The 288,358-nt window shown below is 42.5% G+C and overlaps 4 protein-coding genes and 1 long non-coding RNA gene across 33 annotated transcripts; 1 reads left to right on the forward strand and 4 right to left on the reverse strand.

Moving 5' to 3' along the window:
• The first annotated feature begins 3,257 nt into the window (after positions 1–3,257).
• LOC146990078 (GPN-loop GTPase 1-like) lies at positions 3,258–7,458 on the forward strand. Its single transcript, XM_085768744.1, has 9 exons — positions 3,258–3,305; positions 3,510–3,734; positions 4,663–4,700; positions 4,808–4,907; positions 5,886–5,984; positions 6,505–6,516; positions 6,808–6,837; positions 6,918–7,064; positions 7,372–7,458. Exons 1-9 carry the CDS (start codon positions 3,273–3,275, stop codon positions 7,456–7,458), a joined length of 771 nt encoding a protein of 256 aa, XP_085624870.1. The 5' UTR covers positions 3,258–3,272.
• Positions 7,355–236,221, reverse strand: neo1a (neogenin 1a). Of its 28 annotated transcripts, XM_085768598.1 has the most exons (30): positions 235,636–236,221; positions 173,212–173,535; positions 141,275–141,550; positions 140,326–140,476; positions 127,458–127,594; positions 115,549–115,703; positions 114,785–114,905; positions 96,123–96,357; positions 95,012–95,166; positions 92,792–92,940; positions 90,646–90,784; positions 89,874–89,923; positions 86,154–86,298; positions 83,963–84,073; positions 83,659–83,853; positions 81,892–81,987; positions 77,391–77,623; positions 73,373–73,511; positions 71,811–71,918; positions 71,377–71,571; positions 69,811–69,843; positions 69,497–69,562; positions 69,099–69,237; positions 68,747–68,991; positions 68,041–68,133; positions 67,492–67,662; positions 66,467–66,754; positions 64,340–64,476; positions 63,565–63,731; positions 7,355–7,371 (listed from the first exon to the last, which is right to left on the reverse strand). In XM_085768598.1, the coding sequence occupies exons 1-29, from the start codon at positions 235,724–235,726 to the stop codon at positions 63,579–63,581; spliced, it is 4,530 nt and encodes a 1,509-aa protein (XP_085624724.1). In that variant the 5' UTR covers positions 235,727–236,221; the 3' UTR covers positions 7,355–7,371; positions 63,565–63,578. The 28 variants fall into 28 exon arrangements, with proteins under 28 accessions (XP_085624724.1, XP_085624731.1, XP_085624726.1 ...); XM_085768605.1 differs by lacking the exon at positions 7,355–7,371 and having other exon boundaries at positions 61,370–63,665; positions 77,391–77,566; positions 96,123–96,291; XM_085768600.1 differs by lacking the exon at positions 7,355–7,371 and having other exon boundaries at positions 61,370–63,665; positions 77,391–77,566.
• csnk1g1 (casein kinase 1, gamma 1) lies at positions 9,901–49,697 on the reverse strand. 2 transcript variants are annotated; one of them, XM_085768695.1, is made up of 13 exons: positions 49,476–49,686; positions 41,543–41,972; positions 39,838–39,878; positions 38,562–38,631; positions 29,773–29,924; positions 27,000–27,234; positions 26,788–26,873; positions 25,201–25,285; positions 24,951–25,099; positions 24,756–24,863; positions 22,215–22,325; positions 19,607–19,713; positions 9,901–14,363 (listed from the first exon to the last, which is right to left on the reverse strand). In XM_085768695.1, exons 2-13 carry the CDS (start codon positions 41,727–41,729, stop codon positions 14,309–14,311), a joined length of 1,386 nt encoding a protein of 461 aa, XP_085624821.1. In that variant the 5' UTR covers positions 41,730–41,972; positions 49,476–49,686; the 3' UTR covers positions 9,901–14,308. The 2 variants fall into 2 exon arrangements, with proteins under 2 accessions (XP_085624821.1, XP_085624831.1); XM_085768705.1 differs by lacking the exon at positions 22,215–22,325 and having other exon boundaries at positions 49,476–49,697.
• snx1b (sorting nexin 1b) lies at positions 50,785–59,324 on the reverse strand. Its single transcript, XM_085768683.1, has 15 exons — positions 59,193–59,324; positions 57,955–58,102; positions 56,698–56,831; positions 56,498–56,564; positions 56,257–56,300; positions 56,010–56,151; positions 55,843–55,921; positions 55,615–55,690; positions 55,032–55,145; positions 54,745–54,838; positions 54,382–54,587; positions 53,464–53,607; positions 52,904–52,984; positions 52,137–52,208; positions 50,785–51,996 (listed from the first exon to the last, which is right to left on the reverse strand). The coding sequence occupies exons 1-15, from the start codon at positions 59,310–59,312 to the stop codon at positions 51,946–51,948; spliced, it is 1,572 nt and encodes a 523-aa protein (XP_085624809.1). The 5' UTR covers positions 59,313–59,324; the 3' UTR covers positions 50,785–51,945.
• A 27,196-nt stretch (positions 236,222–263,417) lies between the features above and the next one.
• On the reverse strand, positions 263,418–266,794 carry LOC146990082 (uncharacterized). Its single transcript, XR_015035033.1, has 3 exons — positions 266,638–266,794; positions 263,679–263,749; positions 263,418–263,586 (listed from the first exon to the last, which is right to left on the reverse strand). It is a non-coding gene; the product is annotated as an uncharacterized LOC146990082 (long non-coding RNA).
• Positions 266,795–288,358: the final 21,564 nt, after the last annotated feature.

The raw sequence follows: 288,358 nt of genomic DNA on the forward strand, positions 1-288,358 counted from the left end.
GTATAGTCATGGAGCAGAGCAGTGTTTCCTCTAGGATTTTTTTTTTAAGCCGGGGGTGCAGGACATCACCCTCACGATCTGCTGCTGTGCTGCGTCCGGGTGCAGAGAGCAGCGGAGTGGATTAAAAAAAAACAACAACAATAAAAGACAACACGAGGACGTGTTTACATCTATGGATAGCCTACATAAAGCAAGGAGACTGTGGCGGGTGGTCCGATTGTCCGACGAGGGAGAGGGGCGCGGGGGGTCCGCGTTCGGACCGTATGAGTTCGCTTTTACCGCGCACTGATGTCATGCATGCGCCCTTTGCTCTGTGTGTGTGTGTGTGTGTGTGTGTGTGTGTGTGTGTGTGTGTGTGTGTGAGAGAGAGAGAGAGAGAGAGAGAGAGCGTCAATAACGGTGAAAGAGCGATGGATAGAAAGTGTCCTACAGAGAGATCTCTGCTTTGTTGTAGTTGACAAATGCTGGATCTTTACAGAACACGTGCGAAGTGATGCTGCATTCATGACAACTCGGAAATACGGGACAAAGCCCGTCCCGTATTGATTCAAAACGGGACGCACTATTTTATTTCAAAATACGGAACGATTCCGTATTTTAAGGGACGGGTGGCAATGTTGGAACAAAAGACAGTTCAAACTAATTTTCTGCATATTGTAGGCCTATTTTCTAAACTTATAATATTGTCTGTGCTTTTGCTAGTGAGAGATTTTTAAATTATTTAACCTGTTTTTTAGAGTATGAAATGGTTCCCACTGATCTGAGCCTTTAATATGTAGGCCTAGCTAATTATTGTAGCTGTTATTTCTGTTCTTTTTTTCTTCTCATATAAAGCTCTTTGAACTGCATTTACGAGATGGTATTTAAAGCAGAAGTAAGTGGTCCGGTCGTTTTCGCTAATGCTGCGTTCCAGGCAGGCTTTTGAAATCGTAAATTACAGCTTCAAGTCACAACTTACGACTTTGTAGCGTTCCAGGCAACCCACTCGTGTTTTTCTGACCTGTTTTACCGGTGAAAGTCACTATAACGGCCACTCGTAACTTCCGACCGGTGAACTCGTACCAGATCGAACTGGTACGACTTCACGGTCGGAAAAATACGAGTTTCCTTGAACGCACCATAACAGTCCTCGTCCCTACGTCGCCACATTCACGGCGTCCCTTGGGAGAAGGGTCTGTCTGCGGCCTGCAAGAGGGAGGCGTTCGGTTTCGCGTAGTGGCGTGTCGCGTAGTGACGTCACTACGCGACACGCCCCTCCACACGGGGAAAGTCACGTTGAACCACGCGAGATGTAAAATGAGACCGCCAAAACGGATAACAAAACAGGAAGTAAACCAGTTCCGCCGTAAAACTTGACTAGTCTGAATGGCCGAACATATGCAGACTGTAAGTGTCAGTGTAATTTAATTAATTCATCGATTAATGTATATAATAATTGTGTTTAGCGATGGACTAAGGAAGTAAGGCTGAAAACCTTTATTGTTCTTTTTTGACAGTGAGTTAAATGTGATGGCCGAAGCCCTGGTGGGGCACATGTCCAAGGAGGGAGCAAAGAAGCTCCAAATTTACAAGGAGAAACTGGAAGAAGCCTCTCCTCTGAGGCATTTCTGAGCAGGCTATAAAAATAAATAAAAAAAATGAGCCTTGAATGTTTTGGTTTGGTTTTTTTTAAATAGATCTCTTCTTCACTACAAATACGTTTGACAGACCAAATATAGTTGAGATGAATTGCTACTTGTCACAAAACGACCATGACAAAGAAAGTTATGGTCGATGATCAGTGCTTGTGAGTGCATGAGTACAGTAGTGTGTGTGTGTTGTAGGGTGAAATAAAGGAAATCAGAATACCAAACAAAGCCCAAGAGGTGTTGCAGGTAGGAGAGAGGGCGAGGGGCCAGCAACTCAAGCTCCAGGAGAATGCTGCTGATGATCCCTGCTGATATCAAGAGAGAAAGCAAGGGAGCAACACTGCTCAGTAACCTACAGAATGGAGAGATTCACAAATGAATTCCCCATTAAGGAATAATAAAAGTTATTGTCATCACATTATTTTAATTTTGTTATGTAGGCCATACTTTTATTTATATATATATATTTATTTATTATCTACACATTACGCTCTTACTCCCACATAAGCACTGACATTATTATTTACTACTTTTATTTATTTATATAAATAAATATAAGCTAGGCCACTACTTATATATATATATATATATTATAATTACATATATTATATATCAACACATTAGCTCTTACTCCCACATAAGCACTGACATTTAGCTCATGAATTCCTGTCTGTTAATTATCTTGTGTTTTCTCTTGTGACAAAGTCAGAAAATTTTACATCTAAATTTTAATATAAATGAAATCCTGCCTTAATTGTTTGTACCCAATAAAAAATGTAATAATAACATTTGTAAGCTTTTGAATACATTCATTATAGGGCAAAGAACGCGTAGGCAAAGTCGTTAACTTTTGCATGCAACATGCAACTGTAGTGGGCTCATATCCCTTTAAGAACCGTGTGTAGGGCGTTCCCTGTAGTGGCGGGGGGCGTGTCGCGTAGTGACGTCATTACGCGACACGCCTCCTACAGTGCCTACTACTCGACACGCCTCCCTCTTGCAGGCCGCAGACGGATACACTTGTCCCTTGGCTGCACCACACACACAGCCCTGCATGCCGTTCTCTCTCCTCATTGGATAAAAACTGTAGGATACGATAAATGTTTTCTCCTCGGCTCAGAGCAGAGCAGAGTGACTGACGGACCCGTGTTTCCGTCCAAACACTCTATGTAAGTGATTGCTGTCGGAAGATATAACTATTTAAGACTTATATTAACACAAATATATCACTTACTTCTGCTTTAATACAGTTTATTATTATTATTATTATTATTATTATTATTAGTAGTAGTAGTAGCTAGTAGTAGTAGTAGTAGTAGTAGTAGTAGTAAAATCATGACAGGAGAACACAAGTGCTTCTTCTCTGTGTTCCCCGCTGTCGCCTCCTCGTGGCGGAGTTGTCGTATTACCACAAAGACCGGGGCGTTCACTGACGTGTGGAGTGTGTCCAGTAATTTACGACGGTCCCGGGCTCTTTACGGCAACCGGTTGTCATAACACCAAACAACATGGCAGCGTCGGAGCAGCACACCCCAGGTCCCGAGGAGGTTTTGATGGGACACCGGGAGGGTTCGGCGGCGGGGACAGACAGCGGGACCCCGGGGGCTGCTGCCCGGGACAAACCCGTGTCTGATCGTGCTGGGGATGGCGGGGTCCGGGAAGACCACCTTTGTTCAGGTCAGTCAGCGTGTGTGGGTGGGATAGGGGCTTTAGGTGGGGTTAAAAACTGACAGGTCTTCTTCTTGGTCATCAACTGACAACAGAAAACGGCGGGTTTAAGGTTTAAACCCTAACCCGCTCCTGTGGTCGTCAGGGCTACGCGTGTCGTTATTCTTTCTGTGGCATTGCTCTGTTTTGTGTTGAGTTGTGTGTTTTGTGCAGAGGCTGACGGCTCACCTTCACACTCTCAAAACTCCTCCATATGTCATCAACCTCGACCCTGCCGTCCACGAAGTGCCCTTCCCTGCAAACATTGGTGAGGACCAGGAGAAGCCTTTCTCCTACACACACAGAATATACTACAAGGAGGTGATGAAGCAGTACGGCCTCGGACCCAACGGTGGCATCGTCACGTCTCTCAATCTGTTTGCCACGCGTTTCGATCAGGTAACTCGAACACCGTAGTCGAATTAAACTCGAAAACATGCAAATCTTAACACTGAAATTTTGCCTGAGTAATCATGACTACACAGCAGAGCAGACCTGCTAATAGCTAATTCTGCATGGGGATGGTCTGACAGCTCTCTGACCCATGCATATAGGTATTTTTGTACAGTTGCCTTGAGGGATCGACTCACTGCAGCTTCAGAAAACACATAAACTTGTTTCAAACACAAAACAACTTTATCGATTGCAAAAGCTGTCACAAAAACAGTTTGTCTCTACCATCTCATCTTTGATAAATGACTTTATCATTTATTTATTTATTTAAAAGAGACAATACACATTAATGAACATCAGTATGGGTGTACAGATGTAAATGTGTCAGAGTTAGCAGCCTGCTAATTTGCACCAGCAGTCCCTTGGCAGGTAATAAACAAACAGACAGAGAAATACACAAAGAGTTATACAGTGATTCACATATAAACATTCATACATATACATAAAGTGCATGTCAGCATGAGTTCTATAAAGTGCCGGGTGTAAAGCGCCAGTTTTTAAAGTGCAAGTGCAAGTTTAAATAGATAAAGTGCATGTCTAAATGGATGGATCCAGATGTGATGGCCCTCTCCTGCCGCTTGGGGTGGACCAAGACATTGCAGACTTAGCAGCAGGTGTATATGTCCCATTCACACACATACTTAAAAGGACAATGTGCAGTATAGAAAAAATAAGACAAGTGCAGTGCATGCATACATACGTATATGTAGGCGTGCACTGCACAACAATAACAAAAATCATGACAGCCGAAAGTACAGAGCAAGGCGGACGGACGCAGAGCACGGCACGTGTGTTGCACTCTGCGAAAGTGGTCGCTCGCACAAACAAGAAAATGAGATTGTAAAACACGCGTGTGTGTTTGTGTGTTCTCCAGGTGATGCAGTTCATAGAGAAGAAGCAGCAGAATCATCGGTAAGTATCAGTATCACCTGTGTGTGTCCTTGTACAACTGAGTGTGTTGTGGAAGTTACTGTGTTTCTTGATTCTGTGTTGTGTCTGATGCGCTCTGACCTCTCCAGGTACGTGTTGATCGACACCCCAGGTCAGACTGAGGTCTTCACCTGGTCGAAATCTGTTTGTGTTCAATTACTGATACTTACGGAAGCCCTAAAGGGCCAAGTCCGTATAAATTTTTTTATTATCGTTTTCTCGTGATAACGACTTATTATTTCGTTATCTCGAGATAACAAAGTCTGTTTTCTCGTGATAACGAATTAATTTATTTCGTTATCTCGAGATAACAAAGACCGTTTTCTCGTGATAATGAAATAATCATAGAATGTGTGGTTGACATGGTTGCCTAGCAACATGTTTCCCCGGTGCAATCGCTTCTGCTTACGGGGAAGTAGCAGCTGGTTAGCCGCTGTATGTTCGTAGCAGGGGGCTACTACGTATTAACTGACTCGCCGCTCTGTGTGTGTGTCGCGGTGATAATTTAACCGTGAAAAGTAGGCTACAACGCACACAACATAACGTTACAGCCGCAGTGTTGTGAGTGAATCATCTCGGGACAACCAGACTTCATGAATCCGCTTCACAGACCCCGGTGCCCGGCCGCCACTAGAGCGGCGGCGGCCAAGCACCGGGGTCTGTGAAGCGGATTCATGAAGCCTGGTTGTCCAGACCAGCAATCGCTCTGGTCCCGACATGATTCACTCACAACACTGCGGCTGTAACGTTATGTTGTGTGTGTTGTAGCCTACTTTTCACGGTTAAATTATCACCGCGACACACACACAGAGCGGCGAGTCAGTTAATACGTAGTAGCCCCCTGCTACGAACATACAGCGGCTAACCAGCTGCTACTTCCCCGTAAGCAGAAGCGATTGCACCGGGGAAACATGTTGCTAGGCAACCATGTCAACCACACATTCTATGATTATTTCATTATCACGAGAAAACGGTCTTTGTTATCTCGAGATAACGAAATAAATTAATTCGTTATCACGAGAAAACAGACTTTGTTATCTCGAGATAACGAAATAATAAGTCGTTATCACGAGAAAACGATAATAAAAAAATTTATACGGACTTGGCCCTTTATGGCTTCCGTAGATACTGTTACAGTTAGTTTATTTATGTGTGTGTTTGTTTCAGGCGTCATCCTTCCCCTGTGTGGTGATCTACGTGACGGACACTTCCCGCAGTGTCAACCCCGTCACGTTCATGTCCAACATGCTCTGTGCGTGCAGGTACGTGTGGCCACAGTGCTCATCACGTTTATGTCTGAAATCGATGAACAAAGTGACGTCATGAAAAACATCTGTATATTTCAGAATCAAGACCCAAAGAAATTCTGTTAGATTCAGTGTGTCAGACACACATAGGCTGTTGGAGCAATATATTTGTCTGTTTGTTTGTTTTTTCCATTATTTATTCATCCACCCCTGCCTGTAAAGCCGGGTTTCCACTGATTCAACATTTTTTTTTTTTCATACTCGTTCATACTCGTCATCGCTGCACTGTCCCTGAAAGAGAGGCGGTGATTTTGTGCACGCAGCCTAATGAGTGAGATCAGGAAAGGGATGGAGAATGACCAGTTATTTAATGCCAATTCGGGTGTTTTAACTCTTTTCGCAACCACTTAGCTCACCCCTAGCTGTTATTGTTATTGTTAGCATTGGTAGCACCTGAAAGCAACACACTGTGATAGTTTGTGCGTGAGAGAAACAATATAATATGTATGGCAACATAACAGCATTTCTACAGGTACAAGCTGCACAATACTGTCGCTACGACTAGTTTAATGACACAAAAACAAATGAAGTGGCTGATAAATAGTGTTAAGTGCAGTTTTTCCTCACTGTTGATGCACAGTGTAGGAACAGATTGAGAGCTCTGGAATTTCCCAGTAGGAATTCCAACTCCAGCGGTTATTTCTGACGATGTAGCGGTGCGGGAACTTGGAAAATCCAATTTCTAATGAAACGTACCATAAGTTTATTTGAAGGAAAAACAGCCATGACAAAGACAAGTTCCCTCTGATGTGTAGTAACTGTAGGTCCTTTCTCTCCTGCAGTATTCTCTATTCATCGTCGTCATGAACAAGGTAAGGTCAATTCCTGTCTGACTTCTGTTCTGATGTTCAGTCACAATGTCCTGTTGTTTATGTTGTTGTTGTTTTTTTAGACTGACATCATTGACCACAGCTTTGCAGTGGAGTGGATGCAGGACTTTGAGGTTTTCCAGGATGCTCTGAACCAGGAAACGTCGTATGTGAGCAACCTGACCCGCTCCATGAGTCTGGTCCTGGACGAGTTCTACACCAGCCTGAGGGTAAGAGGAGCAGCCCAAAAATAACTTTATTTATGTAGCACTGACTCAAGAGATACAAACACCGCACAGTAGAAGTAGATGACGCACACAGTGACACAAAGTAAAGTGTAAATGGACGAGGAGCTGCTGTGTGATGTGTTGAAGTGGACACGCTGCCTTGCTGGTATAACACAGTCAGCTCATAATCGGGGCAGATTGTAACCATGGTAACCTGGCCTGCTGACCTGCTCTGGGATCAGGATGCCACCATGGGCTCAAGTGAAATGTATTAAGAGGAATCCTGACTCAGTTGTCTGTGTGTGTGCAGGTGGTGGGCGTGTCTGCAGTCACAGGAAGTGGATTGGATGAGCTGTTTGTTCAGGTTGAGGATGCTGCCAAGGAGTATGAGATGTAAGTGGGTTTTAAAATCAGTTATTTTTTAAATGTTCTTAATAGGGCTGGGTAAAAAAAATCGATTTAATTTAGATTTTGCAATATCGATTCACAGGGCATGAGATCGATTTTTTTCCCACCAAGTAGTCTTGTGTGTGATGAAGCATCGCCACTGTTATGTCAGGTTGATGTTCAAGCGCACAAATGCGCATTGCACTGCATTCATTACTACCTGCAGTCAGAGGGATGAAGCAGCAGTATTGTACATATACACCTGTTATCATAATAAATATATCTCCTATGTGTTCTGACTTTTCTCCTCCACTTTCTGACCGTCGGATCATAACACATGACGACCCATGACAGGCGAAGTGACCCAGCTGGACTCGTCATATTCACCATCACCTTAATTACCGTCGGCTCCATTTCACCACATTTCCTCTCTTTTCCAACTTTCACTTTGTAATTCTTATCTTTAGCTTCAGCTGCTGCAGACTTGACTTGATACAGTTTTTAAGTTTACTGTTAGTTTTGTTGTTGAAAAGAGACACTTTAACACACCTTTATGTGTAAATTTGGGGACTCTACGACGAGCAGAACTGAAATAGATGACGATCAAAAACTCCTGACAGCTCACGATCTGGAAGTTTTCATCATAACTCGGCTTCTGCAAACCGAGTTCTGCATGTGGATGCAGCACAGCTGCTCCGCTCTCACCCGCGAGGCTCCAGCAGCTCGGAGCCCAAACAGGAAGCTGTCAGCCGACACTCCTGCCCGGTCTTCATCTCGAGCAACACCGTGTCCTCCCGCGGTAAAATGCGATGGTCCCTCGGCCAAAGCAGGCCGACACCACCGACCCGTACCACAGAAGGACCGCGACCACCGGTGGGGCCAGTGTTCCGGACCTGCTGTGGCCGAGAGACCATCACACTCCGCGGCGAGAGGCTGTGACACGGCACGGTGCGTCTGTGTCCTTTTCTAGAAAAAAAGCAGGGATTTTGGTGAAACACAGCCATGTTTAGCTTGAGTTTTCTCAGGAACGGAGGCACGTAGAAACAAATGGTTTGTGGCCATTTGAAGCATAAAGTTTCACCTTTCAAATGGGCCACAGTATGTGTTGGTGGCAATAATATATAATACACTGTGGCTCTACAAAAATCGTCAGAAATGGTCTAAATTGCCGGTACACTTGACTAAAACTTTGGAAAGGAGCAGTTTTACACCCTCTTTGATAAATGAGGCCCCAGGAAGGGTTGTGTTATCAGAAAGCCCATCAGATACAGAGACTTGAAAAAAAAAAGGAAAAAGAATAACAAAAGAGACTCCTTTGTTTGTTCATGTAAAATGGAAATGACAATGTTTAGATTTATTGACAAGTTTTGTGGTACTGTCATTACAAAGAAAAAAAAAGAATGATTTGGAAAGAAAATGTTTTGATTTAGAAAGTTTGAAACAATGTACTTTGTTTGGAGATTTATAAGAATGAAGAATAAGAATGAAGCTTTTATGTTAGAGATAGCTTTTGTTCTAAACAAGGGAGGAAAATGTAGTATAGTTAGTACTGTGAGATATCTCGAGAGAGCCAGAACGAGAGTAGAGAACAAGAACGGAGAACGGAAGGTAAACCAAGATGTCGGCTGACAGAAATGTGTTAATAAAGTAAACATAAAACAGAACTAAAGGACTGCTTATTTTAAACAACACAACATCTACTGAAGTAATTTAACCAACTCTGCTCATTGAGGTGTGTGTGCATGTGTGATTGCGCAATTAAAACCCTCCAGTCCACCCACTAGACTGCCTAATTTTGACTGCAGCCTCGCACTTCGCCAGGAGAGGTCACTAAATGAAGCTTCGAGTAATGAACCCATTTTTTTTTTAAACAATTGGCTCAAGTGGTTCAATGCTTCATTTGCCCATCACTACATTCCAAGTATGTCTCCAGACCTAAAACCCTATTGAGCATCTGTGGGGCATCCTCAAATGGAAGGTGGAGGAGCGCAAGGTGTCTGACCTCCACCAGCTCTGTGATGTCATCATGGAGAAGTGGAAGAGGTTTCCAGTGGCAACCTGTGAAGCTATCGAGTGAACTCCAAGTCCAAGACAGTTAAGGCAGTGCTGGAAAAAAAATGGTAGCCAGTGCCACACAAAAAATTGACACTTTGGGCACTATTTGGACAATTTCACTTAGGGGTGTACTCACTATTTTGAGGGGACAGCAAATTGACACTGTTATACAAGCTGTACACTGACTACTTTACATTGTATCAAAGTGTCATATCTTCAGTGTTGTCCCATGAAAGGATATAGTAGCCTATAGAATATTTTAAAAAATGTCAGGGGTGTACTCACTTTTGTGAGATACTGTATATACCTGAAGAATCGCCCTGATCTTAAATATGAGAAATAACACTTAGAGTGTTAAGATAAATTGATACAAATAACTTGACAAAAGACAGTCCCACAAGGTGGAGAGATCTTTTATTTTACATAAAAAAGGGTGCAAACTGGAGTTTCCCTTTAGGTGTGGAGGGAATAAAAAGTGATTTTATAAGGTTCATGTGTGACACATTGTATTATATGAATTCAAGGAGGGAGAAAAAAACAGGCATCTCAGATAAAAAGGACCTTTACCTTTCTGCAAATTAAAAATAAGAAACCATAAAAAGAAGAAACATGGGTCCTTCATTCTTGAAGCCCTTGACTAACTCATTCAAATACATTTTTGAAGTGACATTCATATTTCAACACAATAATATTTATTTACAGATTTAAGATTTCTCTTAATCATAGCTCTGAAAAAAAGACAATGCTGAGGGGAGGATAAACTCTTGGAGCTGTACAATTTGATTTTCCACAGTCTGAGAGAAAAAAAACAAACAAAAAAATAATCATCAAAGAATACATCTTGTATATGGAATCCCAACAGAAAAACAAAGACTACAATTGTGAACACTGTACAATTTACAATTTTCAAATAATCACAATATTGCAGTAAATGTCACCCTAAACCTCTCCCTCAAAGAAAAATATACAGTAAATCGAAGACAATTCTACAGTACAGCAACAAGGAAAAAGTGCCAGAGAACCCAAAAAGACCGAAGCCATTCATTCACACTTTAACTGTCCTTTGCTTTGATTTACACAGCTTCGACACACAGGAATGAGTTACACACATCCACAATCGTTAAGACGAGGCTGACGTCTGAAGTAAACCGTACGAGAAATAAAAAGGAACTGAAATGGGATGAGCCGTGAGGAGACGTGGAAAAGTTATTTAATTTACATGAAGACTGGAAGCCATAACATCTCAGTGATCCATCAGCACACGAGCCCGACAGGAGAGAGGCCACTCGCTGTCGTCTCCACAGAAGCCATGCACATACAAATCACACAGAGTTCTCCTATATCGCTCTGCGTGAGGCCCAGAGAGTAGAAAAAGGAAATACATCAGAGTAATATGTCTATATCTACCGTTTTTCAGCCGTGAGCTAAGGAGTGAGGCCACTCACAGTTTTGAGGAGGAAGCAAATGTTGCAAAGACAACCAGTCACAAATTCAGCTCTGAAATAATAATTCAATTGGTCGGTTTCTCTCAAGTTTTGGCATAAATTAAAAAAAAGAAGAAAGAAAACTCAACAGAAACGACTCAAAACAACAACAAAACAAACACTTTTTTATGGACACACTCCAACACTTCCTGGTACTGAAAAAAAAAGAAAAAAAAGAGCCACGCTGCTCTGTGGTTTCTCAAAATGACAGTGGACACGTCAAGGACACAAGGTGGAATGCAATGGTCAAAAAACATTCAACTTCATATTTTTCTGGCACAGGTAAAAGGCATGGGCTAGTAAAGTAGTAGTCTCAAGGAATGGCACTGGAGGAATTGAGGGGGGAAACACTGAAGGCTGTATAGTCTGGATATCCATCTCACTACACAGGAATACTTTCAACACGACGCTCCGGGTGCAGCTGATGCTCAGTGTGGAGATTCACAGGCAGCAGATGTTGCAGGTTGTGGTTGGCTGGGTGGTTGTGTGGGGTGGGGTTTCACCCTCACCACATAAAAACACACAACGATGAATGTTTCACAGAGACAAAGTTGTGATGTTACCCTCCACACCGGCATCAGCCTGCACCTCCCCTGGGCCCCGGCCGCGCTGACGCCAGCCTCGCCCAGTTGCTCACAGCAGCCGGTGCTGGACTCCACAGGCTGAGCGTGACAAACCTCACCTGTCCAACACCCTCCAGAGGCACTAAGACATCTCAAAGAAATGAATACCTGTCATTCAAATAGCCTGTTTTCCCACCATTCCTCTAAAAATCCTATTTGTGGAAATTCATAAGATAATGACCAAGAAAAATAATAACAATAAAAAAACAGAACAAAATGAACAAACGGAAAAGGTCCCATAGATTTTCATATTCAAGTACTTTCAATAACACAATAACTTAGACCCTGGAGTAACTGACATGTCAGGGGTAAGAATAAACCAAAAGCTATACAGTGTAAATACACGCAACAAGCAGGTTTACATACTGATTCATTGAGATAGTTTGCAACATCTACAACATCGTATTTCTAAAGATGATGGAGCAGGTCCACAAACGCCAAATCTAACACCCCACTGAGAGTTGATTCATCTGGGATTCAAGTGTGTGTGTATGTGTGTAAATGTGTATGTGTGCAGAGAAGATGAGGGTTGCATGGCACGAAAAGGGGGATCGGGCGGGGATAAAAAAAAACAAACAAATTTAAAGTGTATTCCCTGCACCCTATAGGGAAGGCCTAGCACATGAGGCAGCTACAAATAAAGTAATAAGCACGTTTAAAGTTACAGTATTAAGAAGGCAGGGTCTTGTCAGGGAAAGCCGGGGTCAACAAATGTAGTGCAGTCATGGTTTGGAGCTTTTCTTTTTTTTCTATTTTTAATTTTGTTACCCTCTCTTTCCCCATAAAACCATGGCTATTAGGAATGAAAAAAACAACAAACAAAACTAAAAAAAATGCATTCAAAAGAAGAAAAAAAAATTCACATTAGCAAGATATAAAATAAAAAAATAAAAACACCTATGTGTGGTTATTCACGCTCTGTTAGGAGGATAGGCAAGGTGACGTATCGAGGATATTGTTTCAAGGCAGTCCTCCATGACACTAAATGAAAAATAAAAAAAATAAAACAAATGGTATGAACATGTTCTCATCTGTGCTCACGGCCGACATGAGCTTTTCTCTCTCTGCGTTTGGCGAGAGGGACCCAAACATCAAACATAGCTTTGCAGCACAGTGGGAGGGGTGGGGGGTCTTCAGACTGGACACGCAGGGGGAGGGGAGGGGCAGGGGATGTCTTAACACCAAACACATTATTAAACACCAAACCTCACATTTGGCATGGCTCTCTTAAGGGAAACGTCTTCAGTGTTACACAGGGAGGTCACTGCCTGCTCCGATACCGGCTGAGAACAGTCTGCAATGTTGGGCTTTTTATTCTACAGGTGACCACGCTGCAAGTCTCACAGCCCTCATGCTGCCAACTGGTTTTATCCTGCTAGCGACGTGGCGTGGTGTGGTGTGACGTGGCGGTCAACTGGTTGGGGTTAAGGCATTGGACTGTAGCATCGAGAGGCTGTGATTCAATCTCCATAGCACATCATGCCAGTTTCATCCCCCAGTGTCTACTGGTTCAGAGTCCATCATCAACCATCACATTATTAAGATCAAGAACAATTAAGACTCCCAACCCACCCATCCATTTAGAATTTTGGTCTCGCCTTTTTTTTGAACGTTAACACCTTAACTACTATTTCCTTTCCATGCGCATAACAGATTATATGAATGCTCCAAAGTCTTTTACTTTTTCGGTCCATACATTCAGTGTGTATGTTTTAGAATTAGGAAGAAAACTGGTGGCAACTGAGAGATAAATAGCATAAATAGCAATTTTTTTTTCTTTTTTCCAGCCACATCTACAAGTGTCAGGTTGCTGCTCATCATCACAAAGCCAACGGGAGCAGAACTGCATGAGAGTCAAAAAAGACTGTAGTGTATTTTGACGGCGGCGTGGTTAAGGGGAGTGTTTTAACCAAGCAGCGTGAGCAGAAAAATCGTCCTCAGAGAACACAGTGCGCAAGATGTCTCTGGTCTTCTGTTCTCTCAGGCCCTGGTCCCGGCGCCAGGGGTCGACCTCTTTGGAGGAAAAAAAGTGCAGGGGCCAAATGGCTGACTGATGCTCTCTGTTACACTCTTGGCTCCTTGTTCAGGTTCACATTCAGCCCCGCGAAGAGGAATGAAGGGGCTTTGTGTCAGAATGAGTTAGCAAACTAACGACGGGCAAACCGCTTTGAACTGGGACTTGACAGAGGAAAAAACGAAAACATGATTTTGTGAGTGAAAACAAACGAAGAATGGTATGTAGAGGGCTGAAGGTGGTAAGACTCCACAGGAAGATCCATCTCTTCCTTTACAATACCACAGAGGAGGGGAAAAAAACAACAATAAAAAAAAAAGCCAAAAACATGATGAAGAAAAAAATAATACAATGCTGGGCATCATAGGGAGGGAAAACAAAAACAAGATTATCCTCTGCAAAATTCCAACTGATAGGTTCCCCATTTGGCCGACTGGCTTGCAAAACATTCCCACACATCTTGGAGGAGGACGAAAAAAAAAAGAAAACTCTATAATAGGACTCCCATCAAAGACACAAGCATCTTGTACATCTCTACAAACCGTTTTTTAATTGGTCCCTCCAGAGGACAATTCAATCACGATCTTTCAGTTGCCTCTTTTATCTGAATGGGACCTTATTGATTTCTGAAATCACAATCAACTGAGCCGGACACTTGGAACGTTTCAGGCAAGTGGTGGATGATCATTTGTGCCTCGGAGTGTTCTTCTTCCGTTTTCGCTTGAAGAAGCAGCAGCACCTGCGGACAGAGACGGACATTCAATGGTAGGTAGATGAGAGAGGGTTCAGATGAAGCAAAAAGAAAGAATAAACAGGAACGGTTGCTTTAAGTACCGGAAGTGTTTAGTCAAATTACTAATTTGTTTAATTTCAGTAAACCAAATCTGGACAGATGCCTGTTATTAAATTTTTTTTTTTTGGGGGGGGGGGGGTCATATGAATGCGAACTGCAGCTGCCAGAAGGTTTGATTAGTAAAACATGAGGACTGAGGACAAAGATGGATGTATCTCCATCCACCGAGTGTTTGCACATTTATTCACCTCTCACTTTTTAAGAACAAAAACAAAATGGCAGAGGGGACTCAACTACAAACTGCTGCAGTGACTCTGAAGGAAATATTTCTCCTTTGCAAAATAAATAAATAAATAAATAAATGGAGCAGTGCACACAAAGAGCACAAGACAGGATGAGCCTTAATGGTCATAAAAACACACAGAGACAAGAAAAAAAAGCTGTGGATCAAGACATAGGACAATGACTGGGTCGTCTTGGATTAATTTATTAATAATAACAATGGTGCATCATGCAACAAGAGTTTAAAGGCCTTTGATCTGAAGCCAAATGCGCTGCAAAAAGGGAGCTTAGCGTCAAACTTATCTTAAAGGGATAGTTCAACATTTTGGCAAATCGGCCCATTGCCATAATCCCTATAGTTTTAGCAGTAGGTTCGTTATCTTTAATTGTCGGTGCAAGGTATTTTTAGAATGGTGGAGCAGAGCCGTGAGCTGCTCAGAGTTACGCTACGAAGGCTAATGGGATTTCTTGGTTTCCCTCATCAGACTGATCAAATACACAATCCAACAACTCCAAAACGCTCTGGTGGACAAATTGTGAGCTGCACATTCACCATGCTATGAGATAATAACAGAACCAGACAGAGTTGTTTTCAAGGTAAATTTGTAAAATCGCTGATGCGCGTTTCTGTCAGGGGCAGTTTTTCAGCAAGCAGTCTCTGTATTTGTCTCGAAAACAACTCCATCTCGTAACATTACGTTACGTTATCTCATAGTGTGGTGAATGTGCAGGTCACAACTTGTCCACCAGAGCGTTGTGGAGTTGTTGGATTGTGTATTTGATGAGTTTGATGAGGGAAACCAAGAAATCCCATGAGCCTCTGTAGCATAGCTCGGAGCAGCTCGCAGCTCTGCTTCGTCGTTCTAGAAATAGCTTGCACCGACAATTAAAGATAACGAACCTACTCCTAAAACTATAGGGATTATGGCAATGGGCCAATTTACCAAAATGTTGAACTATCCCTTTATAGTACTTCTTGTTTATTGTTTCCACCCTGATGTGATATTTGCCCAAGTAGTATGGCTGCTCATATGGCAGCACAGTTTACAGTCTTATTTCAAATTGAAAGGGAGACTGAATCATACACGTCAGACAGTGTTCGCAGCAGTATATAACACCATTGTACCGGCGACACTAGTTCAAACTAGTTCAAATTTGCAAATTCTAACTCCACTTTGCCCAGCCTAGGCTGGTCCACTCCCTGTCCCATGAGTTTGATGTGGACTAGCGGAGAGGGACTCACCACAGGTTGAGCATTTTCACGCAGCTACAGAAGAAGAGAGAGGAAAGAGTGTAAAGAGAAAAGAAAGATAGATTAATACAGCGAGACCAAGATGATGGGACTGGGCACATGCAACACTAAACATGCACACGAACACACCAACAGGACACGGGTGGACACGGAGGGAAAGGTTCGGAGAGAAGGGATCACAGAGCGTCTGCTCTGCAGCGTATGATGTCTCCCAGAGCGTCTGGAGAGGAATGGGTTAAAAATATCAAAATGTGCTATAACTGAATGTACATTTAACATCCTGTCTCAACAATTACCCTGTCTGCTTTTCTAAATAGGTATTGATCCTTCATATATAATTCCATTTCCATGTTTTCAAGTCCTATTCTCTAATATTTCTTGACGTCAGACATTGAACACCGGTCTCTAACCTAACCTCTAGGATGCTGGAATGTGAAAAACGTCAAGTGGAACAGAAATAGTCCAGGTTTGGGTTAAGTCTACTCTGCTTAGTCCTTCCTAAGCTCTAAGTGACCAGGTTTTAACTATTAATTTACTCATCATTAAATCTTACACGTCTTTGTGAATATGGGCTTTAGTAATGTGCACAGCAGTTGCTAGGAAACATCTGTTGCACTGCTGAATCCAACGCATCTGAATATGTTGAACATGTAAACAGGGAGTTTACATATTCGGCTAGATTTGAAGAAATGTAGCTTGTAACCCTTGTAAAATATAGGTAGGAAAATAGAGAGCAATAAGGGTTTGGATAGTTAGTCCTTTTCTTCCAGTTCACATAAAGGGAAATATTCACATAAGATGAGCTAACTGGAGCTATTAGGTTATATAATATATTCTATATAATAATAATTAGTAAAACATAATGATATTAACTGGAGGTATATTTGACATCTTGACAATTACCCCTGTAACTCTTTAAAAAGCCAATAGAGCTCATAGTGAGATCCTATCAGCCTTCTCAGTAATTTCAGTAAGATACACAACAGTTAAAACTGGGTGTACATTACAGCGCATCTTCAGGTAAGAAAGTCTACTACTTATTGTCTGATAATGTTAGAATAACTAAAACATGGACCGTCTACTGCTACAAATCAACTGGGAGATGCACAACCCTGTGATTTTATGAATTGCACATTAAAGCATTACTGATGGAAACCAAAATCCACAGCAAGTTTAATCCGACTCCTGCACAGACTGAAAAACATGAGTTACTGTTTGACAGTCAAAAGCAAATTTTGGCCTGTGAAAGTAAATAAAAACTTTAACCTAGTGGTATTAATTCACCATAGGAACCTGTTCCCCCCTCCCTCCCAAAAGGCAAAACATTAATTAAACTGCATCAGATGTATTACTTTGTGTTCGTATATCAAACATCAGCGTGTTTGACGAGGTATCAAAGAGGCTGGCAGTAAACGCACCAATCATCATATCAAACAAGTGTGTGAATGGATTGGACGGAAGGAGCAAGGCCCTGCCGTCTGGGCACAAACGGGAACAAGCACAGATTAAAGTGAATGAACCTGTGGGAGATTCATGAGGAGACTAGTGGAGGGGAATAATCTTCTACTGTGGCTTTGATAGTGGGAAGATGCTAAATCCCTGCTATGAAGCACGATGACAAGATACACAAGTCGTACTGGGATATGCAATAGTGCAGTAAGAGATGCTACAATGAAACCTGATGGCTGCTGAAAGAAACTCTTCGGAATCATTTTCTTTTATGTATAACATAAGCTGCCCAAGTGATGACTGACCCAACATTACCTGCTCTGTGCAGCAGCCATTCGGAACTGACCTTTAAAAGGGACAACGAGGAGTTTTGGAAAGCGATGTGTTTTCACACTACATTTATCATGAGTGCCTCCGCACGCACGGTGAAATTCTTGGACCGGTGCAAGACACCGGACGTCTTGCCAAGAATGTTTTCATTCATCAAGAATGAAAGTCAGAGGTTCAAAGACGATCAGATACCGTCGTAGTTTCGTCCATAAACTGCGATTTGGCGGCGTTATTCCCATGACCTGCTGGGCAGCGTCCGCGAAACCGAAAGTAAGGAAACGCTAGTCAGCTCGCCCAGCATTTCCACCACTAATACAAGTGCAAATACAAATACACTAACACAAGTGGGTAACGTAGATTCATCCACATTAATATGAGACTTTTTTATAACCAAATACAAACTCCTCGTTGTCCTTTTAATTAAATATAATATTTTTGTTAAAACCTTAGACAATACGATTGTTTTAATTATTAAATTCACCCAAAATCGATAAGTCACCAATCATCTACTCACTCCAAAAGCGTTTTGATAACTCCAAAAGTTCTCCAAACCCTTCCTTGGCGTGACGGTGAATTATCGATTTTGGGTGAAATATCCCTTTAATGTACCAGTTTTTTAATGAACCCTGTGTTTACTGAGGGAGGAATAAACATCTGCCTGCTCCGAGTGTTCATTCAGATCCAACACCACCACTAGTGACGACTACCCAAAAACACTAACTGGGTCCATGTAGCTAATGTTTATCAATGGGCCCAGTGGAGCCACATCAACAACGTCTCCTCTGCGGCCTGACTACAGGGGCTGACTACTGGGCTGACATGTGTTGATGGTAACAAAGCTGCCTGCAGCCAAGTCCTGCTCTCCTTCTCAATCAAAGCCGACTCAGAATAAAAAGTTTTTTGCTCAACCCAAGTAAGTGTGGTCGTGCTGGCGACTAGAGACAAAGCACTATTTTTAAATATCTCAGCATGTGTAGCTTCTCTGCTTTTGAAGCTCGTAACTAAACCTTCTCCGTTTGCACTTTTATCAAAGAGGAGGGGGAAAAAAATCTCTGCTGTTTTCTGTGATATCCAACAACCGCATAGTAATGATTTTCTCCATTATTATATTTTCTCTCTCGGAGGTCTGTGTGTGTGTCTCTCTCTTCGAGGAGCACCGCTGACTTCTTCTCAGTCAACTCGACAACATGACATTCAGCCAGTGGCGGCGGCGGCATCTCCACACAGCGGGCGGCTGGCCGGCCGTGCGGCGTGGCTTCATTCCAGCAACTGATGCTGAAGAAGATCTTTAGCTGCTGCTACCTGCTCTTGGAAAAAACTGAACCCGACCACTGCTGACAACAGCATCATGTTTGTCTCTCAGGGGAGGAGAGAGGAAGAGGACAATGACATCATGTGTGTCATCCTCATACATGTGACCAAGTGGCCACATGGACTTTACAATCTGGTGTGATCTGGAGTCTGGACTGCACTGCCCTGATGGTTACTGGTGCTGCTGAGAGGTGATGATGAGGCACACCCTGAGTGGCTGCCACTGAGTGTAACCTTTATTAATGGCTGACTGCTCCACATATGAGAAACTGTTTGAGGTCTGACTGACAAGACCATCCACCCTGGGTTTTTTCTCTTAAAAAAAAAAAAGTTGGGAGAAAAGCATACGAGACAGTCAGCAGTCAAAAACCCACACAGACAGAAGATAATAGGCACAGGAGCAGGATGACAGCTCGGGGTGGGGGCTGTCACATTTCCACAGCATAGTAAAGGGTGGCGAGAGGGGGGGAGAGAGAGAGAGAGAGAGGAGGAGCGGGAGAGAGAGAGAGAGGAAGCGACAGATGGACATCATGGAGGAGAGGTGTGGCAGGTGTGCGACACGTACTTGGCCTCGTCCACCACTTCCACCTCTGCCTGAGCCGTGATGGGAGCGTTGGAGTGCGCGGCTAGCGGATCATCTGCGTTCAGCTCCCCATTGGTTGAACTGACCACCTGCGGCACAGACGGGCATGAGTTCAGAGCGAGCCGCGGACGTTTTGGACCAGTCTGCACACGACAGTTTGATGTTAGCATGTTTGGCCAGAATGTGAAAACATGAGCTGCTGTGACAGAGAGCCTCTCTAACTTACATCGTCTCCTCTGGGGAAACATGTCGGACAACAACAAGGAAAAACACACTGATAACACAAATGTGACCCAGATGCCTTGTATTTAGTGAAATATTTTTTTTAAATACCACATTTATTACTTACTTTTGTAATAAAAGTCTTCCAAGTCTGTTAACAGGGCATTCCTCACTCTAAAATCATTTTGGTAACACTTTACTTGACGCCTATTTCTATAACACATTATAACCATACTTATAATGAGTTACTTTATAGCAATGTATTACTATAGTTTTTTTAAACACTCATAAATGATCATAATTCTTCATAACAATAACACACTATAAAGCATTTTATCATGACTTATAGGGTCAGGTATTATAATAGATAATCATAAGACTTTAATAACACATTATAGAGCATTATACCTCTAACCGTTTAACCTACACGGATAGACATCACCTGTAACAACAGCGCTGAAAAAAAAGAGAGGCCGTCGCAGACTTCCAGCTCCTTCAGTCTGCTGTTTGTTCACGCTCAGCACAACGTTTGAATGGAGCGGAGCCCCTATAAGCCCCGCGGGCGCACAAGCCGCGCGTGAACGCCATCTCGCGGCCCGGAGCTTAACGCACCCCTTCTGCTGCGGTCGAGTTGAACCTAGTTGAAAACAGTGCCGCTGAGCTTCCATAGAACTACAGTACAGTGATTTTCAATTAGGATTCCAGCGCGGCGGCCGCCTCAAAATTTATAATGCAGAAAAAATCCTGCATATAGCTGGGGGTGGCACAAAATAAGCTGGAGGGGGCCGCCACGCAATTTTGAACGCAGGAAAAACCCTGAGTGTGTTATGATTATTGTTATAAAGCATTATGATCATTTTTAGTGTTTATAACTATAGTTATACAGTGCTATAACTGCATTATAATTCATTATAAGTATGGTTATAATATGTTACAGAGATAGGCGTCAAATAAAGTGTTACCATAGTTTCTATACTCATTTAACATGTGACGTTACCTATGCGTTTTAGGCCGTGATACATTTGATTTGACCTGCATCAAACCAAACCTTCTCTGTCTTTCACTGTGCACTCACTCTGTGTACGCATAAAACTTTTAACCCTGGTAAATGAAAAAATATGAGCGTTACAAATCATAACAACAGTGATAAACAACCAAACACAACTGACAGCATGACAGAGATAATCAAACACCACCACCAGAGCACAGAAACATAGTCAGCCGACGGACACACAAAATCCACAATATGCAAATTATAGCTGTTGATGAATGAACTGTTAAACCTGTAGAAGAAATGACATTATAATTGTTTTAAAATGTGGTCTTGTGTGCACAGGTGTAAACAGTGTCGACCTTTGTAAATCTCCCCATTCACTCCCATACATGTTGAAACAGTAGAGAGTAAACACCAGAAGAAGAAGAAGAAGAAGAAGAAGAAGAAGAAGAAGAAGAAGAGGAAATGACTTGTTTACTTGTAGTGAAATGACTACAACTACTACCAGCTCCACACTGTTCCAACATGAATGGCATTTAGTAGCAGGAATGGAGATCTACTAAAAGCACACGGTGCAGACACCTGTACAAACAAGACTACAGAGGGACAATCTGTGGTAATGGCAAAGGAGAGAAAACCTGCACCGGACTATCCTTTAAGCACAATGACCTTTGCGTGACTTCAGAGCATGCACTGAGCCTGCTAAGCCAGCCTTGATCTTGCGAGGAATGCCCAAGAGCCCCCCCCCTCCCCGAGACCAAAATTCCACAACCAATAATAAAGCTTAACCAAATTTTCACCAATCTGGGCGTCGTGGCACCTGATGACATGCATGTTGGTGGTGCAGAAAAATAACATTTCCCAGCCAGGGGTAAAAGGGGTGGGGTGGGGGGGTATATGGTTGTAGATCTGTCTCACACACAAAAGACTAAAAATAAATAAATAAACAAAAACAAATCAATTGCCATATCCTCCTTGGCATTTATTTGTTTTTGAAATACCAATAACTTGCACTGTTTTTTCTTTTATCAATTCATTTCTGATCAATTACGACAGTACACAATTGACTGTGTAATAGAAATCCAATCATCGCTTTTCTTGAAGGTGGAAGCAGTCCAAATATTCTGAGTTGATCATTGAGTATTTTATTGATTATGATGCAGCTGAGTATTGTTAGTTTTAGTTTACAATACAAATACAATCTCTGCCTCATTTATCAATAAAACAACCTCGACCAACTCTAAATAGATCCAAAGCCTTTGTCCTCTTTTGCGCTCTCTCTTTCTCATTACTTGGGATTAGATCCTATGAGACAGATCTGACTCCATAGAGACTGAATGGGGGCTGCTGGTTGACCAGGTGAGGGGTGTATACCTGCACTGAGCCCCCGTGCCTGTCCGCTGCCAGGTGAGAGGTCAGATAGGAGGAGTTTGCTTGGCGTGTGGGCTGCACCTCCCATGCTCCTCGTCGATCTGAGACCGCTGTCTGCTCAGGAGTCAGGGACGGAGGGGGGTGGGGGGAGCGTCGGTGATGGGAGGGGAAGTGGGAATGGGGTTGCAATGGGAGAGGGGAGTGGGGGGAGGGGGAGTGATGGAATAATTGTGTTAGGAAAGATGGGTATTTGGGTGTGCGAGGCCAGGTACCATGCAAAGCAGCATGAGAAATGGAGAAAAAAAAAAAACGTAACAAAATAAAAGAGTGAATCAAAATCAAAGCAAGGCTTCAGCCAGAGAACTAAAAACTAATGAGGTCAAATGGAGGTAAGCTCTTACATCGCACACTTTGGCCTTGATTATACTCACTACTAGCACAGAAATGTAACTACTAAACACTAGTCAACAAGGTTTTAACCTTTTACTAAACTAAATGTTCAGTACACTGAGCAATGAAATCACTGAAAAGCAGAAACTTCAAATTTGACTTCACTCATACAGAGTGAAAACATGACAAGAGTTTGAGCTACAGCTGTGAACTTGCCTTTTAGGCAACCGCAAACTACGACAATACGCAAAAATGAACTACACAGAGGAAACCATTACAGAAACATCAAACAACCATAGCACATCTCCTAATTGACATACTCATGCTCCGTCCTCTTACCCTGTCTCATTACAGTGTTGGAACTGGATCAGTCATCATCACTTTCGTGATTACGGTCAATGTCCACTGTGAAATACTCATCAACAGCCACAATGATTAAAAATTTGTTCCAAACATTAAAAGGGATATTCCGGCGTAAGTTTAACCGCTAGCTTCTCTGGTTGTAGCAACTTTAGCAATGACCGTACCATAACAAACAGCGCAGTATATAGATCCACTGGCAACCGATCAAAAAGCCACTTATAGCCTCAAATAATGCTCAGAACAGCACCAAACGTCATCAACAGTACAAACAGGGTCCCAGAACATAATACGAGGCATCAAACATCTGTTAGCTTAGGCTGGTGAGACGAAAACAACTCACCCACTCTCCTCCAGTTATAATGGATCATCAAGTCAAATGGATAATCAAGCGGTCAGTCTGGTGGTCACTGCCTGTCGGTGGCCACTGAAACCAGATGATTGTGCTGCCAGTCGGCCTCGAACGTGTGTTGTCAGTGCCTGGACTCTATGCTGGACACGGAAAGTTTGCTGCATAGCGTATAACTGGAACAGAGTGGGTAAGTTGTTTTCCTCTCTTTTCAATAGAAACCAGGCTAAGCTAACAGATGTTTGATGCCTCGTATTATGTGCTGGGACCCTGTTTGTACTGTTGATGACGTTTGGTGCTGTTCTGAGCATTATTTGAGGCTATAAGTTGGTTTTTGATCGGTTGCGCTTGGATCCGTATACTGCGCTGTTTGTTATGGTGCGGTCATTGCTAAAGTTGCTACAACTAGAGAAGCTAGCGGTTAGCAGACTTCATCTCTCGAGGGGGGGTCTAACTCAGTGTTACGGTGCGTTGGACCATGGGTTAAATTTACGCTGGAATATCCCTTTAATGTAGCGATGACTGGGATTTATTAATTAATTCCTTCCTTCTTAAATAACTAAGTGCCTAAAACTTACACTATAAGCAGAAATAATGATAAGACCCTGAAAAATAACAATATTTGGGCTGTTAAAGGTATATTGTGTAAGAATTACTCCCATCTAGCGTTGCGGTTGTATATCGCAAGCAACTCAGTCGTATTTTTCATGCTGCATTCACGTGAAATCAGTTAGATGCCAGATGGACAACAGCTGCTGCAGGTAACAGCTTAAACAAGCCTCTTTGTAAACAAGTGGTCCGTCAGCACGAGGCAAAACAATACATGTGACAATATGTTGTCATGGCGATGTGGTATTGTTTACCTGACCCACGTTTTACTGGCTTTCTCTTGACTTCTGTGACTAAAATTACATCTGGTTTGTTACCGACGGCCGTCTTTCCGACTGCACCTGAATGCTGCGTCCTCACAGTCCTCACTGCGTTACCGCGGTGACTTTTCACAGACGCCACCTCGACCTGAGCCGACAGCTCCGGTGTGTCTCCGCCACTTAACGTAAAAACATGGCGACACCACATGGCAGCCAGCACCGAGCTTACCCGCTCCATGTAGATATGAATGATATGAACGGCTAATTCAGAGCTTACCGGAACACTTCAGTTCGTTGATGGGGGGGGATTACTGATTAATGAAAAACAGACTTTTGAATGAAATAATCGATTTTCGTGAATAGATAACAGGAGAACTTACACAATGTACCTTTAAGGATGTTGTCTTACACCTGTCATTGTGCATGTCACCATCAGGGGGCCGGTGCTCATGTGTGGCCCTCACATATGTTTATGTACGTATATAAGGTATATAGTTCAGGTTTAAAAGCATGGGTTGCTTCCCCTGGAACAAAACATACACACACATCCACCACTACAAACAAACCCTGGTGTACCTGATTTCTGATTGGTGGGTGCTGCGAGGGCCGGTCTCTATGAGGGTGGCTCTCTCTCGTGACCGCAGACGCTCCGGAGTCTATATGGACAGACCCCACTGGTGTGGGCTGAGGGGGGAAATGACACTCAGTTAAAAGCTGTGCAGGGGCGCGACCTGCTGAAAGGTTCGTCCAGCGGCTTCACGGTCGACTTACTATCTGTCTGCCAACCCAGTCGTAGGTGTAGTCAAAGGTGTATCCTTTTCGCTCAAACAGCTCGGTGAACAGGGTCCTCAGGTATTCGTAGTCAGGCTTTTCAAAGAAGTCCAGCCGCCTCACGTATCGCAGGTAGGTGGCCATCTCCTCTGAGGTAATCAAAGAATAAATATGATTTAGTCTCTAATGTGGTTAGAAGCTTTACGGCCACATCCACGTACAAACTACAGCTGTCTTCGGCGTACAGTACCTGGGAAGTTCTCACAGAGGACCTCGATGGGAGTGTTTCGTTTTGTGTCTCCAATCTTCTGGTATCGTTCTTTCAACGTGTCGGCCTGCAGCAGAGCCAAGACATTGAACATATCAACCATTTCTGATGTCTAGGAAGCATTTGTCACACATGATCCTATTATTTAATACAAACTGGTTAATGGCCTCTATACACTGTGCGATTTTAGCAGTCTTACAAGACTATTGCATGACACACTGTGCGACATGGATCTAATCATCTTTGGTACGACGTCAAGTTTGACTTGTGCAGACTGTACGATGATCGTTCTACTGAATCGCAGGTCACCCCCCCCCCTCCCCCCCTCCCTTTCACACACAGACACACACACATTTGTCTGTCACCGGCACCAGAGGAGCAGTAGCTACCGTCAGTTGTTGTTAATCGCTGTCCGTTATTTAAAAATGAAATCACGACCTGTATTGGTACCGGAGAACATCACAGTGGTATCGTCACGTAATGAGAGCACTTCTAAATGAGGACCAAGTCACGTCTCCCGGCGTAAACACGTCAATATTCTCCGGTAGGCTGCCGCTTCTCATCACAGTGCGCACCTTGAGTTTCTTTTTTTTTTTTGACATAGTTTAAATTCACACACAACTTTTCTGATGGCTGTATGAGTCCTCATGCTCCTCCTCCTTCTGCGACAGCAAAAGGGAACATTTACACTTTTCCAGACAAGATGATATAAACTACATATACCTACGTTTTTTTTAAATTGAATGACTATTTACTCGAAAATCATTTCTCATCCTTATCATCTGCGCCACCATAGTAAAACTGATAGACGTCCATCAGCTGATTAGTAGACGTAGGTCGTAGCAGTTTTAATCGCAGGTTGTCTTTGGTCGCAAGACGCCGACGCCGGCCGTCCTAGAACCTGTCTCACAGTACGATTTCGCCACGATTCTCCTACGATGGTCGTCTTTCGTCTGCGACGGCCAAAATCGCACAGTGTGTACAGGGCATAAAAGGGAAATTCAAGTTTTGACTGGTGAGAGACGGTTCATTTTAAATTTCTACTGATGCTTCTCATTCCTCTTATGGTGCTTTTCCACTACACAGTCACTGCACGGCTCGGCACGGCTCGGTTTAGGTGCTGAGTTCTTCAGAGTCCCTTCTCAGCAGGGGCGGGGCCGTCATACCACGGTGGCTATGGCTGCGTCGTCTCGCTCTCTTTTTTCAATCCTCTCGTCAGCTCCAGACTCACTCGTCGTCTGCACCTCCATCACGGACCACAGCGTGGTCACATGAAAGAACACTCTTCCAGTGATGATGCTTTGGCCAATCAGTGGAAGGCAGTTGGTTAACGTCATGTTTCAGTATCGCTTCGGCTCGCTTGGAACCGGGGCTGACGTATTACCAAAAATGTACCAAGTACTAGGGGCTAGTGGAAAAGCAAAAAAAAAAAAAAAACGTGTAGAGCCGTGCCTTGCCATGCTGTACCTCACTAGTGGAAAAGCACCATTAGTTTAGAATGATGTTTTTTTTGTTTGTTTTTTTACATGGGATAACAGGTTTTGGAGCCCCTCCATGTGCTTCTCCTACCTTGAGTCCTTGCCAAGGGAGACTCCCACGAAGGAAATACATGAACATGTGGCCTAAGGCCTCCAGGTCATCTCGCCGACTTTGCTCTGTATGAATAGATTTGACAACATTTTACTGAGAAACTTCAACAATGAAATGCAAACTTGCTTTACATACTGCAATAAACACTTAAAAACACTACAGCACAACACAGAGCAATAGGTGAAACGTACCTTTGCCTAAATGTGTATTGATGGACATATATCGGGCAGTGCCAGTCAGACTCTTATGTTCCCGGTATGGAATGTGTTTTTTGGTCTCAGGGTCAATGTACTCTTTGGCCAGGCCAAAGTCAATGATGTGGATGATGTGTTCCTTTTTATTCCCTTGCCGTCCAATGAGAAAGTTTTCAGGTTTTACATCTCTATAGATGAGGTTTTTCGAGTGCACGTACTCCATTCGAGAAATCTGGCAAGACAAAAAACAGTAGAGTCATCAGTTTACTAGTCCTGATAAGAGCTTTGCAGCCTCTTTAAATGGTTGTATTGTGTCTATTGAGCTTGGTCAAATTTAATAACATTTACTGAAAGAGGTCATTGAAGGATCCAGTGACCCACACTAGTCAGGATGTCATTCTGCTTCTGCAACATCCTTTCACTTTACGGCAGTGCAATACTTTAATGGAGGGAGGTCTCTTTAAAAGGCATAATGAGAGGTTTGAAGACACAATTCATAAAATCAAAAACACATCATGCTATGAAATTCCTGCTATTATCAGAACATGTTTTTTTTTTTTTCATTATTTATCAGTATAGTGATTTTACAATTAGCCTACTTCATAGGCCTTTTCTTTTTAAGTTTGGGTCTAATTCTATAAAACATCTTTTTAGAGCAGGAGTTCGGGTGCAGTAATTATTATAATTAATTAATTAATAATTATTATTAACGGGGTAATTACCAAACTTAATCTTTTGTTATAATTATGGCTAAAATATGCCATTTTCCAATAGTTTAAAATTTGATTTGATTTCTGAAAATCATCTCACCACCCCCTGTGCCACCACTTGTGCCACCACTTTGGGAACCACTGGTTTAGATACTTTTTATTTTCACCAGTGGAACCACTGATGTTGTGGCATCTCTTGTGAAAACGACAAAGAAAAGATGGCAGAGATGCCGGTGTCTCTGCTCTGACACAACCTGCCTACGTTGTGCTGTGTTCTGTATGTTTCTTGACTAATCTGCAGGAGCTGTCTGCTTTACAAGAGCGCTGCAGGTTTAGTGCTGACAAAATTAAGTGTTGGAAATTTCTGAGATGTCTCAGGCGCCTGAAGGAGAGCGGGCCAAAGTGCCCTCTGAACTGCTTAAACCTAATGAGATTCGGTGATGGCTTTGCTGCTTTCAACAGCTCCCAGTGGTAGGCTACATGTACAGTACAATGACACAGTGCTATTTTGCAGGCAGGGTAACAGAATTCTCTGCACTGGTACTCCAACCTTTCCACCTGCACATGGCCTGTTTTGTATTCATGCAAACGCTATAAAACAGCATTACAGATCATCCAACTAATTTTACACTACACTTTGTTTCCAGCAACACCAGGGCTTTTCTGTGAGACAGGCTTGTTTTTTTTTATTATGTCCCACATCATATCTTCTATTTCAGAAGCTCTCCTTAAATGTTGATTTTTTTTTTTGCTTCAGCTATTCAGCTACGATATCAAAAGAATCACATCCTCCATCTTGGCCGTGAAAACAATTTGACAATTAGATCATTCTTAGCTGTAGGTTGACTCACCAGCTTTCATCCAAATCTGTTTTGCTCAGCTGTCAGCTGATTAAAGTCTAATGGCTCCTCTGCATCGTGACAGAGGCTCGCATCAGTGCTGAGTAAAGATCATGTTGTTGCATCTATAGGGATGATGCTGTGCTGATTTTACCTGAAGTGCAGTTTATAGTCATGTACTTGGTCTTTAGGTCTGAAGCCCGATTGATTTTCCACACATCGATTTAGAAATACACCACATTTCAGTCTTACACAAGAAGATGATAAATTAAAAATGTTTTTTGTGTCAGTGTTTTTCATTTCCTCATGTTCTATGATGTATTTTAATTGCTGTTATAATTCCTCTGTGTAAAACACTTTGAATCAGAGTCCTGCAATGGGTCAGGTACCCGCAGGTAAAAATTATACTTTTATAAATTAACAGGTATGGGTACGGGCGGAACTGAAAGTAATGCGGGCCGGGCAGGTAACTATTCTACTTTGAAAAGCAGACACGAAACAGACAATGTCACTGACTGAGTTGCTGTGTCAGTAGACACAGGAGATTATGGATTAGGTAAAGTCCAAATTGGTCCAAAATAAATCCCCAAGGGCTAAATCAGATGTTTGGGAGAAGTTCGGTCTCCTCCAAGACCAGGAGGATATTGTTGTTGTTAGTGGCGCGGGTAACGGTTCAGGTAACGGGTCTCTTTATCGACGGGTGGGGCGGGCACGAGTTTCCAAAATTGGACCCGTGCAGGACTCTGCTTTGAATCATTAAAGGGATAGTTCAAAATTTTTGGCAAATTGGCTCATTCCCATAAACCCTGTAGTCTTCAGAGTAGGTTTGTTTCCTTTAATTGTTGGTGCAAGCTGTTTGGAATGGCAGAGCAGAGCCGTGAGCTGCTCAGAGCTACGCTATGGAGGATCAGCACTCTATGAGATTGAACGTTACGAGACAGAGTTGTTTTCGAGGCAATATGCAGAGACTACTTGCCGAAAAACTGCCCCCGACGGGAATGCACATCAGCAGTTTTACATGAATTTACTAAACTAAAGTAAACTGAACTAAAAATAGCCTGCACTGACAATTAAAGGTAACATACCTACTCCTAACACTATAGGGATTATGGCAATGGGCCAATTTGCCAAAATGTTGAACTGTCCCTTAGAGTTACCATATAATAAAGTTAAAACATCAAAAAGTTCAAAACATTGTGTTGTGTCGTGCTCTGTACTCACCAGCTGAATTGCGATCATTAAGACAGTCTTCAGTGAAAAGGTCCTGTCACAAAGGTCAAAGAGATCCTCTAGACTCGGGCCCAGCAGCTCCAGAACCATGGCATTGTATTTCCCACAGGGCCCAAAGTAAAACACCTGGGGCACTCCCTCTGCTAAAAACAGAAAAACACACACAGGAAGAAAGAAATGAGACCTAAATCCCTGCACTGTGAGTCATCCCAAGTCTTTTTTTGTTTACCTGTGCATTTACATCAAAGAGAGACAAGATGACTGTTCACAGCTTACACAGTTAATAGCAAACTGCAAGGAGGAAAAGCTAGTATAAAAGCTAGTATAAAAACTAATTATTAGATACAAAGAGAGAGAGAGGACTGTGGCTCCAGGGCTTTTTCAGTTGTATATACCAGTGGGAGTTCAGAGAGCGTTTGGGTGGCATAAGTGTTTATTATTGCCGTCTCCCTTGACTAATGATATTTCTAAGTTGGGTCCAAGGTAACCGACCACAAGAGGCCACAGCCGAGTGGAGGAGGGGCACCGGGAGGTTACCAAGGACAGAGAGCGAGGCAAGCTGGGGAGGTAAAACATTAACCTCAAAGTAAAATACAACACAGGGCCTGCAAATACAACTGTGTCACTCCTCTGCAGCAGGCTGGAAACTAATCTATTCACCGCCTCACATCACAACCTCCCCACTGAATCACATCCTCTCTCTGCTCTACTCTCTCTAATTGCTCTAAAATCCCTTCCATCTGTCACCTTGGCTCTTGTTTTACTTCTTGTCATCGTGCATTTTACTGTTGTGAGTTCAGACTAATGGCGGGGCTGAGTCTCTGACCCCTGCACTCCTTCATATGGGTTATTGGTAATGCTGAATAATAGCTTGTAATGTTGAACTTGTGTGAGCTTAATACAAGAGTATGCAGGGTGTGAATCGGGTTAATTTTTTACCTAATAAGCACACACTAGGGATTTCCAAGATCATAACAAAAGGCCTCCACTCCGACACCATAACCCCTGCTGTTCATTTAGAATCAATTGTAATTGGTTATATCTGTATATCCTTTGTTGTCCTCCTGACCAAATCCTGAACTTTGGTTTCAAAGAGAGAGAAATCAGGTCAAACTTTTTAAGTGCCCTCAGGGAAGCGTGACTCAGAGCTTGCCCCTGCTTACTGCTAGCCACAGTGCTGTTAAAAAAGGTCTCCTCGAGAAAAGACTTCAAAGAAAATGCCGGCGCTTCAATCATACAGACCTTGCTTTATCAGACTGCTTAAGCTGTGCTCAGTCCTTGGAAATATATAATTGCCTGGAAGTTACAAAAAAAGTAGGGATGCCCTGATTTCTTTTCATGTCCCTGCTACAGTCGGTCCCTTCATTCTGAGCATCTGCAGACTCCAGCAACTAGAAAAAACTCCTTGGGAAACAGGAACAGTGTGATGAACAGTGTGACAAGCTGTAAACACAATATGGATCTATTCTCATCTTATAATACCGCTGCAGTGAGTCAAATCCAAGTCCTATATTTACTAGGAAGTTTTTCTATCCATCTTGAGGAAAAAGCCAGGCTGAATCCATCACTGCTCCTCTATGTTCACCAACTACACACTAACCGTCTATAGTCTGTCAGTCTGTGCTGCTGGGGAAGTTGTGAACAGTGGATTTATCAGAGTTTTTTTTTGTTTTATTGAAAACAGCTGCCTGCTGCTCTGGAAAACAAGTCAATGAACATGGCGAGAGTGAATCATAACAGTTCAGTTGCCGGCTGTGAAAGCGCAACAACGAGATGACGGTGGAACACTCATTGAGCTGAGGGGAACTGCACATAGATACTATTATGTTGGTTTGTCTCTGTGAGTAACACCGTTCCCATTATACAGTCATTTGATACATTTCTATCATAAAAATATTGATCAGAGCAGGCTCCTGGTTCCACCTTAATGTATTTTTACATCATGTTTATATGCAGTCTCAGGAGTCGTGAGTGTGTTTAGAGAAGGATCAACATTTCCATCATAGATGCATTATTCTTTCAGGTAATTTAAGCAGAGGCTGATCATATAAAAAAAATATCATAGTACTAATCCTGAATATTGAACATACTGCTAAAGAAATTTGACTTGCCAGCTGGGTAATGGGAAATACACTGCAGCGAGGAAGGTGGCACAAATGCTGTCAGCTAGCATATGGGCTTGTAGGAGTCATGCTGTGCTCCATCCTGCGTTTCTGGACACCATTATGCACTTCTGTGGGTTGCTAACTGTACCATAGGAATGAGTGCCCTGAAACCCCGGGCGCCTGTGGGAGGCCTAAAAATGTGTCAGATTGGAGATCTGCTGTAAATAATTGGATAAACGGTCGTACAATTGAAAACAAGCTTTTTACAAGCAGAGGGAAGCGGGGGAAGGCAGAGCCATCATTATCTACGGCAAAACAATCCTCATAAGAGATCGAGTCTGCGTGTCCTCTGCTGCAGACAGAGTACACCCCGAGCCGAGCATACGGGAGGACTCGAATCACCATGTCAGACAACAATTTCGTGGGTACCACTTTTCGACTACTTTCCTCCAATTTGCTTGAAAACCAGCTCAGTGCCTATATGTTGTGTTGCACAGTGCTGTGAACAAGTGGAGCATGTAGCACTCTTAAATAAACTTATATTCTGCTCCTGTCAATCCCTGAACATTTTCTGGACTAAAACATTTGAGTGGTTTTCATCCCGACAATGTTAAAACTCAACTCCCTCACTGCTATTTTCAGGGTAGTCCAATCAGAAGAGGGCTTTTTGCCTCCCTTGTTGCCCATCGACTTGTCCTGTTCAGTTGGAGGGTAAATGGCCTCCATTATTTGCCAATTGCCATTTGAATAACTTGTTGTTGTCATCTGTCATCAATACACTGGTTCATTTATGAATATGCACAGATCAAGATGGGTTATCTCCATTCATCTCCATCTTTGTTGTCCTTTCAGTTTTTCTCTCTTATCTATTTGTATGGACCTGGATGGGAAGGGGAGTGTGGGCCATTGTGTAAACAGGCCACTATGTACAGTACATGTACTCACATGCCTGTTTAGAAAATATAAATAAAGTTGTAAAAAAAAAAAAAAAAAGCTGCTCTCTTAATATGTATAAACCTTTGTTTAAAGGGACAGTGTGTAATATTTGTCAAGGTTTATTGGCAAAATCTGAATACTATTCCATACTGTATATAATATATATATATATATATATATATATATATATATATATATATATATACACACACACTATATCATAATTAGGGCTGACCCAAAAAAATTGAAGCTTCGAAGCTTTTTTTCCTTTTTGACAGCGGTTCTCATAGGCAATTGCCATAGGCAATTGGCATCCTGTAAACCTGCCTGATTTTGGAGATATGCAGTGTAACTTACCTGTTATACCTGAATATAAAAATCACAATAACATGAGGTTTCACTCACAGGTGTATCATCTCTCACAAACTCTGAATAAAACTGCTCATCTACAGTACAAAGATCAAAGAAGACATTTACCCATGCATTACTCTGATCTAATGAGGAACTGGCTGCAGTCATTTATAACAAACGGCTAACAGGCTGAATGTGTGATGAATGAATGTGACTTGCTTCTGAGCCTGACTTAGAGGCAACCACCCAAATCTCTGTGCACGCTATTTTCTGTGTGTGTGCAATTCTTCAAGCAGCTGTCAAACACCAGATCTTCGTCTGGACTCTGAAAAACTGTGAGCGGAGACCAGTCCTGAGCTTGGATGTTTTATTTTGACCATCTGCTAGTAGTTATTCTGTTATTAATAATTTATCGTTCACTGCTACAAAAAAAGACTGTAGAAATCCACTTTCACATTTGATTTTTTTTTTTTTTTTTTCAGAAAATATTTTGTTCAACTATTTTATACTGCCATGTAAAACATTTAATATCAATGCCACGATAAGCCACAGCACCACCGCTATGCTCAGAAAAAAAAAATTACAAATTAGAGGTTGACTGGCGCCTATAAGACGTGTAATAAACATTATCAGCAGAGCAGGGGTGCAAACTCATCAGGGGTAAAAAAGGTGACAAGATACTGACCCCCTAGGGGGGTCCGGGGGCATGCTCCCCCGGGAAAATTTTTTAAAAACCAACTTTAAAGGTGAATTTAGCATGAGACAAGGGTCCAGATTTACTCCGGTTTGCACAGCTTTTGCTCATGTTAAACCTGCACAATCTGTCTCTCTGTTGGTTTTGAAACATGTGAAGAGGGTCTTCAAAGACAAACAGAGGGGCAGATTGCTCAGCCTAGGCAGGTTTAGCATGAGCAAAGGCTGCATCATCTCAGGGTAACATCACTGTGTACCTGACATCATTTAGATTTTAACAGGGCTTCACATTAACGCTGGCCGCTAAAATAAATACAAAACAAACTGCCTCCATCCTGGAAGTGGAGCTTTCTACAGATGAGCTGCTTGTGTTGTCATGGTCTTTTCAACCGGGGACAAACTGGGTTATTGTGATGATGTGCTGGGTGACTGAGCTGTCAGGACCATCAACTCGTAATGTGCTGTTTTTGTGGGGTATCAGACAGCCAATTAGTCAACTATCAGCTTTTTCCTGCTCCTGTAATAACTATCGATATTATACCTGCCTTTAAAGGGATAGTTCAACATTTTGGCAAATTCACATTGCCATAATCCCTATAGTCATAGGGGTAGTGGGTTCATCACCTTTAAACTCCAAAACACTCTAATGGAGAAGTTGTGACCTGCACATTCACCACACTATGGAATAATCATGTATTCAGTCGTCCTCTATTTTCGAATACATTCAGGAAAGATAAGAAATGGATGCTTCTCCAAACGACCACAGCACGTAGGTATGTATATCAATATCTATGGAAAAAAGTCATCGTCAAGGGGAAGTTGTCACAGAAGTGAAGTCAGGTTTATTATGTGCTACCTCTCCATGTGGAGTCTGCATGTTCTCCTCGTGCTTGTGTGGGTTTCCTCCCACAGTCCAAAGCAACACAGGTCATGTGAATTCGTGACTTTAAACTGGCAGTAGGTGTGAGTGCGAAGTTCTATCAGTGCGCGTGTGTATGTGTTAGACCAGTGCAGAGTGTACCCCATTATTCACCCAGTGTGCTGCAGTGGGTTGCACTGCTCCAGTATAAGCAATTTTAAGATTGGTGGAAAGATGGATTTACGCATTGTAAAATTTATGACAGGTGTGTTTCACTGCAAAAACTGTGGGTTGGACCAGAGGGAGAAACGTAGCCTGAGGAGAGAGACCGGCTCCTCGTGCTGGTTCTGCACAATATTTTATGTCTCATGTGGAGTAGGGCCAGCTCTGACATGAAGTTTTGTGCTCTGTGCTGATCCACTTTTGATTGGCTGCCTGCCCTCTTTCCAGCCTGTGATTGGTTGCTTAAGCTCTACACTCAAATTAACATGAAGACATAAATCCTGTAGTTCAGATGCTGCTTTGGCTAACCCTGCTCTGTCCATGTCATCACTTGTTGGATTTTTTACTTTACCAATTTATTATATTATTTTGCAGCCATTAGTGTTTATTGTTAGAAAATAATAATAATATGCCACAATAATTTTGGCAAAGAACGGAAAATTCATAGGTGCCCACATGAGTGATGAAGCTGATGCAATAAAGTTAATGAAACAAAGTCTGAGAGCAGCTATGAACGTTGTTTTCTGAAGAAAAGAAATCAACATTTGTAACTGTTCCGCAACACTGATGCACAGTGGACACAGGGGTATTTTTGGATGGTTTGGACATTTACAGAAAGATTTTTTTCTTTTGTTAAAATGCTGAAAAACTGAATTATTAATAATCCAATCAAGAGCATGACATCAACTCTGTCAAACCACAATGCCTGATCATGTTCAGCAGTAATAAAGGTGACATACTGTTTAGTCATGGTGGTGTGACTGTGGCCACAAATACAGAGGATGGTCTAGTCATCATGCAGCACTTGCTGTCAATTCTGAGATAGTTTCACTTGTTTTGAATTAAAGACACTAACCAAACAGAACTGTGAAACGCGTGTGGACAGAGTGACGTCAACATTATCAGTCCATTTTTCACTGATGTGATGCTTAACACAACTCGACAGTTGTGTGTTTGTTGCTGTTTTTTTTTTTATTTGACCAGTGAGACTTGTGTAAACTGCAGGTAGTAAAAATTTCATGAAGTCGCCTGAAACGTTGCTCTCTAAGTTCTATTCTTATTCTTTCCTATGATTCATGCTTTGACACCAGAGAAAACGCACATCCAGGACAAGACCTCTGGCCCTTCCCTTACATGTCTGTAAAAATCAAGCGAGTCTGCCACTGCTGGAAATATTTCCTCCCTGGGACTGAGATGGTTAAAGAGCTGGTGTAGTGTTTCATGAGGAAGACTGGCGGCCAATACCTTTAATAGCTCAATAGGATCCACCCATCCCTGAACAAACCCTCTTGCTCTTAAAAAAAACAACATCTTTGTCCTCGCCACGGTAACGTCTGCCGTCTTAGAGAGGAACGCAGAAACGACTCAAACGTTCTCTCGTCACGCTCAGAAGGGGATGCTTGACTCCTAATTGAATCATCCTCATTAATATCCAGTGACGGTTGGTTATGCATCAGATAACAACACCTGATTGAGCATCTGAGTCAAACCACATAATTCATAAAGACTCTGTCGCGCAGATACTGTGACAACCACATTGGCTGAGAGGAATGTGGCACAGCACACAGCCAAGAAGAAAATGAGGTCACATTATCCCATCTGGAGGAGAGAACAGAGGCAGGTTAGTACTAAGAGAGGCAGACCCACTATCTAAATATTTAATGAGTTTCCGCACAGTTGGCCTTTTCCAGCCCTTGCCTTTTGCAAAACAATAGCCATTATAGTCCCGGTCTGGTTATCTTATACGTGGAGCTTCAAAGAGCACGTCAAGGACCGTACATCACAAACACATGGCTTTCATTCTCTGCGCCAACTGTGACCTGAGACCTGCTGAACGGTGACACTGTCACATCACTGTATTGTGGGAAAAAAACACCTTTGGTTGATAAAGTCACAGCTGTCATGATCAAACTGATCTGGGTTCAGATATATCCCCGTCACAAACACCACTATGTGTGTACATTATTATTTTACTAATTTTACCAAAGAGCAATGAACAGCATGAAACTAATTTTTTTTCTATTGTTCCATTGTTTCTAGAGTTCCCACCCATATCCTCTCCTACCAAGACTAAAAATGTCTGCCCTTAATTTAATTCTCTGTTGCAGTCATTCAATCCTCACAAGATTCTTGTCAGTGGTTGCTGTAACAGGGATGCGTCAGCAGACCTTGACTAATCTTTTATGACAAACAAAAAATCTCCAGAGAGCAGAGTTAAGGGAAGAGAAGTTGAGAAGCAGTGATTATTGTATTGTCTTTCATTCAGGATCCTGGATAATAAAGTTTTAATGGCACGGCTCCAAAAAAACACAAAAAAACCCCACAAAAAACACACGAGGATCGAGTAAGAAAAGATGTAAAAAATTGGCGTGACACTCAGGGTCAACACCATGACCCAGACAGTGTTAAGGAGAAACTTCTATTTCTTGTGTGAACATAAGTAAAATAAAAAAGGACAGCCATTATTAAAAAATATTAAATGTACTGCAGGGTGGTAGTCATTTGGGCCTGAATGACCTGACACTACATTTGATGAAGAAGCACTACTCCTGTTGATATGCACGTGCACACTGCAGTGAAAATAAAGCACTGGCTGAAATTGGCTGTTACGGTAAAGTTATTGGTAGTTTCATATCCACAGATGCATGTTAAGTATGATCATTTAAAGGGATAGTTCAACATTTTGGCAAATTGGCCCATTGCCATAATCCGTATAGTTTTAGGAGTAGGTTCGCCAAAATGTTGAACTATCCCTTTAAAGGGGTCTGCTGGTGTGCCCTTAGCACTGACCTTTGACTGTATCCTTTAGGCTCATGCGGTGAATGGAACTTGTGTGTAACATGTGGATGTAGGACAACAGAAAATCACAAGGGTAAAAATGCAGTGTTTACTCAGTCGGATAGAAATGTACACAACAGTCACACCTCGCTGGCCTGGCTGACCTTACACCAGCTGTCATCAATAATGCGTCAAATGGCCGTGTCATGTGAAATGTACAGATCACCTTTAGCTCTATGAGCATTTACAGCATTACTGGTCCAAAACACTGCTCTCATCAGTATCGCCTTCAGGCAGGGATGGCCTCCGGACTGAACCCATGCAGACCAACGCTGCATCAGTGTGTGACACACTGAATAATACAGATTGTGTTACAGTTATTATTAGCTGAATCTGAACTGGGCATTGGACATGTGCATAGCCTACTCAATCTACTGCAGTCTGGCCACCACTGACATTACAAACACACAGCGGTGGATGTTGCAAATGGCTTTTTTGAATATTGTCTGTAACACCTGCTGCATGCATCTGTTTTGTGGCTGGATAAGAAGCTTCAAATTGACCTGCTCCTCCGGTAAGTCTGTTTTCAACAAGGTCACTGTTCAACATGCTCTCTACGCATGTTTAGGAATTCATACACGTACACAAAGGCCTGGAGATTAAAATAAGCCCCTGACCCATCCTTATATCAATACGTAACCCGGGGCAAGAGCAGTAATCGCTTGTTGTGGAAATGAAGCGATCTCCTGTGCTGATCTCCCCAAAACAGTCGCGCCTTTGTCAGGAAGTCAAGACACAAACACCAGGAGGCATGGAGAACAAATCTGTGACTTTACCTGTAGTTCCCAGTGTTTTGTAGAACCGGTACTCTAGATGCAGCTGTGGCGCCCTCGACTTCACTGGTTCCTGCACAGTGGACACATTCAAACCCGTCGGTTAATGTCAACGACCTCACAAACAATAAAAACAACACCTAAAGCCACATGTTTAATCAGTAAAGAAACACAATAAGTTATTTGCTTTTATCCGTATCATTATTGTGAGGTGACACCAATTTTTCGATGACTAATCTTGCATATGAGGCCAAATCCAAACATTAATTCTCCCCAGGCCCAGGCATCACCAAAATCTCAAACATAGATATGACATCCTGACGGCTGCGATTAACAATGTGTCCTTATCTCTGTCATCTTTGTCTGAAACTCTGAGACGGCAAACTTCTCTGTTGTCTGAATCTTGGTGAAAAGCTTCATTCAGTCTCCATATCACAATCATTTACGCCCGTCTCCTTATAAACTATCAAGTCTATCAAGATGCACTCGACACAAACATCCCATTCAGTGTGGGGGGAAAACAGCACATCCCAAAACAACCTTTGATTATAATAGAATTTAGAGAGACAATCAAGAAAAGACATTTCTTAGGAAAATTGGTAATGAACTAAAGACTTTGTTAAAGGTCACATAGTTTCTCCGAAACCCAAAAATGTCTTCCCACTTCAGCGAGGTTGTTTTGAACAGTGTGTCTGTGTCGGCACACCGCAGCAGTGTGAGTGGCTGAAGCTATCCAGCTCGGCGAGCTTAATACTTTGATAGTGAAATTATGAGTCTCTAGTGAGTGATGATAAAGGCATGACTCAGGAGTCATGACTTCCAGTCCAGCAGCCACTGGAAAACCACACCTAGCCAAGCGTCTACACCTCGTTCACATTTCCCTTTAAGAGCAGTGGAGCCTGATGGTCGCCTCACTGCAGCTGGCTTCACTTTGTTTGGAGCACAAGTGATTTCTAGTCCTAGTCCTGAAAACAAACTCTGAAGGGCACGGGCATCCAGTAAGATGTGTCTACATTATATTTATTATATCTTATTAGCAACATTTTAGAAGCATCTCTACAATCAACAACACTGTGTGCTACTTTAAAAAAAAAAAAAAAAGAAAAAATATACAACTCAATAACAATCACAAAAAAAACAACCTACTCTTTGTTTAATGTTATGTAATTTATTAATACTCACACTCACATTTTGACTTTAAAGGTTTGGTTGATTTTATCATTGTCATTTTGTACAGGATTTATTTGTATTCAAAGGTGAGGACTCACAGTGCACTTACCAGTTTAATAGCTACATACTCATTGGTGTAGAGATTTTTACCTGAAATAGAAGGAAAGGAAAAGCTACCGTTAGATGGCATTCAGAAGCAAAGTACACCACTTTAAGTGTTGACATCATGTTCACCAGGGAATAAGCAACTATTTGTGAAGAGAAGGATTTTTATAAAAATTGTCTCCAAACTTTGCAAAGTCCAAGTAAAAGTTGGAGGACAGAAAATGCAACAATGCAGCTCTACGATGAGTTTATACTCTTTTAGGTCCATCTGAGCAAAGGTAACACAGTCTACTAAGAGGGAACTCCTTAAACACCTACCAAAAATGTATCATTGTGACAAAAGAAAACATTGTTTTGCACTTAGGGCTGTAAAAGTATGGAATGAGCTTCCTGAGGATGTAGTGCACTCTTGTAGTGAACTCTTTTAAAATAGACTTGATCATTTCTGGTCAATAAGGGTTTTTTATATATAATTATAAAGCAAGGTTATGAATTTGTAGCCTTGGTATTTTATTTGTTTTTGTTTGTTTTGTTGTTTTTCTTTGAGGTAATGTGGGAGATTAATTTTGGATTATTCTGTTATATGCATTTAAGTGATATTATGTACGGGTTATTGAAGTTTCTAATGGCCTATTTGTGTTTATTTTTTGGAATTGTCATAATTTTGAGTCTGATATAGAGGATTTACATCCTGTATCAGACGTATTTTCATTAAATTTCATTAAAATTAAATGGTGCAGCCCTGTGACAGATTAGACCTTTTACACAGAGAGACCCTGATTCATATAATGGTGTGAGGACACACTCTATCTGTACAGTAATTAAATTAAACAGCATCATCAACTAAATCCTTCAAAATCAGTGAAGTTAAGCAACAGGGTGGGGTTGCACCAGTTTGGCGTATCTCTCTACTAAATTCAGGATTTAGTAATTACTAAACCGCTACTAAACCCTTAGTAATTACTAGCTAGTTTGCAACTAGTTGTTTACTAATTTCTGCCTGCACGGGCAGCTGCACGTACTCATTGAGGTGCTCACACTGGCGCCAGCGCCACCCGACACACAGTACCGTTGTAGACTTGAAATGTGTCCCCAACCATATTTTGCATCGACCCCGTAGCAAAGTAACGTAGCAACGGAGGTAGAGCCACGTTCGGACCATGTCCGTGATCCGCATTATGTGGTCGCGTATTTAAACGGTACCAACAGTAAATATCAAAGTCATCATATACATGTAAAGGGTGGATTCTGTCTCTCAAAACCCTTTTCCTAACGGCAGGTTCTCTGTTTTGTAAAGCAAACCTCTCTAAACGAGCCGTTAAGCTAGTTGTTGTTGTTTTTTTTCAGTTGGTTTTGATCCTGTGTCGACAAACTGTAACTATTAAACAGTTACACAACCCCTCGGGTAGGTGTAAATATTTAGTAAACACTTAGTAATTACTAGCTCTACGTGATTCCTAGTAAAACTGGTGCAACCCATTTTAATTTAGTAATGACTAAATCTTGATTTAGTAAACACTAACACATTTACTAAGGTTAGTAAACACTTAGTGAGAAGTGGTGCAACCGGCGCTCCCTAAAGGTGTTTAGATGCAGACTGAAGACAATAACTGCCATGAAGAGGCTGTTGTGTGTGTAGTTACACACAGACACACCAAGAACTGCTGTATATGAGTTTCAACTTTTGCCTTGAGCCAGAGTCAACTTACCAAGCTTCAGTTCACCAAAGTTTCCACAGCCGATCTTTTTGCCCACACGAAAATTTGGCCCCACCATGAGGACCCCAGAGGAACTTGAGGAGCCAGACGGTCGGGACGAGTGTCCGCTGCGGCTGCCCTGGGAAACCTTGGTGCTCCTGGCCGGCCGCTCACCATATTTATCTCTTTGTTGATCCATGGTGTGAGGTGCACAGGTCGGCGGGAGCCTGGAGCAATGTACACAAAGGCCTCCTAGGCCGGGCCCACCACAGCCACAGCCCCGGTCACTGGCGGTGCCTGAACGGCACAGTCACTCTCATGAGACAAAACCTGGGACGGCTAAGCAGCGCTCCTCCCGTCCTCGCCCCGTCACCTCTAGCAGCTGTCGTACAGGCTGATCTCTGGCCTCAACATTTGTCACAGGAAGGAGAAGGTGGAAGACCTGCAGCAGACAGAGCACAGCATGTGTCACGGAGATAAGACCTTCAACTCTCCACACAGAGCAGCACATGGAACATGGAGCTGTTCCCTGGGTCAGTGAAATAAAATCCTTAAAAAAAAATCCTCCTTAATATTCACAAGAACACAGAAGCCGAGAACGGCCACGTACATGTTTTTATTTTATTGCAGTTTTCTCGTGATAACTACTCATTATTTAATTATCTCAATATAACAAAGTCTGTTTTCTTCGCTAATGCACCGTAATGTTGGTGCGCCGCCATAGAAGCACAACACGAGTAGAGCGCCAAACACGAGCAGGCAACACTGCCGGCTGCCGCGACGGGAGTCACCCTGTTTCATTTGTGTTCAGTTCACGTTAGGATTGTTAAGAAATAGCAACTCCCTGCATGCATTGCATTACAAAAAAATGGGAAAAGAAGCGGCTGTAACGGTGGATAATTTTTTTTGAGTGTCACAACCCCGCGAAACGACTCGTTTCTCTACCAGAATTTGATCCATTCAGTCTGATTACGTTTCGGAAGTCTAGAAGAGCCGCACCATTAAATTATTTTATTCCCGTTAGTTAAGCTAGTTAGCCGAGAGCTAAAGTGTTAGTTAGCCAGCTAGCTCAGCGTAGCACTAGCTCGGCTGCAGTCAGTGCGCCCACTTCCGGTTTCTTCCCGAATCTGAATCTGAAGTTTTTTTTAAAAGCCCGAATCCTAATAGTGCACTGGCTGCACACTCCTATTCTGGAATGTGGTTCCGTCTATGCATTTCCCTCAAAAACAACTCTGTCTCGTAATGTTACATGATTATTTCATTGCGTGGTGAATATGCAGGTTACAACTTCTTGAGTTGATGAGGGACAGGCGACTGTACCATTCACCTCCATTGTGTTCGCTGAGCAGCTGGCGTCTCTGCCCCGCAGATCTCAAAACAACATGCACCCATAATTTAAAGGTAATGAACCTACCACTATGACTATAGGGATTATAGCAATAGGCAAATTTGCCCAAATGTTGAACTATCCCTTTAAAAATCTTACAAAAGACCACTAACATAATGAACTAGAGAATGCATTTCCTGAAGGAAATACGAGTGAATCCTGAAAGCTGGAAGCTGAATGAGCTGAATAAATTGTTGAAACAATGCTGAATTAAGTGAAGAAATATTTCCCCAATTACAATTTAACAGTGTCAATTTTCTAACTTCACCCTATGACAGCCAGTTTAACTCATACTGAAGGTCATAAGAAATAACACACACTGTTTACAAGTAGACAGTGGTAGATGGTGAGTGTGCTTCTGTGCTACAGAGATAGTCATCAGCTCTCAGTGATCACAGAAACACAGCAGCCAGTTGAAGCATCAACATAAACCTTAAGTCACAGTCTGTGACCACGAAGACATTGAAGACTCTGGACAGCATCAGCTAGAAACATCATGTAAACAATTAAATAAAGCTATGTGCGCCCGCAATGACGCCAAAGTTCAACTTGATGGAGGCTGATCTCATTTTATCAAGTGCTCAGCAAAATCATTTTAGTTCAATCTACCCCCCTTCTACCATGGGCATGAATTATGCAAATTATATTAAATCATGTGGTTGGAAAAAAAAAACAGAGACTGTTTGGTGCGTGATTAAGCAATCACACACACACACAGACAAGGTGTTAAAAAAATGGCCTCTTTAGGGACTTCCTATTGTGTTAATAATCTTCACTAAGTTAAAGGACTGAAGCAAACTGCAGATGAGAAGCTTGCCGATACATTAAGCAGACTGCCAGTTCCATTCATTACGATTACAACTAATTATTCAAACAAAAAAATAACGAACCACTGCTCTATGGTTTCTATTAAAAGATACTTTTTTATGTTTTCAATGAAAAAAAACAAAACAACAACTAATGTTTTCATGACAATGTTGTAATTCCTGAGCACGGCTGCAAAGGCTGCTGCTCAAAGTATTTGTGTGTGGGCTTCCGGATGACTCATGCTCAGTATTGCCTGCACAGATCTCAGCATCAAAGACAGCTAGTTTGCTCTCAAGGGCAACCGTGCACTGTTGCTGTTACATAAAACCAGGAACAGAACAACATGGCCATAAAACAGGTTTGCAGCAAGGACCAGTGGCGGGCCTGTAACAGTTTCCATTGTGCAAATAATCATCTGTAAGCCTGTCTCATCCCGTGTGCACTGGTGTTTAGCTTTGCTCAGGTTACCCTTTTTTTTCCCCCAAACACACAAACTGCTGTGCTGTGCTGTGCTGCAGACACAAAAACACACACACACACAACCTGTGTTCGGCCTGGTCACAGCAGAATACGGTGTGAGCCCAGGCAGGCACTGTGGTTTTATACACATCACTGCTGAGCTGCACAATCACACCCTGACCTTATAACACGGCTAAATGCAGCTTTAACTTTCACATTGTGATTGTTACACTGAAGATTCAATCAGTGGAGCGTCTGGCTAGACGTTAGCATGGAGGGTACTAAAGCTAGAGAGGGGCGTGATTCATGTTAACCGGTCAGCTGATGAATGGCTGCCACATCACTGGACAGTTGTCTCTGCTCATGCAGAGGGAGTAAAATTAGGGCTGATCAAATATTTCAGGACTTACCTCATTTTCACAGCGATAATGCTAAAATCGATATTAAAATCCTGTTTTGACACATGAGAGTGCAACATTCTTGTGTAATGCACAAGACTAGGGTGCATTATTAATCTAAATATTATCAATGAAGTGTCATAGTCAGGAAGCATCATGGCGCTGAAGAGATGTGAAAGAAACATGCTGGTTTGGTACATTATGCGCTTTAATTTTTTTTTTTTTTTTTTTTTACAACTGCACGTAAAATGACAAAATTGTCATTCTAACAGAATTATGACTGCAATGTGATCACAACTGCAACATCTGCCAAATGAATACTTAATAACACAGCCTCTGCACATCATTCAGTCCTACGTCACCTTGTTTGTTACGGTTATGGTGAAAATGATGTGCAATTTCCACTTAAAGGTGTTTTAACATGAACCACTGACTGGTGTTGAATTGCACAGTAACACTTGTGTCACAGGTGCTGCTGTATGTGTAAAGTGTAAATTGACTTATGGACATAAAGCTTCATTGCTTTTATGATTTGTATCACTGTATCACCACAGCTGCACTGTGTCTGAAACATGTTCAGACATGCCCAGGCTGAGGATTAGGATGGGAAAATACACATTAAAGTGAGACGAGAACTTAATTCATGCTATAAAAGGCAGCAACTCTACACTTCATGATGGGGGGTAGACATCTGCACCCTTTAATTACAAAGGTGCAATAAGCACATGATAGACTCTAATGAGTCATCCATACTTCTGGTTAATGCTATGTGCTTATTATGAAACACGTGTAAATATATCAAAATGTATAGAGTGCCGAAGCGGAAGCAGGAAGTAACGCCGCCATGGATCCTTAACTCGGAAAAAGTCTCCATGTAAATGAACGGGGGTCAAAGTTTTATTTCGTGATCCAATTGAATTGTGCCATGAGAAAAAAATATGACCTGTACCTGTTTAAAACATCACGTTTCATGCCGAGAAATCAGCAGTTTGTTGTAAAACTATTGTAGAATAAAATTCAGAAGAATCCGTAACCAGAAAGACTACAGGTCGTGTAGGTGACGTCACCACATGGCGCCCTTTCCCGTGTCAGTTGGTGACGTATTTTTTTTGGGACACCAGATCTGTAGTCCGTAGAGCGTCGTCACACAAAATACATTCTTCTGTTGCCGTTTTACGATAAACTGCTAATTTCTCGACATGAAACGTGATGTTTTAAACAGGTCATATTTTTTTCTCATGGCACAAAAACACAAAAACTTTGACTAGCGTTCACTTACATGGAGACTTTTTCTGAGTTGAGGACCCATGGCGACGTTACTTCCTGCTTCCGCTTCGGCACTCTATTGTGAAAATATTACATACAGCTGTGAAATGTAATACAATCCAAATACAACTACATACTGCTTCTGTCCCTGTGCTATAGTATTTGACATAATGAGAGGTGGCGTTGTGAGGGGAGCAAGCATTTCAGAAGTGTGTTGTTTTTCTTGTGTCCATGTGAGCCAACTGCAAAATAAACACCGTGGAGTATCTGCATTAAATTGCAGTTTATTATCCTGCATTCAAGTCTGTGTGAATTCATCTCCGTCGACCACCTAATTAATAAAGTGGAGAACGAATTCAAGCAATCTGCTGGACTGTTACTGTGGAATAGAAAATGCTCTGTGGTCTGTACAAATGGCTTCTCGGGTTGTGCTTAATGGCTGCTTCAGTTTTGATGTAAGGTGGGGAATCCCCAGCTCTTTATCCCGGTGGAGGTGTCTCCTGATAAACGAGCACGTGTTTGAGGATACACACCTTTTGGCACCGCATTAAAGTCATTTGGTTTGTCATGCGGAGAACATCAAAGGGTTTTAGACACTCTAATGCCATTACAGACTTAGCTTATTGACACTATTATTTACTGACTTATTTACCATCTTTTTTGTAAGCATTTGAAAGTTTCACAACTTCTGCACCAATCTATCAAGTAGGCTACATTTTACTAATACTATTGCTAGAGTTGCTTAAAATTTGCAATGCAAATATAGAGTTTAGTTTTTGTTTAGTTAATTTTATTTATTTGCACCATAAAAATCAAGTACAATTACAAAAACAGAAATGAAACAAGAATAGTAAGTTAAAAACCCAATATGGGCTTATACACAACAGCTCCCCAAAAAAATATGCAACAACAACAAAAAAGAAGGCAAAACAAGTGCCTTATTAGACAGCCCTCGTCCTGTTTGATCCAATGAGTACAGTTGTACATGCATTCTCTAAAGTTGCACATTAAAGCGCCCCAGTATAGGCAATATGCATGTTGTATTGTGCATGTAATAATACAAGGAACTGATACTGACCGAGCTACATCACTAACAGGAATCGGACCACAGACAACCGAGGTTAAATGAGAAGCGATTCTTAATTCCCACCCCTACATCTCCAGGTGCAGCTCTGAGCTGATGAGCATGATGGAGAAATGCTGAGCTGGTGCTCAGTTGTTGTAACTGTGTCCATGCTTTGTGTATGGAGTGTCATATTACACTTTCATGGCGGAGACTTGAGTTGGTTTATGTGCTGGACTAGAGTAGATGTGTGGTAAATGTGGCTGCCTGTTTTTGCTGATGGTAAAGCTGCATGACAGCACAGCCTTGATGTTAGATAGGTTAATCTGATGCTGTCATGGCCGGAGCATGAGCGCTCCAGAGATACCGACATCAATACGCGCGTCGACTAATGAACCCATTTCTCATTAAATGCAAGACATACACAATGATTTAGCATTGTAATAATTTACACATTAGAATGTGACTCATTTAGCTTCCAAGATAACTGCAGTCATAATTATTTAATCCATGAGCTAACCTCATACGTGCAATGCAAATTAGCATGAACAGAAATACCATTGCATATTATTTTTGAACAACCACATGTATTTCATTCTGTTCAAGTGAAATTGTGATTCTCCACTGTGAGGACGTCCAACCACTTTACACTTTTAAATAAAAGTTCATTCACCAACAGAAGTTGTCATAGCTAGAGATGCTATCAACATGAAGCTGCTGCGACTACAGATAAAATGTTTCAACGCTCTCTCATCTATGGGGTGTCACTTATGATATCAGGTGAAAATACGCAACTGACTTTCAATTCTCTGGATTTTTTTTCCTGAAAATTATGATGCACATGCAGATATTTAGTTTACTAATGTATTAAGATACAGTTAGGGTACATGAAAACCATAGCAGCAAGACTGACACCCAAAAGATAAAAAAAACGATGATGTTGTAATCCAAACTGAATGTTTGGGGGAAAAAATTATGAAATTGGTTATTGCTAGTTTTAAAATACAGCATCATTCACTAGTCCATTTCCTTCAGTGACACACAAAAGGTGGGGGATGAAAATTTGCCTGTCAACATATCTTGAGAACCTGAAATGCTTCTAGCTGATTAGCCTCTATTAAAAAAATGACTAATCTGTTGACATCTTTTCATTTTTACAGAACATAAAGGCTCCGAGCAGAGTGATTAACCTTCAGTGGAAAGATCAGCCTGAGAGGGGGCCCTGCTGCCAACAGCGCAGACTCCTACTGTGGCAGCGCCAGCCAGCAGTTGCCTCTCTCTCTCCTTAAAACCAGCACTGATCACCTACAACTGGTGGGAATCTACAATATCCATACTTTTCCTGCGCCATCGATTCGTTCGGAACAACGCGAGCACATATACGACTGCTGTGTGTGAAATGCACCCACATCTATGAAAATAGTCTTATGATCTCAAGAACGGGTTTAATCTACAAATCTCACAAATAGTGCACCATCAGCAGAAGTATATCTCCCATTTCGTGATAACAACGTTTTAGCCTGCTTGAACTTCACTGATTGCTGCCAACAATAATTCATCATGGATCCACACTGCTCTGCTTTTGGACAAACATCCAGGTCTATGAATGCAATGTCAACTTCAGGGCTGGTGTGTGCATTGCTCTCTTAGAGCATGCCACACTATAACTTAGTGGAAAATGGGATAACCAATTATGTTGATAGATAGGGGGACGACTCTATTGATTCTGAAACAAGTCATGTATGCAGTCCAGCCAGGGGAAATCCGACCTTATCTGTGCACATTTGAATGAGCAAAGAACATATTTATCTAGACTGGCAGGGAGGTACAATCCAACTTTAATATTTCCACTACAATCAAACTTGGACCAATTGAGTGATTCAAAACACCTTTGCTCAGGCTGAAGAAGGGGCCTTGGTTAAAAAAACCCCAAAAAGGCTAATTTTATATTTTGTCCCATCCTGTGTGTCCATCCCTGAGCGTGCACCGAGGAGTGTAGATAACAGGACATATGTGAGGAAGTGCAGGGCAGAGCAGCTGAGGCTAATATCAAGATGATCGATCCTTTGTAAGCAGGCCTCCGCTACGGTCAAAACAAGGAAGCGGGCTGTGTTTTACGGACAAAAGGCAGCCTTGACAGCCCCCGACATTAGTGATGGTCACATCGATTAGTGATCCAACTAACCGTCAGCCAAGTTAGCCAGCCCCCCCAGCTCCCCAACAGAAAACCCAACTGACCAGAAACAAAGCTAACGTTAGCCAAACACTGCTTAGCCACAGTGGCTGTTACTCTGGGCTTCAAATATTACATACGAAAAAAGAAGAAAAAACGCCACACACGTTTTCTTGTCAATGATAAACCGAGCTAGTCAACGGTGAGCAAATAAAGCCGCCGGACTCGTCGCCTGGTGTTAACGCCTTTGCTAACACCCACTGGTGGGGAGGTAGGTGACAGCTGGTCCGAGCGCAACAAGGAAATTAGCTCCGTTAGCAGAGAAAATACGAGCTAACAGCCAGAAGCCTCCTGTCTAAATGCTGGTCTGCTGGCGAACACCACAGGCTCACCTTCGCCGTGATGAATCCACACGATGCGGACGCGGCTCGTGTATCCGTCACGCCAAAATGTAACACGAGTGGCCGGGGCTAAAGTGTGCTGGGGTTTTTTTCGCTGTGACTTGTCGCTGGTGTTTCACGCCAGCAGCGGAGCGTCGTTAGCGGCAGCAGCGCTCTCCATTCTTCGCCGCTCGTCTGCCTTCGCTGCCCGAGAGAGGTCCGAGCGCACCGGATGTAGAAAGACGGCACCGCCCGCCTCACCGAGCACACTTCCAGGTCAGACTGATGGAGGCGAATTAACCATCAGACCTTTGGAGTAATAACAATATTGAACCACACACCTAGAGCAAACAGTCAAAGTAGTGCAGTTACTCAAGAACGGTTCTTTTATTGTATAATCTTAAGGCGCAAAACTGCTTTCTTCATATTTCCAAAATAATATTTCCCATTGTGGGACTGTAATTTTATGAATAAAGAAAATGTATCCTTTACCAGCATTGCAAAAATCTGATTTTATGCATCACTTCATGTGTTTAAGTCACATTTTAAACAAATGCAAACCCTGACGGATGCCTGCTTCTTCATGCTGAGGATTTTTTTAATTGTTTATTTTATGCAGTGCAAATACAAAAATGTAGGTTATAGATTATTCTCTGGGATAATGGGCTTCTGGAGCTGTTTTTTAAAATTACTTTCTGATACTTTAAAGGCCAAACAATTGATCATAGTGATACTTAGTTGTCAGACAAATTGATAAACAACTTACTTGTCTTGTCAGGAAGTTGGAGAGCTCAGTCAAAAGTTACTTTTTTTTGTTCCAGATCTCCACACAGGCCCTTTCATATTGTGCCTAGATAAACTGCAGAAAGAGTGCAGTCTCAGTACTAATGATTATTCTTGACTTTGGAGACAGCTGTTCACAAAATTACTAAAAAAAAATAATAATAATAATAATTAAAAAAAAATTAAGTGCATCTGTGAACTATTCTGGAACTCCTGAATGCATCATATGAACTTCAATGGGACTGTAGATGTTCAAATTTCATTTCATGTTAATCAGTTTCATGATTTAGGTCAAATGTATATCTGCTGTGTCACAAAGCTTTGGCAATGTGTCGACAGGTTTTCTATGAATAAAATACTGAAGATCAGATGTAATTTTCAACCTGCAGTTCCTGTTAACCTTCAAAACATTTCTAGAAAAGACTCGACTGTTTGAAATTGCAAGAGATCAGGGGCGGGTTGTTTCATCCCTGTTTCTGAACTGAAATCACAGCAAAAATCACAAGATACAGACATGAAATAAAAACAGTGCCCAAGATTTAACCAATCATATTTTATTTTGTACATCTACCTGTATAGCATTTCCAGGAAAATGTGTGTGCTAATGCAAAGTGGTTACAAAAATAAAGCACATTCTTACGTAAATATGACATGACAGAAAAAAATACACTTACAAATGCTGAATAAGAAAACAAGGGACCGGATTACTTGAATGTCTGTGCCTTTCTGTCATGGTTAAACCAATTTATCAACAAAATGAAAATGCATGGTTACAAATAATATCTGACAGAGTTTGTATGATTCAATTCAAGTACTGTACATGTGTACATACATGTCAAGAGTCATTTACATCATGGGCAATAAACAATCTCTGCAGCAGTTCCAAATGAGTTCCTCTGGGCCTCAATCTCTGACACAACAAATCTAGGTACTCAAAACTCTTGTGGAAGAAATTGAATAATATCATAAACACAATTCTAGCAAATGCATCATCGTAGAAAATACCAACAAAGCAGTGATTGCATCTTCTCTACCTGCTCTCACTGTAATCTTACATTTCATTTTTCAGTCAAGCCTGTAACCTTGTGACGTCTGAGTCTGAATATGATTTCTATGATCTAATATTCACTGTGATACACTGTAACAATGTGCTAATACTCCTGGTAAATGACCTTGGTCATCAATAGTGGTATTTTATTAGAAAAACAAACAGCTTCTCTGACTGTACAATACATTTTAGTGCATCAAAAACATCTGACATGCATCCATCGACATAAGCTGTTAGAGACTGGAATGACTTACATACGTATCTTCTAATGTAAACTATAGACAATGTTACTCTAGGGCAGTACCTCAGTGTTAATTCTTTAATATACTGGTTTAAGCAAGAAACATAAATACATATCCCACTGAGAGTGATAGAGTTTGACAAACACCATGGCCATGTTACCCTTTGTTGGATACCTGCATTATACCATCTTTAAGTCACAAACGAAAGAAAAAGAAATGTTATGTAAATGCGACAGCTTATTATATCAAAGAACTGTACAAGATAAGAGAATACACTATGATTAAAAAGACAAAAGAAAAAAAATGGATGGAAGTTTCTTGTGTTTCAAAAATTGTCCTCTCAGTTGCTGGTCAAGAGGTAAAGTGTTCAAAAAAGGCAGTTGGGGTCTTTGAAAAGTCTCTCTCTTCATTAAGCTATTGCCTTTGCCTCAGGCAGGAACGCCTCCCAGAACTTTATAAGCTGCAATATAATAAGGAGAATAAATATCCAGTGCAGTGCATGGTTTCAATACTTGACGGTCACTACCTTTAAAATCATACCAATATTTTAAAGTTTGCAATGTACAAAGTAAAACCAATAGTGAATAGTTAAAAGATTACCCGTTGTTGGGACTGCAGCATTGCCTCCAAGTATTTGATTATCTGGCTCTTGAAATCCTTGGCTTTTTCTTTCTGAAAAGACAAAAAGTTTTGTCATGTCTCCGGCTCTCTGCCAATGGAAAAGTCAGTAGAGGGAATTTATGCTGGGAATTCCACATATTTCCAACATGCACAGAGAAGGAAGTAATCTGAGGAGGTCAGAAGTGCACAATGACAAGTAACATCACAACTTTAATCATGAGACCAACACATTTTTGGCTTGTGCCATTTATCAGGGTCAACATCAAATATATTATTTAAAAGGGTAAGGATGAGGAGGAGAGACTTTTTTTTAATGTCCTGGCTCTTGTATTTGTTCATCTTCAAAAAAAAATCCACTGAAGCAGGTTTTGCGTGCTGAAATTTCTCCCCCCATGATAATTCAACAATCCCCTCCTATAGAACCTCTATTGAACATGATAAGTAATAAACAATCAGTTAAATGAAGTAAATAACCAACAAAGTGAAGGACTTCTCAGTCTTTTAATAGCCACTAAGCAAATACAATGATTTGTGATTGTAAACAGCTGACTGTAGTTTAGAGGGAGACTTTGTAATGTGATGAAGGTCACAGGCTGAAACTCGCTGCTCTGCTAACTGAGAAGCCAGACGTTCAAATATACAGCTCCTGTAAAACCTTTGAGATGAAATGGTCTTCATCAATGAAATATAACATTTTTCACTTGTCCTCTTTACCTTTCTCAGCTATTATAAACACATCAACATACCTCAAACCTGAGGACCTCCTTGCGTACAGTCATGCCGACCCTGTCAAAGTCTCTCTCGTACTGAGTCACCCTGGCCTCCCACTGTGGACGTACATGAGGAGGAAAAATAAATTACAATTACATTATGTTTGACTGTCTTGATTTTTTCCAACATGTGATGTTCACATTTTAGAACACGACACTTGGTATTTTTAAACACTAAACAAATGCAGATCAGCTGCTTATTCTGAAGGACTACAGGCACAGTCGACTGATTGTTTAATCTGTGCAACTGTTGTGTTCCTGTCACTGATTATCTGGCTGCAAAATCTTGAAGAAATTACTCAGATATCTCTCTTATGATAAAAGATCAACCGTTAAGCCAGAACAAACAGATCCACTTTAAAAGAGCAGACTGCAGCTACAATTGGGTGGTGCACAGTTCTTTCCCATCAAACCTGGAGATCACTTGCCTGCTGTTTTTGAGATTTTAAACGACATGAGAGGACTTGTGACATCTTTCGCATCAACGTACAGACCTCTGTGAGCTGGGTCAGTTGTGCATCGGCTGTGTTTGTTACCTCAGTGATCTCTTCCTTGGCCTGCTGCAGTTTGTCCGGCTTGTTGGCCCACAGCAGCTTGGCCTCGGCCTCTCTCTTCTTCTGGAGTGTGCTCTGAGCTTCCTGCCATCGTTGCCACGCCCGCATGCGCTGGTCAAAGCAGCCCTGAGGACATGAAGTTTAAATCATATTGTAGGCGTTTCTCAAGTCGACACCACCTGAACGTCCCACTAACCAAAGGACAGGTAGCATGCTTGCAATTAGGACTTAGTACTTTGTCCCTGGTTTATTAGATATCATTAATTGCCGTATATTCTAGCAAAGTACAGGGTTCAGAAATAGTTGAGACTCCACACAAGATTAGAGGTTAATTTTAGCTTGTTTTAAAGTCAACTGACACATGATCCAGTTTTGATTGTGTCTTTGTTTTAATAAATTTTGCTGTCATACTCATCTAAAACCATCTTAAAGAGGAACTATGCAAGTCTGGTCGCTCTTGTCTCTCTGCTGTTTTGCTAACCCTCCTCTCGGCCATGTGCATTTGTTTACAACAAAACTGGCGAAAAATCAATACATTGGATAACGTTATATAACATATACGTTGTTACGACGTGTCTATCTGTGTTGTCTTAACTGTCATAAACAAAAGATTGCGGGTTACGTAGCATGTTTGTGTCACGGTGTCGCAGAGTCACAAGTCATGTAGTTAACTTTCACAATTTCCTCCAGAGCTTTTTAATTAGGGTCAAAATGTAGCAAAAATCCTACTTAGTTCCTCTTTAAGATTTGTTTTTATTGGATGACAGCGATGTGTTTTTGTCTTTATTTTGATCTTGTTATGTGTAGTGTGTTCAGCAGTCTTGAAGAATCATAACCTCATCTTATCTTCACGACTTCCTCCTCCCTATCTACTGTACCACTGTGCAGCTGTCAGCTCACCCGCACAGCGCCCAGCAGGCGGATGTAGTCGGCCAGCAGCTCTGCGAAGATGAAGAAGTCGCTGGCCGCCTGCTCCTGGTGCAGCTGCTCCATCTTATCCTCCACCTCTGCCAGCTGGGACAGGGCTCGCGACAGGGCTGTGTTGTCCTCGGAGTTTCCCAACATGGCCATACTTTTGGCAAATACTGCCGTGTTCCCACACAGCTCTGGCGTCAAAGGAGGGAACAGAGAACGTATTCAGTCCGCTTGTTTCACCCCAAAAGCCTTTAGCAGCTGCAGCGCACTCAGGGTTTCTTCGGTTGAGACAAGTAGATGATAAACAAACTGGACAAAGACAAGTCAAGAGAGTCGAATGCAGCTCACCCTTCCTGTGATTGACCAGGGAGTCGACCACAGCGTGGAGCTTCCTCAACTGCTGCTCCTCGTTATCCACCTCCTGGAACTTGTCCTCAAACCACTGAGTCACACGGCAGAAAAGAGGACGCCGTCAAGACACAACCAAACAAGCTCATCGCCACTAGAACAGATAGACCTGTCTGTCTCGCTATAATTTCAGATGCAGTAGCTACAATTAAAAGGACAACAATTCTCTGTAACCATCCGACCAGTGCGATTTCAGTTGAGACAGTAAAAGGACCTTTTCAACTTACGGTGTCAGACTCGTTCATCTTGATGGTCATTTTGTTGACAGCATCTGATGCTTTATTGATCATTTTGAGGAAACCAGCTCCACTCAGTGCCTGTGTGTTCACTGCCCTGGGAAGCTGGAAATAAAAACAACAACACAATAAAGCACCCGAGTTTGGCAGTTTGGCATTCTCAGCAATCAATCTCTTTCTCATTTCACTTTGCAGCTTCTACTGACTACTGACTGCCACTACTACTACTACTTCTTCTTCTACTGCTGACTGGAACCAGTTGCAACAGAAGCTAAACCTCAGCTCGCTTATTCCCTTTTCCTCTTTTACAAACTTGGTGCGAACAGTTGTGATTTTTGCTCCTGCTTCTAGTTGCCCTTCAAAATCAGAACTGCTGTAAATATGAGTGATTTTACATTTTGATATGAATTTGTGTAATTGGATTCCTTGCTATTAAAGTATCTATGTATGTCTTATGTTGTCTTTGTAAATGAGAATTGGTTCTCAATTGACATACCTGGTTAAATAAAGGTTAAATGAAATTTAAAAAGTCTTTATACAACTCTTCACCACCAGAGACTTTTATGAAACTCACATCGTCTCTCTCTAAGAACTCTCGAACATCAGGATCTTGTAGTAACGAGGGGTGATACACTATTCTCTGAAGATATCTACAAAAGCAGAAGAAGCAGCAGAAAGGAGTGAGAAAAAGGGCATGAAATCCTGCACATAAAACACAGACCTGGACAGAAATGTAGTTAAAATGGGGGGAACATAAACACACTACGGCTGAACCAGTGTGAATATAATGTTGGATCCTTACCTCTCCAGTGCTGCTCTTCTTCTCTCCACAAACTCCACCGATGACGGGTCGTCCATTCCCACCTTCATTTTGGTCATTCCTGTGGTACAAATGACAGTCACAAAAATCAAACAACAGAAACGTGCAAAAATTTACTTTAAACAAAAAGAAGAGATGTGGGAACCCACCTACGACACTTTTCTCAGGTGGCGGAGGGATGATGCAGCCGTGGAGGGACTGCTTTACTGACAGCTTCTCATAAAGACCCAGGAAGTCGCTGAAACGCCTCCTCACAGAGAAGGTTTTACTCCTGAACATGGGCAAAGACGTCTGGTGGTGCACAGAAAGCAAAGAACTTCAGACACTTAGAAACAATCGTGAGATAGTTAGATATGTTATGAGTCATGTAAGAACACACAATATATGACTACAGACCCTTGTAGATACTTTATAGGCCATATATGCATTCATGCCATCACCTACAACAGAAACAATGAAGATGAGAATTAATAAGGCTGCAGTGGAGCATTTAGAGATTTCATCTTCCTGAATGAAGTTTATTCATACACACTGATTATTCTATGCTATAATGATCCAGCTAATTTCAAAACTTCAAATAGAAATTACAGATAGTTGTGTTATGGTTTTGAGTCAGTATAAAAAAACAAGGACTGACCAACTTTCTCAGGGTTGGTGACAGCAACGTCCACATCAAAACTATCGTCGGCTTCTTCCTCCTCCAGCTGGAATTTTAAGAGAAGAACAGATACAATTCAAAGTCTGTAGACAGAGTAAGTATTTTGGCAATCATAAGCGTTGCAAAAGAGCACATGCAATTGCTCCGCATTTCCCCGGGAGGCTTTGCTGTGGCTCTACCTGCTCCAAGGAGGTGGGGTGCATAGGTGCATGGCTCTGAGTTAACGAGGAAGCTGCATGAGGGCCGGAGGAGGTGGACAGCTCCTTCCTTCCAGAGCTGCCAGGTTTGTCTGTGCTCAGCTCCACGTGTGCCTCTGGGGGAAGAAAAGACTTTCATGTAGGCTCCTCTTCATCCAGAGAGGAAAAGCAGATGACTGAGCATTGCTACTTCAGACAGAACACACGCTGCACACAAAGAAGCACCACACTCACTTCATCCACAACAGTGCACTTGTTGCTTAATTACTCATTGTGGAAAATCTTAAACTTGCATCTGCATAAATAATGCATTTCAATTGTATTGTTACAAAATAACGAGTTATACTTTTTCAATTCACTTGCATAATAGTCCCTGATTTAAAAAACAATTTTGCTAATACTTAAAGGGATATTTCAACATTTTGGCAAATTCTCCTATTGCCATAATCCCTATAGTCATAGTAGTAGGTTCATTACCATTAATTATCGATGCATGTTGTTTTAAGATCTGCGGGGCACAGACGTGAGCTGTTCAGCGAACACAATGGAGATGAATGGTACAGGTCTCCTGTCCCTCATCAAACTAAATACACAATCCAACAACTCCAAAACGCTCTCGTGGACAAGTTGTGACCTGCACATTCACCACGCTATGAAATAATCATGTATCATTACGACACATGAAGCAAATACTCAGAACTATTTGCACTTTCGAAATCACTCCACCCCGCAGCCGTGTCTGGAATATAGTTCCAGCTATGCATTCGTCTCGAACATTATTATTTCATGACAATTAAAGGTAATGATGAACCTACCCCTACGAATAGGGATTATGGAAATAGGCGAATTTGCCAAAATGTTGAACTATCCGTTTATGATTTAGTCTTCCCATATTTTATTTTGGCAAAGTCTCCTTACAGCTGGTTGTAATTTATCCTCATAGTGTGGAAATGGGACAGCGAGGGGCATCCAGCAGTTAGTGCAGCATTCACTACAGCTGGATGTTTTGATACCAGGGCGAATATCAATTATCAATACCATAACGATCGACTTAACAAGACAAACCCAACATCTGAGTGCAACAGTGTGTAATATATTATGTTGAAAATCAGTGGAATGTCTCTTTAAGATCTATGTTTAAATAGTCTTGCATGACCCAGGCTTAAAATAAACAATCTCACAAGACTCTGGATTCGTTTTAGAGTCTGTAAACGCTGGAAAATAAAAATGTCTCCTAACCGGCAAACAGGTCGTTGTCCTCATCAGAGTGAACTCCGTTAGATTTGGTGGTCGTGTTGCTCGCCTCCTCCTCACCAAACAAATCCGGAGGTTCGTCACTGACGTGCTCTGGCTGAGAAACCCCTCGACTCACAGCCACAGGGTTGCTCTGAAGACAGGTGGGAGGAGAAGGTCTGAATGAGCCACTGAGAGAGGACGACTGCAAACGTGTCCTTGGTCTGTCTGTGTCCTGACCAACACAGACAGCAGCAGTGCCAAGTGCAATCATTGAAGTGATAATCAATTGCTACACTTCAGCACAACTTTGAAATACTTTTCCTTTAATTAATTTTCCATTCTACACTCCTCTACTCAACTATACCATTATATTTACCTGACATCTATAGTTATTTTTACAATTCAGATTTTCACATTGCATTGACGTTCTCATGATAAACACAACACACTGTTAAGAGGTAAATCAGAACTTAAGTTGTGCTTCTTTACTGTCCCATGACCCAGATCACGATCCCTCAGACTGATCTCATGAACCTTTGAATGGGCCTGAGACTTCACTGGACTACATTAGACACTAAGATAAAAGTAATTAATTGAGCAGCTGCAGTAAAATGTTACTTAACATCAGTGGCTCTTAACACGCCACAGCAGAGGAGACCATTAACTTCTTTAGCTTTTGATCCCCTCCCTACATTTTGATGATGACACTTGTGGACGTCCCCTTGTGTTGGCTCTTCAATGAAGGACTTGGACTTGTAATTGTGCGGTAATACACTATCATGGTGGTGTTTCTACCTCCGCCACTGGACACTGATAAGCAGGAATCAGGGGCGGGCTGGGTGGGGTCATGTGAGCTGCAGATTAGTTCAGCGGCCGAACCAAACCTAACGAATTCCTAACGAACAATAAAACGAGAGGAGGCTGGACCGGGATCTGGGTTAACTATTTAACTTGAGAGCTGAGCACCGACACAGGCCGAGGAGGACCACACAGTCAAAAGCTAACTTACAACGAGCTAGTCAGGAGTCAAGGCAGCTCTTTGTGTCCCCTGCTGACGAACTTCAGCTAAGTTCACGGAACAGTTTTGCTGCTTTTATAGAAAATCTGTCCCCGTGTCCGGGCCTGTCAGCGGGTCTCCAGCTGCCAGCTCAGAGCAGATAAAGGGGCTGACTGCCCTGCTCGGACCCGCTCCCCTCCCCGCTCCTACAAACACCACGGACACGGCCGAGCCGCCCACATACGTTACTGACGAAAATGTCCTCTCCCTCGTCGCTGTCTCCATCAGCCATGTCCGGCGGTCCAGCGTCGGGCTCCTCGGCGGAGGGGAAAGGAGGAGGATTCCGGTCTGAGCTGGCCGCCATAGTCCCTGTTGTGAGAGACACTTGACGTAGGCGGAAGTCGAGGGAGGCAGGGGGCAAAAGCTGAAAACTAACGGCTGCAGCGACCCCTGCTGGTCAGGGAACAACATGGCAGCTCATCAGACAGATTTGACAAGATAATATGAGATGAGATGAGATGAGATGGAATAAAATAAGTAAAATCTCCGGATTGACACAATATTCTCTTTGTATTTTAAATTGTATCAACTACATGCAGGGTCACGGTGGAGGGGACGCTGGGCACCCTGCACCCTGGATGACATAGGATTTTATATCATTTCAATGATGTAGGCTACTGTAGATCAGGGGTCTTCAACGTTTTTCAGGCCAAGGACCCCCAAACTGACGGAGAGATAAAGCAGGGACCCTTACTGTATTTAAAAAATGTGTTTTATTTTAAATTGGGCCCAGTACCATAAATTAACATAGCTTGTTATTGTATGTTCAATACTAAGCTTCAGGTTTATATTCATGTTTTTTCTAAACATGTTGTACAAGCTACAGTGAGTAGCCTAGGGTGGCCATCCCTCTGCCATTTATAAACAGACCTTGTTCACTGATACCAATGCTGATATCAACTATGTCTCTCAACTGCATGATAACCATGCAGACAAGCTATTCAAACTGACATTTTATTTGAAACATAAATGTGGAAACTAAAACATAAAACATTGTCTAATCAACCAAAAATTCCACGACCCCCCTGCAGCACCTCCACGGACCTCTGATGTAGCTAGGTCACATTCTAAGTCGGTTGTGTTCATATTAAATCAGCAAATAAAGATTCATGTTTGTATGTAGAGGTGATGAATAACGACTTGTGCCTTTTTATCAGTCAGGTTCTAGTAAAATCCAAAGTTTTGATATACATTGAAAATGCATTAAGTCTAATTCTCATTAATTCCCAATCTTATTGCCCAAGAAATGTCTTTCGTTTATGGACTTCGTATTGCAGACAGAGTTGGTGTTTTTGTAACCTACCTGTTTTGCTCACATTTGATTTTGAAGTCAAACTGCTGGTGAGACCAGACGAGCTGTGGATGTTACCCAAATGTACAGCTCTTAATGGACACTTTTACAGTGTAGCAGAGTAAAACCATTTCATGATGCTGATGACCTTTTTAATTTTTCTCTTACCTGGGGTCCGAAATGATTTTTGCAGTGGAACACTGATTTTTACATCAAGAAACAGCAGAACAGACACTAGCTCTCATCTTTGTGCAGCCATTCTGAGTAGAATAAATGAACAAATAAAGTGGGTACACCAAAGCCCCTGTTTAAAATTCCAGTCACACTCACATGAACGGTCAGAGATTGTCTTAATGTGTGCTTAATGTGTAATGTCATTGTCCTTGTTTACTTAGCCTCACGTGTCAGCATTTTTAAATATCAGGGATTCATGTGTTGCACTTTATTTCAAAATCATGCCACAATTTGCCGCTACGTCAACAGAGCGAGTCGATTCCATCAGCCACGTTGGCAGAAAGCCTGTTTGCATCCAATTCCATGACTATGATAAGAAAACTAAAGCTACAAGTCTGAGCAAACAACTAATGGTTAACAAAACTACTGTCAACTACAACTGTGAAATGCTGCAGCCTACAATCAAATCATCTTTTTCTAAAATACAGATCTGTGAACAACAGACAATGTGACACTCTTGGCAGTTCTCCTTCAGTGAGGTTTTACACGAAGAGAAATTGAAAGAGGGAATACTTAAACTGAGCAATTATCATCATTTTGATAGAATTTTATGACGAAAGTCAATTAACAAAACCATAACAATGTGGTTCAAAATGTAGGCTAAAGAAAAGTAAATTCTTCAGAGTGATCAATTGATTATTAGATTGTTGCTGATTAGTTCTGCTAATTGATCATTTTGGCTCTGCTTAGCTCTCCCCACTATTGACAGGACTGGAGACTTTGGGTTGTGCATCAGTAGTTACAACCCATTTCAGCTCAGTTCATTGTGTTGTGCTCATTGTGTTTGATGAAAGGAAGACAAGCAGAAACATTTACTTTGTTAGTATTCATAATAGTTTGTATACACAATGTATAGGAGCACCAATAAAAAAACATCTTTTTTTTGCAAACTTTTTTTCAACATTTTTTTAAAAAGCCACAGATTGTTTTTTCTACAGAAAGCAAAGAAAGCTCTGTACATGAACAAGCAACAACAGAATTCCTCATCATGAGCTGCGAAGTCGAACTCGGCTGCTCAAATTCATATCATCTCTGAAGCAAAAAAACAAAAACAAAACAAAAACATAAAAAACAAGACCAGCTGCCTGCTGCTTACCTAGGACACTACATTACACAAACAGCTTTTGATATTTAAACACAAGATATGTAAGAAATGTACTTTAAAAATTGTGAAAAAGTGCAATACAGGTTCAACTGTTTACAACTCAATAGATTATTTCCCAAATGGAGTCCGGTCCTTTTTCTCCCCCCTTTGTTTTCAATCTTTTTTTTCTCCCCCAAAAAACTTGTTCCTTGTTTGTATCCATAGTTAAAATCTCTTACAGTTATATTGACATTCATGACGATGTACATTTATGAGAAACATGGTATTCACAAAAGTAGAGCAAATTACTATGATTGCAAATGACAAAGTTCTTTGGGTAAGAGGGTAATGAAAAACTAGTTTCTTAGATGAACTTTTTTTTTTTCCTTTTTACATCGGATTTGTGTATAGAACAAGCTTCTTTTTTTCTTCATACAAAACCTACCATGTAAAAAAAATCTGGGAGTCCCATTCAAAAGGCCAACATCTTTGCATCGTATAAGATTTGTAAAAGAACCAGGGCGTGGCATTTAATGAAGACCAGCAGGAAAAAACAGCAAACACACTCCACTGTGGGTAAAATGCACACGTGGTTCAGCATTACAGATATTCTGAAACCAAATATTGGTTTTTGGAAATGACATACACATTCAATTGAAACTTCTCGTATAAAAGATAACTTGTCTGTTGCAGGTGATTGATTGATTGATTGAGTGCCATGTGAGGTTTTTTTTTATTTGTGTGATGTTTTTTTCGTTGTTTGCTTTTTTTTTTAGTTTTTTTCTTTTTTAAGGAGGGGTGAGGGTCAGCGCCCTGAGTCCTAGGTACCCCAGACCTGTGAGGAGATACTGTCAAGACCCACAGAACGATACAGAAAACTGCCACGGCAGTGAGCGTGGAGGGCCGAGTCGTCTCGACCATCCAACATACAAACACGTTGGTAAGGCTTTTAAAACGGAGCTCCCACAATAAACAAAAGACTGAAACAGAAGACATTTTAATGTACAAAGGGGGCAACACAATGCCAGAGAAGAATGTACTGTAGAAACACATCAGGCTTCTCTCTTCTCTCATGTTGATATGAAAACTGAGCTTCAGGACTCATTTGTAATCCCACTTTCATCCCAAATAATAATAATGAAACAATGGGAAACATCAAAAGAATGAGGCAGTTTAAAAAAAACAACATATATACATGTTTATAAGGATATGTGTGTAAAAAAAAATAATACAATAACATAGAAAATAATAAAAAGTCATGGCACAATATATGACACAAGGGGGTAAAAACAAAAGAATGACCATGTTCATGAATAATGTAGGCTTGCAAAGGGAGACTGATATCCAATGTTCACTTCAATGAAACTGCCCAATAGATATACAAAATGCACAAAGAAAACACTAATCAAACAAACACTGTGTGTAGACTGCGTCGCATGAGCACCAACATCAAAACCAGCATATTTTTGGACTTTCTCCATTCGACATGACATTGAATCAACCGTTGCCTCATCTTGAGTGAGCGTTCGCACACAAAGAAAAACCTACCGTGCGTATTTTTGCTGAGGAAAAAAATTCACAATCTTCCGGCTGAAAGCGACCAATGTTTTAAAGTTCATTGTCTCTGAGAATGGTACTTCATTAAAAGATGAAGCGTCTCACTTTTCTTCCCTCTCATGGCAATCTCCTTCCTGAGACTGAGCAAGGTAAGCCGAAAAAAGTTCCTAAGGTTCAGTCTGGAATTTTTTTTTTTTTTTTTTTTTTCTCTGCAGGGGGTGTCAGAGTTTTCTTGGGCACAAGAAGCCATTTTTGTGTCCACTAGCTTCTGGCTCCCAAGGTTTATGATGGGGTGTGTTTGTTTGACGTAAGCCTGTGTGTCTTTTTGTGTGTGTCTGTATGTGCGGCCGACAGAGAAAGTATGTCTGTGTGTGCGCAGCTGTGTTGTGTGTGTGTGTGCATGCTCATGGCGCTGTAGTAATGGCATTCAGGTCCTTCATCAGGCCCTCGAGGTGGGCCATCTCCTCGGTCAGCTCGTCGGGCTCGTAGCTCTGAGGGAGAGGAACAGGGTTACTACGAGGGGCGGGGGAGGGGCAGGGGGGGAGGGAGGCAAGCACCTGGAGGGAGGGGAAGGGGGAGGAGAAGAGAGGAAAGGAATAGAGAGGAGGAGAGGGTCAGTCAGGGATCTTTCACAGAGGTACGGGGGGAGTCGAATGGGTGGGGTGAGGCGAGCTGGGGGATGGGTCAATGGTACTGAGGTGTCGTAAATGACAAAAACAAGAAGCAGCGGACAAGAAGCAAAACATCCAAAACCAAAGATGTCAATGAACGATCAACAGCCAGTAGAAGATTAGGACATGGAGTGAAGGTTCAATGGTCAAAATAAAATCATTCCGGTTATGGGTTTTGTTAAAATCAGTTATTAAAAGTTGAAATGAATTGATCAAAATGCAGCCGACAACACCACAAAAATGGTAGATTGAAGTTGGAAAGAATAAAAAAGAGAGAAAGAACAAACAGAAAATGTGGTTAAAACCAATGTAACCATATAATCCAGTGCCCAAAATAAAACCTGACATGGATTTGGAAGGAATGTGTGATTGGTTTAATTTTAAAACAAGACTGAATAATCAATATTCAATAGTCAATATTTACCACCTTGGTAAAAAACAAAACAAAATAGATTGCACTACTGCTAGCTGCCAGTGTGGGGCGCTATACTCACGCTGTCTACATCCTCCAGCATCTTGCTGGTCTCCGGCACATCAGGGGCGTTGGGCACATTCACTATCATTGGTGTTCGTGTCCTTCCTAGTGTTCCAATGGAGGCTGTTTTAACGACGTGGGGGTGAGTGGGAGGCCCTGAAAACGTACAAATACAATAGTCAGTGAAGGCACCAAACATCTGTATCTGGCTCCGTATTTGATCATGAATGAAATCTTCAAGGATGAGTGAATACATAGTTTGTATGTTAAAGGGATAGTTCACCTAGAATTCAAATTTCACTCATTATCTACTCACCCTCATGTCGACTAAGGGCTGGGAGAAGTTTCAGAGTCCTCCGTGCCTTCTCGGAGTTACATCGGGGCTCCGTGCAGCACTGCATGTCCATATGACGGTTGCGAATGGGCCTCACTTTTCTTCATCCAAAAAGACACACCAAAAAACATCCAAATACCTCCATACTGCTTGTCTGTAATGTCCCTCTTGTATTGAAGCCCCAACATGAGAAATTGTTCAGAAAAAAATAAAATACGTATATGTTTTAAGCTTGTTTGGAGTGGAAGCTCCCAGCACTACTGGTCCGTCCAAATCTCGCGCGATTTGCATTGACACCCAGTTCACGGCTCCATAAATCGCGCAAGATTCCAGCAGAGCAACACTGGGAGCTTCCGCTACAAACAAGCTTAAAACATTATACTTATTTAATTTTTTTCCAAACAATGTCTCATGTCGGGGCTTCAATACAAGAGGGACATTACAGACGAGCACTATGGAGGTATTTGGATGTTTTTTCGTGTGTCTTTTTGGACAAAGAAAAGTGAGCTCCGTTCTCAACCGTCATATGGACATGCAGTGCTGCGCCAAGCCGCCCTGTAACTCAGAGAAGGCACGGAGGACTCTGAAACTTCTCCCAGCCCTTAGTCGACTTAAGGGTTGAGTAGATAATGAGTGAAATTTTAATTTTGGGTGAACTATCCCTTTAAAGGAGACATATTATGGAAATATAATTTTTTGAAGGCTCTTTATATTTGGGTGTTTGTCTTGCCTTCCAGCCCCCAAAATGTGAGAACTGATAAAAAAAGGGGCGGTGTTTAGCTCAGTTGGTAGAGCACCCACTCCATGTGTTAAGGCTATAGTCCTCACTGCAGGCGGCCCCGGTTCGAATCCCGCGTCGAGTGGCCCTATCCTGCATGTCATTCCCCCCCTATCTGCCTCCCATTTCCTGTCTCTCTCTCTCTACTATCTTATCCATTAAAAGGCAAAAAAAGCCCTAAAAAGAAAAAAAAAAGAAAAAAAGAGTTGAAAAAAAATTCTGTAATGTGCAGGCTCCCGAGGTTGAAATCCACGTGGTTTTATGAGCTGTTCCCTCAGTTGTCTGATAACGATGTAACTAGTTTTCGAATTTGCATAATCCCACCCCTACCTGGTACCGGTAGAAGGGGCGGGGCAAGCAGTGGTTCATTTGCATTTAAAGGGACAGACACTGAAACCAGCCGTTCTGAACAGGGCTGTTTAGAGAGGATTAAAAGTAAGAGCTGTGATGTTTGATCCTTGGGGGGTTTTGACTAAAGCATGTCACAGACATGTCTTTAAGACACATGGGAACTATTTTAATTTGTGGAAAGGGGGCAGAATATGTCTCCTTTAAATTCACAAAAAAAAAAAAATTTATGGTTGTTAATTAATACATAACACATTTAAAATTATTTTACCCCCCAAAAGTAACCTTCACCTCAAACAAATAAGGATTCATACATACATAGATTAAATAAATATGTAAATGAAAATATATAAATATAAAACAGACAAAACAACTGCCACTTTTCGCTGTGTCACATAACCTTCAATATAAATCTAATTTCAAAATGAATCAAATCAAAATATTGACAAATGGGAATTCAGGCATTTGTAAAATACTGTTGATCTTCATCCATAAATCTAATCTGTGACACTGAGGTTAATGGCTGAGAATCATCACACACTGTCGTCCACTGATTTCACGAGATTCCCTGTTGCCCCTGGTCACTGTGTGGACAGTTTGGGTGACAGAGGCTCGTTTCCTGCTCTCATCTGACCTCAGCTCAGTGTTCAAGTTGTTAGTGTGAGTGTGTGTGTGCTGCTCCTCACCGGTCTGAGCGAGCAGGGGAGTGCTGGGCAGGGCGGGCGACTCATATGATGGATGGCTGGTGGCGGGGATGGCTGGCACGGCGAAGCTCTTGAGTGGGTGGGCGTGGGCGTGCGGGTGAGCTGGGCGGTGCGGGGGCAGGTTGCTGGAGTAGCTGGGCTCCTCCTCTGTGGTGGTGGAGCCGTGGTAGCTGCCCTCGGGGTCGGCCATGATCTCTGAGGGGCAGGAGGCCTGGGAGGAGGCGGTGGCCGGGGGGAGAGGTTCTGAATTGGGCGTGTTCCTCACTGACTCTGGAGAGGGAGCAGACGTTGGGGGAGGGGGGGGGGGGGATATAATGAGCACAGGAGTTTTTTTATCATACTGACTGACTGGGAAAACTTCTACATCAGATTTGTGATCTATGAAGTGACTTCTCTCTTTTCTATTTACACAATTCAGCATTTTTAATGTTTTTGATGACTGTTATTTTTACTTGTTCTGTAAAGCACTTTATAACTGTGTTTTGAAAGGTGCTATACAAATAAAGTTTATCATTATTATTATATAGATTATTCAATTTATCTAATAATGAAAATAGTTACTGCAGTGTAACAAAAGTCCTACAATTAATCACAAACATATTGATTCAACTGTAGTATACCTTTACTGACTGTCGACTTTATATGTTACTACAAAATGATTCTGAATTGACACATCAATACTGTAACTGTAATTCAGTTGAGACAGTAATAAGTTGAAATCACTGCCATGTTTGTCTGCTGCTTTAATGGTTCAATTGAGTTTTTTCTTTTTTCTAGAGGAAAAGTTGAGGTGAGTAGAGAAGACCATAAAGAAAATAACCTCAGAAGTGAGAGAAATCAGAGAGAAGGGATTAGTCATACTCTGGACAACTGAAATATGAACGTGACAAGATGGCAGCTGCATGTGGATGAATGAACAAACGACAAATCAATGAATGAGTTGCAACCATGTCCCGACTTCTCTGTCCAGCCGTCCAGCAGGGGGCAGTGTCTTTGTCTTGTCTCACCTGAGGAGTCCACCCTGTCTAGATGGGAGATGGGGGTGGCGCAGGCGTGCGGGCGTGGGTGCCCGCTGCCCTGGTGGTAGAGGTAGCTTCGTGTCGGTGACGCCAGGCTGCCCATGTGATAATGGTGGTGATGGTTATCAAGGGAATGGATGGGGTGAGCACTAATCACGGCTGTGAATGGAAATGGACGTGGATACACACAGACACAAACACAGGATGAGATGTTTAACCAGCTGTAATAATGAACGTGGATGTGGGAGTGTTGCTTTGAGTTACAGAGACATGCAACTTTGCTAGTAAACAGTGAAATACTCTCATAATCTGTCACTAAACTCAGGAAGGAGGACAAAAAAAACAAACAGTACGAATGAACATTTTATGGGAAGCATGAAATGGACTTGTTCCCTTGATTACACATAAAAATAGCATGAGATATATTTGGAAATTGTTTATTTGTCTAAGTATCTATGCTGTAACTCCCAGATTTATCATAACACACTCTCTCGTTCTCTCTCTCACACACACACACACAAGCGCACACACACTTACGCTGAGGCGGCTGTGCGTCAAAAGGCATCATCATTTTAGGCCTCATCCCTCGTCGGCCTGCTAGTGTAGACATGCTGTCCTCTGATTCGTGGCCTAAAAGGTACGATGGAAACCAGCCAATCAGAAAGAGTTGCTACTCTGCTGTTCCTTTTTTTTTGTGAATGATCCATCTGCAGAATTCAGGATCCTGAATCTGTTTGATATCACTGCATTTTGATTGCACTTCTAAAGCGTAGTCATACCCAACACTCTTCTTTTGTGGACTTATCTCATTCAGTGTGTTTACTGAACTTGCAGGAAGTTGCAGTGGCGTCAGTGTGCGCTCGCAGCACCGCAATAATGACAAGCAATGGGCATTATGTATGAAAAGCATGAAATGTTTTGCATGATAATCAAAGAAAAAAAGCAACAGGAAAAGACAAAGTGTTGACTTGTGAAACAAAAACATCGCAATTGTAAATTCTCCCGGACTCCTCCAGTCATGCTCCTGGAAGCAAACCTCAGGGTGTTAGCACATTTCCTGACTTAAAAAAAAACTACAACAACTGTATTCATAGTCAAGCTCTCAAAATGTAGTTTCTCGTCTGCCAGCGAGTTTGCTCAGCATTATCATGCATGTGAGCTCAGGCAGCAAGGGTGACATTCCCCCTTTGATCTCTTTCCCATAACATCAAATATTAAGTTTTCCCTGTTGGGCAGGACTGACCACGATAGGAGTTGCGTCTCTGCTGCAGGTGGGGGTTGCTTTCCAGGCTGCTGTCAGCCGGGGTGATGTCCTGCGAGGTGCGAGGGATGGGTGTCTCGGTCATGACCGGGTTGGGCTCAGGTGATTTGTCCATGGGTTTGAGCTCCAGTCTTTCATGGTGAATCCAAAGATCGGGTGGCTTCAGGTCTTTGGAGTTTCCCTTGTACTTGTGGGAGCCGTTGGAGGACTTTGAGGCGGCCCGCTTCCTGCAGAGAAAGGGTTAAACTAAGTGAGAAAAGTGGCCAGAGAAGACGATGATGTACAGAGAGAAGGAAAAGGCGATAAAAGGTGAAGGTGTGACCGAGCCACTTACTTCTTCTGGTGGGACGTGGTGCGTCTTGTGCACAGGAAGGCCCCCACCACCACCACTATGATGGTGAAGGCTCCCACTGAGATGATGATGATAATGACCAGGATGTGATTTTCATTGTTGCTTCCCACCCCTGATTTACCTCGAGAGGAGAAAGACTGGATTAGACTGGAGTTACATTTGTAAATCCGCTGGGCCGACACACTAACAAGCGTCACATCTAACTACAACAGAAATATGCAAATAAAAATCTAATTTAAATTCAAATTGCAGATTTAAAAATGCACTCGACAGAGACAAAATATGTAATTTTCATCCTTTTTAAATCCCAATAGCTCCAGACTGACAGTGTGGTAACTGAACAGGACAGTTAATAAACGCGGGTAGGAGGAAAATCTTACCAACTGATGTCCCAGTGTCCTGTGTATTTTGGCTGCCTGAAGGCGGCTTCGGTAGAAGATTTGAGGCTGATTAAAGACAGAAAAAATATGTTGTACTGAAACTGTCAAGTGTTTACATGGTGTCTTCTACTCTCACATTTATGCCAAGCCTTTATGAGATACATCATTATCTGAAAATTTCTACAAACAAGCTGATTCTGCCAGTCATGCCGCCTGAGTTTTCATCAGCCCAGGAGATGGAAATCTTTTAGAAAAGAGAGACGCACGAGGTGCAGAGGCAGCAGTGAGAGATACAGTGTGGAAGGGCAGTTTACCTTGGTCATTAGCCATTTTGTCAGAGGACTCAGCTTTAACAGGCCAAAGGAGAGCAGGGAGGGAGAGACAATAAAAAGCAAAAAACAGGTTAGCTGAAAAGAGCAGCGAGGGAGACAGAAATAAAGCATGAGATGGGAATTGTGAGGAGGAGGAGGAGAGGGGCAAAACTAGAAGAATGAAAAATAGTGAGAAAACCAAACAGCAAGAGTGAATCTCAGACACAGCCAAGCTGACATTAAGAGCAAAGCATCTATGTTAAAATGATGTCAGCTTCCTACAAAACCAGGACTAATATGTTATTTAACACCCTATGAGGAAGAAAATCCCTATAAATTATGTGTGCAAAAAAACAAAAAACAAAACCAAAATAGAGTGCATGCAGCACCACCAGACTGAACCTAGCATGGCCTCTTCAGAGCACTGATCTGGGTGCAAATTTGCTGACTAGACTTTGCAGTAATTTGGTCATCCCAAAGCAATAATGGGAGCCTGGGAAACATGCTCTCAGCTCAGCAGAAGACTTTCTCACAGAGACCTCTAGAGGAGAATCTGTCTGAAGTGTTAATTGAAAAATGTATTTAAGTCAGCGCTGTCACATCATATGATTTGTTAAAAATTCAGGGGGAAATTATCCAAGGTGGGCAGCACGTTGTCAGGCACAATGGGGATGTGATGAGGTTTTAACTGTGCTTAAAGGGATAGTTCAACATTTTGGCAAATTGGCCTACTGCCATAATCCCTATAGTAATAGCAGCAGGTTCGTTACCTTTAATATTCGGTGCAAGCTATTTTCAGAACAGTGGAGCAGAGCTGCGAGCTGCTCAGAGCTACGCTACGGAGGCTCATGGGATTTCTTGGTTTCCCTCATCAAACTCATCAATTACACAATCCAACAACTCCAAAACGCACGCTTGTTGGATTGTGTATTTGATGAGTTTGATGAGGGAAACCAAGAAATCCCATTAGCCTCCGTAGCGTAGCTCTGAGCAGCTCACGGCTCTGCTCCACCATTCTAAAAATAGCTTGCACCGACAATTAAAGGTAATGAACCTAATGCTATGACTATAGGGATTATGGCAATGGGCCAATTTGCCAAAATGTTGAACTATCCCTTTAACCTTTTACCAGATCACCACTGTAAAATGAAGATGGCTAGATTAGCTTGAACGCTAAATAACAACACAGACAGCAAGCCACAAACCCTCACATACAACTATCTAATAAAGCTGATGTCATGTATGATGTATAATACCAACAGTTATCTATTTTTACATCCGCCAGACACAGAGCATCACTATCATTCATCTGAAGTTGTGAACCCGACTCACAAAAATCCACTAAATCCAGTTTTGATTCTCCTCACAGAGCTTGTCTGAGCTGAAACTATTGTGATAAATATCTGTCTCTTCACCATCTCCTACTGCATCATACATATGGAAGATGCAACATAAAACACAAAAAAAGGACCTTGAAATGTTTCACACTACTTCCTTTTATCATCAACCGGCCATTCGTGAAGATGCAATTTTCCAGTCCTGCTTTTGTGGCCCGTCGTGGAAACTTACTCTTTGGAGTGCGGAAATTCACAGCGTCAGACATGGGGCCCATGCCCTTTGAGTTTCGGGCCTGGATCTTGAAGTAGTAGGTGGTGTCCAGCGTCAGCTCCTGGATCTGGTGAGTCAGGCGGTTGCCCACCACCGGCTCAATGACCCAGTCGTGGACCTCGGCGTTGACATCTGTACTGTAGTAGATGATATAGCCTGCAGTAGAGAAGGTGAGGAAGACAGACACATTCTTTACATCTCAGAGGACGTAATGCTGCAAAATAAGACTCCTTATGACTGACTGATTGTGGATCAATTCTCCTTCTTAATGTGATTTCATTAGTCAGCGATTGATAGAGGGTTGCTACTATGACGTCTAAATGGTCACAATTCTAGACAGCGAGGCAGTTTCCTACTTTTACTCCATCCCAGAAACATCAGATTTTGAGATTTACCGGTGATCTTTCCATTGGCCTCAGAGGGAGGCTGCCAGTTGACGATGATGGTGCGAGGTTTGTTCTCTTTGCTCACCACAGTCACGTCCTTCGGGGAGGAGCTGGGAACTGTAGAGGTGGATTGAGACAGGACATTTGTTATGTTGACGAGAGGGGTTAAGGTGGTGCAAGTTTAGTTTTCAACTCGTCAACACACGCTATTAACTTTTACTAGAATATATGAGCAAACTGTGTGTCTGCTTGTGCACCTAAGAACATATTTCATGCCCAAAGTGTTCCACTGCAAAGTAATCTATAGTTTGTTTCTTGTGTGTGTGTGTGTGTGTGTGTGTTTATGATCTTGTAGATATCATCCCCTTGAACACTTGTGACATAAACCCCTGGCTGTGCTGAAATTAAATCTGGCTTGTCTTTTTTCCTTATATATATATATATATATATATATATATATATATATATATATATATATATATATATATATATATATATATAAACAATAAAAACAGCTAAAAAACGTCCCACAACAGTCCAAGTCAAGTAAATCTAAACTCAATAATCCACATGTATAAGTGGATTCAAAGACAATTAGTTTTTGTTTTTTTATGTCAGATTTATCCTTATCTTTTAAGCATTTATGCCTTATAATAAAGTATGGGTCTGGACGCTCTCCAGCCTGCAGATTTAAGTATCCATTAGGTTCACAACACTGCAGGAATCATAAACAAATACACAGGGTATTGTAGATTTTCTATGCGGAATGAACTTTAGATTGCAATGGGTAGTTTTAACACTGATACAGTCAATTTATACGATTGTGATTCAGCTGACTCGGGGGAGATGGTAATTATTTACTGTCCTCCCCCTGATACTGTGCAAAGCAAAAGGTAATAAAAGGTTGGGCCTATGGAAGATGAACAGAAACAAAACAGAGAAGCAATAAGCTACATTAAATGTGTTTTGTTCTATGATCTTGAAGCCATAAAAGGACCAGGTCTGGGTTTGTGGATCTATTGCTCTTAAGGTCAACACACCCACCCACCGGCCAAATCCAGGAGGAGGAAAAATGGTGCAATTTTTTGACAACATTTCTTTTTATATAACATTATTCATGTCACAATCACTCATTTGTGTATTTAATTATAGATGGAAGGATGTTAGTCAAGAGCAGTGCTTAAATAATATTCCCCCATCATCAAATCTGTTCCACGTTTGAAGTTAATGTAAGATCTATTGATATTTACATTCGTTTCAGTGTTTAGTTTCAACTGTTTATGCCACCTTGATTTTATACAGGAGTGACCTCTCCTCCAGTTGGGCTGTAGAAAGCAAAATAATACTCTGAGCCAGCCAAAGGCTATTTACACTGGACGTGGTCTCTGTTTATGTCCTTGTTGCTTTGTACATTTAGGATAGAATACAATAGAACAACAAAAAGCCTTTATTGTCATTGTAGAAAAGTATACAAGAGAATTTGGAGAGCTAAAAAACATACAAAAACAACTAAATATATTGCACATAGGAATATAGCAATGTTTTCTGTGTGTGTGTGTGCGCGCTCCTACTTGTCTCAAACGTTGTGCCCTGTGCAGTCATACTCCACGTGCTGGTGCGGCGGCCTTTGGTCACCATGACAGAGAACTCGTACAGTGTGTTGGGCTTCAGACCCGTCACCATGTGGTTCAGGCTGGTGGTGTTGGCCATCTGGGCAAAAAGGCAAACACACACAACAAAACAAACAGGAATTCAGTGCATTGGCAAAAGACAAAAGCACTTGGTTATCCACCCTTTTAAACATGTTTACACTTTAAAGGAGACATATTCTGCCTTCTTTCCACAAATTGAAATAGTTCCCAGGTGTCTTAAAGACATGTCTGTGACATGATTTGGTCAAAATCCCCCAACGATCAAACATCACAGCTCTTTTCATCCTCTCAAAACAGCCCTGTTCAGAGCTGCTGGTTTCAGTGTGTGTCCCTTTAAATGCAAATGAACCACTGCTTGCCCCACCCCGCCCCTTCTACCGGTACCAGGTAGGGGTGGTATTATGCAAATTTGAATCCTAGTTACATCACTGGAAGACAACTGAGGGAACAGCTCATAAAACCACATGGATTTCAACCTAGGGAACCTGAACATTACAAATATTTTTGTCAATTTTCATATTTTGGGGGCCAGAAGGCAAGACAAACTAAATATATGTTAAAGAGCCTTCAAAAAGTCATATTTCCATAATATGTCCCCTTTAATAATTACTATTTTCATTGATTAGATTATTTCGTTTCAGGGTATCAAATGCCTGAAAATGGAGACATTGTTATTTCATAAAACCTATGATGACACCATTGAATTTCTTGTTTTCTCTGACTAACACTCCAAAACCTTAAATTATTAATTTTATTCTGAAACACAGACTCACAAAAAGAAAAGGGTAGCTGCTACAAATAAAATGCAAAACCTTATCCGACAGATTATCGTCTCTCTGGTTTCTCAAAATGTTATCAGATTTGGGTTATGTAACTATTTATCCAGCCTAAGAAGAGAGCTTTAGCCATGTAGGTGTTGCAGCCGCAGTGACGCAGGTCCACCGGTCTGCAACAGTCCTCCTATCTACTGTATAAGGTTGCGTGCTATGACAAAAGTGCAGCGCTCCGGCGGGGGCTGTCAGAGCGAGGGCAGTGGGATAGGAAGAGAAAACACTGTGTTCTTTAGAAACATGCAGCCTGTTTGAGAGCAGTTGTCTCTTCAATAATGTACAAGCTTGTCTGGCTTCGCTGCGAGAGAGGACAGGACAGGAGGAAGAGTGGTGTTGGGGCGAAGGCAGCACTGTTGGTTAGACGGCTCTCCACAGATATGCTAACATACTGTACATATACAGGACGGAGCTTCCAGAGCAGCACTGGAGAAGAGCCCTGAAACAGGCTTGTTAATGTTCTGGATGTAGTTAATGGGAAGGAAACATAATGAGCCAGTGGAGTTCTTTAATTACTGTCACACTGTGTGTATCATCTCCTCTGGAAACGGGCTGAGCTGTACACCATGTTGCTGCGATTTTGAGGATTTGTTTTCCGTTTGCGACTTTGATGCAGATCATCATAATCGGACCACCTGTCCTATATTCGCCTTTCATTCTACTGTGATTAACAATTAATAAATCATAAATCTCTTTAGATTTTTTGGAAGAAAACAGGAGGTAGGAGTTTGGATGTCTAGGTCAACGACTGACAAAGTGCTGAGTGTGAACATCCTGTACAAGGTTCTGCTCCTCTCTCTCTCTGTGTGTGTGTGTGCCTTCTGAGTTAGCTGTATGAGGAATGCACTGTCAGATCTACACCCTCTTTTTCTAGTTCTCAGTTTGTCCTTTCCTCGTTGAATAATTTATCAGCCAACGCAGGCCTTTATCTGAGCTCTGCTCGGTCACAGGTTTGCACAAACGCATGCAACCATGAACACGCACATACACACACTTACACACACACACACACACCGCGATCCAGTGTTTGGAGATAAGCAATCATCATAATTGAGCTGCAGAATTGAGCAAGAATTAGAAGCTGAACCTCAAACACCCTGTTTCAGGCTCGGCTGACTGTGACTCTCGACAAATATTTGAACTCTGTTTAATACATTACACTCAGGCGGATGGCTGCACAGTAACATTAGCTTTGCATTTGTATGACACCGATCACAGGCAAATCAGTGTAATACTCCGGTGTTGCACTTCATCATTTCACTGACCGCCAACTCTGGGAAATGAGCCTTTTTTTCAGGATAATAATAACTGCTCCAACAGACTTTCATTTACCACTAATCAGTTTTTATCACCGTTTCATTAATCCATCAAAAATGTTCATATTTTACTTTCTCAGATGTGAGGATGTGTCTGTATCCCTGGAAATCACCTGTTGCTCCAATAGAACAAGCATCAGGAGAGCTGATGAGTGGAATAAGACTGATATTGAAGTCATAATCCAGGCTTTCATCAAGTCAAACTCCATTTTTCATCATATTTGCGAAAGGCATTTTCTCTGGAAAAAGAAAATCAATGTATTTCTGACCTCAGCCTCACTGTTCACTGCTCACGATCCTTGAGCTGGATCACTGTCAGTAAGATTTCCTGCTGCTGCTGCAGGCTAAACACAGAGTGGCTTTTACTGTGACACAGCCAGAGGAACAGCGCTAGTCACTGTGATTAGCACTGACAGCAGCGGCTCATCAAAAATGCAAAGCAAAACAAAGTGTTTTGTGTTTGTAACTGCTGCTCAAGACAAAATGACTCTGTTTGGCTGCAGTGTAAACACACACAAGCTTCTCCTCTGTTTGTAGCATTAAAGGCCACTTCCTGTTGCTCCTGTTAACTACTAAATGAACCGGGGTGTAAATCTTAAGGATTGTAACTTTAACAGATAGTGGAAAACACTACTGTGCAGTCATCAAGAGGCTTTAGCGTAATTCACTCCACCGACGCCTTTATGGTTTAATTAAAGCACTAAACCCTACAGTTACAGACTGAGACGAGCTGACTCAGCCAATCACTGAGCTCTGCACCCAAACAACCTCTCATAGGACGGAAAAGGATGAATTAACTAACCACAAACACTAAGTCCGTGAATATCCAGCTGACGGACGACTGAGTGAGAACTTGTTCAGTAAATACTATTGACCTGATCCTTAAACTGTTACTAACACAATCTAAAATAATGTCGAAACAGTAAAAGAGAGGGAAAGGAAACTACTTCTCTTCATAGTGCATTGAAAGTGAAAATAAATAATTTCTTCGGTTTATAAGTACCAGAATTATGCCTCCACTGCTGTGGGAATACTTAAGTAAATACACGACCTGTCAAACGTTTTAGAGCACCTACATTTGTCCAGCGTTTATTGAAATTTAAGCTATTCAGTCCTTGTAAACAAACTATAAATGGTACAAAACAAAGTGGTGAAGTGCTCAAGGTAAAAAACAACAACAAAAAAACAGTTTCAGTCACCAAAAACTGAAAAATCATTTCAATTTCAAAGAAAACATGGATGAAAACACTGGTTGACTTCCAGCTTTCCTACAACAAAAGGGTGCGAATGGAGCCTTTAAAGACAAAGCAAACAGTTCCTCAAGGCGATGATGGGTTATGATGTTGAAGCTGTACACTATGACGGACTGTTAGGATCACACCATGCTGCAGGAAGTAGTACGACACCTGTGTGGAACTTCTGCAACAGCGGTTGGGATGAATTTTCCAAACAGATACTGCATGTGTGTGTTTGGCTGCAGACTGTAAGACTGAAGCTCCCATGATTCCTTTTCTTTTCCCTCGTTTATTTATTTATTTGTTTGGTTCTTTAATTCCAGAAACACTGAGGCATTATTTCATGTCTGTGTTTGGAGGGTTTTCTAAAACCTCTGTAATGTGTCCTGACGTGACTGCTTTTTTATTTTCAGCATCAATACATCAGACATCTGATGACTACTGCATGAAATGAAAGGATAAGCACCAAAGTTTGAAAGATTCAATGTGGCCAATAAAAGTGATGATGAAATGAGCCTTTTGAATCCAGCTCTTTTAATACTTTAACATGATATCTTACCTTGACTTTAGTGTTGGCAGGGATGTTGGTCTTCCATCGCACCGTGTAGTAGCGGTTATCTGTGATCTTTTGGTTCTTAGGCAGCGAGTTGTCGGCCCAGGTCACTTTAATGGTGTCGTGACTCAGCACGGAGGCTTGAACGCCCACGGGTGGCATCATGGGAGAGGGGTCTGGCACTGGGGTGTATGGAGCATGGAAGAGTTCGTACAGGTCAACATCGGGGTCTATGGGGTCTGGATATCGGGCAGGAAACCCATACGCATGCACAAATTAAAATGACCAAAATTAAAAACAAAGAGAAGCGTGGCGTGGGTTGGTCGGACAGTGAAGTCAAAACAGGATGCAGGGAGGGAAGAACAGGAGAAAATAAGGTTAATGAGTTAAAATGAAGGACAACGATGAGGGAGGAGGAGGAGGAGGAAGATAACGGAGGTGCAACAAGGATGGGATTGGGAAGGGTGAAGAGAAAGAGAGAGAAGATTCTATTAGAAAAACAGACACTGACCTCTACAATAGGACGAATCTACAGACTCTGTTGTTATAGAAGCTACTGTACAGTATGTGGTGTTCTATCAATAGCTACTGTGGCTCTACACAGAGAGAGAAAGAGATACTCTATTCATAAGAGAAGACTACAGTCAATGGGAAAAGTATAGAGGAAAAGATAACCACGATCCTACAGCCCACTTTTCAAAACTTGCACATTCCTTGACCTCATCTTTTCACAACATCACAGCACTAAAATGTTTACATTGCAGATCTTTACATGACATTGTATAGCAAATAAAAAGGACAGTGAATGCACCGGGACAATTCTCCCACAGCAAGGAAATGTTGACAAGGTGCCATCGTGTCCTTGAAAACTGTGGAAACAATATAGTGGCTTAAAGTGAGAGAAACAGCAGAAAGGAGAGGAGGACATGGTGGTTGAATGTGTGTGTTGCTGAGTGCTGCCTCTGATCGGAGGCTCAGAAGCGTTTGGTGACGAGCTCGTGGTGAGAGGCAGCGCTCGATCTTTCCTGTGACCATACATTCCACTATCGCTTATTAGTCGGAGCTGAATAATGACGATCATGCAGCGCTCCTATAGGACAATCAGAATAATCCTCTGACAGACACGTAAACCTAATTATCCTTTTGGGAACAGCTGCAATTATTGCTTTGTACTGTATGCTGTGCATCAAGAACTGCTGCGCTGCATGTTCTAATTAGTAACAAACATTGTAGACTGTAAGTTATGTTATCTTTACTAATATGACTATAAGTGACTATGTAAGAGCTGATTGACAAGGGTTTTTTGTGTTTTTTTTAAATTGTATTGTTGTCTTGTCTTAATTCTATCCTTGACATTGACAATCATTGACCTGACGAAGAGCCATTTGCTCGAAACACTGTCTCTTTCAATATGTAGCGCTTGAATAAACATATTTTCTATTTCGGGAGAAGACAGTGTTGCAAGTTCTCTTTTTTTGTCTTGTCTTAATTGTAGCCATAGCAAAACAGTGTCCATACCCTTAAAATATCCTATGTTGGTATGCATCATTTTTATTAGGGCAGAGGATGTTGTTATGATGCTATGTACTGTAAAGCCCTTAGAGACAAGCTGTTTGTATAAATGGGCTATAAAAATAAAATTGCCTTGCCTATTAGGATATATGTTGTGATAAATTTAATTTTCTAGAAAAAAAACATGTAAAACAACTATAGGAAAAGAAAAGTTTTTAGCTAATGATATAAGAAAAATTAACATATGGATGTATACATTCTGATGTAAGATTCTTACATCAGAATCTTATGTTAACTTGCTAAATATAGCAGAAGTAATTAAACAAGCATAATAATCTTTAGTGGTCCATTAACATTGTACCTTTCTGTTCTGCATTAATCAGTGGATTTATTTAGTGGTAATCACTTTAAAGGTCTCCCCACACACAGCTCAGTCCAGCATTTGAATACAATAAATGGTACTTAGTATGTTGCATAGCAACGACCTGTTGCTTAACAATCTGTTTTTGTAAGAGCATCTGTGTGTTTGGCTTGCATGAAGAAGATTTGACTGTATCTGTGTGTTAGATGCCTCTGTGTGTGTGTGTGTGTGTGTGTGTGTGTGTGTGTGGAGCCCAGGCTTCAACAAGCAGCCTCTGGGCAGCGTAGTGAAGGAGAAATGCTTCAAGATGGCTTCCTGGCCACTGGTTTCATCGCTCCTGCTTGTGTCCTCAGCTTGGATGCCATGAAAGAAAAAGCTCTGGTCAGTCACCCGCGATGACACTCCTCCTCCATCACTAGTGGGTCCTCTCCTCTCCTCTTCTCCTCGCTCTATTTGACACCTCTTTGTACAGAGCTGCCCTCATTATATTCCCCAGACTGAGTCAGAGTGTCTGTGTGTGTGCATTTACGTGCATGATGGAGATCCAAGGATTCATGTGGTTGTGGAGAGGCACTGAGGTTTTTTTTTTTTCCAGAGTGGCACACAAGCTGCATTTCTTGACACAGCTTGGAAGAATATAGTCTCCAGTATTAACAAGCTGAATGCGCTGCAGCAGAGAGCTTGACTTGGCTTTGTAACATTTTTACAGATCAGAGTAAAATCATTCATTTCCTGAATTTCAGTTAAGACATCAGAGTATTTTAACAGATACAACCTAGCTCTCTCTCAACCTAAGTTCACCAAGTTTTTCCTCAGTATTTTTTTTTCTTTCTCAAAAGTAAGTAAGTACTATGTAGGTCAGCTCGTCTTTTTAATCCCGACTTGAACAAACTGGCAGGAAGGGAACGCGCCCCCGAGGATTCAGCAGCAGCCGATGGTGGTGGGCTTTGGTTCTGCTTTGAGAGGAAACTTTTGGATCTGACGAAGGGTTGCCAAAGCCACCACAGGGGGTCTGCATGTGTGCAGCGTGTGTATGTGTGGGTGCGGAGAGGATGTGAGGAAGAGAGTTTCACAGAGAGAGAGAGAGTACAGTATGACAGTGCACGGGTGTATGTGCGCACTTAGACTGCCACCCCCCCTTGAAGCATGTTGACATGATTCATGTCATCCAGCATCCCCACCCCTCTCAAGCTTGGCGGAGCAATAGTTGCTGCTGCGGAGACAAACTGGAGTGATCAAGGCTGAGCGGGGAGGTGGGAGGCTGCATGGCAGAGGAGGCGGGTGCAGCCCACATTCTGTGACACCCCGGGGAGCATGGTGCTGCTTGTCTTCTGACACTGTCACATAAACTGCGTGAACCCATCTCGCATTCAGTCTGACTGGCAGTGTTTCGTACTTTAAAGCACACTGGATCGGGGCTTAAGGTCTATATCTAATTGTTAACAGGGTTGTGATCTGAGGCTTAAAGAATTACGGGCTGTGTGGCTGGATTGTCCGGAGTCTTCCTGACAAATGCAACAAAGCTGTTTGATTCTGTTGCACAGAGATGGCAAGGACAGCTGTGTCACAGAGCCTGGCCCGACTAACTAGATTTATGAGGCCAATGCTGATATTAAACAAATAAAGAACAAATGTGATTTGGCCTGAAAGGGACAGCAACATTGCAGGCAAATGACTAAGCCGGGAACATTAGGCAGGAATTAAATCCATGTCACTATATTGTTTCTCTTGTTATGCGAGTGCTGTGCCTCATTTTTTAGTCTTTTACGGCCAATGGTCTCATTATGTTGTGATTCACATGTAAAGAATGGCTTAAAAACACAGTAAGCTTCACTTTATATAAAAATATCAACAAACATTTTTTATCTTAAAGGCGTTGCTTTGCAGGCGAGAAATAATTTACAGTCACTCTGGGGAAAAAACTGTGTTTAAATCACCTCAAACGCACAGCGTCTTTGACATCACTGTCGTACAATCTTGAACAAAGATATCAGCCCTCCTGCTGTTGAACTGAGCTGCATAAAATATTATTTTTCCTGTGAATTGTTGGTTCAGTCTGGTAAAGTTTAGCAGCTTACAATCCAGTGTCTCTGCTTTTCCTCTACTGAATCTCTGCATCTGGCTTAAATATAGGACTGGATGTGCACTCATCTGCCCCTCTGAACCCAGAATATTCTGCAATAATATTTCAAGCGATCCTTTCTAATGAGGATATCTGCTCCATTAACATATGAGGAGCTTGTCCTCCATCATCTAATATCGGTGTAAGTGGTAATCTAGGGGCAAAATGTGAACATATAAAAGGAGACTGGAAGAGGAGAGTTAATTAGAGCAGTGAGACGCCCTGATGACACGTGATCTCTGTGGTAATTTGGAGTCCAGACACTATCCGTCTTTTATTGATCTCAGGATAGAGGGAGCAAAGATAAATGTCAGTTGAGGTCTTTTTTTTATTTGGGTGAGTGACTACAGCTACACCACGTGAACACTGCATATCCCATAATACTGTGTGTGGTTTGCGCTTCACAGTTTTTCCCATAGAGGGATCATATGAAGGAATCAACTTCATCCTTGGGAGAGATGCACTCTATTTTTAGGCAAGCATTGACACAGGTGGATTTAGATGATACATACCTGACTGTGGCCTGGTGATGGCGCTCTCATACACTGGAATCCCCTCGCCCACATTATTGTAGGCCTTCAGTGTGATCACATAGTGGGAGCTGGGGTCTGTGAGATAAAGACACAGAGAGTAGCGAGCGGATCAGAAGAGCAAGATAAACTGATGCGGCCATCTAATCAAGCCAAAACTCTCGAGACTCTCAGCTCATAATTGCAATATTAGCCACAGAGAGTATTTGAATACAATCGTCCCTCTCACTGTGATTGTAATGAAGGCTTCAATTATGCATATACAGATATTTGGCAACAATTCCTCTGCTACATCTCCTCATTTCCTAAGATTATTTCTTTAACTCATAATCCACTTCCAGACCCCTTCCCGTGCCTTTGATTACTGGTGCGTCGCTGATGGCGATTATTTATGACATTGATAAAAAACCAATGACAGGATGTGAGCTACTGTAACGGACACAGTAGGACAAAAGTGGATTTTTGCATAGAACAAAATCTGTAATCGTGTCGTCTTACTTTGCAATGGGATCACCACTTCTCACTGAAATAAGCGGCTTCCTAGAGTTATCTGAATACTCAACACAATTAGTGCCAGTTTCTTAAAGGCATAGTTCAACATTTTGGCAAATTGGCCCATTGCCATAATCCCAGTAGGTTTGTTACCTTTAATTGTCGGTGCAAGCTACATTACGCTACGGAGGCTCATGGGATTTCTTGGTTTCCCTCATCAAACTCATCAAATACACAATCCAGCAACTCCAAAACGCTCTGGTGGACAAGTTGTGACCTGCACATTCACCACGCTATGAGATAATAACGGAACGTTACGAGACACAGTTGTTTTCGAGGCAAATAACGAGACTGCTTGCCGAAAAACTGCCCCTGACGGTAACATGCATCAGGGGTTTTCCATGAATTTACCTCTAAAACAACTCTGTCTGGTAACGTTCTGTTATTATCTCATAGCGTGGTGAATGTGCAGGTCACAACTTGTCCACCAGAGCGTTTTGGAGTTGTTGGATTGTGTATTTGATGAGTTTGATGAGGGAAACGAAGAAATCCCATGAGCCTCCGTAGCGTAGCTCTGAGCAGCTCGCGGCTCTGCTCCGCCGTTCTAAATAATAGCTTGCACCGACAATTAAAGGTAACAAACCTACTGCTAAGACTATAGGGATTATGGCAATGGGTCAATTTGCCAAAATGTTGAAGTATCCCTTTAATGGCTGGACCGATCCCATGCAGAAAAATTACACTTGTGTAGAAGCAGAATCCGTAAAGTATATGTGAATTCAAACATTATGTTTCCTGTAGTCTGATGGGAGGAAATGTGATAATCACCAAAACAAATTTGCCTTATTCAAACATTATGGCCCTTAATTACTGTGTCCCCATTAGGCCAATCTGTGTAATTAGTGGCTCCGGCCTGTGGTGGAGAAGATCTCATTAATTCTCTAAATCTTACTATGACCTACAGATGAGTCGCTCCGTCGTGTTTCTGTGTATGTTTCCTCGTAAGTAATTAAAATGCTTTTATAATTGTATAATAACATCATTAGAATAGTGTATAAGGTGTCAGGTTGAACCACTTTATGTGATAAAACTGTGGTGTTTTAAATGAGGACATGATTAATGAGTCCCACAGGTCATGTCAACATTAGACTTTTGGTATTCAACCACCTGGGACGCTCCGATGTAATTATGTCAAGTCATCCTATCAGAGGCATCAAAGCAAATCAAAGCAAATCAGCCAGAGTGGTTTGTTCTTACCGAGGTTCTCAATAGTGTAGTAGCGCTGCTTGTAGTCCACCTTGATGGTCTGGGCGTGGGGACTGCCAATGCCGTAGCCGATGGTGTAACCGCGCACCACGATGTCCTGGTTCTCCGGCGGCGTCCAGCTCACCACGATGCTGTTGACCAGCGGCCGGACATGGAGAGAGCTGGGCTGGTCTGGTACTCGGGATTCTGGTGATGAAAACGCAGGTCAAAAAAATAAAAAATAACGTGAGCTGCAGTTTGTCATTTTCAGTGGGACAACCTGTTGCAAAAACAGGAGATATGGATCTGATTTTACCATCCAGGTCGCTCTCAAACGTCTCTGCCGTGGTCCACTCGGTGGCCGGTCCGGTGCCGTTCACCGTCACAGCCGACACACGGAAAGAGTACTCGGTCCCACGCTCCAGACCTGGATTGACAACATATGCAGCTTTAGATCCAAATCTAAGATTGTGCTGTGGCTAAAACTGAATCTCAAGCAGCATTAAATTTATTATAACTTCACACTCTTTCTCAGGCTTGAATTGAAAGGTGCTTCCACTTGGCTGGTCAAGTGGGGCTGAAAAATAAATACACAATAAATATTTTGAAAGCGTAGACATTCTAAACAGACACCCAACACCGCTGTGAGAAAATCTTTAAGTCAAGTTTTCTGTGGTGCAATTAATTCTCTTCCACTCAAAATCATAAAAGTGATTACTTTTTTTTGGTGAAAATTTATTTGCAGCTACCACAAAAAGTGCAACACTCCGGGGCTGAAAAGAGAGAAAACTTCTGGAGTCTGGATTTGTTCATATTTGAAGCCGCGGCTGCTTCAAGAAAAGAGCCGTTTCACTGCTGGGTGCCAGCTTTGCTATTCAGAAAAGAGAGGGAATGCCTGCTGACAAATGATGTGTTGCTGTATTAATTTGCTGTAGAAAAAAAAATTTCATCATCGTCACATTGTCCCATTTGCACGCTACATGCTAATCCTGTAGTCTTTTCTCTCTGTACCCCCTATTCTGGGCCGCCCTTGGGGGTTGGCTTCTGAAGACTGCCTAACCATCCGTGCCTCCAAGGCTACAACATCTCCTTCTAAACGCTTTTGAACCAACAAACACTCCTCTGTTTCACCCCCCAGAATGTTCTAAAAAATCAACTTTTAAGTGTGTATTCTCTTTGATGCGGCGCGCAGCATGAGGCCGGGGCCACTTGAAAGTTGCTGAGACAACATCTAATATTAATCACCATTGCTGTGTGTCTGTGTGGTGATATTGTGCATACTTTGGTGGTAGTGTTGGATAATGCTAGGGTACAGTAAAGCATGTAACCCCACCTCGGAGTATTTAGAGGAAAATCTAGACGTTGATTAAATAAACAGACGTTGCGGCGCTAAACTCTGAACAACAGCTCGGCATGTAAGAAATATATGTGACAAGATGAAATGGAGTCTGAAAGCATGAAAGCTTTTATGTTGGAATAATCTGGACACATCTGAAGCTTCAAGAGGGAACATGAGGGTTCCAACAAAAAAAGAGATCTGTCATCTTAAGAATCGTGTTCAACTATGACATCTAAAATATTTGCTGCAGGAGACTGGAGTCTTTCGTCCTGGACATAATGCTGCAAGGGGTTGAGCTGAGTTTTTGAGTCAAGGAGCACAAATTACTATTTGCCATCACCACTTCTACAGCCCTACTCACCCTGAACAGAGTGGACAGCTGTCAACTTGAGTGTGAACACACCTCGAGACACATTGAGGACAGCGTCACACAGGCTGCAATCACAGGGAGGCCTTTAATATTTGTAATATAACTAGGGTAACCTATTCACTCTTCTTTATTCCATCCTCTTCTCTGCCTTGCCACTTTTCTTTTTCCATTTATCCACCCTGAGTGCAAACAGTGACAATCTTTTTCCTCTTTGCAGCCATAAGCTGAAGATATTACAAATGTTTTCTCTTCTTTCTTGCAGCCGCCAGAATTCACCGTCCGTAACTTCTTCTAACCGTCTTTACCTCATTTATCCCATGCAGGCTTTGCGAGGCCCGGGCCCCATCTTGGCTCGTTTGAGGTCCACACTCTATCACAGGGAGTCAAACTTTACCCCAAATATGAGAGGCGACGGGAAATTCCACCATAAATGTTGACTCGAGATGCATTTAAAATGAATTTTAATTCCTTGTGTGAACCGTGGTCGGCTTTCTGCTGGATCTACATCTAGTCACAGAAACTGGATGTAACTGGATGTACAATGCTAGGTATGGAAACTAAAGCTCTACAGCTTCTACACTAAAAGTTGCACCATATTCACACCCACCTGCAGGAGATCAATGGAAAAGCCTTTCTGAGAAAACTGCAATGGAAGACAACAAAGCTAACTCCGTCACAAAATGAGTAGTGGAGCTTAATGAACACCTCAGGCTGATGATGCAGCAGGTATCATACTGCACTTTCATTCTGAAATTGGCTATTAAATCCAGAGCTAACTGCGAGATCACAGTCCATTACCATCAATGAGCTTGCTAAGCTGGGTGCCTCCCGTGGTCTCGGCCGCCTCGCTCCTCCTGGGTCCTTTCCGATATCGGATCTTGTAGCCTGTGATCTCCCCGTTCTGGGCGTTAAGGGGTGGGGGCTGCCAGCGAAGCATGATGCTCTGGAGAAGAAGAGTCACATGAGACAAAACATCACATTTTAGCAGTGGGATTGTGTGTTCTCGGTCTTGTTGAGGTGACTTCGTGGAATAGTAGGTAGCATCCAGAGGTGTATTAAGTAAAAGTACAAATACCATAACTGACAATGACAATGAAGTCACCCATAAGAAAATCTCTTGAGTAAAAGTCTTAAAGTAGCTCACATTAAATGTACTTAAGTATCAAAAGTATCTTGTGAAAAAATATACTCAAGTATCAAAAGTACAAGTACAAGTATTTTTATAGTACGCATAAAAAAAGCAAAACAACCAATAATGGTTCTCCCCTTGTCTCTTTATTTCACTTTCAGGTGAATGAAGTAGATGTGGTTGATAAAACAAAGAAACACCTGAGCAAACGTGTAGAGTGAGGGAATCAAGTGTCTGGTGTCTGCCTGAGAACATGACTATAAATAAAGCTTCTGTCTGCCTGACAACACAACAAAGTGCCTCCTGTGCCAACGTCTTCCATGTCTTCCTCATCAGCGTTAGCTATGGAGGCAGCCATGTTGATCATCCTGCTCTTACGTCTAATCTTTGCCAGAGTACCGTACGCTGTTCTTCTTGTCCTCTCGGACATCCCCATTCCAGATAATACTTTGGTCCTTTCTATTTTAATTTGTAACGAGTAATGAGGTGGAAAACGTCAAAGTAACGGAGTAAAAGTATATTTTTTAACTTTTAAATGTAGTAGATTAAAAAAAAAACTCAAGTAAAGTACAGATCCTCAAAAAAAAAGTAGTGTAACAAAGTACATCTACTTCGTTACTATCCACGCATCACGCGTTTCTTGGAGAAGTTGTGTTTACATGACTCTGTGGGCTTACTGTCCTGCAGGGACGCCGTCTTCCCTGTCCCTGTCCCTCCCCCCACCCCTCTGAGCGTGGGTGACGCAGTGCAGATTGACGTGTTAGGAAAAACAAACAGATTAATTATAGAAGGAGGTTTCCTGATGAGTTGGGTGTGGTGAGCATGCGGTGTGTACATGTAGGTTTGTGTGTGTGTGTGTGTGTGTGGTCAGACAGAGAGATGAATGCGGGACTTTTTGCTGGCGGGCCTGTGTTGCACTGTTGTGGGATTCATGCATCTGAATTTTTGCGTGTGTGTTTAAAGAGATAGGTTGGGGGTAGCTCAGCGTGGGAGAGGAGTTAATTAACGCTTCCCCACTGTCACACTGAGACACAAAAGCGTGAACACATGCACAGGGCGCACGCACACACACACAAACACACGTGTTCCTCCCCAGCCGAGTTGGAGGAATTGCACAAATTAAATTTGTGTTAAGTGTGTTCAATTATTTCCATTTTTTCTTATTACACTATCAGCTGCAGCTTGCTATGTTGTGTTGCTTCTCTCCCTTATTTTCCCTCATCAGGATAACCTGTTTAATTGACTTTTGGCAAATCACAAGGGGAAGTGTGAAAGCCAGATGCCAAAAGAAAAAAAAAGAGAAAAAAAAGATCACATAACCATGACTTTCAAGTATTCTTCCAGGTAAAAAGATGCGAGGTTCTGCTTGACGAGGCCCAAAGAGAGGGCTGGATATGAAACGCATGTTAATTAGTTATCTTTCCAGTTCTATTTGGCTGGGCACATCACGTCGGCTAATTACATAAATGCTTTGTATCTATAAACTGACATGATGGTTGTTTACATTCAGAATTTAACACAATGGCAACAGAGACAGAAAAATATGACTAATTTTAATAATTTTAAAGGGATAGTTCAACATTTTTGGCAAATTGGCCCATTGCCATAATCCCTATAGTCTAAGGAGTAGGTTCGTTACCTTTAATTGTCGGGTTAGGGTAAGGGCGGGTTGCAAGCTATTTTTAGAATTTCTTTTGATGAGGGAAACCAAGAAATCCCATTAGCCTCCGTAGCGTAGCTCTGAGCAGCTCGCGGCTCTGCTCTGCTGTTCTAAAAATAGCTTGCACTGACAACTGAAGGTAACAAGCCTACTCCTAAAACTATCCCTTTAAGGAATAAAAGATGTCAGTTTTGCAGGTTTAAATTGGTTTGTGTGGGTCTAACTGGGAAGGGACAGCTCAGCTGGATGTACACTATCCATTCAGAAAACAATCCTGTCCTTTCCACAGAGTGAACCGTCTTTATTTTACTTTTAACATTAGCATCAGGTTTTTAATTTTTTTGCTTCTCTGCAAATCTCTGCTGAGTATCCCTCAGCATGGGTGGCCAGTTCTCACTCAAGCTGGGAGTGTGTGATAGGATTTTCTATCAGTTTTTCTTTTTTTTCTCTCCCCGGTCTGCTTTGACAGTTCTCTCTCACTCGGCATCGACCAGCAAAGGGCTAAAAATGCTGGCTGCTGCTTTCATAGTCTGCAGGCACCCTGAGGTTTTCCGTATCTCCTTCTCTTTCGGTGCTCTCTGTTTGCACTTGCTGTCTCATGTGTCATGAGTGAGAAACAGCTTTTGTAAAAAAAAATTAAATCCATCATCTGGGTGGAAATATACAATAAAAAGGCCTACAGCTCTCTGTTTGAAGATCAAATGGGCGAAAAGATAGGCAGCAGAGACTGGTTTCCTGTTTAATCAGAGGCCTGTTGCGTAGCCTGCATCCACCTTGTGGTGCAGTTCCTACACTACGTTCAATGTAATAAATCTGACTTAACGACAACATTTAAAGAGTGAGGCACAGCAGGAGTCGCTGCATGTGAGGAATTTGAAAGTTATTTCTCATCCAAAGAAAAATTAAAGCTTGATAAAACAAATTTCACTTTCTTACATATCCTGTCAGCTAAAAGAACATGTCAAATAATCAATCAATCAATCGATCGATGATAAAGTGGCTGTTAGAAGGGTAGATTTACATCATAGTAACTCAATAAGCAACAATATGAACATTTAGATACAAGAAGACATCTATAAAGATTATTGGGATAATTTGGTTGAGTTTACATTTTCAGGTATGAGTAACTTGACATCTAAAAAAACAAAAACTTCTCAAAACAGACCTCGGCTGCTTTTCTCTGGATGCCTACACGTCTTTTCACCTGTAAACCAGCTAATCAATGCTTCCTCGGATAGCCTGACCGACACCTCAACTCCCTTTGTATCATTTCTAGCATGCCAATGTCTCCCAGGATAATGTTTTTTCACATCCATTTTAGATTTGAGCTTCGGGCTACTTTGCCGGATCCTGTGGAGATGGAGAGTTATTCAGAGGCTAAAACCTTGTGACAGGAGAGTCTCCTGGCGATGAGAGGATCGATGAAGGTTCACACACCCTCTTAACCAGCCGGGGCTGCAGGCGTCTGACGCAGCTAATCACACAGAGAAACAGCAGTGTCCTGGTTTGCAGCCTATGGATCTGTTCACCTGTTTGTCTGCATGAGCGTTTGTGTATTTGGTGAAGCGGCCACATACTCTGTACACCAGTCCAGTGAGTTTAGCTGTGTCTGTTGTTTCCCTGCTGCAGCTGAGAAAGTGTGTGTAACCAACATGGCTGCCTTTAGGCCCCAGAGGAAGATAAAAAATGCTGACCGGGTTCAGGTTCAGTTATGGCATTTAAAACTTACCTTTGAGTTCTGAACCTCCACTGTGAGGTTTTGTGGTGGGCCGCTTGGGACTGTGGAGCACAAGAAAACACACACTTTGTTCAGCATAAAGCAAAACAGACACATGTGATAGAAGAGTTGAAGCAGTTAGTCAATTATAGCAGATCCTTCTGTAGTTGCACCCAACTGTTTGAATTTACAGGATCTTTTTGACTAATCTTGTAAATTCAATTGTTATTTGTATTCTATTTGTTTAAGTCACATTAATCATAGACATGAATGACATTGAAACTGTATGTGCTGCCATTCTTGGCCAGGTCTCTCTTGCAATAGAGATCTTTGATCTCAATGGGACAAACCTGGTTAAATAAAGGTTACAATAATATAGCTATTTACACTTGGGTGCATATAGCAATAGAACATGTAGTAGAGACAAGCACCTATATGTTTGTAGCTACGGTAACTATACTTTTTGCACCTGTGGGGAATCACCAATGTGGCTGTTTATGCAGTATGGGAGAAGGCAACAACCAGGAGTGTGTTTTTAACTCTAATTATAATCTTTTCTTTAACCTAACCAAATTATTTCTGTGCTTACCCAAGCTGTGATTGAAAATTAAATATGTAATAATAATAAAAAAGGGTTCTAAAACAAGTAAAAAATGCTGCTGAACAATTTGTGCTGCCCAGTGCAAAACAAGGAGGCACTGGGTGTGAACAGCAGTTTCCATTAGGGTGCACATAGGTAATGACTTCAGTCAATAATGTTCAATGTCTTCATGAACCAACTGACCATCAGACAGGGTGCGGACTATGATGTCCTCAGTGGAGACGCCTGGACCGTGCTTGTTGTTGGCCACCACACGGAAACTGTATTCAGTGTTCTTCTTCAGCCCAGTCATGGTGTGGGACTGACCATCTATGTCAACGTCCTGAAAGACAATGAGGGAAGAAGAGAGACATTTACAAGACACTTGCTTTACCTTCTAAAACTTGTCTGCAAAAAACTGACTGCAAATACCCACGATTGTCTGCAACTCAGATTTAAAAATTGTCAGGTAGAAAATTATGTTTTTTTTCTTCTCATAAATAAGTAACATTTTATTATGTGAAGACAGGATGACAATGGAATAAATCATACAAAGCTTATATGCATATGGTGAATGTGTTATTTTTGAAAATATCATCTACAAAATAAGGTCAAACAGATCTGGAGTATTTCTCTGCTGACAGTTGTTTGATAAGTTTAGCGATGGAAGTAAAACGCTGTAAATAAAAACTTCCAATAGATTAACAGCTCTGGCGAATCCCTTAAATGTGGCACAGCTTCAAAAAGTGACGCCTGCTTTCATCAATTCATCACACTAACATTTCAGTTGGTAAAAATGTCATCTTCCACTGAGACACAAATTATGCCTTCTGTGATTACGACTTTTTGCTTTACAAATTGGCCACGCTGGCCCATGCCCAATTTGCATTCAGCTCTTCGCTTGTGACATTTTGAGTGAAAAGAGGAGATTTCGCGAGTCTAACGTGAATCTAATCTTGCTTCCAGAGCCGTCCAATCGCAACCTTTGAACTCCGGTCAGATGATTGGCTCTGACCTGATCACCCTTGAAGAGAAGCTCTCCCTGACTTTCTCCCCGTCCTTTAATATTTCATGTCGTCTCTGCACTGTGTCTCTCTAACTTCATCTCACTTCTGTCCCTTTACTTCACCTCTTCTTTCTCTTTTCATCCCTCCCTTCATCTCCCCGTTCTCCACCTCATCTCTGGCTCTCTTCTCCGGGGAGCTGAGGCATCATTACTCAGTGCGCTGGCTGACGTTTCATCCATTATCATATTAAAGGGTTTTTAATGCCTCACTGGCTTGCACACTGCTACTGCCGGGGCTGACTCAATATCTAAGCAGCTAGATTTCACTCTTGTGACAGAGTTAGACCTGCAGAGAAGAACTGGGTGAATCATATCTGGTTTCTCTTTGCACAATATGTGTTTTTGTGTCAGATGTGTGATCAAGAGTGCAGCTAAAGACCGGGACAAAGAGTCCTTTGGTGAATGACTAGGAAATTCTTACCTCATCACAATTTACATTAGACTATGCAGTCATACACTTTTAATCTAATGGACCCAGCAAAATCAAGCGTCAGCTGCATACACCACCTCTCCTTTTTGACTGCAGTAATGGCATTAGCTGTATGTTTCTGTCCAAACTCTACATTTACGCTAAGTGCATTAAATGAAATGTCAGTAAAAAGGCAAAACACATTAAAAAAACAGCGCCAGTATGTCTTTTTTTCTTTCTTTTGAAATATAGTTTAAGCATGTCCAGATGTTACTTGATTTTTGTTTATTCAATTTCCAGCCTTGTTTTTACTGGGAGCTTTTTATCATTTTATCTTCAAATGTGTTTATTCACCTAATAACTAGCAAATCCATGATAAAAATTAAAGTCATATTGGGCAGATCGGGAAAAAAACTGCATTAAGCGTATATGCCCTGGATACCCAAAAAAGTGACCACATATGATCTATTAGTGCACTGGTTCCCAAACTTTTGTGGCGCGTGACCCCATTTTGACATCATACATTTCTGGTGATCCCGTGATCATGTGACTGCATGTGATCGTGGCCGTCAGTCAAGACGCACCAGCTCTAACTCGATTCATATTGAAGAAAGTGAAAGTATAAAATACAGTTGTTTAAGATTGTCTGGGGTGTTTTTAATCAGAATTTTATAAAGAATAATAATTAGTTAAAAAAATATTTTTATCAATAATTTTATTTATCAATTATTAGACATTTCAGGTGACCCCATTTGAATTCCAGGCGACCCCAGGTGGGGTCCCGACCCCAAGGTTGAAATCACTGAATTAATGGATTATTCTACTACTGATGAATAAAGCTGAGTGACTGCAGATGTTCTACAGCGACACCCTACCTCTTCAATGCCGACACTTTTGTCAGTGTAGTACAACTTGTAGGTGAGCATCTCTCCGTTGCCGGTGAGCGGCTTGTCCCAGCTCAGAGCGACAGACGTCGGCGTGTTGGACACAGCCTGCAGGTTGGGAGCAGGACCGGGCACTTGGACTGGTGACAAAACACAGCAGAGGGAAAAAAAATTAGAAACCTTTAAAATTGGAGCACTTTTGAACATAACTCATGTTCAGAGTTTCGCTGCCAACAAACTCGTCTACTTTAGCCACATGTCCTTTCATGACAAACAAACTGGAGGCGTGCCTCCTCAAAAACATCATGGTGCCATCCTTTGCATTCCAGCACCATCTGCTTTTAGCTTATAGTGGGCATGGTTGACAGTCTATTTCATTGTGTTTGGTTAGTCAAGATAGGAGGCAGGATTAGGCAGAGAGTGTATTACAGTGTGTCTGTGCATCAGCTTTATACTATGGTTGCTAGGCAGCTCTATTTTGGTAAGATAAGCGCAGCAGTGCAGATATGTCCATCTTGAATGCTTAGTAATAGTATCTTAAATTAAATGCTTACATAAACACATGTGGCACTGTGTTTGGAGAGAAGATTATCTAACAGCTTATAAAAACTAACAAATGAAAACATAAGCATAAATGTGTGTGTATATATACTGAGTAAATATGAGTTTAGGTGAGCTTGTCCGGTTACTTTATACCACCTGACATTAGACTATGGATAAATAGGGCTATAATTCCTACACTGTTCAGCATGATGCAAATGTAAACACACTCAAATCCAAGCTGGCAGACAGCAATTTACCCACTAAGTAAACATTTCATTTTATATTATGCTGGAGGTCCAAGCTACCGTGATAAAATATGCATCATTACCCTAATAATTTGTGACTCCACTGTACACAGAGCTCTCTTGTGTCAGCGCGTAGTATATGGACAGTGATTTCCTGTAGTGTCTGTGCTGTGCCACATTGGATTTAAAATGAGACTGCGAGGTTGAAGTGCTGGCTGTCAGACACAGATCTATGTCTTGTGCTGCACACATCTTGTGAGCTTTAGCTGCCGGTGTTCCTGACAGAACAGGAGAAGCTCCCATTTGTCAGCGCACATGGATGTTGGAAGTGTGCGTCTCCTGAGTTTCTGTGTGTGTTAGTGTGTGTGTGTCCAGGTGTATTAAGCACTCTCTCTGAGGAGACGAGATGCGGGTCAGCCCTGGTGTGCACACGCCTGGCGCTCAGACGCGGGTCAACAGTTTAAGCTCCAATTCGTAGCATGTTCTTACACTAAAAGTGCACGCCACGCGACAGAGATATAGTGCACGGGTACAGCCCGCCTTCACCGCTATCCCCATGGGTGGCTCGGCTCCTGCTGGCAGGCATTAAGGTGTACTGTGTGTATTTGTGTGTGTGTCTGTGTTGTTCTGTCTGCCCTCCAACCAAGGACACGGGTGGAGGAACAGCAGCTGACCTAGAAAACCACAGTGACGGAGCTGTAGCTGAGCCAAGGAGGTGAAGGGACGGTGGGGAAACCCCATTCACAGCACTTTCAAAAACACAGAGAGATTTGGAGGAGCAGCCACGGGGAAGCTCGCACACCTTCACACAAAGACACACCACTTCACCCCCCCCCTCTCTCCTCTCAATGACTCTTATGTGTCCTCCAGTCAAAATAATGTAGTGAACTTGTGTGAGTGTAGCAGCATCTCTGTACAGGCTGGATGAGGGGAAACATTTTTAAAAGGAATACTAATGTCAGACATTCCTCGCTGGAGTAGGCAGGGCTTAGAGCAGCTACACACACACACACACACACACACACACACACACACACACACACACTCACAAAACACACACACAGAGGGCTTACGGTACATGTTGGGGAGTAAACAAGAAGTGGCTTAGAAGAAAACGCTGCCTTTCTCTGCCATGCTGTTGGGTGGTCCGACTAACGCTCAGCACTAAATAGCCTCCTCTATGTGTGTGTGTGCTCGGGGGGCGGGGCTCTGTTTGAAGTGAGCGTTCGCTGTATGTGAGTGAATATTTGTTTGCGTGAATGTTTATTTGCACATTTGCGCGCTCCTTCTGAGTGCATCCTGTTTGCCTCAGTGTGCGAGTGTTGAGCACATTTCCAACAAACTGGCTGGAGATTGCTTTTATGTTTGTGTGTCTTGTTTACTGTGTGCATATAAAGTCATGTGTGTGTGTGTGTGTCTTTACCTTCAGCCTGGGTGGCCACTTTGAGCGCTGTAGAGCTCTCTCCCTGGCCGTTGCTGTTGTGAGCCACAACCCTGAAGCGGTATTTGGTGTCTGGCATGAGGTTCTGGATGGTGACCTGCATCTCTCCTGGACGGCTGGTGTTCACCACTCGTTCCCTGATGCAGACGAACACGCACAACAACATCTGATGATTTGAGAGTCTCATATTTGTTGGATTCAGGTTTGTGTGAGTCAAACTGACTAACCATTTCCAGCGGGATAAGACCTGCAGACAGTTTGGTTACATAGTAGGTGCATTCCTTTACATTGTAGCTGAACAGTATTTGTAACATCCTGGTGACAGATGTTTAGAAAATGTGGATATCTGGTGCATTAAACCAGCTAATCATTTTTGATTATTGGTTAGATTATTTCTTGGATTAAAAGGTCATGGAATAAGTCAAAGATGTTTTACAGGACTCAAATTGAAATATTCTGAGTTTTGATAAGGAGGAGGCAGCCGACTACAGGCATCTTTACTTTTAAATGTCTCAGATGAACTCATTTCTAGTCAATCAACTGATCAATCCGTCAATGAAATAAACTGAATCAAATGTCTGTCTTCTGTTGGTTTAATCATTTATAGTTATATAAGACTTGTGGACATTCCATGCCTTTGTTCATACATTATTGTAATGTTTGCATTTAAACATCAAGCACCAGCAGAGGGTAAAACACTTCTGTTTGAGCCCGTTTCTGAAACTTGTTTTAATGTCTTACGGCGGAAACATGAAAAGTGGCAATTGTGGAAAATCCTCTCAGCTTCTTGAATTTCCTTCTCAGTCATGTGCAGTAAATCCTCCATCCAAGCAGCTGAGAAGAATTTATCACAGGTCTACTTGAAAAAATTAAATTACAGTGTTTGAACTGATTTTTTCAAAATTAAAAAGGTAATCCTTTAGGGAAGGGAATTTGTTTTTAATTAATGAACACTTACTGCCGTGATAAGAGCTTTAACTGCATTAGACATTCTGAGAGTGGTCTACGAGTCCGGCACAGGAGTGGTTGTATATTAGCACCTTGCTGATGCCAGAGGCAATGTGTGTACTTGTACAGCCTGGTGTGTGTATACCTGCTGGTGCCCTCCTGGCTGTAGAAAACGGAGTAGGTTAACTCGTCTCCGTGCGGCTCGGCCGGCGGGCGCCAGGTCAGCTTGATGAAGCGGGTGGACACCAGTGAAGCCACGACGTCTCGGGGAGCGGAGGGGGTGGGCCCTGCTGGGTTGGCCACACCTCCGGAGCCTGGCGTTACATGGTCAGTAGTGTTAGGAGTCAGTGAGGGGGGAGGGGAAGAGGGCAGGGCAACGTCTTTGGGTTGGGAGGAGGAGGAAGGGAAGGGGAGGGAGGGAGGAGGGAGAGGGGGAAAGGAGGGAGGGTTGGTGGGATAGGTGTAGGGAGACAGGACACAGCAGCGTTGGGAGGAAGGGAGGAAGGGAGGAAGGGAGGAAGGGAGGAAGGGGGAGGGTATTGCACAGAGGAGTCCGAAAGGAACAGGTCGAGGAGGAGAGGTCAGGAGTGGAAATGGAAATGACAGTGAAACGAAAGGAGGGAAGGAAACAAAAAAAAGAAGAAAAAACAAAATAACAACAACGTAACAAAAAAAGACTTTTGGCATGACAAGGAACCACAGAAATAAAACACTTCTACTACACTCACGAAGCTGACAAATAAAAGCACGATACAAGGGGGGAGCTACACATGCAAGTCTACACACAGCTCTCTAATGTAAAGGGAGTGGGAGCAGGACATAATGCCATACATTGAATCTTCATAGACGACTTTCCCGCCAATCATTTATTGATTAAAAATGATTGGTTTGCATTTCTTATGACATTTTTTACTAACTAAAAAACTGGCTGGCATTCAATGGCAAACAAAGGTAGACATTGTTTTGACAGGGACAAAGCCACCTTTTAGCCCCTCAAATGCGTACGAGAAAACCGTCTATGCGTTCAGGAAATCATACCGTTTTTATTTCAGACAATAACAACTGAGGAGTAACCCACCCCTCCCCCCCAAAAAAGTTGTGTCTAGATGCTCTCAAATAACGCACCATATGATGTTTTTAAACACTTTTGCCGTCACATTCCACAGCCTAGCCACAGAAATGTTTGTGATTTCATTTTTTCTTCTCCTTTTCTTTTTTGGAGGAACAATCTGCGGTCGGACTCTGCGAGATCTGCTTTCCATTTGCCTGGCAAGTGGGCAAAACAAAACCATACGGAAAGAATGTCAGCATGTATGACATTTCCATTTGTTTGTAGGTCGGGGAAATTGACTGGAAGGCAAAGTTGAAATACAGGCAAAGGAGTGCGGCGAGCGCCGTGTGCAAATAGTGTATTATTACTGGAGAAATTGCGTTAAAATGCAAAACAGCCGGTGGGCGACTGTCAGTCACGGCGTGTGTGGACTAACTGCTAATTTGGCTTTCGATATTTGTTTACATTTCAAATTCCCAGGGTTCACTCACTTCTATGATTGCAGCGATATTTTTTCTTCCAGAGAATTACACGTTGCTAACACACTCTCCTGTACAAAACCACCTAAATACACACACTGTCACTCACACACACACAGTAAAAAACCCTGTTTGTCGAGGTCTGACCTTGTGCATCTGTACAAATCTCTGACGAGGTTTAGCTGCAGCTCCACATTGCTGACTGAGTACATTCAGCACACTTTAGACAGTGACACTTTTTTCTATGTTGTTCTACTTCAGCCTCTTGGATTTAAACCGCTCCCATTACAATGCAGGTGTTGTGCTGTCTGGCGCTGCAGACTTGGAAGAGCAGCTCCTGTCCCCAAATTTGATGAATTGATACAATCATACAACAAAAAAGTTACAAATTCATCATATGAAATGTTCTAGCTGTAGCTTTAACTCACAAATATATTAAATCGCTGCTTGTGATGCTCTGGTGGGCCTGCCAGATTAGATTAGGAGCCTAATATGGTCAGTGTTGATTTTTGCAGTGTTTGTTACTAAAAAAAAATAAAAAATAAAAAAGTAAAAACCTCAAATAGCCTCAACCTAAAAATCAGCTTCATTTCAAACCCATTCAATGGGAACAGAGCCAGCAACAATGAAAAACACATTGTCCTAATTCTTTCTGACTGCAGTGTAAATTACCAGATGCCGAATAATTATCCTCATTTACACAGCGACACACACAACAGAGGGGGAAAAAGAAGAAAAAAAAAAAAGCACAACACGTTGGTGTCTCACGTGCCCGGGTTATGAGGTTATCGCAACATCAACAACCACAACAACCACAACAACCAGGCTCAAGGGATAAATAAAAGCTGGAAACTTCTCTGTTGATGAGGGGCATGAAGTGAGGATACACAGCAATTACTGTCACAAATTAGTGTTCATCTTAACAATAACACATTCATAAAAGATACAGAAAATAATAATATATCTAACACTGAATGGTGTTTGTAGACAGATGAATTCGGAGGAGGCTTGAATTAGCAATAGACTAACTTCTAATTGTCACATCTATAACCAGAGGGCATCTGGTTGAGATGAGGAGAGGTGGAATCAAGTCATTGTTCCCAGAATAAACAATGATAAAGAGCTTAAAAAAAGAATACTGGTAGGCAGGTAAAAGTAAAATTGAAAGCTGATACGACAGAATTCAACTATCTTACAGAGTTAATAATTTTTGACAGATTTACCAAATTAAGTTTTAAAATATTCATCAGGGAGATAGGTATCAGTGTAATTTAGATGGAAGTGAAAAAGACAAGATAAAGATGAGATAAAATCCGCGGGAAATCACATTTTGTCCATTTAAAATTAGGCTTGCTTAAAAAGTGCTGCAGGCAAATTCAGAAAAATAAATAAAATAAATAAATAGGATTCTAAGAAAGCAGCTGTGTAAAATGATTCTTAATTACTGAGATAAAGATAATGGAATTAACAATTTAGAAATAAGGCGTAAAAACCGATTGTAACGTTTTGAACGTTTGGTGGCACATCTCAATAACCAGGAGGGCCCTTGTTGTCCACCCTACGCCGTTACGTGCTCCGGATTACAAATATATTACAAATCACTGTTTATCACCATTAAGACATTAAGAGTTGACAGAGACCTGAAAGCTGATTTCCCTTTAAAAACTATTTTCCTCTTTTGAATTGAGCAAACGACACTTAAAGTAAGACAAGTCTCCACAATGTGTTTCATGTTAGTCTTGTAGTTCACTGGTGTGGAGTTGAGCCACTTGTTGATAGACAGAACATGTCAAGATGAGCTTTTCAACATATGTGGAAGCGAATCCAGAAACAACAACACCCTAACTTATTGTTAGCTTTGTTTCTGCAGAAGCACTGGAGCTGGAGCAGGGCAATCTTTTAAGTGGGAGGAAAAAGGAGGCAGATAAAGCCCTGAGTGCTCCTCCAGAGAGAGAGAGAGAGAGAGAGAGGGGCTTCTCAGAGGTCAGAGGGAATTACTATGAGTGGCAGTGGAAACAGGCCACACTGTCTGCCCGACTCTTTGTGCCCTCACCTGGTGTGGATCTCAGAGTAAAAGAGCTGAGTTGTGGTGTAAAAAAAAAAAAAAAAAAAAAATCCTGAAAACAGTGTCAGGTCAGACAGAAGTAAAACCCTGTTGCATTGTGGGATAGGAAATGGAAGTGGTATAAAAAAAACCCCCATCAGATGTAGTTTTTCTATCTATGTACACCTCATCATGTGTAGGTAATTGACACACTGAGCAGTTTTTGGTGTCCTTCTGACAATCTGTCTTGTACATGCACGCCTTGGATTGTTCTGGTGAGGAGGTGTCAGCCTCCCACTGCCACCGCAGAGCTCTATTCATAGCTGATTAATAGTGTCATTAGTCTCTGTGCCAGGGGTAATGAATGGTTGGCATTAAGGCTTAACGAGGAAGGTTACTCTAGATCTGCATAATAAATCTAGGTAAGCAATACGCAAAACAGTCGGGACAAAGACACGCATAGCAAGGCATTCATCTTAATATTCAGAGGAAGTAAAAGCCTGTTTCTAAAAATTAAAATAATTGCAGTAGTGTTAAAGTTCTGATTAAACACTCCTAACAAAAACTTTTATCTTGTGTTGCTAACTCCACAATCCTTCTGCTGTGCTCCCCTGAGAGCGAAGCTGTAAAGTTGCGCCAAGTGTTTTTTTTTTTTTCATCATCTGGTCTGAGTCCACAGATAAGAGAGCCTACCTCACTGGCTCAGACTACACAACTCCACCAAGAGAGCATAAATCTACTGAATGGAGATATCTGCCAGAGGCACCAACAGCACTGCACCTACAGATAGCCTTTTTCAGAGGAAATCCAGCAGGGCCCATGCCAAGCTCTTGCAAAAAATGGATTTTCTCAGGACTAGTTTCCATGTCTAATGTGGTTCTGTAATGACAAGTATGCGAGAGACGGATCCCAGCACAATGCTAATGGTCCATTACTGAGTCGCTACTTTTATCTGCCGAAGAAAAGAGGAATGAAAGGAGCGAGAATAAACAAAACGCTGGGAAATCAGGGAAACAGAGCCTTCAGAAAACCAACACAAAAGCAGGCTGTCGGTTCAAACTGACAATCTTTGTCGTGTTTCACACTGACATTCAAAAAAGGCGTATGATGGGAAAACGTGCAATTATAATCTGTACGTTACATCTGTGGGCACAAGGTTTTTATTTTTATTTTTTATTTAAAAAGGTTGGAGTGCAGGAACGTAATTGCAGAGAAATCATAGATTTATTCTGAGCGAGGGCAAAATGTATGGAGACGTTTTTGCATTAAAATGTGAAGATAATACTGTATAAGCACAAACCACTTCAATAGCTCTAAAAAGGTTCTCATGTACCCAGGAGGCTGCATTCAGACCTTCATGTAAGTGTCTGGTATAGAAAGGCTATGAAGGATTAGATGTACCGAGGAGAGTGGCTACAACAGTGGCAGAGGCTGCTGCAAACAGCTCCAAACAATCTGACAGGAGTCACAGAACTGAATTATTTTTTGACAAACTTACCAAAAAGTGTATTTAAATATTCATTAGGGAGATAACTATCAGTATAATCCTGAAGGAAGTGAGAAAGACAAGACAAAGATGAGATAACATCCACAGGAAATCAGATCTTGTCACTTGAAAACTAGAAGGCTGCACAAAGAGCTGCAGGCAGCTTCACATTCAGCAACAAATAAATAAACTGGAGTCTATGAATGCAGCTGAGTTTCAATTACTGAGATGCAGATAATGAAATTAACAATTACAACAACTTCTCAATTAAATGTAGTGGAACACTTTTGGTTTCCTTAGAGCAGATGCTGACAACTCTGATTGTTTTTTTTCTCCCCCCCTCCTAGAATCACGTCTCCTTCGCTTCCTTTTCAAGATAAGATTGGAAAGATGAGCGAGCCTGACAGCTTATGACATTTGAGCAGCTCCTTAACGCGCCCACGAAGGAAACCGGGTCAGAACGAAAGCACAGATGTCTCACTGAAGACAAAGTGAGAGGTGAAGAGTGAAACGATAGGAGTGAGAGAAGAAGGCTGACCGGTTATGGAGGTGTATTTTTTTTAAGCTTTTCTTCACTTCCTTCTGAGCAGCCTGTCAACAACAACAAATCCCATTTTTAACAAAATTTACAACACCTACAAAGTGCTTTACAACAACAACAACAGCAACAGAACAATAAATGAAAACCAATAAAAACGCAGAGACGTTCATCAACAAAGAATAAAAATTGCTTTGTGCACAGGGGAAAATAATTAAACCCCTGCTCATTTCACCGCGGGGACGGCGCTTGTTAGGGATAGACGCTTTGTTGTGGGACATTTCTTGCACTCTGCATTGTTGTTCAGACACCTTATCTATGGCCGAGAGGAAACCGACAGAGATATAGTATCAGATTGCTGAGGGGTGGAGCGTATCAGTAACTGCACACATTCCCTCTTGCTGTGATAATCAGAGACAGTCGAGATTAAAGTGCAGCTCCAACCTCACAAAGGCTTAAAAAATGACAAGGTGTTCCAACTTGCTGACATAATCCAGGAAGGAGACAAAAAAAAAAGTCTTTGTGTTTCAAACTGATTCTCCACAAAAATGTTTTTAAACAGCCTCTCCTTAGCATTCCTCCCGATCACTTTCTAGGGCATGTTCACCCACCGTCGAAAAATGTTTGAAATCTGGCACGTTCCCCAGGAGAGAAATAAAGCTTTTATTAATTAAAAGAAATACATGGAAATCTCAAAAATGTATGAATTTTCTCCTCATTAAGTCTTTAGTGGATGAGATATTTTTCTGCACCAATTTTTCAGCAGCGATGATGATGATAGTGATGATGAGGCCAGATGGGACACATCAAAGTCGAGCAAATTAAGAGGAATAACTCTGAGTGGTCAGAGCTTCCATCATGGTCATGCTCCGAATACTGAAATATGGGACTTTTAAAGCTTTTGATTTTACACAAGTGTGTCGGTCAACATTCAACCCAGTTTTAAAAGCAGCACAACACGGCTTCTCCGCTTGAATGAACACAGACCTTAAATGCTGCTCTAAAGCAGTGGGTCACAGATGTATTTATGCCTCTGTGCTCCCTAAATGCTCCTGCTGCTGCAGAAAAAAAAAGTGGGATGTGAAAAGACCCATCTGACAGATCCATGGGACTCCTGGATGCCATGTGGTGATATACTAAATACGTAAGCAGGAGGGAGGTGTTTGTGCCTCCGAGGACACTCTCTTTATCAGGAGGCGGTGAGAAAACTCCAGAGGCGTGTACATGTTCTTGTTTATCAAATAGAAAACTGTCCTTTTGAAACCTTACAGCTATTTTCTCTTAAATGGCACAGTTTGTTCAAGTTTACATTTATCTCGCATTTTCACGTCCAAAATCAACATTCTCACATTCACCGTGGGTTTTACATAAACAAGTCGAAAAAGGCATTTGTATGGGATGTGTTTTGGATGGGTCGAGGTCTTGTGTTTGCATCCGCTCTCGGGCCCCCTCCGGCAAATTTACTTTCCTGGTAATTTGGTTTTCATGAAGTGACAATCCCTGCTCTGGGTCCTCAAAATAAACACTGAGCGGGGAGTTTAATGGGAATGTAGAGAGTGCCACATAAAACCCAGAGGATGCACAGATCCCAACACGTGGGAAATGACGGCTGTAATTGAACAGGGTTACATACAGTACAGTACCCTTCACCATCAAACACATGTAGGCCCCTTGATCCATGAGCCACTGCTGGTTCATCTGAGTGGGATTGCTTTGTTCCTCTCAACGCTGTTTTTGCTTCAACACACTCTTGCAGGAACATGCACGATCATGAGGCCAACAGCTGCTTGCCCAGACTCGGTATGCTAATTAAGATGTGCAACTATGGTATACAACGTAACCCCCCCCCACCTCTCCTCCCGCCTTTGTATCTTATTACCTTGGAGGTACACAAATACAATTCCCTTCCAGGGAAACAGATGAAGTAATTGATTTCAGAGAAAGCTCTATGTGTGTGTGCACATGCGCTCACAACACTTCATGTATAAAGTGAGCGGAGCTGAACAACCAGAAATGGACGGAAAAGGTCAGATAGGATGTTTGTAGAAGTGGGAGCAGCTGCCCCCCCCCCCTTTGGGGAGATTTGCTATCAAACAGTCCAGCTAATCAAACTCCCACCAATAAAACAACCCCCCCCCTCCAGGTTAAAACCTCCAGAGGAGCAGGGATCACACCACGCTAGCACACAACCCACTGTGATGTTACACACCATTCTACTTTTAGCTTATGGAAAAAGGGAGGCTCAGTAGAGAGGGAGAGAGGTGGGGGTGAGGTGGGTGGGGGTGGTGGTGGTGGTGGTGTGGGGGGGGTGCTAACAGGGAAATAAAAGCTCCAGCTTTGGTGGTGCCGCTCACTCACTCACAGGGGTCAGCTGCCTGCAGCCAGGGAAAGGGTGTGAAGGAAAAGTGATGTTTTTTTGTGCTATGTTGGTACTTCCAATTACTGCACCCAGAGGAGCGCCTACGTCCAAAAGCATCAGATGGGCATCCTGGATGAGTGTGTGTTGGAGGTGGATGGCGTTATGTCGTAAATAAGGGCACGTGTTAGTGAGCTGTCGAAAACCGATTGCCAGGAAAAAGCAGTTCGCGCACGTACCTATGAAGCCAGGGCCTAAAAGTGGTGTTGATAACAAGACTGACCTTCAGGGGGAAAAAAAAAACTCTGACGCAGGTACTAGGGGCTATTTTAATCCTTTTTTTTTTTAAAGTCTTCCCTGTGCAGAACAAGAGCAAAACAGGCATCCATAACATTTTGCAGCTAGCACTTAGGCGACAGACCATTTATAAATGAGGCAAAGCCTTTCACCACGCTTGAGTAAATACAACCCATAGAAAAGTTCAGCCGGTGCTGTTGAGAGCCTGGGCTTGTAAACACACACACATGCACACTCAGCCCCACATCCCTGGGAGACAGCGCCACAACACAAACACTTACTCTGCCATCAGCCGCTCGTACAAACAGCAATTTGGTAGAGGCTGATTTCAGCTCTTCACAATCAATTTGGGCTACAATCCCTCTGATCAGCTTCCTACAGCCTCCAGTGTAGGAACACATTCACTAATCACTATCACTGACACAGCGCGAGTGTGCGCGCCAGAGAGATTTTTGTTTGTGTGTAGTTAAGACACCGTGTGCTCGTTTTAGTGGCTTTACACCAAATTTGAATTTCAATATATTTCGCTATCAGGCAGTATTTAGTGGAATATATTCAAATTTACATATGATTAATATTCTCCATCAAATGTCCCTGATTTGTTTTATATTCCCTTTTAATAATCACATGCATTTATAAATATAATTATAATGTTCTAAATAAAAACGACAAAATTTCCATATTTGTTTAATCAACCATAACCCACCAACAGCAGATAATACTCTGTGCACTGTAAGTTAAGATAAGGTACTTATTATAATAGCACCCAGCGCTACATGACTTGAACATAAAATTCAGCCGTTAATGAACAGGTGGGTCTGGTGTTTATTTATGTTTTTCATGGAAATGGAGTTTTATCTCCCAGTTGCACCATATTTGCCAGTAATTGGTGCCAATAACAAACTCCTCCTCCTCCGCTGGTACATTTTCTTCTTTTCCTGGGCAATTTCTCCCCAAGATTCATTCAGCACTGGTGAAATAACTTGGCAGCAAACAACAGACAGACACAGAGAGGGGGGCCGAGGAATACACTGTAAATATTGGGTTTTTAGCTCAGTTCAACACCTCATGGTACAACTGTAAAAAAAAAAAAAAAAGCGAGGGCCTCGTCAAGTTTTTTTGCAGAGGAAAAATTAGTCAAGGTTGCTAGGTAACAGGAGTCAAAGCAAAGCAAAATCCCTCACAGGTCAGACGTTCTCATCAAAGTTTGGCCTTGATGAACTAGGCTACGAGGCCATGCGCAGTCACACCTTCATCCAATGCATCCTCCTTTAATTGAAACACAGCTTCTGCTTCTGCTGCGTCGCTCTAATCTGAACTTCATTTAAAAATATAATGTTGACTTTTGGAAAATTGCAATTTTTGAAAACAAACACAGCCTCAAAACTGACCAGGATTCGGGAAGCTGAAGCATTAGAAAAAAAATTCATGAAAGCAGTAATTGTTGCGGGATGGGCGTCCATTACTCTGTCACACATTCCTGTTAGACATTTTATCCGCCCCCTAATATATGTGTATACAATATGCTGTCACCTGTGTGGATGCAGGAGAAAAGAGGGAGTCAAGGCGAGTGAGCAACCTTGACATGATGAATGCAGGCTTGAACCGGCGCCGAGAAACAATTTAGCAGGATCAATCGGTAAACACACATTAGCTCGTGTCCCTGTGACCTCATTAAAGGCAATCAACATACAAGTAAAAAAAAAAAAAAAGAAGTGTGACCATATGTACGCGCGCACGTGCTTCCCAGCAGTACATGACATGTTGCTTAACTGTCACATTTTCACGCCGGCGCTGCCTGCTGTTGAAGGTATACACTTAGGACGGAGCCGGTGCCAACAGAAAACACGGTGCCGAGCCCTGCACTGTGCTGACACATTCACATGCTCACAACGTTACACGCTCGCTCCCCGTGGCCTGGCCCTGACCCTGCTAGCAGATGATGGAGCACGCTGTATTCCCTCAAGTGGGCCCGAGCTTTTATTCAGTGCTGGTGGAGTCTGGCTGGAGGGAAGGGTCTTTTAGCAGCCTATTCTCACTTCTTGATTTGAACAGGGAATAAGGGTGGTGCTCTGATGTGTGGAAGGATCCCCCCCCCCCCCTCCACCGTCTACGGTTTGATTTTTGATTTTTTTTTACTGCCCTGTCTTCTCCAACTTGACTGAAACTCACTCAGTTCCTTTGCCGTTTAATGGTGATCTAGTTACATTTTATATGACATGGATTCATAATGAAGTGAACCAGCTGGAGCTGTGAATGCGGAGATCCACGCTGACGTCAAACTTTTAAGCGTTTCGCCTTTTATGTTTCTCTCGGCTTGAAAATTCAGATACATATTTACATCCATATTTGTACCGAAAACCCTCTCCCTCAGATATTTGCACATTGCCACAACAATGGATGTGCTCCCATCTCTCTTGTGTATCAATTGCCCATGTGGAAATAATAACACATGGGCAATAAATAATAACTGCTTGTATAGTTTCAATATTTGAGTGTACAAATTTGCTACAGATATCAGCTCTGTACAGAAAAAACAACAACCAAAAAAACCCCATCTTTTTTGAGGTTAAGTACAACATTTTGAACATAAGGTGCAAGAGCTTGGAGGCTGCCCTGCTCCTCTGTGTTCACAGTGTGGGCAGAATTGCTTCTGGCAAGCAGGTCTGTCCATAGCAGCTTCCTTTGGCCAGTGTGTCTTCAGTTTACTGTCATGCAATATTTAATATTAATATTTGAAGTCCAAACAGCAGGCCACTTCCATTCATTTTCAATAACAACAGCTGTTGGAGCTGAGTTTTCTATTGTCCTGTATCATTTAGTGGTTTTGTTTGTTTAAGCTCAGTGCTTCTTAGAAGGATAGTTCAACATTTTGGCAAATTTGCCCATTGCCATAATTCCTAGTAGGTGTCTTTGTTGGTTCAAGCTATTTTTAGAACAGCGGAGCAGAGCCGTGAGCTGCTCAGAGCTACGCTACGGAGGCTCATGGGATTTCTTGGTTTCCCTCACTAAACTCATCAAATACACAATCCAACAACTACAAAACGCTCTGGTGGACAAGTTGTGACCTGCACATTCACCACGCTATGAGATAATAACAGAATGTTACCAGACAGAGTTGTTTTAGAGGTAAATTCATGCAAAACCGCTGATGCACGTTCCCATCGGGGGCAGTTTTTCTGCAAGCAGTCTCTGCATTTGCCTCGAAAACAACTCTGTCTCATATTGTTCCGTTATTATCTCATAGCGTGGTGAATGTGCAGGTCACAACTTGTCCACCAGAGCGTTTTATAGTTGTTGGATTGTGTATTTGATGAGGGAAACCAAGAAATCCCATGAGCCTCCGTAGCGTAGCTCTGAGCAGCTTGCGACTCTGCTCCACTGTTCTAAAAATAGCTTGCACCGACAAAGACACCTACTAAGACTATAGGGATTATGGCAATGGGCAAATTTGCCAAAATGTTGAACTATCCCTTTAAAAAAATATGCAGGGTCAGTTCTCTCATTTAAAAGCCATGGATACAGATGTAGTTATTATTACCACAGGACAGGAGGCTCCAGCAAGGTTTAACTTCCACTTCATTTGGTTGCATTCATTAGTCATGCAGCTTATCTTCTTAGGGTAGTTGGGGGGGGAGGGGGATTGGAGCCAATCACAGGTGACAGTGGGTGAGAAGTCTCCGGTCTCTCAGAGGGCTGATATAAAGACAAACAATCGTTTCTACTGACATTCACACCTATGGGGCGAATACAAGGTGCCAATTTACCTGTTGTTTTATTGTGAGAGAGAACTGGAGCGTTCAGAGGAAACCCACACAGCCACAGAGCGGGACTTAGAAACTCCAGCAGGTTTGAACCTTCTTTGTTTGTGTGAGGGCAGCAGCGCTACCCACCGCCGGCCTGCCAGTCGGTTTGTGTGCACGGTCTTGTAAACATTTCAGAGAGGTGACAAAGGTTAAACTCAAGTTTTCCACAGACACAGCTAATCTGCAGCACACTCTTATTTTCCAAAAGTTGTGAATTAGCACTCTTGACTTTTTCTTGAATACAATCTGTGGTTTATCTGTCTTTATTTCATTTACTTGTTTATTCCGTCATCCACCCTGTTATTGTCTTGTGTAATTGTATAATTTATATTTTTACTTCCACTATACATGGATGAGAGTATGTGTATTGGGTGACTGATGCAACAGTGGGACTCCTTTTCTTTTGACTTTTTGGGGTGAGGACAGTCGTCTACCTGAAGTCATTTTGGTTTGGATGGTGGTTTGTTTTCCTTCCTGTTTGGAAATCTTTGTGAATACAGAGAGCACTTGTATGTTGTTTATGATTTGTTTCGATAAAAATCAATAAAATCTATTACAAAAATAAAATAAAATACAATTCTGTGTAATTTCCCATAGATATCTGCTTAATTGATTTGCTAATGTGCGATGCAATACACATCTCCCTATTCCTGTCACGTTGTCTGCTACAGCGATGGGGACGGCGCTCGCGCCAGTTTATCATGCCAGCGCTCCTGATGCCTGTGCTCATAAATACACAGAGTGATGGAGGGAGAGGAAAACGAAGAGACACGGTGAGCGCTCAGGCGGTGACGCGGCATCTCCATCTCTCAGCGGGGGTCTGGTGCCTCTGATGGGAGGGGAGGACAAGGCTCTTCTGTTTGCTGCCACGGGGTTAGGGAGGGGGAGGAGGGGGAAAACTAATGGCAGCATGGCGGGATATGAAGGGGAGATGAAGGGAGAGGAGGAGGGAAAGAGAAGCAGAGAGAGATGAAAGAGAGGGAGGGATCCAAGCGGACAGCCCACCTGCATAAGCTTCCAGTTTAACAAAAGCTCAAATGAATGAATTTGCAGTAGAAATAATGCATCACTTGTGTCATCATGGAACAGCTGCAGGAGAAAGAAGCTACAGTACAGTACAATCCCTGCAGCCATGTTGCACTGAGCACCGAGTGATTGCTGGCTAAGTATTGTGTGAAACGTCTCCCTTTCATTCACGTCGCTGAAATTCACTCACAACAGTTGCGGCCAAAGCAGCGTGAGAGCTCAGAGGGGTTGCACATCCCAAACAAGCTTTGGAGGCTCTTTAGTGAAGTACTTGGCTTGGGCACTAGGAGGCAAAATGTCAAAACATTATTCAGGGAGGCTGTGGGAATGGAGAGGAGGAGGAGGAAGGAGAAGGGATGGAGGGACAGGCAAAGTCAGACAGAGGAGTGTTTTCATATTGTATTACCACCGCAGCATATGGAAGGAATAAAGAGTCACATGCAAATGGAAGTGCATCTCTCAAATTTATGCAAACATAAAAAAGAGAGGAGTGCATCCACTTCTCTTTTATTGGCCAATGTTAAATGCATTTTTTATATCAAGCTTTTAGGTGCTTGAATCTTAAACTTGCAGTGCCCAAGCATTGGATTTTGTATTGTACACATATAAAATACTGAAAACCACAGAGTGCTTTTTCTTTCCCCCTACCAATGTCTGCTTCTAAAATTAAATGGCTGTGTTATGCATCTCTCCACTTCTAGAAGGCAACGAGACCCCCCCCCAAAAAAAAACATTTGTTTCAGCTACACAACTACACACACAAAGTAACCGCACAGCAAAACTTGGATATACATTTCAGTGTGCCACCTTATCAAACTTCAAACAAACCTCAGGCTTTGTAGAGTGTATGGGAAGATGACAATCATATAAACAAATGCTTTGTCTAGGCGTGTACGACTTCAAAGTTAAAAAACGTGACCCATTTCCTCTCCCGGCTGTAATTGCCGCCTTCTGCTGCTCGGCGCATAAACAGTTCACATAATCACGGGCCTGGAAAAGGCCGCAGAATTGTTGCCGCACGATGTCTATAGATGACATGTGACAAAGATCTCTTACATAACACGTCGTGTTCTGCTGCTTTTTGTTCAAAAGTCATGTACGATGCAAATCAGAGATACCTTCGGCAGATACTTATCCTGATTGCCAAGAAAATGATTACAGCGAACTGGAAAGATCGACAAGCACCAACCACAAGTCAATGGGTTCAGAGACTGAAGGAGGTTTACATAAGGGGATGGATGACTCCACAGCTTTTATACAAAGGTGTTATGTTACACACAACACGTAGATGTTTAGCTGAGTGACGTGGATTGTTAAAACTAAATTGTACTGGACTATAAATGAAAATGTCATTGGCATTTTTATCTTTTTTGTGCTATAGTTCACATCATTTTTATGTTTTTTAATCTTTTTTTTATTATGGTGCTGCTCTGTTAAAAATGTATAAATATGTCCTCTGCATGTGACTGACCTCTCCTTCACAGTTACTGTGACTCTTACTGTGACAACCAGGTGGACAGCACGGATCAAAAGCGCCAGCGAGAGATCATCATGGCAGCCATTAGTCACTGTGTTTATAGTTAGGGGGGGAGAGGATGGGTATGGTAAAACCTCTGCAAATGTTGGATCAACTTGTTAATGAGAACATTTCCTGATTGGAGAAGCCGCCTTATTGATTCTAACCAGTTAATAATCATTAATGAGTAACTTTCATTTATGAATAACTTTTGTCAGGAAAAGTCAAACCAAATTTAGCCGTCGCTCCCCTCAACTCCGACAACACCACAACGACCCACGACAGAAAACTCACAACAGGCACACAATGACACAAACATCCTGAAGACAACCAGTCTGAGCGTGGCAGCTTTACAAGGGACATTAAGAGGCGCTCACTTGGCCCGCCTTTCACTGCATAATTAGGTCCCCTTAAGGTCCTCGTTTGGCATTTGTGCGCCTATTTACCCACATCTGTTTGCAACTAGTTGACCCATACTGCACATGACTGTGGAATGTCCAGGAAAATTGCTGGAGACTGCAATCTGAGGTTCTATTTCTGACCTGCACTCCCCTAAACACGTCTCAACCTCACAGCTCTCAGGGTCTTAAAACCGCTGAATCAAGATGAAGTCTGATGATCCTTTTACACACACACACACACACCACACACACACACACACCACACACACACACACACACACACACACACACACACACACACACACACACACACACACACACACACACACACCACACACACACACACACACACACACACACACACACACACACACACACACACACACACACACACACACACACACTTTACATTTACATGACACTTAAAGATGTCATGTAACGTCATGTCATGTAAATGTTTTCGCTTTCGTCCGTCTTGCGCTGGTCCAAGAATTTCACCGTGCGTGCAGAGGCTCATGGGAAATGTAGTGTGAAAACACTTCACTTTCCCCAAATCCTTGTAAAAAAAACTAATTAGTTCCTTAATTGGACAACTGAAGTGCATGTAAACACATTAATCTGACTAATATCTGAGTTCTCCAACTCCTATTTAGACACCCAGATAATGTGATTGGAAATCGATTTTCTTCAGCATGTATTCACCTTAATCGGACTGAAACTGGACAATGCATGTGCACATGCTCCAAAACAGTAGAGACGGCACAAAGTGGAGTAGAGAAGCCCCCGAACCTGGACAAGTAAAGAAAAAAGTCAGCACTGGTTTAGTACATTTCACACAGTGCGACCAGCGAGAGGTTGTGTCTTATTATTTAAAAAAAAATGGATCCTATTCTCAGCCTGAAATGGCGGTTGCCCCCCCCCATGTAAACTGGGACAAGGACAGAAGTCCGATTAGACGCCAAAATCGAATTTTGAGCATAGCTGTGCATGTAAACGTACTACTGTCAACTTCAAAGTCAGGTGTACTGACACAGAGCACTGAACATAACATGCCCAAAAATCCTGTACACATGCCAACAGCTGAACCTTTCCCATTCCAAACACCTACAAGTGGGAATCATGATCCGAGCTTCAATTAGCTGCAGCTGGCAGTGTCAAGATGCAAAGATTATGACCGCTAATGAATATTAGGAGGCCGCTGGGTTCAGGAGCAGTTCGACTCCATTGATTTCCCTGTTGGGGGAAGACAACTTCATCCCTGTGGCAAGTCCCAGGCTTATCTTCTCCTGGCCCCGTTTCAGGAGGATTCCAGACTGGCAGGTGTGAGCGGGATACCTGACTGAGGTACGCCACGCAGGAGGAGGCAAAGAGCAGGAGGAGTGTTTGTGAAGTGGACAAAGATGCCCAGCTGTGAGGGGGGGGGGGGGGCACAGGGGGAATATTCAGGTCAGCACAATTAACACAAAGACCAGTGTGTTGGATTATCACAGAGAGCAGGTGGCCGTGAAAGACAAGGAGAGAGAAAGTGAGTGGAAGTGGTGAGAATGGTGGCAGATGGCTGTGGAGCTGTGTGTGTGTGTGTGTGTGTGTGTGTGTGTGTGTCCGAACTCATCAGCAGCACAGGAAGAAAGGGAGAAAGAATGAAGACAGTGAGTAGAGAGAGAGAGAGAGAGAGAGAGAGAGAGAGAGAGAGAGACGACCCTTCTAGGTCTGAAAAAGACTTCAGCCTCACATCACTGAGCCTCAGAGCACAAATGGCCGTAGAAAATTAGCTGATTTCAAACATGTTTTCATTGATTCACCATTTATAGTCACAAATTGCACCTTTGAGAGGGGAAATTACTTTTACTGACACAGCGCAACAAGCATTTGCGGGGAGACGCCGTACTGGGTGCGTCTGCATACGGATAAATCGTCAATAATGTACAGGAGGAGGAATAAACTGTGTCACTGCCACGTCGGTGATTTTCTCTGAGCCTCAGATTGGAGACGGGATAATAAACTGATGAATAAACAGGAAAATGGAAAACTTTCTGCTGGTGAGTGTGTTTGGATTAGTATTACCGTGACTGAGACAGATGCACACTCAGAAAAAGTAAGGAAAAGAAAGATTCTGTGTGATATTTATGGATTAAACAGAGATTAATTTCTTCAAAGCCCCGCTCAGGGGCAACCTCCGCGTGCAAGGGCAGCTGTCGGAGTAATTCACCCCATTTATCAACTCGCACTCACAAAAAAAAAAAGAAAAAGAAGAAAGAAAAGAAAAGACTTGGGGCCATGTAAAGTGGCAAAACCCTCATCAATAGTGTCAAACACAAATACACAATGAGCTGCAGGTCATCATTATTTCTGACTTAATGTCCTCCAGTCAGAGGGGATGACACAGCTGGGGGGCCACCAGTTGGACACTGCTATGCTAATCCATAGCCACCTGCTTCAAGTGAGGGGGAGTTGACGCTTGATTAAATTTCGCCGTCTTCCTCAGTAAATTGGGAGAGTCTGAGTCAACACTGAAGTAGGGATTGTAATTTAATAGACACAAAAACACTCTGATTTCTGCTGTATTAAGTTCTGCCTTTATTCCCCTTGCTGTTTTATTATCCCACCAGTTCTACCTAGTTATTGTAGTCACATTAGGTTTTGCAGTTAAATTGTATCTCACTTTTTTTTTACCTTTTATTTCTTGTTGTTTTGTGGAGAGTGTGTTTTTTTCACTAGCCTGTGGGTTAGACTATTATTATTACGACTGTACAAATGATTTCAAATCCAAGTTATATTACATTTTCCCCAAATGGTCAGAGGTAATGAAACCAGTCCACCCAGAACACTGGGATTTTCACATTTTCTTGTATTTTCAGGCACTTAGTTTTGGTGCTTCTAACCACTACCCTTGGTGTCTGGCTTTTGTTGTACTCTGCACTCTGCAGCTCCGCTCTGGGAATTAGCATTCAAACCTCTCTTTTAGCTTTAAAGGGAATAGTACAACAAGAGACTGCTGCAGCTACCCAGCGTATGGGCTCTTGTTTAGGTGCAGCTCCCTGCTGAAAGGAGGCCTTTGCAGGGCTGGGGAGGCTGCATCAAAGCGCAGGCGGGCGTTGTGTCATACAACCAAAAGTCCTCGCAACATTTCTGTAACACTAGACGTGGAATGGACCGTGTAGAAGACCGAGCATCGTTTGCCCCACATATACTTCAGTTCCCTCTGAGTCACCTCTGGTTTAACAAGATCCCAGTGGTTTCATTTCATTTTCTCTCCTCACACCTTCACAGATGTGCTCAGCCTCCAGAATGCATCAAGGTTTTTACAAATAAAGCAAACTATACAGAGAGCACAGGACCCACCCTTTTACTGAGCTAGCTTGGGTTTTTACAAGCCTTTGTTGTTAGAGTATTTCTGCAGAGATTGTTTTTAGTCTTTTATTGCTCAGCCCAAACAGAATACTGGGATTTTCTGAGCTACAAATCTGGATCTGCCATTGGACTTGATTGTAACATTTTAAGCTTTTAGGCATTTTACCAAAGATAAAACAGTGATTATCTCTTGTTAAGATCTGACAGCTCCAGTTCCCATGGCTGGGATTCATAAGGTGTGTTGCTGCTGTATTACAAAATGTAGTAAATATTCAAATGGCTGTAAACAGATTATTGTTTTTCCTCATGTTTGTCTGCCTGAGCAACACTGATCAGACATGGTTCATTTCAGAGTAGTTCCTGACATTGATTATTTAATCACTGCAGGATGTTCTTGTATGAAAAAATGAGACATCTGATTAGCTAACAAATGTGTGGTGTTGGAGAGTGGCGTACCGTGATCCAAGATGATGAGCTGGGCACTGGACTGGATGTTGCCGGCATCATTTTCCGCAAGGCACTGGTAGAAACCCTCATCTGACTTGACTAGACCCAGAACCTGCAGGTTATGCTCCTTCTACAGAGCAGAAGGGATGAGGAGGAAAGAGCAGTTAATATAACAAGTATCATTATTGAAAATATAGGAATGTGCAACTTAAAGGGATAGTTCAACATTTTGGCAAATTGGCCCATTGCCATAATCCCTATAATCATAGCAGTAGGTCCGTTATCTTTAATTGTCGGTGCAAGCTATTTTTTACAAGTTACGAGTTTGATGAGGGAAACCAAGAAATCCCATTAGCCTCTGTAATACCCCTTTCCCACTGGACAAAAAACCTGTTTAAACCCGGTAATAATCGGCTTTTCGGGGTGGTGTTTGGCTCGGTTGGTGGAGCACCCGCCCCATGTGTTGAGGCTATGGTCCTCACTGCAGGCGACCCTGGTTTGAATCCCGCGCCGAGCGGCCCTATCCTGCGTGTCGTCCCCCCCTCGCAAATGCCGATTGTTAGCGGGTCGACCCGCATTTAAAAAACCTGCGTCGACCCGCTAATTTCAGGGGGTCAACGGCTTAACATAGCTCTGAGCAGCTTCGCCATTCTAAAAACAGCTTGCACCGACAATTAAAGGTAACGAACCTACTCCTAAAACTATAGGGATTATGGTAATGGGACAATTTGCCAAAATGTTGAACTATCCCTTTAAGGGCCAAATAAACGTACAATTATCTTGAAGTAGTCGCTGGGGATGACAGCATCACCGTTCTTGACCCATTTGACAGTGGGAGCTGGAGACCCTGAAACCTCACACTCGAAAACAATGTCCATGGACTCGTGGGCGTAGATGTTGGCTGGTCGCTTGACAAACTGTGGGGGGACTGTGGAAAAAAGATGAGACAGAGAAATCAGAGAAGTTGTTTTAACGGTTAAAGCAAATGGGCAAATAAGGGATGATGGGAAAATATGTGTAGGAATAATTCTTTTTTTTGTTCCAAAAGTAACCCAGTAACCAATTTGTCAAAATTAACCAGGCGCTTAAAAAAAAAAAACAGAGCTCTGGTCTCTGCCTGGAATGAACAAGACCAGATGATTGCATATCTCTTCAACTGCCAGTTAAGGGTTAGGTTGGAAAAAGCAACAAACAATATCAACCAACAACCTCCCTTCACACAGCTCTGACCTGTTCAGCAGATGGCAACACTCGGGACTATTTGATAAAAAGGTTTCAATAAGCTCTGATCTTTCTTATTCAGGAAATGGGTGAGGAATAACAGCCGTTTTCTATCAGTGCAGCGCGTTAGCATGCTACACTGGCAGAGCCGAGCACTTGCAGATCTCCCCTCGTCCTGGTAATGAGGGCCAGAAAGGAGTTATTTGATCTGCTGCGGTGATACAGCTCCTCATCAATCTGTCCTGGAACAAGGTCAGCGGGAGCACAGGGCCCAGGCCCCGTCCTCTCTCTCTGTAATTGGACTGTACGTGTTGCAGGGGGGGAAGAGAGACAGAGAGAGGGCGGGCGAAACAGGCTCTGTGTGTGTGCGTCCAGTGTACAGTGTGTGTGGGTGTCTCTGCTGCCTCTGTGCTTTCCTCTGATAAGCGGGGACCTCGCTGACCACGGTTTAAATGACTGTATTGTTAGTGTGTCGCTGTGTGTCAAGCTTGGCCATCAGCCTCCTGGGCTCTGTGATAGCTAGTTATTAGCATCTATTTTGTGGCTATTCACACGAGCTGATTGGATATTAGCAGCAGCGAGTGGATCAGGTCCCTTTCTGGCTTTGTTCAGCTGACTAACAAGTTGTGGGGTCAAGTCCTCCTCGTGTGCCTGATGTAGCCGTGGCTAATTTATTTTAACGTGACATTTCTAGTTCACGGATTATCCTTCATGCTGGTAGGATATGTGGTTAAAAGCAGCAAGAGAAATAAGACTCCCAAATTATAGATGATTGTAATTAAATCTGTTAAAAAGGAGCAATCCACTGTACACACATTTCTCAAACAATAATAACCTCATTACGCCAAGAAGCGGTGCAATTACAGGACACATCGGTCTCAATGATGCGTTTTGTATTTTCCTGACCTTGAGGTGCACTTTCTCCATCTGTTTGGTATTTTCATACCCAACACAGAGCACATGGAGGAGGAAAGGGAGGAGAGGTGGGAACTCAGGAGAAGAAGGAGCTCTCCGGGAGGACGACACAAGGCCCCTCCCACACGGAGCTCTGTCCACAGGGGTAACACACTTCCCCACAAGCAGTGATTTTAGTCTTTAACAGATGCTGTTACAATTGCCAAAGGTAACACAGCGAGACTATGATTATCCTGTGTTTCTTTACAATTTCATAAAAGAAAGATCCACATCTTCCTCCGGAAAATCATGTAAACAGGATAATTATGGGTAATTATCAGTGTGTGCAATCATTTTAACAGCTTCAACGGGACAGCAGTGGCAGTTGTGATCGTGTGTGATGATAAATAAATACACTGAAGGATTTTTCAACATTATATGTCAGACATTTTTGAAAATGTGCAACAAGTGAATGTTTTTAGCTGGTGTTGGTTATAGACAGAGACCTGGGCTTTAATTTGGGGTTACAATTGTACACATGATCCACTATTAACTGAAGTAGAAAAGATTTAACAAACTTAACAGTGTAGTTCCCTTTCAGGTTTGATGCTACAAAATGAAAACAGAATAAAATAAGAAAAAAAACTTGTATCCCTCTGTGCAGTATCTTGTTTTTTTTCTTCTTCTGTGACTTACAAATTCCAGTTTTCCAGCAACACGATGTAACAGAATAGGTCAAATACAAAACACCTGAACACTGCCAAAGAAAACTCATCTCACATTGCTTAATGAGTGTCGAGGTGTTTTTCCTGTGAGCTACACGGGCAAATACTGACGACTGAGCCGAGAATGGAAATGAGGATAGTGATGCTTGTGGACTGGATCACTGTATGACTGTCAAAACAGCTCAGACCCCTGCTCTGTGTGCTGGTGTACACATATGTGTCTGTGTATGTGTATCTACTGTATGTGTGTAGCGGTGTTCCCTGCAGGGGGATGTGTGAGCTGTGAATAATGTGTTTCACAGTGTGCTGTCCCCTGGATATTTGCCTCTAGTAGCAGAGGCAGGTGGAATCCTTGGTTCACTTTGGTGTGTCAGGGACACGCCATTGAAGCACCAGTGAATCTGTATGAGTGTGTGTGTGTGTGTGTGTGTGTGTGTGTGTGTGGGTGTGTGGCTGTCTGACTGCGCCATGAGTGAATATGAATAATTTTAAAAACGTGCCTGGATACTTGTTTTACTCCATTAACACTGGTGGTGTGTGATGTACACTCTGCCGGCAGTATGTGTATGGGTGGATTTCGTTTGCATATCACATTAAGTGCATGTGTGTATGTATATGTAAGTGACTACTTATGTATGAGAACATATGTTTCTGTAAGTGCATGCTGTCTCATTCTGTGCACATTCACTACATTTGCATTGAAGTATATATATACGTATATATATATACATACATACATACATACATACACACACACCGTATATACACACTTGTGTGTGCGTGAGCATGCATGTGCAGAGCCCCCTGGTGAGGTTTGCTTGTGACAGGTTTTGATGGTGTCTGGTGCCCCTGTGGCTCTCTTTATCTCCCCCTCGCTCTCTCTGTTTCACCACTCAGTCGCCCATTTTTTCCCCGACTCTTAATCTTCCTATAACTCCCTGTCTATCTCTCCATCTTAAGCCCCCCCCATCCCCCCACCACCACCCCTTTCCTCTCTCCAACTGAGCAGACATGCACCATTTTCTCTAAATGGAGTTCAGACATTTGGAACCTATTGGACTGAGCAATGAGCAGAAACGCCTAAATGTACCAATAAAGCTTGTGGGGGGTGAGGCAGACGGAGTGGGGGAGAGAGTGACATGTGTGTAAGGGTGTGTGTGTGTGTGGGGGAGACACTCAGTGCAACAACATGCCTGTGACCTCCTTTACTGTCCGTTTGCAGCACCAGGTGGACTTCATCACATTTGGAAAAGGGATTTTTGCTGACTAATGCGGCAACAGAACTAAAACCCAAAGTGTGACTCGCTGAAACATTTCATCAGTGAAAAAAACAAGGTACAGTATAGGACTGATGGAGTGACGCATTCCTTCATATGTCATCACATGGAGTTATAATGCACGTTGGAAGAAAAGAGGAAACCACTAGGGCTGAGTTTTGTTGCCAGAGGGGAACAGCCTTGGAAGTGTTACTAGATGCCAGCTGTCAGTCTACACAACCAGCATTGAAGTAAAACAGCCACCTTTTGTTCCAAAAATAAGTGGGTCACTACCAGGACCTTATAGGAACCAGCTATGTTTCTGACCACTAGCAGTGTAGTAACGAAATGTTTGTATCATTTCTGACAACCTCAGGAAGCAGACATGGCAATAATGCTCTGTTAAAGGCTACAACGTGCAAAGAACAAGGTAAGTTTCAACAAATATATAAAATATATAATATCTGACTGAGCACATTTTCATTTATTTTATTTTTCTTTGTTTAAAATCCCTTTTTCTTCTTCTTATATACAAGTACCAGTTGCTGGGAGGAGATGAGAGCTGTAAGGTTAAGTATAATGAAATAAAAATAGGGGACCCAGTTTTTAGGGGGGAGATGTGTCAGAGCTACTGTAAGGCCTCAGCCAGGGATTGCTGTGTTGTTGTTGTTGTTTTTAGTATGTGTCTTCTTCAATGTGGTATTGTCCTGGCAGGAACTGACCTCACCGTTGTCTCCACTTCTATGAAGCCTGTCCATCCACACAGTCCCCACTCCCTCTCTGCCCTGGCATCCAATTGTTTTGTTCTGTAGTTTAGTTTTGCTTAATTTTTGTATTATCTCATCTACCTGGCACTGCGTTTTTCTGTCCATTTCACTTCAAATTCAAATTACTGGTGCTTTGTTTACTTTGTCTTCTTTTATTGAAATTACTGCCTTAAAATCAATTTGTAAAATAAAACTCTTTTTGCTAAATTAATCTATGCTGTACTCTTCCCGCGATTGCTTTGGTCTTTGAACTGGACCATAGCAATACAATAAGAAAAATCAATATGGCAGTGCAGCTATAAATGGTTATAGAGGGCGTTGTTCGGAGCATATTTATTTGATTGGCAGGTGTCTCAACACTCTCTGCAGTAGCTCTTTAGCCGCTGCAGTGCCTGGCTTCAGCTCTAACACAAATTTGGATTTTCTGGATCCAGTAACACTGACTAAATATGGACTAAATATGTCCCTTTGTAAACATATGGATGATGTCAGAGGATGCCAAGTCCATGTTTTCCTATAGTCTACAGTTCACAGGCACACAGATGCTCAGCTCCACCAGCTGGAATGCCTCTAAATGGACCGACTTGTGTTTGAACATAAATACCACTCTTTAATGAAACAGAAATCCAACAGAGACAGAAAAGCAACAGAGGAAGTGCAGATACATAAAAGAGGGAGGAAAAAACATCAGGGCAAATACAAAGGAGGGAGAATAGCTGAAAGAAACTCCGATGCCAGTTCTTTGGAGCTGGTTTTATCTCTTTAGCTCGTGGCTTAGTAAAAGAAGCTTTAATGCAGACTTACACTGACTCCAGTGAACTGTTAAAAGAGGGCCACAAAAAGGTCATGTGTGTGTCTCACTGTGAGCTTGTTAAAACAAAACCTCATAGGATTCCTAAAGGGATTCTGGGCAGATTACTTCACTTAAACCTCCACTGACAGCTAGGAGTGAAGTGAATAGAGACATACTCTCAGTGAAAGGCCAGCCTCCATCTATTGAGCGAGAAATAAAAAGTAAAATATCAAAATCAAAACACCTGAAGAAAGCAATTGTTGCAGTCTAGGATCCAAATATGAAAGTCACGTTACTACTGTATGCTGCACGTTTGGCCAGAGGCCAGTTAGCTTCATAAAGTTAAACAATAGCTCTTGGGCAGGCAGGGTTTACTCTGAGGGCAAGTGGAGCTCGGACTGCACTAATTACCCATCCTGCTCATGCAAAGATAACAGCTTTACTCTTAATCCTGGCCAAAACAAACAAGATGCTCTGTGCCTGCTTTCCAAGTCATTGAGTAGAAAATAATGTCCCGTTATAGGCAGTCATACAGTAGGAGTTTAATCTGAGTGTTTTTTGTGGACTCTCTCTGATGGTTCTAAAATTACCGGAGTTAAGTGGAAGCAGAGGCTTGAGATCGTCCATGAGACACTGAAACAAAGCTGGTTTGATGGTTTGGTCCCGGCATATCAAGGAGTTCAAGGCACTTCCTCTGTGCGGTGTGTTCATTTTAGATCAGGAACAACTCTAAACCTTCTACAGGATCAGTATTGAAAACACAGCACGATTCGATCAATCCCTTGTGTTGTATACTTGACACTCTTCTTTAAAATGCACTATTGATCCATCAATTATCATTAAGGAATCCCTGGCAATCTGGTGCATCAGATGTAATGTGTTTTATTATAAACTTGACTATTGGGGTTAATTTGACTTAAATCCTGATACTGTAACAGTTCAGACCAGTTCTTATAACCAGATATAAGTAAATACATATTTATGTGAAGGTACAGATAGATGATAACTTTTCCCTTAAAAGGGATAGTTCAACATTTTGGCAAATTGGCCCATTGCCATAATCCCATTGCAATAATCCCTATAGTTTTACGAGTAGGTTCGTTACCTTTGTTACCTCATAGCGTGGTGAATGTGCAGGTCACAACTTGTCCACCAAAGCATTTTGCAGTTGTTGGATTGTGTATTTGATGAGTTTGATGAGGGAAACCAAGAAATCCCATTAGCCGCCGTAGCGTAGCTCTGAGTAGCTTGCGGCTCTGCTCCACCGTTGTAAAAATAGCTTGCACCGATAATTAAAGATAACGAACCTACTGCTATGACTACACGGATTATGGCAGTGGGCCAATTTGCCAAAATGTTGAACTATCCCTTTAAGATCATCTCCACCTCAAAACCAAACAGAGGTTGAGTGATCTCCATTTTACAGTTACATGGGCTGAGTGATGCCGTTCAGAAGCTGCTATCTAATGAGTCAGGCCAAAGGGGATCAGCTTCCCCAGCAGAAGCAGCAACACACGGCTGACTCACACTGTGACTCTGGCAAAACACAACCCAAACACCAAAGAGGCGTACACAGTTGTTCGTGTGTTCCTGATGCCATGCAGATGTGGCTTTGTCTAAAATAAATATATGGCTGCTGATTCCCCACAGATGATTACAGATAGACACAAGAGAAGAGTCAGACACTGACACACTGGTTAAGATAAACCCCGGTGAAAAAAAGGGAAAAGGTGTGTGACTGTGGGTGTTGCTCCTGCTGTTGTAAAAGCTAAATGGAAAGTTTCATGTTATTTCAGTCAGAATATCACTGTGACACTGGAGGGCGGGCAGGAAGGCGGTGTGCCTAAGTAAAAACAGACTAAAACATCCACCAGATCTGACAAAAGCCGCAATTCTTCCATGCGTCATTTGCAGCAAACTATTCCTGTCACTAGTGAGCAAAAATACTCTGAGCACAGTTTAGGGAAAAAAAATCCTCTATGGGATTTTCTACTGATATGTCAACTGACTCTGCACAAACTTCGACTTTTGTTAGGTAGTACTTTTTGTATTTTTGTTTTACCTTTGGCCTGATGAAACAATGTGAGCTGCTCAGAATATGTAGATGTGATACAATCAGTGGTTTATCTTTTAAACCGCTATTCTTGTTACAAAAGGGTAAAGAAGACAAAGGTGGAAGTTCAAGCTGAGTGTAACTACTAGTTGTTGTTTTTTTATGTTTCTATTTCTAGAAAAGGTAAAACCATCCTGTTGTCTGTGGTCATAAATCTAAGTCCTCAGCTCATAGGAAAGGCTTCAAAACTTTTACGGGGGGCAGGGATTTCCTGCATGGGAGCGCAAACAATTAAGTTGATGGCATGATAGCATGAAGCCATGATAGATGAGGGCCACTAAGTTGGAGCCCAATAAAACTGGAAGCATATATGTTTGTGGAGAAGCTATTTCTGTCTTGCAAACACACACACACACACACACACACACACACACTTAGAGTTCAGGTCTGGGTGGTGCCTCAGTCACACAAGACCATAATCAAAAGCTGCTGTCTCCTCTGGCTCCATTTTTCCTCTTGCCAGCTCTAATAGAGGGTGAGATGTCACAGCAAAGTCTCACTGAACAGAACATGCTCGCACAAATGTACAGTAATGTTACGGAGACATGGAAGTGTGTCAACACACAACTGTTGGCCCTGTGCAGGGCCAAGTAAGTACTGTAGATGCGAGTGGATGGATGAACTGAGCATAAACTATTAATGATCATGTTTACAGCCTGAAATCCTTCGAAACTACCAGGAGTCCTGTTGGAGTATGTCATGGAAAATGTTCAGACCCCATGTGACCTTTAAGACCCTGTAACCCGGCCCCCTAGGTCCTGGAGCGGCCAGGTGCTCTGTTGGACGACCAGCAGGAAAATGAAACCTTAAAAATTAAACTTTGAAGTTTTCCAGTATTAGCTTCTCTACAGCATCAGGTAGTGCTGCTGTGTACTGAAATAAAGACTGTGTGGTGCTGGCACTTTAATTATATGTAATAATAACACTGCTCCAGGACGTGGATTGTTCATTTCCGACACCCACTGACTTCTGTCTTCTGAAGCTTTTTGTATATTATTTCATGTGGGAAAGAGAGATTCCTGTTTGCTCAGTGGTTTTTGTTGTAGCGTTAAAGCTAAGTCAAGACGTAAGGAGGCAGGAGCCTATCAGAGACACACCAGCTGTTAGGTCCAGGAAACGTTGGTCTACTTTATTGTCACCATGACAACCCTAACATTCTAAAGTCTCCTAGCCTGACTTATCTCTACAGTTTTGTCCGCATATGTGATTTACAGGCTAATTTAAAGGAGCTGTTGGTAAAGTTTGCTTATTACTACATAGTAATAAGTAAACAAAGTTAGCATTAACCGCTGTTTACTTACAGTAGACTGTTGTGATTATAATACACCCTTTCAGGAGTAGGCTATAACTTCTTCAGGCAGATGCTACAGTGACTCGGTATCGTAAAGTGATGACGTGGTCTAACTGGGCTGGGCTAGCTGGTTAGCATGCTAACTTTATGACTAAAAGTGGTGGAAATAGATGGCTTTCCAACACTGGAAAGAGCCACCGGCAGGTGAAGGAATGAAGTCACGTTTCATCTCATAAGTAGCCTAGAAAGCTTATAATGTCAATGTTGGCTAATTTTGCATCTTAAGATATAAGGGCCTACAGAATTCTGTAGGCCTATCGGTTGTTTGCTACCAAGACCTGCCATGATGAAGTCTTACTCTCCTGAAAGAGACCTACGGCGTCATTCATCTGTCTAGACTTTACTGGAGCACTCTTCCAAATGTGTAGCAGGTAGCCTACATGGTCAGAGTAAATCCTCATATCAAGGCTCATTGTAGTGCACATCTCTCCCATAGTAACTAGTATAAGGTTCTCATTAGCCGAGTTTACTGTTGAGATACCTTGAAACACAGTTTCTTGCAAACATTACTCAAACAACCGGAATTGTGTATTTATTTGTGAGGTATTATCAGTGCGGTACTCACTAAGCTGCAGCAGGAAGATGTATGTTAGCAACAATATATCAACATTATACTTCACAGTGTCTGTGCTGATTATAAAAAACAAAACAACAAAAAACATGACATTCTATTCAACACTGCAACTCATTTTTGTGTTTCCAAAAAAAAGAAAGCTCCGGGGCAGAGAGGAATAAGATGCAGCAGTTTGTATAAGATCACTCATAGAAAATAAAAGTCTAATAACTAAATCCAAGGAGGCTCCAGTTAACTCAAGTGTTTCAATACAATTTGAGTCTGGAAATCATGAACAAGTGAATTTGTTTACTGACTGCATACAGGTGTATGGAGTGAGTGCATAATTGACCTGGTGTGGCATCATTTTGTATGCATGCCTGTGTGATTGTGTGTGTGTGTGTGTGTGTGTGTGTGTGTACGCACACCTGCTGTAAACCCCATGCATTTCTCCCTTCACAGATAAGCACCAGCTGCATCACAAACCCTCCAGCTATCTCCAGGTGAAAACCAAACAGTGTTTTACCACATCAAATCCCCGCCTGGCTCCCTGCACCTTTTCCTAAGCAGAAACCATTCAGTGTTTACCAAAAGCTACTGACCGTAAACTCACAATTTCTCCTTGTTACACCAGCAAAAGATGCCCTACGGTGTTTTAGAAGGAGCCTATCATATACAATGTTTTGTATAGATTCATACCACATTGATTTGTATTAGTGTCTTTCACAGGTGTAACTGCTTCTTGGGCGAATCAATTGACCTTTAAAGTGTCACCTCTGTTGTCAAGGGAGCAAATCAATGCCACAATCTGGTTTCTTCATAAATCTGGTGGAATCAAATGCAATTAGTCCTATGAACCTACAGCATGGGAACTAATTAGATTATTTCTTTGTGTTTCAATGACTGATGTCTTTCAACAATATCTCAGGAGTGCTGATCAATCCTGTGCAGTCTCGTCACATTGGAGGGAAAGGGGAGGTGGGCTGCCAGGGGTCAGGTCACACAGACATGAAGGATTTCAGAGAGAATTCAGCGAAAAGACCTGAAGACTGAAAACGAGTGAAGTCAGATGTCCTCCTGTGACCTGATCCGATTTTCCATTACTGTCTCCTTTAATCACAGTGAGCGACGGGGAATGATGAAAGGGTGGTGGAGGGGCGACGGAGAGATGAAGGGATTTGGGAAGGGAAGTATGGAGTCATAGCATGATGTGGGTGTGTGTGAAATGCAATGAACCCGAGAATGAGCCTCGGGGTGTTTCCCCATTCTAAAGTTATTTCACACCAAATCCTGTTGACTTGCTTCACCCGGGAAAAGCACACTAATACACAGGAGACATCTGTGCTCCTGTGTATTTTTGCCTCACCAACACTCTGTGTGTTTAAGATATTAAATATCTACTGAAATGATTTTACTTACACCAGAAACACTACTGGTAATTGATCAATCACTTAAAAGGATCAATGCCATTTGAGAAACCAACTGAAAAACAGCCAGACATATTTGTGTGTCAATATGAGGGGTGACATGTCAGTTTTAATCTGAACTCTAAACACTGTCTCTCTGATATCAAGCAGTTTTTTGATTTATTGGTTGGATTATTTTTAAATTTCACAGGTCGAGCTGTTATGTGACTGAAATTAACTCCTGCACTTAAATTTGCTGCTTCACAGTTTGGGCTAAAATGAAGGTAGATCATTTGTAAAATACTTTGCCTTCCCAAAATAATGAAAAATCAACAATATGATGCAGTATCATTACCTTAACAGGCTTGTTCATAATTTCTGATGTGTTTTGCACAAATGAATTAGATATTAGACAGCTATTACCTCAAATTCTAACATTTTCTTTTATGCTTTATTTGTTAAAAATTGGTATTTCATAGCAAGTGCTGAGTTTTTTTATTTATTATTATTTATTTATTACGGACAAGTCTTAAACAAATTAAGTTCCTTCTGTCAGACTGGGACTTTGAAAGTGAAGATTAGTCAGCATTCATTTGGGAATTAGCAGCTGTTTCATGTGAAAGTGTGATAATTGATACAAAAATGAAGTCTCATATTCCAGGATGTCTACAATTCAAATTTGCTCATTAGCGCTGAATTTTTGAGTGATAAATACTACAGCATCAGCAGCCCTGTTTCCTCACAGAACTGACCTAGTAAGAGATGAAGAATGAGTGTGTACACTGCCAATCATTTGCAGTTCTAAATTATAGATTGCTATAATTACAAGACAATTGGTTGCAGACATAGATACAAGAATGTGTGGTGTTGCTGTAATGTAGCAGGGAGCAAAACATATTGTGACTAATTTTGCAACAGCTAGGAAAACACACAACCCTGTTTCCATCACACTGATGTGCTGCATGTGCATCTTCTCAGTGTGTCGTCTGGTAACTACTGCCAGCTTTTCTTTCGGCATCTTCTAATTCTAGTGTTTGTCTAGTTTTTTATTTTTTGTTTTCTTTTTCTTATTCCTGCCAGGGATGTGTGAAGCTCCACTCTTTCTGTTCTTCCTGTGAGGGGTTGAGTTATGTGAAACAGCAGATATAAACAGACGCTCCATGTGTTGGGTATGTCAGTGTTGAATCTGCTGCTCCCAGAGAACACGGCTCCTGTGTTCCTCTCATGGTGTGCAGCACATCTCAATAAGGCTGCCACACTGAATTTCTACACCTAATCTGCATGTAAGAAACACACCTTGTTCATTTTGTTTCAAAAGAAATCGTTACTTGCTCTGTTTCGGGGCATTTAATAAGAATAATAAAAATAGAATTAGATAGAATAGAATACAAAAAAAATCAGGTGAAAATTAACAGTTTTAAGTGGCGGAGGAGGCAGGAGGATCAGAGTCAGAGTTCAGACCTGCAGTGACTCAGCTCCACTCCACTCTCTACTGCATCCTCACTCACTATCTCTCACTGTTCTCATGGTTTTGCTCCTGTAAATGCCATGTGCCTCTGGTCCTACAACAAAAGCAGACTCTGTGGGTTGATGATGAGGGTACCTTGTACTGTGAGCTGGGCCTGCGCTTCAATGGTGGCATTAGAGTTGTCCGCCATGCAGGTGTAGACACCGGCATCCTCCTCTGTGAGATTGGAGATCTGGAGACTGCCTCCTCCCAGGACCTCCACACGACCCTCGCTGCATCGGAAGGAAACAGAGAGGTGGGGGTAGAAAATTAGTTGGATCTGACAATTAACAAGTGTTTGGTTTCTTTTAATATCCAGTGCTAATGACCTTTATCTGGGGCTTTGCTAAGTATAACACTGTCAACATCTCACGCAGGAGCCCTCAGGCTGCTGGCTGTGTAGCAGCATCCGCACAGAGCTCAACTTTAAGCCTCGGTATCTTTTTTTTTTCCCAACCAGACATATTAAATATGTACAAAGTCGCTACAATCCATTTCCATGAAGAACATTTCCCATCCTACTTCTTCAGATAACTCTGTGGTAAAGGTTGCAGCCTCTGGAGCTCCATGTTCCCCTACTGACCTCAGGTTGACTCCGTCTTTGCTGCTTTTGCTCCGTCACCTCATACCAACTCTCTGAATAAATAAAACATGCTAAAAGCCAAGTCAGCCCCTCTGAAAAGAATGTCATTTGCAATTCTTCTCACAGTCATGATTCATAAATAGTCTGTATATGGAGATCTGGTTGTAATAATACTGGAGAGTCAAATAGAGGCGAATCCAACATAGCTCTTAGTCACCCTTCTTACTGTGGCAATCAGTACTATTTGGGGAATAAAAGTCATAAATCATTGTACATGTTCCATATGTATACGTATGTATGGACAGATGCCAAAATGTTTTATTCAGTACGCATCAGCTTTGATTACACAGAGAGTTCTGGTCTTATTGAAGCGGCAGCTGGGGCATGTAGCGTGTACACTGTCATTACCACAGTCGTTACATTGACTCCACAAATGTTTTCATTTTCTTTCATCAGCTCTTAATTAACTGCAGTGACATGCAGCTAAAGAATAAAAATGCAGAGATCTCTAACATCAAGGAGCAGCAATCCTGCCGTCAAGAACTTCTGTTTCTCCTCATCCAGGATCATCAGGGGCTAAACCCAAAGCTAAACTTCCTTTTATCAGAAGGTTAAGGAAATCACCAACAGCCAGTTTTCCTTTTCTCATGAAGGCTCCAAGTACTATTCACCAAGGTTGTGTATCAGTGCATAATAATTTACACACCACCACACCAAGTGGCAGGAGACAGGACTAACACTCTGAAAAATTAATAACCAGAGCAACAACCAGGTCCTGCTTTCCAACAAGTATTTCAGACAGTACAATCATAAATATTTATTATTCTACAGTGTTCACACCTAATCTAGATCACTGCATATCTATTTGTATAGCCTCTCTCTGAACCAGTGACCCTCCACCGTTTAAACAGTCCGAACTTTGATTTTCCCCAGAAGGCCCAGGGGGTGGGGGGTGGGGGGTGGGGGGGGTGGGAGCAGGCTGTGGCCAAGCTCTGGCTTGATTCAACAACCAGTGGAGCATTTGGAGCATGTGGAGGCTGAGAGAAAAAAGAAATCAATAGCTTTAAGAGAGAACTCTGCATTCACAAAGAGAAACAGAGAGACTGGGAGAAAAAAGCAGGAGCAGCGGGTCGGCTGGAGGAGGAGGAAAAATCCAAAAGAAAGGCCACGGCAAAATCGAGATGCAGCGAAGATGTTTTCTGCGCAGAGTGTGAGGATACACGCCGAGGTACGAAGAGGACCGAGGAAAAAAACAACCCTGAGCTGCAGGCTGATGTCGTTTTAAACAAACGGCTGACTAGCTAGAGCTTCCACATGAGCTGCTTTTTCTCTCTCCCTCACCAGCTCTGGGTTTTTGGCAGCACTGGCCTTTGAGACCATCTGCCTGTCTGTCTGTGCTGGAGTGGAGCATTCGAGTGGCACTCGACCTGCTGTCACCAAAACGACATCACTGTTTCACTCATGCTGTAAGGATAAAACAGACTATTAACTTGAGCGCCGGCCATATCCATTTAACGGTTTCAACAGTTGCAGTTTTAGGTTACCTGCACTCACCATCCTGGCACAGATCAGGACTTTAGTGCCTGTAAATGGTAAACTGGAAGATGGACAGCTTCAACACAGTTGCAGATGTGCTGCTTTATAGAGGCTTTATACCAGTGTTTTTCAACCTTGGGGTCGCCTGGAATTCAAATTGGGTCGCCTGAAATGTTGATTTAAAAAAAAGATTGATAAAAATGCTTTTTTAACTGATTATTATTCTTTATAAAATTATGATTAAAAACACCGCACACAATCTTAAGCAACTGTATTCTATACTTTCACTTTCTCGAATATAAATCGAGTTCAAATAAAATGCAGCATATAAACATATCTGAGCTGGTGTATCTTGAGTCACGGCCGCGATCATGTGACTGCACGTGGTCGCCAGAAATGTATCAAAATGGGATCACGAGGCACAAAAGGTTGGGAACCACTGCTTTATACTCTTTTTTGCACCAGTGGTAATGGACTGTAATACCGTCCCTATTAAAAATCGGACACAAAAAGCCTGAGTTCGGTGTGTAATAATTCACCAGGCTGTGACAGGCTAATGCATGGTTGCCATAGTAAACACATGACCCATCTTTCTAACTTCACTTCTATTATGAGCTTCATAAATTTTAATCATCATGATTATCTAGATTAAGAGTATTTATTTGAGATGGTGCAAAGTTGCCAACAGTTTCTACCGCTGCAGTCACACTACATCAATTCTGCGGTAATAATGACGGCAAACCTGTAATTACAGGATCCCGGTGCTCAGCTGTTTTTAGCACAAATGTGAGCGGCGTGACACCTGTTGTCGAATGCAGCCCAGAGGTTGGGGGGGGGGGGTATGAAGTCAAGTAAAGAGAGCCATGTAAACCTGCTCCAACTGACAGGGAACACAGTCTAACCCCGGGGTCTCCACGTCAGTCAAAAAAAGGTGTATTTAACAGCACAGTGGGTCGCTCCTGACACAAGTACACTGTGTAAGAGAGAAAACAGAGTGTTCTCGGGTCTTCAGAGTGAAAAAAAAATGGCAACATAAAGAGGGCTGAAGCCTTTTCCTTTGAGTCCATGACGTAACATGGAAAAAGTTAAAATGCCAAATGTCTTGCTGTACATTGATTACTTCCTTTGTGCATTACACAGTGTGGCTGATTCTGGCGGGAGGCCTCCTCTCGCAGTTAGTCTCCCCAGGACAGCTATTCAGATTCTCTGGCCTTTAGCGCAGCGGGCGTCATAAAAAGGGCATGACAGCTCGCTCTTGTACTGGAAAGAGGAACATACAGCACATATCAAAACCACCAGGCAATTTTTTTTTATTCAGAGAGCGAGTCAATCTTAGCTCTAAGTGCCCTGTGTTACTGGGAGGGAGGGAGGGAGGGAGGGAGACAAGGCAAAATGGTTCAAAGACACCTTGCGCTCTCTCTACTCGTGGTCATTTAAATGAAGACGAGGCGTCCGCTGTAACAGCGTGACATCCTGTACATGAGCTGCGGGCCCTTAGCGGGAGATGCTGCTAATTAAAACTGCATTATGTGTATTCACCTACAAAGAGCTGTTAAATTAGCACCCTATTTCCACTGTCACTTGTTCTTTTTATCTTGTCACCAAACAACAAAGGCACACATGCGCGCACACAGACACTACACTACATGTAATAGGAAGATGTGACTGTGTAGAAGTAAATGAGTCACACAGAACAGGTGCATTGGAGCTAATTGGCTTTGGTCTTTTTTAAAAACAGGTTTAGTTTGACTGTTTTTACTAATTCCAGCTCCAAAGGATGCAGCTTTCCAAATTGTCTGTTGGGACTAATGTGACAATGTATGGAAGCCCAAAAGGTTCATACATACATACATTTTATTTCCTCCATTTTCTCATGATAACAAGATAATTAATTTGAGAGATGATGAATTAAACGTGATAAGGCCTGAGATTTCCATCACATGTGACATGTCATGCTGACTGACACAAAACAAAACACAAACAAACAGAGAACTAGGCTTAAAGGGATAGTTAAATATTTTGGCAAAATGGCCCATTGCCATAATCCCTATAGTCATAGCAGTAGGTTCGTTACCTTTAATCGTCCGTGCAAGCTATATTTAGAATGGCGGAGCAGAGCCACGAGCTGCTCAGAGCTACGCTACGGAGGCTCATGGGATTTCTTGGTTTCCCTCATCAAACTCATCAAATGCACAATCCAACAACTCCAAAATGTTTAACTATCCCTTTAACGTTACCTACATTGGTGTTCAAGGAGACATCAGACAGCATGACATATCACATGTGATGGAAATCTCCCTATGACATTTCATTCATTATCTCTCAAATGAATTATCTCGTTATCATGAGAAAACAGAGGAAATAAAATGTATGTATGTATGACCCTTTAAGGCTTCCATAACAATGTGGCAATGTTATATACAGTATAATTTCATTATCCTAACACCACAGATGAAACGTATCAGTTTAGACATTTTTTGTCAGTTTAGACACATGTTGTTTGGAGCAGCATCATCCTTCCTCTGCTCCTCTCCAGTGAGTAGCTCCAGTAAAGGTGTTGACAACGTCCTGTCAACATGCAGAGGTCTCCTACACAATTTGTCCCCTGTCCTGCCACTCAGCTTTGAAGGCTGCGGCAGCCACAGAGACCTCAGAGAAGGGCTCTGGGCAGCGGAGGGAGGGGGAGGGGGAGGGGCACATTTGGTATGTGTGAGTGGTGACTCAGCCTTCCATAACAGACTGGTGGCAAGGTCAGTACACCTGGGTGAGGGGCGGCTGCAAATCACAAGAGAGCTGAAGAACTGTGGGCAGCGCAATATGCTGTCACAGAGCAATCAGTAGCGCTCTGACAGCGGTCGGGCACAGGTCGTGCTAGCTGCAGCACCGGGGAGAGGCAGGTGGAATCACAACTGTCACAACAATAAGAAAATAGCATCTATTATTAATGCGTAGAGTGGCAATCTGTTAACTTCTTCCTTTTTTACTTTTCTTATTTTTCTTGGTTCAGACTACATTTACCACCACCCCTCCCCATCCCTTGTTTTTTCTCTCTCCCCTCTCTCTCTCTACCTGTCCACCATATCTCCCTGAGCCATCAGGCACCATGAATGCAAACTGCTGCTCTGTTCCAGGTGTTTGTGGTTTAAAGTGAACGCAAATTGAACTTCCCCCTCTTGACCAGAACATAATCATAACAGTTCCATGAATTTGAATCGTGTTCAAGGTGCGCGCAGAGAGGAGTGGGATTTCATTTTACAGCCACAGAGGCCAGACGGCGGACAGGAATGATTTGTCCTGCTTCCAAAACACAACTTTTTTTTTTTTTTTTACCTTTTACCTATTCCTGGTCAGATATGAGCTGAGGTACAAAGGGAAACTAATGTGAGAGACAAAAGAGGGAGGCGAGAAGCCAGAGCAGCCAGGGAAAATAAAGAAATGAGTAAACAAAGATGAATTAATGTGAGAAACAACCTGGTGCCAACAACATAATCTGGGGTTTCTTAAATGACTCAGCCATGAAAACATTTTTGCTTTCCTCTGGCTCGCACTGGAAAGCTACAGGATCCTGGAAGAAAAACAACTCCTGCATACCTGACTTTATATGCTTTTTCCTCCCCAAGAACAAACTGATGATTTGATTAGGGCGCATTACAATGAAGCTAGCGGCACATACCTTACATAAGAGACTTTATATAAGACAGCTCCCCGGGTAGCTTGAAACCACATGAACCCCAGGACGCCCCATGCTGCGTCACAGCTACAGATCTACAGTGTTAAAGCGAATTGTAAAACCTTGAAATAGGACACCGTGTCTGGAGAAGTGTTAGGTTGCAGGAGATATGTTTTTTACTGTGAGGGGACAAAGTGCAAGTCCAGGCCATCAGTGAACAAAGCCCTGTGTTATCAGTTCTATTACAACTAATGATACAGGTAGAATTAACTCCTACTTTGTATTTTAGAACAAACAAACAAACTGACTTCAGCCTAAGCCAGGAGCCGGTAACCAATCTATTCCTCTGATCCTCAATTCCTACTTTAAAATAGAAATAAAAAAATAAAATAAAAACAGAGGATATGACAGAAAACATGCTTTGAAGAGAGCCACTGAGATGTTCTGGAGACTGAGGGACATCCATAAAAGGAGACTTCTCATGCTCCGCTGCCAGAAAACCATGTTGCTTGTCTTGTTTTCTCTGGAACACATGCCAGCAAAACTACTCCATTACCCTAACCCACCGCTGCTGTATCCATCTATCACTTCACCAGCGCTGGAGGAATTTTGAGTTCCTCGGCAGAAGCGTAACCTCCCGTGTATCAGAGAGAATATGATGTGCTGGATGTGCCAGACTCTCTGAACGGGGGTAACAAGCAGCAGGATAGGTGAAGTTTCTGCTCACATTCACATGGAGCTCAAATCGACACCTCTTTGAAAGATTTACCAAAAAGCTGAATATTATGAATCTTATAAATGAAGAATAGCAAGGCAGAGCTGAAGCACTAGACTCCATTACACTGTGCAGGTTTCATCCAGGGTATTAAACTTACATAACCCCGGACTATGATCCTATATCCTCCTTAAAACTAAGCTTGGCAGAAGAAATTGTAATCTGTGGTTTTCGTCGTCTGAATCAATGCCTTCCAATGACATCTGAAACTCTGAACTCTATCATTTGCTGCTGCTGCGTGAGTCAGAGTTGAGCACAAAGCAGACCATTTGCCATTAACCTCATTAATAGTTGCTCTGAAGAAAGGAGCAGGAGAAAATCATAGGCCATTAACACTGGTAGGTTTCATCTCCATCAGCCTTCACTTAGAGGCTGAAAGGTTAAGTTGCAGCCACTCGTAGTTTTTATTGCCTGCGGCCGTTCACCGATCTCTTTGAAAGCAACATGTAAAGACCCGGGCGATACGGAACGCCTTAAAAACTGGTTTGAAAATGTGTTAATTTAAAAAAAAAAAAATCAATGACATCAGTTGGTGGGTTGTGGGTGTAAAGATGTAATTGCACTTAAAAGGATGTAGAAAATTAAGTAGGTTAAAGTTCTGAGTGTCACTTTATGACTTCACTCAAAACAATTATGGAAGACTGCGTCCGAGGGACCGCGAGTGTCGATGAAATTTTAAATGGCTATGGTGGCTGCTCAGCCATGATGTGTTTTCAAAAGAGGTCTGATCAGTGATTCTGAGAGCGTGTGCAGCTTTGTCAGAGACCTACAACTCTTTAAAGCATCATATGTGGCAAGGGCTGTGGGTTGGAGTTTCTACTGCAAGATTTCTGCTGCTAATCATTAACTATGAAACACGTCAACATGTGACATTACAGAAAGAATTTCAGCTCATGACTGGAACCGTCTGCCGTCGCCAGTGATCGATAGACAGGTCTTGTTTCACCTGTATTAAAACACACTTTTTTTCCAGGGTTGAAAACATGAGGACAATAACTTCATACTAACAGTAAATCAGCTTCAATTCACTCATTTCACTTCTATTATGTATGCATCCTCTTTTTAAACAGGACACCACAACAACAGTGGAGTTTGTGTTAAAGGGATAGTTCAACATTTTTGGCAAATTGGCAATGCCATAATCCCTGTAGTCATAGCAGTAGGTTCATTACCTTTAATTGTCCGTGCAAGCTGTTTTTAGAACGGTGGAGCAGAGCCGCGAGGTGCTCAGAGCTGCGCTACGGAGGCTCATGGAATTTCATGGTTTCCCTCATCAAACTCATCAAATACACAATCCAACAACTCCAAAATGCTCTGGTGGACAAGTTGTGGCCTGCACATTCACCACACTATGAGATAATAATGGAACATTACGAGAGTTGTTCTGTAGGCAAATGCAGAGACTGCTTGCCGAACGGGAACGAGCATCAGCGGTTTTGCATGAATTTACCTCTAAAACAACTCTGTCTGGTAACGTTCTGTTATTATCTCATAGCGTGGTGAATGTGCAGGTCACAACTTGTCCACGAGAGCATTGTTGAACTATCCCTTTAAGAATGAGCTCTGATGATCCACAGACTAGCAGTTTGATGAGTATGGGCAGCAGTGTAAAAAAGCCATTATTTTTCCCTTCATGTGTTAGCCCAGGCTCCCATGGTGACTCACTTAAATGACAACTTCCCATGAATCCTGCCTATGCATTTATATGCGTGTATAAATGTGTGCAATCATATTCTCCCCCAAAGCAAAACACAGCGATGTGTGGGTTTGCATGCAAGATATACGTGTGAGAGGGTTACACTGCGCTACAATAATAGTGCAATTGCAAACAAATTTCTCACACCATGCTTCTTCCTTCATACACAAATAAAATGCACAATATACACAATCATATTTAAATGAAGGCGAGAAGACAAGGAGGAGAGGAGACGGATAGCTTGAAGGCTTTGGAGGAGGGTTGATTTACATGCTCTGTCAATTCCCTGTTGCTGGCCGACATGCATAATTCATCCATTTTATTGACTGCTGGGGAATTCTATTAGGTGATAGAGTGATACTCCCAAGAACAAAAGATGACTGTCCTTTTCATGAGCGTCATCAGGGCCAGTATGTGTGAGAAATCCAAAGGCCCCGCTTCTCTGTGCATACTCACCTGGGGATGGTATCAGTGACTCACAGGGCATTAGCTAAGAATGCGTTTTCAACTCGTTGACTGAACGCCTTCAAGTGTTAATATTCTATTATGGTGTTGCGGAGCATAATCAGAATAAATTGTAAGCCCGGTGTCCTTGGCGATAGACTTGCTCGGAGCCTAAATGAATATGAGTCTCGGATCAGGACACCGGTGAATACATAAACAGCATGTGATAGTAGAGTAAGCCACAATGTCATAGATGCAGTCAATATCAGTCTGTTTCATTCATGATGCTGTGTGGAGATACCTCGGGTAAATAGTATCACACAAGATATTACACACACCTGTCACTGACACAGAAAACTGAATTTTTATAGTCCAGACTAATTGGTTTTCGTATTATTTACAGATATGTTGCTAGGCTAAAACTTTGAAATATCACCCTGAGCATGGTTTAATGTGGGATATCAAGAGCAAAGATTTTACACACATTTTGAGACACCTGGCTAAAGACAATGTGAAATGAAGCGTCTAGCCATCCACTACTGATTTGTCAATATGAGGATGGCGAGCTGATCAAGAACAACTTTCTGGCTTTCTGTACGTACTCTAAAGAGTCTCCAGCTGGTCCAGAACGCTGCAGCGAGGGTTTTGACAGGAGTTTGGGAGAGATGTCTCTCCCACTTTAGCTTCCCTCCACTGGCTTCCTGTAGGATTTAGAATAGACTTCAAAATCCTTCTGCTGACTTATAAAGCTCTTAATGATAAAGCTCCATCCTATCTGAAAGAACTAATCATTCCTTATTGTCCTACCAGAGCACTCCGCTCCCAGAATGCAGGTCTATAGTGACTCCCAGTATCTCTAAAAACAGACTGGGAGGTAGAGCCTTCAGTTACCGGGCTCCTTTACTGTGGAACCAGCTCTCTCCATGGGTCAAAGAGGCAGATACTCTAGTTACATTTAAGTCTAGTCTTAAAACCTTCATTTATGACAGAGCTTTTAGTTAGGGCTGGTTCAGGTAGCTCTGAACCATTTTATAGCTACGCTGCTATAGGCTTAGACTGCTGGGGGACACATCTGGTTACACAGAGCCCTCTCCTTTCTCCTCTCCTCTCCTCTCCTCTCCTCTCCTCTCCTCTCCTCTCCTCTCCTCTCCTCTCCTCTCCTCTCCTCTCCTCTCCTCTCCTCTCCTCTCCTCTCCTTCCTCAGTATATTTTTGAACTGTCATTTTCTGTTGTACTTTGTAGTTTGGCCTTGGTGTCTCGCACTTTCTCTGTGTTTCCGCAGATCCACCGGAGCTCCATCTCTCTGCATCACTCCGCATTCATCTGCTGCTAGTTTCAGTTTCCTCAGAGGTCAAATGATTCATGTACATCCTGATATGTATAGTTCAATTGCACTTTGCGTTTCAGTGATAAAGCAATTTCTCCACCAGAGCCAAGTGTAAAACCTTTTATTGCTATATTTGCGATATATGCAATCTATGTATTGTTTTTTATGTTTTATAGAATTTCCACATGTTTTAATGAACAAGGCAGAGAATCCAGGATGCCTCATGATGTGTTGGGGAAAAGACTAGCATGCCAGATATGTATTGTCTCAAGTGACTGCAATGTTGAGCTGTAAAGAGTTCACTCTTCTGTGCAAACCGGAATAAATGCCTAAGCCAAAGAGGACTGGTGTCTTTCGGTCATTAAATATCACCTCTGTGTTAGGAGCAATGTGCTCAATTCATGACACCTGCCTGAGGTGCGAAATCAGCCTCACCACAATAAAGTGAAATTATACTTGCTTAAAAAACGTTGTGTTGTGTGATGCTGACATATTGGACTTATGGAAGACTAACACATTAACTCAACAGAGAGAAATGAACTTCTCAACTAGAGAGTTAGACAACCACCTGTTCTGCATTTCCATTTCAGATCGGCTCTCCGTCCCCATCTGTCATCACAGACATCAGAGAGTTTTTACGGAGGCCCTTAAAGTCCTACATGGCAATATGGGCAGGTGATACAAAAGAAACAGCAGTGTCGCTCTTGATGTCCGATGGGGTACGACTAACATACTGATGAGACTCTTCAAAGACTTAAGACTGAAAACCTTCATATGGCCCATTTTCAAAAGACTCCTGAAGGTCTCCGCTGTGTTTTTAAAAAGTATCCTGTGATATCTCAGAGGAGGCGGTCGGCTACCGGAGCGATGAGCAGGAATTAAGACCAACTGATGGTTTCCATTTCTGCCTGAACATGACACAATATTTTGTCATCTGCCCAAGTCTCTGAGGATCTGCACAGCAGGTGCTGGACATGTAAAGTGAGGGTTGGTGTCATTTTTCAACCAAATATGAATAATGTCCATATATAAGTCTGTTTGAGGACCAGTTGTAACCATGAGCTGGCCTTCATAGATTAGACATGTATGAACGTACATTCTCTAATGGCGCTGCCATAAGTCTACCACACACAGCTTCATGCCGCACCATCTGTCGCTCAGATTTAAAACTGTAATGGATTACATTTATATGGCGCTTTTCTACCGTTACTCAAAGCGCATATAGTAACCATTATTCATTCATACCACATTCACACCGGTGGTGGTAAACTACGTCTGTAGCCACAGCTGCCCTGGGGCAGACTGACGGAAGCGTGGCTGCCATTTCGGACCAAACGGCCCCTCCGACCACCTCTACTGCCTGAGCCACTGCCGCCCCTTACTGTCTCTGGCTGAGAGGGACAGACAGAGAACCAGAGTCAAGACTGAGCAGACACATCAGCATCAGAAACTCAATGTGATAATCCCTACTGTTGGCGAGTCACTCTGTCTTCCACCGGTAGCTTTGACACATCTTCATAAACTTTCATCTCATGTCTACAGCCGCTTTGAAGGCCCCTGTTTGTGCTGCGCACCAAAGACCAATTACAAACTCTTTGCAGACCCCCCCCCTCTCTTTCTCTCTCCCTTTCACTGCACAGCGCAGTAAGTTTTAATTGACAGTGGCCCTTCTATCTCTCATGTAATGCCCGAGAGGGACAGGAGACTCTGAAGGAGGAAAAAGAAAGTTCCTCCAGCTTTTCTTTCTAATTGTCAATGTCGTATTAAAATCAAAAGAACGGTCTCAGTAATGTATTCGCCACACAATCCATCTCTGCTCTGAAGGCAGGAGCGTTGGGGGTCCACTTCAATATCGTAAAGACCTCCCCGCTTGTTCAGAGTGCGCTTGCTAATTACCAACAGAGACACCCTTAGGGGGTGGGTATGCACACTGGATGGTGTTTTGTAATTAATACAAGGTAGATTAATAAGTACCTTTTTAGTCAGCTCCCATCAGAGGTCAGAGGCACTCACGGACAATTCCATAGGTGTTAAAGACATTTAACTTGAGATGTGGGGCCGTGCTCAGAACTAAAGGTTGGAAAGTCTAATGATATTCAGGCTCATACCACAGTGGAGCCCTGTGGTTACCAATGTGATGACCTTACATCTGATCTCAGTGAAGGCAGAATCTCCACTCTGGGCTGGATTTAGATGAATGAGCTCTATTTCCGCTCTTTTCTCTTCACCTTACAAGTTGCAGAGTTATTATTCCCCAGGACCTGTACACAGGGGTTAAGTAAACAAAGTCCTTTCTTAATTGGTCCAAATCAAACTTCCCATGTCCAGTGCAATTCTCTCCAAGGGATTTGAGCTGCTCTGCCTGAGCTAATGAGAGCCAGAGGAGTGAGAGCACAGGCACTGTGACACTCTCTCTTGGCTCTTAATTTGTGAACTTTCCCTTCGGCTGGCAGACCTGCAGCCCTGTCTGTCTCCCAGCTGAAGAGGCTCTGTTGGCACGTTTCAGCCCCCCCCCGCCCCTCCCCCAGGGCTCTCTGAGTGAGTAGCAGTGGCAAAATAGCATTAACACCTTGGGGAGCAGGCGCCAGGACACAGAGGTTAGCTTTCAGGGGCCAGAGGCAGCAGGTACAAAGGAGCAGTACATTATAACGTATGGTGAGCATGGGAGTACTAACAGCAGCATTTAGCTTTTGGAGTAATTATTGTCAACTATGATAGTTTTTTATGGGTATAGGTATAGAACACTTATTACTATACAAGCTACAGAAATATGGCCCCAGAGTGTTTGTACCATTTGTGAAACTCAGAGCCAGTTTGTGCATTTGTGGACAATAAAAACATTTTTTGTTATTATTAAAAGCTTATGTAATTCCTCACACAGATTTTTTTAAAGTAAGATAAATCCAACTTAAAGCCTGAGGACATGCTCTTACCTTTCTTGTAGCAGCTTGTCTCCCAACATCCAGCGGACATGTGGTGCAGGATAACCAGTGACCACACAGGGCAGCAGCACGCTGGCGCCCACCACCTTGGTCACAGACACAGGCTGCACCAGGAACTCCGGCTTCCTCTCTTCTCCAGTTTCTTCGATGGGAGAGAAAAAGGTCAGGGTTAAGGCTGAGGTTAAGGTTGGGGGTGAGTAAATGAAGCACAGCTTCATTTAGGTGTCATCTGTCTTAAAAACTTCAAAAGAGGTCATGTCTGAAGAGCGGTCGCTCGTGACACCCAAACCAAGAATGGTCGGATGAATAATGTGCATGTTGATGTCTGAGACAGCTGAAGTCTCGGCTCTTTAGGAGTTCAAAGTAACCTCATATAACTTCAGCTGCAACTGACTGCCTCTGTGGAGCGCAATAACCTGGGCATGTGTAACCACAGTATACACAGGGCCTTAGGACAGAAACTGCAGTGTGTAATCCTTTTGTCATCCTGTGAGCAGAACTTAGATCGTAATTCTGTGAAGATGAAATTAAATGAAATAATTTCCACCTTTAAAGTCTCTCTCCAAAACACAGAAGTTACTTAATTCTCAAGTTGATTTGTGACGACTCCAAAGAATCCAAAAAACTATATATTTCTTCATCTCTCCATTCTCTTCCTGCTGGATGAATTTTATTGTTATTTTGTATCCATCCAGCCTTCAGCCTCTCCACCACACATCATTGGGGGAGACATACAGAGATAAAGCCTTCTTAATGGATCCTGATTTATGACCTAATATCTTCTCAGCACCCAGAGCTGGAGGATTAACTTCAATTTACTGCACAAGATGTTCTACAACAGCTCACACATAACTCATCTATAATCAAGGATGTTTGGTAAACAGGTTACAACTGAGGATGAGCAGGGGAAAATGTTTTAATTATTAGGAAGTTAAATTACCTGGCAGTATCTGGAGCTGGGCCTCGTCGCTGGCCTTGGACGAGCCCACATTTTCCACCAGACAGCGGTAGAGCCCGGCGTCGGCCTCCGAGGCGTTGCTGATCACCAGGGCTCCGCTCGGCAGCTGGACCAACCTGGTGCTGAGCTCCAGCGGCTGACGGTCTTTCTCCCACCGAGTGAAGGGCACCAGATCCGAGTTGACCTCACACGCCATCACTTGACTGTCCCCCGGACGCACAGTGGCCGGCGCTGGCTGGCTGGTAAACCTGGGCATCCCTGAAAGACGGAGACACAAGAGGAGGGGGTTAAACAAAAAAACAGCACCAACCTCACACAATTCACTGTTCAGCGTTCAAACCACAACTGCACCGTCTCAATGCAGCCGATGAGTTCAGTTTTCTAGAAAGAATTCTTGATAAATAATACCTACATTATTTTATAACTTTATCTGCAGGTTAGTCATTTATTTAATCTTTCAGGGAAATATATCCCTTTAAATGCAAATGAATCACTGCTTGCCCCGCCCACCGCTTCTACCGGTCCCAGGTGGGGTGGGGTTAAGCAAATGCGAATCCTGGTTATATCACTGGAAGACAACTGTTGAGGGAACAGTTCATAAAACCACATGGATTTCAACCTAGGGAGCCTGAACATTACAGATTTTTTGTCAATTCTCACATTTAAATATTCAGTATGTTAAAGAGCCTTCAAAAAGTGATATTCCCATTAGGGGTGTAACCGAATCTGAATCCGGTATTCGGAAGTACACAAATAATGCTTTGATCCCGAATAGTTTTGCTGTCCGAAGTTTCTCCTCATTATTCAGGAGCTTTTTTCTAAAGAAAAAGAAACGTTTGGATCAGCGACAGCCCATAACCAGGTGATTCTGGTTCACACTCCAACACAGTAGGTGGCGCTAATGCACCGTAATGTTGGTGCATCTGCCCTAGAAGCACAACACGAGTAGAGCGCCAAACACTAGCAGGCAACATTGCCGGCTGCCGCGACGGGAGTCACCCATTTCATTTCATTTCATCCGTTCAACAACTTAGCATTTTTCTCATAGACAATTATGGGAAAAGAAGCGGCTATAAAACGGTGGATACTTTTTTTTGAGTGTCACAACCCCCGCGAAATGACTTGTTTCACTACCAGGATTTGATACATTCAGTCCGATTACGTTTGGAAAGTCTAGAAGAGCTGCACGATTAAATTATTTAATTGCCGTTCTAGTTAGCCAAGAGCTAAAGCGGAAGTTAGCCGGCTAGCTGAATTTCCTTCGGAATAAATAAAGTATCTATCTATCTATCTATCTATCTATCTATCTATCTAAATCCGAAGTTTTTTTTAAAAGCCCGAATCCGAATCGTGAACTGGTTGTACACCCCTAATTTCCATAATATGTCCCCTTTAATGGAGACATTATGAGATCAGCTGGACCTGAAATTACTTTCTTTTGTAAAAATCCATCTTTTTCAGATAAACTGCTGAGAAAACATGTCCGAATGATCAAATTTCTTTGCTTTATATTCATTCAATTTCACATCCTATACTCACAATTATCTGATCAGCCACAAGATTAAAATTTGTCCCTGGTTTCAGTATTGTGATTTGTGGTAGGCTATGTGCATGTACGAGATGGACAGAGGAGTCCAAAAGCCTGAGAACACTTGTCTCTGTCTCTCTCGCTCTCGCTCTCACACACACACACACACACACACACAGTGGTAGCTGGCCTTAATAGTCTGGCTGAACAGTGAATGCATCTTCATTAAGAAGTCAGTGAGTCACACTGTGTCAGGATGGAACAAACAAACAAAAACAGTTTCAAACTATTTCAAGATAAAGATTAAGTTCATTCTCACACAATCCATATTCAGGAGTGGAAGAGGCCGTAAACTGACAACACACACACACACACACACACACACAGAAACACTGCAACCCACACACAGTTGTGGAGCACAATCACTGATCCTCTATGGTGGATGCTAATTTGCCATGGAGAGCAGGAGACACACAGCATTCATTAAGGCTGTTTGTGCTCCTGCACCCTCCACTTTCATCTCAACGCAAAATAATTATTTCCTGTGTTTGAAGCCATTGATCTGAAACCAACACTCACGGGTCGTGTTGGAGACAAACATACACAACAGGTTCCATTAAAAAGAACGTCCAACGTGTGAACTGTAAATGGTATTCTTTGGGTTTTTACTAGTGGAGGAGGAAGTTGTTTTTAAAAACTAAGAAGGCCACTCTCCATCTACATTAAAAAGAACATCATGCTGTGTTATTACACAGCATGGAGGGCCTCTTGAGTTTCTGGGCCGACTGTGGTTGTCTCCTTGGTAGTCTGTGTGCCTGTTTGTGAGAAATGAATGGATAAAAATATGTGTGACTAAGGATAAAAGAAAAGAGGCTGTTTCCAGCTCGCATTCTTCTATTTATGAATGCAAGCTGCCTTCTGTGACCACGCTCTTACGCAGGAAGTAATGCTGAAGACATGCAGGGTGATGATTTGGCATCTGCCCCCCCTCTCACCTGCAGACAGCTCCTCAAATCTCCTGCCAACACTGAATCCAGGGTAAATCACACTTTCAGATAAGGGCAGCAACAGCTACAGTCTCCCCTCTTGGCCCCCGTGGGCTGACACACACACACACACACACACACATAGCTTTTCTCAGTATATCTCAGCACAATGGTTCAATCTAATATGGGTTTAAGCTGATGCCAGTGCAGATATTTTTGTATCAAGGCTGCCAATCACCTACTGTATAATCATCGCAAGGTAGGAAGAAAAAAAAAAAAAAGCCTCGGCTGAATTATTTAGATTAGAGTCAGTGAAGCGCTGCACTGCTTTTATGATTAGCAGCTGTAGCGTAGTGTGAGTAATCAGTCTGATGAATTTTAGGTGAGGGATTCTGGGATATTTATATCAGGCTTTCAGTGAAAATTTTAATTCATCAAGGAGAAAAAAAAAGACATTTCATTGCAGGTTAGTCAATCACATATTACTGGTGTTAACTGTATTGTAGTAAAAAATTCAGAATATTCCTTTACACTGCGATTTACAAGCCAATATAGACGTTCCTCTGTCCTTCCACTTGCACTGTTCAATGTTTAGTGTCGCAGTGACATTAATGAAACTGACTCATAAAAGAAGGTCGAGTTTTAAGAGTGTTTGATGTTACAGTTTGTTGTATCTGTTCATTTTAGTGAGATACATCCTCTTCATTTGTCTGGTTTGTGTGTGACAAATTAATCTGTTAATTCTCAAAGTGGACAAAACACAGCAACTGATAGCTGATAGTGAATGAAAAGACACAAGAGAGAAGCTGATGTTTGTCTAATCTTACTTTACACACACAAATTGACATTTCCTCGCGGGGTGCCGACCGATTCACAACTCATATCTTCACGTATCCACGAGGCACAATAAACACTTGTAGCTGCTTGAGAGATCAAACGGCGTAAACTGCAGAAATCTGATAAAGAGAAGCTGGAGGCATGGGCCGGCTAGGCTTTAACTAAAACTTTGGACAGTGGTCTCTCTCTCTCTCTCTTCGCAGGGGCAGGGAAATCCCTGGCCCACGGAGCGATGACATTTCAGAAGATGAGGTTGAAGACAATGGCCCTGAGTTAATGCAGCCCAGACCTAAAAAGCTGCAGCTCCAGATACAACCTTGTGTAACGGCCTGAGACTTGACATTTGGCCCAGAGAGAGAGAGAGAGAGAGAGAGAGAGAGAGAGAGAGAGAGAGAGAGAGAGAGAGAGAGAGAGAGAGAGAGAGAGAGAGAGAGAGAGAACTGCAGCAGATCCATCGTATAAGGGAAAAAAGTCTGTCTGGGAGAAGATGCACAATTTGTAAAGTTAGCCACACAGTATGTAACACTCACCATGACACTAGAGAAACACATGGATGCTGATCACAACCATTATTGCTATGATATAATATTGTCGTTGTTGTTTTTCATTTCTTTATTTTATGTATTATTATTAGCAATTCAATTCAATTCAATTCAATTCAATTCATTTGAGAGAGAGAGACAGAGAAAGCGAGAGAGCTGCTGCCCCCCCACCACCTGTACTCAGATTGTTGGGAGCACTTTCTGACTCCGTCTGCACTGACTCTGCTCTTTTTCCACCTCTCAATCGACTGATCCTTTGTTCTCTTCACCTCATCACATCTATCCTCACTGAGTTCATCACTTTGCTGTGTCTTCAGGCTGTGTATGTGTGTGTATGTGAGTGTAGATTGGGGATCCAAACTCTCAGAAGGCGTGACTTCAGATTTGTAACAGGCGATGATAATGAAGTGGACACTTCATGTTATGATTCCCTCCAAGATGCATGTGTGTTATGTGCACCAGTGCATAATGTGTGGCAGAAGGCAGGGCACAGTTGATGGGAAGTGGTGAGTGTCGATGCTAACGCTATTGATTCCAATTAATCACAATTCTCCATTTGAATGGACCGAGTGGGAGCTTCATTTTCCACACCCTTGCTCAGCACCGTCTATTGAACGGAAGCGCTGCACTGCCAATCTCAACTCTTATTACCAGAGTGTGATGAGGCCAAATGATTCCAGTACAGAGCAATAATGTCTCAGTGGTCAAAAAACACAAGGATGGAAAGAGCTTTATGCTAATGAAAGGCATGGTCTTTGTTGGAGCAGGAGTCAGGGAAGCTCCTCTGAGCAGCGGATTTCATCAAAAAATAAAACAGTCAGCTCAGCAGTTGACATTGTAGAAACTCAATGTCCTCACTGTTTCGTGTGTTTGGACTTGAATCTTTAATAAACTCTCAGTGATATCGTCACAGGTAACTTCTTGCATTCACTGAGCTCGTGCAGCAGCAACCAACACCGACTGTAAACACAACATGACTTCCTCAGTCTCTTAAAGGGATACCACCTAATTCTAACAACACTACAGACATCAGATTCCCCTCCTTTGTGAAGCGTGGTTCATTAGATTCACCAAACCCCTGCATCATCTGCTTGCCTTTGCCAGTGGAGCTTATAATCATGTGAATGCTAATGAATGAATGTGTCCATCAATGGGGTGGAGATTAGCAGGGGAAGAACCACACTGCAGAGAGCGAGGAACAGGCGTAACGAGCGTCTGCCCCGCCTCGGAGCAAAACTGCATGTAACCGCGCAGACACATCCGCACACACATACACTTAAATCACACAGTTGGGTTCCTACTATTCCTAATTAAAATCAGGTATAGAATAACAATGAGCAGCTTAATGGAATATGCAGAAGGCTTTAAGAATCTCCCTCTAGATTCAGCAGAATTAGTAAGTGACTGCCAAATGGCTGCCTTTCACCTCAGATCAAAAATACAATTGTGTTCAATGTTACATGTTTTCAAGCCGTGTCGGTTTAAGTAATTAGGAAAAAAAAAACATCAAACCGGCTCAGAGCTTACATGCTGCTGCTGTGCTCCTTATATGGCTGTGGTCTGTCAAAGCACATGAAATTTTACACTGTGGAAATTTGGAGTGTAAAAAAAAGCAACTCTTTTTCATTTCAGTCGTATTTCCTAAATTACATCTTGGCTAAGGACAGCTTCTTATTTTTACCTTAAATCCTACACTTCCTTTATTAAAGACGTCATTCTGTGAATGTATGTAATTAATCAAAGAAATAAACAGGCATTTTTGCACATTTCCAGAATATTTGAATTCATCAGTGTAGTTTGTGACATTTTTTTGAGTCTTTTTCATAAATCTTTATGCTGGCAACTGATGAAAATACCATTTCTTCTATTTCTAATGATAAATAAGATAACAGTGCTGCATGTGCTATCTCATCTGAGCATCATCTTGGCAGACATTATTACAAACTACAAACAACAGCACATTTTCAGTCTTCGAGACAGAAACAAAGCACTACATCAGGACTTTAACTGTGCCTGCGGGTCTTATGGGAGACTGGCTCAACCATGCATGTTACAATTCTGAGCCAGTTCATTTCCTTGTACTAGATAGGACTGTCCAGTCTCCTCAGCTGTTTTCCAGCAGTGCAGCTAACGCCCCCCTCTTAGCACAGCAAAAAAGTTGGTGGAAAATACCAGAGCTACAGATGTGGTTGAACTTATGGAGTGGTATAGATACGCTATCAGAGATTTATGCTGTATTCCTGCGTCGGATGTGTTTTCTAATAGTTTGATAATCAATTAAATGTTACTCCGTTAAACAAAATAAAATGCATGGAGCTAAAACAGAAGTGTACAGACATTTCCCATGATTTCAGAAACTTTTCAGATCTTCACGCCCAACACCCAGTTCAATTTGGTGACGGCTCCCTGGAGTCAAGTTGCGCAGGATGGGGCCCTGTCTCTTAGATTTCACATTTCGCAATTATGAGCAGCTCTTCCACATCAGAAGGAAGAAATACCGTACATGACAAAAGAGACAGAGATCCCAATTTCTACACTGCCGGGCAGAATCAGTCGACCAGAATATAACACAGCCACAACTGGGACTCTTGCTCTTATCACACCACTATTGCCACCACCACCACTCCCCCCTCTGAATCCAGAAAGCTCCTGCCTATTCTCTTAAAACAGTTAAAGTCATTCTGGAAAATGTTGGGAAATCAATACCTGAAAGAGAAGTACACAAGACAGATTTAAAGAAAGTGGCTCCACTAAAAAGAAAAGAGATCAATTTAAGTCCCTTGATGACTGAATAATTCCTCGCCTGCACTGACTGTTACAAAGCAATATTTACTATTGTTATGACTGTTCAAGAGAAACTGAACAATAAATGACACCCTCTCTATGACTTCCCCTTTATTTCAACAGTTCAACATTTCAACTCCCTTATTACAGTTTTGCACACACAGACGGTGATAATCACAATCCACAATCCTGTTGTTGGTGCATTTATGAATTTCACAACACACGACAGAACCACAACCAGTTTGCTGAACTGAAAAAAAAAGAGCTGAGGACATGGATCCAACCCGTTAGATGAAGAGCAAATTAGACAGAGTGTGGAGAAATCCAATCAATGGCAATGAACATCTGAGACGTTGGTGTGAATGGGGGAGTGACAGAGTAATCAAGTAGTTCAGAAAGAAGAAGAGAAAAAATAAGGAGATAATAATGTCTATTAGATGTATTGGCTTTGAGAAGTGTGTGCTGAGGCAAGGTCTAAGAGTATTTCCCTGCTGTAAAATTCTCCAGTACAATATGTGCTTTGCTTTATTCAGTTCAGTGCCTCTTTCTGTTGGTGCTCCCTTTAAGACCAGCTGCAGTGAAAGTGATAATTAATTCCCTAATTGAAGGTTTCGGAGCTTCAGGGGAGAATACTTCTAAGGGCTTCCTCTATTACAGCAAATCATGCTAATCAGCCAACATACGGTTCCATTCTTACAGTAAAACACTGAAGTATTCGCGCCTTATTGATATTATTGACTTTGAGACTATTTCAAATGTACAATTTCCACAGAAATCCTCTCACTCAAACACAGAGGGAAACTCTTAACGGACGCACTGTAGGTTATTGGTTCACAAAGCGTATACCTGTGCAATCTAATATAATCCAATACACGGCTGCCAACCTCTCTACAGCTGCTAATTGTGTCAGCACAGTAATACAGCTGTTCTTTCAGCTTATTCATGTGAACAGGAATAGATAAAGCACCTTTCAGTATAAAGTAATCCAATCCAACACCTCCAGTTTATAGGACTAAAAGTGACCAGAGAGTTTTACCCAAACCCTCCTGACAGGTTAAGCTTCACAGGGATAATATGATGGCTACCAGAGCTGTTGTATTGGATTGCCTCATAAAACAGAAAAAAAAAATCTCAAAAGGCATCCCACACCTTGTTCTGTTGGGATTTAGATTTCTTCTATGCAGACGGGACGGATTTCGTGTGATATTTCTTCTCTCTAATGTCAGATTAAAGCATTAAAAAACTATAAGTTTCACTTATGTGACTGTAAAGTATCCAATTTCAGGGTTTACTTTTAAGAATAGATTAAAATGCCAGTGAGCCAATTCCCTCTGGGTTTCTGAAAAATCACTGTTGGGCCAAAAATGTTCCAAGGATTTAGTGCAAGAAAATAAACTTCACAGTAGTAAAGCATTGCTTGTGTGTGTGTTTATTCATTTATTAATGCACTTGTGTGCATGGAGTCCTCTGCACATAAGTGCAGGCTACACCACTGAAGCAGATCCGCAATAAACAATGCATAAAAAAAATTGATGGCTGCTCTGAGACAAATGCTTGGATTTCTCCTTTGCTCTACCAAACTTTAATTGATCTGCATTGCAAAACCCACTCAGACGCTCAAATGCATTCCTCCAAAAAAGCACAACACTGTTCACCCCTCCCCTCCCGTTATCACTCTTAATAAAAGGCGCTGCAGGGTTTACGCCACGCTGGAAAAGTTCTTCAATCTCTCTGATGCAGCCGAGATCATTGTGAAATTTCGCTTTGAGGGGTGGTGCTTTGGTGATGCTCTAAAGTGGCTGTGCATGTAACATGAAAACCACAGCATGAATTCTTTATATCCTTTTGCCAAGAGGGAGTTTGGCATTCGCTTCTTTATTTTGTTGTTGCTTAATACAAATATGGGATGTGGTCAAAGAGAAGAAAACTTCAGTGTTTAATTTAAATTAAAAGTTTGTTTGGCCTCATAGAGGAAGATAGGATGGATGTAATAATCTACACAATCACCCCAGGGGAGCAGTTTACAGCTTTCAAACAGCACTAAATCAAGAGAAGGGAATAGAAACTTTGAAGGTCTTGTCAGTGTTGGAAAAGATACTTGTCAATGCTCTTCACTCAGCAACCTTCATCCTGTCAGGTGGTGGCAGGTGGGATGTTTCCCCAAAGATTGACAAGAATGAAAACAGGATTAATTAATGCCTGCATGTTGGAATCTAATAAAGAATTCACTGAGGGACTTCATCATGTATGACGCCTGACAAGCCTGACTGTACTGGGGGGGATGATGAAATGCACGGTCGGGCCGTGTCATCGCACCGGCAGGGCGGGGTGACCACCACGACGCGAGTGACGCTGGACCATAAATATAGTTCCGGCTTCATTCATCAAATCCAGAACAGTTTTAATCAGATCCAAACAGCTGTCTGTTGAAATAAACAGATAACAATGACACCACTTTACGGTTGAGCTAAAATTAGCCCAGCTCCTATTTGCTCCGACCGAAACATGTGACGTTAATGAGTGGAAAGACTTGCAGCCTGATGATGAGGAACTGCTGCTTTTTGAACTCTGTGATATGTGTGGAGAACACAAAAGCCCCCAGACGCTCCCTAAACACAGAAACGCCTCTGTTGTGTACACACATCAGAAGGACAGGAGAGGCAGAAGATGAATGGGAGTCGGCCTCAGACTAGAGGGCTCTTATTTTATCTACTGGCCTGTTAAAATGGCCCCGCTGCTGCAGGAGATGACAGAAAGAGCTGAACCTGACCTCGTAACCAGCCGGTGCCTGGAGAGAGCCCTGTAAAAAAAAAAAAACCCTCAGAAGGGAGCTGGTGTCACAGGCTGACACATCAGCCTGTGGTTAAATTTCCCAGTATGACAACCTCTAGACAATGATGGCAGCAGGCAGTCAGTAAAATGATACGCCATTTCATTGTTAAAGACAGAAATGCGAGCGGAGGAGCAGCAGTGGCAGTGAATCTCCTCCAACAGTCACCTTTTATGTGTGTTAAGAAAAACTCTCCGGGGTTTCAACCTCTCAGCCAGGGGACGAACAGTTTTCGACCGCTGCACTACTCTTGGTGCAAACCAGATGTTGTGTGAAGAAGGCTCTTCTAAACATTTATGATTATCAGCGGATGGGCCCCGGGGCACAGCTGCTGTCAGCAACACCCTCTTTGCTACACATCTACACTTCCTCCAGAGGATGTTTTATCACTTTGTCTTTACAACTAGGACGTAACATGCACTTTAGGACACTGAAAGAGGTTTGTTCTACAGGTGCATCTTGATAAATTAGAATATCATGGAAACATTTATTTATGTCAGTAATTCAATTCAAAAGTGAAACTAATACTTTATATAGATTACCGTGTCTTTATTTAGTTAATGTCTTTTAATTGTAATGATTATGGCTCACATTTAATGAAGATCTAAAATTCAGTATCTCAGAAAATTTGAACATTACAAAAGACCGATTAATTTTTTTTTGAATACGGAAATGTTGGCCTTCTGAGAAGTATGTCCATCTATATGCTCAATACTTGGTTGGGGTAATTTGACTTGAACTACTGGAAATTAACTCTTCTATGATATTCTAATTTACTGAGATGCACTGTTTGATTGGAGAGCGAGAGAGAGAGAGCGAGAGAGAGAGAGAGAGAGAGAGAGAGACTAAACAAAATCAGCCAACAATGAAATCACACACAAACAATTGCGTGGAGATGGGAAGTGACACATCACAATGAGGCTGGTGGAACAGTTGGCACTCTGACAGCTCCTGATTGCCTGTTGCGGGGGACAGACGAGAGGAGAGACTACAAGGAGGCTGGTGGAGATGTGACGGATGGAGACGGACACATAACAGGGATGGGTCAGTTGCCATGGGAACGTTAATGAGAAGAAAAGCCGGTTTCCGTTTTGCGCAGCATTTGTTTGCAATCCATCGCTGTGCTTTTTATCAGTTGTGACACTTTTATATGTGTCTGATTTTTATTAGAAGATATTTGATTCTAATACAGATTACTGAAGAACAAATATTTATCCAACTGTAATTACTGAACTAAACGCAGCGTATACAACAAATGGTATACAAAGCAGTCGGCCAGATGCCTCGCCCACACAGCAGAGGTAATTTCTCACTTTTCACAGTGTCACGATACAACATGGTGACAGATTAAAAAGGGAGCTTTTTCTCCAAACAGTATAAATGAGTAACTGGCAAATAATGATAATTTCAATCATCAATCTTTAGGATGATTTTGAGATTTTGAGAATCAACCATTTGGCATAAATTGTGAAAGAATCCTCGACATGACTTCCCAGAGGTAGAGATGTTTTTTTTTTTCTTCATTTATCATTTGACTGAACAGGTCACATCCACAGATGTTGTGTTTACCATCACATGACAGAAACGCGGCGCCACAAACCATTTCCAAGTGAAGAGCTTGAAAATAATGACAAACAATTGAGGGCTGAATCTTCTGTCAATCAGTCGACTCATAGTGTTCTTGGCTGTGTCTCTGTGTTGAACATCCTCAGGTTGTGAGTCAGCGCTTGAGCGTTTAATCTCTTGGGTAACACGTTATAATACGTACACACTATTAAGCATTAGTTAAGCATTAAATACTGAATTCATCATTTATAACACATGCATACCCATTAGTATGTAGTTTATAAACACAGTTAACAATGTTTTACTCATAGGGTTAGGGTTAAGCACTAACTGTAATTATAAACTAAATGCTAATGAGTATTCATGCTTTATAAATGAAGAATTCAGTATTTATCAATGCTTAACTAATGCTTAATAGTGTGTACTTATTAAAAGTGTTACCATCTCTTGTTCCAGGGTATCACATGTCTCCTCTGGATTCCCACCTGTTCACAATCAGACCTCCAGCCGAACAAACACACCCACTCCTCAGCATCTGGGGGGGGAGGGGGGGGGGGGAGGGGGTTAAAGAGCCCCATTTCATTACAGGTAATAGTCGTAGTAGAAACAATACTGACTGCATTAGGCGCCCTTAATGATGTTTAGGTGTCTAAACTTTATCACCGGGTATTTAGCTCATTCTTGGCCCATTTTTGAGGCTAACCTTCGACAGAGGTCGTTGCCATGGGAGACTGTTAGCGGCGGCTGCTCCCATTATCGCGAGCGCAGATAAATGTGTTGGCGCTACGACCATACATCCCTTTGCTCTTTCTGCCTCAACCCCCCCACCCCCCACCCCCGCCTCTTTCCCTCGCTCCCTTATCAGAGAGAGGAGGGGGTGGGGGTGGGGGTGGGGGTTAGAGGTAAAGAGCGGCGAGCAGAGCAGCTTCCAATGTCAGAGACGTCACCTGTGGGATTATGAAGGAGACGTCAATCAAATCCCCTCTCCTCCTCCTCCTTCACATCTTTCGTCGGCTGCTTGTTTCCTTCGCCCCCCTCCCCCCTCCTCTCTCACCTCTGGAATGAAGGGCCCCCTCCACCCTCCGCTAACTCAACAGGCCATCCAGATAAAGGAGCCAGCGCGCCCATGTCCTGCTGTTGATGGACACACAGATATTTAGGAGCTGAAGGGATAACCTCTCTCCGCATCCACCTCTCTCTCTCCTTCCTTCTCGTCTTCCACCCTCTCCTCCCCATTTTTCAGCCTCTCCTCCTCCGCCTCTGTGCCGTCTCTTTCTCATTCCCCGCATTACTCTCGGAGTTGCATTCAATCAGTCTCCACACATTCCTATCACCCCCCCCCCCCCCTCCCCTTCTCCTCTCTCCATCTTCCCACCGCACATTTCAGTGGGAGATCTATTGTTTGCTAGAGAGGGGGCATGCTGCTGCTGGTTCTTATCTGGGGCCGTTGGCGGCACATCTGTAGATGCTATCGGTGGCCCTGTTGCTCTGTTTATGCTTCAGCCCTGCGAGTGGTGCAGCTAGTGGGGAAATGAGATGGAGGATGGGGCAAGAAGAAGATTGAGCGTCCTTCTCTCTGCAGAAATGACGGTGAGAGACGCTGTAGAAAACAGGACCTCAGCAGGGTAGCATTCACTTTCTCTAACCAACTTTAAAACGATTAAGGATATCTCCATTTATTTATGTATTAAAGAAAAAACTGATCAGTAGTTTTTTTTCATTATAGCACAATAATGAAAAAGCACACCATTTTCCACAACACCCCCTTACTAAGGGAAGGAAATTCAAATGTGTCAAACGGCAACATACAAGCAGTGAGCAGACTTATTCCTGAGCATAATTTAGTGCTTATCTTTAAAACAGTGCGTGGGTGTCTGCTTCAAATTATACCCCTATGAAGCTGAGGTAGAACAAAAAACTATGTGCTATGTGTTAAAGAGGATTGTTAAAGCATTTGCACACAGTCACATTAAGAATATGTAGGCAGTTTGTGGCGTGGATCAGGGTGGCGTTGCTGCTGTTGTTGGTGGTGAAAATGTGCGGCAGACACAATGAGGCGGCTCCGGCAGCCGACCATGCTACACAAAGGAGCTGCTTGACTCCTGAACTTAAAGGGAATTGACTTTCAAAGTGCGGGCTACATGGGCAGGCTGAAAATCCATGGAGAGACAGACGGTGATGAAGCACTGCTCTCACCATGAGACTCCTAATAGGCCCCGTGTCTGAGCCCGTGTGTGCCCACGTATAGGCTAACGCATGTATGATTATGGAACCGGCAGCTCGGAAGCAGCAGATGTTTCTGGAGACGCAGATGTCTGGTGCAGGGTGATGATGTCACTCAGCATCGGCGTGGGCATTTGTTATTGTTTACCTCGTCAGGAGACGTGATGATGTGGTAAATTAAACGTCGGCTACCCATCATACCAACACACACAAAAAAACAACAACTCTGGCACATAATGGTGACAGGTTCAGGTTTAATGAAGGAAATGACAGATCATTAGAGTCTGATCAAGTCTGAAGAGCCCAGAGCTGAAATTTAAGAGAAAACATGACAGGAAATATTAAAAAGCTGTTATGAAAAACTCAGCTATAGCTTATTAGTTGGATAATAAGCTGATTGATAAACAGCTGATTGATTGTGCCTGTCATGAGCGCTAAATAATAGTTAAAAAAAAAAAAAATCTTATTTCCATATATATGCATGTAAATATCTTTCTGAAATGCTTCCGTGAGTCTCAATAGCAGGCTGAGCACAGCCACACCAATTTCAGCTAGGGATCCTACATGATGAGAAGACCAATCTCTCCATGTACACATGAAACACTCAAAGTTCATTAGCCGTGACTGGGAAGATGCAGATGCTGTGTATAATTCAGAATAAACAAACCTCAGCAAACATAGACATCAAAAACTGGGAGAGAACACACCATACATGTTGAATAGGCTTCGGGGGAGATGATAGAGTGTGCAGCTTTTCATACCCTCAGTGGGCAATTCTTTAAACACCACTAATAGCATGACTGTTTATTTATTGTGCTTAATTAAATTTGCGAATATGCAATGGATATATTAACTGAGGGTGAATGTGCAGTAGCGGTGGGGCTTTTTAATCCAAAAAGAGCTCACAGAGGAAAACTAAACAAGAGGTGCAGAAATGATTATATCAGGAATAGTGAGGTAGACAAAGTAACAATGAAGGCAATCTAATCAATCACTCAACCCTAATAGAAAAGGATGCAACAGATCTCCACAACACCTGGACGGCCCTGACAGTGTGGCATTAGCAATTACTCCAGTCCATCTGCAGCGTGCTGCCTTCAAAGAGAGCAGATGCTACGCCGAGTGCCTCCAAACAAAATCAACCTCTGATGAGTCTTAATTGTATATGTGGGACTTAATGTGCCTATCTCTAAAACATCCAAAGAAAGATTTCTGTCTGCGCCGGTGTAATCTTTGTTCCACTCATACAAACTGCCATATTTCCAAGCTTTAAGCGCAATCCCCTTCGCCTCGAAAGAGATTTAATACATATATCCAGAACATCAAAGACAAATGCCTTGACGCAATAGCTGCATGGAGATGTGCATTTGGTTTCCCTGGTTGTAATGTTGCGGGAATTGAAAGCAGAGTGTTAAAAATGCAGTGCTGAGGTGCAAGGAGGCTGACAGGTGAGGTGGAGGGAGGATAAAAGGAAATGTGTTGGAAGTGTGTAGAGTGGAAGACATGTTGCTGTAGTGCTGTTTGTGTGTGTGTGTGTGTGTGTGTGTGTGTGTGTGTGTGTGTGTGTGTGTGTGTGCGTGAATAAGCATCAGCAGAGATACTCATCACTGACCTTGGAGCACAAGTTATTCTAGGGCTTAGAAGAATGGACACACACACATACACACACACACAGCATCGCCTACAGCAGGATGCAGTCAGTTGTATAAAAGACAATTCCATAATACTACACATCAACACTAACAGCAGGGAGCCACCACTGAAACACTGCAGGCTATTATTTTTTTTCTTCTTCTTTCTTTTCAAATCATCAATCAAGCCTCATCAGACTCAACCTCAGTGTGTCAAATGTCTCCACTCTGCCCTGAAATCATGCATGTGCACGTTCACACATACACAACCCCTGAATCTGACACCTCCACAGCTTGTATCCACCAATCAAAAAAAAAAAAAAAAAGCTGTGAAGGCGCTGCATGGTGTGGGGAGAAGAGGAGGTCTGAACACCCTCCCCTGGGCCCTTCCACACAGAGTTCAGGGCAGCTCAGTCCAGGGAGGATCCGCTCCATACTCCACTCATGATCCTGATCGTCACTTTCCTTGTTTCTCTTATACTACGTTCCCCTGCATAGCCCGATTGCTCACCAAAGTGACATATTTCCACAAGCCTCGCCTGCATCACACATGTCATGCCCTGTGCACAGAAAGACAGAGTCTGTGTTCAAGCAGGCTTGAACAGGCTCCAGCAGCTCTCCAAACATTTTCATTGCCGATGAAAAACACGTACGGCGCCCCATTCTTTTTTTCCACCAGCTTTTTTATTTTCATCTCTGCAATGCATAGGAATACTTGGCAAGCAGCATCCATCCATCCATCCTGCACCCTCTAAACCCCCCTTTTACCATCTTATGTGGGTCTAAGTGAAACTGCGTGAGGAATGCAGGCTGTCTTTCTGTGGACTAAAAGAAACTAAATGAATGCAAATGAAGTTACCATTAAGGACTGTCAAGCAAAAATGTGGATGTTCCTGGGTAAAATCCTATTTCCTACAAAAGAACAAATATCAATGCATCTACTATAATTAAGAGAAATGGAGGGGAAAAAAAACGATGGGGTTTTTTTGCATGAAAAAAGCATTTTTTAAAAAGTGAAATCCAGTCAGCTGGAAGACAGAGCGTGGGATATGAGCTGAGTGCAAGCAGACATGCTTTTCGAGGTGTCACCTCTCACACCGTGATCTTGCCCCTTTCAGCCCCACCCACCGTTTCCGCTGCCATCATAATACCACCCATGCTTATGGAAAACCTGCTCGGATGGTGCGAAAAAAAAAAGAAAGAAAGAAAAAAAAGTCAATCCATAAATAAAACTGGTCTCTGAAGCATAAAAAAAAGATCCAAGATGCTCACCAACTGAGCACTTTGCACTTTTCTTCAGCTCACTCCATCTGTGCCCATAGTGAGGCGTTACTTCTTTCGGTGCGGAATATGCAATGAAACACTCATGGTTGCACCATATTTCTGCCTCCTCAGCGCAAGCCAAGTGGAGTAAAATATGCATTTCAAACATATTTTATTTACATCTAGAGTGGCAAAATCAAATCCCTATTCTGTCACCCTGATATCAGAGTTTTACTTTCAAAAATAACATCCACATTATTTCAAAGGATATCAAATTAAATAATAAGATATGCTTGCCATCATCTCATGACAGCGCTTCAGAATCCAACCACAAACATGGGGTCTTGGGGGCAAAGGGGGCTCACGAGAACATCACAATGTTTTTTTGTTTTTTTCTGAAATCTTTTCATGGAACAGATGTCAAGATAAGTGGCCTTGAATATCAGAAAGTCTACCTGGACCCAGGCGTTCTGAAATAAAAACTTTACCCACTCACTCTCACTTTTTCTGCCCACCCCTCGAGTCTGGTGAATACAGAGGTACATTTGAAGAGATTTCCCTCAGGCATGCAGAGCCATCCCAAAAAAAACTGCAAGTGTCAACTCTCTTTCAGGGTTCAAAAGCCCTATGAAGCCCAATTTAGCTTTGAAACATGGGGACTTTTTAATGTTAAAAACCCCAAAACTGCCTCATGCTTGCTCACTCGGACGGGTATTGGGAGATGAAAGGAGCGATGTGGATGAGTACGGCGGTCCATAACAACGTAGTTATTTCTATCTATAGAACCACAAGGAGAGAGGCACGGCCAGTGAATGTCAATGAGAGAGGGTGAGAGAGGTGATAAACAAAGTGCAGTCGAGCCTCTTTTTATGCAGATTGAGAGAAGCTGCGGGAGTGATGGATTGTCTGCCACGAAAACCTTCCAGGAAGTAAAACTCCCTGCACAAGACAGCTATTTTGTGAACATACTGTTCCATGCAGATCAACCACGAGTGGTCTACATCGGAGAACATGTTCCTCACTTCATAGCATCTGAACATTTACTTGTGGAAAAGTACCAGAAGTGACAAAACAAGCCTGTAAAAATGAAGCTTCTTTTCCCTATGAGTAATTGTAATTGGCATTCATTCCTGAACAAAATACTGTTTACCCACCTATCCCAAAATGAAATAAATCTAAACTTGTGAATGAAGTCAGAATGGTCAAAGGTATTTGTTTGTTAAGTTTTGCTTGCCACAGTGGAAACTAAGTCCCCTTCGGGGCATCTGTTCCAGCCTGGTGTTCTTTTTTAATGCAGAGCTACTCGTTTAGAGAATGGTACATTCCAGTTTCCTGCCAGAAAACACAAGAACACAAGCATCATTACCATGCAATTGTGCTCGGGACTGTGAATAACAAGAAACCCAGGCCCTGTAGACAGGAAAGTTTGTGGGAGCAGTGAATCACGGACTAATGGCTCGATTCAAAAGTATTGCAAGTTGCAGCTCCCTAATTTCAACTTGTTAGAATGATGCGTCTGTGTCTTTAAGTCCTGGTTGTTTACTCCACTTGATTGTTGTGAAGGACTGCTGGGAGTGCTATTTCACATGATCAACAGCACATTTGAAAAAAAACTGCTTAATTTACTGCACTGCTTTAGCGAAATGTTAGACGAGTGTCAAGTTGGAGGCTTTGATATAGTAAATCCCACACACAAATGTAGCCGGTGAGGGGTAATTCAAAATTGCATGAGACCCAAAAATTATGCTACTCATGTACAAGGAGATATTTAGAGCAGATGGTGGCAAGACATCTATAAAAGACAAAACACTCTAGCTGATTAACATGTCATGCTAGCAGCCAAACTCTTACTGATGCCACGACTATTTTCCTTTGGGTCTGAAGTGAAAATGAGAGCATTTAAGGGAACTCTGTGAGGTCTGCGTGGAAAGCCTTGAGCAGTAAAGAATCATAAGTGATGTGCAGATGCCTGGCACATACTGTATGTACAGCGGTGAATGGAGGTTCAGATTGTGTGGAGGTAGGGGGGGATGAGGTGGCAGTTGGGGAGCAGCGGCCTTGAAAACACAGTAGAGAAGAGCAAGCTATGGAAGTCATTATGCAGAGAGAGTTTATCTTCATCTGCTGACTGCAGCAGTCAATTATCACTCTCATTAATTCGCACCAGCCACAGCATGGGAGCAGAAACCCGGCTGAAAATGGTCCGAGTTCAATGGGACAGTATGCTTGAATTTGAAATTCTAAATACAGCTTCACTGTAGTGAAGACGATGTCTCCTGGTGTTCAGATTTTTTTTCCCTTCAAATATTCTCCAAGCAGCAGCACAGAAGCTGGCACAGACACATGGACAAACTCCATCTGAATCTTAAAAATCTATAAAGACATGTTTGCCCCAACAGTTAAGTCTTCATTAAATGCAAACCAAATCCATTTTCTCTCTGCATCCACTTAGCCACTACCTGTGAAGACACTCTTAAAGGAGAATTCTGGTCATTTTCTAAGTAATGCTCTAGTCTACAGCTTTAGGTCCCCGGGTGCTACCATAGGAAAATACCTGAGAAAAATATGTGCAGCCAGGACCTAACTCTGCTCCTGCTAGCTGAGCTACACTGCAGTTAAACAGCAAAGTAATGGGGGCAGAACGTTAAAACCGTGACTTTGGCCTCTATTATGCTCAAAATATCACTACACATGCTTTGCAACATCCACCAGTGCCTTACCACACAACACTGACTGTGTATAAACTCTGTTAATATGAGAGAGCAGTGTTAAATGTGTGTTTTTGTCTCGTAGCTCTGTTCATGCTGGCTTCCTTGATAGACCTGACTAGTCAACTGTGGAGCTCGGGACTGTTTCCATCTGTATATTCTGGTTTGAATAAACAAACAAAACGACCATCAAATTCAAAATGTTCCTCCATCTCTTCAACATCGGATCCGGACATAAGCCCTATTCGCACGGGATTAGTATTACCTGGGGACATCTGGTAATTTGTAAATGACCCCCCCATGTCTGTGTTTCTTGCGGTGCATTTGCACGGGATAAGTTAAGTCTGTATTTTACTCGAATTTACTGACATTAAGGCTCTGATATGACGTCAAAGCTGTGCACGTCATAACATCCACTGCTGTCACATCCATGTGCGAAGCAAATGTAAATAAAATGTCAAAGCAGCAACGTGACTTTGCAACAGTGTGCAGTTGTTGTCACAGTAACGGGCCGTCATGGCATTTGTATTAAAAAGCCGCATGTCAATATCCTCCGAAATTTTGCTTTTTTTTTAATGGAGCTGTTTCTTCAAATGGGTCTCCAGTACCAAGACTAGACTGTATTTGCACCTAAAATGGTGTCAAAATTGCCGCTCATAATTTCCACAGCAGCCTCCATGTTTCAACCAGGAAAGAAGTAGAAAAAGGCGCACAATAAAAACAAAAAATGCCCCTCAATTACTGAGATGCAGGTTCGCACGGGACTAGTTTTACCACGGGATGTCGGTCTTTGGTGAAATATAGTAGGTAATTTGCAGGGGAATTTTTACTTTACATATTACTGACATGGAGCATTCACATGGGATTAAGATCACAGACGTCCTCCGCAATTATTACAAATTACCAGAGGTCCCCAGGTAATACTAATACGTGCGAATAAGGCTATATTCTCCACTTTCTGCACCAATGCAGACTTTTCCTATGGTAGCACTTGGAGCTGTACAGCGTTATTTATAAAAAATGACCAGAATTCTCCTTTAATTACACCTGATTACAGAGGACAACTTATATTCATCTTTACAACAAAGACCTGAAATCCCATTGAGTTACAATACATTGTCCTTCATGGCAATTCTCCACTGAAAAGAGACTGTGGCACAGCGTGGCAGGAACCAAAGCCGGTGTTGAGGCCGGTAACCTGCGTGGAAACAACCTTGTGTCGGTGCTCGGCTTTTAATTTACAATCAGAATAAAGCTCCTGTTGAAAGATGACATGTCACACACACAGTGGGAGAATAGGAGAAAACATACAAAGACAATTAAATGCCTGGGCGTACGTTCCCACGCACACACAGAAACACACACCAGGCACTGAGGTGTCTGGAGAGTAGAGATAGGGCTGTCTCCATCAGCCTCTCCACCTACCCACAGGACCTAATCAGTCAGTGAATACACGTAAAATGGAGGCTGTCATCTACCTTCAGCCCAACAGACTCCCTGTCGACAATTTTCTCCTGCCGTGCTCCGGAGAGAGAGAGGGAAAAAAAGATGGATCCTTCCCTACAGCTCCATCCTCAACCAAAGTTCCCCACATCATATTTTCTCAGCCGCTTTTGTGAGTCCTGTTTCTCTCCTTTACAGCCTCATCTTTGCGCCCAGCTACAACAGCTCAAACACACTTTTTTCCCCTCCTTTTTTTAAACAGTATTTCAGCTCTTTTCCTCTTTCACTTGTGCCCCAAGGTTAACTGAATGTTTTCATTTTCAACGCAGCATATGATTCATGTGCCTCAGTAAAAAGTGCAGGGTTTGCAGCAGCCCAGCCGCCTCAGCCTCTCCTATCTTGTCGCCTTCCGTCCCTCCTCACGTGTGCCGCAGACACATGGAAATTGGGGTAATGGAACACCGCCGTGACCCTGACCCCGCTTCCGGGTCACAGCCATTCGTCATGGCAACGACCCCGGCTCTCAGCAGTAAGGCAGCACATAATTGGTCATGAGGGGGGGGCGTCTGCACCTACATGAGCTGTGATAAGGCAACGTCTACACCTAATGTTAAAACAATGCCCCCATTTATGAAGTAACAAAATATTTTCTAGTTTTTTGGGGTCAGTTCTCTGGAACGCAAAAATTACAGTCTGGCTTTCCTTTTCCTGTTTGACCTGGCAAAGAACAAAAATGTCTATTACACTAATCATTTGGTAGCAAGTGAGACACTTTCTCTCAGTGCTTCAAACTTCCATACACCATCACTCACGCTATAATATCAAAGGCTCCATCAATGTGTAGTTGTTTAGGCAGTTTGTTGAGTGGCAGGTCCAGAGTCAATTTCATCTACTGTAGCATGCCTCATGTTTAGTTACAGTTGTGAAGAGAGAAAGGATGTATAGCCTATGAGATATTGGGAAATTTGGTGTGTGTGTGCGTTCAGGAACATGTCAACAGAATTGTCTACATATTATTTGCCTCCAGTTTAATATTGGCAATACATGTAAATATATTCAGTTGGAATCAGCTGTATTAGCTCAAACTTTGCTAGCTGTAAGCTAATAGGAAAAAAAGATAATAGTAAATGAGTGACTTGCTAATTAGCAACTTAGCTTTTGGGGTTAATGAAGTTTATACAGGTGAGTTAAGTTATTAGCATTAGTTAGCATCGCTGCTTTTCAATGATTGCTCTAGTAGTAATGTCTTGTGTTTGTGTTCTAATGTTTGTTCTGTTTTACTGTGAAACCACCACCATGGTTACATAGCCTACTGCCAACCAGCCACAGGCACAGTCAGTGTTATCAACTTATAACATGTAGCCTACTGTCACAACTTATTTGTTGAAGGCTAAACAAGTACAATGTAGCTATTTGTGCACAGCCAAGTTGTGCAAGAGTGGCTGTGATGCAAATCAGATTACTATAGCCTATTACATCCATGCAGACACCTGTATTGTGTGACATGCTGTATAAGCATTTAAAAACAGCACTGTTATGTTGTGTTAAAGTTATTCATACGCAGCAACCTAACTGTGCTTGACCAGACACACGGAATATCACCAGTTTTTTTAAAAAACACATTAACTTCGTCAAACTGCAGCTAATGTCTGGAGAGGAGTGTTTTATTGAAGCAGTTTTGGGTGCGAATTGTGAATTTATTACTGTGAATGACAAGTGAAAGCAGCACGGCGAGGGCACAGTTAAGACTCACATGCACACACTGACAAACTAAAGATTACATTTTTTAGGGGAAAACAATGACATGGTTGATGTGTTTCTTTCGGGGGGTTCCTTGGAGAACGAGGGAGATGTTTTTGTGTTGTTTTAGAGATTTATTACTGTTTGTTTGCCATTTTGGCAGCGTAAGGCTCGGGTGCCGCCACAGTGGAACAGCAAAATGGGTGTGAGTGAGTGTGTCTGTGTGTTTGTGCCACTGGTACTGCCAGAGCAGTAGAGGGGACTGAGAGGATAATAAAGAGAAAATGGTGGACTGAGAGAGTAGTAAAGAAGGTAAAAAAGAAAAGAAAGGACAGGAGGTTGATTCAGTGAAAGCAAGGACAACATGTAAGAGACAAAGGAGGAGGAGTGAGAAAGACAGAGTAGTAGTTGGTGAAAAGCTCCAGTGAATGAGTAGGATGAATGAACACAGCTCTGTCTCTTCAAGCTAAAGAGAACAGAGGGCAGACATCATCTGATTGGACTCTATCTCGGTGTGTCGCTGAAAACAGATCAGTCTTTGAGATAACACTTTTGTTTGCCCTCGTTTGTGTGTGCGTGTCTGTGTTCTAAACAGGTTGAGTCTTAGAGCTGCAACAGTTACCGATCAACAGAAAATGACATTGCAACTATATAAATAATCACCTAGGGCTGTTTGATTTTGCCCAAAAGTAAAATCTCGATTTTCTTCTCTCAAAAATCGATTTCCGATTACGATTTTTTTGTTAAATGACAAACTATTTTGTGTGCTGTTTGTGTCTTTTTAAATGGACCTAGAGTCTAATTTTAAAAAATCTATCCATCCATCCATCCATCCATCTATCTATCTATCTATCTATCTATCTATCTATCTATCTATCTATCTATCTATCTATCTATCTATCTATCTATCTATCTATCTATCTATCTATCTATCTATCTATCTATCTATCTATCTATCTATCTATCTATCCATCCATCCATCCATCCATCCATCCATCCATCCATCCATCCATCCATCCATCCATCCATCCATCCATCCATCCATCCATCTATCCATCTATCCATCCATCCATCCATCCATCTATTTTTTTTATTCAAAACTTTGTTTCACAATACAAAACTGTTTTTCAAAATAGTATGCAATATATAAAGCACGTCTGTCTGTCTGTCTGTCTGTCTGTCTGTCTGTCTGTCTGTCTGTCTGTCTGTCTGTCTGTCTGTCTGTCTGTCTGTCTGTCTGTCTGTCTGTCTGTCTGTCTGTCTGTCTGTCTGTCTGTCTGTCTGTCTAAAAACGTGACGTCAACTGACTGCCTTCCACTGATTGGCCAGAGCGTTGTCACCGGAAGAGTCGCAAGCGCGACGTCCGACCATAGGTCCGTCACGAGAATCAATACCGCTCATTTTACAGTAAAAACACACCGACAAACTGTTATTCTGTCACCTGAGGTAAATGGCTGCTGTGTGGAAAACCACGCGGTCCGTAATCGAGACGACACGGCTGTAGCCGCTGTTATATGACGACCCCGCCCCCGCTGAAGAACTCAGCTGTAACTTAGAAAATCCTTGTCATATCACAGTACCGCTGTGATATGACGGCCGAGTCGAGCCGAGCCGAACCAAGCAGAGCTGTAACTGTGTAGTGGAAAAGGGCTGTTGGTCTTTACGGCAATGAAATCCTCGCTGGTCTTAGCAGAATGCCGACATGCTTGTTTACAGTGTGTGGGGAGAGCAGTGGGAGAGCGTGATGGGAGGAAGGAGGCGGCAGACGGCAGTCATTACGGTAATTCAGCGCAGCGCAGATTCATGAATGGGGGCTTACCGTAATTACCCTAGTTAGAGTAAAAAATCGATTTTTAGGATTTCAAGTTTTTAACATCGTCCTAGGCAAATAATCGCGATTACGATTTTAAATCGATTAATCGAACAGCCCTATAATCACCTATTAAAAAATAGAACAATTAATTGGACATGATGACAGGATATAAGAGGAAACGCCTACACTGAGCTACATTCACCTACACTAAATCCTAACTGTAAGGAATGTCAACAACACATGCATTCATGTTTGCATTTGCTTTTTGCTCATCTTTGTCAAGAATCTGATTAGTCAGGCTGAATGTGCAGTTCAAGAGGCATTTAAAGGAAACCTTGCACATCATAGCAACCTCGGTGCAAGTGGGTGATTATTGTGATTATATGTATGCCAAAAGAATGTTCTTACTTTTCATGACATGCATTTAATGTCATTAAGACATAATACTTCAGGAACTGTGAAGATGCCAACTTCATTAATCCACTACATGCACAACAAAGCGTCTCCGGCTATATACCATAATGGACTTGCACTGCAATAGTGACGAAATCATCCTTTTCCAACCCCCCTCCCTCCACCCTCCAAAAAAAAAAAAAAAAAGAAAATACATCAAAAAAAGGATTAAAGATTCTGCCAACACCCCTAAATCCTTCAAAGGGCGTCCAACTCTATCAAAGGATGAGCACGCTTAAATATGAGGCGACACACATGACACATGAGTATTGGTGTTCATTTTACTATTTCTACAACTATGGGAAGGGAGAAATTAGATTTCAGTGAAACGTGATATCAAAGCCACATGATAAGTGGCTTTGCTTATCTTTATATACCACAGTAGCCGATAGGTGAGAGCAAGGGAAAAAAAAAACACACAGCCAATAGTGAGGAGCAGATAGGGAAGAAAGAGAGGTAAACTAAAACAAAAAGCTGATACATTTCAATAGATAAGTCTGTATGCCTTATACATATGAAACGGTCAGAGAGGAAGCCAAACAAAGAGAATTCAGGGGAGTGGGAGGGAGAGGAGTACAAAAAAAAGGCTAAATGAATTCTCCATTTTCTTATTTGGAGGTTTCCGTATTAAGTGGCAGTGAGGTGGAGCTCACCTCCAGCAATTCTTAAGGAGGGCTGAGCTCAGAGTGTGCCGATGGGCGGAGGGACAGCTGTGTGGGAGAGCAGCAGACAGTTAAGATGGGATTTCTCATTACTCGCGTCTCGCTCTGTGTCCCGGCTATCACCGCTGTATACCGCCTCACTCGCTCTCTGCCCTATAATTTTTTCTCCCCCTCCTTTTCTCTTACAGAGACTCCAACTGAATACATAAGATTGAGTCTACAAGGCCACGCTACCCCCTCCTCCCTCTCTCCCTTTCTCCCTTCCAGCCTGCTCGTGTTTCCACAGTATCCGAACAGAGCGAGGCAGACTGGATGACAAAGCAGGAAGAAGAAGAAAAAAAAACAACACATGGCAGAGGGGGATGTTCGCTTGTGCACATGGACATGACTTCAAAGCTGAGCAATCTGGATAACAATGATTGTCCTAAATGACAGTTAGCAGTATATGGCGTGTTTATATGATCAAAGAGCATAAAAAGGTGGAGTCGTCTGGTTAGAGTGAGTGGAATAAGGTCAATTATTTTAAAAATTCACTGCAAAATGTGACGCCGTGGATTGAAACGATGATTTTCTTCTAATAATGATTTAATCACCCATATTTGTGTCACAAGTTCCAATCACAGTGGTATCATAAAATTACTTTTTTTTTGACAGTTCAGCAGGAAAATAATCAGCAATTATTAAATGCACTTTGATAGTGCAGTGATAAGGGAAGGCAAATTTTCACATGTGAGGTGTTACAACCAGTGTGTGGTTTCACACAGTCGAGGATTTATCAACGTATCAGTCTGGCACTACTGCAAAGTGTTAATTCACACACCAGCAAATAAAATGGATTAAACAACAAAAGATTACAGGGGCTAGTAAAGAATAAGCAGCATACTGTTGAGTTAAATGTAATTAATATTAAAAGCCATAAAAATTAGAGAACCACATGTGGTATTGGTCCAGTCGGTGTATGCTCTGTATTTACATGAATAAATAAGCACACACAAAATCTCAGTATGACAGGAGGATGAAACTACATTAAGTGATTTCTTTAGCTTGTTTAAATGTTGTGTGACATTTCTCACACACTCAGGATGTTTCTATGACCTGGATTACTCCAGCATATTTTAGCCTAATTACACCTACTCCCAAAACATGAGTTGGCGTTTACATGGATCCTGTCCCACTCTATGAATCATAACGACTAGAAATACATTCGGTGCAGTGTGCATATGTGAGCATCACCGCAACAGAAAGCTGAGGAGAGAGTAGGGCTGGGTACTGAACTTCAGTTCTTTTATGGCACCGACCGAAATGCTTCGGTCGTATCGAGTAATCAGAACATATAAGTTTCAGTACCCAGACGGTAATCACCTGATCAAGATCTGATAATTTGCCATTGATTGGCTGTAACGTTACACGTGGTTGCGGCATGTCATAGGGTGACCAAATGTCCTCTTTTGCCCAGACACGTCCACTTTTTACGTTATTTTTGCATTTTTCTCAAATCAAAAACCCTTTACACTAGAATATGCAATTTAATATATTTAAAAACCTTAATGTGTGAATTACAAAAAGTCTGTATGAAAGTGGTTTTAAGTAATATTTTCAGGTTGCAAAATCCATCTAAATAAAGTGACTGCGATGTAGTTGTAACACATGCTAGGTTGATCTACTTAGAAAAGCTTAGAAAAGCTGCTGGTTGGAATAGTTGGAATAACTCAAGATTTGTACCGTAATGTGAAATGTAATTTTCTTTTTGTTATCTTTGTGGTATCGAAAAGAGTATCGTTCAGGAACCGGTATCTAAGTGAAGGTACCGGTATTGGCACCGGTATTGAACATTTTTGATTGATAGACAGATGGGAGATAAATAGGAGAGACAAAGAGAAGCTGAGGAGCAAAAGCGTGGCGGCTCTGATGGAGACAGTAGCCATGTGTGGAAGTGGAGGCGTTTCCTTGGGAAGAATGAGCTCCACGTCTCGTGGCAATCAATCCCAGATATTACCTGGGTATTTGTCAGATATGCTCCCTGCCATGCCAGCCACCCGTGACTCATTCCATCATTACATCTGAGAGGTCACGCCCACTCCACCCCCGCCTGCACTATCATTCCTGGGTCTGATGGCGGCCTAATGGCCTGCTCTCTCTACACCGCAATTAACCTTTTTATTGGCCACCTGCCAGCCAGCTGGAGATACATCAGTGCTTGTGCACATGTGTGTGTATGTGTGTAAGGACAACCATAAACGCAACAGCTTAATGCGTTCAGCATTTATACGTGTGTGCCTGTGCACGATGGTTGGAGCTTTGTGTGTATGGATTTCCATGTGAGGCACTTGTGTGTGCATGTGTGTGTCTGCACCTTTAACAGCTGACACATTTCACCTGCTCTGCTCTTTGAGTAGAAACTGATTGAATCTAACATCCCATCATGGTTGACCCAGGTAGATCCCGCTGGCTGTGAGGCTGTCTGATAGCACAGCACATCTTGGCAGAGGAACTAAACAAGTCCCCTCTGCATTATACATCGATGTTGCTGTAGTGACAGGTATTGATGAAGCGCTGGGATGGACTGTCTACTGCAGGGTTTTTCCTGCACGAAGAATTACGATGTGGCCGCCTCGCATCAGATTTTGCGACGCCTGCAGCTCTTGACAAAACTCTGACGGGTGTCTTCATGGAACGCACTATTTTCTTTAACGCCGCAGCTCTGTGGAACTTCTGGCTCTTGTAAGTGCAGTTGCAGGGTCACGTACTGTAGATGCAGGACGCTGTAGATCGTGATCACCACGGGGCAACGGTAAAGCTGCCAAACTGCCGAAGAGGAAGAGGGAATAACCTCCAAAGGGCATGTGCTTATCCACTACAACAGGAAGGTCTGAGGCTGGCAGCACATTGTGGTTGTTCAAAAAGCTGAACCTTGTTTTGTTTTGCTTCCAAGTTTCCAAAATTAACATTACATCCCAAACAGCAATTACTTTTAGTGAGGAGGAGAATCAGGAGAGCAGGTGAAGCAACGCAAACATCATTTGATTATTACAGGCAGTTCATTTATCATAATTATTCACATTACTGACTGAGCTGCATTTAAATAGTTGGGTAAAGTGGTGCACTATCACATGAAGTGGAGCTGCCCAGTGCCCAGTGATGCAGAGAGCAAGACAGAACTCAAGGTGAGAGTCAGGTGATGAGTCATTATAGTTGTGCATTCACATAAAGGAGATTTACAGAATTGATCGTGCTCAATGGCATTTCAAATCATGAGTAATTACAGTTTGTGTATTTTAGATGTTCTTAGAAAGAGACAACAACAACAAAGACATGCAGTGTTTAAAGCCCCAGTATGTAACTTATTTGGCTTTTTATTAGCAAAAATCAAATCTTGCTTTCATAAATACATATTTCACTTTAGTCGAATCACACCCGCATACAAATGAAAGCTTTCTCGTACCTTAGAATGAGTTGTTACAAGTCGTTACAAATACATAAGTGGGCGACGCACCGAACCGAGGCGGCCATGTTGCATCGCCATTTTTTACGTTCAGTGGCAGTGTGACCGTAGGTAACCATGGAAACTCAGCGGAGCTGTCGGCTCAGGGAGAAAGTTTTCCAGGTAGCGGCTGTTAAAACTGTCACCACTGTGTAGTGTGAGGAAGGACGGAGGCACTGATGTTGCATTCAGGTGCAGTCAAGCAGACGGCCGTCGGCAAACCAACCGGATGTCATTTTACTGGACGAGAGAAAGACGGTAAAACGTGGGTCAGGTAAACAATACGACATTACCATGACAACATATTGTCACGCCTGTATTGTTTTACCACTTGTTTACATAGAGGCTTGGTTATCCTGTTACATGCAGCGTCTGTTGTCTGTCTGACGTCTGCCTGATTTCACGTGAATGCAACATCAAGAATACGTTCAGATATGCAACCGCACCGCTAGATGGGGGGAATTCCTACATACTGGGGCTTTAAGAAAAAGACAGAAGACATAGTCCACTGAGGCCGTGTTTGAGTTTATGTCTTTCCTCGCAGCAAAATAATCCGAATTTTGGAAGAAAGATATGAGCAAATAAAAATCTAACTCAGCCAAATATCAAAAAATAATCACTGAGAAAGAATGAAAAAAAAAGTCTACAGGCACTAAAATTAATTAAATCGTAAATGTGACACAAACGCAGCAAAAGTTTGTTGTCGGGCTGAATGAAATATCATTTTCATTTCATTCTTTTTTCCAATTAATCATTTAAATTAGTTTAAAAAAGCAACTGGACTTGCGAAGAGAAGAAGTCCAGTTGCTTTTTTACTACAACTCCACAAGAAGAGTATTTATTAATGCTTAACTAATGCTTAATAGTGTGTACTTATTATAAAGTGTTACCCATTTCATTTAAGTGTTTGCTTGATCCATTTGTGTATGTGTGCACGTGATCAGCACGCTCCCAGTCCAACCTCACCCTGAGTCAGCAACAATCCTGACACTGTCCAGCTGTGGCTAGAAAGATTTGAAGATACACACGTACACAATCACACCAGAGCTTATCCATTCACACGCACACACAGTTTACACTCTGTCTGACTGAATCACCGTGGTGACCACAATGTCACAAGCTACGTGACGACCACACATACAAAGCAGGACATTAATTATGATCACATCAAGATTAAGATCATCTGGGTTTATTAGCACATAAGCATGTGCTAACAGACAGTGAAGTGTATTATTTGTGTACCAGACTGAGCAGATATCCCTCACAGTGATGAGTCAAGAGAGAAAAATCTTTGCCATCTCTCCAACACAATTGTATTGCCTCATTAATTTGCGATTCAAAAGCCTATGAAAAGCAACAGAGCCAGACTGTAACTTCACACAGGCACTCCAAGGTATCTCAGAGGCTTATACTGTACTATCCCATTGTCAACAAGAGGCCTCTCTCCAGCGTCTTAAAATCTGGCAGAGCGCTGCTGAGCTGAAAGCGCACAGCAAATGCATTCTGTGCCTCCTCCAGCTGCAAATTGAATTTCAGAGCACGGCTTGACTCAAAACACCTAATAATCCCATGTCACTTACTGTTCCCCAACCCAACAAGGTCACATCGTAGGACTAGTGATGAAAAAAAAAAAGAAGAAAAAACACAGACCCCTTTACAAGCATTTATCCAGTAGGGCAACACATTCAGGCTCCAGCAAGGTGAACGAAGAGGAGAGAAGAGAAAGTACAAATGGCTGAGCAATTCAAGGACAAATACAAGTGAGAGCAGCTAAAGAAGCGGTTTCACACCGACATGGTATGTGGGTGTGCATTTACAGCAAAGTCATTTCAAAGAAATCTTTTATGGTGGATAATAACCTGTACGATACAGGGAAAATCTGTTCAATAATGTTTGATTTTGAGATGACAATGTACTTGCAGTGAATAAACCAATTTTGAAGTGTGTGTGTGTGTACAGTTCCTACATTTTCCTCAGCCACTGTGTTAGCTAACCTCCCAGTTACCACCACACTGACAATTAATCTGAGCCTAACTGAAGGCTTACAGGGGATTCATCTGATTGGCCGACCAGTGTGAATGGACGGCCCACGCATCCAGGGCCGCATCTTCCTAATCAAATGTTCACTGTGTGTGTGTGTGTGTAAGCAGGGTTTCCCTTTTGTTTCTGGAGGGCTGATGTCCAGGTAAGCCTGAAATAAATGAGTATTTCTAATTACCTGTGTGTCAGTCAGTCTTTATTGCACATGTTTACACTGGGATGGCATAAATAAGACTCATCACTCAGCAAGTCTAGATACTTTTATGGAAGAGAATAGGTAACACTGACAGGAGGCTGTGAGTTCTCTATAAAGGTTATTTGTATAATGTTTGCTTTTTGTAGCTGTTCTGTGTGATATATAATCTGGAAACCACTTTTATTTCTCATTTAATGACAAAACCCACGTGGGTATGTTCAATATTAGTGGCTCATAAGACGCTTTAAAGGTGAAGCCCTGAGTAGAGCTAAGCTGGGAGAGTTGAGGGAGGTCACTAACAATTACATAAGGGTTTTTTTCATTTACCAATCAACCACCACTGTCATAGAGTGTCTGAGAAAGGACTCATTATCCAGCACCTGCGTAGGTGGTCGATGCCTTTGCTGATGAAGTGGCTCGACTCTTGTCAAAATTGTCAGAATAAATTTACCACCTCTTATTAAAGGGATAGCTCAACATTTTGGCAAATTGGCCCATTGTCATAATCCCTATAGTCATAGCAGTAGGTTCGTTACCTTTAATTGTCGGTGCAAGCTGTTTTTAGAACGGCGGAGCAGAGCCACGAGCTGCTCAGAGCTATGCTACGGAGGCTAATGGGATTTCTTCGTTTCCCTCATCAAACTCATCAAATACACAATCCAACAACTCCAAAACGCTCTGGTGGACAAGTTGTGACCTGCACATTCACCACGCTATGAGATAATAACAGAACGTTACCAGATGGGAGTTGTTTTCGAGGTAAATTCATGCAAAACCGCTGATGCGTTTTTCTATCGGGGGCGGTTTTTCGGCAAGCAGTCTCAATTCACCTCTAAAACAACTCTGTCTGGTAACGTTCTGTTACTATCTCACAGCGTGGTGAATGTGCAGGTCACAACTTGTCCAGCAGAGTGTTTTGGAGTTGTTGGATTGTGTATTTGATGAGTTTGATGAGGGAAACCAAGAAATCCCATGAGCCTCCATAGCATAGCTCTGAGCAGCTCGTGGCTCTGCTCCACTGTTCTAAAAATAGTTTGCACTGACAATTAAAGGTAACGAACCTACTGCCATGACTATAGGGATTATGGAAATGGGCCAATTTGCCAAAATGTTGAACTATCCCTTTAGCCGTACTGTTGAAGGAGAACTGAACATGGTAACAAGGAGTTATTGTAGAATCCTGCAGAACTCACCTGCTACAGAGAGACGTGCCGTTCGGCTGGAGATGGAGCCCAGGTTGTCGATGGTGGCGACACACTGATAGGTTCCTTCGTCCGGCTTGTTGTGCTTGGAGTGGACCACGTGGTTGAAGAACAGCGTCCCGTCAGGGAGTATGTGTCGCCTCTCGTCCGAAACCAGGCTCATGAAGGTGCCGTCTTTCTTCCACTCTATCCGCGCTGGCGTGGCCGCGTCGCTGTGGGTCGAGCAGTTGAGCAACGCCGCGCCGCCCCTGATGGCCAGCGTGTCCTGGGGCTCCACCGTGAACCAGAAGGGGATGAAGGGCTGCACTGCTGAACCTAGAGAGTCGAGAAAAGGAAAAACATTAGGCCTGGGTGCTTAACATGGACGCTGATGTTTCAGAGGACGACTAAAGCCACTCACGCCTGAGCAGCCGTGAGCGATGCATCACATGGAAATTGTATTAATGTCAAACAACTGATCTATTCCGTCTTCACAGCAGCTGATGCTAATGTTGGGATATTATTTACGTGACTGTACTACCAGCTTGTCTGCTCTGAGTGTAAATCTAAAGCTCGCAGCAGATGCTCTCATCTTAAAAGTGCCACCATGACCTGTTGTGATGTATAACTTAACACAACAGCGTGAGTAACTGCTCACACAAACGAGTCCAAATGACTTTTAAAAGACTATTCTGCAGTAGAGAATTAAAATACACAGACTAGAGGATGTTCTCAACTTCACTGCGTTGCATTTTATATGTCCCTCGCAACAACATCAAATCTGCTATGCTACAGGACTCCGTGTGCCCCACACACTCCACGAAATGTTCCCGAAGCAAAACATCTCTTTGTTCATTCTTTCTTTTCAGCCACTGCGCCTCAGTCTGTCCCAGAGACTCCGAGAGGCTTTTCATTACGGAACCACAGGCCCCGCTGGAATTGGACGAGAGGAACTGACAGATTTAACCCAGTCTAGCCTCCCTGGCAAGTTAATATCACGTCTGGCCTTATTATAAGTAGAGGGAGCAGTGAAAGAGTAAACACATTGGAACACGGTTGCCATTTCCCTTTCCTCTGAGCATAAATGGTAACATTGCACTGACATGGATAGTGCCAAAGTCGGAGTAAGTGCAATTGCTTTGTATTTGTCCTCATCCATTATTCAAGTGCTCCCACCTAAGAGTCACACAGTGGTATTGTTTAGATAAATAACACCAATTATCAGTTCTGCAGAGCCCGAAAAATAATTAAGGAGGTATGAAGGTATTTTAATAATGCAGCGAATGGAGTGAAATAAGTGTCTGAATGTTAAATGCAGTTTAAAATATGCCTGCTCTCTTCCAAGGAAATGGCACGTCTCCAGGGGAGAGCGAGGGCAGAAAGAGATAGAAACAGAGAAAAGGCGAGAGAGGAGAGGGATGCTATGTCAGTGACTGAGCTATTTAACTACTGGGAGGTAATTTCTCTACCTCGCGGCACCGAGTCCCCAGTGTGAGATCCAAAGAAGGAAGCGATGTAATGTGTGGCCCATTACAGTGGCAATATGGCTGCTTGTCCTCAGTGCACTTAGTTGACTTGAAAGCGCAAACTATTACGAAGAAATGCTGTAGAAAATGACTGCATTGAAAAGGTATTTTCCACTTTCACATTAGGGAATAAATGTAAGACAACACAGCCTTCAAAACTAAGCTGTGCAATCATCTCCACACTAACTCCCGGGTGGAGGAAGTAAAGGGAAACAGTGTCTCAGTGGACAGTGTCAGTCAGTCCCTGGACATTATGTGTGAGCCATCGAGGCCGGATTGATTCGTAAAGTCCCTTCACCAAAAATTTCCTCTTTTTTTTAGACGTATCTCTTGTCATCCTGTTGACAATCTCTAAAAAGCAGCAACGGTGCCATATTTTATTAACAGAGGCCAAGCTGTTACAGTACACTGAAAAGTTTCCAATACTACCGACAGTAAATGTATAACCAGTGCAAAATAAGATTTCAGGATAGCAAACTTTATTCCATCTGCTGATGCACAAGTGCCCAAACATAAAATATTTAATTCTAAAAAATCCCCCGAGGTGGAGGTGGATGTGAGATTGGAGTGAATAAACAGCAACGAGGAATAAAATATACTGAGCTCAACCAGCTGAGTCCACTCTCCACTCAAACGTTTTACAAGTAAAAGGAGTGGTTTTAAATTAGACCGGCGCGGAGCTGATTTCAGGAAATCAATAAATTGGGAGCAGCCCCAGTGTACATACTGGGCACAATGTGACAACCCCAGCAAAATGTATTTTACCAATGGTGTACATGACAGATGGAGAGAGACCAGAGTGGAGGAGCAGTGGGGGAAATTCGTCTCTCCTGCACCAGAGGCACCATGGCATGCTTAATCATCTCTGCTTTTACGCTGCTGGAGCAGGGTGTGTGTGTGTGTGTGTGTGTGGGCTGGGCAGAGCTTCCAGGGCCTGAAGCTCTGGCTCCTCGCCAGTCAAAAGACCATCTTCAGCCCGCTCTCTATCCGAGGAGCCGGCTGAATGGGGCCTTCAAGGTCCTGCAGCATCCTATCAGAGCCAAGCAGCCGCCTTTAGCAGCTTTTTATCCCTGATCGTAGGAGCTGCGGGGGGGGGGGGGGGGGGGGGCTTTGCTTCAGCTCTATACTGTTGGACAAAATGGCGAACCATCTGCTTTGGGTTGCACACACACATACACAACATCCACTGTCAGCAGAGCAAGGGCAGCGGGGGAAAGATTGGACTGTAGATTGCGATAAACCAGAGAGAGAGGTCTGGGGGGGGGGGGGGGCAAAAGGGGTTGGTGGCAGGCTAAGGAGCTGGTTTGTTCTCAACTACACTGGCTTTCTTTCTCACCACATCTACATTATCTCCATCTAGAATCAGTTTCCTCAAAAACTCTATTAATTCCATCAGTACCAGTCAAACTGCAGGCTGATAAACACAAACACACACACACACACCAGCAAAACAAAACATTATGCAACTGTGGCCAAAGTCCAAACTCCATTAACATCATAGAGTATGATCAATGCTGGACCCACTTCATGCAGACTAAACAATATGGTGATGAAAAGAACATTTATTTCCACTTTTCTCAAATTGCTAACCATTTTGCTTTCGGGGGCATTTAGACATCAGGTGTGTTACCAAAAGCGTCACAGAATAAAAGCAGCCATGGGCCTTAAATCTTCTCCTTTATAAGGGAGCTGACAAGAATTCAGTTAAGATTTAATTTCCTTGAAATTGGCTCCGACAAAAAGGCAACATCATGAAGAAGAGATGAGATGAACTTTTCAACCAGACAGGTCTGACTCATGACTTCTGAAACTTCTTCTGTCTTGTAACGTATTCATCAGCAACATGTCACCTGTATTTTCCCCCCAAAATACCACTAAAGTATGAAAATAATTTCCCCTTAAAAGTTTCTTACAGTTGCGGTGCAGAACACACACGTCCTTCTGCCAGTATTCATTAGCGCTGAAACACCGCAGGCTTTTAACAACGCAGCTGCACAGTTAAAGAAGGAAGTGTCAGAAACCACATTACGGTGTGGGAAGTCTAATCCATTCAGGCCCGGCGGTGTGGAAGCCCCCGTTTGTCTTTGAAAAATAGGAACCTCCATAGCAGGCAACCGGCGAGAATGAGGGAGCAGAGAGCACGGGGCTAGAAAATGAGGTTGTCTGTTTGATAAGTATGGGCTGTTACCGCTGTCCCAAATCCACTTTGCTCAGCAGTCATAAAAGGTTTGGGAGCCCAGTTTAAGGTGGTGCCCCAATATGCTGCTCCCCCTACCCCCCACCCCCAGATGAGAGAGAGAGAGATGGAGATGTGGAAGTAGAGATGGATTTCCCATCTTGAGCCAGTGCTAAAAGCCAGTTTTCATAGGTTTACACAGTTTACAAAGCTTACTGTCGAGGTGAGATGTGAGCAAATTCAAGGAATGTGTTCACAGACTGTAGAGGCCACATTGCCTTCCAGACCTTCCCTCTTTTACTCGAGAGGGTTCGGGGGAAAACTGTGAGAAGTCGTCTACACTCTACAGCAGCCAGCAAAGTCGCTTCTGAGGAATCGACAACAATAATTCAGCGCAGACACGTCCTCAGTTTACAGATTGGACGGGAAGTCTCTCAATTGCCTCTTTTAAACAGAGACCCTCCATTACGGCGGCTTTGCTTGTTTACACTGAACCAAACAGAGCTGGCATAATGTCGCCCCGGTGACTTCTAGCTAGAAGCTGTATTGCTCAATCAGAGGCGTGACGTTGCCTGCTCTCCCTTTTCACACCGACATTGATCAAGTCGGTCCATGTGTGTGCCGTTTTTACTCAGAAACAGTGAGGTGGAATAACCTTCGTCTTGTGTTAGCTTTCTGCTACCATCTATGGTGTTAGGGTCAGTTTTGACCCGTGTTTTAAATCAGCTGTAAAATACACTAAAACATATATTTTTCATCCAATTTGTTTTTCTTCTCTTGGTTACATTGTCAGGAAAATATTAGTTTAAATATTTTTGGTGTGGGCCCCTGGACCCTTTTTTGTCAGTATACACCTTGTCATCAATTTAACCCTCCTCTTCAGCTTTCTGCTATCTCTTGTGTGAGGGTCGGTTTAGTCTTAAATCATAATTTTAACCGGAGCATTTTAGAATTTATGATTGTTTTGGTTTAATTTATGTTTAAATAGAGGTTCCTGACAAAGTCAAAAAGCTTTGATGCTATAAACAAATTTATGTGGTACTTGTATGCATTAAAAACCTGAAAACAGGTCAGTGGTGACCAGAACACAAGAGGAAGGTTAAAGGTGCAACATTCCCGCCTTGACTTAGCTGAGTACATAAGAGGCTGATGTTAGGAGTAGTATCCCAGAGCAGGCAGTAAAGACGGGGGTGGGAGAGAGTCTGCTCTCCACACAAAGACCCCCTTCTCTCTCCCTATTCTACCCTCGGCTCAGCAGGAAGCCTCCTCCCTCATTGACTCACCATCTGAGAGCGGCCATATTGACTACTCTCTTTATTGAGCTGCTCTTGAGACAGAGCAGACCACTTCTAGAAAACTGGTCAGATTTTCTACAACAAAGGCCCTGCTGTGGTGTCTGACCTTTGGGGATGAGGAAATCCTGGACACCCTGAACAGTAAACACACTCCACAGGTATTTCCAACATGGTAATACATTATTACACTTCGAAAGTTCTAGTTATATGACGAGTGATGTATGATTTTCAAACTTAGCTCTGTGCTCCTTATACTCTATATCTCTGGATCTCTGAGCTTTAAGGCCTTTAACAGGAAACAACAGGCCAGGAGTAAAAAATCATTAACAGCACCTCCAGGATAAATGGAAACCTTTCATGCAGGTAAAGATAGAGGCGGGGGAGAGGCGCTTTGTAATGAACCTGAGCGCTTCATTCACTGAGCTGCTGCCTCTCCGTTATTTCCATCCCTCCACTGTTTGTCCTTCCACCCTCAGCGCCGGAGTTGCTTTAATGACACTAATGGAAACGGCTGTCTCTGCTTCCCTCCCACACTTTCTTAGCTCGTCATCCCTCGCTATCTTTCTCTTTTCCTTCAGAACCCTTCATCCACCACCCATCTCTCCATTCTCCTACCTAAAGCCCATCTGTCACCAAGAAACACCTCAGGGAAATAAGAATGATCCGGAGACTGAACGTTAGAGGAAGGAAGGGGTTTCTGGTGAGCTGTGAAAGACTTTCCTTTATTTGAGGTATATATCTGTTTAAGAAAAAAAAGAGAAATGTTTCCTGTGTAATCAAAGCACAAGTTCAAAGATTACATTATGGAGTTGCTGCGAGTTAAGGCCGCTAGCTCTCGTCCTTTCATTTTACTGAAATTGAAATTTGGGCACTTGACATGAAAAGCAGTCAAGATTTGAGCAGAGACACCTGTTGCCATTCCTGGGTAATAGAAAAGATAAAAGGCCAGATTCATTAACATTAGATTTTTTTTTTAATGTTAACAAAGTCCTCTCCATTTTAAAATGACGGCTGAGAGATGCTGGTGCTCACACTCTCCAGAGAGAAGACCTGGCTGGAGGGTAAACACTGACAGTCAAACCGCCACAAGCACATAATGAAGAAGATGACACAGAACTCTCTATTCCCATTACTGTCAGAACTCTGTTAATGTGGAGTCGATGCCACACATACCTGAAGGAGGTAACGGCGATAAAGTATACGGCTTCTGGTATTCTCACCCACAGCAGCTGATCAAAATAAAAGGTTGAGGCCAAGTCATAAAGGGATGGACAAAATGATTGGGGCTTGTAGCGCACTCACTGGCTGCCCTACTGGCACCAGCTCAACTGGCAGAGTAAAGGATCCAATTTTTTCCTCTGTCATCCTGTCTGCTCCCTGCCATTGTAAAACTCCGGAGGCACAGAGAATACACGACAGGGTCAGAGGCGGGGCCGGGACGCTGCGACAGCATCGGCTTTTGGATGGGCCGAACCCTGCCAGAAAACATCACTGTAATACTAATATCAGTCTCTTTTTAATCAGATGAAGAAATAGATCTTACTCAAATGATCCGCTGGTTAATAGGATTAGCCAAATGCTTTGAGTGCAAGAGTGCAGCAAAATATCAGCTATAATCATCTGTGTCCATTGTGCAGACTCTGGACTGAAGGGGTTTTCATTTTCATTCCGTGTTCGTCTGGACGTCTCTGCATCCTGCATTCAGTAATGATAACAAGCAATGGTATAACAGTAATCAATAAGCACCTAATCACTCTTTCCCAATAACCACACACACTGACATCTATTTCCTGCTCTGCTGTGAAAGGCTGAAGACCACCCTGGGGATGAGACTGCCGCTGCCTCTTAAAACCAACTCCAAAACTAGAACTGTTCACAACAAAGCAGCTGTTGTGGTGGCTAAAAATACTCAACTATGGTTCAGACCGAACAAGTATTCTGAGGCCGTCGCTTTCAGTGGATGTAGGCTCTGATCAAGACTTGTTTGTATAAACATATATCTGAATGTAGATTTAAAGGGATATTTCACCCAAAATTGATAATTCACCAATCATCTACACACCGTCATGCCAAGGAAGGGTTTGGAGAACAGAGTTCTTCTTTCTGAGTCATCAAAACGCTTTAGGAGTTCCAGGGGGGTCCAGCTGGCAATGGGTTTTCATATAATGACAGCAAATAGTGCTCACTTTTAAATCGAATCCAAAACACACACTATGAAACATCCAGATACCTCCATACTGCTTGTCTGTACTGACCCAAGTGTCTGGAAGCCGCCACATTAAGAAATTGTTCGGAAAAAATCAATTTGATCTCTGTTTTTATCCTTGTTGTAGCAGTAGCTCCCAGTGGCTCTGTTGATATTTGTGCGCATACGCAAGATTTGCTGCAAGATGTTCTTCCGTGTTTACATCATACACGTACATCCAATGGTTTACAACAGTTGTTTCATAGTGTGTGACGTTGAGTAGAAAATTGGTGAATTATCAATTTTGGGTGAAGTATCCCTTTAAAATGAGTGAAAATGTGTATTTTTTCTGCCATTTCCTCAGCTCTGAGAGTTTGTGATCAACAGTTGTCATTGTTTCAAGGATTTCAAACACTTTACATCTTTTATAAAGCATTAGCTGAAGGATTAAACAGAAAAAGACCACAACTCCATCATCTCTGGACTGTTCATTATAAAAGCCTGGTCCAAACACATTTTCTGGACTAGAGGGATTGTTCCACTCTCAGTTAATTGCGCCAAAGACCGTACTGAGCTGTGAGCAGGGACACAGCCCCGCCTCACTAAGTCAATCATGCCCTGCACACATTAGCGTAGCATAAATTTTTCATCAGCGTTTACAACAATTACATTTGGAACCCGTGTCCCTGAAATATGCATACTTGTATTCTTGCACCATGCCCATGTGAGTGAAAAGAGTGAGCGTAATCAAACTGTGTTCTCAATTTTGAAATGAGTGACTCGCAACGGTAAAACTCTTAATTAAGCTTGATACCATGGACACATCATAATGAGGCTGAGCAAGACGTCTTTCCCTGTTCAACATGAAATATCATTAAAACAGCAGGGTGTGCATGTGTGCCTGGAAAGCAGGAAACAGCCCCTGCAAAAGCAAACTCATCTAAATAAACATAAAAATAAGGAAATATTTACAAATTCTAAATCTACTTCATTGTATTATAAAGTATTATATGTAAGTGGACACTTATGTGAATAAATAAAATGATTTTAATATTCCAAATAATTAAACTAAAATGACATCAGCAAGAATACTTGATTCTGAGAATGACTGACCACAACACAGACACACACACACACACACACAACAGGGGAGAGATAACACTTGAAGAATGCAAGACAAGAGCCTCCAGCAGCAGCTGAGAGTTAGAGGGGGGAGACAGAGATCCAGGAGGGATTGGGCAGACAGGGAAACCTCTCTCACCTCCCCCGGTTGTGATAATTAACCAGCACTGATTGAGGCTCAAATTCCCCCTCTTATCAGGCTCCCCACGGGCCCACGATGAAGGATTGGCCCGCTGAGACGACAGCACCACAGACGGGCACGCTGTGAGAGCTGGTTTAGAAGATGGTGCGAGGCTACGGTGCGAGAGGAGCGTCAGAAATGCCGCCTCTCGCTGAATAATTGGAAGGCAAAATAGCAGGAAACAGCATGTTTCCCGGGCTAAAACGGGAGCCCACAGAGCAGTCAGACGAAAGGTTAAAACCATCACTTAATGTCAGGATCGCAGAATTGGGCTAACCTTTTCTGGTTGTTGGAGAAAGCCTGCCATCAAAAAAAAATCTCAGATTCAGGCATCTGCTGTTTTTAAGTAAAATGCTCTTTAAAGTGAACTCTCAGGTGCGGAGACAAACTACACACTGAAAATACTGACAAATAATCACACACAGTACATCTCAATTTGAACCATGGGGTTCCCAGTCCCTAAAGGTTAAAGGGATAGTTCAACATTTTGGCAAATTGGCCCATTGGCGGAGCAGAGCCGTGAGCTGCCCAGAGCTACGCTACGGAGGCTAATGGGATTTCATGGTTTCCCTCATCAAACTCATCAAATACACAATCCAACAACTCCAAAACGCTCTGGTGGACAAGTTGTGACCTGCACATTTACCATGCTATGAGATAATAATGGAAGGTTACGAGCCGAAAAACTGCCCCTGACGGGAACGCGCATCAGTGGTTTTGCATGAATTTGCCTGTAAAACTGGCTCGTCTCGTAACGTTACATTATTATCTCATAGCGTGGGGAATGTGCAGGTCACAACTTGTCCATGAGAGCGTTATGGAGTTGTTGGATTGTTGGATTGTGTATTTGATGTTGAACTACCCCTTTAATAAGAATGAGAATATATATCTTCTTTTGACCCAATAAGCATTGTCAAAATAAACCAGAAAGAACCATTCAGTATCCAAGCTGCTCATCCCATACTGTAATAAAACTGAAGTGACAGCTCTAATATGTGGAATAAATGTCCAGATTTGTTGTAGATCTTGTGATTTTACGTGTTTTTGTTTGGCATGTGAAAACAAGTCATCTGATACGGTCATAAAATCAGTAGGCAAACACAGCCAGGAAGCAGTTGACATCCTGGGCTGATTGAGCCGAGTTCCTACTTTCTCCATGAGCGACAAAAGATGAGATAGTCATCTGAGACAGGAAAGAACATTCATCTTGCCACCCACCTGCTCCACCCCGTTCCCACTCGCCCTGATCCTAAAGAAAATCGTGTGCCAGTAATGAGATATCCTATAGATTTTTTAATGAAACACAATATTGCATTCTCTTGCCCCTGGATTTTCTTTTTTTTTTTTGCCATCACACTCACACACACTCTCACACACACTCACACACACACACACACACACACACACACACACACACACACACACACACACACACACACACACACACACACACACACACACACACACACACACACACACACACACACACACACACACACACACACACAGAGAGGAAAGGGGAAATCAATATAATCCAGTATGCCTTGCAAAGTCAAACACAGAGCAATTTATCAGCATTGGATTTCAAAGTCTGGGTCTTTGCCTATTTTGTCCTTGACTGCTGTCATTTAGTCATTTTTGTGCTTTTCCTTCAATCACAATAGAAAGCAAAAAGGAAAGGGGCTGTGTGCTGTGCAATTTCCAACACAAGAGCGGTACCACTGCAGCATTGCCTATGAAGAGCTGCAGTGCACATTGATGCACATTGAACACGTCTGCTAGAGGTCACACTCAGTTATTCAGTTGACCAGAAACCTCATTTATACAGAGATTGTGCCGTGTTCACATGGAGACGACCCCTCCCTTTGGCTCTTTTGCTTGTTTGCACTATATCAAAATAAGCTGGTATAATATGTGACTTTAGATCACATGTTGGAATCAGAAGAGTGTGTGATGTGTACCAACAGTCTGTACCACCGCGCTGCCCTGTGCATACCCCCAGCCCCTCCCCTGGATAAATGGGGGCCACAGTCTGGTACTTGGGCTCCTTTGAGTGGTCAAGTGTGGCCAGTCTGACTCTGATAAGCTTGATGCCAATTACCAGCCCCAGACACAAAAACATCTATAAACTATCTCAATTTCTCCACTTGTTAAGATAAGCATCGGCATGAAAATTCTGCTAATTACAACAAGAAAGCTGAGTCACAGTCAACCCCCCTTTTTAATTCCCAGTGAACATTTACAGACTATTACACTGGACGATTACTCTTTCTTGAGCATAAAAAAGGAGAGAATTATTTTCCTCTGAAAAGGAAAAGAAATCCTCAAAGTCTCTACACAGTGTCCAGCTTGTATCCTATCTCTCATTACATATAGGCACAATGCATTCTCCAGCCGTAGCCATAGAATCCCTCACCTACACATAACTGTAACTCTATAAAGTCTTAACCCTGATGCACATAAATACACGTGAATACATAAATGCACACACACACACACACACACGTGCAGGAGTTGCCATCCTTTGCTCCTTTTTGTTCTTTTCAGAGTGAGTTGTTTGTGGCTTCAAAGTGGCTGGCGAGAGGTGCTGTTAGCAGGCTGCTGATAAAAGAGCAGCCAGTCGCTGTGTGTTCACAGTGATTTGGAGGAAACCATTTAACACTGGAGAACAGGAGAGATCAAAGCCTTCGAGCCAACGCTGGGAGGGAGGCTCAATTACTATTTTACTTGAAACCGGATGTTAGCTCTTCAAAAAAAAAAAGGACAGGGTAAAAAAAGAAAACTGAAGTAGTGTAACTCTGGACAGAATATCCAGGGCAACTTGGAGAGCTCAGGAGGGAATGCTATCTGAAGTCAGTAATAGTGGAGCTAAGTGTGGTTGCAGGGGTTAAGTGTTTGCACCAGGGGCGTAGTTAGATTACAAAATGAAGAGCCTGTGTGAGGCATAATGTAAGGTCTGGAAGTCTCCTAGATATTTTTACTGTAGTGTACAAAACTGTCAGGCTCCTTCTGAAATCTTGAAAGCACCTTTTAAAATGTAATCACAGTTACAGTTAAATGTACTGTTCATAGGGTGTTGTTCATCAATTTCAGCAACAGAACAGTAAAAGATTGAGGAACCAAGGAGGAAAAATATTGTCTTATCAGTCTATGCTCTTATATTAAAGGGATAGTTCAACATTTTGGCAAACTGACCCATTGCCATAATCCCTATAGTTTTAGGAGTAGGTTCATTACCTTTAATTGTCAGTGCAAGCTATTTTTAAAACAGCAGAGCTCGAGCAGAGCCGCGAGCTGCTCAGAGCTACGCTACAGAGGCTCATGGGATTTCTTGGTTTCCCTAATCAAACTCATCAAATACACAATCTAACAACTCCATCTGGTAACGTTCTGTTATTATCTCATAGCGTGGTGAACATGCAGGTCACAACTTGTCCACCAGAGCGTTTTGGAGTTGTTGGATTGTGTATTTGATGAGTTTGATGAGGGAAACCAAAAAATCCCATTAGCCTCCGTAGTGTAGCTCTGAGCAGCTCACAGCTCTGCTCCACTGATCTAAAAATACCGACCTAAAACCGACAATTAAAGGTAACAAAACCTACTGCTATGACTATAGAGATTATGGCAATGGGACAATTTGCCAAGATGTTATACTATCCCTTTAGAATCAGAACCAAGTGATTTAACCTAGTTTCTATTCAAACACAGCGGTGGACAGATGTAGAGGGTGTTGTGCCATGGCCTTTGGCAGACAGGCAGTGCTGAGGTGAGTGCTGCTGAGCGAGTGTGTAAAAACTTTTTTTTTAAATACAGCCCGGCTAAACTGCAGCGTGATGCTGGTCTGAATCTGAGTTAAGAGCAGAACGGTTTGCGGGAAGTTATTTGCACTGATGTTATCTGTTGATCCCCTGGCTCTTTCTTTCCGATTCATTCCTCCGAGACCACCTCTTGTTTCGTTCGGCAGGCCTCGCTTTCCATGCGTTCATTCTCGCATGACTCGAGCAGTTCTGTTCAACCATTACACTTCTTTTGTTTGCGCCTTTGTTCCACTGCTACCGGCAGACCTGTGCCAGTCTCCGAGGGTGTTAACTACCACAAAAGAGCTCGGAGAGTTGCTGTGGTGCTCCGGTGGTATGAACAAGAGTTGGAGTATATGGCATAAATATGGCCCATTAACAAAACATTGAATCCCCACACACATCCGGATTTAAAAAAAAAAAAAAAAAAGATAATCGGCCTTTGGTCACAGTGACTGACTGAGCCTGACATAAGTACATGCATGTGACCTGTGTTGATACCCATTTGACGCCTCTGCACGACAGGGCCTCTTTCTTTCTGTTCCCTGCCCAACAGAGACTGAACACTCATTACGGAGTGAGCTTATCTCTGCTCTCAGTCCTGTCGGCCTCGGACAGCGGGAGCTGCCCGGGCCGGTGCGGATGCTAATGTGGATCATATTGCAGGTGAGGAAGAGGCGCAGTGATGTGGCAACAAGACGGAGTAATGGGTTTTTTGTTGTGCAGTCAAGACATCAGGTGGGGAGGAGAAGGAGAAAAAAAAGAAAATCCAGCAGGATACAGCAAGGTGAACGTCACTCACAGGCCTGTTTGTGTGTGTATCTCCAAGACAGCAAAAAAGGGAAGAAAAAAAATCAACACATTTGTTTAAGAGAATTATGGCTGTGGCCTCAATCAGTCTGGTTTAGATAAGAGCTGAATGAAAAAAGAGCCCTCTGTCCCAGCAGCCACAGAAGGCTGGCGTGACTCCCAGTGGGTATCATTTCTCACTGTAACAATATCACTACACAATATATAGTGCATGTTCAATCTTAAGCTTGTGTGCGTTATCTACATTTCCACGCAAAATGTTTTTCGATGGCAAGATATTAAAAAGGTAGAGCCGGTAATTGAATTCGGCTGGAAAAATGTCACCTTGTCGTCTGAGCTAATGAACACCGACTGTTTCTTAGACTGAGTTCTCGAGGTGAAAATAAAAGATTGCAGTTATTTGTGTGAATATTCATGAGTGCGGCGATTGAAGAGCTCAATCTTCATTTCTGAGAAGGATACACTAATTTTATTATGCCAAAAAAAAACTATAACCAACTAGCTGGAACAGACTTGGATGCATTTCCTGCTTCATGTCGCTGCTTGCATCTTACCGCAAGTTTGTCTGTGTAAAGAACAGCTGAGTGAAAACAATAGAGAGACGTTACTTGTTTCCCTCGGTGGTGACTCATTTGTCTGCGCCGAGTGTAACGTATGATCAGAATCAATTTGGCAACGTGCAGCTGACAAAACAGTGCTATCTGTGCAATTGCTGTTGCATCTCCGAGTCAGAGTTAGATAGATGAATCCCATTTCCTGTGCGCTGCCGAATTGCATCTTGGCTCCGCTCTGCGATGTGTGTGTCTGTGTGCACACACATCGCAAACACAAAGCAACAGATTTAGCCCCCTCAAAGGGAGCCCCTCCTCCCCCTCCCCTCCTTCAGCCTCCCACCTCTCCATCTATCTAAAAAAACACAGGAATCAGAGACCATGTGCACTTGACACAGGCTCGTCCTGTGGCAGATTTGATCGGAGCGCAGCTGAAATTCCCTCTTATCTGTCAGCCAAAGGTGTGTAAACAGTCGACCACCAAGCATGACGGGCTTGTGCGCGAGTGTTTACAGTATATCACAGACGTATCAGCAGATGTAATCTCTTCCTAGAGCAATCTGGTTGGAGTCCCCACCCCCCCCCCCGGGTGCTCACTTATGAAGCAAACAGCCATAGCAATAAGGCCGGGGTGAAGTCACTACATCACTACTGTGGCAGTCATATGTTCTTACTGGACCTCGGTGTTTAGCCCTCTTATCAGTAAAACCTGCATCAGAGGATGAGGGGATTTATGTAGTTAAAGGAATTAGTTCACCAAAAAATGAAATTCAGTCATTATTGACTCACCCTCATGCTGATGAATACTCTGGAGTAGTTTTTTATATGAGAGTAATAACGCCCGACACAAAAAAGGTCCATAAACTACACAATTATATTCCTCCACACTGCTCGTCCGCTGCAATCCAAGTGTCCTGAAGGGATATAGTCCAGAGTTTACTGGAAACTACGTCAATTAAGACATTTTTACAACGTCAGAGCACAATACAGGACTGTTTAGGCTGTAAAATGTCCTAAATGATGTTGTTTCCAGTAAACTCTGGACTATATCTCTTCAGGACACTTGGATTGTTTTTTTTGTAGTTTTAGGGACCTTTTTGTCTCTGGTGCTACTGACTCTCATACAAGGTTTTCGGTGGACTACAAACCGGCCTGAGGGTGAATCGATAATGACTGAATTTCATTTTTTGTTGAACTATTCCTTTAATATGCTATGTATAGTTTACGTGATACAGCGGTCATAAATAATTCACTGGAGAGGTATTAGACAGGGACCCGTGTATTGCTGAAGCAACACTTTTCCGTCATGTGGAGGCTTGGCTTCTCCCAAATGAAAACTGCAAACTGACATCTGTTGTGAAGACTGCGTCGGGAATAGACTTTGAAGTTGTGATGAATTGTGTGTATTCAGCTCGAGGTATTGACCCACTCAGTGCACGCAAACTACAAAACATCCCTCCCCCGAACAACAAATCATTGAGAAACAACAGTGATTTCTTACCCACAGTCCTGATGTATAATGAGGTATGTTTCTGTAAGTGTGTGTGTGTGTGTGTGTGTCTGTATAGCTCAGCCAAACCAAGCTGCTGAGTAAATAAGCAGCTGAGTGGCAGCAACTGATGAGCAGTAATGATTTGTGTGCAGTGCAGTCTTTTCCCCCTGAGGGTTTCACGCACACCCCCACCAACCGGCCCAGACACCACACCGAGGCGAGAGCAGCAACCAGAGGGGCTCTGGCCCTGAACCCATCTAATCCTCAGCACAAGGCCCCTGCAAGTGTGTGTGTGTCTATGTGTGTGTATGTTTTCCACGGAGCACGCAGGAGCACCCCCATGAATGTATAAATACACAAGTAGCTGCTGTCCCCGGTTGGTTCTGTGTGTGCGTCTGAATATATGCCGGGCTGACGGAGGTTAAATAGAGTACACATCTGCTGGGACCTATTTGTTTCAGCGATGCAGATTAGCCATCAGCAAAACAACTAGTACAAACAAACTGTAAACTAACCTTAAAGATATTAATTGGGACAACAACGGAGATGTTAAATTAAAGGGTGGAGGTTCATCCGCTGCTGGTGGAGCCGCTGCACTAGCAAACAGAGGGAGTCAATTTACATCCAGACTGCAGTCACTTCCTGCTTAATGCTTCCTGATCAAACAATTTAGCGTCCTCGCAGGGCCCTACTACGAACGGCGACGCTGCAGTCCGCAAGGATCCTGAGCTCTCGGAAAACAAAAATAGAGTTAGTCACCACAAATAGTTTTCATATTTAATAAGCTCTCTCGACCGGAGTGAGTGCTCCTCGCTGGGGCTCCCTTGTCCGCTCTATCACGTCTGAGTGTTTGGTTCAATTATTAATGTTGCCCTTACAGGCTGCAGGTTAGCCAAAAGGCAGGGCGCTAGTATGTAGTGTGAGGAAGCCACTCCAGCCTCTTGTTTACATGCTTGTGGGGATTGTGATTGAGTGTTTCACCTGTTAGTAGCCCACAGTGATGTCAGCCGCGCTGACACGGTTGCCATGGATTTTACTGGTAGACCCGGAGCATTTAATATAGGACATAGGTGTCCTGTGTGTACAAACACAATACGGGGGGGGGGGCAAGTGCCCAAGTGGATTGAAAAAAATCGCAACCAGGGCTTGCAAAAGGTTCTGTGATTAAAACCACAGCTCTGCAGGGAAGCTGGAAGTGCACATGCTGAGAGGCAGCTGCGGCGCTGCGATACCAGGAGCAGCAGCCTGCCCGTTGGAATAAGCTCAGAACATAGAGCAGAATTGTCTTTCGCAGGCAGGTAACAGCTCCACTCTGCGACGCTGGTTTGGGTTACTCTGGACAAAGGTAAACACAAGAGGAACGCCAATGTACAGGGCAGAGAGACGTGGTCTCACTGAGGAGATATCCACTGACGTATCCCAGGACACCTTTGTTTACATCTGGGTTTCGCTGGTTACACCCAGCTGAACTATGTCAAAGCTTTATTCAAAAATGATCTGACATTCTCCAAAGTGTTGTTTTTGTATCTGTAATCTCCCTCAGGCTGACGACTCCATCTCCTCAAGGTTCAACATGGCAATTTCACCAAGCGGCAAAAGAGACAGATATCAGGGGCGGCGCGTGGCGCAGCATGTGGAGGCTAACAGTCCTCAACGCAGGCGTCCCCGGTTCGAATCCCGCGTCGGGCAGACCTTTCCTGCATGGCATTCCCCCTCTCTCTGCCTCCCCCTTTCCTACTGTGTGCTATCTAATAAAAAGGCAAAAATGCCAAAAAAATATAATACATGAAAAGAGTCAGATATCAGATTCAGATATCAGATATTCGGGCCATGCTGAGGCTGTGGTGTAAGGCACACAGCTACATTGCCTGTCCAAAAAAAAAAAAGTCACCAATTGGATTTAACTAAGCTAATAGGTAAGAGCCTCCCATTGGATAATTACTGCATGGATGATTATGTTTCAGCTATGTTTCAACTTATCTAACACTAACTGATGTAGTCTAATTTCCACCATGTCAGAAGACACATCCTGTGGTCGTGGAGAAGATGTTAATCTGTTTCTGAAGGGTCAAATTAATGGCATCAAGCAAATAAAACATCTAAGGAGATTGCTGAGACTACTAAAACTGGGTTAAAACCTGGAAGGAGAGTGGGGAACCATCATCTTCAAGAAAGAAATTCCAGACCTTCACTCTATTGAGAAACTTGAAGAATTAATGCAACTCTGGACGGAAATAAATGTTGTGAATGACGTTGCAGAAGCTTATTGAAACGATGCCACAGCGAATGCGTGCTGTAATCAAAGCTACAGGCAGTCCAACGAAATGTTAGTGTGTGACGTTTTTTTTGTGTATTACAAAGAAGAAGAAGAAACAGGGTTTGCTACTGTCTGGAATAGTTCCTTGAGTAAGCAACAAGAGTTACGCCTGCCCTCGTCTGGTGCAGACAGCAGCTCCACGCTGCACACAAAGACGGAAGCGAATGTCGGGGCAGTGGAAAAAGGGATTTTAATGGCTTCATTTGACTCCTGACAGGACTCTGGTTTGACTCCAACTCTGCCTTTGATGGGTGGTAGGGATCCAGGGGGGCACCTTTGTTCAAGCGCTTAGGCTCTGGCACTTTAGAGAAAAGTGAAAACTATGAGAGTAATTTGGCAAAGCTATGTGTGTGTGTGTGTGTGTGTGTGTATTGTGAGTAAGATGGGGAGGGTGGGGGCACGGGGACTACTTTTATCCACATTCATTTGGTTTCCTGTCATGAGCACAGACAGCACAAAGGGGTAATGGAAGACCCGCTCTGACGAGGGGGATTATGGTAATGGGGCACCTCAGCAAAACGGTGCAAAGCTAACCCTACCCTGCTCACAAACTCTATTACAACAACATGCAGAGAAATTTTAAAACCTGCAAAAAAAAAGAAGAAAAGATAAATATTCACAAACATAACCTGGAGGCATGGAGCGCTTGTTTTCCGTTTCCCACTCTTTTGACTGCCTTAGAGCGCGCCACATTTTCTGTCATATGAACCTGTTTGTACACGCCTCTGGGACCGGGATAATTAGTTCTGACGCTCAATCTATTTTAGGGACTAGCCAAAGCACTGGCAACTGTGCACCATCACTGCTTAATACTGTACATGAAAGGCCTGAATGAATGATGAATCCATCCATTAGTGTGGAGCTTTCTGGAGTGTTGCAAGACGTCTGGCCTCCGCTTTCTCCCTTTTTTTTTCTACGTAAAAAAGAATGGAGGGCAGGGAAGAGGAGAAGGAGGAGGAGGAGGGGAGCGGCTGTTGTGTTGAAAGGCAATGGTGATAATTGGTCTTGGCTCTTTTGATGTGCAGACAACGCCATAATCCGTCCTAATCATATTAAGGGGACCCTGCTTGGACCAGCGAGGGCAACCCAGCTATAGCCAAGATATAGGTAATACTCCTTGGCTTCCATCTGACGGTGGAGTAAGAAGCAACAAGCTCTCGCTCTAATTGGCTGCCATTAAGAAAATTGCCCTCTCTTCTGGCTCCGAGTTACTTTAAATGTCCATATTACACAGGTGTTTTGTGCTCAGGTCTGACATCATCTCACAGTTGATCTGCCAAGCATTTGTCTTTGTGTTTGGACAGGAGAGGTTGATCAAAAGGCGAAGACGATCGATCCGAAAGGCGAAAACCTTGATGAAAAGGTTCAAAAGAACCTTTTTTTTGTATGTTTACGGCATGTCATATCAGCAGGAGGACAAAGGACCGAGACAGGCGGATGAGGCAGTCTGCGACCATGTGTCCACACCCCAGGGGTGCAGCCAATGATCTAACTGTCCTGAGAGGCCAATATGGCATTTCCTGCCTGCACCCCGGGGCTTGGCACCGGGTACACCATAGGATGCATCGTGGGCATATGGTGGTGGTGTTTTCTGTTCCGCCTGTTCACGACTTTCTTATTGATTTTCACAGCAGAGCATATTTCAAATTAGTTGTTCTTCCCATTTTCTAAGAGCAAATTACCACCGGCAATTATGTTTCATCAGCTCACAAGGGGGAGAAACATCTCACTGGCTGAAACAAGTAGTTAGCAGACATGTCGGGTAAATTAATTTAGACACCTGGAAGGGACATCCCAAACACTGCTCGATCAGCTGTTTAAAAACTGAAACGGGGCAATATATCAACTGTGAAAAGCTCGTCTATCAAAATACAGTCTCACAACATGTCAAATTTGGGTCCAGGTGTCGTCTGTGAGGAGTAGTACAAGGCTCAGCACACAGTGGTGTTCAATCCTCAGCATGGCCTAGCATGTCTCCTTAACAGTGAAGCATGCAAATCACGGCCAGACAGAAAAAAAAAACAAAAACATACACACAGACACGACAGGCCATAAATTCTTCTGATGTGAAATGACGGCTCTCGACCTCATATCGTACATCCACTGTCTCACACAATCAGGCAGCAAAGCCTACATTTCCATCATGTTCTTTCTTCTGCGATAGGCACAAACGCAGCCTTTAGAAAATACAGACTTCATGTCTTGACATCTTTTTCTTCCAGCAGCACTAACCCACCAATAAACATTTATACTGTCAGCGGAATGACTGTTAGAGTCGGGTGTATCAGGCACAAAGAGACGCTCTCTTCCCCTCTCTCTCTCTCTCTCTGATCCCATGCAGGCTAACATGTTACCAGCAGTGTGTTATTACTGTTCAAGGGCTCAGTGTGTGATTGAGCACCTGGCCTCATACTCCAATCAGCATCACAACGGAGATGCTAAAAATACCGTTTGCTTTATCTGAAGGGATTTTTTTTCTTTAAAAAAAAAAAAAAAGTGTAATCTTGTTACTGGTAGACATTTTTCAAGAGTGACTCATTCCAATTACGTTATTACTGTTAAAGACTGAGAAGCGCAGAAGCATGTAGTGTATAAATTATACTGATGATTGAATAAGCCAAAAAAGTTTCCTTAGAATAAAAGCATCAACGCTGATGAAATAAATCTCAGTCAAACTTACGTAAGAACTGATTCTCAGTTGACTTAGCAGGTTAAATTAAAGGGACAACGAGGAGTTTCTCCAGCGGCAGAACAAAAAATTCTGCGACAATAAAAAAAGTCTCATATTAATGTGGATGAATCTACGTTACCCACACTTGTTAATGGTTCCATTTTCGATAAATATATCGTTTTGTTTCTATCGTTATTTTGTTATTATTATTAGTGGCGGAAACGCTGGGCGAGCGTTTCTCCTCTGACTTTAATTCTTGATGAATGAAAACATTCTTGACAAGACATCCATCTTGCGCCGGTCCAAGAATTTCACCGTGCGCACGGAGGCTCATGGTAAATGTAGTATGAAAACACTTTGTTTTCCAAAACTCCTTGTTGTCCCTTTAAGGTTATATAAATAAAAGCTTTTAATTGGCTATGAACAATATCACAATTATCAGAATATTTGAAACATCTAGGGCCGCACAGCTAATCTAAATATTACCAATATTGTGATATGTGTCACAACAGAGACCATAAAGGAAACGTTGTGGTGCCATAGAGACCCATAAACATAATTCTTTAGATGTAAAGGGAACATGCTTGTTTAAATTAATCACATTATCATAATTTTCAATTAGCCATTCCCTTTATAACTGTGACTCATATTGCAGTTGGAATATTTGTCTAAATAAATCACAATGTGATTTTTCTCATGTCTCATGTTTATATTTAATGTTGTTTGTTAGAAGATTCTTGTCTCCAGTCACAGTAAATCCTCTTGTGCTCACGATTAGATGATAATATGACGTTTTTCCACAGTGTTTGTATTTGGCTTTTTATTCAAAGACAAAAATTAAATGTTAAAACCTTATGATCACTGGCTTGGACCTCCCCTCTTCTTCCCAAGGAGAGTGAAAGCGCACTTTACTTTTTGTTGATAAGTTTATTAGATTACACTTGTTATGGTATTCAGGATTCGTGATATAATGGTATTAATTATGGGATTTAAATTAATTTGCAAGCAGCATTTTAATCACACAAAAATTAGCTCTTAATTCACATGGGCATCGTCGGCCTCTTTTGAATCAGCCACTGCGACCGTTTAGTCCTGATCCCCGACTCGTAATAGCAATCGTCCAATCGCACGAGCCCTGTCCATCATTGTGTGTAACTGAGTGTGTAGTGTGTAGATCTGAACAGGAGGAGGAGGAGGGGGGTGTGAGCGGGGTAGGTGTGGGGGAGTGGTGCTCTGGCATTGTTGTAGGAATCAAATATTGTTGCCATGGCGACCCTCTGGCAAGCAGCAGCAGCAGCCTCTTTGCAGTAACCAGAGAGTAAGGACCCCCAGGGACCCCCTCCACCCACACCCCACCCTAGCCCTCACCCCCCACTCGCCTCCGGCACGTTTGCGGAGGGGTCGCAGCGCTCCGACTGGGGGCGTCTGGCACCGGTGAGGGGCAGCGTCCTTTTGAAAGCGCGCACACAGGCAACCAATAGACCCCTCTGTCCGTCTGTAAGCCCCTCGTCAGCTCAAAAAAACAGGTTCAATTTTCATCTGCGAGTTTGCTTTCAAACATCGGCGTCCAACACAATGAGCCAAAACAAGAACTGGAGCCTGTTGATAGACATTTGGAGAGCTGGAGGACGGAGGACGGAGGACGAGGGGGGGGGCTACGTTCTGCCTGTTTGAGAGCAAAATAACTAGCTGTGTGTGTGTACGTGTGCGCATTCACTTGCACGCGCACACACACACACTCGCAACCAACCCGCCCCCCTCCTTTGCCTAACACAGGTGGGTATTGTCTGCAGCGTGGGGCGCTGCTGGCAGCCGGCCAGCTCGGCTCAGTCACCGGGCTAGTCCTGCTCCAGTCCACTGGCTGCACAGTCCGCCGTGGCAGACTAAACGCTCGCTCCGTAAGCAGCTTTTAACCGTTTCCTGTCCGCCCGGGCTTGTGTAAAACTGTGTGGATCAGGTTCAGAATTAGAGAGGAATCCCATGTTGATGCAAAGACGCATCTTTCAGCAACGTGTGACATGTAAACAAGCTAAGACTGCACTTCTTCTGACAATAATCAGACAAGTTACCTGCCCCACGAAGGGGTTTCTACAAGTGTAGGTACATAAAGGGCTCTCCTCCTCCCGGACTTGTGCTCAGACGGGTTACCCTTGATGCACCCTTAGGAGGAGTCCTGCTGGACCCTTTGATCCGCCAGACTTCAGACAGAGCTCTATATCTGTGAAAAGCATCTTCATTGCCCTTTTGTTCCTTTGTGCTGATTTCAGGTCAGTTAAAATAGGAGACCTACAGTCAGCCAGGGAGTATAAAGGCATGGTGAGATAAAAAAAAAGAAGTTAAACGAGGCAGTCCACTGATTAAACTGTTGCAGCATATGGGCTTTTCCGCTAAATAAAAACACCACAGATAATCATGCAAGCAAGACATAATTGAATTATTTAAATATATAATGATCTGAACCTTTGCAATAAGCTTAGAGGAGCAAAACTGTGCATGACACCATGAAAAATGTCTGTAAAGAATGATAGTGACTGACTTAAAGCATAACAGCATAAACAGCCTTTTGTCTGCTACAGCGTTAAGATATTCATTAATTAACAAATTCACAGATTTGTACACTTCCCTCTTTGAAAGTGAAAGTGATGAAAGCCTGCCGTTGCCTTTGCTGTTGCTGATGAAGACGATCTTAATGCTGAAAGACTTTCAGCATAAAACCCACATTATGCTCCCGTTACATCATACTGATCCTTAAAATGTTACCGCCATTAAGTTTTTAACAATATCTGCCAGACAAGCGGTTGTAGGGAGCGCTCACAGGCTCACATCGCTCAGATCTCAGGAAATGAACAAATAAATCCAAACAATTCAGGAAACATAAATGGGTATCTAAGGACCCGGCCATTGATTTATAACAGCATCCAAAGACCTGCGAGTAGCAGTTCAGGAGCCGTAGGGTTTTTTTGTACCGAGAGGTTATTGATGGGGCCATTGATTAACTGTCAAATTTCAACATAAAAAGGCAGTCAGACCATAGTTGAGATCAATCAACAAGGCTCAATGTCAGCCCATAATGTGTAATGGTATGTGTCCAACACCATCATGGGGCAACCTGCGACATGAGTGTTTAAGACGCCTCAGGCTGCAGTTACTGACATAGGCAAATAATGAGTGACAGCAACCAACTTAACAGGAAGTAACTTTTAGTTCATTAAGTTTATCCTGCACTGACAACAGTCCCCGGAGTTCAAGTTTGAAGTTGTAGGAGTTACACCAGTGACGTTCACTGGGGGAGTAGACAAGGAGATGGAAAAGCCTTTTCTTCCTTTAAGTCTTCCAAAAAAAAAATGAGGAAGGAAAAAAAAAACCCTGGAGAGCATTTGGGGAGATTTTTTTTCTCAACTTTAATTACAGGCCTCTTGTCAGACAGATCTTTCTCCAAGAGCTATAAATTGGAGGGAGGCGGTTGGAACAGAGACTGAGCAACTCTTTCCCAGTCTCCGAGTCTCTTTCACTTTTCACCTCGCAAACACGCAACAAGCCATAGCACGCACAAGACAGTATATACACAGCAAGACTTGAAGAAAGATCAGACGCATCACTGCAGATGTGACAAAACACAAACATGGGAGCTGCTCCTAGACACTTAAAGGGTTTGTGTTACTTCAGTTAATAGCTTGATTTAAAAAAGGAAAAAAAAGAAAAGGAGAAGAGAAGAAGCCACTATGGAGCTTCCAACACAATCTCACACATTCTCCCACACAAACGAGATGTTCCAATTATCAACATTAATTAAAACACGTAGTCGTAGTGGCTGCGAACACAATGACCAATTGAGTGTCTGCGGATCCACAAACACACACACACCCGTGGACGGATAATGAAAAATGGGCACGCCAGTAAATAAGAATAAAACAGCAATATAAATCTCATTTAGATTCTATGGAACCACACAAACACTCCTGACATTCAGTCTAACACGGCTCAGATCAAGACTAATGTCCAGACGACTCCTGTGCAGCGCTCGCCCCACGGGACCCGGCGCGCTCTTCCCCCTGCCCTCAAATAAAGCTGCAAAATGAATAACAAATAGCTGCGTTGCAATTTTGTTTCCACAATTTATGGCCACACAATGGAGTGACACTGGAGTGGCTATAAATTTCCAGTAACCCTAGACATCCCTGTGTGGTTTCACAATCTCTTCTACTCTCATTACATGGGTCTGGTGACATCTTTTAAGCATAAATGTGAGTGATATTAAGGTCAATATGAGAACGCAGCTATGAAGGGGAAGGAGAGTATAAATCTTGTGTAAACTGGATTTGAGACAAGTAAGTAGGAAATAATAGATTATTTTTATTGGAATGGTGAGGTGAGGTGATGACAAGACTCTCCAACTACTGCTGAGACGTACTGCCAGTGACATACAGGGCTGTGTTTAAAAAAAAATCTTCCAATTCATATCGATTCATAAAATCCTTAAATCGATGTTTTTATGTAGGCTATGCCTTCCAGAAGATCACAGAGCAGTGCACTGCTGTATAGTCGTGTCCATTTACTGCTGATTGCAGTACGCTACTTGAGTTATCACACATGACTGTAGTGAAGAGTTGCACTTTTTACTCCTGGAGTGTTTTTTTTTGTTTTTTTGTTTTTTGCACAAACAAATAATTTAAAATAGGATGGACAATCATTATGATTGGGATGTGCGAAGGGGAGGTATGAAACCCAAAAGGGCTTACACAAAAACCTCAGTTGTTGGTCATATTAAATAAATGTGCATCAATGTAAATGCTTTTGGGTCAATTTTTAATGTAAACCCTAATATTTTTAATAATGTACCAGGTTAGAGAGTTACATCATTGTACAATTTGCAGCATTAATTCTGTGAAAATCTCTTTCATTGCCAACAAAACTGGTATATCTCTAAATTAATCAATATCGAATCGAATAGGCAATCGAATTGAAACCTTGTGAATCGGAATCAAATAGATTCAGTAAATCAGAAGTTATAACTAGCCCTAGTGATTAATAAAGGACAATATGATGCACAATATCGACACAACCTGTGAGAAAAAAGTGCATTTCCTTCCAATTGATTACACAGATAAATCTCCTCCATGTAAAACTATAAACTGACCAAAGAACAAAACCCAACCTTTTAAATCAGATCCTCTGATAGATTTGATGTGAGATGAGCTGTTCAATGGTTTATGCAAAATTATGGCACATATCTGTTGAGCTGGTGGGGGGGCATTCTGGAGCCCATCACAAGATTATGGTCAAAACAGCGTGCCACAGTCCATCCCCTTGAATGCACCGTCTGTCACTGCAGTAGGTCCCAAAGCACCAAGCTGCCAGCCTGTTTCTACGCATGCATGATGATGGGTGACACTGAAAGCCAAAGGCCCTGTCACACCATTACAGCCATTGTCTGGGAGATTAGACAAAGTTAACTTGTGAGCCCACACAACCAACACTTGAATGTCAGCGTGTGGAAATTCAGCCTGTTTTTTGTTTTGTTTTGTTTTTTTAAATGTTAAAGCAATAGGCTACTTACCTTTCTGGAACTTTTGCACATTTCTTTGTCTAAGTTAAAATGCTATTAATAATCTGATGATACATTAAAATGTAAGAGAAACCCAACAGGGTTAAAAACTCATCATTTTTTCATTCTCATATAATTCTGAGAAAAGTCTGACCAATAATATTATTCGGTTCGATTAATAAGATTTGACGAGCGACCGAACCTACTTAATATGTAATCACTTTGTGCACCCCTCTCCTCCTCTCCCCCCTCCCGACCAGGAAGAACGCTTATTGACAGAGCAGTAGCAGGACATGAGCAGAGGAGACTAGAGTCACAACACACACTAGAAAGAAGGTTTTTGGAAATAAATAGTTTTTTAAAAGACCAATAACTGCAGCCGCAGCTGGTCGCGGAGTTTCATGTCTGATATTGTAACGTTGATAGTGATCAGCCCCGAGTGATACGTAAACACAGGAAGTCACATGTGTCTATAAAGCATCCAGTGCTAACGGCTAGGGGGCTAGGCTACTGTTAGCTCTGTGAGTTCTCAACGGTCCGGACCCGGTTGAACTCCGGACCGGCGCGGCTCAACTCGGCTCGGTCTGGATTTATTTTGGCCCTGAACCAGCGCATCAGGTGGCGCTGGTCCGGCCGCCAGCCCGGCTCGTTGAGAACTGTAATCTGTAACAATCACTTCCCCTGCGTCTCCAGTAGCAGTAGGCTAACAACAGTTTATTATAAAACTCATCAGTGATCATCAGTCCGTTTATACGGTTTAAAACTCCGGTGTTGTGTTTGTTTGTGTTGTTCCCGTTTCACTCGCGTTCCTGTTCTGTTTACCGTTGCCATGCCAACGCATGCAGCGGGGAGGGAGGGGGCACGTGGAGGTGCGGCAGGAGGGAGAGGTGGGTGGGACTTGTGAGGGAGGTGGAGCTGTTGATTTTCAAATGTTTGTGCTGTGCTGAGTGAAATGCCAGATCGGTAAGAATTGCTTTAATGCTTCTGCCTTCTTTATAGTGAATGATGAAATGTCACCAGTCACTATGATGTTATATTGAAAAAGTATAGGATAAAAAATTGAAAAGAAAATAACATTTAGATCTTCTTTCCTCTGTTCCAATACTTTTGAGTCTGATACAATTCTAGTAGAAAACCAACTCATCCTCCTGTACCTTGAAAAAAATATATCTATGAACATAGCTTGCACTCATTCAGGTGGGCTGCGCTGTCACCTGGTTTTGCATGTAGCCAGGTAATTACCTGGTTCCTGCATTTAAACTGTGAAAATCAGTGCTTAAACAACATTTCACATTTACGCTTGATGTTTTCTGATTCTATGGTATTTTGACTTTGCTTGCAGCCAATCTCAATCACCCACTTCTTCTTCTTATGGGGGTAAACCAGCTCAGGAATCAGCCAATATCCTACTTAGAACAACCTTGTTAGCCTGCAGCTACTGTGTTAGGAGTAAAGAAGCTGACAAGCCTTCTGCTTGCCCAGTGCATCGACTGCCAAGGTTTCCGTATAGCTCCTCCTGCTCCTTTGTACCCCGTCTTCATTCTCGGTACCACCGGGGGAGCGTGTGGCCCGGTCTAATGTCATGAAAGTGTGGAAAGCATCCAGCGATACGGCAGCTCTCCCAATTTTGCACCACTAGACCGGTGTGATATCCCATTTTGGCATGACACCTTTGACATGCCGTGTTGCTCCCTGCCGTGAAATCTGTTTGTCTGTCGGGTTTACAGACTAAGAATGTCCCACCGTGCACACACAGACACACAACCACACATACACACACAACCACACACACACACACACATGTGCTGCATCCCCTTCCCCCCCTCTACATTCTCTCCTGTGGCTCGGGGTCCCCAATTCCCCATGCATGATCATTTGCATCTCATTAGCTGCTGTAAAACAAACAGTGTGTGCGGTGTACAAGTCTAATTTTATGTGTCCAGAAGCGTCACGTCTGAAAAGCACACACTGTGTGCAGCCGTCTCAACCTGTGTCAATGAGGGTTAAGACACCTGCTGCGTCATTGATTACAGCGTCCAACAGCAGCTCGACGGGGTGTCATCAGGAGGACGGGTGTGCTGGTGGTCTTTCCTCGCTTTTTGGCCGACACCGATCTCCATTTAAAAAAAAAAATCTACCTTTTACCTGGGTGTGTTCTTTGTCTCTCCACAGCTTGAATGCACCTCTTTGAAAACTGTCCGTCCGCCGGTGAGGCAGCATCACGCATACCAAAACAGACGCGCAGGCATTCAGACATAAAAATGACGTGTGCTGAATTCGAAACACAGACACACATGCAATCACTCATACAGGAGCTGGGAAAACATATGTTCCATGGCTTTACATCCTTGACAGTACGCCAAAACAAGGTCACCTGACAAGGCCGTCACGAGGGAGGCCCTTCCTGCCAGTCTCCCTCTTCACCCAGTGTTGGACATGGTCCAGAGGGTCAGTGAGACAAGGACAGCAGACAGGCAAGGTGTAGGACACTGCTGTCTGTATGAGAATGTCACGTGTGTAATAGGCTACCCCCGTTTTTCTTTTTGTTTGGAGCAAGTTGGGTAAAGCATGGCAGGCATTACGCCTTGTGGATGCCACGAGGGAGCCATCCTGGCATCGGCATCCTGAATGCCGGTTTCACGCCAGACAATGAGGAAAGGCAGAATGGCGTGTGGGGGAGATAATCCGCCCTACGCACAAATAACGCCACCCGCCCCCCGGCTTCCGGAGCCTTCCTTTTGTTGACAGGGGGTCACAATGTCGTTCAATATTCGACCTGACAAGCACAGCGAATCACCGCGACGGAGCCGAGTGTCAAGAGGAAGTGGGTTTGTTTGCTTATTGAGCTGGAGCAAGAAAGGTGGGAGGGAAAGTGAGAAAAGGAATGATGAGACAAACTAAAGAGAAGAATACAGTAGAATACAATGGGTGAAAGAGACAGAGAGCAACACATACAAGCAGAATAAACCTAGTAGCTGACAAACAAACAAACAGAGAACAAAGAGGATTAAGAGGAGTGTTGGGAGAGGAGGGGGGATTCTATAATTCAGAGGGTAGTTGGGAGATCCAGGGAAACAAGGGGGTAATAAAATCTCCATAGTGGGGTGATGGGAAGAGGAGCAGAGAGGAAGCAGTAGCTGCTGCCCAGGGAGACGCCTCAGACAGCATTTACAAGCTGTGCACAAGTGGGCGTAGATATGTACTTAAGAACAGGGAAGGCGGATTCCTTCCTTCGTCACTGTGCAGTCGGAAGCTCCGCGTTTCAAACGCTGTCATGTGAAAGGCAGAACCTTTTCAAAACAGTCCCCCCACCCCTCACATCCCCCCACCATCACCTGAAAGAAGGAGAGCAGGGGAGAGACTGCAGACAGCAGCAGTCTCCTCGGCACAGGAGTCCGCAACTCCCTTTTGGTGAAGGTTTCTTTGTCTCCACCTGTCTCACTCAGCTGTCAGCTCCAGTCCCAGAGGAGGAGAAAGAGAGAGGAGAGAGTGTAGGGGGGGACGGGGTGGAAAGCCCAACGGGACCCTTCTACACTCTCAGTGGAGAGGCTAATCACTTTACAACAGAGTCAAGACACCCCACCGGTCCTGATGGAGCAGTAATGACCGTCATGATCACAGTCATCATCGTACCTTTCTGCATACAATCATTTTGGGAGGAAAAAAAAAAGATCAATAAGAGCAGAGTGACGTAAGCATGGATGAGCTGGCTGCATTCAGCAGGCTGCTGCTGCTGCTGCTGCTCTTAACCGGCTGACTGTTATTGCACCCCCCCCCCCCCCCGCAACCCCTTACACAGTCAATTAACCAGATTCATTAACCGGCCGATACATCTCGTTCAGAATCAATCTGGCCCTCGTCTCTCTGTGCCTGTTTCAGCCAAATAAAACCAGCATGTAAAAAAAAAAAGAAGCTGACACTAATCACACATAAATAAATGGCATGCATTAGGCGGACATTTCATGGTCTGTGTCCAACCATTCATTTTCTCATTTCCTGTGCAGTTATCGCTTGCTTTTCTTTCACTGCTATAACCAACCTGCAGCCTGACATTGTCCGTGACTTGTTCCTAATCAGAAGGAAAAAGTGGTGCCAAAGTTGGGAAACAAGGGTTTACACACACACACACACATACACACACACACAGAAAAAAGCAACATCAGCAGCTCTGCTCCACCATTCTAAAAATACCTTGCACCAACAATCAAAGGTAACAAACCCATAAAACTATAGGGATTATGGTGATGGGCCAATTTGCCAAAATATTAAACTATCCCCTTAAGTGTGTTCCTTCCTGTTCCACCAGGAGGTTGGACTCATATCAATTCACTAACCCAACATTTACTAAAAATGACCCTCAGTAATAAAACGTATAAAACTTCCTTATATGTAGGTAGAGGACGCTCTCTCCTGACGCCACCCTCCAGCCATCGCTCCTTCCTCTGGAAGCAGTTTTAAACTTGGCAGCTGTGACTGCAATGATGGAGCCGCTCCAGACAGTAATGTGATGGTGGGAGACACTTCCAATTTGATAAGCATTTATCACCCCTGGTATCATCAGCTCCCTCTCAGTGCATTCACTGAATTCACTGAATGGAACCGTTTAAAAGAGAGTAGATTACAAATTTTGTAAGAATTAAAAAAGAAAGAAAAAAACAGAACACCTGAACAGCAGCACCGTCTGTAGACCTGTGAAGGTTACAGGATAATGTGCTAATGCAATAACACCCAGATTTGTAGAGTCACATTACAGCAACTCTGATTGTGCATCGGTGCAATCTGTTTAGGCCATATTACCTTGTCAGGGCTTAGAACAATCCTTTTTGAGGATTAAGTCAAGGCCTGTGGAAGAGCATTAATCTGGCCTACAGGATCCGAGCCCTACACTGCAGAAGGATAGAGTGGTGGTGGTGGCGGGGGGTCAGAGGGAAACAGAAGCAGATGATAATAAGAGAAGGACAAGCCCTTGCCATTTCTCTGAACTCCATTCCACGGTGGCCTGCAGGGCCAAGGCAGACTACTTGGGATACGCTGCCATCCGGATGAGAAGAGCCGCCTGGCTAGCCAGCCCATATGGCCAGTCTTTGTGCACAACAGGACACACAACTGGCCTACATGCGAGCCAGTTCTGAGCAAGCCAACTGAGCCAACATGCTCGGGTTCTTGTTTCCCCTTTGAATAGTAACAGGGTCACCTCGATAGCCCCACGCCACCAGCATCCTATATTTAACCTGCTGCTAGCTGGTGGCCAATAACATATTAATATAACTCTGTTGAAAGCCGATTTGCTTAGGTGTTAAACTGATCCTCTCGGGGGCTGCTCGGTTTTCCTGTGACATCAAGGTGACTTACTGGCGTTCCTGGGGGTTTAGGCAAAGGTTGGGTGGAAAAGAAACAGTCCAGATGCTGCACAGGCATCACTCCGAGAGAAAATCTGACTCCACTTCTGACCAGTAATCACCAATTCTATCCAATAATCAATGTGATTTCCTGCGTGAGCGCTTAAATAGCTGAAGATAAGCTGAAAGGCTTCTTTAAAGAGCATAACTAACTATGTAAGAGGCTCCTCTGCTTGGTATAGACGGCGATTGTGGCCCCAGTGGTTTGCAAATGTGTTCTCGGATAAGGGATGAGAGCAGACCGATGCTAAGAGATAAAAAAAAAAAAGTTTGCAGAATATTCTGAGACGGAAGCTTTTCATAAACTTGCTTAGCTTAGAAATCAAAGGAGACCGGCTCAAGCAGTCTACCAGCGCTGGAGATACCGGGTAGGCATCTGTGTGCAATTTGCCTTTAAATCAACCCTTGAGGGTTGGCCCGGGATAAGCGCCTTTCCCCTGCAAATTAAATATGGAGAAAACACACACACACACCAGTTGTTCAGGAAGTAATCAGGTGTGAAACTGTATGTCTAATATGGTGTGAGGCCTTTCACAGTCACTGCAGATGCAACAATAGCAAAGCTCAGGCACAGCAGCAGCACGAGAGGCAATATCCCTCCACTACAGCACAGTAGCCTTTCCTCTTCCACACACCGACTGCTTAACAACAATAATTCCCACTATCATTAGAGCTGTAAACATCAACCTACATCCTGCTACCAATGGAAACATCACGCCCATTATCCTCTCCTGTGACAGAGACAATAGTGCACAGGAGGGAAGCATGGATGGAGCATCCTATTTTGTGGCAGCCTATTACAAGGGACTGTTTGGAGCATGATGATGAATAAATCATTTCAATATGGCTTTGGTGGAAGGGGCAATTAGACGCTGCAGCTTGAGGCTAATCAAATCCATGACTCTCTCTCTCCTTCCTTGGCATTCATTAGAATGGGCGGAGGGCGGAGGGCGAAGATGAGACACTAAACATTAGTGGCCTCTGCCTTCCTGCAGCCATAGAGCTCGCTGCTCGCTCCTATTGCTGCATTTGTTTACTATAGCCCTGTGGTGTGAGTGCATGGGCCTGCAGTTTCTGTGTGTGTGTGTCTAGCTGAAGTAGCACTCATTTAAAACTTCAGACAAACAAGAAAACACTGCTATAAAGCGCCAGCAAGTGGGGGGGATCTTGAGTGAAACAAGGGCTTGTTGTAACAGAATCAAAAACTGAGACTGGAGGCTTGTGTGAGGAATTTGCAATACATCATCCCTTTATATGAGCTCACTGGTAACCAAGCTTTTTTATGGCTCTGTCGATAAAGTTGTGCAGCTGTCAAGATGTTTCACAGGCAGAAACACTCGTTAAGTCTCTAATAAAGACAGACCCGAGTGTCAAGTGACACCGCGTCAGAAATAACACACTTCTGTTAAACAAAAAAAAAGTAATTACCGCAAGCACAGGCCTTATTATTATTATTATTATTACATCAGACTATATTATATCATGTATGGCTTGGTTAATTATGGGTTTCATACAAGGTGGGAGATGTTTAACTGAAAAAAAAAGAATCTGTTTAAAGTGAAACTTAGAGGGACATCACGCTCGAGTGCTAGTGGAAAAGCAAAAACAAAAAAATACACTGCAACTATTAAAATAAAAGGTCGGTGTTTGGAAACTTATACTAGAATTTGTCTAGCACTAACTGGTGTGGATCTCCACTTTTCCTCAAAAGCCCCACTTCACTGTCGGCCTCTTTCCGTCTCTCGGCCTCGGCTTAGATCTCACGCCGCTTCAGTGAGACGGGGTCGGGCGATCGGCATTAATAATCTCAAGCGTCATCAATAAATCAGCAAGCGAGTGCTTTAAGAAGGTAGGTGATGGTCCGTGCACAATCCCCCCAGATCAACCGAATTCAGCATACAGTGAACGATGGAGACACGATGGGGGGTAGAGAGAGAGAGCAAGGGTTTGGGGCTGAGGAGGAGTGGAGTGGTGATGGGATGTTGGGTTATCACCAGCTATAAAGACAGATATACTGTGTGGACAAGAGAAGGAGATGTGTGAGTAAAAGACTGTGGTGTTTAAGCAGCAGTCAGAGGACAAACCAGTCTGCATCCACATCACCTCAATAGAAATTCAGTTTTCAGTCAGTATATTTTCACCCTGTATGTCTGTGTGTATAATCGCCAACACAACCTCCCCACCCACCTCCCAACATACACACACTCATGCTGAACTCCTAAGCAGGGGAGTCTGCTTGCCCTGCACCAAGGGAATGAATTATTTATCGTAGGCCCTTTGCAGCATGTCAGCAGCTCCACGGGATGAAATGATATTTATGGAGCCCCCTGGGCAGGAGTGGGGAGGACACAGGCAGAGTCGGAATTAGGGGTGGGGATGGGCAAAGGAGGGGGTATATACTGTATATAAACATAGACATATACAGTATATGTATATAAACACACACACACACACATACATACTGTATGTGTAGTGCAGAAGCTGAATGGAGGCTGGTTGTAAAGGAGAGTGGCTGAGGGTAGAAGAAAAGCAGAGACCTGCAGGTCAGGACACACTGGGATATTAGACCCATGCATGAATTAGGACATGTTGTGTGTTAAAGTATCGTGCAGTTTCTAAAAGAGACTTTTCAGAGCCGTATTTATCCAAGTAGTGTGTTTTATAGTCTTTTTTTGCGTGGCATTTCTCTTCTGATAGTGAGATACTAACACTGCTGACGGAGTCCCACATTCCTACGATGTGGTATTTACACAGACAAGTGGAAGACAGTGGGGGAAGACATGCAACAGACGTGAGTTGGATTTAAACAACAGGAGTCTGAGGGAAAACTGTGTAAACCCTCTACACCACACACACCAGCAGGACGCACCACCACCACCACTACACTGTAGCACTTCAGCCTGATGCAGACTTGCAAGTCGTGAACCAGACTCGAACCCGTAAGCCGTGATGAGCACACAATAACCAACACACACAGCTCACTCAGAACCACAAAGAGCACCACGGGCAAATGTTTAATTTGCAAGGGGACAAACAGGAGGAAAGAAGAGAGACATGTTATACAAGACGAAGACGGAGGGAAACGACATCAGTCACTGCAAAAACACTGACAAAATCAGCACTATTTGGAGACACCAACCGTGGAAGTCTGAATTCCCTTGGAAAGGGAGCAGGGGTGGGGGGTTTGTCCCTTTCTGCCCCCCCCCCCCAGCCAAGATCAGTTTCTCCACCAGTCAGAAAGTCATAACAAGACCACTTGGGTTTCAAAATGGAGTCAGGTTACTGCGCGCCGCAGCCTGCTGTGGCAGAGATCATTGTGGCAAAGGGGGGGGGGCACAGAGACAGACATGGGCGAGCGGCAGGGGAAAGGGGGGGGGGGGGTCGGTATCAGGCCTGAGAGGGGCCGGGCCACGAGTGCTTCTCTCAAAAGGAAATGAGCTGGTGAGACGAGTAAACAGCCTCACCACTGGTACTGGTGTAGCCCAGGGGGGGGGGGCACGGTCACACAACCAGAGGTGTGGGGGTCAACAACAAAACACACACATACAATGAATGTGGGAGGATTCCAGCTCCATTTCTCTCACCTCAGCTCTCAGTGGCATGTGCTTTCTTATCACTTAATAACCCTGCTGCTTCTCTTTTCTTATTCCTCCTCACCATGCCTGTCTGCATCCCTATCCATCACCCCTCCTCCCTCCCCTCTCCTTCCTCCCCTTCCTCCCTATCTGGTGGCAGATAGGCTGCACAGACCTGAACGTGCTCAAAGTGACTCGCTAGGAGGGGTGAAAGGTCACATGATCGCACAGGGGAGTACCTCCATCATTAGGATGTAAATGAATGTCAGTGAGCAAGGACAGAATTGGCATCTGTATGTATGTGTGTGTATGTGTGCTGCGCACACACACACGTGAGGGTTATACATGTGTGTGTTGGCAGCGTCTTCAATCCATGAGGGTGAGAGGGTCATGGCGATGCAACAGCAGTAGGAGGAATGGGATTCAGTTAATGACTAAATTAATTGAGGGTCTGACGCCAGTTTGCGCTGATAAGGCGGCTTCTTCTGTGTGTGTGTGTGTGTGTACATATATACTATATACATTGTATGTGCCTTTTAGTGTGTTTGTGTGAGTGTGGTGGAGCTGCATTAGCCAAACCAAGAAGAGGAAGGTTCCTGGGTGATAATACTCTCCACTGCCTTTGATAGTATGGACGGCAGAGGAGAGAGGGAGGGAGAGAGAGAGAGGGGGAAGGACAGACAAGGTAGGGTAAAGGGAGAGCAAGAGAGAAGGATAAGTAAGAGGTGCAGCTAGGAGAGGAGGGGGGGGGATTAAGAGAGTGGGACACAGTGTGTACATGCATGCCTGTGAGAGGCTGAGCACTGATAGCGCCTGTGGGATGAGTCGGTGGGTGACAGACATGCTAGAATCCGCCGCCATGCCACAGAGGATAATGCATCCCTCAGCAGGAATGTCTAGAATAACAACAACCAGCCTGGATCACTAACTGGACCCACTGGATCTGTCCAATGAGGTGCAGGAGTCAGAGAGGAGAGAGGATCGGCCTGGATCCCACACTGTGTTAGTCTGACATGTTAGAAGGCTGAATGTTCCTCTCAAGGTTCAGAGACTCCTTTCAATATCTTTATCATCCTGATTCTTCTGTAATTGTTAAGGACACACTTGCCTTTATTTGAGAGGAGAGAGAGTGGGGGAATGGCGTGTAGTGAAGATGGAACGGGATTCAAACCAGCGATCGACTGCTTCGGGGCAGACGGTGCCTGTATGGGATGTGTTCTGACCACTTGACCACCGGAGCACCCCATCCATCCTTACTCACTGGTTCCAAACAGCAGAGATTTGGTCTATCTTGTCAGTTCTACTTCAGTCTTTAAGCTGATGTTTGTATAGTTTTATACAAACAAATATAATTCAATACTTGTTTGTCTCAAATGAACATACTTCAGTGTTTCCACTAGGATTTTTTGAAGTAGTGGTGTTGTGAAGGTGTAGAATTTGCAACAATAAAAAAAAAAGAAAAAGAAAATTGAAGGAGCGGCGGCCTGCCACTCTTAAATGAATGTAGAGGAAACACTGTACTTGATAATACAGGTCCACTTTGCTCCAAGTATTTTTCTGTTGTTGTCTAGGGCAAACTCTAAAACAGCAGGTCAATTTCAAATATGGAGAACAGGTTACAATCTAGTATTGTTATCTTCTTTTACTTTGCCTCTTTAGCTCCAATGGGTGCTGCAGCATGATAACCTATAATATTACACAACATGAAGGTGCCTGAAGCCTACAAATTGAGGTTATCCGCAACAGTTCTCCGTATCTTACCGTGTGCTTTCGCTGCATTTACTGAACAGCAAAAAAAAAAAAAAAACGAGGAGAGAACCTGAACCTGAAGTCGTACCGCCTGGCAACAACCAGCACATCCATCAACACAATCGTCGTCCCATTATGTCAAAATTATAGCCAATCTATAACTCCTCACAATTTGCTCCAAAAAGGAGAACACAAAATACCTCAAAACAGTCCCTTGTAATACAATGTGTCAGGTCTCGGGTGTTTTAATATAGAGCCTCACAGAAATCAGTGGACTTGAAAAAAAAAAACGAGGCAATTTAGCACTGTAGTAATCACATAATCACATCCTTACCTTTGCCTGCACATCAAACTGGCAAAATTCCTCTTAATCTGCCCATTGTGTCTGTGTGATAAAGGAGCAGGGTCAGTGCTGTGTGTGTGTGTGTGTGTGTGTGTGTGTGTGTGTGTGTGTGTGTGTGTGTGTGTGTGTGTGTGTGTGTGTGTGTGTGTGTGTGTGGACTGAGAGCACACACAGCATTGTCAGTAAAGAACAACACTCTTACTGGGGGTATGGCAATAATCTTTGTCTGTGTGCCACGGATTGTTCTGAGTTGTGTGTGTGTGTCTGTGCCCATCAGCATGCTCAAACACGGGCATCTGTGTGGCATTTGTTTGCATATATATTTGCCCACAGAACTGCTTTTGTGTCTGAGTGTATGCGCATTTGGCGTGTGCAGCACAGAGAGGAGAGAGGGGGAAGATGGGTAGGTTTTGGTCTGCCGGCACTTCAAAGCTGCCGTGCCCGCCTGATTGGCTGCCTGGCTCGTCGGCTGACTGAATATTCCCCAGGGGCAAGCAGACCTCAGATTTGATTACAAACCCAATAATGCGCGCTTCGCATTTGCAATGTGAACAGTGTTCATAACTCGCTCAGACAAGTGATTAATCTTAGTGCAGCCTGATGGACACCAGTCAGAGGTGTGGAGTGAGTGAAAGGGTGAAAGGAGGCGGGGTCTCTTTCCTGTCAATTATTCTGTCGTCGAATAACAGGAGACATGCTTGTGTGTAGACGGATGCTTATGCAAATGAAAACTATTATTTCCTTCCGCTCAATCCCTCCCATCTATCCTGAACATCCATCACTTCCCCCTGTTGTGCTACATTGTAAGCTTTCCAAGTCATCCCATCACCATTTTCCAACCACAACAAAACCCATCTCATCTCCCCCTCTCCACTCCTGAGATGGGTTTTTTTTTGTGCCACTGTGACATTTGGTCTCAGAGAGTGAGCTCTGTGTCTGTTTTTCTCCGGGCCCTGATTTCAAGCCAGCGGGATGATCATTAATTATCATGGAATGGGCTGCTAATGGTCGTCTGTGCTGCTCTCCAACCCCGAGCCCCCCCACCCGACACTGTCCTGGGTCTCCATGGCGACCTGTAGCTGAGTGGTTAGAGGCCTTTTACGAGGAAGTGGATGAGGTATAATGATTGGAGGGCGGGCCTGACCCCTGTGCTTCCTGTGCCACTTGACGAGGCATAGTGCTTATTAGTGGACAATTTCTTTGGCACCTCATAATGGCCGTGAATAACTAACGAGTTGAGGAGGATCTGAATGGAGAGATGCTGCCAGACCGTCCAGGTTAAAGAAAAGCCTGAGTGTGTTTTGGGGCGTGCCGGGTAAATTCTGCCGTAATTTACTGTTGAATGTGTCTGTGCTGCCTGGTAAGTGCCATGGGCTGAGTCTCCAGGGACATTTAACTGTCCATCAAAATGAGACATTTTAAAGGGATAGTTTAACATTTTGGCAAATTGGCCCATTGCCATAATCCCTATAGTTTTAGGAGTAGGTTCTGCAATGCTGCAATGATAGAGCATGTTAGAAGCAGAAGTATCGCCACCCAAGGAGGGGGGTTTCTGAGCTAATGGAAAAGTACCTTGTCTTACCCAGCCGACGATAGACAAATAAGGTTAAAACTGTATCAGAGAGATGGGTTTGAGTGATTGATTTTGATTACAAGATAGTGTTAGAGATTTATCCATAATTACAGATTCTGAGTACTTATGATTGATTGCACTGCCAAATTGCCTGCAATAAAGCTACAGCATTCTAAAAAAGAGTAAATGACTATTTCACAGTTATTTTGTATCCTTATATTATATTATGCTAGCACTTCCTCATGAAAGTAAAAAGTTAAGTTCTGCTTGCCCAACATCATATAGGTTCTGACTGGTTATCTCAATTATTGTATCCACTTTAATGATCATAAAACAGACCCTTAGAGCTAGCAATACCAAGCTCTTAAATTTAACCTAGCGATTCACCAAGAACCAAGATCACTAAGAGGAAAGCTGCCGTGAATGGGTGCGGCCGGTGGTAGCTCACAATCACCTTAGCTACTCTGCTGTGAGTTTACTGCTGGAGGAAGCAGGGTAGACATTCGGAGGTAGGCAGTTAGAAGCTAGGCGAATTTCCTCGTCACCAGCTTAAAACAATTCTTAGAAATTCTACTCAGGGCTCGTGTCTGATAGAACTGGGAATTGGGACCCTTTGAACGGAGAGCTGGTCCAGTGGAGTCCGGCAACCAAGGGCTCACACCGGGATCTGACACCTTCAATTGTCGGTGCAAGCTATTTTTAGAATGGCAGAGCAGAGCCACGAGCTGCTCAGAACTACGCCACGGAGGCATCTGGAATTTCTTGGTTTCCCTCATCAAACTCATCAAATACACAATCCAACAACTCCAAAACACTCTGGTGGACAAGTTGTGACCTGTACATTCACCACGCTATGAGATAATAACGGAACGTTATGAGACGGTGTTGTTTTGAGGTACATACAGAGACTGCTTGATGAAAAACTATCCCTGAGGGGAACGTGCATCAGGAGTTTTGCATGATTTTACCTCGAAAGCAACTCTGTCTGGTAACATTCTGTTATTATCTCATAGCGTGGTGAATGTGCAGGTCACAACTTGTCCACCAGAGCGTTTTGGAGTTGTTGGATTCTGTATTTGATGAGTTTGACCAAGAAATCCCATGAGCCTCCGTAGCGTAGCTCTGAGCAGCTCGCAGCTCTGCTCCGCCGTTCTAAAAATAGCTTGCACCGACAATTAAAGGTAACAAACCTACTGCTAAAACTATAATGATTAGGGCAATGGGCCAATTTGCCAACATGTTGAAGTATCCCTTTAACTAGGATTCATGCAAGATGCATCTCCTGAAAGACCACCATCTCTGTGATTATACATCAACTTAACAGTGCAGGAGCAACCTGCTGGATGTTTATATACTATATGTTAAAATTAACCAAAACTGTGGGCAATGTTTGTTGCCACATTACATTTATCTAACGTTTGCCCGCTGCCAGACGAGGGACTTCCCTCTCCTTATCTCATCACTTTAAACAAATACAAACCAATGTGTTCAGCTGCCTCAAAAAAGGAAATGATGAGTCTGGCCTGTATCCCATGACAACGTTTGGGAGCATATGGCATGCAACAAATTCAATATGAATGTAAATGAAGCTCAAATTAAAACACAACAACGGATGGGAAAAATAAAGAAAGGAGAGAAATAAATCAGCGGAGGGAACTCTGGGCCATCTATTTTGGTTTTGTCCCAAATTAAATCAATTCTGGTCTGATATTTTCAAATGTTTTTCTGAGGTATATAACTGTAATATTTCTCCAGATCCTCTCACCGCAATTCTAGGTGGCTCTTGACAGTTTTCTATGCTCACCAACTTGCACCGTAAAACTATACAATATGGAATGGTCATTGCAAAAAGGAACATCTTATCTAATTGGAAAAGTGATGAGGCGCCTTCCTTTAAAGCCTGGCTTTCAGAAATCACTAATTTGTTACATATGGAAAGGATTCGACACAATGTATCTCTCAGTTCTGCAACCTTTGATCGATGTGGCAACCATTTCTTCTACATCTGCCAAGAATGACCTAAAAGTAATACTTAACTCACATACATCTTTGTCAACGTAACCCCATGTTTTAGATTTTTATGTAATACCTGGTACGTTCTGTATGTCAAGGTATATACTATTTCTGAGCAGGGCCCTTTTCTTTTTTCCTTTCTTTTTTTTTCTCTCTGTCTATTTGTCTATGTGTATTTGCTCTTGAGCTAGTGATGTGCTTTTCTTTTTTATAATGTCATGGTTCGTCTGTTGTCTCGTTTATTATATTGAAAATTCATAAATAAAATATTTAAAAAAGAAAGAAAGAAAGAAAGAAAGAAAGAAAGAAAGAAAGAAAGAAAGAAAGAAAGAAAGAAAGAAAGAAAGAAAGAAAGGAGAGAAATCACTTGCAGTTTTCTGAGTGGGGAACTGGAAATATGTTTAATTTGCCGGCGCCTCCACAAATCAAAATACATCTAAAGCCGCCACCCCCCCCTCCCATTTTGTCAGCAAACTGCAGGGGAAGACTGTCTGCAGCTAGATAGCGGGCTGACATTCACTAGAGTGATTCTAAGCCGACTTCAGCTCAGCAAGGCCACTTGATGCTAGGAGATTAAAATCCCTTGTTTCTATGTACTCTCCTCTTGAAAGGGTTTTGTTATCCATGTGCACAAGGTGCACAATGATATTGCGGTTTTATTTACACTCTCATATCGCTGTGGCTGCCTGAAAGAGGGGCTTTTATGAAAGTCTGCTCTTCCCTCTGAGCCAGACGTTTCCCAAGTGGAGATGGAACACATCCCAGCTCTGAATCATTCCTGTTATTCCGTTTACACACCTTTTCAATGTCAAACGGCCGCCACCAGCCTCCCATCTTCAACGGCCTTTTCCCATATTAATGAGAGTTGGAGGGGATCAATAGGAAGACAGATCACCTCTGGTGGAGAGGAGGATACTCCCATGGGGGAAATGAAAACAAATTCCGATGGGCGATGCTCCGAACTTCTAAAGCCCCAAACCTTCTGAGGGGCCACGTCCCATCTTAGCAGCATGGTCTGTGTTGTGTTGACTAGCTGTAGCCGCTCTCACACCTCTGCACCTCTGTGAACCACACTAATCAGAAGGTCACCAATCATACAGTGGATGCTGAGGAGCTGTTTTCTCTCCATCCTGGTATCACTTCATACAGATGATGTACAGTGACAGATAGGAGATCTCTGACTGAACCCAAAGCCATTTGTGTTTCATCTCTCTTTGACATCACCTTGGTGGTAAAGGTGTTGTTCTCCTCAGCTGCGTAATGACACCTAGTGCTTAAACTACATCAGCAATCTCACACAAAGTAGAAGACATGTACAGACTGATCTCAACAAAAGATGAACAGTAAGATACGATTTCTCCTCTGTGAGCGCTGTAAACCCAGTCACACCACCTGCCACCACCCCTTTTCATTGATTTTTTTTTATTGTACTCTCTTTTGACCAGGACAGTCTATGACAGAGGGGTCCAGCCGAGCCCGCTTTCAGATGTTACGAGCCTGATGTGTGAGGTGGCGGTGTCTTTGATAAAGGAAATACACTACCTGCCACAGAGACGCTCACAATACAACTTGACTGAATGACATGAGACGCGTGGATCGCTTTAGAAAATAACCACTTTTTCATAAAACAGGAAGTGTTAATACGAGGATGCTGTGGTTACACGGCCTGGCTGCACCACAAAACCTTCAGTAAAGCCCAGGAAGTGTTGCGCAATTCAGCTCATTGGAGCGCGGATTAAACGAGGAAACACCCTCAGCAGGTCGCAAATCTATCGACAGGCCATGACGAAATAATATTAACTTGAAAAGGATTTATATTCCTGGTGTAATAGACACATCTGCTCACACATTCCTGCCTTAAACACCAACTGTTGTGCACTTTTTTTAGTGCCTGCCATAAAGCGAGATAATTAGAAGGTGTCATTCTATAACCAAGTGGATTTTTAGAAGTCAGTAGTGGCTGCAGAGGGATTAGCAGTGCAGTGACTACTGTACCACACATATACTACCCCCCCCACCCCTCCTTTCTTAACATATACCATATATTCCGTTTATCATAGTGAGAGGATTAGTGCAGCATTACTGCCTTTCAAATGCCAAATATACTGTGTTTATGTTGATATTATCCATGATCAGCCCCTACACGTGATTAGTGGTGTCACATGTGAGTGCACTTTTCCAAGCATGTGGTGCACCATTGTGCAATACAATATGTTAAATCCAACGGAGACTGTTACTTCATATCAAATGACAGATGCAACGCTGAAGTGACAATCAGACAGGACATGGTATTAATAAAACAAGCCTTTTCCCCATTGTGCATGCATAAGAGTGTCAACAGCAGCTTGTATCCACTCTATTTTATTCACAATATCTCTGTGGACTTTGTTTGTCATTCATTTGTCATTGTCTGAAGGTTTGTGTCTGGAGAAACAAACACAAGCTATTGTCCTCATCTACACCCAGATAACACAGATTGCTACAAAAAACGTGGGGGAAACAAAAACACACTCCACTATTCAATGTTTTTTTTTTTCCAGGCAGGTGGATCTGTCCATCTGATGATGACTGTTTGGGTGCTGCAGGCTGTGTGGCGAGCACCATGATGATGTATGCACACCTGCCATGGCTCCTGGCTAGCAGTCTCACAGCTGAAACAGCAGGGGAAGGGAGGGAGGCAGGGAGAGAGGGGGGAGTGGGACAAGGGAAGGGTAGGACAGGATGGAGGTAGGGAAGCAGGGGACAGGGAGAGAGGGGTAGACGCCTTCAGGGGGCGACGCTGGCGGGGGGAGGGGAAGAGAAAGCAAAAGGAGCTAGAGAGCTGTATCCATTATTAATGGTAGTTTGGTGTATAGAGAAAGAGATCTAATGTGGCCATCAAGGTTGTAGTGCGTGTGTAATCGACAAAGACGGATTCTCTCACTGTGCCACTTAAATCCGCTCCCATTCCTCCTCCGCTCGCCGTCCTTCTCCTCCATCTTTTCTCGCCGTTTCTCAAAAACACAAACCGTTTAGGCCGCAGATTATCCTCAGAAACAACAAGCTGTACACAACGGCTTCACAAAAGGGAAATTACAACTCATTAGCTGATGAAGGGATTAGATGAGACAAAGGTGAAAACAATAACGTGGAATTAGATATTTGTCGGTAATGCCGTCACTGTAGCTCTGAATCTGCCTGCGTGAATACAGCCCTGGTTTATTATATGTGTGAAACAAATGGCACTCGTCTGGGACCAATGCAGACACACAAACACACTATTAAAAACAGATATTTAGTCACTTGTGCCAGTTTTCCTTGTAGAGGAAATACAAATCTGTTGGTGTCGAATATTTTCACATTGAGAACATTCTTCAAGAAAGAAGCTGCTAATGAGCACAAGTCACAAATATGGCCTGTAAGTTTTTTTTAAGGGATATTTCGCAGGCTGACTATGATGTAGGTATCTCCACTGTGTGGGACATCAGTTTTCCAACATTTTTCCACACTCCCTTTACAACTATGGGGTTTGATTTTTAATATAAGCACAATACTTACGACTCAGCGCCTGGTTAAAAAAAAAAAGAAAAAAAAAAAGACAGGGATGTTGGGAACAAAGGGAATCAGGAGAGGAATATGGTCTTTAATAAAGGACGTTGTGTACCTGAGGGTACTGGGAGAACCCGCTCAACCGCATCTTGCGCAGCGCCATATGGAAATAAATTAAATACTAAAAAGATACTTAAACCTGATGTCTGGGGGTGCAGGTACACATGGAGACAATCTCTGTGGGCCCACTACTACCAGTTGAGGCGGGCCAAAGAACCACACCACCGTGACCAATCTAATACAATTACACACGTCGAGGTGTTGGGGGGGTTGACAGAGAATGATGAAGCTAACATCAAACGCAGTGTTGATAAATGGAAAGCAAGGAGCGGCTGACCAGAGGAGGAGTCGGCGGGGGGGTGGGGGGAGGGGGGTAAGGCAGTTATTGATTGTACTGCCTGTGTTCTCGTTGTGAGGAGGATGACGACGGGGAGGGGAGGGGGGACGGGTTGGCCCCGCGGGCAGCGGTTAAAGCTTTGTGCCCCCCTGAGAACACACCAATAGTCTCCGATGAGCTGCCCGCTGGTCACGCTGAATATTTGATTGACACACAGAACTGGTTACCACTTCTAACGCCCTTTTCCCAACCCATCCCCCCCTTCCCTTCAAATAAACACAACAATGCATCCGAAAGGGCTGATTGAAATTCAAACGCGAGCCTCAAACGCCACAGGCACAGACAGCGATGGGCAGAAGGGGGGTGGCAGTTGTGACCCACCGGGGTCCTATAAAAAACAGATGCTAAATCACTTAACAAGTCCTAAATTAGTTGCTTGGGAATCTGCTGGGACACGGGGAACCTAACAGCATGTGAACACAGTGGGACTGGGTGGCGTAGTGGAAAGACTGTTGTGTGGTGTGTGGAGTAAAACATATCACTCCAGGCTAAATGGACTACAAAAAAAAAAAAAAAAAAGGCAAGGCAGCCCCCACTGGAGCACATTTCCTTGCATGCCACAGACCAAACAAGTCACTGCACAGCTGCATCAAGTATCATTAGAGACAAAGAAATTCAATATAGAAAATACATGGCCACACTGACGGAGGCATTACTTGACAAATCTCCACTCTGAAGGACTACGCCGCCTCCCCATCACCTGAGCAGTCAAAATCAATGAGGAAATGAGGACATGAGCGGCCGGTGACTGACGACGCCATGTGTGCATCTCATTTTCTCGGAGGGAGGCTTTGCTGTAGGATTTATCGCCACCTCTGATCTCATTTCCTTTTCATATGCTAGTAAATCCCAGGTAAGGAGGACGTTTGGGATGATACAGGGAGAGTGGCCAGCCCACTCCAATTGGACTCCTGGAATTAATCTGGGAAAATCCTCAATGCTAACCTGCTTAGTTGTCACTTAATCTAGGGGTAAACCAAACATCAATTACACTAAGCACGAAATGTGGGCCAGATAACCACTGATCCTTTACCCCACAATGAAACTGGTTCATTTGATTCTTGCTGTGTAATTGGCACACATGACCTTAAAGCATGGTAGATGCACATGGAAGACAAAGTTAATGGCTAAGGAGAAAGAGTGGGCATTGCTTCAACGCACGCACGCACGCATGCATGCACGCACACACACACACAAACTGTTGTCTAATGAGAAGTAGGATTGGTAGTAGACATAACCCCAATCCCAGCTACATTACCAATCTTCGCCGAATCCAGGTCAACTCCAATAGGCTTACGGTCCGCATCCAAGGACAAAACAACTTTCCCCTGGAGGGCTTCTCAGGTGACAACTTAAGTAACACTGTCTGGCTGCGAGTCACGCCTGCATTCCACAGAGAAAAATGAGGATGTTGCAGCCAGGTGAGGTTCACAAATGGTAAACATATCGACACGGAGGGTTGGCCACTGGTTTCACACAGGCACATGCAGTACAAAAACAATGTTTGTCTTTTGTACTTACAGTATTTTATGCTACGTGTTGCATGTAATCAATGAAAGCCAGACTTAAGCAGTCATGGATTCAAACTGGGAGCTCTGATTTCACCTAAACTGGGTCAGTTAGGACATGACCAAAACAACTCATTTTCAAAGTTGAATGATGAACAATGAACCTCTGCCTCATTAGCTGCTTTTTTAAAATCACACCTACTGTATGTTACCTTTGAGCTATTTTTGACTAACCAAGAGAAAAAGGCTGCTTTTATCAACCAACCTAGTTTGGTCAATTAGGAACACAATGAGCATCCTGCACGCTCCTGTGTGAGTACAGTTCATTTCCTGCCTTTATTGTTACAAGTGCTGGGCTCATTCAAAAGTGGATGAAGTAAGGGAGGGGGAGGCCCAGACACTATTTACTCAGCAGGGAGAGACACAAGTCCCCGGCTTCCTAATGGCTTCCTGCATTTCACACAATTGTTTCCCCTCAGGAAATCTTATCGATACAGACTGCCGCCGCGTTGACCAAAAAACCCACAACACAGTGGATACTGTGCTTTAATTAAGTATCTTTGAAAGGGAAGATGACTTTTATGTTCCTTTGACTAAAAACAGTTTTTGAAGACGTTCAATGATCTGTATCCATTTACTTTCCAAAAAATGGAGCCATCATATTTACTGGCAATGTGTGTGTGTGCATTTCTATGCACTTCCACCAAAAGAGTTAATGTGTTATCTTTATCATTTTAACTAAGGATGACAAAGGCTCACTTTGTTTACAAATGACAAAACATCTTTACCATGTGTGAGTCTGATGAGTTGCCTACCTGTCTGTGAAATAGCAAACACACAGGTGGTTCACCCGGCAAAGCATTCAAATACATGACAACCAATGAGCAAGAAAGAAGAAACTAATTCAGCACAGGAAAATTCAGGGTTCCACCATACATTATTTTTTAGCATCAAATGAATCTGTGTATTCAACATACATTCATTAAAGAGGAACTATGCAGGATTTGTATCTTAAAGCAGAAGTAAGCGATCTGGTGGTTTTGGCTAACTTCTTGTCAGCCGATGGAGTTAGCAGCCCCCGCCCTCGTCATGGATCTATTGGTCCTCGTCCCTACGTCACCACATTCACGCGCATCCCTTGGCTGCACACACAGAGAGGACCGCCCCTTTATGCCGTTCTCTCTCCTCATTGGATAAAGGTTGTAGGATACAAGGAAAGTTTTCTCCTCGGCTTACAGCAGAGCAGAGTGACTGACAGACCCGTGTTTCAGACCAAACACTCTATATAAGTGATTGCTGTCGGAAGATATAACTATTTAAGACTTATATTAACACAAACATTCTGCTTACTTCTACTTTAACTATGCTAAATTTTTACTTTAATTAAACAGCTTTACAGTAATTGTGATGGTTTATGACAGGTTAAACTACACAAATATACACATCGTAACATCGTATATGCTATATAATGTTATGTATGGCACATGGCCAGGAGGAAGGTTAGCAAAACAGCAGAAAAGTGACCGGACTTACATAGTTTCTCTTTAAGAAAACAACACTGGAGCTTTTTTTTTGCCCAACTGCATACAACACAGAGGGTGCACAGCATCTGAGAAGTCCAATCCAGACTGTGACGTACACTTTGAAGTGTGTTGGTGTCGAGCTCTCAAGCTAATGCCATACAATGCACTAGGGCTGTCCCGATTATCATATTTTGATGATACTTCGACGGCCGGGGGGGGTGCGCGATTGTAACGTCTGATGGGGGGGGGGGGGTTGTAGCGAAAATAAAAGGAAAGAAAAAAATCGATCACGGACTTCATGATCGATTACCATGGCAACAAACGAAGCTTCGAAGCTTCGATTTTTTGGGGTCAGCCCTACAATGCACTGATAAATGATAATCTTCGAGCTGCTATGTAGTGAGACCAGCCATCTCCCCTGCCTCTAGCCTCTGTGATCAGCTATGCTAAATGCATCCAAGCACTATCTCCATATTAAATGCATAGAAATTCAATTGTTATTGATCTTCAAACTCAAACTCTTAGTAAGACAACATATAAGTGAATTTCTCAAAATGTCAGAGTGTTACTTTAAGAGCATTTGAATGGCCTCAGATGAAACAAAGCCTCAATTATAGATCGATATAAAATCCCCCAAACACAGGAGGATTAGGTATCTTGATCAAGGCCAAGAAGCCTCCACATCTTCAAGGACCAGCAGATACGAGTGAGGGGTTAACACAGTTAAGCTTCTGCAGCATGCACATGAACCACAGGTATGTGTGGGACTAGCAGAGAGACAGCCCATAAAATCCACACTCAACTTCTGCCTAGCACGCGAGGAATGTTCTCTGAGCGCTTCACTATCAGCGTTGAGCCAGGAGGGGCTATCCTCGCCTCTCCTTTGAAGTCTGTGTGGGAGAAAGGCAAAATGGGAAAAAGGGGCAGTAATAGTGAGCTAGAGCCAAGAGGCTAGCTATTGCGAGGTCAGCCAATTTCTTTCTCATTAGAAATTAATTACCGACGTAGCCGGTGCGAGGCCGGACCACGAAGTCGCTAGGCATGCCATGCATCGCCCCACAGGGAGCACTTGAACCCATGACCCCCCCGCCACGGGCGTTTGGGGCCAGAAGGGGTGCGTGACATGGCCCTGGCCCAGAGACACTGCCCCGCCAGGCTGGGAATGCAGTGGCACTGTGGGGGGATCGGGAGAGGGACAAAGAAAGGGAAAAAGGGGCTCCACTGATTCAGGGCTCACTGGGTTAGAGAGCTTCATTATTAAGTCCCCTGTCAGCCGGCAACAAAAAGTACCCCACAGGCTAGCAGCGGCTAATAAAACCACCACCCTTTATAACTCAAGACCACTTCTGACATCTTCTTTTGAGGAGAAATGAAAGTATGCGACTCGGTCCCCGGCTTAATGAAAGAATTCACATATTTCACCTGAATGAACTGTTGCTTTGCACCCAACATGGACCAGTGAGAAAGCTCCAAACCTGACCCGAATGAAGCTGCTTCCACACCTGCTTAATTAGATAATGTTGCGTGAATTTTTATTTAGACTTGCTCCATGTCACTACAATATTATACGGCATATGGCACAAACAGACTGCAGGACATATTCTAGGATCTTGCTCCGTGTGTGTGGGAGTGTGTGTGCTCTTTGAGTGAATTTGTTCAGCAGGTGTCCTGAAAGCTTGAATGACATGCTTATGCACTCAGGACTAATTTAGACCACTCCAGGTAAATGAAGTATGAAAGCAGGAAAGGCAGATTGCTTTTCTCTAACCAGTAATTCAAGCACTTTTGCCAGCTGCAGACAAAAAGGTTATACATTGTCCTTCACAGACGTAATGTACACATTCAATGTCGGAACAATGGTTCTACTTAACAGTTATTACACGGCTCCGATGCTTGTTGTTCATGTTGAAAATGTAATGTTTGATAATACCTTTCACATTTAACTCAGGAAAAGACGTCACTTTTGTCAGGCCAATATACGCTGTGGGCCAACAGTGAGACTGCTTTCACATCGGCCACTGACATATGTCACAAAATGCAATATTAAAGGAGACATATCATGCCCCCTTTCCACAAATTAAAATAGTTCCCAGGTGTCTTAAAGACATGTCTGTGACATGCTTTGGTCAAAATCCCCCAAGGATCAAACATCACAGCTCTTTTCATCCTCTCAAAACAGCCCTGTTCAGAACGGCTGGTTTCAGTGTCTGTCCCTTTAAATGCAAATGAATCACTGCTTGCCCTGCCCCTTCTACTGGTACCAGGTAGGGGTAGGGTTATGCAAATTCGAATCCAAGTCTCACATTTTGGGGTCAGGAAGGCAAGACAAACACCCAAATATACTGTATGTTGTATACCTTCACAAAGTGAAATTTCCACAATATGTCCCCTTTAAAGAATCAAATTCACACTCATACAATCAACATGCACCCACATTGCAACACCTGTCTCCTCTCCCAAAGCCTTTAGATTCCCCACTCAGCTAGACTGTCCACTGTTGAGCAATTACACAATCAGTTAACAGCACAGCAATACTGGTAATTGATTTATAATTCATTTATCAAAAGCAAAAAAAAAAGCCTGTGAAATGTGTGTATTTGCCAATTTTCTGTCTTCTGAATCATAATAGAGAGAATATCTCAGAGTTGTTACGTTGGTTGAACAAAAGAAGCAAAAATTAATGATGTCACCTTGAGCTCTGGGAGTTTATGACATCACGAACCAGGAGTTCATCAGCTAATCATAACAAAAATAGATAAATCAACACAGACAATAATTACTGTACGAGTTGCAGCCCTATTATGGGAAAAGAGAAGCTAAACAACATTCAAATGTGGTGTGGAAGAAAAAAAAAACAATTACCGTGGTCCCAAAACATGTCATCCATCTCCTCAGTGTAGCATGATTGAAAAGGGGGGGATAAATGAACAGACAAGTCCGACTGTACTCATTAATGTTCATCTCCCTGCTTTCTTGATGGGGCACCTCATTAAGAATCTGTTGGTAGCAGCTGGCTTGCTATCCCACTCCATTACTGGCCCACCATGCCAAAACCTCTGCCACTGGCCCTCCCACCCCCCCACAGACCCACACACCCACACATCCCACCATCCCCCACTCCAAACACGTCCCTGGTGTCTCATGTGACATCTGTGTCTCGAGGTCCTGTGATGGAATGCCACTAGCCCCGCTATTCCTCCGCAGGTGCTCCCCGCTGGCCGCCATGCTGGTGCTGTGGCTGAGTGACCTGTCACAGGCTGAGAGGTACGGGGTGTGTGTGTGTGTGTGTGTGGTGGTGGTGGTTGGGGGGGGTGTCAAGGTTCAAGGGACAACGGTTAAGGAATCAGAGGGAATACATGCAGCTGCTTTCCATCAATGCCCGTTGTGCACACTTCAAGCTGGATGAAAATCTTACTGCTCTGCCACCACCCGCTTACCAATAACACCCGCCGCCCTCCCCCCCCGACCAAGCTCATCCTCCTCTTCCTCTGCTATGTCAGACAGAGAGAGGAAGGTCATGTCTGTATTTAGACACAGCTCAAGGAGTCCCAGAGGCTGCGCTCAGGTTCTGTGTGGCTTCATCAAACAGTCAAACACTGCTGGATGACGTGAAGGGAGTGGGAGTGAGTTGAGAAAAGGGAAGTGAAATAAATTACTCTCAACCTTTTCGTCATCAACTGTGCCACATAAGGAGAAAATGTTGAAAGTCATAATCAAAGTGTAATTCTTTTTTTGCACAATGGTTTACACACTGTGTTGTGTGTAAACCTGTGCCAGTACTGTCCTCTCACAATCTCAACTTTCATACTGGTCAATTACCAGACTCCATAAAACAGACACGTGAGGACATGATCATCTTCCCAAAAGGTCAAGGGCCGGTGTCTCAGCCCACCACCTCAAAATTATCGCAGCCACTGTAATGTCACAAAGTCGCAATTACATGAGTGCAGAGGAGCTTTTAATCTGAAAGTGGAGTGGCACCACCCTATAGTGGTAAGAAAGGAGACAAAAAAAGAGGAAAAGAAAGGGAGAGAAAGGTGGACTAAACTAGATAAGACCAAGTTAGATAGACACACACACACCACCGAGATACAAGAGAAGCCCTCAAAGTCAGACTGCCAATCACACAGTATCCCTCATGTTTTTACCGGCTCGGTTCACCTTCCCCTTCCCCCACCGCTGGAAAGGAATAACACTCAACCCATATTTGAAAAAAAGACACACAACAGAGGAAAAGAAAGTTTGGTCATATTTTATTACTATGGTCACTATTGTTACTATGATCACATGGGAAGTGCGGTCGTCTCGTCAAAAATCTAAAAGCCGCCTCGAACATAATTCAGCGTAATATAACAAACTTGACTGCAAGTCTTAAATCACAAGCAGCGAAGCTCCTGTTTTCTATCATTGTAAAAGTAATACCTCACTTAAGATGCATCATGAGTAAAATTTATTCTCCACATTTGTACAGTAAATCAAATTTCAAGGCGCAATTAGCGTTTTCTATGGCCAAGCTCGGGAGCATTTTGAGTTTGAGCCCTGCGACATTAATATGAAAGGAGAAATGCCATCATCTCTCAAGTAAGTGCTGCTGAGGGACGCATTTATTCAACTGTGAAGGGCCAAGAAAGCAAAAATCAAACAAGACGGCCAATTCCATTACATCATGGCAGTGTATTAAAAAAGCTTAAAGCCGTAATTTCAGCATTTCAGCTGCCTCTCCTGACCTCCATCAGCTTCAGATGAGCTCAGAGTCGAGGAGGAACTGGCTCCAATAATATGGTGAGAAGTCAATGCAGTCGGTGGAGCCCGATGCCAGAGGGGGAGCTCCCAGCAGCACAAAGGAGCCTCTATCTGATGCTGGACTTTTCAAAGAATCATTTCAGCTTGGATTTAGCAGCAGAAACATTGGTTAATACCAGCAGAATTCTTTCTGAGGTCACCATAGCAGCAGGTGAAATCAACATAAAACCTGTGCGGTTGAATGGGAGGGCTCCCGAGAAGGAGCCGGGACGCATCGCTGATGTGCTGCTGCAAACATGACTGGTACAGTATTAACTCTAAACCCTAAATTGTTTAAACTTAATGTCAGAGACTCAACAATCCAGAAAGCTGCTGCAGCTCTACATGCTGAGACAGCGCCATGGAAAAGTACTGTGTAGGACAAAAAAAATGACACCTTCTTCTATTCTTGCTGAAGCCTAAAAAACACTACGCCTACTATGCTCCAAAGTGATGTGGTTTCTATGAATTTCCACTACAGAAACCAGACAAACCAGTTCCTGACTTGTAAAACAGACCAAGAAAATATTGGAGAAAATACTGCCACTTCAAATAGAATTGTTCAGGCACTACTCCTCACCAAATATGTAGCGGCTCTTTAACTATTAAACGGATGCCATAATTAGAACTCCTTGTTGGAGAGCTGAGCACTGCTATTGATATGGGTCATGTGGACCGTCATAGAAAGTAAACATTTGACTTAATCACAACGTGAACAAAAAAAGAAAAAGAGAAATCTCAGCATGGCTTGCCAGAGCTCATGTCAATATTTTCCAATGGAAAACATCAGGTCTCAAGTTATGTGAATCTTACAAAAAAAAATCTTTTTTTCTAACTCAGCACATTTTTAGAAATGAAACTTCTTTGACAAACCCAAACCACACAACTACCGACCACTTTACAATTCACAACTGCGAGGAAATCTGTAATTTCGTCTTAAACTAAATTAAGATTCTGACAATAAAAAACTGCAATAATATTATAAGGGGTGTGGCACCCTGACCGATGCATGTCTTACATATACATGATACTGAATGTGTGACATTGAGATTGTAACCGCTCCACAGAAACAGTCTGATCTCTCCCACGTCTTCTCAGTGAAAGTAGGTAAATGCTTTGTTTGTCTCTCCCGCTGCACAGCAAGTTCAAGTCGGGGAAACTCTCCTGACCTTGTTGATAAAACAGCTGTTCAACCCCAGATGGGTGGCATACGCCTTTACAAATACCCACCCAACTACACACGCACACACACACACACACACATATACCAGTATAACTAAAGCTGCCAAGAGCCACAGGCCGGGCACAAGATGATGGCAGCCAGCGCTTCACAATCCTCTCTCTGTGACTGACTGCCCCACACCCTTTCAGCACATGAAAAGTTCCTTTGACTGAATGAATGAAGGCTGAGAGGTTCTGTGTACATGGATGACTGATACTTTATGAGTGTATATGCAAGAACTCCCCCACATACACATACACACACACACACACACACACACACACTGGTAAACCTATCACCAGTAATCTGACCAGTACGCTGAAGATAAGGCTAGAAACAAACAATACAAGTTCACTTTATGAATGAAATGGATCTGACTCTCACATTGCTTCATGATCCGTTAAAAAAAACTATTCTGGATTCAACTTGCGCAAAGTGTACCGGACAGTTATGATGAACAAATATCATTATAGTGTAAAAGCTGTGTTGATTCTTGTTTGCTTGCATTCTCTTTGAAGCGCAAGCTACTTAACAGCTGCACTACACCATGAACTACACCATTGAGAAGACTTTTAGGTTAATTCATCACACCCTGGACGTCCTCCAAGAAGACAGCAGAGAATAAATTCATGTCTGAGAGCTGCAGGATGTTGGAACTCCAGCAGATACGCAGCAACCAAATGAAGGTCATTAATCAGTCTTTCAAGAAGGATATTAGTCTCTCTTAATTTACAACCAGGACCGCTGCCAGAAATTAAACCTGCCACCTCGCAATTACATTAAATATAAAGTGCATTAATTATATTTATTGTAGTAGTAACAACCCACTAGGCAAAGAGTTGCCAAAATCTAATAACATATATACAGTCCTATGCTATGAATGCTGAACTGCTGATCGTTATTGGCTCATTTTAGTTAAAAATGCAGGATTGATTGATTGGGATAATCACCTTAAAACTGATTAACACACCAGCGTCTGCGTCGGTGGCCGTGGTGGCCACCAATAAAAACATGTCAGCCAACGTGGCTCAAAGTGTGTGTGACTGATATAACATGGACCATCTGCAGCAGATGCCAAAAATGATCGGTATCTGCGGATGTCACTCAGTATCGGTGACAGAAACATGATTGCAGCATCCTTACATCATCCTGAGGTGTAAATGTTTCCTGTTAGAGTCATTACAAATCATCCTCGCACTTGCTTCTTACTGAAAAGTAAGGCTTAACTATATTCCCTGACAATTGCCTCCACACTCTCAGGTTTTTGTAACAAAAATGTGTCTATAAGACAACATTCTAGTAAAATCTCTTTGTCAATATTGAAACGTCCCAAAACATGATGCACATCCTCTCTCTCATGATCAACAGAAAACACTTGTTTAAGATTTCAGCTGAATCCAACATTTCCAGCTCGTCATTAATGGTTGTGGACTTTTAATTTACATTATAAAACAGCCAGTCTTGTTCCGTCACTAGGCCCTTATACTGAACACAGCTTTTTAAAATCCAGAGGATATCACAGACAAGAATCCAACATTTTCTAAAAAAAAAAAGAAGAGGCTTACAACATCTTATTTCAATAGGAAATGCCTGTATCATGCCCCCCCAGGGCTGTAAAAACAGTTCCTTGTATAACAGAGCCTTGCACTCATTAGCCCAGTCTCATCTGACAGGCACAGCTTGCATGTGTCATAATCCTATGCAGCTGCCACTACCAACAGGAGACACCATGACAGGAGCTCTGCACAACCAAAATAGCAAAAGTTTGAGGGATTTTTTTTTTTCAGGGGAAATGTTGCTGTTCTACTGAGGTTCTGCCTGAATGCCGGTCAGGGGGGGGTGGGGATACTTCTTTGCTTGCAGTACACCACTTAAATCTGGCCTCAGTGAACACACTGCCATTTTCTGTTGTCATGCTGCACTTATATATTTTTAAAAAAGGGGGACGTGCACTGAAACACAGAAGCTGGGCTCCTGCAGCTCCTCTCTAAGACCGGACAACACCACACTGTCCTGAAGAACACGACCGTGACTGCGGCCCGGCAGAACATAAATATTATACGACATGTCATGCTGCAGGACGACCACGTGCTATTCATACAACCTTCACTTACAAGTGGTTCAGGACATTTTGCTGCTTTTCCTACGCTGGCAAAAGCTTCAGTAAATGACAGGCTGGGGACTGCGTAGAGTGGTGCATCAGAATCAGAATGACTGGTTAGACATAACACCCCCCAACACAGTGGTCAGCTTTTCATATATACATTATATTTGATCAGATTTTATCGATACACTTATACTTGTGTTGTCGATAAAGATGTCACGGTTCTAGATTTTCTTGGTACGGTTATTGTCAGAGAAATAATAATTGTATTACGGTTATGCGTCAATAAATTTCACAACACTATGAATGTGTAAAATCAAATATGGTCAAAATATAATTACATTACTAATCTCTTAATATAGGACCACTTATTAATCCCCCAGGGGAAGTGTTTGAAATATTTAAGTCATTAATTGTCATCTATACCCAATGTTTATGTTTATTCTTATCATTTTTTTTAAATACAAATGACATGCTAACATTTCAGTTCCTACCAATTCAGTGTTACGTTAGATAAATGGACCGGTACCTGTGCATTTACCTTTACTTTGGCGCACATCTGTCCATATGGTTCCAACATAATCTTTTTCGGAGAGTGACGGTATTTAGGAATCTTAACAATCAATTAATTGTGGCATTTAATTCCACGATTAATTAAGAAAACAAGTAATCATGACATCCCTAGTTGTCGCATTAGTCATTTTAATGAAACCGCTTGAGATAGAATTCAAAAATTCAACTAAAAATCCAAAGTGACCATGAGCCGATGCAGCACACACAGCTGTCCACTTTGTGTTTGTAACCGTAAGAACTGTAACAAGGCCTGTGAAGCAGAGCGTGACCGTTTTAATTCTCCAGAGCACAACACAAGACGACACCTTCTAGTGGAGGTATACAACACCAGCATAACAACAGAGATGACAAACTCCACTCATATCGCCGCGCGGCCACAATTTCAGTCCCTTCTTTGAATGCTTTTTCCTCACGATGCTGCTATGTGCCTCAGCTCCAAGGAAACAGCAAAGCCTCTGCTCTCCCAGAGGTCATTAAGCCTGAGCATCATTCAATCACAGCAGAACAGGGAAGCCTGGAGAGCACAACAGCACCGCAGCGGATTAGAATTTTTGCATTTTGTTCTAATTTTGAAAAACAAGAAATGGAGAAAAAAATGGAAACATGGAAATCAAGCAGGCAAACAGTATTTCCAGCGACATCTCCAGTAAAAGACAAAAATATTGTTGATGTAATGTCCCTCGGGTTACCGCAAAGTCTCAGAGGAGTCATCACACGGAGCAGTATGGACAGTTTTATGGGCCAGTAGATGCTACTCAACCTTTTTTTTTTCAATTTCTAAGCTTTTTTTTTTTTTCCCACAGGCTTTGTTCTGACATGAAAAGACCAGCAGACACAAAGAAGACAGACAGCAGCCACACTGGAAAGGTTCTCCATCCATCCGACACAGCAGGAACACCTCTGGATCTACTTTCTATTTTCAGGAGGAGCTTAATGTGAGCCGCCTTCTGTGGACTGACTAATCACAACATGTAATAGGCTGAATTTCAAAACACACAGTGAGCTCATGTTTTCAGGACAACACCTCAACTCCTTCTGTGCCACATTAAATCAAACAGTTTGTCCGTGTGTCGGTGTGGATCAGGGTTTCCCCCAAGGAAATTGGTTACAAATAAAAATTCTTTATTCTCTGCTGGCACATACAAAATGTCCTGAGGAAATTGGTCAACCATGAACTAAGATTACAAATGTGGAACTTTTAGCATTTTAATAGAGGAGCTGCTTAATATGGAATTTAAGTTCAGTTCAAACCCAGCAGAAAAGCTCACTCCAAATGAATTTTCTGTTTTATTCCAACATACATTCCACATATATGATTTTTATTAATTAAAAAGCCATTCTTCACTGACTAATCCAAATTGATCGTTTACCGTCATCACCAGAGCTCAGACGGATTCTTCTGCTGTCATTTCTTTTGGGAAACAAATTTATCTCCAGCCCCACAAGTCAGAAGTTAATTTTCACGCCTACTCAACAGCTGCTGCTTGTAATGTGACGATCATGTTGTTTTCAGCGCTGGAGCTTACTGGATATATTGGCTTTTTTTTTTTTTTTTTTTAAATTGTGGCCGTATTTTGAATCATGTGGGAAAATAATAACACCAGTGCAGACACACTCGCTGTGGTAGCAGAATGAGCATAAACACAGAGGTTTGGAGAACAGTGACATGGAGGGCTGAGCAATACGCTGGAAAATCATTTCTGAACATAAGATTACTGTGCATGAAAACCTACATAAGTGAATGTTGGGTAAACTTAACTCAGCCTTTAGAAAGTCTTCCGAGGCCACTGCGTGTGTAGCAGGAGGGGCTGGTTCACAGGCTGAAGCGGAGAGACGGGGAAGGGAAAAGCAAGACTTGTGTCATGTTCCTCTGCACCGCACCACCAGAAGCAGCTCTGAATGATAGAGGTAATTTCATCTTAGCAGGGGGGCAGCAGAAGCCGTGGACTTGTCCATGATCCGCACTGGATTTTAGACCATGATGCAGGCTTGGCTCCCCTCCATTTAAAACAGCCCTCCCTCCTCCACCACCACCAGGAGCAACCAGGGAGCTGGCCCGCGCTGTGCTGAGGGAGGAGGGGGGGGGGGGGCTGACAATGCCAGTTAGAGTAGCCGTTTCAAACAGCATGCTGAATAGTGATCGGTAAACATTGGGAGACACATTGGGAGTAAAAGAGTAAAGTGTGTGGAGAATTTAAACAGCTTCAATCTGGTGTACAAGCATTAAACCTCCAGGCCAACAGATGATGTGTGAAAGTTTGATACAGTGTGTAATGGGATTATTAAACCATGCAAGTTTTAAGACGTTCCTTTTCTTTTTTTTTTACCCCTGGTGCAAATAATAGAGTTAAACTGCACTATCCTGCAGTTCAGTTTATATTCTGGCCTCTTGTTGAATCAGTATGGGGAAATCTGAGGGCCTTGTTAGAGTAAACACGAGTCTGGAGGCTACAGACTGTAAAAAAAATATGGACGTAGCATCCGTGACGTCACCCATTGGTTTTGGGGAGTCGTTTTTGTGATTCAAATATGGCGGCCTGAACAGCGCCACGTTGGATTGGCCGGCCGAGAACCCGCCCACTGGCCTCGAAGCAGCTGTCCACGGACCGCTCCGGACCTGTCACTCAACGTTTCCGCTCCCTAATTGGCCAGAATGTTAAACCTAATAATAGTAAAACTGTAGAGTTAAAAAAAATTCACCCCCCTCAGAGTCTGTGCGGGGGTAGAAACTATCGGTTGAGACCAAAAAATGTGATGGCACCAGGCTTTGATCATGTTTATTGAGGATGTAAAATCTGCGATTTTATCATGGGGGTCTATGGAGAATGCTGCCTTCTGACACCAGCCCCCAGAGGAAGCTGAGAGGATTGCAGTTTTTTGAACGCGGAAGTGAGCTTCACTTCTCAGACCAAAAACTGCCCCCTTGCGGGAGACCTACACTGTAAAAACTCAAAATCTTTCCAAGAATATTTGTCTTATTATTTGTCAAAATGTCTCCATTTTAGTCAAAACTAATCTCTTTCCACTTAAAATAAGACTCATCACCTAAAAAATTACTTGTTTTTATACAGTTTTCACTTGTTTCAAACAAATTTTCAATTGAAATAAGTAGAAAAATCTGCCAGTGAAAGCACCTTTTTTGTGCGTGTAATAAGAAAAACTTTCTCAACTATCAGATTTTTCTACTTATTTCAAGTGAAAATATGCTTGAAAAAAGTAAAACGTGTCTAAAAACAAGCTTCTTCTTAATGTGATGAGTCCCTTTTTAAGTATAATTAGATTTGTTTTGACTAGAAATTACATTTTGACTAGAAATAAGACAAATATTTTGGTAAGATTTTGTGTTTTTGCAGTGTAGTGGCCTCACCAGACACTCATCTGAAAGCTTAAGCTGAAAGCAGGTGATTACGATGACCAGCAGCCACCAAAGAGATGCAACAGCAGATGTCATTCCATCTATTCACAGGATATTGATCCACATTCCCCCCTTTGCCAATTACATGTGATAAACGGCTGCGACAGTTGGTGCAAATTATTTCAGTAATTGTGGTCATTTTAACACCCCCACACCACACCACACACACAAAACGCTGCACTGCACACAAGCACATTCAGCTGCTGAAATAGCAAAAAAAAAGGAACAAAGCACAAACAAGTAGTTATTTTCAACTGTGATCTCAAAGTGCTGACCTCACTGCGCCATCCCTTTAGCTGGAGAACAGTGGAAAGCACCCAGCTCACATATCAGATCAGTAGTGTTTCTTAATGGAGGTGGTTTCATTAGTGAAGCATATGAATCAAACACTTGGCAAAGTGTGCAATTATCCGTCTCTGGGTGGATGGAGGTCATTAGGACTTTATGAGCGATTGAAGCCCATAAATAAATGATCAGTAAACAGCTTACTCTATACGGCTGTGACAGCAGGTGACTCTGCGTGACGCCCCCCCCTCCAAACTCATCACAAGTTGATGTAGACGTGTGGCAGAGATTCTGCAAGACGCCGTTGGAAAATCCATTTGCTTTAGATGGCGAAAACAGAAAACCTTTTAACTACACTTTGCATGCAGATTACACTGTGAAAGGAGGGCGAGGACTGAATTATTCCTGAAATGAAGGACGGATAAGATCCAGCTTTTAACCCCTGCAACCCCCCCACAAATATGGGATCACCAGGGCTTTCCAAACACAACAACGCAAAAGTGGTGAATTGTGCTCTCGGCAGCAGAGTCCACAGAAAAGACCTCAAATGCGCCAAAGAAAACGACGGTTGTTTATAAAAGTCTGGGCAGCGCTGCATCTGAGGTGGTCTGTGAGGAGAAAACCCCGGAGAGTGGTCTGGAAGAGCAGAGAGGGTTGCCAAATGTTTACACATTTCAGCAAGTTATTTGCATTGTCCTCTGAGAGATAATCAGCACACAATTCCCTCCCAGCAGGATTACAGAGATAAGATAGGGTCTAAATGGATTTTACACTCCTCTAACAGGCACTTGTTTACAAAAGCCAAACTTCTAGGGCTTTTTTTTTTTCAATTCTAACAACTTCTGGGAGCTAGAGACAAGGAAGTGGTAAAAAAAAAAAAAAAAAGCAGCAGTGAGGCCAAACTTCTACAGGTTATTTCCAAAGTAAAACAAAAAAAAGTGAAACTATCCATTATATCTGTCCCCGAAACCAAATGAGACGGACCGAATCGCTTTTAAGTTTGGGGCTGAAACTCGGCCAACTTTGATAAAGATAAGTTCTGGCCACAGTTGAGACCTCAGACAAATGTGTTTTGAATAAACAGATATTTTCAGAGAAGGGGACCCCACAATTAGTAATTTGAAACTCTCTCTGCGTGTGGGTCCCAGTCCAATTCTCTGGAATCAATCAAAGCTCCCAAAGGAACTCCCTGGTCCCCTTAATCTCCTGGTTTTATTACTTTCCAGACAGTCAGCCTGTTTCACCCTACCCCCATCTCTCTCTTTTGTACTGATCTCCAGCAAAGCCAAGGAGGGGCTTTTTTCTCTCTCTCCCTCTCTCTCTCCTCTATCTCCCCTTCCACCACTGCAGAGTGCTTCTCATGCAGGAGAGGGTCTTTCATCAGGCTCCACACGCAAGAGACCCCAACAGCTCGCAGAGGCCCGTCTTTCCAAGGCTTGTCTTCTTTACACATTCATTCTTTTCAACAAGCTTTCAAATGGACTTCTTTTTTTGGATACACACACACACACACACACAAACATAAACTGTTTTGCATATCACGAGAATGATGGAAAAAACTGGGCCATGTTGCACAAGAGTGAGTTATATTTGCAATTTTCCAGACCACATGCTGTCGTGTTTGATAGCGTCTAACAGCTTAAATGATAAAGATATGACTCCATCACGATGGGGTATGTGATAAGGACGGGAGCTGTGTGCACTCCAGTGACTGTTAGAAAGACATTTTCTCTCATGGCTCTCTAATTTATCTCAGGCACTCACGGTTTAGAGTGCTTGCAAGCAGAGCGTGGGTGGGTTTATACGCTGAAACAAACCAACTCCAATCAATAACTAATATCAAGAATTCACCTCCAATATCAGGGGAATCTCTCACTACAGAGACACCCACCACCAGTTGGAATCAGACACATAATAGTGAAGTGAACACTGCAGTGCAGTGCTCTCACTTCAAAACAATTAACACAAGCAAATGAATTAGGTTCTGTTTATCCATCAGCTAAACATGTATTGACGGCCAGGTAATGAGATGTCTGCTGGACTGATGATGCCAGCTTATTACCTGACAGTGAACACTAATGAGTCTTCGCATAGTGTATGGTCTTTTTTATTATTCAAGTTCCTGCCACCCTTTGCATCTCCATGGCCACAGAGCGGGGCCAGGTACACATAGATGGATTGTCTAAATTCAGCAAACAGATGTGGGTTATTTGGTCTTTCAAATCCAGCTGCAAAAACCCAAAGACACGTTTTGTGAAAGAGCTACAGCCAAAGTCCTTCTAGGCAACACAATATAGAACGTCTCTGCTACAGCTCATGTGTATGAATCAGTGGAAAGGCAAACACACAAACCCAACAGCAGTCAACAGCCTCAATGCAGACAAAAGGAAGTGTGTTGTAAAGCATGTTGCTTTACAGCATGAGACCGGGCTGGCCTTGGGAGGAAATGCAGTGTGTTATTTAAATGTTTTAAAAAGTAGCCTACTTTATAAAGTTGTCCAAACGGTGAAGGAGCAGCTGACCTAAACCCAGTACAATCAGGCTGCCTCGCTCCATATCTGATTTTCAGAGCCAACAAGCTTGCATTCCGTCTGTTTCTTTTCTCAAACTCGTGATACAGTGAGGCTAAGTTTCTTCAGCCGAGGCGTAAATAAACAGCCACACACACACAGAGAGAGAGAGAGAGCAGTGCAGCTGGTAGGGAATTAAAGGAATTTACCTTTGTCGACATGCTTTGCCGCGGTGGTCGCCGTGTAGAGAAAGGTGAGACAGAGGAGAGAGAGGAGCGACAGAGCTCCCCGCTCGGCCATCACTTTTCACAAATAAATCTTTGCAGGCTTCAGGAACCCGGGGAAGCGTTCACACACACACGAGAAAAAAAAAAGAGAAATCCTTAAAATCCCCGGCCACCTCCTGTAAAATGCACGAGGGACAAAAAAAAAAGTTCAAAGTCCTATAATGTGCAGAAACATCCAGAGCCAGGCACTTTGAAAACTGGCCGGATGAAACATGTAGCTGGAAAAAGAGAAAGCCGCAGGTTACAGAGAGAGACTGTTTTCTCAACTTGGTCGAGGCAGAGGTCGGAGAAAAAACACTGAAATCAATCCATGGCCACGGAGGCGCAGCGCAAGGACGAAAACATTTGCGTGTGGCCGAGCGAAACCGCGCCGACTTCGCTACTCCGAAATGTGTCAAGTGCGTAAAAAGACTTGAAAGAGCTCACAAGCAGGAAAAAAAAAAAGATAAGATCCGACCAGAAGGAGAAATCTCCGCCGCGGCCAGCTCACTGCTCACGGACAGGACGTAAGAGAGCAGCGTGTTGGAGGGCTGGATCTGGATCTGGATCTCCGAAGGCTCCCCGGAAAACAGGGTGTGGAGTCACACGGAGGTTTGGATCCTGGCTGCTGCCTGACTCAGAGTGTGTGTGTGTGTGTGTGTGTGTGTGTGTGTGTGTGTGTGTGTGTGTGTGTGTGTGTGTGTGTGTGTGTGTGTGTGTGTGTGTGTGTGTGTGTGTGTGTGTGTGTTCAGGCGAGAGCTAAAATGTGGTGAGGGATTTCAGTCCCGACACAACAGCTCACCTTTACACCACCACGGCTCCACCGTTCTGATAGAGTTACAGGCTAATCATTACACCTTTGCACAATTAATAACACTATACAGACCGTCAGTCCAAACTCTTGCATCTTGCTGTCTAATTAAATGCTAAATTTAAAATGTGTCAAATATATCATAGCCTACAGTTATATGAATAGATCTGACACCAACACCAAGTCGAAAATAACCTGCCTTAGCCTACTTCAAAATCCACAACTTTACTAGTTTGTTTACAAACAACAAATGAAAAACATGTGAATAAAATGATACCTAAATAGTAGAGGTGGAACAGTTGGTTGATTAATCTCTACCTGGATAGATAGGAAATTAATTCGAGACTAGTATTTTGTTAGCAATAGGCCTGCCTACTACCAGCCCTAATAACACTGGTAGCCTACTGCAGCCTCCAGGTTAAAAACTCACTAGAACTCACTTTAAGTTTAAACCATCTCAGCTTAAAACCTAATATATTCTGCTTTCGGTTTAATGCACGCCAATTACAATGTTCCAATCATATAATGTAAAATTGTTTTTTTACACACAAAACACACACACACACACACACACACAAGTCACCTTACTTTAATTTGTCCTATTTTTAAAATATAGTGTCACAATAATTTAGTTTATGTAGACTATAAATTATTAATTATAAATTAATAAATCACTATAAATTAGATGAGGGAAGGGCTGTCACCTCCACCAATATAAAAGCTGTAGTACATTTTCAGGAAAAGGCAGTGAAATGTACTTTTCTAGCATCTTTTTTGACCGTGTCTAGTACTGCATATTTAATGTTGTATCTGGGTCAGAAAAGTTGATGTCATACTATGTTTAGCAAATAAAAATGTGGATAAACTAAATTTAGATGGTTTAACCCTCCGCTGCACTTGAGTGTTCATGTTCCTTAAGGGGACATACACTGGGATTTGGCTGAGCAGTAGTGAAACATGATCTTAATTCATGCCACAAGTATCCTGTATATTCACTAGCTGTGAATTCAATAGCAGTGAATCTATTTAACCTCAGTTAATATCTATATATTTTTTTTACCTCTTATAACCTAATCCTGCGATTAAACAGCTGTCATACAGTAGAAGTAGAACAAGATTCAATGATACATCCATGGCCATTGCAGCTGTCCTCATGACTCGTTTATACATAGCCTAAATAACGGGGAGAAAAATCTTTTCCTGTTTAGAATAATGTTAACAGAAATCCAAACAGACGAGTCCAACATCTGTAACTTGATTCCAGTAGATGCTGTCACATGGTGGCTGGAAATCAGAAGATAGGATTAAGTTCCTTAAGTTTCAGATCAAATTGCTTAAAATAATCCCAGGGCTGGTGTGTATTGTTATAGGACAGGGAATGAAGGGAGAGATAAAGTAAATATCCTTGTTTTTTGACGACAGGGCATAGAAAGAGTGTTTTTTTAAACTCTGGCATTTGCACCACCCACCCTTTTTGGGGAAGGCTTTGTATTTGTTGGCATTAAAAGTGACTGCTTCTTTGGACTCAATGGGGCAGAAATATGAGGGGTGAAAGAACTCCAGCTTGCGACTAGGTTTTAGGGAGAGGGGAGAAAGGGAAGGATTGACCTGCTTGGAAGTGATTTCCCAACGCCTTTGCACCTCCCAATAAAACAAAGCCTTTCAACCAGACACATGGAACAGCTCCCCCCACTGGTTTGAGTAATCCATGACATATTAATCACAACCATTTCCCCCCATGGGCATGGCTACAGCCTCTTTTTGTTTGGTACCTCTGTAGCTGCTTCTCATTTTAACTGCCAAACATGACATTTTCACTTTCAATAAATGATTCTTTCTTTATGCCTCACTGATTGTGCGGTGCGCCTCAAGGCTCACCTCTTGGGCCAACACTGTTTTCCTTTTACCTTTATCATATTATTTCTCAGCTCTTGTCATACGGGCACAAACACAATCAGTCATGGCCTTTAAGTAAACTAAATGATCCCGCTGAAATGTGAGTGCCCAAGAAAGTCCCTCCATCCAGTTTATACAAACTCGGTATCCTTATTATTGGCCCTGGATCCATCTGAAGAAAACAAGAACACACAGCACTGCACAGTTCAGCAAGACCACACAGGGGAAGGCATGAATGATTCAGTGTGTTATCTGTAAATACTGCAATACTTCCTGGTGGGCAGCAGAAGGCAGACATGCCAATTAGGAGTGTATGAATGAATGAATGCACCGATGAATAAAACAACTAATGAGGAAGTGAGTTACATTTTGAATTCATTCTGCAAATGGCACACCTTGCTTTCATCATTTACATGACTGGATCAGAGAAGAGTTGAACATTTCAGAAACATGTGCAAAGTAAGATGTTTTCATTTACCAAAAAATGATAACCCAGTTTATCATGAACTAATCATGCCTTCACTTTATGATTGTGAAATCCAGATTGTGCCAAACTCAGAATCAGCACGAATAAACAACAAGTCTGGGGTGTCCAGTTGCCTTGTGGTTACAACACACAACATACTGGTTTGGCTCCAGCTCCTCCCCTGGTTTCCTGTCTGCCTCTCTACTAGCAGCTGTCCAACAAGAGTGAAAATGTGGCAAAAAGAAAACAAAAGTCAAGATGTCGTCTGTTTTATTTATGTATTTTGTCTAGTCTTCCTAATCTTTAAGATAGGCTAATGCACGTCTGAGACGTCTCCTTGTCAGTAACTGCAAGAGTAAGGTTGCTAAGCAGTGTTGGGTACGAGTAACAGTATGCTCAGACAAGTTGAGGTTAAGAGGATTTACATATGGTTTCGTCAGACTCACATATCAAGGGTTTCACTGGAAAAGTCTGTCTTCTAAAATTCATAATGTAAAAAAAAGAAACCCAGCTGTTTTGCTTTGTAGCAAAGGTTCTAAGGCAAATCATGATTAACTCTTTCTCATAATATTTACTCATTAAGTTTTCAAGTATCATCATTTTAGGATAAACATTAAAAGAAAGAATGGAGGAAAGTGAGTGATATATTATCATATGACTTGCGAATCTTAATAATGCTGCGCTGCCGAGCAAGACTGCACAAGAGAACTCATTAAATCCTCTCTCTATGTGCTGCATACATGCATGATCCTCAGATGATGGCACATTTATAGACAACATACAGTACAGCCAGACAGGCTGTTATGGTTTTGGCTCATTGCTGGGTTTACATAACCAGCCATTGTAATGTAATGGCTGACATTTATTCCTCTCCAAGACATGTCCTCCCCCAGTCTGCTGATAAGAAACCAAAAACATTTATCCCAACAGTATATGAACCCCAACCATATAGCCTCTTATATTATGCTCTACACTTTATAATGAAGCAATACACTGTTTGCAGCAGACCTGCCTGTTCAAGTCAGTTCTCATTCTAGGGCCAATTACATTATGTACATGCACACAGCTGGGCTCAAGCTCACTTCTAATTCTAACCGTGCCCTCTCTCACCAACACACACAAACACACACATACACATACACACACAGCCTGTTGCTCTCTGTTCCAGAAACATATTTCTTACAGATTAAAGAACAAGGTCACACCAAATCTCAAATCTCCAACATTAAAGAGATATTCACGTCATGAACCAAGTAATTGCGACCATGCAGCGGAGGAAATGGCCATTAGATTACTGCACTGAAAGGATGGTGGATTAACTTGCACTTGAGGCAGCTGGTAAGCGTAATATTTCAAACATGTCTAAATATTTTGAACTCTGTTAAAAGCAGCAACCATATGTACGGCATAACATATTCAGGCATCATTAAGTTGCACGGATGCGAGTTTTCAGAGTACTGCTAGTATGCTATATAGATGAAAGGGAAATCTAGACACATGCAGAGTCTCTTCTATGTCCTCTCTCTATTTACACACTAATTAAATGCCATATCACTTCACTCTAAACATTTCTTCCTCATTAATATCACCACGCCTCCAATAATTTCTCTAAATCAGATATTCAGTTTAAATGATTGGTGTGGATTACCGATACTGGCATTGAGTTGAATGTGATCCCAGCATGATCCTGATCTTATTTAGAACAGGATTAAGAGGCACGAGGCTCGGCTCACGGACGAGCTGGATGAGCAGTCTTTAGCATGGCATTTGGTTCATCCTTAGGATTATTTACACTCCAAGAGAAACATCACCTCCGCCACTGAGCAAAACAGAGCAGCTCCAAGGCTGATTTACAGCGCACGTCCAGTTGACCAACCATGAACTGAATAGATACAACACTTACTATATGGTCAACACAGAGGTTTTAGCTGTGGTGACTTAATGAGGAAGCAGGGGGGTGGGTGGGGTGTATTACTGCATAGTGCAGCTGCTGTGTAAATGTAAAAAGTTAGTGGCCACAAGAAAAGGGTGGCATTTCAATTCTGAACCCAGTGATATTTCCTCCTCCATGAATGTGTGTGTGTGTGTGTGTGTGTGTGTGTGTGTGTGTGTGTGTGTGTGTGTGTGTGTGTAGGTTATTTAGCGACTGAGACAAACAGCTGCTGTGTACCTGGCCCAGACCCTGAGCTAAAGATGGCAGCAGCACATGGCCTCATGGAGCATTCTCACCTGCCACCGCACAACACATAACTGTAGCTTTAGCAGCCGGTGTTGCACTCAGACACCCCCGTCATATGTGTGCTTGCCTGCATGGGCACATTTTCAGAGCCTGGCACAGCACAGCTCACCTCACCTCGCCTCACACATGTCAGCACTTTCTTTCCCTGTCTTCACTCTTTTCCCGGATGCTGGTGGTAATCATTGTTCTAATTACCTCTCAGTGTGCAGCTGAAGAATCACAGTGCACTCTCTGCTGAAGCCAGTAGCTTGATTGACGTCAGAAGTCATGGAGAGGATGCAGAGGGCAGAGGAGCAGACCAGCACTTACACTGACCAAATGAACTGAGATCTGGGCTAGCATGAGCTCCTATAGGTGTGTTATAACTAACTCGGAGCTGACCGGCAGTTTTGCTGTGGGCAGACGGCAGAATAGATCTGATATTGTAAGTCTCACACAGATTTTTCTTGAGCTAAATCCACATTTTTCAAAAATATTATCATTTATTTACTTTCACAACATGTGCAGTGCTTGATTTCAAAAATGAAGGCCTGTATAAGAACAATGTAGTGACAGAAGCTAACCCAAGGGTGGGCAAACACTTTGGCTCAGGGGCCACCATGAGTTTTTAAAAAATCTTTGTGGCTGGGCCAAGTCAGTCTTTGATGGATGCAGAGTGTTTGTGTGAACTAATAAGAATAACATGTAAAAGCCATTAATTAAGAAAACTTACATTCAAATTACACTCAGTTTCAGTGGGAGCAGTGTTGGTGGTGGTTTGCCCATGCCTGATCTAAGGCATAGAAAATATATGAAATATAAAATGTTAGTCACAATGGCTTGTGGAAATATCAAACAGATCATGGTCACAAAATGAAATCAGAGCCTGGTTTTAAAAGGGATAGTTCAACATTTTTGGCATATTGGCCCATTCCCATAATCCCTATAGTCATAGCAGTAGGTTCATTACCTTTAATTGTCAGTGCAAGATATTTCGAGAACGGCGGAGCAGAGCTGCAAGCTGCTCAGAGCTATGCTACGGAGGCTCATGGGATTTCTTGGTTTCCCTCATCAAACTCATCAAATACACAATCCAACAACTCCAAAACACTCTTGTGTTTTCGAGGTAAATTCATGCAAAACCACTGATGCGCGTTCCCGTCTGGGCAGTTTTTCGGCAACCGGTCTCTGCATTTGCCTCGAAAACAACTCTGTCTCGTAACATTCCATTATTTGCCAAAATGTTGAACTGTCCCTTTAATGTAGTGAATCCTGTTGGCTATAGTATACTGTATATACAGTATACTGTATATACAGTATACTAGAGGAACGTGGACACACAGCAATGGCAAAGTGGTCTCAGACTTTTGGACCCCATTGTACAGACTGTATGTAGGCTACACACAACCAGCCACAATATAGAATCCAGCTGGCAATTCTACTAATTCTGAACTGGGATGTCTGAGGGATGCACAAACAATCACTAATATTTAACAGGGGTTGAGTAACAAATGTGGAACCATGAGAAAACCTCATGGTCAGATTGTTGTTCTGCAAGCTAATAACTGATATACAACATGGGTACAATTTAAGATGTCATAGGGGTATGATTAAAAAAAATACAAAAAATAAAAAGCTATTAGAAATATGTTTACCATATGGGAGAATAAGTGGAAAGTAAGTCAAAACACTCAAGTAACTTAGTCACAATCTGAAACAGTGCAACAGAGGTGGAACATAATGAGTAAGGTGAAGCTATAATAGACGTCTGGCAATCATCACTTTGATATACGAGTTTTTAAAGCAATATGAACTGAGAAAGACCAAAACCTCGGTGGCCAAACTGCAGGTGCATCTGTGAAGAAGCAAGAAGAGAAAAAAAGTTATATGTAAGGGGGAACAGCTTTAACGCAGGTCTGTTCCATCACAGAGATCCAGACTATGGATTCTGAGTGTGCCGTGGAGATAAATTTATGAACGCTTTGATTTATTTTCCAGGGAAATCTTGACAACATATGGCGCACAGAGTCAAACTTCATCAACAAAGAGGAGTGGAATCATGAGCTGAAAGTAGCCGACAACAATCAGTACGTTTACATGACACTTGAAAAAAACGAATTATTGCCTTAATCCGACTATAACTGGACAACTGAAGTGCATGTAAACACCTTAAGGTGCAGTCACACTATCTCCGACCAAATCACGGAGTGTCGTGTCGCCCTCATTCAAAATGCATTGGGTTGCGCCGTTGGATGTCGCTGTCGCCGCACAAACATGCACCCTACGGCGTGGACCCCATGTATTTTCAACAAGTGCGACACGACACTCCGCGATTTGGTCGGTTATAGTGTGGCTGCACCTTTAGTCCGACTAAAGTCGGAGTTCTCCAACTCCGATTAAGACACCCAGATAATGCAATTGGAATTAAATTTTCTCCGTCATGTATACGCCAGTCGGACTGAAGCTGGACAACGCATGTGTGCATGCTCCACAACAGGAGAGACGGCACAAAGTGGAGCAGAGAAGCCGCAGCGCATTTCACACAGCGCGATCAACAAGAGTGTTTTATTAAAAAAGAGAGAGAGAGAGAGGGGTAAAAGGAAGCCCGTACCTTATTCTCAGTGCGTCAGGTCGGGAACTGCAGTTGAGAATTTTTTATTAAAGCAGAAGTAAGCGATCCGGTCGTTTTGGCTAACTTCTTGTCAGCCGATGGACTTAGCAGTCCCCGCCCTCGTCCCTACGTCACCACATTCACGTGCATCCCTTGGCTGCACACACAGAGAGGACCGCCCCTTTATGCCGTTCTCTCTCCTCATTGGATAAAGGTTGTAGGATACAAGGAAAGTTATTTGATTTTCTCAGTTGCATGTAAATTGAGACAAGGACAGAAGTCCGACTAGACGCCAAAATCGAATTTTGAGCATAGCTCGATCAAGCTCTGCATGTAAACGTACTGAGTGTGTAATGTACTGCCACTGCAATGCTAAATGGCTGCAAAGCAAATACGACCTAAGTCTGTTTGCTCATCAGGACGCAGCATCTTTATTTATCTCCTGTTCTGTCGGCCTTTTGGGACCATAAGCTTGAAATTTATCATGCACTGTACAGAATAATACTCTGATATTGTATAGGTTGATGGATTGATGCTGCTTTGAAGCGTATAACATACTTGAATGTGCGCTTGTCTGCTAGAGCATCAAACACTTGAATAAATTCATGTGTCAAATTGAATTGTGCTGATGGAATTATCTTCCACCGCTGCAGAACATAAAGTGGATGTTTTCACACATGGTATTTTTCATGCTTCCTTCTCTGATCTATTTTTTTCCTCATTAGTTGGTTTTTTAAAAAACGGTCAGAATTGTAAAGCAGACTAAAAAGAAAGGGTGTCATAATGACAGCGGGGGCTTTTTTCCCCTGTGCTTTTGTCTCTTCAGGAAAGACACATCACTCTTCTTTTTTTAAAGGTTAGTCGGTGACAATAGCGTACAGGTGTGCTTGAAATGTCAATGGTTTCTAATGAAAGGAATAGAAATTCAAATAAGAGCCATTAAGCCCGGCAGCACTTGGTTGAATAAATCTGTGCACCCCTCTGCAGTTCACACAGGCACTGCTCCTCGTTGGAGCCTGTTTCACCCAACAGACAGCGCGTTTGATTCCGTCTCTGGTTCATTCGCCGAATGCGGACAGTGACTGCACTCCACACAAGCCACACATGTACATTCAGGCACAATCGTTTGGAGAAAGAAGAGGCATTTACAGGGGGATATTAGTTTGAAGGACGGTGTAATTTGTCAGAACTGGCATTTCAAAGCAATTGGACAGTGGAAGATAATGCAGCCTCAAGAGTTCCCTGCCCATCTTCCCCTCCTCTCTGTTAGTCTCCATCTTGTGAAGGCAGAGGCTTCCTTAACATCCCAGCAGGAGCCTTCTGCTCCGAGACGCCGGCCTAACAAACTGAGCGGCATAAACACGGGCATCAAAATGAATACTCGATGATGTATGGATTTTGCCGTGGTGCCCTGCTTTGAGCTATAGCCACTGAAATATGTTGAAAGAAGCCAACTGTGGAGGCGCTTTAATTTTAGTTTTTTCTGTTTTATGAGTAAATATTTGGAGATTTTGTGGAAACCCTGCTGGTGAATTTAAAGTCAACATGTGCCACATTATTTCTGACAGCAAGTAGTGAAGTGTGTAAAAATTACAGAGCACTAAAACATAATGAGATGTACAGCCCTTTACCATTCACAGTCCCGTGCAGAACCCAATCAATTTTGTGAGCCCATGTTGACACCCTCTTGTCTTCTCTCCAGATGGGCCTGGTTTGTTTTATACTGCTGCCCTGAATGGATGGCTTTCTATCGGGGCGTAATGAGCACCATTGAGATGAGGTGAAGTCACTTAAGGGGCTGTCTGGGCAACACATGCAGCCTTCCCAAGATGTACAACCGCAAGCTGCCTTCCTCCTGGCTCGCTTCCCTCCACCACCCACCCAGCCCCACCTCCAGGCCCCCAAGCTCTTGTGGTTAAGGGCCTTCTTCCTGCCAGAGGAGGTCGACTGTTGTTGTTGGAATTGCCATGGCCACTTAAAGGGACTCTCTCAATCAACAGAGACTGTGACTCCTTAAATGAGGCTCGGGGATCACCGGCAAAACGCAAAACAAGAAGCAGCACCTCATCTCGCTCGCTCCACACTGTCTGAGTATGGGGAAAATGCATTCAATTTGACCTGACAAACAGGGGCAGAGGTTTGCACAAGTGTTTCATTTTGATAGTAGGTGGCCAATTTTACTAGCATATTTTCTGTGCTTATCCCTCCATTTCCAGCCTGAGAAGGAACTTGTGGCCACAGGGATGTATGTAATGTTTTATCCATGATGGATGATGATACACCTTCACCAGGGAGGTGGCCAGAGGGCCATGCTAGACCATGCTATACCAGTGCCGCCCGGACTGACAATGAAATGGAGAGTGCCACATTGCAATAATAGGAAAAGGGGGGAGACAGAAAATAAGTGAAGGAGGGAGGAGGAGAACACAGCACTCCAACAGGGAAGCAAAATACCGCAATCTGTTCTGGCAGAACAGATTGAAACGATTACAGTGAAGGGAATATTCAGTTTTGGGATTTTTTCCCTTTTTTAAAAAATTTTTTTTTTACTCCACCTCATCCGTCATGGCGAGCATGAGTGCCCCGACTAGAGCAGGGGGGTTAGAGGGGTGGGGGGTGGGGGTTGCGCAACAGCCACTGCCAAATCATGCCTTGATGTTTGTGGCATCTTGGATCGTTCTTGATTTTATGAATTACACATGTGAGGGGGCAATGATTAGATTAGTGCTTCAGAAAAAGATTCTATACTCAGCGCCTATTAGAGGTGACTTACTGTGCTTTTTTAAAATTTGTACTTATATAAAACATTTTTATAGAACATGGGTGACAGCTACAACTAGACACACAGAATAAAGCACAGTACTTGTTATCATATATAGAAAATGCACATGGATGTATAAGGTAAGTGAAAATACCTAAATATCAATAATATTAAAATAACAAACTCACTGAATATATGAATGAAATCTAAATCAGATCTCTCCAATCAACTCCTGAAGCAAACTGAATTATTAATAAGTTTAACAGACTCAATGAAACTTCTAAATTAAAAATGAATAGTTCAATAGCTGGGAGAGGTTTAGAGACTGAGGACTTATAAATAAGAAGTTACTCGATAAGATTAAAATTTGAGATTTGTTCTTGTCCTCATGATATAGAATCACATATTGTAAATGAGAATATCTGTATTATATGTTTTATTGTGTCTTATGCACAAATCTTAAACCATGTGAGACATATCCTGAACAACTCTGTACTGTAGTTAATTTGTAGGAGGTAACCATATCGCTATGACAACTGAGGAGAGGTGGCGAGAGCACTTTTAATTGCAGTTTGTGTTTAGAATATTTGTTAAATTACTGTTTTAAAGTCAAGAATGAATTTCAAGCTCATGTGATGGGACTTGAAATATCCAATACAACAGAACCACTTCAGCATTTCTTTATTACAACAATTATTGCTCGATTAGTATCAGATGTTTTTGCTGCTCAGAACTTAGAGCCATTTTTCTTTGAAAGCAAACAAAACATTAATCTGAAATTAATTTCCTGAAGCAAATCCAGCTACTGATGATGGTTTGTTCAAAATATTCTTTTCTATTAATCATTTGCTTATCATAAATTGTTGTGCTCATTAAAGCGTAATTGCTTGTTATAAATTGTTCAAATGTGAATGGATGTAGAGAGTTTTTCAAATTATTATTTCAAAACACTTACAGGTAGAGGAATAATAACGTAATAGTGCTCTTACATTCAGTATCTCCCACTTGTTAGAAATGTCAAGTAAAACAATAACTACACAACATGCTGTATTCTGAGTGTCGGGCATGGCTGCAATAATATCTGTACACATGTTGACCTTTGAGTGAGAGCATCAAGTGGAGGGACCCACACTGGATACTGAAAGGCATTCTGGGAAAACAGCTACAGCTGAAGTAGAGGTTTTGAGGTTAGGTGGGTGCACCAGAAAAAGAAACTCCTAAAATAAAATGGACCAGAAAAATTCAATGATCATATGATGCACCAGGAATGCACCCATCTCTGATGACACACTCTCCTGGCTCCCCCCCTCCCCTGAAATGCAGAAAAGTGAGTATATCAAATATTTTTAAGCGCTCATCAATGTGACACTCAGGCCAGACAGCCCCGAGCGCGCCCAGGCATTTTGCTCTGCCATGGTATTTTCCAAGCAGATACATCTGTAATGAGGCATCGCTGTGTGATCCCCACCTAAGGCTGTCCAACGGCACAAGTTAAAATGATCCTTCCATGCAGCCATGTATTCCATTTAAAAACACCAAAACTAATGGTAAACCCGATTACTTTCTCTTTTTTTCTTAACTTAATACGGATTTTTATTCACCATGAGACGATGTGTGGCCAAAACGAGCTTGGCACTATTTCTTTGGCACAATTGGGATATGCAGACGCTTAAGTCAAGATGTAAAAACTAAATTATCGCAGAAGTGGCTGCAAAACAATCAGCCCGTGTCCAGAGCAGCATGCCAATGCAGCTGAACATCTGTATGATCAGAGAACCTCCCAGTGAACTGAGCATGCCACAACAACCTGTCAGGCAGAAAAATGACGCATTAACTCCCCATGGCCAATTACAATGCATTACACTAGCGTGCCTGTCTCCTCTCCAATAGTTATTTATTCCTGCCCTGTAATTAGGCCTGCCTGAAAAAAAAAGTCGATTTGTTTACCCCAATGTTTCTTTCTCATTATGTCTGGAATACATCCCCCAGAGAATTACTCTGCATGTAGCCTACGGAGCACAGGGGTAGCCAGGGTTGTTTTCAGCAATGATGGATAGTTCTTCCTTTATTCTTTTAAGAAAACAACGCTATTTTTTTTCCATCGGGGTATCAGTCATGGAAGTAAGGCACGGCATTTGCATTTACAGTAGGTGCATTACCTGTATCTGAACAATAGATAATAGCTGGGTTTACATAATAGATGTAATTTACCTATGCACTTTGCAAATTACAATCAAATTTCTCATGAATTGTTACAATGGTGCCTTGAGCTCTGTGCTGTTCTATAATCAGCTTCTTTGTTTTGAGGCCATCACTGAGACATGGATGTAAAGGACAACATGTCATCTGTGTCAATCAAATCAAAAGATGACAACATTTTATTCAACTTGTATTTGCATGCTGCTGCATTCTTCTTCTTCTTTTTTTCCTACAGCTTCCCCAGCAGATCTACAAGACTGTATTTAGCTACAGTGGTGAATCATGCTAGATTATGCTGACATGTTCACATTGACTATGATAACATGCAGATGTTTAGCAGATATAATTCTCACCCTTCAGTGTAGCACACTATCATGCTAACATTTGTCTAAAGTTAAGGCAGTTCCAAAATGTCAAAGTAATGCACTTCAGAGAAAGTCAGGTGATCATGATCTGGCCTCTGGGAACCAAGGAGGTCTGCGCAACAATTTGTGCAACCCATTTCATAGTTTATTCATTGCAGACCCCAGGAAGAATAGCTGCAACCCTGCAATGGGGATGCTAATAAAGACTATACTTCAACTGTTGATGCCACCAAATAAGTCCAGATGAACTCAAGTCAACACATCACATCTGACTTTACTTATTTTAATCATTGAACAGTTGCTAAAACTCCAGTAGCTGACCCAATACACCTAATGGCAAAACCAGCCAAACTAAATCCTGAATAAATGACTGGCTGACAACATGAATTCCTACAATTCAAATAAGGCTCTGTTTCCTTATTTAAATTGGAGGAATACATGTTGTCAGCCACTCATGGTCCAGGATTATCACAACAACTAAAATCCATCCACAGTCACCCACATTCCGAAAATCTAGAAAACATGAACAAAATGAAAAGCCCCGCTGGTTTTCCCTGTGTGTCATATTCAATAACAATAAAAACGAAAGTGATACGCAGATCACAAAACTGTCTGGCACAAGCGGGCCTTGCTTGAAATCACACATCTCCGAGCAGCGTTGCTTGCAGCTTGTCTCAGCAGGCTCCTTGTTAACAGGATAGCACTTCCAAATCTGCTCCTGTAACACCTCCCAGCACGGGTCATTACTGCAGAGATCACTACCGATCATAACACGAAAAGATTTCCTCCAATCAACCCAACAAACATACATGCATGCAGCGAACGGGCACCATGACGATACCCTTAAATAAGATCCAGAAGGCCAGGGAGGGAAATAGGAGGTGTTAACGCAAGCTTCATTATCACATGGACTACAGATGAATAGATTCGGTGTGATACTATGAACACGCCCGAATCCATGTGTGACTGTGCAATTACAGCACATTTACTGCACCAGCTGCTGTATAAATCGAGGTGATTGTGCAGCGTGGTGTGACAAACACTCCCAGGAGATTGAGCAGTTGCTGGCTTTGATGGTGATATATATATAGTATATATATATTTAGTCACACTTGAAAGTTTTATTAAGAGAATATTAAGTCAGTGGAATACTATATAAATCACCTTGTAAAGCCTTGTAAATTTAGCTGGGTATGGGTCCCTGAAATGAGCCGTATATAAGGCCGGTGAATGTATGCAGTATTAATGCAACACTCAGTCAGAGGGAAGTGCAACGTTTTGGGGGTTGATTTCCCAAATTGGAGTAGAAAATGTAGAAACCAATTGAGCGCTTTTTTTTCTGCCTTGTCCACAAATACTGTCGAGGTGTTTCTACAAATTCTATTGAGGTAGTCAAGAAAGGCAGAGAAGTCGATAAGCGGACAACACCCCAGCTAAGGATCAGGCAGCTCCTGGGTATTAATGAGCAAAGGAGAACACAAACAAGGTTGGTTGACTCCACCTGGATAAATGAAGATTAAATTAGAATGAAAAGAAAAGTCTCAATGGGCTGTTTGTGCTGTTTCAAGGAATTGTAGTTGTTGCAGTCACCCATAAGAACAGAAACACTTTGCTAAGCTATAGTGATAAATCATCCCATCCATTTTTTTTTAAAAGAAACAAAATAAAAAAAGAAATAACAGCTCTTGTGGTTAAAGTAGTGATATTCACTTATTGTGTTACTAGTACTAAAGAGAAGTAATTACTTCTTGCAAGCCTCTTATTTTTTCTAGTGTTATTCTGGCTCTTAGTTAAGAAAGGGCTCTGAATACTTCTCCCACCATTGAGCTGCTCTTTGTTCTTTTTCCACAGTGACATGACTTGGAAGTAATTATGTGCCTGTGTTGACAGGAAATCAACCCGAACTCACCGAGCGCCTTACAGAAACTCTCTTGACACTGTCACCACACTGGGGAGTTTGTTCCAGTAGCCTCTCTTTCACTGCTGACATTTTGTGTGATACTTGCGGCGCTTCTGCCAATTAAGCCATTCATAACCCCAAGACAGTGAAGCTTGGCTTATAAAAGCTGGATGTTGTAGTCACTTGTTGGAAAAAATGCATCCCTCTGATGTGTCGAAATCTTTTAGGAGCATTACTATTCCTTTTGTTCTGTATTAATGTGATCGGAACAAAAGATGCACTGTTTGACTATACCAAACTCACTCCACCAGCTTTTAAGGAGAGCCGCTATCAAAAGAAAATGTATTTTTAAGATCAGTTTTGCTAATTCATGCTCTGGAAATGTTAAATTATTGATCTGACTTTGAGTGTGAGTCATGAACACAAGTCAACATGAGAGATAAGATGGGTGAGTTCGGTTCAGACATTAATGTGAAGCACAAAGAGAATGTTTCAGTGGGCCGGTCTGATCTTTTAAAATGTTGGGGACTACTGCTCCAAAATGTATGATGGTGTTGAATCTGTCAGTGGTGTGGAAGCACTGACAGCCACTGCCATATGTTATCATTAAAGCTTAGTCTGAGGTGACAACGTACTGCCTTCATGCAAAGTTACATTTAGAGCTAAAAATAAATGGGACATTATTTTGTATCATGTGGCCAAGACTTCAAAATGACCATGACCATGATCATGGTATATGTCTAATAACTTAATTATGCATTCAAAGTGAAAGGATTGATTGAAAAACATGAATTCTTTCTTACTACAGACGACATTTGACGGTTTTTGATCTATACTTGAACAAAGAAAATCAGGACGCCACATATTTTGAGGAATAAGAAGTCAGTGGTGGATTGTTTCTCATGAATTACTTGGAAAGAGACACATTTCATCCATGTAGTTACATTATTGTAGCATTACTGCACTGCAAACAGGGTCTTTAATCCTATGTGTCGGGTCCCATGTGTCTCCTTCTGTGTAAATACCAAACAGTGGACAGAATAACATGAGCCCTCTCTGAAAAGAAGGGAAAAAAAGACTACAATTGCAAAGTAACTTGTTTGATGCCAATTAACAGTCAAAGGTTTTGGCAATCAGCGTCGCTCCAACAAAGCTCCAAAGTGGCACAATGGACTGTGCCAAAACTGCTGGTGCAAAAATATTAAATATGTCACAGGGAAACTGGAAAGTCATTATTACCATTCATGCCAAATACAAACGGCATCTCAAAAAGGAAACAGTGCTGCCAGTTACAATAGTTCAATGCCTTTATCTGTATAGTATTTGTGCCTTTTCACATAATCTGCATTGTACTGTGTTTCATAATGACAGAGGTTGCCTAGAAATATGAATCACTTTCTTTTTGAATGCAAACAAATGTCATGAGCGAAAAGATTTAATGTCATTAGCTGCTATACAAAGAAATGCCATTTAATCATGCTGCAAATTCTGTCGTGAGGACCAATTCAAAAATGCAAATCCTACCATTTCTCATGTAAACAGATGTCACTGGAATAATAAGAATAATCACTTGTGACTTGTTTTTGGAAGTGAATATAATTTCATGCATTACATCTTTCTTTGTGGAGTGTGATGAAATCAAAAATGTTGCATTTAATGTCATTGGGTACATGATAAACTGGTTTGTTTTGATGAGGTTCATCACACTGAACCTGCATTTTATTGCTTATTAGCAACAATTAGTTCAAACAAACAAACATGTACCATAGAGGCAGCATACACCTGGTTTTAGTTGAAATGTACAGTTTTTAATTGGTTAGTGCAGCTTTATAAAGAGATATACTGTCATTGTATTCATGTGTTTTCTTCATTGCCACAGTAGCCAATGGTTCTGTATGACTTTATGTAAAATGTTGCTAATAAAGACTCACCTCACAGTGCAGTGAATGGATGGCAGGACTCTGGGTGACATATGGAGGCCACTGGAGGTGCACCTTGTGTTCCCATTGAACAGGTGGAAAAGCCCCCCTCCGGGTATGAAGAGTGGACAACCACAATGATCGGAGGAGCCCCAGTTGGCAAGGGCCCATCCCTCAGTTCCACAAGCAGAGGATGAGCCAGGGAGATAGCATGTTGCATGCCAAGGCACAGAGCCATGTTTCTGACAGCTATGCCAGGTGGGATGAGGCGGCGGCGGAGGGGGGTGGGGGGGGGGGGGGCGCGCTCAGAGAGCCAGTGGCGTGTGTCTGTCCTATTACAGGACACAATTGTCTATGAAACAATCACACACACAGGAAACTCGAACACACAGACCGGCAATGATCACTGGAACAAATCTCTCTGTGAAAATAGACACAGTGCAGACAGCTGGTTCCATGGAACACACACACACGCGCACACACGCGCACACAAGCATGCACGCGCGCGCGCGCGCACACACACACACACACACACACACACACACACACACACACACACACACACACACACACACACACACACACACACACACACAGGTTTATGAGACAATATTCAGAGTCTTCACTAAAAGGAAATCAGACTGTAGAGTCATCACTTCATCGTGAGGAATATGAATCTATTTATTCCCCTGGTCAATTTTGTGCTAAATAAATGATCAATCATTATAATTAATGATCTCCAAACTTAAAGACGCAGCATCATCAAGCACTTGGGAGCTCGAAATATTAGTCGACGCAGACGAGCATCCTGCCATGACTCTCATTCATCAATCATCAGTCATCATTACTGGAGGCTCAGCACTCATCAGCATGCTTCAGTGTGATGATTCATCATGAGCACCGAGAGGAAAGAGAAAGGTCAAGCTCAGAGCAAAAATCAAGTCACACAAGCCGCGCCCTGTTGTGACATCTGAGCAGCCATCAATCAAGAGCCCGAGCATTTACTGATCACAAATCTGTCACCTGCGTTGACCTCAGTCATTTTTTAAGCATGACTGTAAGTAGCTTTATTTAAGAGCAAATCATAGCCACAGATACAATCACATGCTAATTAGGGCCACTGTCAAAAGTCCTGTGGCTGACAGTGGTATGATGCCCCCTGTTGACAGATTATCTCCATACAGATGGCTTTGTTTCCATGGTGATTGACGTAATTGAAAACGTTGTACGCTGCATTACTTTTCTTAGATTAGAATTGATGGGATGTGGACGCTTCTCATACCATGCAGCCTGCCAGCAGCGTTTTGGTCTAAATAGCAGTTTTTGGCTCTTTCACCATGATGAGACCAGAATCAAGTGAATTGCAATAATGGAGTCTGGAGGTCGTACAACTATGGATCTCCAGGCCTGTGGATGAGGACTGACCCTGGCTTGGATTAACGTCAGAGACCTTATGAGAGTCTGTGATTATGACTAGATCATGAACTGCTTGTTCCACAGTGCTGAAGTAGCTAGTACAGGTTCACACACTGAATTACATACAGCACAGGAAGAAAATGAAAACGTAGTATGTGCTGTTTGTTCCAAGAAAAAGCTTCCATACAAACATGAGATGAGTATCAATGAAGCACATACATTTTTCTCTAAAGGTGTATTGTATGGTGAACTTTTACATTCACTCTATACAGTTCCTTTTTCTATTTTCCTCTTTAATACCAGATGCAGTTTAACCTTGAAAACTATCATTCTGTTTCAACAATGGCAGTCATTTCCTCCCAAACAAGACAACACTGCTTTATTGGCATTCGCTCTCCTCACCACTGATGTTTTCTTCCACTGTGTCCAGATTACATTGTGGAGAAGCAATTAACATATGGATTACTACAAAAGCTTTTGAGATGCATGCTTTTCAGTGAGGAAAAAAAAAGCCGTTTGGACGTTTGTCTGCTGTCTTCATTAGCATGAAATGTGTGGTGTACTGATGATAGGGGTGGAAAAGAAGTTGACATGATTTACACGCACGTGTTTCAAAGAATGTTGCTCACTTGTGTGGATTAAACGGGTTACTTTTAAAAATAGAAGCGCGGCGATGCCTCTTTAATCTATGTATGAGCATCATACCGGCCATCAGCATTAATCCGGCTGCAACAATACACGGGCTCCGGCTAAAACCCAACAGCTTGAAGTGCTAGAGCCATCAGCGGTGTCTTCCAAAAGCAAAAGAGAAGCTGAGAGCACAGGCACAGAGATAAAAATGAGAGAGAGCAGGAGCTGAGCCAGTGGAGCTGTTCATCTTACAGAGAGAAGTGGAAGGGGAAATGTGCTCCTCTCCACTACAGACAGCCACCATGATGAATGAGAGACTCTGTGAGACCAGTTAAATTTCTTGTCATTGTGTGAATGGAGGGGTGTGCTCTGTCCCCTTCCAGCTGTACAGCCAGTGGCTTATTTTCATATCATAGTAGGCTGCAGATGAATTAATGATTATGAGCCAGGGTTTATGAATGATATGGTATCACAATATTATCACTCGGTTTTGGAATTGTATAGTCAAGGAAGCCTCTTCCAGACTGTTGAAAATCATGTTTTAATAACAGAAGAGTGTTTGCTTTTGCCCCCTCTGTCCCATCATGTGGGGGCATTAACAAGCTGTGTCCCCTGTGCTAGATCCTACACTGTGTGCTAACATACTGATTGTCAGACCATGTGGGTATTTTACAATAGACATACAATATGGCACTGACAAACATCAATTGAAATGTAACTTGAAAGGTTTCTGTCAGTGTGATCTCATGAGACAGATTTTTCCCCTACAGACTTCCTGTTTTGTTTGTTTTCCAGGAGCTCTCTCGAGAGCCGTCTTACAGCCCAAAATTTGTATTAATATTTTCCAGCTATGAGCAGCTGTAATATATTTATACAATGCATCATGGTACAACAGTGTCAAGCATGATCAGATTTGCAGATGGTTTAGTTTTGTACCTCTGTATGCAGATCAGACATAACATGAAAACAGGTGACTGGTTTTAATATTGGAGCTGATCTGTACAATATGGGGTTTTTTGTTGTTGTTTTTTTGACTGATTCGAGCCATAAAGCTGTGGAATATAAACTGAAATGACAAATGATGTATCAAATCAAATTACTAATGATTCAGAGTGAAAGGCCACAGATACGCATCAATCTGCACAGCCATTAAAACAATCATCTGTTCTATCGCCATGGCTGTTTGGTGAACACAATAAACTGCAAACAGATGAAATACAGACCACCTGACAACTACTATACAGTGTAGGTAGAATTAGAGCAGGACACGGCTCCATTAGGCAGCATATGCTTTTATGAAGAGAAGAGGTAGTTCCTGTCAGCCAAACACACTCACACACCACTCTGGGTTTTCTCATCATTGGGAAACTATAGATGTAAAGTGGCTCAAACTTTTGCACACTGCTGTGTTGAAGCTTTCAGAAGACTCTTGATGTCAACATGACTAGTAATTGCAAATCAGACACCAATCTAACTTGCACATGAAACAAATACATTACTTATAGTATGTGGCATCATAGTCAACATAAAGAGAGACAGAGGGAGAGAAAGATTCAAAGATCAGACACAACTTAAATAGAATGACAGAGCAAGCAGTGATGACACAGGAATGTATTTGAGAGGAAAACCACATGGGAACAGCAGCCCAGACACAAGAGACAGAGGATGGCAGGTAAAAGGATAGTTGAACATTCTGGCAAATGGGCCCATTGCCATAATCTCTAGTTTTAGGAGTAGGTGTGTTACCTTTAATTGTTGGTACAAGAAATTTTTAGAGCGGCGGAGCAGAGCCGTGAGCTGCTCAGAGCTACGCTGCGGAGGCCAATGGGATTTCTTGGTTTCCCTCATCAAACTCATCAAATACACAATCCAACAACTCCAAAACGTTCTGGTGGACAAGTTGTGACCTGCACATTCACCACACTATGAGATAATAACAGAATGTTACCAGACAGAGTTGTTTTAAAGGTAAATTCATGCAAAACCACTGAAGTGCGTCAGGAACAGTTTTTCATCAAGCAGTCTCTGGATGTGCCTCGAAAACAACTCTGTCTGGTTCTGTTATTATCTCATAGCGTGGTGAATGTGCAGGTCACAACTTGTCCACCAGAGCGTTTTGGAGTTGTTGGATTGTGTATTTGATGAGTTTGATGAAGGAAACCAAGAAATCCCATTGGCCTCCGTAGCGTAGCTCTGAGCAGCTCACGGCTCTGCTCTGCCGCTCTGAAAATTTCTTGCACCAACAATTAAAGGTAACAGACCTACTCCTAAAACTATAGAGATTATGGCAATGGGCCCATTTGCCAAAATGTTCAACTATCCTTTTACCTGCCATCCTCTGTCTCTTGTGTCTGGGCTGCTGTTCCCATGTGGTTTTTCCTCTCAAATACAATGTGTCATCACTGCTTCTCTGTCATTCTATTTAAGTTGTGTCTGATCTTTGAATCGTTCCCTCCCTCTGTCTCTCTTCCTTTTTTTGCATTAAAAAATGTCTCCTGCTTCCTTCTGCAGGTCACACTCCTGCCACTCATTATCACCTACACCATTATCATCATCAACATCACCACCATCCTCAGACGGTTCCCCTGACTCACTCAACACCTGCTGCATCCTGGAGGCTGCTTGTGACCTCTTATCTCTGTGCACAGCTCTCCACTGTGTCTCATGGCTGACAGTTCAGTCTGCCCTCTGTGTGTGTGCAGCCCCACCTTCCTCTGCAGCAGCTACTGACCATCACTACCAGGGAAGAGAGGAGCCTTATAATTAAACACAGGACCAGCTATTCAGCCCCTTAGTTCAATAGAGACATAAAAGACATAATATCAAACTGGAAATCAAATGCAAAAAAAGTACATATGAAAAATTAGCTTTTATTTTATTTGTCCTGGTTGAGTGCAGTGTACCACCATCACCCCTCTTACTCACTTAATGTCTCTACTATTCAATGATTAAGAAAAAGGCAAAAGAGAAAAATAATATTTAAAAGCTGTGTAGCAAATGTGTTGTATACAACTCACAGCTCCGACAGACACTGAGCAAAATAGCATAATTAAAATTTAACTCTTCTTTTACTCTTGCCTTGATCTCTAACAGCAGCTGAGGAAAAAAATCCAAGTTGTAATTGCTTAATATTTATCTTCCTTTTGAACGTATTATATTTAATGACAATAGCTGTGTCTCAGTGCAGGGGCCGTGTCCTTTGGGGGCTGCATTTGAAAACTGATTGTATCACACCGGCTGTGCCATTTCAAAGGCTCCTGCACACAAACACACACACACACACACAAGAAAGAGTATGCTTCTTTTCCTAGGCAGCATCAGCCAAACCCATCTCATGATTCATTGTGCCCTCTGCGGTGTACCTATATATTCACAGATCAGTCACAACATAAAACCAAAGTCACTGGTTTTAATCTGGTGGCTGATCAGTGGGATTCGACTGCTCTGAATGAGAACAGCATGTTTGCCTCAGCTGCACAGATGAGCCAGTCATTTGTGAACGAAAACTGTGGCACTCCAAACAAAGAGCATATGGAAACATTCAGCCAATGTTCGGTGATATAACACATGAGCGGCGACTTGTCAGCATGTTTTCAATGACCAGCTTCTACGGTCCCAACGTCTGATTGCCTCGCAGGTGAAACCACTTCTCATGTGGTCTAGAAGGGCCATCTGGACGGAGAGCAACACAGTTTTGATGAAATAAGCCAGAGCACATTTCTCTGACCTTGTGCGGTGAACTCAGACAATACAGTGAATTTATGAGTATCAGCAGTGGTATTTTTTCTTTGACTCGTTCTTAAGGAGAAACTTATAGCATGTCATGTGGAATGACTGGGCGTTTCAAAAAATGGAAGCCGCAACTGGCCGAGCGCTCCACCAAACAAGAACCCATCTCTCAACTTCTCATCGACCATCTGGACGTAACTCAAGATGAGGCACGGAGCCAAATTTAAACAATCCCTCCTATGGGCAGTTGCCCTGACTGATGAGGTGCTACGCAGCAGCCGTGACCCCGCTCGGCTCTCTGCTTTTTCCAATAACAACATACACTCTTAGTGGCATGTCCGTGCTGCCAAAGAGCACTGCCCCCGATATAACTGTCTCCATTACACAACGTGTCACACACTACGGCTGCATGCGAGTGCACACATACATGGACCAAGAGAGGGTGTTATGGCGCATTCCACAGTGAGGCCCATTGTATAGAAGCCACAGGGCACATAATAAAACCCAGCGGTTGTAAAACATGACATTTGACAGTAGCGGAGTAACCTGAGAGATTTGACTCTGGATCTCATGAATGACATAGCTGGAAGTAATGGCTGCGCGCTAATGAAAGCTGGTGTTTATTTAAGCAGTTTTAAGTGGTAACACAAACAGTTAACCACTGTCCCTCGTGGTTACTTTATATCTTGGACAACTAGCAGTGTGCAGTTTTCACTTTTGTTGCTCAGGCTGTTAAAAGCAGAGCACCGAGGGCTGGGAAAAACATTACATTTGGAGAGTCACCACAGGAGCTATGGTGAATTTGTCACAATGACTTCCTTTCCCAGGCCTGCACTGCTGACCCGTATTCTCGCTGCACCTCTATTTGCCATGACCTTGAAGACAACTCACCTAAATCTGGCTTAAATTACCCTGTATGATTGACTGAGAGCTACACAACCCCCTTTTCCTCCTGTGCCAAAAACCCCAGTTCCTCAAAAAAAAAAAAAACCCACCAATATAACCAAGAGGAAGAAGCAGCTCCAGCCTCAGACAGCCTCTCAATATCTCAGGCTTTCAAACACCGGCAGGCAGCCTTTCTGCTGGCTGCAGCGCGCCCTGTCCTTGCTTCAGCCTGGAGGACTGCCTCTTCCTATACGGATTAACAGTCGTTTTATTCATGGGAATCAGCCTGGAGCAGGTGCTGCACTGATCCAATAATCTCCACGTCAGATGGATTACCTGGCCCTTAATCAATGATACGATTGACACATTCACATCAGAAATACAGTTTCTATGAGTGGCGCCGGCGTCTGCTTTAAACTGATAAAAGGGTTTCACAGTTGAGCACATTTACAGTAAGTGTGCCTTTCTTCTGCTTACTCACGTGAAGAAAAAATGGTGGATAATAGTGTATGAGGAGCTGCTCAGCTCTGAATGGGACTTTTCTGATTTTCTTCATCCAATTTAAGCTATTAAAGTCTGAGAGCGCAAAACTTAAACTGGCTCACAAAGGCTGGTCATTAGGAACACATTATAACTCCATCCATCATTCATGTGAACAGCTTCATATCCTTTAATTTCTGGCAGGTTCTCTTTTGGATCACCGTCTATCTATCTCCACGTTGTCTGCACTTATGCCTTCCTGCTGCCATAATGACAGCAACCTGTGGAGCTGTGCAAGCTGCACACACGTTTCCGACGACTTTACTCGCTGGCGCTGGTGGAGGCTTTTGTGTGATAGGCAGAGAATGATAAATGAGCAGTCTAAATGCAGCACAGGAAAAGTCTCCACACACACACACAAAAAAATCCACTTTTTGAGCTCACAGCGTTTGAGAAACTGGCAGAAACGAAGAGGTCCGAGAGGAGAGTCCTGAGGGACGCCCCTCTGCTGCGTGCTAAAGTGCTGCCTCTCTCCTTGACAGTTAACAGGTGGCTGCTTCTAATAGATGGATGTCCTCCTACACTACTAAACACTAATGTGAGATATATCAGGCTTTTGGCCCTCTCTTGTTAACAGCAGTGAGTGCTATGCTGTATCAGCACCCCTCTGTGACTCTATTAGCTCTGTCTTCGCTCATCAGCTAATTACCATCAGCTATACATCTTCAGTGTTTTTATTCATGCTGCTACCACTAACGTTTGTTTTATTAATAAATGGCCACCTGCTGATGTTCGTGTCAGATTGGAAATCACTCGGGCTTTTACATCTATCAGACCTTTTTGTTTTTCATGTCTGTATAATCAATAGGGAAGCACAAAAAGAGACCACAGTTAATGTAGGGAATAGACATGTTTTCACATTATTCTTGATTTATCATAAATTCTGTTAAAACATATTTCTATATACTATACCATACCATATCTATATTGATACTGCTGACTGCATAACTCACCTCCACTCTACTGGTTGGTATAGTGTGGCTGTGACACTCAATTTCCCACCTGGTGAAAGAACAGAATAATTAACTATTTATTACAATATAACATCATAATCTAAATATGATTACATGAATAACTGCACACTCTGTGACTGTTAGACTCCACCCACTGATAAAAGCCATAGGCTGCAGCTGAGAGCACAAAGTGAAATCTGGTCAGTGGACCTCTAAAAAAAGTTGAAGAGGCTATAAAGTTATTTAAAAAAAAAAGCAAACTCATATCAGTGAATATACAGAAGCACCATTGTGTTATGTTCATTCATATTTCAGTTTATACACCAGATATGGATGTGACACAATAATATTGTTCTGTTTAATAAACATGGAAAAATGGTCTTATAATCACAGTGTGTTTGGATACAAATGGCAGGTAGGGGTAGTTTAGGTAAAGTGTTACTGCTTTATCTGGTCTTGTCTAACTCTCAGCTGCTGGAGGAGAAATGTTGTGCGTTCAGAGATTTTCCTGGTGTCAGGAGCTGCTCTGTGTGTGTGTGTGTGTGTGTGTGTGTGTGTGTGTGTGTGTGTGTGTGTGTGTGTGTGTGTGTGTGTGTGTGTGTGTGTGTGTGTGTGTGTGTGTGTGTGTGTGTGTGAGCATATTCACAGCAGCTCAACAAGCCAGATCTCATATTGACTACTTGCATAAATGCATATGCACCATTTTGTAAAATCCATGGCCGCTTCCACCTCTGTCCTCCCCCTTTCTTTGTTTTGACCTCCCATTCCTTTTCACCACTGTTGCTATGCAGCACACACCCTTACATGTGCATGCACGCACGCGCGTGCACACACACACACCCCAGCTCCATCAACATACCTGCTGGGCTCAGATTACAAAGCCTTTGCCATGGTTAGGGAAATGCCCCTCAGGAAAGCAGTATGAGAGATAGGGTTGCTGGCTGCCTCTCCAAACCTTTTCACTCCACTATATGGGCTGTAATGAGCTGCAGTGAGGGCAGCCATAGTTAATAAAAATGTGAAGCACATGGGAATGGGCATTTTGCTCTGTTCCCATTTCATCTTTGTGAGGGTTTGTGTGTTCAAGCATGTGAGGAAAGCTCTGCTTGTAGAGATTTCTGGACTTACATAAAACAAAGCTGGTTTCCAGCTTGTACGGCTTTCTTTGGCAATGTTAAACACACAAATGGATTCCTACTTTATCTTTTCCCTTAATTGTTTTTTCTGTCTTTTATCTTTTAAGTCCTAATCTAATAACTCATGGCATTTCCTCCTCACTCTAAAAATATCTGCATATGATTACCTAATTATTTTGGACCCAGCTGCCCCATTTACAAATTGTATGTCAAAAAAGACATATAAGAATACCAAGGAAAGTCAAATTAACAGACACATATATATATATATGTATATACATATATACACACACACACACACACATTTAGGCGACCTTGAGTGCGCGCCATACAAATAAAATCTATTATTATATTATTATTATACATATGTGTGTGAGAGAGAGAGAGTGTGTGTGTGGGTGTGTGTGTATGTGGGTGGGTGTGTGCTTGTGCATATAGGAGTGACGGTGATTAGAGATAAAGAGCCACAGACAGAAGGAGAAGAATGTGACCCTTGTGGCTTTGACCTCCTTTCATCGTGACCACCACACCCCATCAATCACTACCTGCTAACCAGCATCCTGATGGCTAAACAGTGTTTCTGCTGATGAAAGGTGCACAGAGAGGAGGGGAAGCAGCAGCATTATGGTATAGAGAGAGCAGCACAGGGAAGAAATGTGTGTTATTACACTGTGCAGCACAGTGTTTTCTGGGATATACAATCGTTTTTCACTGGGAACAAGCTTGGCAGTATGAGAACAATAAATTCAAATTTAAAGGTTTCAGAATAAAGACATTAGATAAATATATTTTTGTTGTGCTGGGGAACAAAAAAAGAGTCTATATTCCCCAAACTGCCTCAGGGATAAAGGGCTTAGAAAAATAATCAATCACAGCTTGTGGATATAAACATATGGGCCTATAATTTAGCCACCAGAGTAAATCAGAGATACATTTCCAGATAAACAGGATGAAAGAGCAATTTGGACATCTGTGAGTGGCCAAGCAGATTCTGAGAGTTGTTTGATATATGGCAGGATGTTTGCAGGGTTTTGCCATGAACCATGCAACGTGAGTAACAGATTGCTTCGTAATCAAAACCATTCAGCATGCAGCGTGTACATTATTCTCCGGTGGATGGATTGAACAACCGCACCGGGCCTGGGTCACCTAAATACGCCCGCTCTGTCATACAAACACACTGATGTTTACGTGTGAGGAGGGAAGCAGATTTAAAAACATGTTCAGTTGATGTATGCTGACGAATCTGAAATGTCAAGAGACACAACCTGCTCCCCTCGACACAGACACCGAATGCCCTGCGTGGCAATCATTTGCAGAGTGACTGCACCACCAGTTTTCTTTGCATGACTACCAACAACACTGCCAGGCGGGATGGGGAGGCACCGGCTCATCAGCAGGGAGGAGGGGAGATGTGCGCAGCCCCCTGTGTGGCGCTCCACTGCTTGGGGTTTAATACCTGTTGAGTGGACAGAGATTTAGTGAGCTTGAGCGCCGCAATCCCAGCTTAATGTTGTACAGGTGCATCTCCCCCTCTCAGGTTAAACTGGCCTCAGGGCAGCTGGCAACGTTAACTGGAGTAGCTTCAGCCGGCTGCAGTCTGCTGGCGACTCGGTTTGACACTGTGGCAAAAGAAAAAGCCTATCTCTTACAAAGACACACAACACAAATACACAACAGTCATATTTAGACACATTAGACACCACTATCTATCACTGGGGAGTCTTTATGTGCTGCCTGACCACCAAGTCAAACATTCAGCATTTCTCTCTCTGTTGTTTTAGCTGGATTAAAATGATGAGTATTTATTTTCTAAATATGTCTCACTCCCAGAGAGGCCGGTGCAGAAGACCCAACGAGTGTAATTAGTCTGGTGCTTTGTTTCTCAGGAGAATAAAATAATAATTTCATGTTTTTCGCAAAGCGGTTTTGTATTCCTGTGATTGCAAAGTGTCTTGTGATCTCATCATCGCCCTGAAACGCACAAGAAATTCTAGGAGCTCATCTTGTGTCAGTCACAGTCAGTTACAATGTGGTGCTTAGATTACATAAAAGAGCCAAATTCTGTGTCTGTGTAGTTTATGCTCATGTTATCACACAGTGAACAGCTCATTAAGAGAGAGAAACATGGGAGAGTGGGACACAAACTAGACATTCTTCTTCTGTGGTGTAACCAGTGGGTGTCCAGAGCTCATTATACAGGTGAAGGTGAAAACTGATATCATTTAAACTCTTAAGCTGCATCTCTGATCTCTCACTGCTCGGTGGCTGCTGCCTTGAAAACACAACCAACCTACGACTGTGTCACGAGGAAATAGAAAGCAAACAATAAACACAACAATCTTCTCCAGTGGTGGTCCACTGATTAAAGGCATTATTATGTTTATGATATTAGAATCTGTTTGGGCTTCGCTGATATGACTAAATGATCATTTCAACATCGTAATAAAACAGGCCTTTTTATGTTAAATTGCCTGATGATGAAATAACAGAAAAAGTAATTAACGGTAAGTGGCTTGTGAAGATAAGGTTGTTGATATTTTTGTTTTAGTGACAAGTTCAAAAACCAGCAATATTTTAGTCCGTCTACATCGCAAAGCTTCTCTGAGGTAGTCACAAATGTTTGGAAACAGCTTGTGGATTAATTCCTTTTTTTTCAACAAAATGATGAACTAGACCACCAGCGTTTCAGACACAGCTGCCTAAATGTGGTCACTCAGAGAGGTGTTACAACGAAGTCCAGTGAAGGTGGCCATCAGAAAGCCTGCTACAAGAAGCACAGTTCAGGTCACCCACTGGACATGAGAGATAGAGAAAACAGGACCGCACATCAGGAGCACCGGGACAGTTCCCTTTGGCCTTGAACAGTCAACTTTACCAGCTCAGATATTATAGCTCTACTGTTTTAGATCTGCAGTCGTGTGTTTACATGCAAGGTGCAAGAAAGGGAAGGTCAGAATAAAAGGAGAGGCGCAGCAGAGAGGGAGAGGGAGAGAAATAAAAAAGCCCAGTTTCCAAAGATGCAGATAAATACTCCGTCATGTTCAGCAGGGGGGCAGGTCGGTCAAGACCGCGTAGCTCACTGGTTTAAGCCAGCACTCGATTATGCTAAATAACCACAGAGGGGAAGAGTGAAGCAAAACAGTTGGCAGTAATGTAACTAAAAGTAACAGTCTGTGCAACATAATAAGTTGATCAGATCAAAAGCACCAATTATACTATTGTTTTTGCCATTTACAAGCAACATGAATGACACCAAATATGGTACTTTGTCATTTTTATAACTTTCCTCCTCAACTAGCACATGCACATTCCCACACTGATGGTAAATTGGGGCCATTGAGTTTCAGTATCATGCCCAAGGACACTTGAAAATGTGGCCTGCAGGAGCTGGGAAATGGATTCCAATAGTGGCCAACCCACTCTGAGCCACAGCCTCACAGGGACTCACATGATTCACATGCACTAACACACACATGTACGTGCACTAACATGCACATGCTGCTAGAGTGGCTACCAGAGGAAACAGCAGGGGTGAGGGGCGTGTCTCAGGATGCTCTAACACCATCATTTCTTTACAAAGAAAACCGTTGTTTTCTGCTGTTTTAATAATGATTACAATCACTTCACAGAACCTTTTATAATAAGCCCAAACATCTAGACACTGTTTGTTTTAGCAAACATTAGTGCAGTGTTGTTGAGGGGGTGTTTTCAGTTGCAGAGTAATGCAGATTATGCATCAAAACGTTTTACTAAATGGTAATGAACTGATGTTTGAGGTAAATAAGGAGCATGTCTCCCAGGGCAACAGTGTGACTCACTGGTGGGTTTTTAACAATAACAGTTTAATCGTTTTTGTACAACAATAGATGTCTGTGGTCTGTGGTGAATAGGATGCATCAGGATTTTGATACAGACACAGAATACTTACGTCTGTCAGATCAATTAATCGCTGGGATTTGAAAAATAAAGTGTAAGGGAGAAGCTGACAGCTTTTACAAACTCCTCACCAACACAGGCCTACGTCACTGGAAAACCAAACATATTATTCCTTACAATAACAATGGATCTTTTCCACTCAAGTATCCAAGTAGCAGCGCACAGTACCATGACCCTGAAACTGAAGCAGCTGAATGAATTCAGTCATTATTGGTTTTATTATTTACACCTTTCCAATCCGGGGGAAAAAAACCTCTTATCTCAAAGTTTGAGTCTCCTTTTCCATTCAGCTGATAGTGATGAGCTGATGAGTGGTAATCACTTGTGAAAACAGTGTTGTGTTCTCTGGTTCTTTACATTCTGAGTACAACATCTATTATTTTATGCACAAATACAGAAAACATATTTCCTATACTCAAAAACAAATTCACTTCAATTCACAAAGGCTGTAAATATTTCAGGGGCCCAGTACCAAATTTCAAATTAGTTGCCATAGGCCTTATGTTTTATGAAAATAATTCCTCGAACTTCTCCATAATTTACAACTCTCTATGGGTGTCTTTGGACTTACCTGTGCTCCAGCTTTGCCCTGGACAGCTGTGGAAAAATCCCACTTCCTCCCACCACAGTGTGTAAGGTAATGGAAACACGGCTACACCGACTGACATCATTACAGCAAACAAGCCTGCAGTCATCGGTGTGGGCCTGGAGCTCCAAGTCATGGGCTGTGGAAGAGAAATCTATTGTTAGTGACTCTACCTGTTAAAGTGGTAACAGAAGAAAAGAAATTTGAGCCTAACAAAGTCAGTTAACTTATCGATTTTGGTCTTTGTATCATTTTTATTGCCGTTTTTTTTTTCTTTTTCTTTTTTGCTCTGTTTGATTGTGAGCTTCTTTAATCTTCGCAGGCTTCTCTACCTCAGGAGATGTTTTAATGGTGTGCACTGAGCCCAAGGTGGAACAAAAGACTTGGAAAGAGGTTGTGAATCTCTCTGGCTCACTTGACCTCTTGCTTCTTTGTGACCTGAACTCCTGTTGCCCTCAGTCTTTTAGTTTAACTTCCTGACTAATGTTTACACCAGTCTCTGAGACCCTAATGAATGTCAGCGTTCAGGGGCGCACTGCTTTACCTCCGTCAATACACAGTAAGCTCAAACTGTCACACAGAACATTATGAATGCTCTGACAGATTGTGCTTTGGAGAAATTCCTCTGTTTTGGCACGTTAACTTTATCACAGACTGGAGGAGGAACGGCACATATGTATTTATTATCAATCTATTGTGATATATCTGGAAAAATCTGTCTATAATTGAAAAGTTTGACATTGTGTGAAATGTTTTGCTGTTTTTTTTGTTGAAAGTTAAATGAGGACCTTGTTGTCACTCTTGTGTTTGCCTAGCTCATTAACTTAGCTTCACATGAAGACTGTAAACAGGGGGGGTCAGGTAGCCAGGCTAACAATTTCTGCAGTCACTGTTTATCTGACGTTCACTATAGTTTAAAATGTGCAGTATGAATGTGCATTAGTGAATTTCATATATTTCAGAATATGTATGTAGGTTTGTTTCTAAGAGGATTAGCAGTAATAACTTAGTATGATGTGTCACTTCACTGGAGGGGCCATTTGTAATTAATGAGTGGCTAATTAATGACTTCCTCAAACAGCTCGGAGGCTGAGTCAGAGTTAATGAGAAATGACTCATGAACAAGGTGCTCAGAGTGAAACCCTGTCTCTGAGAAAAATATAAAATTTTCAAAATATTTGAGTGAATGAGTGAAGCTCTGCTTTTATAACCAGCTGCAGAGTCACTAAGACCGAGGCTGTGTCGGTCAGCAGGAACACAAAGAGCACAAGGCTAACACCAGAGACCGGGTTCACATCCAGAGTCCTGTCTGTGTTCAGGGAGGGTGGGGCCCCTCCAGACCTCAAATCTCAGCTTTTTATCCACCCCCATTCTAAATGCATATTGGAATATGTATATATAATAATAAATATTGGTTCTTTTTTAATTAGGTCCATCTCTCCCTGTTTTATAGTGAATAAACAATGTGGTTATATTTTTTGTGTATGTAGCACTGTGTTACTGTATAAAGCTTTACTTACTTGCACTTTGAAATTCAGTTCAAGATGCCTAAAGTCAGTTTGAACTGCTTCTGTATTAAACCAGACTAAAGTCTCCCTCTAACCTTCACCACCTGCTCAATATAACCAGAATTGTCAGGGCTTGTGCTTCTTTTTTCTGTGGTGGTTTGAGTTTTGAGTTTCCCATGTTTTTTGTGTTTATTATCTTTCATTTTGTTTTAAAAGGTTGTGTTACTTCCTGTGGTCTCCCTCCTATGTGTCTCACCTGCAGGATTATCCCACCTTTGTCTGGTTTCTCTCTGGTGTACTTAGTCTCTGTGTTCCCCCTCTGTCACAGCCGTCTGTCTGTTTTTGGACTTCTCTTTGTTGTCCTTGTTTCCCTGAGAGCTCCAGCTGCCTTTGGTTGTTTCATGTAGCCTGTTTCAGTAAGTCATTAAAATTATTTTGTATTCTTTATACCTTCCACGTCCCATGTCTGTATCTGAGTCTTTTCCTTTGTGTCCCTTGAATACCCATGTCATTAGTTAAGCTGCAGGCACTCTGTGAGTTTGATGGAAATTGGAAAATCATGATGCTTTCAGTATACATTATAAAACATGTTAAATACACCAATGAACATTTCCTCATATAGAAAACATAGATTCTAGGAGACAATTTGTTGCAGTGTGACAGCAGCATGTCATTTCATCAATATACATTAACTATTCATTGCCCAGTAGTTGCTCATTGTTGTCTGTTATGGTCCTTGAATCTGAGTAATTCAGGGATTATGTATTTGTTGTCCTTCACATTTTTGTGAACCACATTGTAAAGTGTAACCCAAACAAGATATAAAATGTAAACTAGCAAGCATTAGAGGCCCAGGTGGACTTTTAGTACTGAAGGACCATGTTAACTGTTTCCCCCTAAGCTACAGTGAGTTGGCTGAAAACTGGCTGTAGCTTCATATTTACAGTAAAGACCTGAGGGTGGCATCAATTTTCTCATATAACATTTGGCCAGAAAGTGCAATAATGCTACCAACTAGAAATACGAGCATCTTGAGTGAGATTTGTCTTAATTCATCATCTGCTGAAACGTCTTTGTTGCACACAATGCTAATCTAAATGTGGTGGATGGATCCATACCAAGAGCCAACATGGCTGTCATTTCCATTTCCCTCTCATGAATGAATTTTAAGGCACCAGCAGATATGGGATATTGGACAGTTTTTCAATTCTGCTAAAAGAGAAATAGTCGAACATAAAATATTGAATAATTCAATGGTGAATTCCCACAGAGATAAAGGCTTTCTGGATGAGTAGCACAGTCAATGTAGTGAATATCTCAGTTAAGGGGATTCATTGTCGTTCAGTGCTTTTAATGGCCTGATAATGTTCCGCTGCTTATTATTCGCACTCAGCGCCAAATAAATGACATGCAAGAAATGTATTTAAAAGTACAACAATGCCTCTTACTTTAAGGCGAACAAATGGGAATAATGCAGGATCACTGGATGTCATCCCTGTTTTTGATGATTATAGTTTGTTATATTCGTGCCTGTGAGTGTGTGTGTTATGTTGTGTTTGTTAACTCCTAGAGTGTGAGGCAGCATGCTGGGGTTCACCCAAGATGCTGTGTGTGCTGTAGCGGACATGATGTGTAACAGGTGTGAGGCGGTGAGGAGGGGGACGTCCGCAGCTGTCCCTGTAGGCACCGGTCATGTCCTCCCCCATCTGCCTTAACCCCCCACCAACCACCTACAATCCTGGCATTAGTGTGTGTGTGTGTGTGTGTGTGTGTGTGTGTGCAGCAGCCTCTGAATCCCTGCTTATACTGCAGCCAAGTGTCATCACCTCTCTATCCAGCATCCCACAGCCTCTCCCCCTCTGTTCTGAGCTAATACTCCGCTGGTAACCATGGATTCTGGACACATGTGGTTTTGGCCATGTGTCCATTTAACAATGAGTGGTCGCATTTCATGACCTCGCTTTGGCCAGCAGCAATCCAACATTCATGTTGATCATTATTTCTGGGTGAAATTTAAAATCTTATTCCTCAAAATTAATGCACGTTTTTTTTAGAGTGAATCACTCGGGGGGAGGAATGATGAAATTAAAGAAGAGCTGTTGCATTTGACTCCTCTATATGTTTGATGTGCTTGACTTTTAGGATGGCCTATTAATTTTCCATGCCTACAGAAATGCAGGGATTGTTTATTCCAATTTTTTTTTTTGTCAGATTCTCATATAATTGGAACAGTATTCGACTGGCAGTAGGTCCCATATTTTCAGCCAGTGGCTGTTTGGATTGTGACACTGGTCAACCTGTCAGCTGCTCTCGTCACCACTTGAGTCCAGAATCAAATATTCCAACCAATATTTCATGTACAGACAATGTTGATCTCTTGAAGATCTATCCTACAGATTTTGGTGATACACTGCTGGATGGACCAGGAGTGTGTGACACACATCCATGTTTCACTAAGGGTGATCGGTGCTAACTTTGATACTTGGGGCCATTTGTACAAAGAGAGACCCTCTGGTTATATCCACAGTCAGAGTGTTGACCCTCCTGATCAAATGTTACTCGTCTAATACAAGTGAAAGTTGTTCAGTCACCTTTGATTAAAGCAGAAGTAAGCGATCCGGTCGTTTTCGCTAATGCTGCGTTCGAGGCAGGCTTTTGAAATCGTAAATTACAGCTTCAAGTCACAACTTACGACTTTGTAACGTTCCAGGCAACCCACTCGTGTTTTTCCGACCTGTTTTACCTGTGAGAGTCACTATAACGGCCACTCGTAACTTCCGACCCGTGAACTCATACCAGATCGAACTGATACAACTTCACAGGACGGAAAAACACGAGTCTACGAGTTTCCTTGAACGCACCATAACAGTCCTCGTCCCTACGTCACCACATTCACGGCGTCCCTTGGCTGCACACACAGCCCTGCATGCCGTTCTCTCTCCTCATTGGATAAAAACTGTAGGATACGATAAATGTTTTCTCCTCGGCTCAGAGCAGAGCAGAGTGACTGACAGACCCGTGTTTCAGTCCAAACACTCTATGTAAGTGATTGCTGTCGGAAGATATAACTATTTAAGACAAATATATCACTTACTTCTGCTTTAAGGGAGTTCTTTGCTTTTAAAAAATAGTTCATTATTTTATGTCAACATGTTGTTGTATTGTTCCATAGTGTATTTACAGAAACTAATGACTCTGAAACAACCTACACTGACTTGAAAGCAAACTGTGAAACCATCATGGCTTTCTCCATAACAAAATCGAGTTCAAATAAAATGGAGCATATAAAAATATCTGAACTGGCGCATCTTGATTGACAGCGGGGTCGTAGGAAATTTGTTAAAGGTGTACAGAAAAGAAAATTGAATTTGAGCCCACTCTGGGTCATAAAATTAGTGTAATAACTCATCTATCAGACGATGTAGGCCAAACTTTGTGCAAAATTCTATTTTTGAGTAAATCCGTGATGAAAGTGTGTATTTTAGTGTAGTTTTTTTTTTTCGTATTGGATAATGCAGGCGCACGGATTATACGTCAGCCTGTACACGATTCACTAGCCACTGATATTGGATCCGTAATCCGTCATTCAAACGTCTGAGACACGCACACACACACGGAGCTCGGGCTCGCCCCAAACTTTGAATATCCCGCCCGCTCGATAACGACCAATCAAATTCGTTTTCCTTACTCGGGTAAACTCGTGTTGCAGCTCGTGACAACTCGGCGCGACAAACGGGACAAACGGCCATTTCTGTACACCTTTAAGTCAAAAGGGGGTTACGAGCCAAAAAAGGATACCACTGCCTTGAACGTTACATCTGGTGCCATCGTCAGGTCAAAATGTTTTCAGTCAAATACTTTGGATTTGACTAAAAGTAAAGGCATAATGACCTAAGCTGGGCCTTGCTTAGCCTACTGCTAACTGCTAAATGTTAGCATGGTAACACACTAATACAGAGATGGTGAATGTGGTAAACACTAACCTGTTACCATTCCAACGGCCCGCCCGCGGGCCCCCGGGGGGGTTTTAAACAGGGAGGTGTCATAGAGGATGTCACCAGTCACTTGAAATAGTCATGCCACATATCGTTGGAAAGCTAAAACTCTTGTGATTAAAGATATGCCGACCATTCCTAAATATAATCATCACAGCAACACTCGAATCAGACTATAAACATGCTAACAAAGTTCGTAAAAAGCCGATATAACTCACGATTTGTGTCAGGGCAGGCTCAGGATCACAGGGTTTCCCCACAAACTTGGTGTCGTTACATTCAGAAAAGTCCAGTAAATCCAATCCAGTAAAGTATTTAGTCCAAAACACACGGTTGTACCGGTAGATAGCCTCATCCCGCTGCTGCATCTTATGAAATTACGCATTGTATATCCAGTAAATCCGTGTATTTCTCCTCATAAGTCCGGCGTTTACATGAAAACAATGTTTATTTCACTTCTCAAAATGGCCGCACACTCTGACCTTTCGATTGACAGCTCACTAGACCAATCACAAGCTCCCTGTCCCCGGCTGCCGCCTGCAATAGCGAATGAGTGGCTGTGTCTGATGAGGAACATCCCCTCCGACAGCGCTGAATGGCTTCAGCCAATAGAAACCGATCCCGATGGCAACTGATGCATTGAATAGCCAATGAAATTCCGAAAAAACGATGTGCTGCATTCACGGTCCCTGGGAAAAGGCAGCACTGCCTTTTTAATGCGTAACTGTGCAAAAGCTGCACTTTGGCGCATGTATTGTTTCTCAATGGCAATTTTAGGAAAACGCCTAGATATACACTTAGAAAAACATGTGTAAAATACTAATTTTTAGCAGGATTGTTATCAAATTTGAACTGGGGCCAGGTAAGGCTTCATGCTGTGGTCCCATTGTGTTTTCCAGCTAAAATTCTCAGCTACACTCATCTTCAGGCATCTGATTGCAACAAAAAAATTCAGGCGAGAATAAAAACATTCTAATTCAGTGTGTTCCAACTTAGATTACTCAATGATAATAGCACTTATAGTGATTATTTCAGTTTGGCGAAAAACTTCAGAGTGTTACCTTTCAAAAGAGACCAAGCCCATCCATATTCTCCAAACAGTTCAAGAACAGCATTCAATTTACTTTGGGTACGCCTTGGATAGGCGAATATTACAGAATTTATAGGTGTGTTACCATCTGAACATTAGCATGGACATTGTTATTTTTGGCATAACTTGATGTTAATTGTAAATTGTTCTATACTTTTTTTCTGTTATTTTGCAGGACTATTGCTCTCTCACGCACAATTCATGTGTTTTGCAGAACCACAAACATACAGCTCTCCATTTAACAGAGCGATTATAAGTAACAAGCTACAAACATTGGGATAATCCTTACCTCTGGAGCCTGCAAGAGGACTAAGGGACGTTCACACCGAACGCGACAGACGCGACGTGAACATCAATCCACCAACAACGTTTTATATGGTCTACTCTGTGTACTCACCAAACCTGTACCAGTCTGCACCCAGGTAGACACCAGTGTGGCCAGTTTGGATGTCTGGATGTCCACATTAATGACAGACTTGATACAGATATTTTCACACTTTCTCTAACATAAATGAATAAATACACAGCGAAGCTTAAAATAGTCCACACCCATAGAGTCAGATTTTGGAAATGCTTTTCTTTTCTTCCTGTTTAATCTGTGTGCATGTTCAGCCATATTAAATGAAGAATAAGACCAGTACACTGTGGCATTGCTAATGAAAGAAACTATCAAACAATAGAGGAAAAAATGAATATGCAAAACAGATGTTACATGTTTTAATGATTCTAGATCATTAAAAAAACATTTTTAAAGTAACACATGTGAATGCACATGGTGGAAATTGAGGTTTAGCTGTGTTTTAATGACTCGAGTCTTCTTCCCTTTGTGTTTACACATAATCCTTTCTTCTCTGTCGTTATTATCATTAGCTCCTGTGCCACACTAATGTGATTCTTTTAAATTTCCACCATTGATTCTGTTTGATGGTAATCGTCTCATGACAGGCTTATTTCCTCTTTCTTAATTCTGAATATTTGCATTAAAACACAGGATGCATGTGCATTGTTTCAACATATGAGGAAAACATGTTTGAGCTAAACCTCAGTTTCTCTCTCATCTCAGTTTTTCTTTAAGCAGCACCTGAACTGTCACATCAATAAGCTTTCTAAAAGCTTAATTTCATGTGTGATTCTTCTGCTGTTATGCCTGGAGAATATTGGGTTTTCTTACCTTAAGGGTATCACAGTGTCTGATTTTGACTGACAGCTTAACTAGATAAATATATCCCGAATAGAAATCAATTAAAGTCTGGTGACAGATTAGTAAAGGGGGGTTACTTATCCCAGGCAACACAATAACCCCCCCAAGGTAATCCGAAAATGGGATGTCATGAAGAGAAAATGAATCCACAAAACTTCCTGCTGAACCAATACCGAGTGCCAAAAGGGCGACTGTGATTTAAAGGTGACCTGCAACACGGTGCACAACACTCACAGACCTGAACAAACAGAGCCGAGAGCTTTCACACGCAGCCGCAGCCCAGACGTATGAAAATGATTCAGTTGTTTTCTTCTCGGTTTAACCTAAAGCCAGCAGTCAACTGAGAGCTTTCGTCTCAGAGCAGAGACTCACCGCTAATTTACTGTGTTTGTGTTTGTTTGTTTACACAGTTAAGCATCATGATAAAAGACATTTAATGTTTAAACCATAGACTGTAAAAAGAATGGACGTAGCGTCCGTGACGTCACCCATTGGTTTTGGGGAGTCGTTTTTGTGACTCAAATATGGCGGCCTGAACAGCGCCATGTTGGATTGGCCGGCCGAGAACCCGCCCACTGGCCTCGAAGCAGCTGTCCACGGAGCTGCTCGGACCTGTCACTCAACGTTTCCGCGCCCTGATTGGCCAGAATTTTAACCTAATAACAGTAAAACTGTAGAGTTAAAAAAAAATTCACCCCCCTCAGAGTGTGTGCGGGGGTAGAAACTATCGATTGAGACGAAAAAACGTTCTGACACCAGGCTTTTAACATGTTTACTGAGGATGTAAAGTCGGCGATTTTAACATGGGGGTCTATGGGGAATGCTCCCTTCTGACACCAGCCCCCAGAGGAATCCGAGGGGATTGCAGTTTTTTGAACGCGGAAGTGAGCTTCACTTCTCAGACCGACAACTGCCCCCTTGGTTTAAACTGATGCAGGTGCAGAAAGAAGCTAAAGGCCTAATCATCTATATACTCTCCTCTTCCCAAGTTGAATTAAATCAAGTGTATTCATTAACATCATACAAATATGATAAAAACAGAGTACTAACAAGTGCACCATGTCCTGGGGCCAAAGTGACTAACTGTAAATTGCAGTGGTCCCTATCTGAATCCTGCCAGGGACCTTTGCTGTGCATCCGCTTTATTTTCTTGTTCATTAAGTTAAGTTAAGATAAGTTAAGAAGCTTTATTGTCATTGTAACACAAAGGAATACAGTGAAATTGCCAGTGGCCTCAGTGTCATAAACAAAACATACACAACAAGACTGGATTGGAATTAATAGGATATATAAATAGACTAATAAAGTAACAGCGGAGAAAAAAAAAAAGTTACTGTTGAAGATTTCAAGTTGACCTAACTCAGACTCAGAGACAACAGGAGCAAGGAAACATTCAGCAGAACAGACACAACCAAATATGACAAATGGCAAGAAGGCCAAAGACCCAGGACAAAAGCCCAAACCCTGGAGCTTCAGCCTTTTTTAGCCCAATCAAAACAGGATTTGGATCATCTCTTGGCAGTACTTTAGCATGTGTTCCCAGAATTTGGGCTGTTTTGACAAGACCGGATTGGTCCTGTCGGTCCAAAGGGTCAGGTTGACGTGACCCTGTCTCAACTTGGTGTTCACTTTCCTGTTGTCCCAAAACCTTTGCACAGACCAACCTGTTGTTTTCATACACACACAGAAATTTCACCACATTAGCAGAAGGTAAAATTAAATCATGCTGTTTGTCACTGTCAGTGGACAGTGTGAGGAAAGATGCAGTCTGTGTGGTTTTGTGATTAGCAGCCTCTTGTGGTTGAATAGAGGTGGAAGACGCTTAACTTGGCCACTTGGCCAACAGTGGCCATGTCTCCCTCACCTCAACCAAGAGGTTTAGCCTAACAGCTGATTTAAACCAACTCTAAAGAGACAGACTTATACAGTGGAATGTAAAATCCTCTAAAGAGCCACAAGGAAATAACTGAAGTTTTAAATTTGATTGAAAACAAATGCAAAAAACTTATTAGTTGCATTGTTAGTGCCACAGTGCCACAACACTTAAAGGCACTGACCTCTATAGCTATGAAACAGAATCTGTTCTCTGGATGCTCGCTGTCTGCTTCTTTTTCTGACAGGAGCTGCTGTTTTGTCACAATAAGTCCAAATTTCTCTGTGTTTCTGTCTGTCTCAGCAGGTGTCGATCGTCTATCGTTGTGGCAACCCCCTCAAATTGCCGTGGCAACCTCTGAGCCTCAGGCCAGAGCCACAGCTGAGACCAATTAATTAATTAGGGACTCTCTTATGTATATCTCTAAAGTTTATCCTCTTCTGACCCCTGTCACCCATACATTTATAACCGCACACACAAACACACAGATGCTCTCACACATACAGGTAACTTTATGTGATAACATCCACACACACACAAGTTGACAGCTCCTCAGAGTCAGTGCTCAGAGAAAGTGTCTGTCTGCTCAGCTCTGTCTTGACCTTGAGGTCAGGGGTTTGAGTCCCATGTTGACAGAGATCTCACCCTCGGCAGCGGCCCCTGTGACACTTTAAAACATTTCTGGAAGGAAATTTTCTAGTTATTATTTTCAATACAATAAATTTCCAAAACGTCAAGGCCAGCCTCTTGGTATGAATCAAAAAAACTTCAAATTGCATGCAATGATACATGTGTATATGGATATATGTGTGCATGTGTGTGTGCACGTGTATGGTTGTATGTGCGTGAGTATGAGTGCATCCATGTAGCTATGAATGTGCAGGTGTAGGAACATGTGAATGTTTTTTTCTTTTAGATATGCAAGTTAACATCCATATGAAGATTATATTACTCTTTTTTTTCTTTTCTTTTTTTAAAATTTATATATTTATTTATTCATTAATATATATATTTTTTTTGTTGACCTTGTGGGGAGTGGGTGGGTGGGGTTGTTTTGTGTTCTGTAAACTTAAAGAAGTCTATAAATAAAGTGCTTAAAAAAAACTCAAATATCCATACAAACAGTTGATAGAGATTAATCGCACTGGAACAAGTTAACACGGTGGTGAAACTTTCCTTACTGATGTAAGACACTTGAACAATTCCAGGGTTATTAATGATGTAGGGCTTGTTTGCTCACAGCTTTTAAAGATTGGTACCAGTTCTGTGTTTCCTTTTTTTTTTTTTTTTTTTTTGAGTGTGGAGAGGGATCAGTGGAGAGGGATCTTTACAAAGCACAGCCGGGTCTTTACCATAAATTCAAAGGAGCAATGGACCAAGACTAAACTCAGCACAAAAAAACCATTACCAGATCTGAATGGATTGAATGCCCTACCAGTTCTTAAATATACACACACAAGCCGGGCTTAGACCTTCATTGGCCATGACTAATACATGGTTCCAGACACTGATGTGATGTAGAGGAGTTGGGAGTGCACCAGTTCATTACAGGCCCACCGGGCGTACTGCATTTTGATGGATTTCCCCAGGACTCTCCACATGGTCTATGCTGCACATCAGGTAATTGCTGTTAGTTTAAGTGCACTGCCACCAGTCCCACCAGACTAAAGCCCTTATGGCACATTGTCCTTCCTCCAATGTGTGTGTGTGTGTGTTTTTGAGAAAGACGAGGGGAAAAAGAAAAAGAGAAATGAAGATGCAGATAAAGAGTGTGCGCATGTGTGTGTGTGTGTGTGTGTGTGTGTGTGTGTGTGTGTGTGTGTGTGTGTGTGTGTGTGCGTGTGTGTGTGTTCTTGTAAGCCCATGCATTTAAAAGGCAGAGTAAGATTGGCTTTGTGATAATGATATATGAAACATAAACCCGAGGTCATCTGTTCCAATAAAGCCTCCAGTCTCTCAGCCGCCCTCTTGCATGCAGATGAACTAATATAAAGGGTGCGCTTGGTATCACAGGTTACGCTCTCATTTCTCTGCTACACAGACAACTGAGGGGTTAGTTTACTGCCTGTCTCCAATACAGAGATGATAGAGAGGAAAAAAATAAGGAGACAGCAGACACAGAGAGCAGAGGGAGAACAAAGGATTCCTAAAATAAAACAAAAAACAGCAACAAAAAAGGAGCACAGAGAGACTCAAGGTTTCCAATTAGCCAGTGTTGAAATGGGATGTGGACTAGATTGGAAGGACTGTTCGGTGCTAAGTGTCACTGAGCGGGTTGGGGTGGTGGACGGTGGGGGGGCTGCCGGATTAGGAAGAGATGAGACGAGAAGCGCTGCATTTTCCTCTCTCCTCCCAGACAGCTCATATCTGCTAGCTGCTGGAGGCTGGCTGAGAGAAAATACACACCAGGGGGTCTGGCTTTGGAAAGTTGCTGCAGCACTTCAACTGAAATGTCTGACCTCAGAACTGAGTTCATTTTTGGCTGCTCGCGTTTTCTCCACTGGAAGGTCAGGAAAGAATTTTAGCATTGATTTTTAAACTCTGATGATGAAAAGTGTTATTTTAAAAAGTGTTATTTATTTTATTTTGTAGATTGTCAATATGAAGAAAAGAAATATTTAAAGGGACAACGAGGAGTTTCTATTTGGTTATAAAAAAGTCTCACGTTAATGTGGATGAATCTCCACTACCCACACTTGTTAATGGGCCCATTTTTGATAAATATATTGTTTTGTCTCTATCGTTATTTTGTTATTATTAGTGGTGGTGGAAATGCTGGTCGAGCCGACCTGCGTTTCCTACTTTTGGTTTCGCAACGAGTCATGAGAATAACGCAGCTGAATCGCCGTTTATGGTCGGAACTGCGACGGTATGTGAACCTCTTTGAACCTCTGACTTTAATTCTTGATGAATGAAAACATGAGTCCGTCTTGCGCCGGTCAAAGAATTCTACGGTGCGCGCGGAGGCTCATAAATGTAGTGTGAAAACGTTTTGCTTTTCCAAAACTCCTCGTTGTCCCTTTAAGCTAGATTTATAGGAGACAAATTTGTTCTGTCAGTGAATTTTTTAAAGGAAATGTCATTTCTGATGATTGAACAGTGTCTCTGCAGGAAATCGATGCAATGCTCTTGTGCCACACAGAGGTTGTGATGGTGGGAAACAGTGGAGGACAGTGGGTGTACAATGCCCAGAGGTTTGTGTCCTGAGTCCTGCATGTGCTAAAAGTAACAAAAGCACTTTAGGGAAGGTGAGAAAATTAACTGCACTGTTACCAAACATGAAGATTTAATCATGATTTGGTCACATATTATTACATTGGTAACACTTTATTTGACGCCTATCCCATTATTATAACCATACTTATAATGGGTTATAATGCAGGTATAGCACTGTATAACTATAGTTATAAACACTCACAAATGATCATAATGCTTTATAACAATAATCATAACACACTATAAAGCATTTTATCATGACTTATAAGGTCAGGTATTAATACGTTATAATTGTTAGTAACTCGCTGACAATGCGGTTAAGCATCTAGGGGTTAACCTTGACAGTAAATTATCATGGCAGAAACATATAGATAAAATTGCAGGGAAAATGGGAAGAAATATATCTATGATAAGAAGATGCTCCTCCTTTCTTACTCCAAGCACCACACATTGCAGGTTATTCAAGCTTTGGTACTTTCTCATCTGGATTATTGTTCACCTATCTGGTCAAGTGCAGCTAGTAAAGAACTTTGTAAGCTGCAGTTGGTGCAAAATAGAGCTGCACGTCTTGCCCTTCGGTGCTCAATGAGGAAAAGCATAGACAAAATGCACGCGGACCTAGCCTGGCTGAAAGTGGAAGACAGACGAAGTCTTCTAACTTTATTTAGAAATATTTGTGTTTTAAAACAGCCAACTTGCCTTTACTCAAGAATAACATTTGTTCAAACAGACATGGTCATGAAACAAGACAGGTGAGAAAGGGTCATGTTATGATTCCTAGACCAAGAACTAATGCTATGAAAAAAAACAGTCATGTTCAGAGCCATTTCTGGGTGGAATAAGTTGCTTAATTATAACTCAAGCAACAAGTAAAGAATGATTTTTAAAAAACAGCTAAAAAGGTTATTCTTGGGTAAAGGCCTGACAACTCTGTGACCTGTTTTTGCTGGTTTGGATTTTCTTTTTATGAAATTTTACCTCAGTGTTTTTGGTAACTTGTTTTATAGGCAGGTGTTGTGTGTGTGCTTGTACAGTATATGTGGGTGTGAGTGTGTGAGCATGTGTAATTCGGAAATTAGTGTTGAAACTGTATTCATGTAGCCTATGTATTTTGTAAAATATTATTGTTACTTGAATTGCATGTTTTTAACATGGACCCCAGGAAGAGTAGCTGTTGCACTAGTAACAGCTAATGGGGATCCAAATAAACAAATAAACAAATGCCCACATCAATAATAAATTATAAATATAGTTATAATGGCTTATAAACATGTATAACTATTATAAACTCTCATAAATTATCATAAGGCTTTATAACAATAAGCATAACACATCATAGAGCATTTTATAATGGGTTATAAGGTCAAGTATTATTATAGAGTTATAATGCATAAGGCGTCAAATAAAGTGTTACCATTACATATTATTACAGCAGTAATTATCAGATAATAGTTACCGTATTTACATATAGTTATGTATATAATCACAGATATAGAATTTCATATATTGACATGTAAGTCCAGTTTCAGTATGCTTATATTTTAAACTACTTGACAGACATGAATAAAGATGGACACTTCTCCACATTGTGAAGAAATGCATGTTCAAAATTAAATTAAATATTTGTAAGTAAAACATACACATACAGTATATTTGATGTTGTTTTAATAAAAGTACAACTATAAATTAAATAATCTTATTAATATTTATTCATGTTAAACATTATCCTTGTACCTACAGCTTGTACAAATGTACTATGGGCAGTTCTTATCCCATAACTCATGCACACACTCACATAAACAACAAGATGCAGAAATGTAGTCTCTCAAGACGGGGATGATTTTAAATTGATATGACAACCTGCAAACAGCTGCTACTGTAGATTTATTTGAGCAACATCACCATTCAGCTGGAGTGGTTTTTCTGAATAAATAATCAATATGAATCAAATACTCACTCTATTTTATTTGTGTTTTGGCCTCTGCAATCTGGTTCAACTAGAGGCAGTGATGATGTGGTCCAGAAAGCCAAAGCAGCTGAAAGATGCTAAGATGCTTGGAGCTGAGTTTCAATTCAACACTAGGGGACACTGAGGGTGGTTGTAACATGGTAACACTAACAGTTTCTCCAATCAGGAACAAGTTAAAAATCACTCTGCTCAGTTTAGTCCTATCAGACTGTGGCTGACAGTAACTAACATACTTGAGATACTCACACAGCCCCACACGCACCTACCTACACACACCAGCAGACCTACTATGTTAAAATGTAAACTATGTGTTACAACTAACCCAGACTATGGGGTGAATTGTAACATTTCACTCCTTGTATTTGAGACTGAACCATGTATTTTCTGTTTGAGTTGAGTTAACAGCTACGCCATTTAATAGCAGACACACGTGACTAGTTTGTATCACATTTTAAACACACTGGCTTAAGATACAGACAGAAGTGTCAAAAATGTTACAACCATTAAATCCATCGTTAATATAAAAGACGTAATCATACTAAATTTAAGTGGTGACACTTTTCATATAATGCTGTAAATTCTTGACCTATATTTCAAAATGTGTATAATCATTATTTTTTCATGCATTTACAATTGAAGGTCATTTATATTTGGTTAAAAAAAGTACTAAAATAGAAACAAATATCAAAAGTAACATGGTAGCCTATTGCTCTGTATAGGATGCTAAGAGATTGACACAGGTGAAATACAATTTCAAAGTCCAGTTTGACTTTGGTAATGCTTTTTTCAGACAACTAGCTGGGGGCTTGTGAGCCAATATTTACTGAGTTCTAATAAGGAGCAAATGAGGTGTGAAGATGGAATAACAGTTTAAAGGATTTTTTGATTTCGTTGAATTTGCTCGACTAGATAAGCAAATTAAGAAAATTAAGGATATTCTTTAAAATGGACCCATTCTCTTTCATCCATTGATTCCCATCCCCCAGATAAACAGCCCGGGCCAATGAATAAACATCGGACCATTTTAGTGCTTAGAAACAGTCTCTGAGCAAGAGGCCTAATTCAAGTAGCATCCTTTCCCAGGGATCGATTCCGTGAAGAAGCATAATGCTATGCTTGGTTGTTCAGATTGTCTCAAGAAGCAATTCCAGCACCACCGGCGGCATTTGTTACTGGGTTGTCTTAAAAACCTCCCTGCAAGAAGTTATTGTGCTGCCATGCCATGGTGGAGAGGCATTTAAAACAATGAAACAGCTGCTCAGGGGGCAATTAAACCCAGGTCAGAGCTGATTTATGACCCATTTGAATGACATGACAAACTCAGTTGTTTGTGCATATTTGTATGTCTGCGTGCACTTGCACACAGTGATACAGAGACATTATCACAGAGGTTTTCACATTTACATTGTGTTTACCAAGGCCATTTATTTCCATCGGTGAGCTGCACATAAACAAAGGCTGCTGGAGGCATTTACTGTTAACATTAACACAGTTACTGCTGCAGCCATCAGGAGATAGCCTCTTAAATTGGGGACAAAATCCACAGTTACTTTTACAGTGTAAAAAAATCCATGTGATTGTTCTGCTGAAGTGAATGTGAGGTCGCAGCTCTAAATTAGTCTAATCAAGTGGGAATCTTCCAGCCAGTCTTTCGGTAGGCAGACTTCAGTAGACAGACTGTAGCGCTAAGAGGGTTGTAACTCTGCAGGATATCCACTTTAACTCACACTGTGGATCCCAAGAGCCAGGAAGCTTTGTGTTGCTCTGGTATACATGTATACCCAGGTTCAGACTCAGAGACCTCCGTATACTGTATAGCACGTTGAACTTCTGAGCTTTTTTCTCTACTATTTCATGTATAATAAATGAAATTCATAATTCATACAAATTCACAATACAGTCTGCACTTATTATTATTCACTATTTATTAATAATTTTCTTTGTTTTATTCTTATGTTGTGTGTTTCATGAAACTTCCCAAGTTTATCACGTAACGTAAAGACAAATATTTTTTGTATTACAAGTTTTGTCAAATGTTATATTTAAATATGTAAATGAGGCGATACCTAATGAAATATGCATTAATTTGCATACATTTCCAGAACCAAAATCTGAACAATGGATAAAGCCACTTTCAAAATTTCATGTTTTATTTTGTTGACATATTAGTCAGAAGTTTTTACAGAGGGGATTTTGGATATCTCTTTTTATCACGCTGTAAATGAGAAAATACTGTCACCAGCCCTAAAAAATCTAATTTCTCCATGTTTTTAGGAATAAAATGTTGTATAAATCAGGCTTTGAATGATATATCAACAATCCCCTATGTGAAAACCTTAAAAATATAGACAGGAATAAAACTGGAAGGCTTGGTGTCTACCAGAAGAAAAATCTACTGACGAAAGAGACAGAATTAAGTAAAAGAACCACCTTAATGTGGATTTTTAACCATTTCTTTTGACTTTTCTGAAAGAATAGGAATAATAGCCCAAAATCTCAAAATTGATCAGTGCATGAAAAAACAGTGTTTTTGCCTGTAGTGCCTTGTCTTCCAACAATGTAATTAGTTTATTTAAGTATGTTAAATAAATATATTATATTATATTATATTATATTATATTATATTATATTATATTATATTATATTATATTATATTATATTATATTACAGTAGAAACAAATCAGGTCTGGAGAGACCGTCTGCAGCCATAAGGCTTGTCTGCCTCTACAGGCTGCAGGTGTAGCATCCACAGGCTAACAGGCTAATGAGCACCAAACCTACTGTCTGACTGTGGTACATGAAAGAATCTGGTGAGCCCCCAAGCAGCCTCTTTGGTATTCTTCGGCAGTTTTGGTGTGATCAAGAAGTGTCAAAACAAGCTGCAGCAGCCAAGTCAAGTCTGGTACAGTATACAAGTTTTTGCAGGTCTGTAGTGCATAGTGCAGCTATGGCAAACTTCACTCTGTCACACAGTACTGGAGTGAACTTTAAAGATGGTAATGTTTCAGTTTGAGAGCTGGTAGATAATGTGGTAAAACAGAGAAGCTGAGGGAGCTTTACTCAAGTGTCCATGTCCTGGATGTGAGGTTGTGACCTTTTCCTGAAGCGGTGTGTACCAGTGCAACATTGAAGTCGCAAAGGAGTTGGTACAAAAAATGAGTTTGTTCTTTTTTCCCGCAGAATCCTGAGTTAAAAAGCAGTGATTTAATCTAAAAGGGATTTCTCTACATTGGGACAGAATTACATAGGATGAGATGAGTGAAATTTGTTTTATGACTAACTTGAAAAACTACGAACCTATCCTTCATGCCCTGCAATCTCCACACAGGAAGTTAACACATCTGTCCCCATCTGCATATCAAAAAATACCCCCTGTGTCACATCACCCAAACATGACGTCAGGCGGTGATTGATCCCAGCGGAGGGAAACAGCCTGACCCAGCCTGGCAGGAGTTTTTCAATTATTCACCGGCCCTCGCCCTTGGCCCGAGGCTGTTCAACTCTTTTACAGTTGCTCTCTCTCTATACCTCATCACTTGCTGTATTCATGAATAAAAAAACACGGAGGGCGGCTCGATGTGATCCACCTACACAGTCATCAGAATTCACTTCACGAGCCGCAAAACTTCCCCGGTGCCTCTCTGCCGAGCTGTGGTCGTCAGGAAGCTTCTCGCTCCGAGTCCTGATCAAGGCAGATGAGTTGAGCTGATACTGATACTAGTCTAATGTTGCTCTGACAAATTAGAAAATGGTTTAGTACAAATATCTAAATATATACACTATTAAAGTATTCATATTCTCGATCCGACACCATCTGTGGCTGACAACAATTAACTGGAAGCAACTCATCAACACCAGTTTTCCCTGGGGTCTTATATAAAAACACAAACTATAAGAACTCATGCCATCAGAATAATAGACGCTACGATAATATAAAAATTCCGCACACAGTGGCCCCAGCTCTCAGAAAGTTTCTGGTGTGAAAAGTCTAATGTGCTGACAGGTGGTTCAGTTGAGATACAGTAGGACCCCGAAAGGAAAACACTGCAGCAAATGGCCCACAACAACAACATTTTGAAATTCAAGTGACAAAGCCACCAAGAGGGCACTGGAGCAGACCTGCTGGAATAATCCTAAAGCTTTTTCACCCCCCTTGACTCACAGTGTATAGAGAGCCTAAGCGGAAGCAGGAAGTAACGGCGCCATGGGACCTCAACTCTGAAAAACTCGCCATACAAATGAACGGGACTGAAAATTTTATTTTGTGATCCGTTTGAATTGTGCCATGAGAAAAAAATATGTCCTCTACCTGTTTAAAACGTCACGTTTCATGCCGAGAAATCAGCCGTTTATCATAAAACGGCAACAGAAGAATGTATTTTGTGTAAAGAACGCTCCACGGACTACAGATCTGTGTCCCACAAAAAATACGTCACCAACTGACACGGGAAAGAGCGGCATTTGGTGTGTGACGTCACCTACGCGACTTGTAGTCTTTCTGCTTACAGATTCCTCTGAATTTTATTTTACAATAGTTTTACAACAAACTGCTGATTTCTCGGGATGAAATGTGATGTTTTAAACGGGTAGAGGACATATTTTTTTCTCATGGCACAATTCAAACGGATCACGAAATAAAATTTTCAGTCCCGTTCATTTGTATGGCGAGTTTTTCAGAGTTGAGGTCCCATGGTGACCGTTACTTCCTGCTTCCGCTTAGGCTCTCTATAGGTTAGACTGGAAATCCAAGCTCACAACATTTCCATGTTTCCCTCTACGACATGAAATCAACCTTCAGAAACCTTAGAGGCAGAGAAATGAATCCAACATGGAAGTACTGAAAACTGGCTCCAACAGCAAATCACCACAGACTCCACAGATGGAAATATGCAACTTCAGATCAGCAATAACTATGTTTACAGTCTGGTACAAAAAACAAAACAAAAAACCCCAGCTCTGGACTGATGTCTCGCTCCACATGCTCCCTCTTCTTTGCCTATTTTATGATTAGCCAGGAGTTTGGTGAAGTCATGTACTGGCTCAGTGGTGATGGCCAGTTTGGCCACCACTCTTCAGAAGTCCATAGGTGACGTCCATCTTTATTTACAGTCCCTATATAAAATACACCTGAAAAATACCCTAGCTGTAATAACTTTAAACTTTTTTTGCAAGAGGAAAGGCTTTGTAGAAGCGGTAAGATGCTAATTTAAAGGACAGCTTCCTTCTGTTGGTTGTTTTTCTCAGATGTTAGTGACTTATCAGCAATTTCAAAAACTATTGCAATATTGAATGATATCAAGTGACACCATTTCATCTTCTATGGCAGTCTATAGTCTACTTTGGGTTGTTGGCTGGTTTTATATGCTCTGGGCTCTTCTAACCACACACTTCAAATGGAGGGAACTCCAAGATACAGTAATGTTTTACACGGGGGGGTTCCAGCAGTTTGGCAGGCTCTCTCCCATTCTAAGGTAATGTCAGGTCCATAAAGCTGAACGAGCTTGCAGAGGGATGTGCCAGGTACAGTGACAGTGAGTCAGGCCTCATGACCCAACATCACGACAGCACATCTTTGCAGCCATATTCCAAAATCTGTTATAGTGGCTTTAAATGAAATAATCTCCAAAAGGCATCAAGTTTAACATGAAACACATTTTAAGCAATATCAGTGTATTATTTTTGTTTTCTACAGTTTGAGTGAAAAAGGGAAACAAAGCAGCAGCCTGCAAAAGAATGTGAAACGCAGGAGACCTGAGCTCTCAGATAACTTTGACCAGGGAATCAGACAAGATATTTACTATTTACACACTGTGGTGGTTTCCAAAAGGGGGGGGGGGGGGGTTGAAAATGTAAAAGATGAAAAAAAAAAAAAAAAAAAAAGTTTACATGTAAAGGGAATGTGTCATCTGTAGGCTATGCCTTATTTGGAGATCATTTCATCTCCCACTTGTTTAATTGTTAGCATTAATGGAGACATATTATGCCACCTTTCCACAAATTAAAGGGAGACTTGAAGACATGCAGAACAATCACAGAGCCACCACTGCTCTGATTATTATGAAAGAATATAGTCATAATATGTCAAATTAAACAGCAGAAGCTGGCCCACAACGTGTAAAAACCATGTTTATATGACCCAAACACTACTCAAACAAACAACTAAACATCAAACTTCATGAAGAACCTCTGTGTGGACCCACATTTACTACTGTACATGTTATATCTATCGCTCTGTGTACATTATGCGAAACACATCAGCTACAGCTTTCTATGCCGGCTACAAAGATTGGGACGTTACATAGCAACCGCGGCTAACACAGAAGCTACACAGAAGCATGGCAGAGAGAGAAGCCAACAACGAGCAAAGTCCAGCAAACACAGACACTGCTTGGACAAAACATGGTTGTACATTTCCTCTTACCTTTGCTGTTTTGCCCATGGATGTATTATATTAACGGTTTTGCCTTGAAAGGTTTGGTAAATCCACAATATTTCCAGTTTGAACTTTGACCGGTGTTACATCTAAATCGGTCCGGACGGGCTTTAGGAGCAGTGGAACCTTTGTGAGTGCAGACAACAGCCTGCACATGGATTCTGCTGTGAATCCAGAGCATAGACTGTTGGTGTGTCCCAAATCGCGCACTTGTGCACTTACACTTAATATTTTGAGTGCATAAGTGCGTTCACACTGAGCAGTGCGCGAAAATGTAGTGCGCTATGCGCACTCAATTGGCGCACTCAAACGGCCAGAAAATTGAGTGTGGATCGATGGACACTTTCCACACTTAACGGCCGCCATCTTGGTGACGTAGTGGAAGCACGTCACTACTTTTCAAACGGCAGCGGTTGCTTTG

Source organism: Trachurus japonicus, chromosome 3, assembly GCF_045865225.1.
Source record: "Trachurus japonicus isolate A0001 chromosome 3, Traja_1.0".
In the NCBI taxonomy this organism is placed as follows: Eukaryota; Metazoa; Chordata; class Actinopteri; order Carangiformes; family Carangidae; genus Trachurus; species Trachurus japonicus.

What these genes read in the sequence shown, in the direction of transcription:
- LOC146990078 (XM_085768744.1), top strand. Translation starts at nt 3,273, where the DNA reads ATGGCGGGGTCCGGGAAGACCACCTTTGTTCAG. An exon ending in TTGCCACGCGTTTCGATCAG is followed by an intron (nt 3,735 to 4,662) that starts GTAACTCGAACA and finishes TGTGTTCTCCAG; the next exon opens with GTGATGCAGTTCATAGAGAA. An exon ending in CGGAAGCCCTAAAGGGCCAA is followed by an intron (nt 4,908 to 5,885) that starts GTCCGTATAAAT and finishes TGTTTGTTTCAG; the next exon opens with GCGTCATCCTTCCCCTGTGT.
- csnk1g1 (XM_085768695.1), bottom strand. Translation starts at nt 41,729, where the DNA reads ATGGATCAACAAAGAGATAAATATGGTGAGCGGCCGGCCAGGAGCACC. An exon ending in CTTTGGTGAACTGAAGCTTG is followed by an intron (nt 39,879 to 41,542) that starts GTAAGTTGACTC and finishes CTTCTATTTCAG; the next exon opens with GTAAAAATCTCTACACCAAT. An exon ending in ACTGGGTTGGCAGACAGATA is followed by an intron (nt 24,864 to 24,950) that starts GTAAGTCGACCG and finishes TTCCCCCCTCAG; the next exon opens with CCCACACCAGTGGGGTCTGT.
- snx1b (XM_085768683.1), bottom strand. Translation starts at nt 59,312, where the DNA reads ATGGCGGCCAGCTCAGACCGGAATCCTCCTCCTTTCCCCTCCGCCGAG. An exon ending in CACCAACCCTGAGAAAGTTG is followed by an intron (nt 56,301 to 56,497) that starts GTCAGTCCTTGT and finishes TTTCTGTTGTAG; the next exon opens with GTGATGGCATGAATGCATAT. An exon ending in TGCTGCAGTCCCAACAACGG is followed by an intron (nt 51,997 to 52,136) that starts GTAATCTTTTAA and finishes ATTATATTGCAG; the next exon opens with CTTATAAAGTTCTGGGAGGC.
- neo1a (XM_085768598.1), bottom strand. Translation starts at nt 235,726, where the DNA reads ATGGCCGAGCGGGGAGCTCTGTCGCTCCTCTCTCTCCTCTGTCTCACC. An exon ending in CAAAATGGCTAATGACCAAG is followed by an intron (nt 69,563 to 69,810) that starts GTAAACTGCCCT and finishes GTCTTTAATCAG; the next exon opens with CCTCAAATCTTCTACCGAAG. An exon ending in GGACACTGGGACATCAGTTG is followed by an intron (nt 69,238 to 69,496) that starts GTAAGATTTTCC and finishes TCTCCTCTCGAG; the next exon opens with GTAAATCAGGGGTGGGAAGC.